The sequence below is a fragment of the Eulemur rufifrons genome, chromosome 21 (assembly GCF_041146395.1).
Source record: "Eulemur rufifrons isolate Redbay chromosome 21, OSU_ERuf_1, whole genome shotgun sequence".
NCBI classification, from domain to species: domain Eukaryota; kingdom Metazoa; phylum Chordata; class Mammalia; order Primates; family Lemuridae; genus Eulemur; species Eulemur rufifrons.
The window spans coordinates 10,879,954-11,092,806 of record NC_091003.1 but is presented as its reverse complement, the minus strand read 5'-3'; the positions used below and the strand labels follow the sequence as shown (position 1 = coordinate 11,092,806).

Genomic DNA, 212,853 nt, shown 5'->3' with positions numbered 1-212,853 from the left:
CTTCCTGCGGGGACAAGCTTGGGGCCCGTCCGAGACTTTTACCTACTTGTTTTTACAAACTTGTGATGCCCCTGGCAATGATTCCTTCCAACACTTAACCTATTTGTGCCAGTAATCATGCCCAACATTCTTTTCCAGAACTTTCCAATCTGCTTTACTGCCTCATGCCTCTCTCCCCGCCGGCCCCTGGTGTAGTGGTGGCTGCCAGCATCTGATATTAGCCAAAGGTGAGTCTTGTCACTTAACCGAAAAACGTTTAATGGGCCTTTGGTGCTCAGGGGTTGTCACTGTCATCTCCTGCTGCCGGTGTGCAGAGCAGCTGCCTTTGCAACGTGGGAAGCCCCAGACATCTGACGCTTCCGTTCTGGTTCTCAAACCGGCAAATTTCTGCTTTGCTCCATTTTTCTTCTCTTCCCTTGCAATAAGCCTCAGAGAGCAACCAATACACACTGTATTCTTTCTCTTTTTGGCTGCTTTCCCTAAGCTAGCAACCAGGCCAGTGGTCCCACCTTGCAAATTGTAAGCGACAATTTGACCAAGTCTTACCCACGAGCACAACTCTCCAACCTTCCCGCCTGCTCCATGTGTTTCCTCGCCACCTAAGCTAACAGAATGTGGTTTAAGTTTTTGACAAACCGGTTCTCCACTCAATGCTGTTGTTTTGGTTTAAAGTTTTAAGTTGGCTGGTGTTGCCATAGGAAGTTCTGCTTCCTATTTGGCTGTGCAGAAAAACCGAGGACAATGACGTCCAGTCTCTCTGGGAGTGGGAAGAGCTGCAGGTTGATTAGTGAACCTCAGACAGGAAGTTTGGGGAGATTGGGGGAACAGTCTGGGTTATAACATCCTTACATGGTTAGAATCGCCACCCGCTTCTCTTAAAATGACAGAATTCTTAATGGAAACCTTCATGGTCCAGTCACTGATTTGGGGGGAAATTAGAGAACACTTGGAATAAAAGTTACGCTTTTCCTGTCTCCAAACATTTAATCTCAAGGTCTTAGAGTTATCGAATGATCTACCGGGTTTTATAGGATGCTCTTCCTGGTCACGCCCGTTCCTGTGTGGGGGATTTGTGCCCAGCGTCCGTATCTGCCTTTTGTCCAGCATTGCCCCCCTCCAGGAGCCTGTCTTGACTTTAATCACTCCCCCCTGAAGTTGTTTTGCCTTTTTTTATGGTGAGGAAATCCATCTAGTGTAAAATTAACCAATTTAAAGTATATATATATCCGTGGCATTTAGTCCACACTCAGTATTGTGCAGTGACCACCTCTAGTTCCAAAACATTTTCATCCCCCTAAAATTAACCCCCACACTCGTGAGCAGTCCCACCTCCCCCCAACCCCCAGCAACCCCCAATCTGCTTTCTGTCTCTGAATTTGCCTGTTCTGCACATTTCGTACCAATGGAATCAGACAGTATGTGACCTTCGCGCCTGGTTTCTTTCACTTAGCTTAATGTTTTCTAGGCTCTTCCTCTTCGTAGCAGGAATCAGCACTTCATTCCTTTTCATGACCAGCTAATATTCCATTCATGGATGTACCACATTCTGTTTCTCCATTCAGCTGTTGATGGACGTTCGGGTTGTCCCCACCTTTTTGCTGTTGTGTATAATAGTGCTGCTATGACCCCCCTGTGAAATTTGCATACCACAGATAAACTATACGTCTGCTTATGTATGAATATGTGTGTCTGTGCTTTATACATGAAAAGCACGAACACACATAATATTGTTTCGCTTCCCCCAATCCCCCAAGAACAAAGGTTTGCCCCTTGGGGGCGATGCTGCCCCAGTGGACATGCAGGCTGCACCTGGCGGGGGGTCCTGGGAACAGCTGCTCTCTGCTCCTTCTCGCCGACCACTGGTGTCCGGTGTCTTGTCTGTGAGTGTCTTTTAATGTACTCGCCTTTCTTTGTGCCAGGAACTGTAGTGAATACAGGAGAAGTATATGTCTGTCACTGGTCTAACGGCTAAAATGTATATTCTAAAGACTTTTTTTGATATGTACTACATAGTTTTCTTTGCTTAGTGTATGCACTTGACCCACCCAGCTCTCCTGCAATCTGTTCTGTTAAAAAAAAACAAAACTCTGGTTAGGCTGGGCATAGTGGCTCACGCCTGTAATCCCAGCACTTTAGGAGACCGAGGTGGGGGGGATTGCTTGAGCCTGGGAGTTGGAGACCAGCCTGGGCAACATAGCAAGACCCCATCTCTAAAAAAAAAAAAAAAGTTTTTAATTAGCTGGGTGTGGTGGTGTACACCTGTAGTCACAGCTACTGAGGAAGCTGAGGAGGGAGGGTCACTTGAGCCCAGGATTTTGAGGTTGCAGTGAGCTATGATTGCACCACTGCACTCCAGCCTGGGCAAACAGAGTGAGACCCTGTCTCTTAAAAAGAAAAAATTAAAAATAAAAAACACCCTGGTTAGGCTGAGAGTGATGGGCCTCTTACAAAAGTGGGATAAAAGAAAGTGCAGTCAAACCATGCTGGGTAATCGCTACCTTTGTAAGAAACTATTCCCTAAATAGTTCCCACGAGCTTAGAGAATTTAAAAGCTGAAGGGCCCCTTGAGGATCAACTGCTTGACCTTTCGTTCCTGATACGTTACAAGCAGGAGCGATGAGGCCCACAGAAGTTACGTGACTTGATTTGACCAAGCGTCTCGGAGGCTGTGCCTTTGAACTTGGCCATGGCGGTGTTTCTGCTGCTTCCAGACTGCTTCCTCTGGGGGGTTTTCCTGCAAATCGTGCCTAAGAAAATTAATAACAGTGCCAAAAGTGCATCTTAAATCAGCGGTCCCCAACCTTTTTGGCACCAGGGACCGATTTATCATGGACACTGGGGTGGGGGGTGGGGAGCTGGGCTGGAGGGTTTGGGGGCAGGCTCAGGCGGGGATGCCAGAGATGGGAGCAGCGATAAATACAGATGAAGCTTCGCTCACCCTCCCGCCCCTGACCTCCTCCTGTGCGGCCGGGTTCCTAAGTTTCGTGGAAGACAGTTTTTCCACGGACCAGGGGTGGGGGCAGAGCTCAGGCGGGGATGTGCGGCCCAGTTCCTAAGAGGCCACCGTCCGGTACCGGGCTATGGCCCAGGGGTTGGGGACCACAGTCTTAAATATGATGAAATTGGATGTTTGGATCTGCCGGTTTTATTGTAGAATCTTATGCCACTTCAGTTTGCTGAATAATAGCCTGGTCAAAGCTTGAATCAGTAGGGTAGATGTTGTCAAAGATGGTTAGAAATAGTCAACACTAAATCTATTTGCCCAAGGCGAATCCTGTCACTGTCTAACAACAAAATAACTGCTGTTTCAGGTAAGCTGGGCTTCTGAAACATTCTTTTACTACAGGTATAAAATCCAGTAGAAACTATATTTTTATAAGGCATTTGCTTTAACAAGAAGGTTGTCGCCTGTAATCCCAGCACTTTGGGACGCTGAGGCGGGAGGATCCTTTGACCCCAGGAATTCGAGGCTACAGTGAGCTATGATCGCGTCATTGCACTCCAACCTGGGTGACAGAGCGAGCTCATCTCTAAAAAAAAAATAAAATAAAATAAGCCCTGTGTCCCTGGTCCTCCCGGGGCTCACGAAGCTGGGCAGGTAGCAGAGTTCACCTTGTAAAGGCCAACACGCAATCTTGTGGTTTCCTTATTTTTTTAATTGGTTACAGCTAAGACCTTAATCCGATCTGCCACGTTGGCTAAGAGAAATGATTTGGGCGGAGGTGCAAGAGCGACCCATCTGGGCTGGTTCCGGGGCTGTGGTGTCTTTCTGTGCGGGACGGGATGGTCCCAGCAATTCCGTCTGCAGAGGACGTGACCGTCTCTCTTCTGAGCCTGCCCTGTGGTGCGAACGAGCCGGTGACGCACCAGTGCATGGAAACTTCCGCACTCTCGAATCCAGGCCTCCCTGTCCTTTAAGCTACTGCCCTTCTCAGCCCGCCCGGGATGCGTAGCCACTGCTCTGGGTGCTGACAGCCATTGCTTCCAAGAAGCAAGCCAGCCGGCGACATCTTCCGGAATCCCCTGCCCAACGCTGTTGAATACCACCTCCTCTGCTCCCGCGTCCACGCTCCCCGGGCTTTTGTTTTCCCGAGCACCAGACAACAGAGACGTGCTCGTGTAAGATGTCACGCTCCTCCAAGAGCTTCCAGACTGTCTACACGTTCAGAACCAAATGTGACTCTCCTCTCGAGCCTGAAATAATCCGGTTCCGATGGGTGGGTGATTGAGAATTGAGGGGGCCACGGGTGGAATGGAGTGCTGTTTAGACCACAAAGCTCTGGGCAGCTGGTTGTGAGGACCAAGGGCCCCCCCACCCCCGCCATCTGGTTGGCCTCTTCCATCCCACATGCCTTCTGCTTCGGGGCCTCTGTAGGAATGTCCTCCTCCTGAGGTCACCCTCCCCCGCTGCTCTTGTCTGGGTCCAGAGCGGCTGACCCGTAAGAGGCAAACACTTCTAGAACACTAGAGGAAGTCACTTTACCTTCCTGTGGCTGGACACCACCAAAAAGCGCACCGATTCCACACTGTGTCAAAGCTCGCGCTGTTCAGAGCCCTGTTCTGTGCCAGCCCACACATGTGCTTGGAATTCTCCTAGTTTTATGCATGAGGATGCTAAGGCCCAGAGAAGTCGAGTGACTTGCTCAAGACGGCACAGCTCCTGAGTAACAGGGCCCAGATCCCAGCCCGGCCCACCCGACTCCAAACCTGAGCTGCTCTTTCCAGCCCTCCTGGTCAAGTTTGTTTTAACTCCTTGTCTCCCTGGAAGCAACTAGAATAAGGCAGTCCTCCCCCGTGAAGATGGCTGGTTTTCAGGGACATTGCTTGTGACGGAGCTGCAGCAGGTACAGTTTGGTTGCGTTAGTGAAGCATAGGCCCAGGACACACTTGTGACCACATCATCATGTCACCTTTCCAGGGATTGGAAGCCACCAGCCAAAGATGTTCAGAGGGGCCGGGCGCAGTGGTTTGTGCCTGTAATCCCAGCACTTTGGGAGGCCAAGGCGGGAGGATCGCTTGAGGCCAGGAGTTCAAGACCAGCCTGAGCAACATAGCAAGACCCCATCTCTAAAAAAAAAAAGAAAAATTATCTGGGCATGGTGGCACATGTCTGTAGTCCCAGCTACTCAGGAGGCTGAGGCAGGAGGATCGCTTGAGCCCAGGAGTTTGAGGTTGCTGTGAGCTATGATGACACCACTGCACTCCAGCCGGGGGACAGAGCAAGACCCTGTCTCAAAAAAAAAAAAAAAAAAAATGTTCGGAGGACCACCTGCTGCCTCCTGGGTGACTGAGTCATCATATATATGTATGTGCCATTAATATCGATCAGCAACCGACATTTCTTCTGTGCGTTAGGTCTTCCACTGTCCTTTTCTCTTAATTATTCATCGAAATCGTCCACGCGCCATTTACTGTTTGTTAATCACTTTAGTTTGGTTTCGCCCCCTGTTGGAGCTGGGGGGGGACACCTTGCTGCTGAACAGCAGGGCTGGTTCCGGGTCTGTGCTGTGTAGGTTTGCCACGTGTGGGACGGCAGTTGGGAAGGGAGCTGTGTAGGAGGGGGAAGAAGTCCCCCAGCAGCATTGTGTACACGGTAATAGAGACAAACAGATGGTTCCAGGGTGAGGGAGGGCAAGAGCATACCGGCGAACGTTTCGTAGTTTCACCTAGTAGTGGTAGACTGCGAATTGTCACTGTCTCGGCAAGGTACGTTCTGCGTGAGCCACCCCCGTCGCGGCTGCACAGCAACCCAAAGAAAACAGCATCTGTAACCTGAAAAGCTCATTAAGCTTCTGGCTCTCTGCGACCTGCCAAGAGAAGACTCCTGCGCAGGGAACACCAAGAGAGCCAGGAAGGAGCCGGCAGCCGCAGGACATGGCCCAGGTATCCTGCCAACTGGTCGCACACCCCAGGCTCTGCTGTCCCCGCCGAGGAACCCGTGTTCCTATCTGAGAAAGAGAGAGAGGGAAGCGGTAGTTTTCCATTCCCCTTCCCTGGGTGACTCAGAAGAAAGCAAAGTATGTTCCCAGCTTGTTTTACTACTTCTGTCGCTGGTGAGCTGCACAGATCAAAGGCTGGGAGAGACGTGTCCCACGCCTCCCCCGCAACGCCCTGATTCCCCCACAACGTCCTGATCAGGAGTGCTTTTCAAAATCCACTTCCGGCAGGCACAGTGGCTCACGCCTGTAATCCCAGCACTTTGGGAGGCTGGGGCAGGAGGATTGCTGGAAGCCAGGAGTTCCAGGCCAGCCTGGACAATACAGCAAGACCCCATCTCTAAAAAAATTTTTTTTAATTAGGTCATGGTGGTGTGCACCTGTACTCCCAGCTACTCAGGAGGCTGAGGCAGGAGAAGTGCTTGAGCCCAGGAGCCTGAGGCTGCAGTGACCTATGTTGGGGATATTGTTTGTAGACCAAACCTGGATTTCCTCGACTCCAGTGACTCAGAAAGAGGAACTGGTTCCTTTCCTCCTGTTCCCTCCCCAACCCCTGCCCCACGGACCGGGACTAGCTCTTTTCCACTTATGCCTAGAACCATCCGGGTATCGTGAGCAACTTGCCACTTCTTCATTGGTGGCTGTTTCAGACACGTGGAGGAGGTTGACTCACTGAGTAGACCCTCAGGGTCTCAGGAAGGAAATCAGTTATTTGGCCTCACACCCCGTGTTTGGCAGGTGCCCTCCGGAGAGGTCTGCTGAGTTCCAGAATGATCCAGAAATGAATGAATGAATGAATGGTGCTGAGCCCAGGTGCCGAGCCGTGGGGCTCACTGCTTCTCACTCCTCGTCATTCCTCCGTTGCCTCGTCCTGCTGAAGGGCCCACCCTGGTGCCCTGTGCCTCCCCACTGTCCCCACCCTGGCCCAGGCCACCACGGTCTCCTGCCTTGGCAAGTTCACCTGCCTCCTACCTGGTCTTTCTAAATCATGTATCTCCTGGAGTTCCTCCCTCGCTTGCTGGCTTCCCGTTGCCCTCAGATGAGGCCCACACTTTTAAGCACAACTTATCATATCACCCTCCTGCCACAGGCTCTGCCTCAGCCAAAAGTCACAGGCTCCCTGACTTCCCTATACGCACCGACCTCTGAGCCATTGCGTAGGCTGTTCCCTCTGCCCGGAACACCCTTCCTCCTTCATCAGCGCCCTGCACTTGGCACAGCTTCCACCTCACTTACTCCCGGAAGCTGCCTGACTTGCTCCACATCACCCTACAGCCTCCCCCTGGCCAGGTTGGGCTTTGCCACACCCCCTTGTCACCCTGTGCCTAACCCCTCGCCGATCTGAATTCTCACCTCTTGCCTGTGTGCCCCCCAACCCTTTGCGCTCCTTAAGAGCAGGCACAGGGGCAGGATCACCGCTGTGTGCGTATTTCCTGCACCTCCGCGGTGCCTGGAATTTGCCAAACTGGATTGAGGGTATTTTGGGTATGTTTTAAAAGAAGCTGGCGTCAGGTAGAAGAAACAGTTTCAGAAGGAAAAGAGAAATCGCCACTCCAAGAGTTGCCCCAAAACTATTCCAGATACAGGCCCCAGTGATGGGGTGTGTCTATGTTTTTCTCTTTGTGTGCGTGTCATCTTCCTGGCCAGAGGATTGTCAACTTGGGCGCGGACACCATGTTTTCTGTCTGGTGAACAATGGAGCGTATCACAGTAAGGCAAGGGCTGACAAGCTATTTTTTTAGAAAGCACCAACTAGTAAATAGTTTAGGCTTTGTAAGCCAGACGGTGTCTGTCGCAGTTACTCAGTCCTGTCGTGGCACAAAAGCAGCCACAGACAATACCCAAAGGAATGGCCGTGGCTACGTTCCAGTCAAACTTGACTGACAAAATTAGGGTGCAGCCATTGTTTGCCTCCCTCCGCAATAATGAGACACCTGGTCCTGCGGCCTGTTTCTAGTCCTACCTGCTTTTCCTAGGTTATCCCTGTGTGCTGAGCACCATGCCAGGCAGGTAGCAGGCACTGGGGAAAAGCCAGGTGGTTGGTTAAAAGTGCATCACGTGAAACCAGGTATCTAACAGGGCCCTGGAGAGAGTTTGCACACTGGGTTGCCTGTTTAGCAGCCATTTCTACGTCCTTATCAACAGAACCCAGACTTTTTTCTGGCCACAGTGCACCTAGCTTCAGGATATGAACTAACCGTGAGTGGTTGAAGCCAAGTACAGTTGGTTGGCCCAGTACGCCAGCAGTTGACCTGGGAGAGGGTGTACAACTCGGCTTGGCATATGCTAAGTCTGCAGAAAGAATTTGGTAAGATTTTTGCTCCGGGATGAAACGAGAGAAACTTTCCTTGCTGTCTTCTCTCTTCCTGATAGGATATGAGTCCTATCAAGAGAGGATGTGATGCCTGGTGCTGCTGCAGCCACATTGCAGCCATGAGCAAGCGGAAGGCCCAAGGGATTATAGAAATGCCAGCCCAGGCCGGGCATAGTGGCTCACGCCTATAATCCCAGCACTTTGGGAGGCCGAGGCGGGAGGATCACTTGAGGCCAGGAGTTCCAGACCAGCCTGGGCAAACATAGCAACGCTGTCTCTACAAAAAAATTAAAAATTAGCCAGACATAGTGGCTCACACCTGTAGTCCTAGCTACTTGGGAAGCTGAGGTGGGAGGATCGCTTAAGCAATTTTCAGAACCTTCCCAAGTTCTTCAGTATGCATTCTTATACATCTAACAAACTGAACTTGCAAATATGAAAATCTTAGGTTTTCTTAAACAGCAGCATTGTGCTTACAAACTTAGTAAAATTCTCTGATAACTTTCAAGTCAAAATCTGGCCGATACAACAATGTAAATGTACTTAACACTACTAAACTGCACGCTGAAAAATGGTTACGATGGTAAATGTTATGTTTATTTTTACCACAATTTTTAAAATCCTGGCTGTGATTGACTACTCAATTCATTTAAAATTAGAATTTCGATGCCTGTTAGGTGCAGAATTCTCTTAAAAGTTCCAAACTGTACAGTCCCTATGCTGATGAGAGATTCCAGGACCCACCACCCCCAACTTGGGGTGATGCTCTCAACGCCAGGCACCTTGGGTCCCACGACAGAAATCCTAATTCTTCCTTTTCCTCTTAGTCTCACCACTGAACGTGTCATCTGTCTTTCCTGCTCCCCTCTGTTCTGATTCCTCCTACCTGCCGAAGTCACGCCCCGCGTAGGTAACGTTCAGTGGGCGCATCGACCCTGCGGCCCCCAGCTTCTTGCCATTCTTATCCTTGTAGCATTTCAGAGAAGGAAGCAGTTGGTGTGAGTTGAGGTCAGTGGAAGAGTTTCCAGAAGGGAGAATCTAAAACTTGTCTTTGGGCCAGGTGCGGCGGGTCACACCTGGTATCCCAGCAATTTGGGAGGCTGAGGCAGGAGGATCGCTTGAGCCCAGGAGTTGGAGGCTGCAGTGAGCTGTGATCACGCCACTGCACTCCAGCGTCAGTGACAGAGTGAGACCCTGTCTCTAAAAGAATAAAATAAAAAATAAAACTGGCCTTTGTAGGATGAGCCAGCAGGAGAGGGGGACAGCTGTGAGGTGAGTGGGATTCATTCTAATCCGTAAATAAAATACGAGCCGGGCGCGCTGTTGCCTGTCCCCGGCCTTCTGAGCAGGCTGTGCCCTCCCCTAGAGCATGTCCCATTGATGCTCCGCCTCTTACATTGTCTGGTGGGGGCCTGGCAGGGGGTGTTGATGCCAGAAAGGGGGACCTCGTATTCCCGACTCCCTCCTGGAGCCGGCAGGTCATCTCCAGGCCCCCAGAGGCGCGGGTCCTCCTGTGAGCTCACCGCGCGAGCTGTCCCATGGCAAACGTGGGAAACGCCTGGATAATGTCACCAGACGGTGCCTCTCCACGCAGAGGGAGTGACCCCGCAGTGACTGGGGTGGGTGGGCGCTGAGGGAGAGGAGAGCCGTCAGATCCAGCCGTCACCACCCTCCTGGGACACCTGCTCAGGCGAGGACATCGGTAGAGCCCTCACGTCCATCAAGGGGGACTTTTACACATGTAAACAACCAGCCCAAGTCACAGGCTCAATTCTGTGCCAAAGATGCAGTTCTGAGAGGTGTGCAGGGCGGCCTGGGGGAGACACAGGCATCTCCAGCCTTGGTGCATCTCGGAGATCAGCCTGCCGCGTCCAGGAGGCGGCCTTGTGGGACCGGAGCACAAGTGGGGAGTTGCCTTTGCAAAAGCCTGTGTCCTTTAATCCTCAGGCCGTTCTGCAGAGGAGGCTGTTGTTACAAACCCATTTTACAGATGAAGAAACTGAGGCTCAGCGACAGACAGTGGACTTGGACTGCTACCCCAGCTGGGTCCAGAGGGGGGCACATTCTACCACAGGTCACAGGTTCAGAGAGGCGGGAAGCCCCTCTGGTCTTGACTGTATCTGGTCCTCCGGCCCCATGCCCTAGGGGGCGACAGAGCTTTACAATTGACCACAAGCGTCCCGGTGGCACAGATGCCACATCAAATCCTGCTGCTGTCGCTAACTGGGTGGGTGGCTGGGGCACGCCACCGAACCCGGGGGCGAGGTCTCCGTTTGCTGTGGGTACAGTGTGGACAGCGGTGCCTCCTAAGGACACCAGTCGCAACAGCAGATAGTGGCAGACAGCCAGACGGCCCGCCTGCGCTGTTCTGAGCACACTGTGCGTTTCCACTCTTTTCTCCTGCACTGCGGCCCTGACTCGCTGCCCTGGTTTCAGATGCAGCCACGGGGACAAAGAGAAGCAAAGCGACTTCCCCAAGGTCGGAAGTGGCAGAGTGAGGATTCGAACCCAGGTCCTGCAGCTACTCTGGAACTGCTCGGTTAGTGCGGAGCTCGGCCCGCAGCGCCAACCCCACCCGCAGCGGTCATCACTGAACTGGCCTTGTTCAAGGGCGGCCAGCAAGTTCAATGGCTGGGAGTGACCATTCCTGGGATATCATAATAATATCCACAGGGCTCCCTGGGGAGGGAGGCTGTGCCCTCCGCGGAAGCCCTTGGAACATCTTGCATAAAAGAAAGTACGTACCCGGCCCTCCACAAGTTTCCAAGCTATTTATAAAGAGCCTGCTGAAGTGGAGAGACTTCTAACAGGCGGAGGTGTATTCTTGAGACTAAGAATAGTGGCTGACGGGAGACGCGTTCTGGTGACATCAGAGCGGAGCAGCTGCGGTCTGTTCGCAGGCCCCTTCTTCGCAGCCGGCAGCTGCCGGTGGAGGCTCACAGGTTCCTCCCGAGGGCTGCGCGGAGCCCCCCGTGTTGGGGCAGGTGGAGGTAAGGAGCTGGGTGCTCCCCCAGGCTTCAGCCGGAGCCCCCTGGAGGTTTCTAATCTACCGCTCCTCCCCTTCCCCACCATCACACCGTTTGCTGAAAGTTGACCATGTGACCCGACCAGTAGGTTGGGGACAAAGCGCAGAGGCCAGCAGGGACCAATCCCTGGCTGGCCCTTGGATTTAGACCCCTTTCCTGGCAGCCGGGGCAGAGGCGCCTCCATCCTGCTCACCCCGCCTCACCACCACCTGGGGGCTCCATCAGGCACCGACCCCAGAGCCCCCCAGCCCTGCACGCCACACCAGATGCTCCAGGGCACATTCATGCACACCAGAGTTCCGGAGCTCTTGCAATCCAAGGGAGCGAGAACTTCAACCAGGAACTTGTGCAAAACCCCAACAGGTGACCATGAACTTATTTTCTGGGGTTGAAATAAATTCTGGGCATAGAGTACGAAGAGTAAGTCAAACCAGGGTTAAATCTTAGAGCCCACCAGGAGCTGTGAGCTTTCAGTGGGAGTATTGGAGGGGCAGGGGGTTGTGAGAAGAAGGGAAGGGGAACAGTTTAGACGAGATACCTTAAATGCTGTTTCAAACTGGTACAGACATTGTGCCGTCAAATGCCCTCCCGCTGAGCTGAGCTCTACCCCGGGTCCAGCCGTTATGGAAAACAGCATGGAGTTTCCTCCGACAATTAAAACTGGAACGACCGTATGATCCAGCTATTCCACTACGGGGTATATACCCAGAGGAAATGAAATCTGTATCTCAACGCGAGATCTGTGCTCCCACGTGTGTGGCGGCAGCATCCACGATACCCAAGATGTGGAAACAACCCAAGCGTCCGTCGATATACGAACGGATAAAGAAAGTGTAACACACACACACTGGAGGACGCTTCAGCCTTTAGAAAGAAGGCGATTCTACCATTTGCAACAACACGGATAAAACTGAGGACGCTATGCTGAGTGAAATGAGGCAGACATGGGCAAATACCACATCTCACATGTGGAGTCTAAGAAAGTCGAACTCACGGAAGCAGAGTAGGATGGTGGTTACCGGGGGTGGGGGACAGAGGGGACACATTGGGCAAAGGGTACAAATCTTTAGCTGCAACGTAAGTACCATCTAACGTACAGATGGTGAGCAGTTAGTAATCATGAGTTAGCTGCATGCTTGAAATTTGCTAAGAGAATAGATCTCAAGTGTTCCCGCCACACACAAAAAAATGGCAACTATGCAAGGCGATGGATGTGTCAATTAGCTTGATTGTGGTAATCGGTTCACGATATGTACATATGTTTAAATATCACGCTGTATACTCTAAATATATTCAATTTTTATTTGTTGATCATCCCTCCATAAACCTGCAAAAATAAATATCACATGCAGTCAATAAAAATACCGTTGCAGATTATGTGCCTCGTGCTGGCCTGCACAGTGTGTTCCTGGACATTTGCACATCCGTGTCATACGTATTTCCTGTACCTGGCTGTGCACACAGAGCTGTGCGTTCCATAATTTATGGCCACTGTAGGGGATTTTCAAGGGTGGTTGTGGCTGCCTATGATTTGACCTTGCACCCTGGCTCTACTAAACCTAGCCCCCTAAGCCTTGGTCTCCCTCTTCTTATAGTGGGGTTTTGCCTTCTGCCATCTGGGAGGAGCTTGAGAAGTCATCTTTTAAAAACTCATCACACCCGACGTTCAGAGAGCTCAGTCACTCACACTCATAGTCGTCAAGGAAGGACAGAGGGAGCTGCTTCCTTTTTTTTTTTTTTTTTAAGCAAAGGAAACAAGAAAGAGAAGTGACTTGCCCAAGGTCACGCTGCACTCACCCCAAATTTCTTCTTTTACCAGGGTGGTACGCACAGAGAGCAGCTCCAGACTGATTCGCAGAGGGATGGAAGCGTGTCTTTCCCGTGAGGCCCCCAATGCATCCTGAGTGGAGCGAGATGGAGGTAAGCAAGTGACAGGTGGCCATGGAGAGGCAGTTGTACAGGTGCCACCTGCAAGCCGCTCCTGGCTGCTGTGCCACCCTCGTCTCTGGGCTATGGGGGTTAATGAGTCACGGCTTTAGCACAAGCAGCCGGGTGCCTGATCGGAGCCCAGAGTCACACACCAGAATCTCCAAGAACACACTGCAACACGTGCACACCCATACACACACACACACACACACACACACACGGTGCCAGGTGGTGCAGGCATCACACCACCGCGCTGGCTGGATTTGTGATTCTGCACCCTGCGTGCACCTATAAAACCACCACCACCTGCGCCCCTGCCCCCAGAGACTGATGTCATCTGCCTGGGATTAGCGCTCCCCGGGTGGGTCTCCTTTGCAGTTACAGTCTGCACCTACCAATGCCACCCTCCCCACCGCCCAGCCTGGCTCAGCTGGGGGCTGGGTGTGGCCCGAGCGCCAGGAGTTGCACATGCTCCCCAGGTGGTTCTAATGTAGGGTCAAGTTCGAGAACCGCTGCTCCACCTCTTTCTGCACCGGGGCTCTTCCCCAACCCCGCAGACCGAGGGCTGCCTCCCCCTTCCCAGGTCCTCCAGAAAGAGACTTTAGCCCCATGTTGCTGCTTCTAAATATATATGTCTTGAGAAAATTCCGTTCTCCTTGACTTCAGAATGTCAAGCTGGTCCAAAGCAATGGGCCTTCTGGCCGCGTCCCCCTGAGCAGGAAATAAACGCTCAGTGTGACTGGGGCGAGGACATGCCCTGTTCCGCCATGCTTTGTGCACGGAGACAAAGGGAAGGGGATCATGGCTGGGATCCCATGGCCATGTCCCTGTGTCCTCAGTTCCGCCCCTGCCTCTCTGAGGACCCGGGGCTCCCCCCACTTCCTGCTGACCCGCAAACACACCCACAGGGCCCTCTGTGCTGAACTCACACCTATCCGCACCCACCCTCCTCCACCCAGAAGTGGACAGGCCCTCTCTTCACCCTGTGACATCTGGTGGCGTGGCTTGAGCCCCAGGTTTCTTAGATCTTCCAGCCTGTCTGTGTTCCCTTCCTCCCTCTGTGGGACTGAACCCTGCCTCGGGGGACGGGTGCCAAATTGTCCTCCCCATCTGCAAAACACAACCTGAGCACAACTTCTCTCTGTGGAGGAGACTCCTGGGAGGTCACTGTCCCCGCCCCGCCCAGCCACTGTACTTGGCAGCAGTCCCTGAGCTGACCAGATGACCAGAGTCACACTTGTCCACTACTGAGTCCCTTCCGTGTGCCAGCAGTGCGTCACACTGTATGTTAAATCTATGTACCCATTTCACAAACAGAAACCAAAGGGTAAAGTCACTTGCCTAAGGCCAAAGACTGGACTTGAACCCAGATCCATTGGAATCCAACCCCTACCCCCACCTCTAGAGGCTCTCGGATTTGCCTGTACAGGAAAATCACTTCAGTGATTCTACCCTAGCACGTCCCAGGATCCTGCATTTTAATACCAGAATGCAGGACAGCCTGACCTAGATGGCCCAGGGCCCACCCACACTCCACTGCCTGGTCTGTGTCTCAGGAGCTGCTCTAGGTCTAGCCAGTCATGTCCTGGCTGGGTGACCACTCTGACCTTCTGTTTCCTCCTCTGTGAAAATGAGAGGGTTGAATTATCCAGTTCCGAGGGGCTCCTCAGCCCTGCCTTGGGTTCCTCAAATTGGCTCCTACCCAAAGTCGGGGTGGGGGGCTGTGCTCTCCAGGTCTCCTCCCCCAGCAGGACCCACCAGCTCCACACAGTGAGCCCCGTCCAGGATTTTCCCTGTGCACACAGAGACCCAGAAGCCCCCAGAGCGTCTTTCTCCCCAACCTGCTAAGCACGTGGAGTCTCCCTGGCAGGAGTGAAGTTTCTTCTATTTAAGGGGCTCGCGAGAGCGCCTGGGAAGCCTCTGCCTCTTACTCACATCCCACTTCTTTCTTCCCTCGGGAAGGCAGAGCGGGCGCCGGTTCCCAGACCTGCCTTCTGCAGCAGGGTGGGAGGCAGCTGGGAGGGGACAGCTGGGGAGCGCCGGCCCTGAGCACCGCTGCGTCTGTGTCCTGGCAGGGCCGGGGGACCTTGGGCTCCCAGCCACACCTCCTTCCCCCACCGTCCCCCACTGCCTGCCCCAGCCGGCCCAAATGGTAGGTGCGGCCGCCTCCATTCCCAAGCAAGCCCCAAATTATCCACGGCACCAACTCCAAACCCCAACATGTATTTATCATCCCTGCCTCCCGGGCACTCAGCCGGTCTCACTGGTACTTGGGGTCATCCCAGGAGTGAAGGGGGGAAAATGGGGAGGGCTGAGCCTGACCCCCACCCAGACCCCCACGGCCACCCTGGCTGGGAGGTGCTGGGGTGGGTGAGGGCAGGACCGGCCCTCGCTGCTTCACAGCCTGCGGCATCGTGCTGTGGTGCAGCTCCGGGCCCCCAGAGGTGGCCCAACTCAACGTCCAACCCCAGCCACTTAGGAGCACGCTGCAGGTGGGGCCTGCCTGAAGCCAGACCGCCAAGGGGACAGTCAGTGATACCTTTTCCTCGTGATCTGTGCCCATTTGTAGCCACAGAGGTGACCCTTTGGGAAGGGGTCTCCCTCCCTGCACCTGAGTGCAGGGTCCATTCCTGCAGGTGCCTGGGGACAGTGAGGCCACAAGAAGCCAAGGGGGCTCTTAACCCTCCCTGCGCAGTGCTGGACGCCAGCCTGCCACGGGCTTCATGGAAGGATTCGAGGGAGCCCCTGGAGGGGTCCCAGGTGAGCACAGCCCCCTATTTTCTGTCCCAGATGTTTGGGGCGGCCCTCAGATGGCCCACAGCAGAATCAAAATGCAGATTCCTGGGCCCCTTTGACACAAGGAAATTCTGAGGCACAAAACCATTCGGGAACCACTGAAGTGGCAGCCAAGAGCTTTGACTCTGGTGTCGCTTGGCCAAGCCTCAGTTCCTCATGCTCATACGGAGGTGCGAAGACGCACATCCCATAGCGTTGTCTTCGGATCCAACGAGGATAATGTATTAATACAATACAGAAAATGGGCCGGGCGCGGTGGCTCACGCCTGTAATCTTAGCACCCTGGGAGGCCAAGGCAGGTGGATCATTTGAGCTCAGGAGTTCGAGACCAGCCTCAGCAAGAGCGAGACCCCGTCTCTACTAAAAATAGAAAGAAATTATATGGACAACTAAAAATATACATAGAAAAAATTAGCTGGGCATGGTGGTGCATGCCTGTAGTCCCAGCTACTCAGGAGGCTGAGGCAGGAGGATCGCCTGAGCCCAGGAGTTTGAGGCTGCTGTGAGCTAGGCTGATGCCACAGCACTCTAGCCTGGGCAACAGAGCAAGACTCCATCTAAAGAAAAAAAAAATATATATATATATTATATATATATAAAATGCTTAGTCCTCAGTAAAGAAGAACTCGGTCGTTACTCAGAGCTAAATTGTGGCAAACTGCTTGAGCAGATGGAAGAAATGGGTTTTGTTCCCTTTTTGACAGCCGGGTGACCTTCGGTAGAGACAGGCACCTGCAAGAGGTACCATTGGTTCGTGGGTCCGGGGCCATCACAGTCCTCTCCCCGCATCACAGATAACGAGTCACTAAAAGCATCGCCACCTGGAGTCCCCTTCTGGGGTCGTCGTGTTTCGACCCTTCCTAACTCCGACCACTCCTGTCTCCTTCAGCCCAGCCTGCCCACCGCTCGATGTAAAGTGACCGGGAAGTTAAAATAGATCTTGGTCCCCTGCCACCTCTTTCTGTTTCTCTGATAAGTTTGTCTCTTGGACAACAACACAGAGAGCCTGAAGCCCATCCAGAGACAACATTCCATTTGCCCCCTGCGAGTTCCAGTCATTGGTCACTATTTATAATTGTATAAATAATAGAAAAACAGGCTCAAGCCACCCTCCCCAAAGAGCCCCTGTCTCCTATTTTTAGGGCCAGCCCAGCCTCCCGCGGAGCCGCAACCCTCTGTGATCTGGGCGTTCGGCCCCAGCTACGGGTTGAGACGAAGATGCTGGTGGCGGTGGGCAGTCGTGCCTGCTCGGGGGTGAAGGGGGGTGCATCACCGGGAGCCCAAGAATCCCTGGCAATCGAGAATCATGGTTTTCCAACTCAGGTTGAGTCTAAAGCACTCAGGAAGAGAAGGAACAACTGTTCTAAATTCCCCTTACTGAGCTCATTCTCCCAAGGCTGAACATGATTTAATGAGAACTGGAGGCTGGACAGAGTTTTGAATCTCAGTTCCATTTATTTGTCTCCTCGGGACCCATGGGGACAAGCGTCCGGGAGAGCCAGCAGAGAGAGGACAGTCAGGCTGGCCATGAAGTCCCACACATTTCCCCCAAGGGAAGGAGCGGCCAGCCGGGAAGGGTGTGCTGTGTGCCAGTCATTTCATCCCTGCCCAATCCTCTCGCCGACTCCACGGAGATGAGATTGTGGTGCCCATTCTACAGATGAGGGCATCGAGGTTTGGAGCAGCAATGTAGCCAACACAGGGGCACACAACCAGGGGGTGGCACAGCCGGCATCCAACTCAGATCTGAATTTACCTCCTACGGCACGCTGTTGCCCAGGGTGAGCTGAAACGATCAGGGTGCATCAGGGGAGGAAGGATTGCTCAAAAGATAACCAAAAGCACAATTTTAGTGCAAAATGCAAATTGGGGCTGTGAGTTTCTGATTCCATTGACACTTAAACCAAGAGACCCAGACATACGAAACCAGCATCAGGAGGAGCCTGAATGAGCTTATGAGAAAAACTGTAGCGTCAGAGCCAAAATCCCTGGGCCTGCTTCACGAGAGTGTCACTGATCGCGTGTCTGATGTGGTTTAGGTGTGGTCTTCACTAAACCAGAGGCCCAGCAAGGTGGCACCTGGAGTCCCTACCAATGTCTTGGAGTCAGTGGCCCAAAGTTAAAGGAAAGTGTCTTGTTGCTCCTAGAACATTACTAAGCCATGGGAGTTACCCCAAGCTAAGTGATTAGAAGGGACGAGCAAATTCTAGAAACTACCATTCAGACACCTTCAAGTCTGCGTTCTCTTTCTGCCTTGCAACCCATTTTGAACACTGTGGTTTTCCTAGCAATAAAATGGGGGTGTGCTGGGTGCCTCTTGTCCATGCCCCTGCAGCAACTGGAACCCACTAGTGTACCATGATGGTCTTGCCTTCTAGACTCTGGGATCCCTGAGGTCAGGGACTGTCTCCTTCACTGTGGTGTCCAAAGCCCTGGCACCCCACAGTGAAGGCATAAATGAACGCACACACGAACACATGAATAATAGTAACAGCCTACTGCCGTGGTCCCCAATACCGGCCATGCATCACTGCCTGAGCTCCGCCTACTCCGCTCCCTGTCCGTGGAAAAATTGGCTTCCATGAAACCAGTCTCTGGTGCTAAAAAGGTTGGGGACCGCTGCTCTACTGAGTAGTGTGCTAGAGTCATCTTGACTAGCTTGCAAGGGTAAATGGTTAAATATTTAGGGATTTTGAAACCCTGTTGTTACCGTTGTTATTGCCATTTTGCAGATGGGGAAACCGAGGCTCCCGGAGGGTAAGGCACTTGCCCGAGTCTGCTTCCGTAGCTCTCCCTGACGGGAAGGTGGCAGAGCCGAATGGAGACTGGCCTGTTTGTCTCTGGGCTCGGCTGCCCTTGGTGGCTTCACAGTCACCAGCTATTTGAATCGTGGCCACCGATTTTAATCAGCTCCTCCCGGGGGAGGGTCCTCTGGGAGAAAAGAGGCAGTTGCCTGGTGACAAAAGTGTTTCCCAGTCCTCGGAACGTCATGCTGTGTTATGGGGGCTAAAGCTCACCCCATGGGGTGTCCTTCGGCCAGGGCTCCGGATGACAAATCCAATCAGCCCCGGCCAGACCCCATGCAACGCTGCAGACCTCGCTCTTGGTTCTTGCTCTGTGATGGCAACCAGAGCCACTGGCAGGATTGAATGACAGCCGTGACGTCCTGGAACAGGCGCACCGGGCTTTGTGTGCAGAGCGCCCTGCGGGTGTGTGCATCGCCGCCAGAGCAAGAGGGCAGAGCCCAGGCGGGTGGCGGGTGGCGGGTGCCACCGTGGGGGCCCACACAGCTGCACAGTATTTGGCTTTGGCGTACCCCTTGGGGACCACAGTTGGGGACAATCATGGACTCCCTGAAGCTCAGCTTAAATGACGTCAGAATCTCTCCAGGGGCCATTCTGGCTTGAACATTCCAGATTTCTACCAGCCCCAAGAGAGCCACGTCAGCCGTTGTTTATCCCTCTGCTCTGTCACTGCCTGTGTGTCTGTCTCCCCCTGCCACTGGGAGTTCCTCAGAAGCGAAGGTGGCATCTTCGTTTGGGTTGTGGCTCCAGGACCCAGCCAGAGCCCTGACCATAGTAGGCCCTCAATAAATGTGCAACAAATAAATGAAAGAAGGAAAAAACGCACATACTGTTAGCTTTTCCCCTTCCTGCTGCCCCAAGGTGCTTCTAGTTATTTCTCCAGGCCTTGCAGTCAGGAATAGATTCTCCTCTGTCGTCATACCCAGGCGCCCTCTGTCCTGCTCTCTGCTGGCTGGTGAAGGTGGCTTGTTTGGCTGCAGACCCGGGAGATGGGAGGAGGACCCTGAGAAGGCCCCACGGAGGAGGTGATGTTTACACAGATCTGGAGAGGAAGCCGGCCATAGGGAGAGGGAGGGGAAGAGAGTTCCAGGCAGAAGGAACAAGCGCAAGGGCTTATCTGGGAGCTAATGGGGACCCCTTGGCCAGTGTAGACAGGTGACCCAGTAAGACTGGCTCCCTTCACCTTATACGCTGGAGGGCCTCCCCAAGATCACCCGAGGGATAGTGAGAAGCCATGTGCCCCTCTCATTGTCCCCACCCACGTGCAACGTCTCCAGCTCTGGGAGCAACTGGGCGAACCGGAGAACGCCACTTCCTGTCTCCCCAGCAGACAGCTCCATCATTTCATCCTTGACTAGTTTAATATAATAAAATTCCAGGAACTGATATTTTAAGTTGGAATAAAATTGCTCCCGGCACGTATGCGGAATGGGCTGGCTCAGAGGCCCAGCCCTCCCAGGGGGGTTGGGGATGCTTTTTCTGACCACGGAGGCCGCCCTGGGTTTCTGGGATCCTTCTAACCCGAAAAGCAGTCCCTAGGTCAGCGGTCCAGCCCACTCAGACCAGCGGATGCCCCACAGCCAACATGTCCCCAGCTGGGCCGGGTCTCAGCACCACCCGGGGGTGCTTTAAAACGCAGGTTTTAGGTTTGGCCTCAGCTCTGTGAACCCAGAAGCTGGATTTTCAACCAGGAGGGGGCTGATTCTGCCGCTTTGGCAGGTTTCAGGCCCCATCCCCCTGAAAGTCACCTCCTGTCCCCTGGAAAGGGCTGTGGCTTGGGCCTGTAGTCTGCAGGAATGGACGGCCGGGTCTCAGCAGTCCCCTCCCCAGCGGCCTGTGACACTGGTGGAGGTGAGCCCACCCAAGTCCCCTCTGTGGGCACTCCAGCATTTCTCACTGAGCCTGGCACCCAGGGCAGACCGCATATGGGACAGTCATCGACAGCGGTGTCACCAAACACTGCAGAGCACAAGGGCCTGGCGCTGGGAACCAGAACCACAAAGTCTTGACTTTGAAGTTCTGTCCTGGCTGTGACCTCCCTGAACAAGTTCCTCGTTTGTGAGCTGGACGAGATTCCACTGCGACCAGCAGCCGCTGTCACCTTACGCTGTGTCCCTGCCAGTCCCTCTGGTGGGTAGCTCATTAACTCATTATCCCCATTTTGGGGAGGAGGAATCATGTTACACAGGTGGCAGGATTGGCAAGGGGAGCCCCTGCCCTGGCTCCTAGACGCCCAGCCGACCAGAACTTCCCAGAACTTTCCGCAGTGGGCACGGGGACCACCCGCATCGCATTCTCTCCCGCAGCCTGGCTCAAACGCAGCCACCTGGGCGGAGGAGCGCCCTGCTCCTAAAGTTCGAGATGCCCCTCAGCTGCTGTGCCGGGCGGGCCTGGGGGTGGGGCGGTGGGATTAGGCCGTCACGTGGGTGTGTGTTCATTTCAGGAGGGCGCTGGGGCTTTCCTGGAATTAGCCACGGCACGTGGTGCGCATTCGCATCGGATTATTATTACTGCTATTGTTTGCCTTCTGGCTAATTAATGCTTGCTGACCTCCTTGACTGTTCTAGTGGCGTTTCCCTCCGGAGGTCTGGGAGGACGTGGGGTGGAGGGTGGGCCTCCCAAGGGTCTGATCCCTCCCACCCACGCCCCGACTTTGCTCACGCCTGCTTCTTTCCGGACCCGGCAGAGGTGCGGAAGGGGCAAGGCACGACGCGCGTGGCAGCCGCTGCGGGGGCACAGGACCCCGGGCGGTGGGCTCCCGGGTCCCCCTCCCCGTGCTTTCCGGCCCGGGGCGGGGCGCTCCCTCCGCCCCGCAGTGCGCGAAGCCGGCGAGCGCTAGGACCGCGGCGCGCCGCCCTCCGCCGCTATATGAGGCCGCGCTCGGGCCCCACGCGGAACCCGCGGCTCCGAGGCGTCCCCGGCGTCCCGACCCGAGACCGGACCCGAGGCCAGACCGGCCGCCGCGCAGCCGAGACCAGCCCCGGGCCTGCGAGGGACGCGCGCCCCGGGGCCCCGCCGCGGGCACCATGGGCGCTGCCCACTCCGCGTCGGCGGAGGTGCGGGAGCTCGAGGGCAAGACTGGCTGTGAGTACCCCGCGGGGGGCGGCGCGGGGACCGGCGCGGGGACCTCCGGCCGGCGGCCGCGGGGCCCCAGCCCGCCGCCGTGCTGTGTGACCTTGGGCAAGTGGCTGGCCCTCTCTGCGCCTCAGTCTCTTCCTCCTCCAAATGGGTCCCCGCCGGCCACTTTTCCGGCGGCGGCGAGGAGCTCAGCCTCGGAGTTGGCCGGGAACCCCCAGACCTGGGGACTGCGGACCGGAGAGGGAGCTGGGCCCGGGACACCCCCCAACCCCCACCCCTCTAGCACAGGGCAGGCGTCCCCGGGCCAGGAGGGCGAGCGCCCGCGGCTGCCGGGCTGGAGTGTGCGCCCCGCACCTGGCGGTCGTTGGGATCCGCGGGGCGCAGGGGCGGAAAGTTTTGAAGTCGAGCGGACCTGGGTGGGAGCCGGGCTCCGGCGCTCCCCGGCCGGGTGACCTTAGGCGGCAAGGTCCGACTCTCGGCGTCTCCCTTCGCCACCCCATCCGTAAAATGGGCGCAGGCAGGTCCCCCAGCGCGGGCAGCTCGAAGGCTTAAGCGAGGCGGCGCCCGCAGAGCACTTTGCGCGGAGCCTGGCGTCTTCGCCCGGGACCCGCAGAGGCTGAGCGTCCCGCATCGAGCCGGGGCGGGGCGCTCAGGGCCAAGCTGCCGGCAGGGAAGTGACGGAAGAAGCGCCTGTTCCCCCGAGTCCAGCCGGGCTGGGGCCGGGATCCTGAGCCCTGACCACCGGGCGCCACCGGCTCGGTAGGGGGGTGTGGACTGAAGACCGCGGGAGGCCAGGGGTGTGGGGAAACCGGATTGGGCGAGCGATAAACTCGGTGAGAACCCTGCCAGCTCCACTTCCTGGCTGTGTGACCTTGGGCTGGTCACTGTACCTCTCTGTCAGTTTTACTTCTCTGTGGAATGGGGGTTCTGCTCAAGAAATGCGAGCTGCAGATTTTTCTGGGAAGGAGCTGGCTCCTGGCACCTGCTTTGAGTTGAGTGCAGACAGCATCCAGTGTCGCCTGCCGAGAGGGGGTGGCCAGCCATCTGTGCTCAGCTGTAAGGTGACCTCTCCTGACCCCCAGTCTGAACACGCCTTTGCAGGAGAATTGAATGAAAATTAGAGAAAACCCTTAATAACTGGCATGTGTGTACACATACATATATTAATATATTTAGTACATGCCTCTATATCTCTACAAATATACAGTTATGTCCAACTAGAGAAAAGGTGCGGCGCAGTTTTTGTCACATGGCACCCTTTTTTGTTTAAAAAAAGAGAAGAGAATAAAAGTATCTATTTGTAATTGCTCTATTTGCATTGGAGACCAGAAGAATACACAAGGTAGTTAAGAATGGATACTTGTGGGAGGGAGGGGTTTGGTGCCAGGGAGAGCCAGCTTTTCACTGTAAACTTTTTTATATTTTCCTGTTGAACTATGTGAACATTGTACTTACTCAAAAAGTTTCAATCAACTTCAGTCCCAAGGTTAAGGCGCGAGAGAAGGGTGGATCCCCCTGCCCCTGACTTTCTTGGGTTTCCCGTTTCTGTTATTTCTCAAGTGTCCTCGTGTTGCTTCCTGCTGCTTTGAGTCTGGACGGGCGGGGATGGGGGTTCTTTGTAGCTGGGGTCCCCCCTGGAAGGGTGGGCCCATGGGCGTCACCCAGGGGATGGGGGGAGGAATTCCACCCGGTTGTGGGTTTGACAGGAGGTGGGGCTGCAGAGCATGCTGGGAGTGTTGTCAGTTTCCTGGGCCCGGCCTCCCACGGGGATGACAGATGCCGTGTCCCTGCTCTGTAACTTTCCTAGAGGTGGCTGGTGCGGCTTCCCTTCTTGCAGCCCGGAGCTCATGTTTCACCCTCCAAAGGGGGAAGGGAGACGGATGGGGCCAGGGAGGGGGTGTGAGGTTAGACTACAGGGGAGACCGAACACCTCCATTTAGGTGGGGGGGGCCTCTGGGTAGGTGCAAGTTCCCCCCAGCCCTCTGAAAGGGGCTGACATAATCTGATCACGTTTACTCATTTAGCAAACATTTATAGGCCAGGGGCTGGGGATTTAAAGGTGACCCAGACAGGCTGATGTTCCTGACTGGAGGGTTGGGGGGGGCGGGAGACACAGTAAACAAAGCCACCTGTAGGCATTAAAGTCTGAACAAGATACAACAGGGTGGCGTGAGAGTGGGGCAGGGAGGTGAGTTTCTTTAGGGTGGGGCAGGAGAGGGGCCTCTGCGGAGGTGATGATGGAACAGAAACCCAAGTAAGAAGGGGCCGGTGATGTGAACATCAGTGCAGTGGTCGTCTCGGGTGGAGGGAAGAGCAATGCAAAGGCCCTGTGGCAGGAACAACTTGGCAACAGTAAGTGAGAATTGTAGGAGGTCAGGGCACAGCTGTCATCAGGGCTCAGGGCATGGCAGGAGCCTGACCTCAGGGGTCTTGTCTAGGTATGTGGCCTTGGACAAGTAACTTAAGTTCTCTGTGCCTCGGTTTTATTGACTATAAAATGGGCACAGTAGTAGTACCTTCCCTGGAGTTGTTGGGAAGGATTCATATATGTAAAGTACTTAGAACAAACACAAGTGTTTACATTGATATTATTGACCATGCTTGGAACACTTTTCTGTGTCCTGGCCACTTTGAGCCTTAGCCGAGAGTTAAATCGTAGTCCCACCTCTTCCCAGCTGCGTGACCTTGAGCCAAGTCATGAGCCTCGGTGCCCCTGCCTGGATCCTGGAGTTGTCGTGTGGGTTCAGGAAGATGGTGTGTGTCTGTCTGCACAGCGCTGGGCTTGGCATGGGAGTGTCGGCTCCCAGCCTCCATTCCTGCAGGGCCATTCCCTTGGGAACCTTCCCGGAGAAGTGGGGGGGGCCTCAGGGTAGGGGGACCAGAAACAGTTGGTGCCCCTGCGTTGCTTACTACCCCCTGCCCACCTGGCCTCCCTGAGGACCAAGATGATCCTGATTTCCCAGGAAGAATCGGCTTAGTCCCTTCCTGAGGACACCATCCAGAAAGGACAAGAGGGGCAAACAGAGGATGATGTTAACAAATGTCACCCCTTGAGCACTTGCCAAGTGCCAGGGTCCACGCCGAGCGCTTTGCATGCACTCTGGGGAAGGTGGTAGTGTGGCCATTTTACAGATGAGGAAACTGAGGCTCAGAGAGGTAAAGCAACCTGCCTGCAGTCCCACAGCCTGGGAGTGGAGGAATCGGGTATCACTTTCTTACCTTGTGTTTAGGTGCCTCTTGGATTTTCTAGGAACCAAGAAGGGGTAGGAAAAGAAGCTGCCCATATTTTTTTTCTCACCTCCAGGCCTTTGTGCACAAGCTGTTCCTTCCGCCTGGAGCACTCTTGTCATTTTCACGTGCACAGTTCGGTGTTGACATGTGGGAGCGCTTCTGTTCCACCACGCAGGAGAGGATTTCAAACTTCTTCCTAACCCTGTCTCTGTGAAGATAATGCCCCTCCGTGTTCGGGACTTAGCGTCCTGCTGCTTCCTTCCAGAAAGCCATCTCTCCACCCAACCTTTCTGGGTTAAATACTCATCCCCGGGGTGCCTGTGGCATCTGCATTCCCTCTTGTAATAGCAGGCGTCACACCGTGTTATAATAGTCAGCTTTGTCACCTGCCACCCCCTCAAAACTCGGAGCTCCCCAGGAGCAGAGAGAGCATGTCTTGTTCACCTTGGTATGTGGTTCGTGGCTCTCATGAGAGGTTCACGTTGAAGGGATGAGGGCCCTGGGGACTTTAACCCCAGGAGTACTGCCCAGGAGTGTGACCTGGGCCCACCCTCGCCAGGCCTCCCCGCATCTCCAGTTTCCTCCCCAAACGATGAGCCCTCCCGGGTTCAGCGCTGAGCCAACCTCGCCAAAAATATGCCCGAGCGCCCGCCCAGACAGGGCATCATGGGTCTGTGTGCCCACCTCCCTTCTCCTTCCCTGTAGAGTCTCATTGATTGCAAACGGAAGCCAGTATTCCTAGGCATCTTTTCTGGGCCCAGAAAACTCCCTGCCTAGATTGTTAAAAATCGAATGAAAAACCCGAGCAGAAGCGCCCTGGTGGTATCTGAGTTTGCCTTTCCCACGCGCCCTCCATGCTGGGGACCGAGTCGTGTCCGGCGTGTGTGCATCGAGGTGCAAAATGGGCCATCGTTCACCTGAATCGGTGCCCGTCACCACCTGGAGCTGGCCTGGAGGTGGCCCCACTTCCTGTCCCCCCCACTCCCTGTCTGCTCCTGGAGTTTGAAAGGAAATAATGAGAGAGGATTGTGGGAAAGGTGGAGGGTCTGTTTTTTCCTTCAGGCTCCAGAACAGCTCCACAGGCTGTGTGTGTATGTAGATGCCAAGAAGCTGCCAGAAGGAAAGAGGAAAAAAAAAAAAAACCTCCAGATCTAGACAGAGTTCAGACCTCGTGATGATAATAGCTAATGTTTATCCGCCTGTGTCATCTGCCAGACAAGCAATTTATCTGCAGGGGCTCATGCAATCCTCCCGGGAACACCATTGCTTTCCCATTTTACAGATGAGGAAATCGAGGCTCAAGAGAGGAAGTGGATGCCCAAGGCCATGGGCTGATGAGCAGTAGAGGCGGGGTTCCATTCCTGGTCTAACCTCCAGTCTCATCCTTTGGGGAGGGAACCGGAGATGCAGGGAGGGCTGGCACGGTCAAGGCCAGTGGAGTGATGCTCGTTCTTCTGCTGCGTTCTCACCCCTGGGCATCACCTTGGGTTATAAAGCCTTCAGGTGGCCCCAGACCACGGGCTGGGCTCATTCACCAGGTGCCGTAGTTCACCTGCGCTCCAGGCACTGGATGTGTGGGTGGACCAGATACGTTCCCTGCCCACCCTGATGAGCATACAGAGAGGAAGGGGCAAGGGCCGGCTGGCCAGCTCCCTTCTGTCGTCCGCCGGAGCGTGTTAAACTCAGCAGCCAGCCAAAGCCACCTGGCCCTTTTCTCGTCCTCTGGGCTGGGCCGTGGCTTTTCACCTGGGATTCTGAGGGAGCCCGTGAACCCCACATAACAGGATGCAGAATTGTCGGGGTGCTCCACCGTGTGCAGATCACACCTCGGCAAGAAAATGATGATGAAAACAATTACATTTTTTAAGAAAAGTGCAAACGGTGGTGCCTTGGCAGAGGAGGAAGGAACAATGAGATTGGGGAGAACCAGTCCTCCTGGGGGGTGGGCCCCCAGCCCCTGGAGCCCTTCCTGCCTTGCCGGGGTGGGGGTATCCAGGTGTCCCCTGCTCTCTTCCCTGGGTGCCCCCGGTGGAAACGTGCCGGAGCGCGCCAGCTATGGAAGCTTCCGGAAGTGCTGGGGAGCAAGCAGACTTAATCATGGGGCATCCAAGGGCACCCCCTGCCCTGGCCCCGCTGAGACTTCTCCCTCTGTTCACCTGGGCCTGACGGTGTCCCCATCGCCAGCAACAGCCACAGAGGGGACCCCGGAGGCTGGTGTTCCTGGGCCCTGCAGGCTGCACTGCCTCGCTCAGACCCTGCGTCCGGCCCGGTCCTTCCCTGAGCTGCCACTTCCACCCCTTTAAAAGTGTGGCCGTTGACCAGGCCTGGGGCCCCTTCAGCCAGCTGTGGAGAAGGTGCCAGCGGCTCTTTCTGGAGCGCCTGTCTGTCTTCTGATCCTCGGAAGAGCACACTAGGGTGGGACTGTTACTGTTGCCAGTTTACAGATGAGGAAACTGAGGCTCAGATACCCGCACTGACTGCCCAAGGTCACTTAGATGCTGAGTGTGGAACCCAGATTCAAACCCAGGTCTTCTAGGGGGCTTTTCAAGTGCGGAGAGAAGCTGTGTCTCCCACACGGTGGCTACCCCAGGTGACACGAGTCCACAAGTCCACGTGATCTGGGGCAGGCGACGGTGTCCCCCACAACGTCATTGATAGGGTTGCACACATTGTTCAAGTTGGCAAGGGGAGAATCGGACCTCAAGACAGGATTGATTCTGGGTGATGTGGAAAGTTCTGGAACGGTGGGCTCCCCTGGGGAGGGTGGGCTCAGGGGTGAGCGGTGCGAGGGGAATGGGGGTTGTCGCTGCCTCCCTGTCCTCGGGTCTTGCTGGGTGGCCCCCGTCGGTTTCAGAAGAAGAATCTGTGTTTTCTCTGTGCAGGCAACCGGCAGTCCCCTCCAAGGCATCCCAGCTCTGCGGATTAGTAGTAATTAGATCCCTTTCGCATCTTTCTTTCTCCCACCCCCACCCTGGCAGGATATTTTTCTGTGAGTTAATGGTCCCCAGAATGCGGCATGGAATTTAATCAATGCTCAGACAAGCCGTGCGGCCCAGGGATGCAGGCAGCAAACCCCAGGCTTGGGGAAGATGCTGTCTCTCTTGCAGAGCACTTTGGTGTCTGCTATCTCCGGCCGGGGGAATGAGCTGTCCTCGGCTGAGAAGTGCCCAGTGCTCTGGGAAGAAGAGTCAGGGCCTCCTTTTGCCAATTCTGGTGAGACTGTGCCAGGGGAGGGGAGGGGAGCCGGGCACCTTGGTTCCGCCAGCCTCCCTGTCACTGGCTCCAGCTTAATTATTAATGCATAAAACCAGAAGGTTGAGTGGGTGACTTCTACCGGTGGTGGTGGCCACCAGGAGCACTAGGACAAAAAGGCCCTTTGTTGTCCCAGCAGTGTGACCTTTGCAGACAGCCACGCTGTCGGGAGTGGGCCTTCCGTTCTCGGCACGGCTCCCTGGGAGGTGAGAAGGAGCTGTCACAGGAGGTTTCAGGGTCTGGGTGCCTCCCAGAGGGAGGGAGGGAGGGCAGGTGGCCAGGCAGGAGACATCAGTACCGTGGATGTGGCCGAGTCACAGACACATTGATGGCAAGAGAGGGCTGGTTGTACCCAGAGGTGGGCTACCGTGGACACCTTGCCCCGTGTGCCAGGGGCGGAAGGGGGTCCCCTAAGTTCTTCCTGAGCACTCACGCCAGAGTCCCAGAACCCCCAGAGAGTGCCCAGCACTTCTCAGGCCTCACCCACCCGGTGGGTCTGAGGGGTTCCCTTGTCTTGCCCTCACCTGCACCTCTGGAGTCCCTCCCTGGTGGCACACAGACTGGCGTCTCACCGCCTTGTCCTTTACCAGCAGAGAGACCAGGGTTTGAATCACGCTGTTGCCTCTCCCCGGCTGGGCAAGGCACTGTGCCTCACTAAGCCTCAGTTTGCTCATCTGTAAACTGGGAGTAAAAATAGAACCTATGTCCCGGGATCGTTGTAAGGATTAAGTGAGAATTTGGGCAAAGCTCTTGGCATATCAGAAGTGCTTAATAGTTTTTGGCAGGTACTAACCATCTCAATTGTAAACCTTTTGGGAAGCTGGTGACTTAATCTTTTTTAAGGGCATTCTATGACTTTAGTAATTCATTTAATTTCTGACATGCCTGTCATTTAGACATCCTAAAGTTAATCATTATCTCTGCCTTTGTGCTGATGATGATCAGGGACTTTAACATCCTTTAATTTGTATCATTCTATAGGATTTTTTATTTCAAAAACCCACATATTCATTATTGTTTTATGCAGACACTATGCATCCTTGTATCCACTCTTCATTATGGGTTTAGTTTTCTTGTTATTTAATACATATTTCTATAGATTTTTCAGTGAGAGGTCTGTGAATTGTAAACTTTGTAAACTTTTACAAAGTAGTAAAATGTCTTTATTTTGCCAGCATACATGAATGATCGTTTGGCTGGGTATAAAATTTGAGGTTGGTGGATATTGTCCTCGGTACTTTGCTTTTGGTCTCTTGTTGCTGTCGAGAAATCAGCTGTTTGTCTAATTGGTATTTCTTTGTAGAAACCTGTTTTTCCCTCTCTGTTTTTAAATTTTGTTGGTGTTTTGTACCTGCTGCATCTAGGTGTGGATTTATTTTTACTTATTCTGGGAATGGTTTATGCTGTTTCATTCTAAAGAAGTCCCATGTGTTCCACCATGAAAATATTATCTCTTGCCTTTATCTTCTCACACAGAAATTCCTATTAGAAATATGTTAGACCATCTCATTCTGTCATGAGTGCCTCTTAACCTTTCTTTCCTATTTTCTTTTTACTGCTCCGTGCCATATCCTGGCTCGTTTGCTTAGATCTGTCTTCCAGTTGACTGTGTCTCTCTTCAGCTATTACAACTTTGCTGCCTTAACTTGACTATTAAGTTTTTTTTAATTCCAGTGACTTAAAAAAAAATGTTTATAAGTGCTGTATAGTTTCAAATTCACCTCTTTTTCATAGGGTACTGTTCTTTCCTCATAATTTAAAGCCTACTGTGTGGTCTATTCGGTTTTGCCTTCTTGGGGTGCTGTTCCTTTTGTTAGTTTTGTCTGCTGATTCTCCCATATGGTGCTTCATTTGCTTGTGTGGTCTGTTTTCCCATTGTGAGCTCATCTTCGACTGGGCGCTCTCCTTCCTCCTCCTCCACTCCTTCCCTCCTCCCCTCCTCCCCTCCTCCCCCCCTCCCCTCCTCCCCCATAGGCCTCCTGTGGGCCCCAGGTTGTAGAAGAGCCTTACACACTGCTTTGCTCTTGCATTTGTTGTGCCAGGTACCTCAGAGTTTTTCCTGGTGTGAAAACACCTTTTATATTAACTCCTTGGTTTGAGTTTCCTGCAGAGGTTTGGATTCCCACCCGTGCATGGCGCAGGCTAGGAGTTGTGACTCGTCGTGGAAGCCTGCCCCTTTCCCTGCACCTGCCACCTCCCAGAAGACACAGCTTTCTTGTTCTTCTCGGGGCCAGTGGGGAACAGTCTTTCTGGCCCACCTTGTATGCAGGGTCAGCCTTTCATGGGGGTCTCAGGTGTAGATGATACAGGTTCAAGGCCATTTCTGTCCCTCAATGGACTTGAAGCCCCACCTATAGCTGTTAGAGCCTGTGGCCATTCTAATACCCTGGACCATCGCAGCATCTGTCACCCTCACCCTGCCAGGCTCGGTTGCCTCCTTGCCCCTGGCACCTGGGGACTGCCCTTTCTTTCAATTTAGCAGCACACTGAAATTCTTTGTTTTATCCAGGGTTTGTTCATAAAGGCAGGGGAGAGCCTGCATTGGCTCCAAGTAGCAGGAACTGGAGTTCTTTATCTAAACACTCTACTGTCATAAGACCATCTCTACTTGATTTGGCCTGAGGATAAATGTGGAGCAGAAGATAGTTCTGGAAGGATGTGAAAACCAGTGTCTTAGATGCTCTCTGTAAGACACCCACTCTCCGAATCTCTACTGACTCACTGTTGCTTTTTTTCCCCTTCTTCATCTTTAGTCTTTTTATTGAAATGCAGACATTTTTGTGTCTTTAATTACATAAATGATATGTATGCATCATTCCAGACGTTTCTTAGTTTTGGCACATAGCGTAGCAAATGGTTGTTGGAACAGGTTCTGGAGTCACGGTCCTGGGTTAAATCCCAGTTCTGCTGCTCGTGGCTATGTGACCTTCCGAGAGTAGCTTAACCTATCTGAGACTCAGTTTTCTAATCTGCAAAATGGGTGTGATAACTACCCTAGGAGGTGGGCACTGCTATGGGGCCTGATTAAGACAGTGCACAGCCCGTGTTTGGCTTCATACCTGCCTCTGAGTAAGTGGGGGACACGTGGCGGTTATTATTGCTGCTACAAGGCAAATGGAAGAACCGAGCGTAGCTGCAGGAAGGGGAGCGCAGATGAGCAAAGCAGGCTGTGATTTTTAGGAGTCGTGTCCACCCACTCCAACAGCTTTCCAAGTTGCCTCACTGCTCCTGAGCGGGGAATATATTGTAAGGTCAAGTCAATCCGCTCTCTCCTCTTCCCCTCCAGTCCTGAGAATTGCATGATTCATTCTGTGTCGAAAAACCCCACCGAGATCCTAACAAGACCCTCGGTATCTGAGATGAAAATAAACACCATCTCCGTGCCGACTGCCGACGTGAGCCTGCAGCAAGCTCTTACCAGGAATTCCTCGGCTTTTACGCCTACAGGGTGGGTTGATGTTGGTGTGAAAAGGGCTCTGAGGTGCCGGATAAAAGCCAGCAATTTATCTTCGTGCTGCTGCCGTGCTTTGCAGGACAGAATTGGGTTTGAGAACTTCTTTCTCAGGGCCAGGTGCACCCAAATGCATCTTGGGTTCATTTGCAAATGCCAGCAGCCAGGCGTGATCTGTGATGTGTGTCCATTCGGCACATGGTTTCCAAGGAGAAGGCAGGTGAAGGCGTTGCAAAGCGTCCTGTGTGTCCCGGGCATGAGAGGGTGGCCCTGATGAGTGGTCCCTTTGAGGATAAGGAGGCCGTCGCTCCCGTGGCCCTCCCGGGGCCCAGGGTTAGTCATTGCTTTGGCTGTAGCTGCAGGCGGCACACGACAAGTCGTTGCTTCCCTCATGAGCCCGAGCAGGCTGAGCAGCCGCGATGGTGTCATGGGATTACTTAGGGGCATCATAATAACAGCCCTGGCAACTCCGGTGTCTCCTCCTCCCACCAGATCCAGTGCTAGGGGTATATGATTTTTTTTTTTAATTGGAGCAAAATTCACATAACATAAATTTTTTTTAACCATTTTAAAAGTGTACAGTTCAGTGCATTGGCAAGCATGTGCAAACATCACCACATCTATTTCCAGGACATTTTTATCACCCCCCAAAAAAGAAACCCCATACCTATTAGCAGTCACTCCTCCCCCCCTACCCCCTCCCCGTTCCCCTCCCCGTTCCCCTCCCCGCTCCCCTCCCCCAGCCCCTGGCAATTGCTGATCTACTTTCTAGCTCTGTGAATTCGCCTGTTCTGGACATTTTGTATAAATGAATCCTACAACAGGTGGCCTGTGTGTCTGGCTTCTCTCACTTTGTATCATGTCGTGGGGGTCATCGGTGTCACAGCGTGGGACAGGACTTCATTGCTTTTGATCGCTGAATAGCAGTTCACGGTAGGGACGTGCCCGTTTTGTTCAGCATTCGCCAGTCACTGGGCACCTGGGTTGTTACCACCTTTTGTCCATTGTGAATAGTGTGTATGTGATTGTGAGGGAGGGAGGTGCCATTGTCACGTCTGTGCCGTGTCCCAGGGGAGGAGGCTGCCTCGGGGAGCTCAGGGGTGCCGTGTGGTAGGACGCGGAGCTGGGATTCAAACCAGCGTCTCTCGGCAGCGATGTTGTCGGCTCGGCTTTCAGTGTGGCCGGCTCACCTCTGTGTTCCGGGACTTCCACTGGTATTTGGGTTGACTCCCGGCCAGTTGGACAAGAAGCGGCAAGCAGAAGTGCACTGGGGGCCCTGGAAGTCACCGAGACCTCCCCGGTGATGCCCCATGGTGCACTGGGGCCTGCATGCAGACCGGCACAGCGGGTGGGGACGGGGAGGCGGGGTGGCTGGACGGCCACCCCTGCCCGCCTTAGCCGCCGCAGGTTGCTGTTTGATCATCCCATCCACCCTCCACTCTGTTGCCGGGCACGTCGGGTCTTGCTGTTGCCTGGCTTGGCGTCCTCTGTAAACTCAGGGGGAGCCTAAATGCCTTAGCCTGACAGGTGGGGCCTTCACCACCTGCCCCTGTCACCCCGTCCCACACCTGCCTTCTGCATGCGCAGATGAGCCTGCGCTCCCTGAGCCCTGCCCACGCACCCCTGGGCCTCCGGGACCCCGTCGGACGTCGTCTCCCACTCCCATCCCGTGGCTCAGAACCTCCACTCTGACCTTGGAGTTCCCCGGGCAGCCGACACGGTATGTACGGTCCTAGATCCCAGCAAGGCGACACGCATCTCCAGTAGACCAGGGTGCTGCCTTTTGGGCACTCTGCCCCCCTGCATCTAACTGGCGCCTCGCAAACCAGAGGCGCTCCGTGAACGTCTCTGAGCGAATGGTGTTGGCATCTGTTGGAGGGTCGTGTGAGCACAGGTGGGCCGTGGGGTGTCCATCACCCCCGCACACTCCTGACAGCCAGCATTTAAATAGTCCTGACACCCCGTAGTGGATGTGGGTGAACGCTGATGTCCTGGGTCCCAGTGGGGGATTTCGGGCCCATCTGTCTTCTTGATCCTGCCTTTGACCCCTGGCCCGTGCAGCTCACCTCCTCTAGTGACCCCTTGCTCAGCGGTGCAAGCCGGTCCCCATGGCCGGATGGGTGAGGCCAGGGCCAGGCAGGCAGCACGCTTAGCTTGGCCCACAGCAATGAAAACCTTTTGCACTTGGTCACCAGTATTTTTAAATTAGATTTCTGCCACCTCTTAATAAAGGGAAGGGTCTGGCCGCACATGGCAGGGGTTGGCTGGAAAGATCGGCGGCAGCCCCGTTAGGGTGGGCGGCTCCAGTTCATGCCTGCGCAGAACCGGGTCTCACATTCTGCCCTCCTGGCCCCAGAGACCCTCAAGTCCTCCCTCCCCACCTTGAGAGCATCTGCGGAAGGAATTGGCCACCATCCCCCAAACATTTAAAGCTGAGATCTAATTCACGTCCCATAAAATCCACCATTTGAAAGTGTACAAGCCGGTGGCTTTTAGTCTGTCCGTAAAGTTGTGCAAACCACCACTGTCTAATTCTAGAACAGCTTATCTCCCCCAAAAGAATGCCCATTAGCAACCACCTCCCATCCCCCCAGCACCCCCCGGCCCCTGGAAACCACCACTCTGTCTTGCCTCTGCGGATTCGCCTGTTTTGGACGTTCTGCATAAATGCATCTTACAGTGGATGGCCTGGTGTGTCAGCCTTCTTTCATTCCACATGATGCTTTCAAAATCCATCCGTGCTTAGCATTTATCAATGCTTCAGTCCTTTTCTTTCTTTCTTTTTTTTTTTGAACCAATGTTCCCTTGTATGGATGTGCCACGTTTAGTTTATCCATCCATTAGCTGATGGACACTTGGGTTGTTTCCACCTTTTCACTCTTAGGAATAGCATTGCTGCTATAGGGACCAAGGCCCTCGGCCCCCTAAATGTTTGCGGAGCAATCGCTGACATGAGGCATATGGATTAATAGGAGAAAAGGCAGATATATTTATTTAACCACGTATGCCCGGGAGTCTTCAGAGTGCAGACCCAAAGATACGGGGGAGATTGTCCATTTTTATGCTTAGGTTCAACAAAGCAGGCACAGCCATGTGGAAATAGGACTGGACAAAAAGGGTGTGACCTAATGCTAATACTCTGAGTGGGGAAACCCTGCAAGGCCTGGCTGTCTAGAGTCTTCTCGGCCTCTCTGAGCAGCATCCTTCCTTCTGAGTGAGGGCAGGGCCCGCTGTGGCATGGGGGTCTTGTGACCTACAGGCAGACAAGCAGGTCAGATAATTTCCTATGGCTCATTTTTACATGGGATTATTTTAGGTTTTATGGCTGGCTTTTGGGGTTCTTGTTTCTATGACCCACATTGGGGAAGAGAGATTCTAGTTTCTAAGGCTAGCCTGGGGGAGAAGGGGGCTGGGACACAGGAGGACAGGAGAAGGTCAGACAAATACTTTAGCTTCTGAGGCCTTCATCCTGGGGCACTTTTTTGCTGAGCCTCAACACTATGTATATTTGTTTTTATGTGACTGCGTGTTTTCATTTATCTTGGGACTTACACTTTGCATTGGAATTGCTGGGTCACATGGTAAATCTATGTTTAACTTATTAAGCGACGACCAAACTGTTGCCATGGTGGCTGCGCTATTTCACATCCCCGCCCGGGCCAGGTGAGCGTTCCAGTTCCTCTACCCCCTCACCAACACTTGCTGTCGTCCATTTCATTTATCATTCAAGTTGTCAAGGTGAAATAAATTTAATTTAAATTATACAAGTAATGTCTGTTAACTGCAGAAAAGTTAAGGGACAGATAATCAAAAATAAGGGTTAGGAGGGTGAGAGGAGAGAAATACTCTATAATTCTACCATCTGGAAACAACTTACTACTACTGTTTTATATACCCTTTTCTGTGTTTTTCTGTGCGCACACATATATCAACATGAACTTTCATGGGTAAATGAGATCTCAGAGCCTGTTGGATTTTCTGCTTAATGACATGCCATGAACATTTTTCTGTGTCCCACAATATTTTTGAAATATATGTTAAGGCTGCAGAGTAGCGTAGTAGTCTGACTTCACGATGTATCGGGATGAATTTGACCCAGGATCGATTTGGTGCGGCATTTTCCACCATTTTCTTACTCTTCTAAACAGGCAACAGTGGCTACTCTTACCTGTTTATCTTTTGTCTTTAGTCCTCAGGGTTGGCTCCTGGGGATCAAGTTCTACTTCAAAATACATACACCAGCACAGTCAGTACAAATTCATTGTGAGGCTCGTAATACTAAAGTCTCTGGTAGCTGTATGGGTGAAAGAATTCTAAGTTTTCTAGTAGCCACATTAAGAAAAGTAAAGAAGATGAAATTAATTTGAGTAGTATATTTTATTTAGCCTGTTATATTTAAAATACTGTCATTTCACCACATAACCAGTATAAAAAAATTGAGATCGCATATGTTTTTTTTGTACTAAGTCTAGGAAAGGCGGTGTCTACTTTCCACTTCGCCACGTCTTAGTTTGGACTCCCCGCCTCTCCTGGGCTTAGCAGCCCGTGTGGCTGGTGGCTGCCATATGGGACAGGGCTGGCCCCTTCTTTTATGTTGAAGCTTTTGATACAAAGTGACAAGTCACCCCCACCCCCAAAAGGTTGGGCCAATTAAACTCCCACTGGCCACATGAGAGGGTGTGCCTTTCCCTCAGGTTGAAATTTAAAACCAAAAATAATGAGGTTGCGCTGCCAGGAGCTGAAGCCTGTTGTCCCCATGGCAACTGTGACCTGGCAGGGCCCTGGAGAAGGGCTCAGAGGTGAGAAGTGAGGAAAGGAAGAGGTTCCCTCCCAAGGTCCTTGGCAGGAATGACAGAGGGGCCTTCCCTGGGCCTTGGGAGCGTGGTGCATGCAGGTGTGCACCGGGTGCTCCTGGGACAGACCCGGTGGGGACCCAGGGCCAGCCCAGGGGGCTGCTGTGGACAGCAGCTCTCGTGAGTTTGTGGAGTTAAACCAGCTGGACCCGCGTGAGCCTGGGGTGTTTGGAAAGTCAGTTCATGAGGCTTCGGAAGTCATTCTTTCTCCCGGTTATGGTGGCAGAGCCCTTGAGATTTGGGGACCCAGAGCTAATCCTGTGCTTTCAATCAAGCAGGACAGAGGGGGTGTGTCTGTGTGTGTGTGTGTTTGCACACCTGCATGCGTGCATTTTGAACGCAATCAGGTGGAAACTCTTCACTAGATAAACCTGGTCTAGGGTGACCGACACGCCCCTTCCTAACTGTGGGACACTGGGCGAGTCCCAGCGTTCCCATCTCCGGAATAGGATGGGGATGGGATCGAACCTACTGACAGGACTGATGAGAGGGTCATGTGAGCCCAGGCTCATCAACAGTGGTGCTGAGCACAGAGACCGGGACACAGTAAGGGCTGCGTCAGTGCCTGCCTTTGTTTTTGTCACGATTATGCATGTAACTTATTTATTTAAATGGCTTTTTTGAGATATAATTCACACACCGTGAAATTTACTTATTTAAAGCGCACCCCGTGGCTTTTAGCATAATCACAGAGTTGCACAACTATCAATACAATCTAATTTGAGAACAATTTTTATTATCCCCGAAGAGAAACCGGGTACCCATTAGCAGGGACTCCCCATTCTCCTGCCCCAAGCTCTCCCCTCCCCAGCCCGGGGCAGCCGCGGGGCTGCTGTCTGCCCTGTGGATCTGTCTATCTGAACATGTCACATCAGTGGAATCTCACAACATGTGGCCTTTGTGACTCTCACTCACCACGATGCTTTCAAGGTAACTCATCTTTAATAGCAGTTGTTCAGGTGCACTTTGTGGTGATTTCTAATCATAATGTCTCATCAGATTCAGGATACTTTTGGGGTTAGGGCGAGGAACTTCCTGTGATCACACAAAGGGAGGCAGTGAAAAAAAAAAACAACACAATAAAGCCCACAAAACAGAACGACACGTTTTCTGCTGGACAAACTGAGTTCAAATAGTGGATCTGCCTCTTGCAAGGTCGGTGACCTTGAGCAGGCTGCATCCACGTCCCCTCTGAGCCTCGTTTCGTTCTCTGTTAAATAGGAATAGGGCGTCCCTCGTAGGGTCCTACAAAGGGTGGAATAAGATGTTCCTGGGACATGATACTCAGCCAATGAATGACTCATTAATATCCATAAATATTTATGGGATCCTCAGCTGTCCAGATGGGACCATGATTGTGTGCTGAAAAATTTTATTAATATTATATGACTAACATTATATATATATACATACACACACACACACACACATCATATATTAGGGAACAATTGGAAAATATAGATGAATTAAAAGCAAAACAGTCTTTAATCCCAGTATTGAGTTGCCAGTTAATTGCTATTATTATTTATTTCAGGGGAAGTAATTCTAGGATTTTTTATATACATTTGTGTATATTTACATATTTTCCTAACATGGGTTTGTGCTGTTTTTGCAGCAAGCTGTTTTTAGGCAACGTTATACATGGAATGCATTTCCATGTCAAATACGCAACTGTCACTTTTAAAGGCAACATGTTTTTTTTTTAACTTGGCTAAACATACCACAAAGTATTTGGCCAATCTGCTTTTGATGGTTACTTAGGCTGAGTCCAATTCTAAGCTGTTTGAAAGAATGCAAAAGTCAACACATTTATGTATTCATCTTTTTGTACCTGTGGGTCTTTTTTTTTTTTTTTTTTTTTGGATAAATTCCTGCCAAGTGGAATTATTTATATATATATATATATATATATATATTTTTTTTTTTTTAGTGAGCCTTTTTTTGTGGTATAACACATCCAGAAAAATGGGTCACTCATAAGCATACACACAGCTCCTTAAAGTTTCTGAGACCACAGCTGTGTAACCTGTCTCCAGATCTAGAAATAAAACATTCCCAGCACCCAGAAGCCCCCGTCATAGCCCATTCAAATTACTATTCCCTTCCTAAGGGCAGCCACTACCTTGACCTCTAATGTTGTAGGTGAGTTTTGCCTGTTTTTGGACTTTGTGGAAATAGAATCATAAAGTATGCATTCCTCCACATCGGGCTGCTTTTCCTGAGTATTATATGTGCTGCCCACTTCCATTGCTGTATACTGTTCTGTTGTTTGACTAGACCACACTTCAGCGTTTTATTTATTCTGCCATTGCTGAGCATGTGGGCATTTTCCAGTTTAGGGAGGTTTCAGATATTACCACCATGAACATCCTTGGATGCACGCTTGGGCGAGCAGAGGTACGCACTTTCTGGGGTGCACACCTAGGAGTGGAATTGCTTCGCCATGCAGTAGGCCAGTGTCCTTGATGACATACCTGTGATATAAATGGCCCTATTTTCCTCCAGAATGGTAGAAATTGCTCCCCACTAGTTAACTATTTTGAGTGTTAGTGTCTACATCTGTAACGTGGGGATGCAGCCCCCTCCCACGGCGTTGTGAGGCAGAAGAGCTAAGCAGTGGCGACGTGCCCACGGCATGTGGCCAGCCCTCGGTCCAGGTTGGCAGCCCTAATGAGCTGCCAAGGATGCTTGAGAATTCTGAGCTGCAGATTCTTACAGCAATCACAGCTTGAGCCTGAGGTCAAAACACAATGAGCAGGAAGTGCAGTGACTAGTTGGCCCCAGAAATTGGCTGCCTCTGTAATAAGACGAAGAAGGTGCTTACCGGGCAGGGCGGGGGGAATGCCAGGAGCTTTGCGGTGGGAGGTAACAGCTCCCCAGCTCAGCCTTGCTTTGGAAAGGTTTGCCTGAACTGTATACAGTTCCAGGAACCAGACCTGTAGGCCTTGACCGCCAGGGTACTCTGGGCAGGTAGGTGATACCGTGTGTCAGGAAGGGCTGGCTTTGGAGTTGGAATCAAGCCCCAGCTCTGCCTCTGACTGCTCAGGTGATCGGAAGGGCTCTCTGAGCTGCAGTTTTCAAATCATAAAACTGAGATACAGTACTCACTCATTTATCACACTGTCTTGAGGATGAAATGGGAAATGCTTACAACTGTTTAATGTTGCGTGATTCATCAAATAAGCACTCGGGTGTGGGTGTAACCCTGATAAAGCCCAGAACCCAGAGAGTCCAGTCTGAGAGGTGGCTCTGTGGAAGAAACGTGGCCCAAGAGTGAAAATAATTATAGGGAAAACTTCTGTGCTTTGGTGTTCTAAACCCATCAGGGGAATCCAGTACACCACCCACAGCAACAATGATCAAAACTCCATTTCTTTGCTCTACGAGATTCTCCATGTTTCTCCCTACCGGTCCCCCAAATCACTTCCAACAGCAGCCTGAGCCCCTCTTTCCCCTTTGCCCTTTTCCTACTCACCTGTCTTTAATCTGTGACTGTACGAAGCCCTTTTCTCAGCTAGGAAAAAAGTCACCTGCAGGAGTGGGAGAGGAGGAAGTCAAATAGGTAACAGAGGTTGCTCCTTAGTGGGCAGGGAAGGACAAAGGCTGGTTCACGACTGCCCTGTCCCAGGAGCTGTTATTAGTAACAGTTGTTTTATTATTACTAAGGGAGTCAGAACTGATAGCCCCAGAGCTGCATAACTGCTAAGAGTGGGAAATCCTGGTCTTTTTTTTTTTTTTTTTTTTTTTTTGCTGCTTCATCCAGCATTTGATTTTGCCATGGTGGGAGATGCTGTGTGAGTGGGTGCAGCAGCCGGTGGGGATGGGGCAGAGCCCCCCTCGGATAGCCCCGAGTTCAACATTCGTTGATGTTTTTCTTTCTTTCCTGTTCTCAGTCTCGTCGGATCAGATCGAGCAGCTTCACCGGAGGTTTAAGCAGCTGAGTGGAGACCAGCCCACCATTCGGTAAGATCTGCAGCCGGGTTTGGGTGCCGGGCGTGTCCAGGACCCTCGGGGATTTCATGTGCTATTTATTTCTTTCCCTGAGTGCTGGGTGGCTCTGGAAGATCCCCTGTGTCATTCCATTTCCTGAAGCAGTTTTAATACTTCTGATCTAAGCCAAAATGTCCCCAAATCGGAGGGAAAGAGCCACTTCTGTTTCTACTGAGATCAGAACATTGTAACTAGAGTGGAGGCAAGGGTCGAGAGGAAGGACTATTCAGCCACCCCAACCCTGCCCTGACGTCCTCAGACGGGATGTGCTCCTGGACTCGAGCTTGGAATCCCAGACACATACTGAGGACACGTTAAATACCAGGATGGTGCCAGTTGCTGGTCGCACAAAGAGGGATCAGTCCTGGTGACACAGCCCAACTCAGGGGCTCAGGCGTCGTCGTCAGAAGCCCTGTCTTTAGACTCTGCGTCCTCAGGCTTAGTTCCAGCCTCAGGAATGATGGGGGCGGCAGCCTCAAATTTCTGTCCAGGAAAGTTGACATTCTGCATAGTGTTTTAATCATTAATCTTTTAGCTACTGTCCAGGTTACTTTTGCATGAGGAGGAATGACTTGAGCTGTGTTCTGTCTTAGATGGTGGCTGAGTTATGTAGAGCCAGGTTAGAGACGGGTCCTTGTCAGTGAGTTGATCCTCGCCAAGTTGGTGAGGAAGCTTCAAGTTGAACCATAGCAAGCAGAGAACAGCTTCTGTAACAGATTTCTACCACAAGCTCTCTTAACAGATGTAGTTTCTTAAAATAAACATTCAAGGTCTCAGGGTTACAGTTGTTGGAACTTTAAAACAAACCTTTTAATAGTCCAGGAAAACTTCCTCCTCCTTCATAGAGAGACTTAAATTTCACCTGGGTTTTATGGAAACTGACATGTAAATACCTACTTGCTCTTGTCTGCCTAAACAAAGGTGTATTGTTAGTCCAGTGCATTGTATTCTCAAAGCATCCATTTCAGCAGCTCAGATTCTGATGGTCTCCTGGTTCTTGTGGCCCCTGGTCTCAATTTAATTGTATTCAAGGCAGATTTAAAGACAATTAGGATTTAGGCCTTTAATCCTACGTTTCTTACCCACTGAGCTCTGAGAAAAGTCATCTGCTTCTCATTGGCTCTGATGGGGTCATGTGCCCGAGTCTGAGCCAATCATTGTGGCCAGGGGCAGGAAATGCAAATTGTTCCCCAGAGCAGTGGCAGTGAGGGTGTGCCCCCCCCACAGGTCCGGGGTGGGGCCTGAGACCACATTTCTTGCATTTCCAAGTGCCGGGGCCACTCAGCACCGTGGACAACACACAGTAGGTCCTCCGTGGTTGGATGCGTGGAGGCACCTCCCCCTGCAGGCACTGAGCATGCGCAGCCTCTCATTGCTGATGACACGGGGCTCCTCCTTCCCACGCTGGCCCTGCCCTCCCAACCTGAACCGTTCTCCTCTCTCCTGCACCCCCGGGACCACCATATACACCGCCCTTGTCACAGCTGCCCCCACACAAGCCCTGAGTATGTCTGCCTGGCAGGGGGGTTCGGAGGATCCAGTGAGTGGCCTCTGCTCAAGTGCCCTCAGTAGCTCCCCAGTGCCATCAGGGTCTGTGTTCTTTATGTGGGGCCCACAAAGGTCTGCAGACGCTGGCTCTGCTTTGCTGAGGACAACCTCCTCTAACACGCTTCTCCTGCCCTGGAGCCCACGCAGCCTCCTCCTGAGTGTGCCCCCTCCAGCATGCACAGCACCTCCCCCAGCAGACTCTGGCTTCTGGAGGGGCGGGAACTGATCCATCTTCTTCCCTGGCCGACTGCTGAGTCCAGGGCTTGTAACACAGCAGATGCTCTGGGAGTAGCTGAATGAATGAGGGAGCAAAGGAACGCGGAGTGAGTGAGCATGACCGCTAGAAAAGTTCTTTCCAACCTGTAGAGCGTGGCACACGGGAGACCTGTGGTGATGAACTGTACTTCTCGCCAGGTTTCTGTGCTCCAGGGAGAAGAATCTAGCTGGGGACCTGGCACGTAGCAACTGTCCCCAGACGCAAGCTAGTGTCATTTGAGCCTGTGTTATGTGCTGCACAGCAGAAGCACGTTACTTGAGTCTTGCAACACCCCAGAGGAAGTCGTGGTAGGAGCACCCGCTCTCCCCATTTTACAGATGGGGAAGTCGGGCTAACGAGACCGTGCACCGGGACCCCGGCCACACAGCTATAAGGAAGCCGTGGGCGTTGCCTTGACGTGCGAGCGATTTCTGAGGACCTCAGTCTCCCTGCTGTGCCGTTGCAGGGTGAGGGAGGTGTGTTTATCATTCCCATCACCACGGACCCTGGTCCCGGAGGAGTTAGCTTCAAGGTTAGTGGCAGCTGCACCTGGGGATAGCCCCTGCTCAGCCTGCAGGAAGGAGGTGACCAGGCGCAGCTGACACTAACCTGGAAGTCTTACGCAAACAGGGCTCCAGGAAGGGCCTCCTCCAGGCCTCCGGAACTGCTTTGCCTAATCCTAATCCACCCTCCGGGCCTGGAGAAAGGGGTATTGGGCAGCTCTTTAAGGTTCCTGTGGGATTTCCCGCCTGTCTGCCCCAGAGCAGCCCTGGTTTGGGATCTGGTCCCCAGCACTGTCCCCTTTCTGTCAGGGGTTATCTGAGTGACCCCAGCCCATCCCTTCACCCTCTCGACAGCCAGGCACATCTGGGTTGCTGTTCTACAGGCCCTGGGCTGTGCTGGGCTTTCCGAGCACGGAAAGGGGTCGCTTTCTCTCGTGGGGACATTCCACCCATGACAGAGTCATTGCCTGGGGTTCCCCAGTGGAGGCCCCTGGCACCCCAGTCCAATCTGTGGTGGGTGTGGGGGTGCAGCTCCCTTTGCCCCCTCCCTCTCAGAGAGCCAAGGTGCCCAGGAACTTACTGGGCTCCCACAGGGAGGCTTTTGAATACCTGAGTGCGGAAGACCCCTTTAAGAGTAATCATTCAAAACCGCAGGCTGTATATATAGACGAATAAGATTAGTAAACTGCATTTAAAAGCTTAAAAAAGAATTGAGTTTTTGAATTTGCAACTTTAATAAATTGAATATAGCTTTAAAAAAATCTCACAAGGTTAAAAACTACCAAAATTGATTTTAATTTTAGCCCACCATGTCCTATCCATATCGGGTCTGGTCCTGTCTCTTTCTGAAAATCATCTTGAGACGTCAGGGCCTTAAATTCATAATGTAGCATAGCTTGTCTTTAAGAGGCCCTCCCCAAATTGTATATGCTTCAGATCCTCAAAACCCAAATCCACCCTGACCACGAAGCACCAAGTTCTACAGCCTTTGGCAAAATGCTTGAGTAGGAAAATGTTAGTCCACTGTGTTCCTTGAGCTGTCACCATGCAGGGGTTCCTCCCTGTCCTCGGAAGCTTTCCGTCGAGTAGATGAGACCCTGCAGAAGTTAACCTGCTAAAAACTCATCATTTCTGACAGCGGAGAGAATACAGTCATGGCGTCCTGCATTTTTTTCTCTCTAGTTGGGTCACTGAAGTGGCGAACATCTTAAATGGCAGTTTTCAACTTCCTGATGGCCCCCTGGCAGGCTCACAGACACCCAGAAATAGATGCTATGGAATACTTCGGACATGGCGACGCAGGCCATTTGGACACTTGATTAGATAGAGCCACATTAGAAAATATTTTTAGATCCATCAAGCCATCGAATGTAGAGTGATTCCTGGGATCGGCGCAGCCACAGACAGGCCTGGGGAAGATAAAAGGTCGCTGTGGCCGGGGTTAATGCCACCAAAGTGCAGAGCCGAGTTCTGATAGTTCAGACATTGGGGCATCAGCAGAGTGTCCCGTCTGGGTCCTGTTTCCCTCACCCTTGCTTTGTCACCTTAGAAGTTAGCGCAGGGGTGTGTGTGTGAACGGAAGCCCCGGCCACCGTCAGCCGAGTGCTGACCTGTTTCGGGCACTGGTCTCGGTGCTCACTTGTGTGGTCTCAGGAACCCTCGGAGGGTCAGACCGTTTACCCCCATTGTACAGTTAAGAAACTGAGGCTGAAGCAGTTCAGACCTCACAGTAGGGCTGGGGTTCAAAAGCAAAGCTGGCTGTCACAGAGCCGTGGCCCCCAAACTGCTGCGATGACATTGTTCTTCTCTCAGAATTAAGTCCCTTTTTAACCCAGTCACTTTGCTTTTAACCTGTGTTAAATGGGGAAAAGTTTATTAGAAGTACTGTACTTGCAAAATGAAGTTGTTGAGGCCCTGCCGGCTCAGCAGGCATTTCACTGTCAGTCATACTTGATCAGTTCCCAGAGTGACTAAGTGTCCTCCCTTTAAAGCTGCAGCTAGGAGGAGGCCCATTTATTCAAAAATGGAGATCCGCAGTGGCCTATAAAGCTGCCCGGAAAAGACAGCGGCACAAGGCAGCTGGGGCTGTCGCGTCTGTCTAGAGGAGGGCGTGAGGGCACATGTGAGGAAGAGGCCACCGAGGAGTCAGTGTGGTGTGACAGGGTGCAGAGGTGTCCCGGAAGCAGGAAGCAGCTTTCTAAGTGGTCTTGGTTTTATCAGCAGGTGCTCACGTAGAGCGTTTTTAGAGAGGTCCTTTCCCCAGGGCGGGTGATGCGGACACAGTCCTTGATTACCAAGGGGCAGGTGTTCAGGCCTGTCCTGCCAGGCTGGGGACTCTGTGGTGAGAAGGTGACACTCTCCCCCCACTCCTGGGGGGCTTCCATGCTGGTCTGTGAGGGTTAGTGGGAGCCAGAGGGTGAACTAGCCCGTGAGCGAGTTCATTCTCTGTCCCGAGAAATCTGGTAAGGGAAACAGGGTAGACAGGGCGTGTCCCTTGGGACCCCCAGGGAGGAGAAGGGCCTGGGATGGGGAAGGCGCCTCTGCGGAAGCCACGTTTAGGCTGAGCCCCGAATGGAGAGAAGGGGGGGGGGGGCTCCCTGCGAGGTCAGCCTGGCTGCTGAGTGGTGAGAGGACAGTCGGAGAGTTGGGGACAGATCGACCTCCCTTTTGACAAAGGGAGAACGGTCCTTGAGCCCAGACCCTGGGACAGGCATCTCATCCCAGTTTATGGCCCTTTCGGGCTTATTTTCTTTCCTCCTCTCCTACCTGCCCCCGGGTACCCACTGGGCTGGTTGGACTGGCTTGGCCCAGGGTGGCCCAGTGCAGGTGGCAGCTGTGGGGACAGGCTGTGCTTCAGGGCTGGGGCAGGTCACTGCTATTGGTGGCCAGTGGTCCAGTGGTGCTGCCCCAGTGACCGCCAGGATGATGGGGTTGCCCACGCAGGCTCCAGGGGGACACGCACCTTCCACTCCTCCTCCCAGGGAGCCTGCACCCTGGGGGGTTTAAAATGTCCCCGTTGAGCCCTGAAAGGCTCTCATGGTGCGAGACTGTGCTAAGCCTGGTGACGTTTAATCACCCCACACGCCCATGAGTGGCAGCAATGACATCTCGTTTTATAGGCCAGAATGTGAGGCCCAGAGAGGCAGAGTGACTGAGCCACAGTCACACAGCTGGTGGGTGGGCCTGGGCGCCAGCGCTGTGGTCCCCTCGCTGGCTCTAACCACCCCATGCGCTTCCTCACTTTCACCACTTCCTTCCTCCAGGTCGTGCATTTTTACTTTAAAAAGAGAAGCACAGGCCTGAGCAAGGGCGAGACCCCATCTACAAAAACTAGAAAAATTAGCCGGGCGTGGTGGTGCGCCTGGAGTCCCAGCTACTCGGGCGGCCGAGGCAGGAGGAGTTTGAGGCTGCAGTGAGCTGTGATGACGCCACTGCTCTCTACCCAGGACGACAGAGCGAATGTCTATCTCAAAAACGAGAGGGAACCAGAGAGCTGCTCTTGGGCATCTGCTCTCGCCCAGCCCCCGGCTTAGGAGCCCCATCGGGGACCCAGGAAGAGGGCAGGACAAGTGTGCAGCCCCCAAGGAAGGGTCAAGACTAAAAAAAGAACCAGCACCGGGGGCCGGGCTGGGCTCTTCCTCAGGCCTCGTGGTGCGGTTGGTTTCCGGTGGCTTCTGAGGCCCAGGACAACTGCTGGGTTCTCTCTGTGGGCCCTGGGCTTGGGGCCCCCCAGCCACCGTGGGCTATGGGCTTAGGACCCCAAGTTTAGAACTCAGGCTGGAATTCCCACTCCCTGCTCTGTGCCGCCCTCTCAGGGCTGCGTGCCCAAGTCCCCCTGCCCCGTCCCTGCGCTCACTGTTGAGCATTTGGTGTTTCCCACACTGGGGAAACTGAGGCCCCGTGGGGACTCTTGAAGGCCGAGACCACATCTCCTCTAGCACGTGTCTTCCCAGGCAGTGCCGGCTACTCACTGGCATTTGCTTATTGCAGTAGAGTGACTCGGACACAGGCATCTGGGCACCGTCCACGTGCCGGGCACCGTTCTAGGTGCCGCAGAGGCGAACGAGACAGTTCGGTCCCTCCTGGGCTCTAGCGGGGAGACGCAGAGAGATGGAAGCTGGAGCGTCTCGGGCAGTGATGGGCACTTTGCAGAGAAAGGGGGATGGAGACCGTAGGCGGCTGGCGTGAGTTTGAATGGGGTGTCAGGAAAGGCCACATGGAAAAAGCGACATTTGAGCCAGGGACCTGAAGGGAGGGGAGGTTCTCAAGCCCATGAGACATTTGACAGTGTCTGGAGACATGTTGATTGTCACAACCGGGGCTGAGGGTGCCACCGGCATCCAGTGGGCAGAGGCCCCAGCACGGAGAGCCATCCAGCCCGAGTGCCCGCAGTGCCAAGGCTGAGAAATGCTGATTTAGGGAAAGAGCGTCCTGGGAAGAAGGAACAGCATGTGCGAGAGCCCTGAGGCAGGGAACAGCAAAAATGTCCAGGTGACCTGGGTAGAAGAAACGGGGGAAACTGAGGCAGCAGGGGCCCAGCTGTGCGTGGCCTGCAGGACACAGAGCGGCCTCGGAGGCTCTCACTCCTTCTGGTCGTGCTGGGACGTCTTGGGCAGAGAAGTGACATTTTCATAGCATCTTCCTGTCGGTACCATGAGTCTGGGTACAGGAGGGCCAGGGAGGAGGCTGTCGGGGTGCCCAGGCGAGAGACAGTGGCTGGGCTGGGGAGTTGGGGAGGGGGGGAGGACAGAGAAGTGGCGAACCCCGGGCCCATTCTGGGTAGGCGGCCATTACGTGAGTCCAGGTTCAGGGGAGGGGGACGGATGTGGGACTTAACATGTAGGTGATGCCTCAAGCCACCAGCGTCTGTTTTATTTCAGGGACAACAGGAAGTCCTTGCTGCAGCCTGCTCGCTCCTGGTGGGAAAGGGCGGGTGGCTGGTTTCAGGGACTGTCCCTGAGAACACACAGGCAGACCTCACGCTCGCCAGCCGCTGCTCCCGGGCCTGGCGCTTCCACGCCGCGACCTGTGCCAGCGCCATTCTTGGCAGCAAGAGGTGGCTGCACCTCTCTGCCTCAGTTTCCTCATCTTGAAAGTGGGGATAAGTACCTACCTTATGGAGTTGTCGAGAGCCCTTAATAACAGTGGAAAGCTCTTGAGCACCTTCGACATACACGTTATAGGTTAGCTGCTGTTACTCCTGCTGCTATTATTGTTAACATTATTTTAAAATTCGGAGCTCACTGTGCGTCTGGCAGTTTGCTAAGTACCTTATGTGGACCCGTCTCATTTAATTATCTCGTTAACCCTGCGATGCGACCTGGATGTTCCCACGTTCCCCACTTGCAGATGAGAAATCTGAGGTTCTAAGACGTGCTGGGCCCACAGCCCCTACCCCCTTGAGACCCTGCTCCACGCTCTTTGATACAGGAAGTGTCAGGTCTGCGCCCATCTCACAGATGCGGAAACTGAGGCTCCAAGAGTCGGGTGCCCGTGGTGGGGGGAGGTGAGGTTCAAGTGTGGGTCTGGCAGGTCCCTGTGGAGGCAGAATCAGGGCAGCTGGGCTCCCAGGGCATCTGCACAGACCTGCAGGGAGTTGGGGCCGGCACCCAGGGGCACCGTGTCCCTGCAGCTGGGTTCCCGCAGGCCAGTGGGAGAACAGGCCTCTTGCGTGGGATTATTTGTCCTCTGGACACACCGGGCAGGCTCTCCAGGTGGTTTCTTCCTCCCTCCATCCCGGGATGTTGGCCTCCGCTCTTCCCTGTCGGCCCCAGGCTGTAGGGTCTGGATGCCTGGGCCCTGGGCCCGGCTCCTGGCACAGGCTCAGGGCAGACCAGAGGGGCAGTGACGCCCTGCCCGTGGCCACCGTCCCTGTATCTCTAAACTGTACAGCCCTGTGAGGTTCCTGTTTCCAGGGGGGCAGACTGAGGCTCAGAGGGGCAAAGTCATTTGTCTCAGGTGGCAGGACCGGGGAGAAGCCAAGTCTGAGTCCAGAGGCTGTGCCCACCTCGCAGATGAGAACACTGAGGCCGAGGAAGGGTGAGCAGTAGCCAAGACCCCCTTCAGCCAGTGCGGGCCGGGGAGGGCGTGGGAGTCTCACAGACTGACCGTGGTGTGGCAGTGGCTCTTTTCTCTTCTCCCGAGTTCCCTCCCAAGCTCCACACTGTCCCGTTCTCAGCCTGGGGTCTGGGCTTTGCAAGCAGACCCGGTCAGCCGAGGAGACGGGGCAACAGGGCGTCGGGCGTGAGCATGTGGCCGCGCTGGGTCCAGTTCCAGTCTGACTCCCACACCCTGGCTGGGTGAGCCTGGGCGGGTCACTGAGCCTCTCTGTGTTGACCCTTCCGTGTCGGGGACAATTGGGGCCCTCGTAGGGTGTTACCTGGGGAAACAAGATTGCCAGGCCGTGTCGTTTGCACGGTTACTATGAGCTGTTATCGTCATCTGATAGTGGTTTTGTAGAATTGGATCGTCTCCCCTGGTAACCCTGACTCATTTGGGGCTCTGGTCCCTGTTCTGTCTCCTGGGGTCGCTAATGAGGACAAGGGGGGAGGACAGCGGCCGTGGGTGTGGTGTGTGTAGGAAAGAGTGCATGTCACGTGGGGAGGGACTTCTTCCCAGTTGCCTCCACCCCCCTCCCCCTGCCCCGTCCCCAGGTGTGGTTAACTGTCATCCTGACTTCCAGCTGCATTTGTTCGTGTTGGCACTTTTTTTTTGAGACAGAGTCTCGCTCTGTCACCCCAGGTAGAATGCAGTGGCGTCATCATAGCTCGCAGCAACCTCCAACTCCTGGGCTCCAGTGATCCTCCTGCCTCAGCCTCCTTAGTAACTGGGACTACAGGTGTGCACCGCCTCGCCTGGCTAATTTTTCTATTTTTAGTAGAGATGGGGTCTCATTCTTGCTCAGGCTGGTCTTGAACTCCTGACCTCAAGTGATCCTCCCGCCTCGGCCTCCCAGAGTGCTAGGATTACAGGCGTGAGCCACCACACCCAGCCTGTGTTGGCATTTTTTGTTCTTTATATAAATGGAGTCATAGTGTCATGGTCCTTATCTGTTTTGTTGTTTGTTTGTTTGTTTGTTTTTTTAACAGACGCATTAGAATTTTTTAACAGCTTTTTGGGGATGTAATTCACATATTATCAAATTCTCCCACTTAAAGTGTGTGGTCCATTCTGGAACATGACAGAAAGGCACCCCATACCCATAGCTGTCACCTGGGTCCCCAGCCCCTGGAGACCACAGCTCTACTCTCTGTCTCTGTGGGTCTCTGTCTCCGCGCGTGGCCTTGTGCGTCTGGCTTCTGTCACTCAGCGTGACGTGTTCAAGGTTTATCCGTGCTGTGGCGTGGATCAGAGCTTCATTCCTTTTTATGGCCAAACAGTATTCTATTATATTTGATGGCCAAAAAACACCCCATCGCTGTGGGCTGCTGTCCTGAGTGTGCCCCCTTCTTTGGAACTGGGCTCTTGTGAATCCCAAACGGTGGCGTGCTCTGACGCCGGCTCCCGAGTGTGGCTGGACTCTGGGGTGGGAGGGGCAGGAGGCCACCCAGGGGGACAGGGGAGAACACACAGGGACCCGGGGATGGGGCCACGTCCCGCTTATGCCTGTCTGGGCCTCAGCCTGCCCGTCTGTAAGGTGGGGGCAGGACGGGGCCGGCCAGGTGTTTATGGAACCTTCCAACTGGGACGTGTTGAGTCCCCTATGCGCGTGGCACTCGCTCCCCTCCCAGCACGGGTCTGTCATGGTTCTGACTGTCCCACCCGTCGTGTCCCACCCTGGACATTCTCATTCCTGGTAGCTGACGTCCTTCTGCCCTCCCCACCTGGACGTGCCTCCTTGGTTCCCGGCATTACCAGCCTGTTCCCTGGGTCCCTTTCAAGGCCACTGGCCATGGCGGTCCACGGAAAAACGTGAGCAGGGAGCAGAGGACACAGCACGGCCTTCTGTGGCAGGTCGCGGAGAAGGGCAGGAGCCGAGGGACAGCCTGGGGACCCAGTAGCACCTGTGCCAGCTGCAGGGCACCCTTGTCTGAACTTCACCCGCCCCCTACCCTAAGCCAGGAGCTTTTTTTTTAATCTATCAGCTTTACTGAAATTCACAGACCACACCACTGACCCATTAAAATGCACAATTTAGTATATTTTGCAGGGCTGTGTATCCAGCACCACAAATAATTTTAGGACATTTTCATCACCCCAGAAAGAAACTCACACTGTCAGCCAGCACCCCATTCCCCTGGCCCAGCCCCTGACAGTCACAGTCTAGCTCCGCCTCTGGCTTTGCCAAGTTCATGTAAACGGAACTGAGCGCTCTGTGACCGTCTGCATCTTCATTCTGCACAGTGTGTTCAAGGTTCACCTGCGCTGTGGCAGGTGTCACTCCATCAGTCTGTTCCATGGCCCGAGACTGTTCCATTGGACAGGCCACATTGTGTTTGTCCAGTTAGCGGTTGACGTTGGAGTTGTTTCTGCCTCACGGCTGTCATGGATAACATCGCCATGGAATGTACATGCGGGTTTCCATATGCCTGGGAGCGGAATTGCTGGGTGATACATTTACGTTTGGCCTTTGGGGACCTGCCTGACTGTGTCCCTGTGCTCTAGGCCAGCATCAGAGTGGCCGAAGCAGGGCTTCCCCACCTGGGGTCGGAGCCCCCAGGGTGGGGTGCAAACCCCGAGTGTCGATGTTTTCCTGGAGATGAACGTCTGGCACGTCTCTTGGATGCTCAAAAGTATCGTGAGCCCCCGAGTCCTCCCTGCTGTCACCTGGGCTGAAGGTTAGAGGAGGGGACGGCTGACTGGGGCGTATCCCAGCTCTGTCTCTAACACCAGCCGGGTCTCCTGAGGCCAGCGGAGGATCAAAAGTGCAGCTCGATACGTGATGCGAACGCCGGCTGACAGCTCTCTCTTCTCGTTCTTTTCTCGGTGTTTCTCCTCCCTGGAAACCAGCAAGGAGAACTTCAACAACGTCCCCGACCTGGAGCTCAACCCGATCCGATCCAAAATCGTTCGTGCCTTCTTTGACAACAGGTGGGCTCTTCTCCCTGACCGGCGGTGGCAGGCGCCTTTGTCGTGCGTAACTTCGCAGGGTACTGACGTGCACAGGACGGTCCTTTACGCTGATGCAGATGAGAGGGGCCGGGCTGGGTGGGGCTTACGGGGCTGGGGGCCAGGCCGTCGTGGATTTGTAGCTGGGCGACCTTGGGCAGCCCCCTCGAGCTCTCTAGGCCTGTGTGTTAGTTATCTTGGGCTGTGTGCCAAGTGACCCCGAGACTTAGTTTAAAACAATACACATTTATTATCCCAGCCCTTCTGCGGGTCAGGGGTCCAGACGCACAGTATTCGGGTGGGGGAGGTTCTCAGGCTCAGGGGCGCTGGCAGACTTCAGCCACGGTGGCAGCTGGGGCTGAGGTCTCACCTCATGGCTCGGCCGGGAGAGGCTGTGCTTCCAGGCTCACTGTCGTGGCTGTGGCTGGTGGCATCTTCTGGACCTCTCCACAGAGCTGCTCACGGCTCGGCAGCTGGGGTCCTCCAGAGCGAGGTGTCCCAACCGAACCCAGGGGTCGGGGGGACCCAAGGTGGAAGCCACCATCTTTTTGTAACTGAATCTTGGAAGTGATACCTTGTCCCTTTTGCTGCGTCTCTTCATTAGGAGTGGGTCATTAAGGCCGGGCGCGGTGGCTCACGCTTATAATCCTAGCACTCTGGGAGGCTGAGGTGGGAGGATCACTTGAGCTCAGGAGTTCAAGACCAGCCTGAGCAAGAGCAAGACCCCGTCTCTACTAAAAATAGAAAAAATTAGCCAGCTTGGTGGTGCATGACTATAGTCCCAGCTACTCGGGAGGCTGAGGCAGGAGGATCACTTGAGCCCAGGAGTTCCAGACCAGCCTGAGCAAGAGCAAGACCCCGTCTCTACTAAAAATAGAAAAATTAGCCGGGCATGGTGGTGCACGCCTGTAGTCCCAGCTACTCGGGAGGCTGAGGCAGGAGGATCACTTGAGCCCAGGAGTTTGAGGTTGCCGTGAGCTATGATGAGTGAGACAGAGTGAGACGCTGTTTCCAAAAGAAAGAAGTGAGTCACTAGGTCACCCCACTCTTGACAAGGAGGCAACACAGGAGCGTGACCCTCACGAGGCAGCGGTTTTTGGGGCCATCTCGAAGGGTAACAGCACCTGCCTCACCGGGCTGCCGAGAGGGATGCTGAGGGGGCGTGTGGGGAAGTGCGTTACCTCCACAGCCGTTAAGTTCATCGTCACGGCGTACAAAGTGGGGTGCACCGTGGCCAGCATCCCAGGGCTGAGGCACAGGCCAGAGCTCATGCCCCCAAACATCTCGTGTTGTTTTAAGTGGACTCGGCTGACAGGGTGGACGCCTGTGGCGTCTGAGGCTCTGTGGAGGGCGTGGGGTAGACCTGTGGGCAGACACACCAAGGCCGGTCAGCCTGTTTGCCTGATGTCCCTGTGTCTGCAGAGACGACTGAGGACAGGCAGAAAGAGGAAGGAAGGGAACAGGAATCACGTGCTGGTAAGACGGTGGGGTTTCTCCCACGGGTTGCAGCTGTGCAAGCATGAACCGCTCAGCCCTGGTTCTGCCAGGGCCGTGGGCCCCTGGGCAGGTGCTGCGCCGCCCTGAGCCTCACCTGGGACTGGGGGGGGTGCTCAGGCCGCCTCAGAAGATGCAGGTGCCTTTCTCCAGGGCCCGTGGGGCAAGGCCTGACAGGTAAGCAGGTACAGCAGGGAGAGAAGGTCACAGCTGCATGTGCAAAGGCCCTGTGGCAGGGAGCTGGGGCAGTGTGAGGGGCAGAGAGGAGGCCTGGCTGGAGCACAGAGCGGTGGCATGGGGAGGGAAGGCTGCATGGGGCAGTGCCAGGAGACTAGCAGGAGGGCTCCCGACTTCAGTCTAGGAGCAGAGACGGGCGCCCTGATTGATTTTAAGGTGCGGGTGTGGGGTGAACCAGGTTTGCGCTTTGCAGAGGTCATTCCAGGTGCCAGTGGGTTGCAGGGCTGAGAAAGGGGAGCAGAGGCCCAGGAGGGGTGTATTGTGGTTCCCCAGCCTTAGGCCAGGGCTTCCAAGGGGTGCAAGGGTGGCTTTGGGCCACCTGGGAGGAAATAAGGAAGGAAGGGTTGGGTCTGGGGTGGGGGTGGGAGAGACCCCGTGCCACAGGAGCCTTCACAGCAGGCTGTCACATTTGCCAAGGAAGGAAGGTGTACGTGACAGAGACGGTGGAGTTCAGCGCCCCCGCCACCTCCTCTTATGTCCCCGTTCTGCCTGAGGCATGTCTGAGGTGGGCAGTGCTCTGGGAGCCAGGGCAGGATGGGGCGGGTGCCAGGGTGGGAGGTGTGGCCCCTGATGCGGGGTTGACACAGGCTGATGGGACCTGGAGTTAGAGACATTGACAGGAGGATGGTACGGAGGGCCCAGGTCCCCGTGGGTGCCTGAGTTCACAAGGTAGGGGTGTGTGTGTGTGTGTGTGTGTGTGTTTCCAGAAGGCTCAGGTGCAGCTCTGGCTGGTGGGTCCTGACGTCACCCTGACACTGGGGACCCAGCCCTCTGGGGAGCAGGGCTGGAGGAAGACTGGCGTGTCCCAGCAGTTTCCTGGGGAAACTAAGGCAGGGGATTAAAAAGGCCGTGGTAACAGTACCAGCGACCCTGCCTCCCTGGGGACGCTGAGCCGGCCGGGAGGGAGCGTGGTCAAGTTGAACCAGGGGCGCAAGGGAACTCCTGGGTGGAGGAGGGGATTTCACAGGGACATGTGTTGGTCCAAACACAGGATCTGTGCATTTTGTGGGATCTAATTTTTCCTTTAACAAAACGTGACCTCAGGTCTCTTGGCTCTCAGCTGTCACCTGTGGGAATGGGGGTTCCAACTGGGGTCTGTCTACCCCGACAGACCCGGGATTGTGACTTCCGCTCCCAGGCTGGGATCCGGGCGTCTGCTGTGCTGTCCGCCATGAGCTGCTGCTCTCGAGGGGACAGAGTGTGGGAAAAGGGGCCGAGCCTCTCTGGGAACAGGTCTCGGGGGTATTTCGAGTGGGGTCCGTGCCCACCTCCAGGGGCTCCCTCCCTTACAGGACAACTGGCAGGTGAAGGGAGCGGGAAGTTGACTGTCAATCAGGCGACGTTGCACAAAGGACAAAAGCTGCCTGCTGTCCCTCTGGGTTGCGGCTTAGGGCGCAGCACCCGACTCCCGGCCTCCGATCGTGGCCTGGGTGCCCGTTTGAGACCTGGGAGTGGACAGCAGGTGCGTCTGGCTCTGAGCGCTTTGTCTGGGTGTCCAGACCCGACGTTGGCCTGTGCGGGACCTCCCAGGGACACACGGAGGGGGAGAGACCCTCCTCCCCTGAGTTGGGTCCTGATGCTGAACCAGCCCAGGTGTCGATCTTCCCTGACAAGGACGCGTGTGTGCCCTGCCTTCCCCGGGGGCTATCACGTTCCCCCCGGTGCTAATCTCAGTGCCCCCTGCTGCCACCTAAACCACTTGGGAGCACACGTGAGCCAACCGCAGTGACAGATGCTTCCAGAGGAGCCCGATAGGCCTGGGGGCTATTTTTATGCTATGCAAACTTGGTCTGTGCCGCTGATGGCAAGAACTGTGACACGGGCCTGTCGGGAGGAGCGGCGGGAGCTTCACAGGATGGAAGAGCAAAGGGGACGCCAGTGCAAACGCGCGGGACTGGGCTTCCTGGGGCCGGGGAAGGATCTCGTGTCTCCCTGCAGATGGGGAGTCTCACGATCCGCCTTCCCTAACCCAGGTTTGGGATCCGCCTCTCCCTGGAAAATCTCCCGGAGAGGAAAATCTATAAACTGTGAAGTGCTGTGCACACTGCTGACAGTATTCATCGGGCGTGGACGGGCTGATAAAGAGAGAGTTGCAAATGTATTCGTTTACGCCGGGGTACGGTTGTGTCGTGCGTGGGACCCAAGTAAAATATCCAAGCACCAGCCGTTAACTTGGTGATCCCGGGAGGCCCACAGTGCGAGGCCTCGGCACCCACAGCCTGCCAGCCCGAGGGCAGCCTGCCCCCGCAGCCATCAGACTCCCATGGTCACAGTTGGTTAGTGATGAGGGTTTGGTGACAGTGAGTCAGGAGCCAGTATTTGGAGCGACCCCCAAGTTGTCTTCTCAACAGCCGCGTTTCTCTGCCAGGACCTGAGCCGGAGGGCGTGTCGGCTCACTGGGTCCCCGCTCTGCGCCAGGCCCCGTGCGGGGTGCAGGGCACGCCCAGTGTGACATGCGCTCCCTGTGCCCCTCCTGGAGCACGAGCCCTTTCTTGCCCCCTCTGGAAAGCACATTGAGAGGGACAACCTCAAATCTGTCCCTATTTATCACAAAACTTGCAATTATTAACAATCTTTGCATTTGGGTGGTAAACAAAATACTCAGAGCTGCTTACAGCCGATCACCGGACTGAAATTTCGAACCACTGATAGAGCAGGCTTGACAAGCGTTTTCTGTAAACAGGCAGGGAGTAAATGTTCTAGGCCTCTCGGGCCACCTGGGCTCTGCTGCAAATACAATACTCTGCCGCCGTGGCACAGGAGCAGACAATGCGTAAATGAACGTGCCTGGCTGCGTTCCAACAGAACTTTACTTACGGACACTGAAATTCGAATTTCATGTAATTTTCACTTGTGAAACGCTGTTATTTTATTTTTAGGGGGGCAGGGGGGCTAACAGTTTTCAACCGTTTAAAAATGTGAAAACTCTTCTTGGTTCATGGGCTGTACAAAAACAGGCGACAGGCCAGATCTGGCCCGTGGGCCGTAGTTGGCGACCCCTGAGCTAAAGGATCAGGTGATACACTTGGGTGAATTATCGGATTGCTTAGTGCCTCAGTTTCCCCATATGTGAGTGCTCACCTGTGTGCACCATGACACACCCTCGAGTTCCTCCGTCCCAGCCTGAACCCACCGTTCGTTATGCAATTGTCTCCTCCTAACCCCTCACTCCCCGCCACCCTGATGGTGAGCGCTGAGAGGGCGGAGCAGAGCTGGGCTTAAAGCTCGCTGGGCCCCCAGTGTCCCCCCCAGAGCAGGTTCTTGGGGAACAGGACTCGAGGCGAGAGCAGCCGCTGTGGGTGACGTGTGTGCCCAGGACGGCTGAGTTCTCGTGAGCTGTTGGCAGCGAGGGGACGGGCTCCAGTTCTTCATCTATTGCCAACACCCCCCACGTTGCTCCCTAGGAACCTGCGCAAGGGTCCCAGCGGCCTGGCGGACGAGATCAACTTCGAGGACTTCCTGACCATCATGTCCTACTTCCGGCCCATCGACACCACCATGGGGGAGGAGCAGGTGGAGCTGTCCCGGAAGGAGAAGCTGAGATGTGCGTGTCCCCAGTCCCTAGGGGGCGCCTTGGCGGCGGGAGGGCTCAGGGGCACCAGCCCGCACCCCAGCGAGGCCGGCGTGGGCGTGTGTCCCCGTCTTAGACGTGCCTCCGCGGTGTGCGGCTTCTCGAGACTGGCAGCGGCCGAGGGGTGGACGTGGAAGAGCAAGGCCCTCGGTTCCAGTAGACCTGGGTTCCAGATCAGCCCTGCCACCAGCCGTGTGACCTGGCGCCTGGGAATGCTGGTCATGAGTGGCTCTGAGGACTCAGTGAGGTCACACAGACCGAGCCCTTGGCGGTGCGTGTGTGACAGGGCTGTGTCCAGGGCTGTGCTGTGGTCGGGTTCGTGGGACCAGCTTCCACCGTGTCCTGGCTCCAGGGCAGGCTTAGCTGTGGTCCTGGCCGGCCGTCAGCACAGGGTCCCAAGCAGTGGTCCGAGTGGCATCTCCTCCCTTCTCTGTGGACTTTGCCATGACTCCCACACCCCTGTGCGACCCGTCCGGATGGAGGCTGGGCCTTCTCATCCTGCGAGCTCCGACAGCCCGCCTGGGAAGTGGGGCCCCGGTCTCCCGGGGCGGGGTGAGGAGAGAGAGGGAAGATGGCCGTGGAGCGCCCTGCAGGCCCGGGCGTCTGGTCCGCGCTCTACAAATTCCAAGGCACAGAGAGCTGGGAGAGCTCCAGCTCCTGAGGTCACCTCCCCTCTGGCTCCTGGCCACCACTTGGTGACAGAATGTCAGTAACTGCGAAGGAGCCAGAGGAGATGCTAATGCCAGGCGGGGCTGTGGGCATCAAAGTCTGTGACCTGTCCAGGGCCGAGACGGTGGCACCCACTGGGTCTGTCTGGAGTGACATTTGAAATGGCGCCCATTTGGCTTGCTGTTAACGGTGCTTACTGGTCACATCCTTGCTCACGGTGTACCAGGCCATCGCTGGGCCCTAACTCCCCCCGCTCTAGCGCCCAGCCCTTGCAAGATCACGAGGTAAACACGGTTGTTACTCCCATTTTCGAGATGGGGAAACTGAGGCTCAGAAGTTAGGTCACTTGTCCAAGGTCACGCACTCGGAAGTGGTCCATCTGGCCCCACGGCTGTGCCCGACCCCATGGCTTCGGCATGGAGGTTTCGTAATTGGTGTCTTTCGCTCGGTTCGGTGTAGATTTCAGGGTGGGGGAGCAGGGCCCTGACTGAGCCCCGCTCTCTCCCCCCCCCCCCGCCCAGTCCTGTTCCACATGTACGACTCGGACAGCGACGGCCGCATCACCCTGGAAGAATATCGAAATGTAAAGTATGCTCCCCCGCCCCACCCCGGCTGCTGGCGCCTCCCCCGCCCTGCGACCTTGATGGAGGCCTGAGGTCGCCCTTTGTCTCTGACCCCCGCCAGGTAGTCGAGGAGCTGCTCTCAGGGAACCCCCACATCGAGAAGGAGTCCGCTCGCTCCATCGCCGACGGGGCCATGATGGAGGCGGCCAGCGTGTGCGTGGGGCAGATGGTGAGTGGCCCCCCAGGGGCAGGGGCTGAGGGTGTCCCGCTCACCGCTCTAACGGGGACCTACGGAGCCCAGGGACCTCTCCTGGCTTTTCCTGTCCCCCCGGAGACTGTAGGCCCATAGAGAGCCGGGTGATGCCGGATGCAGGACTCAAGGCGCCGGGCTTTGGGGTCCAGGAGCCCCCACTGTGCAGCCTCCCAGCCCCCCACCCCCACCCCCGTCAGCACTCCCAGGCGGCACCTGGCACCGGCCGGGCCTGGTCAGCAGACAGCGCAGGCTCCAGTTAATTAGCTCATTTCTTACTCAGGCAGCGTTTGTCCCTGGGGCCAGGATGAGCAGGGGTTCTGGGCTGGACAGATGCCCTGTTCTGGGGTCTGGTCGAGGCACTGATGCGGGGGCGACATGTAAATGAGACAGGAGAGAGGGGCTTGGTTCTCTTTTGTACATTGTTTTGTAAATTTTTAGCCTCAGTTTTATAGGTGGGGAAACTGAGGCACAGAGAGCATAAAGAATTTTCTGAACCTTGTGATCTTTCCTGTGCTGGGGGGACTCCCTCTCGTCAGGCTGGGTGCAGCCCTGCCGGCCCCCCCACTCCCCACCCAGCGACTCTAAGCCCTGGGGGCCGCTCAGGTGGGCAGGTGACCATCTCGATGTCAGCTTTGTTCCCCGAGGGCTAGGCTGCCCCTCTGCCGTGCTCGCCTTTCCGCGCCTGTGTGTTTAAAGTGGCTGCATCTCTAGACACCTGTGTGGCTTCGTGTGCCGGAGGGGTGTTTTCGTGCCGGATCCGGCTGTCTGCGGCCCAAGCCTGTCATTGGGGGACACGAGGCCACCGGCCCAGGCCTGCCCCCGGGGGCGGGGTCTGCGGTCTCGGCCTCGGCCTGTATTTGATCTGTCGGCTCCTCTGGCCTTGGTGAAACTGCCCACTCAGCAGAGTAACCGCCGCGGGAGGGCTCGTGACCTCCGTGGGGAGAGCAGGGATCTCCCGCGGGGTTGTTGGGCCACGTTCCCGTTTGATTTAATTACACTCCCCTTCTTCAAAGTGCTCCCTGTCCCACTCCAGTTTCAATTGGCGACAGTTTTCTTAATTTGCTGCAGTGAAATCGCTGGCAGCTGGCAGCTGCTGATCTGCATAAAACGCCGGCAGCCTCCGGAGCGTCTGGGGCGAGTCGGTCTCGGGGAGGGTCCTGCTGCCCGCGGGCCCTGCTGCCCGGAGGGAGGGGCAGCGCCACGCCGAGCGCTCACCTGCCCCCCTGCCTTCATTGTGTGTTTTCTGCTGCAAATGTCGCCCAGGTCAGCGCAGACCCAGCTGGAGGATGGGGCCGCCTTGCTGCGGTTCCAGCCCCGGAGGAGGCTTCCCCTGCCCCCCGCTCTCTACCCTCCAGCCCCCATCTCTGGCCAGGGGTTCGGGGGCTTTTCTATAGTGAGCTTCCCCAGCCCGGGGGCCTGGGCTGGCCTGGCAGGGGGAGGACAGCCACTTCTCTGTGCCCACAGTGGGAACAGAGGGAGGAAGAGCCCTTAGGGATAGCGCTGGCCTAGGCCAGCTGAGAGCTGGTGGTTTTTATAGAATTCTCTTAAAAAGCGCAAAAAGAAGGTGCAAACTCCTGCCGCCAGAAACAGCCCTCAGGGACTTGGAGCCAGCTCCATGGTCCCCGCTGGACTGGTACCCTCCCTCTGGGGCCCCCAGGGGCCTCATCTGTAAAATGGGAGTGAGAACAGAGCCCGCCTCGTCGATGGTTGTGAGGTTGGCATCGGTCAGTATTAAATGTTAACAGTGACCAGCTTGAGCAAGAGCGAGACCCCATCTCTTAGAACAGTAAGGAAAACCTGCCTGGTGTGGTGGCACGTGCCTGTAGCCCCAGCTACTCGGGAGGCCGAGGCAGGAGGATTGCTTGAGCCCAGGAGTTAGAGGTTGCAGTGGGCTAGGCTGACGCCACGGCACTCTAGCCCAGGCGACAGAGCAAGAACCTGTCTCCAAAGCAAAAACAAAATAGAAGTTAACAGCATTTGGAACGCACTGGGGACGTGCCTGGCTCGTCCCAAGTGCTGAGAGGTGCCCACTGTCGTTTCCTTAAACGCACGAGCTCAGAATCGCAGGCCCAGAGAGCGCCGCGAGCTCTCCTGCCGGCCTCCCTACGCCCGGGTTTTCTTCCCTGAAAGGAATCCCCCTTGGTGGGGTTTTTCCCTCTATGTGCCAACGTTTACATGTGCGTCTTTTATTTTTGATTTATGCAAAATGGAATCAGACTGAGGGGACTTTTCTTCCTCTCTGTACGACCCCCATGTGTCCACAGGCAGATGGCAGGAGCTGGTCATCGGTCTGGGAAAGTGTTGGCACACGCGGGATCTGCAGGCGTCTTTGTGCTCCCTGTCGGATGTGTTGTTTGTTTCTCTTTCCGCTGTGCGCACATCTCGGAGCCTTTTCCGTCACGGCCTGTATAGATCGAGCCCGTCTCAGTGGCTGCGTGTGGCCCGTGGTGTGGGCGGCCGAGGTTGTGTGGCTGGCGGAACACGGGGGATGTCACAGAGGGTGCTGCAGGGTGAGGTGTTTGAACACTCGGTCGTGGGCTCCTGAGAGTGTCAGTGAAAGGGGCAGGGGCCCCTCCAACGGTCCCCCATGTCCCCAGAGCAGGAAGGACACAGGTCGAGACTGTCACTGCTAAATGCACATAACAGGGGGAGGCTCCTGGCACAGCGGAAGTGGCCTCGTGGTGGCCAAGCTCTGGCCTCACCTTCCTGGCAGCCAGAGGCTATCATGGTGACTCATGGGGCCCGAAGGGTGGACCAGGCAGGCCCTTTATCCCCTTGTCCCTTTCCCCAGTGCCCGGTCAGGTCAGCCTGGAACAGTGCTTATCAGCGCAGGGCCTGGGGGTGGCAGGGGGTGTCTTTGGCTTTGGTGGCTGGGCTGTGGGGGGAGGGAGAGCCCTGTGCCTCTGTCCCTGCCCTCAGATCGTCCCTGGGGGCCTGGGTGGGTACAGAGGGGCCCTGGGGAGCGGGCCTGGGTGGGTACAGAGGGGCCCTGGGGAGCGGGTACCTGGTCTCCCTCCCACCGTCAGGCCGGTACTGGCCTCATGCTAGAGGCGAACGATCCAGAACGTTCCCCCTTTTTGTCACTTCAGCAGCCCCAGCCGTTGCGTCCGGTGCGTCTATGGGGGGACTGTGGGCAGCGCGGCAGCAGCCGGCGAGGACCCCGCCGCTCACTGTCCGCCATGTGCTCTGCCCGCAGGAGCCTGACCAGGTGTACGAGGGCATCACCTTCGAGGACTTCCTGAAGGTGGGTGTGGGGGCCTGGGTGGGGGCTGGGGGAGCCCGGGCACCCCAGGGAGCCCACGGTCGGGGGAGACGCGGCTCAGCGGGAAGGGGTCAGCCCGGGCGTGGCCTTCAGGAACCGTCTGACCTGGTTTTCGTTACCTGCACGGAGAGGGTCGTGTTCACACGGGGTCAAAACGATGGAGGCAGCACGAAAGGGAATACGGGGAAATAAATTCCTCTCCCGCCTGGGATCCCGGTGTCCCTTCTTAGAGGTCATCCCCGAGGACAGCTGGAACAGAGATTCCGGAAACTTCCCACGTCTGTGCACACAGCAGCATTTCCCCCAGGGCAGCGAGGCGGCCGAGTGGGCCTGTGCCCCGAGCGGGGTCGAGACCTCGGGGGTCAAGGTCTGGCCGGGCGTGCTCCTCCGAGTCTGCTCCGCCGAGCTGGCCGGTCACCGGCCGGCAGTCGGACGTGGCACGAGGGAGGAGAGGCAGGCTGCGCCACCCCACCACGACGGAACGGCTGGCAGGGGGCTGCTGGGGTCAGGGGTCGGCAGCTGCCTTTGCCCCCTCAGATGCCCCACCCCCGGCAGGGCGAAACGATGGGGAGAGGCCAGAGTTTGCCCTTGTGCCCCAGGGTCACTCTGGCGCGTGCTGGGGCCTGCTTGGCCCAGAGAGTGACGCTTGACCAAGGCAGCAGAACGAGGACCTGGAAGACTGGAGGCAGTGGGGGTGGCGGGACTAGTGCTCCCCAAGTTCCCCCTGTACCCCTGGGGGTCTTTTGGGACCAGCCAGCCCCTCCCCTTCTGGTGCCCTTGGTGACCATGTGGCCACCTGGCATTTAGCAGAAAGCAACCTGGGTGTCCAGGTATCTTTCCCTGAGAATGTCCCTTTCTCTCTGCCTCCCCCGTGACACCAAGAACAGGTGCAGGAGACCGGGAAGTACCTGGGGGACTCTGGGCTGTGTGACAGTGGCCAGAAATACCCCAAGGCCTCCCTGCCACCTGGGTGCCCACGGGGCTCCGACTCTCCCGTTCCCAGCCTCCTGGCTGTCCCTGGAGACGCTGAGAGTGACAGCTTGAGAGTTTGATGTTCTTACATAAGTGGGAGGCAGTGAGAAGTCACCCACACACCGTGTCCCTCCGTTCCTGTTGGTACCACCCCGCCATCTGTGGCCCCCGCAGGCCCCGAGTTGCCAAGGACGTGGCGGGCACAGTCAGGGGAGCGAGGGGGCTTTGGGGTCTGGGCCAATGGCCGTGGAGCCCAGACACCCGCGGGGCCTGGCCGGATAGGTTGTAATGGCAGTGCCAGCACCAGGTACCTGGCCAGAGACACGAGCTTTGGGCAGCAGTTACCCTTTGGGGGCAGGAGTTTGTCTAGAACACGGGTGACCCCTTACCCCAGGGAGGTCGTGAAGACCAGACCGCGGTGATGTTTTCATTAATGGTGATGGCCTAACGAAGCCTTCCAGCTTACAGGACGCTGTAAACCGTGACGAGAAGGACTGCATTGGAAACCCCCAACGTTCCGTGCGGTGGGCAGCACAGGCGGGGGGGGGGGGTCCCCACATTGTACTGACAAAAAGGGTTACGTAATTTGCATGAAAATCGCAGGGCCCGGAGTGGTAGGTGAGACTCAGATGACTCGCAGCTAAGAGCCTGGATTCAGTACTTAATAATAACTCGCTGTGACAATCTCAGAAAGCATCCAAATGTCAGAGCCAAATTAACCAGCACAAAGACAGATGGAAGTGTTTCTTCCTCGCTTAGCTCACAGCCTTGAGACGCGGCCCTCTGGTTTTCACCTGCCTGGAGCATCTCGGCTGGTGGCAGGAGAGGGTGGGTGGGTGTGTGGGTGGGGACCGGGGCCTGGTCCTGTGCAAGGCAGCGGCGGGGACACGCCCTGAGGCCGCTCCGTCCCTTCCAGATCTGGCAGGGGATTGACATCGAGACCAAGATGCATGTCCGCTTCCTCAACATGGAAACCATCGCCCTGTGCCACTGACCCCCCGCCTCTGCGGAGACACTGCACTTGGTCACACGGGGCGGCCGCCCCCCGCGCTGGCACGGCCGAGGCCCGGAGGGGCAGCCTTTTGCTACGGCTCCTGTAAATAGCCAACACCCGTCCGCTCATCTCATGTCTTGTAGGGTACGGCACGTGGGACTTCGCTGTTTTTATCTCTAATAAAAAAAAGAAAAAAAAAAGGTTTGCTACTGATCCTGGCTTCTGTCGGTTCCTCACGTCTCTTAAAATGGCCTGGTCATTTGGTGGCTCGAGGCTGAACATGAGGAACAAGCAGTGGCCGTGTGATTTTCAAAGGCCGGTTTGGAGGAAGGACTTGGTGGCATTTATGTTGGGCGACGTGTCTGCTGTCTTCCCCCTGTGCGTACCGGGAAGCCGCCTGCCTTCTCCACCCCGCGCAGCGGAATGAGCAGAAGTAGCTCCTGCTCCCAGGGGCTTCCGAGGTGGCCAGGACGGGGCAGTGGGGCTTCCTCGGTGTCGTGGCCACATGTCCAGACGGCGGAGAAGGCATCTGGATCCCTCAGCCGTGCCCGCCTCGGGTGTTTGCCCCAGCACATGCTGTGGTTCTGGGGGTGCGGGGACTCGAGTCCTGGCTGGTGACTTGGGACCTCCAGCTCCCGACCAGCTGGGGCCGCTCCTGGCCCCCTCTGGCAGGAAGGGGACCACCTGCAGGGCCCAGGGACTCTGTGGGCCTGGTGTGAGCGGCAGCGGTGGAGGCCGAGGCGGTGTCTGTCCCAGGTAAGCATCTCTGACAACTTCAGTTGTCACTTTCTGATTCGGGGACCGGCTGTTGCTGGGGTCACGGAAACAGAAGTGGCTCGCCTGGGTCAGCGGCGGCCCAGGAGTCGGCCGAGGGCAGCTCGTGCGGAACTTGTCTAGCCGAGGCCTGGGTGAGGCCGGGGCGACCCGCCCACTGTGACTTCTCCGGCTCCCCCGGGACTGGGGTGCCGGCGGCCCTGGGCGACGTGTCCCGAGGCTGCGCTGCTTGTCGGTGTGTGTTTTCCGGGCCCTTTTCGGGTAGTTACGTTTGCGATTTGCTCAGTCGCCTTATCGACACTCCCTGGGAGGCGCCTTTCTGGCCTTCTGCGAAAGTTGTCGTGATAACTGGCAGCTGCTCTTATGTGAGTTCCAGAGTTTTCCATCGTGGTTTTTAACATTGAGCGTGCTTTATCTTACTTCCTCGTGCCCACGCCTTGCGGTCCACAATTCAGAAGGTACCAAAAGCAGGCGGTGGAGTCTGCACCCCACGCCGGCCCCCCCGGGCTCCCCTCAGGAGGCAGCGACCGCAGCCCCTTTCTCAGATGTCCCCCCAGAGCCGTTTCCCACCCGTGGAGGCAAACGTGTGCACGGCCATTCGTAGTCGCCCTGCTTTTCCTGAGTGGGAAACGCTGAGGCTTCGGTGTTCTGGATGGAAACTTGGAATGAGAGGACGTGAGCCAGGGGCGTCTCTGCTCCTCCATCCTCCCACCAGGCCTGACCCTCCTAGTTAGCAGGCGCAGGGAGTTCTTCTGGTGCAGCCCGGTATAAGCGAGGTCACCCTGACACTGTCCCAGCAGATGGCGGCTCGTGCCGATGGCTGCAAACGCGCCGAGCCCAGAGTGGGGCTGGGACCCCAAATCGCCAGCCTGGTGCTGGGCCTGCCCGGGCTCAGCGGGAGCCCGGTGGGTAGTTGTCACAGCCAGTGCTCCACGGAGCTATGCTGCGGGTGACCCGCTCCGGCGGGCACACTCCTGCCCTGACGCTCGGGGCCCGGGATGATTCCGGGTGTTACACAGATGAACGTTTACTTCGACGGGTATATTCTTACTGTAATGTGTGCGAGAAAAAGTGCAACTTCACAGCACATCAGGGGCTCCATGGGTGGCTTGTTGCTTCGGATGAGATGAAAGTTGGTATTTACATTTTAAAAAACAGCGCAGCGAGTTTGAGGGCCGTGTGAACACGCTGCACGAGATAGTGCACACAGCACTGGGAAGGGGTGGCGTGTGGGTTAAGCACCACCTCTGGGGCAGATGTGAAGCTGTGGCTGGGAGCTCTGGCACACGTGTTGTCACTGTCATTGGTAAGCGGCTGGCTGACCGGGCTGGGCTCTCCTGTGGCCTCTGCTCTCCCCATGCGGCAAGTGGTGGCTGGAGGAGCAGCTCAGTCTCTGGGTTAGTGAAGACCAGGGTCTGAAGGCGCCTCTAGAGCTCTGCTTCTCGACTAGGACTTAATTCACTATTCAGAGCAGTGGGGCAAGGACAGAAGCCTCTACTTCCTACCCTCAAGGTGTTAGCCATGTTGTGGGAGAGTTGAAGCCCTGGAAACTTCCAAGTAGAGCCCAAGCGGTTTCCTGAAGCGGGAAATGGCATGTGATCTCCCTTGCCTCCCTGTGCTGTCCCCTGATGCTTCGGGTCCTCTTGGTGGTGTCACAGCTGCCAGGAGAAGAAATCTGGAAAGTCACTAGGACAGCCCAGTGGGGGATCGGTCGTCTTACTTAGCTCTTGTCCAGGTGGAACCTCCCTCTCCCGGCCTCCCCAGGCTCCCTGCCCGGCCTGTGCGAATGGGACAGGGCTGCAGCAAGTGCTGGCATTGCCACCCTAGGCCTGGTTTTTTTGGGACTCTCCCAATTCACTTCGATTTTGTTCTTTCTTTTGCGGGAGACAGTGTCTGGTTCCATTGCCTTGGCTAGAGTGCAGTGGCTTCGTCAGAGCTCACTGCAACCTCAAACTCTTGGGCTCAGGTGACCCTCTTGCCTCAGCCTCTCGAGTAGCTGGGAAAACAGGCACATGACACCACACCTGGCTTATTTTTCTATTTTTAGTAGAGACGGGGTCTCTCTCTTGCTCAGGCTGGTCTTGAACTCTTGGCCTAAAGCGATCCTCCTGCCTCGGCCTCCCAGAGTGCTGGGATTACAGGCGTGAGCAACCCTGCCAAGCTTGATTTTGTTCTTTTTGACAAAGGCAGTTCGTTAGTGTAAAATGTTTTTATAAGTAATCACCTTCCGTCAGCCCCTGTGCCCCGAGTCTTAGTTGGCAGTTGTGGCCACAATGGGCACACGTCCGAGGCCACAGAGGACCTGCCTGGTGTCTTTGAAGCTTTGGGCCACGGCATATCTGAACAGCTAATTAAATGAGGCTGATTCACCGAAAGCCCAGTCCAGGCTGCTCAGAAGAAAGCTCACTTGTGCGCAGTCACCGAGGGTGTCCTCTAATTGGCAAGGTGAGGGCTTATTTCCTCAGAGCGTGGGCTGCAGGATTCTCCTGCCCAGCTCCCAGCGTGCCCTGCGTCATCCAGGGAGCAGTCAGGGCTGGCTACTCGGTTTGTTGGTGCAGACCTGGTTCTGGAAGGGGCAGGCTAATTCCCCGGCGGCTTGTGGTCTTGTGGGGCTGCTGGCCTTGGATTGGCAAGGACAGAGGTCACGGATCTCAGAACGGCCCCCACCTGGGCAGCGGGGTTTGTGCCGCAGGATGCAGGCAGGGGGCTCGGAAACAGCTTCTGTCACCTGCTGGACTGTCGGGTTTCTGCTTGTACCTGGGAGGGAATTTCTGGCTGCATAGACCTGGACGCATGTGCGGTAGCCCCCTCCCTCGTCCCTTTACAGGGACATGACTGAATGACGGGGCACACCTCAACTGCAGCAGCCCAGAGAGGGTGACGTGTGTGTTCTGAAATGTGGTCTAAAATCAGAGTTTGATAAGTCAAACAGCCACACAGGTTAGCAGTCTTCCTTCTATCGGAAATGTCACTGGTGACTAAAAGGAACTTGGCAGAACTAAGTCAAATATTTGCAGGAAGCTGGTAAGTTCCTATTTGAGGGCCACAGGCCATGGGAGGAGAAAGCTGAGCCGGGAAGGTGTCCCCTCAGCCTGCTGATGCCAAGGGAAGGTCACCTGCCTCTGTCCCCGACGGCGTCAGCCATCTCCCTGCCAGCAATCGAGTCGAAACGGGCTCTAGTCCTGTACTGCCACGTTACCAAGGGGGAAAGTTGGCTTTTGGAGGCTGAAAGAATACGGCGATTTGACACGACCACGCTAATTTGATAGGTTTACAAAAGGGCTGTGTGATGGAAATCGAATACGAGCAGCTCTGGGGACCCGTTCTGCAGCCACGGTAAACATGAATTATGGAGAAGGGAACAGAGTAAGATGACAGCAGCTTCCAATTCTGGCCAAGCACCCTCTTAGGGAACGGATTATTGCTAGACTTGAACAAAACAATTCTATTATTTTCTGGGCCGAGGGACTGGGACGTTCTATTTGTGCTTTGCTAATGGGAGATGGGTCATCGACGGGTCTGATCCTTGTCACTGAGCAGTTAAATCTGTCCCCACCTGCCTGCAGTTAACAAGGCCGAGGATGAACTCCGCCGTGCGGGAAACGGCACCGTGTGACTTACGTAGGCTGATGGGGAGTTAAAAATACAAGTTGCCTTGCCGGGGGTTTTGCGCACACCTGCCTTACAGGCTGTCCTCCCACACACCGACCTTGGGGAAGCCGGGAAGTTCAGAGTGGGAGGAGCCGGGACGTAACCCCAACTCACCAGGGCATCTGAGTGCTGCTTTTGTCTCGGGCTCTTCCAGAATCTGAACAAGTGCCAGCAGGGGTTTGGCCGCGGATGAACCTGGCCCCGGGGCCGGGGGACTCAAGACTCTGACAAGGACACGGTGGCCACTCAGCCTTCTAATCTGTTGAGCGAGTCAGCAAGGGACTGAGCTCCGGTCTAAAAGGGGATGTGCCAGCACCCCAAGTGTGGCTCTGATGGGGCGGCAGTGAGGTTCAGGGACGTGCTGAGGTGCAGCTTGCTGCCACCGTCTCGGAGAAACACAAGGCAGCGTTTGTCCTGGCAGGGGCGAGGGAAGAAGAGACACGGCCTGATGGGCTCAGCTGGGGGCACATGGGGGTGAGTGGGGGCCTCCCTCCCTTTCTGGGGGAAGAAAAGGCCCCCGGTGCGGAGCAGTCGAACGGCTGGTTCTGGAAGCCACGTCGAGCATCAGAGGCCGAGCGCCGGCCGGGCCCACATGGCAGCGCCACAGCCCAGCGAGAGGGAGTCCGCCGCTGCGCATGAGAGGCGGCCCCTGTCCAAGTCACCGCAGGCCGCTGCAGCAGGAGCCAGGTGACCATCTGGCCTGGCTGCGAGGGTGAGGCGGGCAGGCCCGGCCAGCCAGCACCGCAAGCTCGCTGCTGCCGCAGCTGCTGCTCGGAGCAAAGGCCCCGGTCAGGAGCAGGAAGCAGGAGACAGCCCTGTGTGAGCCACTGCCGTGTCCTGCCCATAATGACAGCCACCACAGTTGTCACGAAAAGGCTGCACTCTCCCAGCGGAGGCTGTTTCGCTACAGCTACGAGCAAAGTTGCCTCGTGGTAGCATTTGCCACCCTAACAAGGGGCGTGGGAAATACTAGTTCTCAAGGGGGAAGGCGGTGGAGAACTTCATCTCGGGGGTTCGTCCACTTTCCCTTTCAGAAAGGACCAAAACCCCACTCTTGGGGAAATGCAGGTTTTCCTCCGATGTGTGGAAATCCGAGCAGCCAGCCAGGCCGAGTCCCACCTGGTGGGGGAGGGTGATGCTGTCCCTAGGACATCTTTTAAACGTGAATTACTGCCCGGGCAACAGCAGCACCAAGACAGCACATGGCCTGGATTGAAAAGCACAATCTGGTGGCAGAGAGGACATTCTCGGGGGGGGGGGGGGGCTGTCCCCTTCAAGAACGTAATGAAAGAGAACCATACTTCTCCCCTGGAAAGCGCCCTTATGTACAATCTTACAAACAGCAGGTCGTTTCGTTCGAGGTCGTGGTGGTGTGATGTTGAGGAGGAAAAATCCACGCCCGCCCATCTGTGTGGAGTGTGCCTGTTCTCCCCACGTCTTCCCGGGTTTGCTCCACGTCCTCCCGTTTCCTCCCACCTCCCAAAGCTGTGCACGTGCGGTTCGCTGGCGTGTCTGCGTGGTCGCGGTGTGAGTGGGCCCTGCGATGGCGTGGCTTCCTGGCCAGCGTTGGTTCTGGCCTTGTGCTCTGAGCCGCCGGGATAGGCTCCGGCCACCCACTACCCTGCACTGGAATAAACAGGTTGGAAAATGAAGGAATGAATACAAATTACTGTAACATAAAAGTTTGTAAAGTCTACCATAATTGTACACACAATAAATGACGCAGTAGGAAAGCGCTCAGTGAGCCCGTCCACATTTTTTTTAGGGGTGGGGGTCTCATTATGTTGCCCAGGCTGGTCTTGAACTCTTGGGCTCGAGCGATCCTTCTGCTTCAGCCTCCTGAGTAGCTGGGACTACAGCTGAGCACTGGTATGCCCACCTTGATTTTGACCTGCATGGCAGTAAGGGGTGCTCCTGACAATGTTTGCTCTGCAAACATTTATTCCTTGATTTCACCCCCCACCCCTACAGCCACCCTCACTGATTCACTAAAACTTGGGTAAATACTGACTGTATTAATTTTTGTTAAATGTAGGTATAGCTCACATTTAATTTCAGTGTTTAATATTAGAAATGTTTGGTCTGAACTTCCCAAGTTTGGTGATGTTTTTGTGACCAGAAGTGTGCTGCAGAAACTTAACTCTTGTTTATATCTGTTAGCCTCTGGTAAAATTGGTTTCGTTATACATTGTTTCGCTTAAAGTTGGCCAGGACTTACAGTACGATGCTGTGGGTTGCTTGGATCCTGGGCTAGGACCCCTGTAGCGGAAGTTCTGGGACCAACCACTCAACTGTGGGCTGCAAAACAAGGCCATCATGGGAGGTAAGATTTCAGGGAATTGGGGGGAGAGGAGGTAATACCAGGGTCTTACCATAGTCCACCTTGGCCGCATGTTAAAATAACTGGAGCAATATATAAATTCAAAGCATTTAATATGCGAACTCAACACACAAGGTAGAAAGCAAGTCCTATAGTCACATGTTAAGACACGGGAGCCTCCGGTGGTCGGCCCTCGGGCTCCCGCGCGGCATATTTGAGTCTCTTCTGTCTCTAGTGGAGACGCCGGGTGGAAGAGTTTGAGAAGCAGAAGAGCTAAAGAAGAAAAGCAGATGATAAACCCACTAAAGACTCAACGCGAAGCGGCTCCGTCAGAAAGCCACGGGGTAAAGTAACGGTAAGCGGGGGAGCAGTCGCGCCGGCCTGCCGAGGGATTTTGAATCGCTGGGTGTCGGTTTGTAAGGGGGTATTTATCCTCTGGCCGTCATTATTCCAGAACGTTCGGGTTTCCAGCAGCAAACAGTGCCTGAGGCTGGTGTTCTTGAAGATTACAGTTTGGTCCAATGCATTCTCCTTCAGAGAACCCGGGCGGTTTTCATGAATGGGAGGGATGTTCTCAGCAGGCTGGGGGGGGGGGGGGGGGGGGGGGAACTGCGCCTGTGACGCTTTTCACCCTGGACCAGCTTTGGCAGTGAATAATGGTAGGTTTAAACTACCTTCAACTTGGGTAAAAATTTCTGGGTCTAATTTCTTTTGAACTCTTCAATAATCTCTAATTGTTGCAAAGCTAGGGAGGGGAGAGTGTACCTGCAAGATCAGACTGGAACAGACTGCTTCCAGAGAAGAAAAACACCCTCCCCAGAGCAGCGTTCCGGCTGCGCTCGGACTGTGGAGAAAGGAGGGGCAGGCCTGAGGCGAACCTTCTACAGCGAGCTCGCCAGAGGTCAGTCCACCCCATGACGAGGGCAAATAAAACCGTGCATTTGCTCAGGGCAGGCCGGCTTCACTTACAATTTGGTGGAGAAGCAGCAGAAAGCCCTCGGGCCAGTCTGCCTGCGCGGAAAGCAGTGCTCTCTGGGGCCCGGGGAGGTGATGCTTCCCAGTCGAGCTCCATTTTCCCACGTGGCTGGAGACGGATGTTTAATTAAGCAATCTGAACCACCTTCCCGACTGGAAAGTTCCAGGCCTCCCCAACAGTATGCACCCGTGTGCAACAGAGAAGCCCCATTTTTGTCATGGGCTAATGTGAGCCAATGATCTCTCCGGGGCAGGGACTGTACTTCGGCCCGAGCTACCTCCTCTTCTGTTCCTCACGGCCCCTTGAGCCTTTCTGCTCAACCAAGAGTTGTATATTTTGTCTCTTTAAAAACTGCTTTTGGCTTCATATTAACTATTGGTTGGTTTTCTATTTCATTAATATCTGCTTTTACTCTTATTTAACTCCTCTTTCTTTCTTTAGGATCACTGCTACCTTTTTTGAGCTTTCTGAGGTGACAGCTTGTTCATTTCCTTTCTACTAACAAAGCTGCAGCTCTTCCCAGTCCCTTCTGGCTTTACAGCCTGGGTTTTGGATTCAGCCCTTTCATTATTAGCCTGGTCTAGAGAGTTTATAGTTTTATTCTTTAAATCTAAGTTAATTCAAGAGTGTTTGGAATTTCCAGGTGTATGTTTTTGTTTTACTACTTTGCTTTTTTGTTGGTTTCTGATTATACTGCCTTAGGTCAGTGAATTTGGCCTGTGTGGTATCAGTCTTGGTGCAGCTGAGCTGTTTTCTGTGTGGCATTTGTACATGGTCTACAGGTATTTGAAAAAGGTCAAGGTTATTGATGATATTAAGTAAACCCTCCAAATCTGTAAGGTTTTTCCACTAATTTGATCTGACCACCCAAACCGTGAGGGTGGATTTTATTTCTCTTTGTCGTTCTATCAGTTTTTGCTTTGATATTTTGAAGGTGTATTAGGTGGATGCTGCTGCTGTTTAGAAAAGACCTAAATCAAGAGTACTGCAGTGCTGCTTTAGTACTCTGGAATTGGAAGTGATGTATCAAACTGGACAGTCCCCTCGAGCTGTCCTGTGCCATCTCAGTGGTTTAAGGTCAGGGTTCCCCCTCTCACTCACCGTCTGTGTAGGATCCCCTTCCATCCTATAGGAGGATGGCTGCTCAGTCAGTGAGTATTTAGAAAATACTAACTTTGTATCACGTACTGTAAATGCAACAGTAAACAAAATAGTCATTAAGGAAATAACTGTAGAAATATATAATTCTAAACCACGGTAAAAGCTGTGAAGAAAGAGTCCCGCTGTGTCAGCTGTACACTGGGCAGTGGCGGGGTGGGGGGCAGAGATAGAGCCTGCAGCTGTAGTGTACGAACTGAGGTGGGGGCATCACTTGGGGGCTGGAGGCACCTGGGAACGGAGGTTAAGTTTGAGTCATCAGCGCGGGGTAGGCAAAGCCACAGGACAGAGGAATAAGCCATGACAACTTCCAGCTTTGTAACAGGAATGAACTGGCAGAGGGACCAGGCGAAGGGGGTGCAGGAGCCTGTGCTGTCACACAGGTGCACCGGGGCTGCTTTCTTGCCAGCCACCCTCGGACACCAGTGCACAGCTCCCCTGTCCTTTTTAAACTTGTAAAATCTTTCTCCCTGTTCCTAGGTGGCGTGACTTCCTAAATACGGTCATTGGAAAAAGCCAGCGCGAGGTCATGGTTGTAGCCAGCCGTGGTGTCGGAGGACGAACGGCACATGGGAAGCGGGCTCTGGAAGGCCAGCTGGTCCACCGCAAACTCATAGGCGTGGATCAGCCCCCGGTGCCTGGAGAAAGCACAGAGACGACACCAGGTCAGCCCTGCATCATGGCCCCCTGACGCCTTCTGTCGTTGCAGGAGGCATTCGTTTCACAGTACCAGGTACGTCTTTGGGGCCCACAGTGTGTCAGACACCCCCAATCCCAGAGCTGAACGGGCAAGTGCACAGGTGCGAGGGGTGTATTAGTGCTGGAAGGCAAGGCCTCGTGGGGAGGATGCCCAGGAGCCAGGCTGGCAGTCTCATGAGCCACAGGTACCCGAGTCCACCACACTCAGGACTGAGCCTTGTCACTGTGATAGACTCTGGTGATAGCAGGTCCCCAGGCCCTCTGAACCTCGGACCCCTCGGTGTCAAGCATGCCCCTCCCTCTCTGCACAGCAGCGCAGCGAGCCCACGCCACCCTGCACCTGCTGCAGCCAGGCGCTCAGTACAGGTCACGGGCTACTGTCACTCCACCTTTTAAAGAGACTGGCCCCGGCTGAAGGGATGGCCCATAGGGGGCAGTGGGGCACAGGGGTTTCTAGTAATAAATCAGCCCAAGGTCCCCCTTTCTGAACAAGTACAAATCCAGCCCGGACCCACCAACTGACCTCTCGTGCGTAGTGAAGTTATCCAGGTCGGCGTTTCGCACCACCCTCTCGTAGGGCACGTTGGCTGTGATGAGGCTGTGGTTGTTGAACGCGATGTGACGCACAGGGTGTCTGGAATGCAGTCGGGGAGACAGCTCTCGTGAGGGCAGGTGCCACCGCACCCAAGTGCAGCCTACGTTTGCTGGGGCAGTGTCTCGCCAGTTCCCAGAGCCAGTGTGAGCAAGACAGCTCTGTGCACTATGCTGTTAAGTGGAGACCTGTCCCAGCTCTGCCTTCCTGCTCAGAAGGCCCGGGGTAAGTCCCTTGAGCTCTACTAGCCTGGTTCCCCATCTGTGGGGTATATTTAGTGTTGATCCATAAATGCCACCCTTCTCCCAGAGTCTGGAGGGCGACACACGTACTCTGGCTTGTGAAAGTATATTCAGAAAGTCTTGGAAGAAAATGGCTTCGAGTCTGTCTAACACAGGCTTTCGTTCGCTCCGCTGAGCTGGGACACACTGGTTAAAAAAGATGTAGCACAGAGGTAGCTGCCTGCCCTCAGAGAATGTCCTAGCCAGTCAAGGAGGTCAGATAAATTCCCATGAAATACGGCCAACGCTTCTGTAGCCTAAGAGATGCTATACAAGAGGGGAGGGCCGGGGGCAGGCTTCTTTCTTGCAAGTGATGGAGGTTACAGAGGATTTGGGCACCCACTGGAGGGAGGCGATAGAGGACTTAGCTAGGGTGCCATGGGCCCAGGACAGGGGAATGTGGGGAGAGAGACTCCAGAGGATAGAAGAGAACAACTGGTAGTAAGAACCAGGCTGACTGGCAGTAGCACCATCAGTCAGGGGAGGACCGGGGGGATTGGCTAAAGTGGACAGGACTATACCCTGGGGACGACCTCACTTACCTGGGCCTCACCTGAATGGCCCATCTGAGGGAGTGTAGGCCTAGGGAACTAACCCAAGGGGCGGGCCAGTCAACTTTTAAAACAAATACTGGGGTTCCTCAAAGGCAAATGCTTCTGGAGTCCAGTGTGGGAGTTTTCGTTGCCTTTTGGCACCACCTGGTGGCAACTCAGTGTATCACCATGGGTATCAGAGAGAGGGTCGATGTACCTGTCTCTGTGATGCCATCAGCCTGTGCTTGGGACATAAAGGTTGAAATTACACATTTCTCCTCCGGACTGAAGGTATTCAGGCTTCAGCTAAGTGCTCTTTTATCTAAAGTGGGAGGAAAGTCAAGTCCATGATCTTTGAGCAGAAGCTCCCAGTTACACAGGACATGACTCTGGAGTGGAGGGGGGCGGGCCGGGGGGCCCATTCCTTCCCCCTGTGGGCAGCCTGCACCTCAAGGGGGAGTCTCATGGTCAAGCTTCCTACATTTTTGAGTTACCTTTCCTGTTTATTAAGATGGAAGAATCCTAAAATAACTAGAACAGCACTTGCAAGAAACGTGGGCCTGAAGAATAACCACCAGGTATGAATTACAGCAGTCCTAATGATGTCAGAACTGCATCGTCTCTGACCAGCACCATTTCTAAGCCTCAGTTTTCTCATCTGAAAAATGGAGACAGCACAGCTGGCTCCCAGGCATATGGTGAGGACGCATCCAGCGAGGCCTGGGAGGCGTCTGGCACAGTGCCTGGCTCAGGGGGCACCGGTCCCGTCTTGACTGTTGCTGCTGCTACTAAAAACTCCTCGGGAGCCACCTTACCTGGAATGCACCTCCCAGAGCTTCTGGTTCATCCGATAATCCCACACCGACACCAGGCCTTCCTCGCCTCCACTCACGATTTTCCAGTCGTCCATCTGGACAGCAGAGACCCCAAGCTGGTGGGCGGACAGTGACAAGGCAATTTTATCCGTGCGGAGGTCATGGATCCTCACCCTGGAAGGGCCAAGAAGAGCAGCAAAGGGAACTGGGATTAGAGCTAAAGCTTGAAATTACAAATGCCTCTTCAGTTGTGCTGGTCTGTGCACAATGATCCTTTGTACAACTCCTTTGGGAGATACAAGTTTGACATTAGATGCTGGTACCCAGTCAGTGTGCTGCCTGAAAGTATCCACAACCATTCATAATTGCAATGCTTTAAAAGTACACAGAACAAGAAAGACCAGGCCGAGGATGTTGGCTGCCCTGATGCCCACTTAGGCTGCTCAAGGGGGAAAAGGAAGTCGAGGTCTGACTGGCTCTGTGACCCCACACGGGGGCTGGCCTGAAAAGCCCATCCCAGGGGAAAGGTCACCACCCAGCACGGCCATTTTGCTGGTGGTATAATAACCTGTTAAGGGCAAGGATACATCAGCTCCACACCCCAAATCCTTGCCTGGCTAGGGAAGTACCACTTCTTGGGGCATTTAATTCAGCCTGGTGACTCCATCACCATCTTGCTGAAAGTGAGTTTTCAGAGCTGACTGAGCACCGCAGTGCTGGGGAAGTGACTGCCAGCGTCCACGTACTCTCGAGTCTTGAGATAATCACTTTAAGAGCCTCTTTAAAAACTTTTATATGCTAAATTTTCACAAGGATAAATTAGATAATGAGACAGAAATCTCTTAGCCACTACAAACACCACCATACTTACTATTAGTTCCAGAAATGAGGTATAAGAGCTAAAATTGAATGTGGCAAAATTTAAGCAAATTAATGAATATAAACATTAACAGACCCTACAACGCAAGTCAAAAGATCCTACCGTACCAAGGTTGAAGGCATTATGAGGCTTTGGTTTTTAAAAACAGAAAGGGACTCGCCTGTGGGCACTCTGAAAGAAAGGGATACAGCGAACCATCAGAAGGCATGTGAGGAGCCCAGACACAGGCCCACAGTAAGGTATCGCGGCACAAGCAGACAGGCAGCGTGTAGACCCTGACACGTGGGACAAACCACCTGCTAACAAGAGCTTCACATGATCACAAAGCAAAACTGAGCATGTGCTACACAGGAAATGCACGTTTGCAAGTGACAGGACATTACAATTCCAATACTAGAAAAGGTTGATTCCAGGGCAAAAAGCATTAGGTAAGAGCACTTTTAACAATGGAGAACACAATTTACTAAGTGGTAAAAGTTGCCTGGAAAAAAAAAAAAACTACATGGACTTTTTTTGGGTAGGTTTTGTTTTTGAATTGTTTCTTTAGTCATTATAATCAAGTTTTGTTTGTTAAATTAATTTTTAAAATCTCCAAATTGGAAAACAGATGAATAAATGACTTTCCGGGAAAATAGGAATTACCAAAACTGACACCCTCCGCCCCCAACAGATAAAATAACAAGAGCAAGCTGGGAAAGCTATCAAGGAACATTAGCCCTCACCAAACAACAACAGGTGACCTTGGCCGAACTTGTAAGGAAGAGCTATCTCCAGCGCTATGTAAACTGTCCCACAGCCTAGGAAAAGGAGGACAGTGTCCAAACTGTACACGAAGCCAGCACTCTATTACCACAAACCCAACAGAGCACGGTAAAAGAAAACTATAGACCGACTCCGTGGCAATATGCCACAAACAAGTGGAATCTAAAGAAAACCACAGGGTCATTTCCATGGATTCTGAAAGAAATGTGGTAACACCCATTCCTAATGAAAAGCCTGAAAATACAGCAATATATTATCACCATTATTATCTCACATTGTTTTTTAAAAAATCAGATTATGAAAAGTATAGAAGTTGGAAAGAAATGGGTACATTTATCAGAGAAGACAATACAAGAGAATTTAGTAGTAATTCAGAATTAAATATACATAATATGCTAAAATCAACAGTTGTGTTATATACAAATAACCATGAATTTTAAAAATGTAACCAAAGATCCCACTTGTTATAGCAATTAAAGGCAAAAAATACTCTATAATAATTTTCTCAACTTGGAGCTCTACCACATACAACAAATAAATTATAAAGGGTTCAAAGAGTTAAACATTAATTAAAAATATTCAGAATAGGGAAGGCCTTTCTAAACATAACAAAAACCAGCAGCCTGGCCGGGCGTGGTGGCTCACGCCTGTAATCCTAGCACTCTGGGAGGCCGAGGTGGGTGGATTGCTCAAGGTCAGGAGTTCGAGACCAGCCTGAGCAAGACCCCGTCTCTACTAAAAATAGAAAGACATTATATGGACAACTAAAAATCTATATAGAAAAAATTAGCTGGGCATAGTGGCGCATGCCTGTAGTCCCAGCTACTCGGGAGGCTGAGGCAGTAGGATCGCTTAAGCCCAGGAGTCTGAGGTTGCTGTGAGCTAAGCTGACGCCACGGCACTCACTCTAGCCTGGGCAACAAAGTGAGACTCTGTCTCAACAACAACAACAACAACAAAAAAAAAAAAAAAAACAAACCAGCAGCCATAAAAGAAAAGATTAACTATATACAACATAAAAGTGTTTATTTTTCCCCCATATACGAAAAACTAAAGTCGAGTCAAATAATGAACTGGGAAAAATGTTTGCAACAAAGAGTGCTAACTTCTCATAATAAATTCCTTCAAATTAAAGACTGACAGGAGAGAAAAAAAATTTGTAGAAAAATACTAGTACCTTTTAAACATGTGTAAGATGATTAAGCTTACTGGCTATAAGAGAAATAACATAATGAAACTACAATGCAATATCACTTTAACAAACATCCTTCCCTTTTGACCTAGCAATTGCACTTCTAGGCATTTAGTTAGGATATATCTACACACATGTACACCTATACATGAGGCCATCAGCCACAGTCCTGCTTTCAGTAGCCCGAGAGAGGGCTTCTGTTTCAGACAACTTGTTGACCCTTCCACTGGAAGTTACTTAATGATGCTGGATAAAACATAATGTCCTTTTAAGTCCACTGCTGAGCTCACACAGTGACTCACCCAGGGCCCAGGCTGCAAACCAGACCGGGGACTGTGTGGCCACGTGGTGGGGGTAAGGCTGTTGGCAAGTGCCAGACCAGTGGGTTTGGAGCTTAACACCATGCGGGGCAGGATCATAAGGCTTGGGCCGACCTGAAACGGGGAGCAGAGTGCTGAGATTCTTGTCTTAAAAAAAAAACATAGAAAGCTTCTATAAAAAATTGAAAAAATTGAATTTGAGCAGTTAAGGGACAAGGAGGATAGAAGGGGATGGTTCAGCTTATATCCAGTAGAAGTTACAGGAGAAAATAACATATGACAAAGCAATATTCAAATAGTTAATGGCTGTTATTTTCCTAGAATTGACAACATTCAGACTCAATGTGTATTAATCAGAATAAGAAGAAATACACACATAAGAGTAGAATAAAAAATGGGAAAACACAAAAGACAAAGAGGCCTTAAAAGCAACCTGAAGGAAAAAGACATTACCTATTAAGATAATAAGACAAGAAAAATTAGAAATAATGTTTAAGTTATCATGAATTGGAATGACTGGATGTCGGTGGCACGAATAACTAGCACATCAATGAGTGACTGCTTTAGCAATTATGGTACAGCCGTTAGAGGGGCAGTGGTGTGACCAGGGGTGCACTGGGGGGACACGTGCGTCCAGGCTACGCGTGTGGACAGCCCTGGAGGACGCTCATCGCTAGGCGGTCACAGCGGGAGAGCCCGCCTAGGCTGCAGGAGGGGAGGCTGCACAGCAGACTGACTTCTCTGTGCCACCGTGTGCTTTTGAATTGCATGGTGAATGCGCATGCTACCTGTGTAAATAAAACTGAAAAACTTTAAAGATAAAATTCTGGAAGGACATCCTCAAAACCTCAACAGCAGTGAGCCTGGAGAAGAGGAATGGCAATGGAAGAATGAGGGCGATAAAGGAGGCTTCTACTCCTTACTCTGGATACTGCCACGTTGATAAAACATGCCTGGGAGGGGCACTGAGTGGTGGGCGCACAGGCATCCTCAGTTATTCTCGAAACTATACATGTACCTTATAAACTCTCCCATATGTATGCTCTGCTTCATAATCTTAAAAATACATTCTTTCTTTTGTAGGTAATGGTAGTCTTAGGACACAGAAATGTTACAGCTCTTTTAGAATTTGTCTAGTAAATTCACCGGAAGACCCCTCCCCACGCTAAAAAGAAAAAGAACACAAAGAAGAGACCATGAATTCTTCCTGCGAAGCCACGCAGGTGACTGAGAGGTCTGTGGCTACAGAACTCCACTCAGTCCTGACTTTCCAGTGAAGGCTCTAGACTAGGAAGACAGAGAGCATGAAGTTCACTTTGAAAACAAAGGTCTGTCTCTGTTAGTATTTAGGCACACCTATCTTTAGGTATTTGTAGGTAAGAGCTAAGGCTGTTTGGACAGAGGAGAGAGAAAAAGTTTAAGTGCTGTAAAAGGAATGCCGGCCGTAGGCTATAAGGGGAACTGGAAAAGGGCGTGGGGGGGGCGAGGGGGCAGACATTCTCAGCCCAAGTACTCTTCAGTGCATGTTCGGTTAATAAGCGTCTATTTTGCTGCGGTGATTTCCATAAAGAGCTCCTCTGTTGAATATTTATACTCCATAATTTACAGTTTGGCTGTTAAGGAGACAAAGGCAAACACAAATTTGGTCCAGAAGTTCAAAGTTTGCCATCTGTTTTCCTATTGTATTTAGATACCAGCATGGATGGCTCCAAACAAAATAAACAAATACACCAAAAGATACAGCATTAGTGTATTTTTTATCACAAAGAAAAACACAAACGGGCCAAAACACAACTGAGCTTCTCCCCACATGAGAAAAGGAAAAACATTTTTCTGACATCTCCTTGCAGAGTATCACTCTGGCTTCTTGTTGACAGAAATAGCAAACACCACAGTGTGCTAAGTCCGTGCGAGCCATTCAAAATCACATTAAGAAACAGGTACCTGCCTCGAACATCTGACAGTGTGCAGCACCGAACCGAAATGCAGTGTACCCTGGCACGGCCTGTAACCTCAGCACTCAAATCAAATACTCAACACAGGGAAACAGGTAGCACAGCAAATGGGCACAAAATATGCCAAGACAACTGATTCCAGGGACAAAAAGAAGCCAATGGTAGATATTGTGAATCCTGATCTAGCGAGTGTTTCATCAACTTTGCCTGCTGAAAAGAAAAATAATTGGTCTGAAAGCTGTAATTGTATTATGTTTAATATTCATGGTTGGGCTTGGAGGACTGTTCCAACACTCCCTCTCTCCAGCCCCTCTCTAATGAAAATCACACCATGGGAGTCAGCTTTAGCCCGCCAATTAAAACAAAAGACACCAGAACCTTCCAAAGACTCCAACAGAGGAGCATCCATCTGATGGGCAGGAAATCGTGCTGGAACTGAGAGGGAGGCACGCTCTGGTTGGTCCTGTGTTAAGAGCTTTGAATAACTTATTATAACACTTGCAGATGGAGCAAATGCAACATTTACGCCCCAATCACTCTCTCTCTAACAGCAGGCAGCAGTACCACAAGCACACAACTCTCTATTTGTCAGGGCGAGGAGTAAGCTCTGAGACTCTTTAATTGGGGGGTCCCAACTCAGGGCTCGTTTCCTATTGGTTTGGGTTAAATAGTCCCACACGATAATAAGGCAAACTGTACTTGAAGCCTATTCAAGACTCTGGCTCGGCAGTTTCATTACAAAGGACCTGACCTTCAGCTATATTTCTGTCCAGAAAATAAAGGGAACAAGCAATATGGCATTAAAACTTTTTTTTTAATGGCCAAATTAATCAAAACCACTAGCATTTTTTTTTTAATCAATACATGAGTCTGGTTGGTCTCACTGAACCAGGGCTATTAAAGAGTATTTTAAATATTACCTTATATGCCAAAATCAATAGTTTTATCTACATAGCACTGATGATGGTCTTCAGTGTAAGATTCATTTAAAAATGGCAACTAGAAAAAAATGTATTTTCAGGTAGAACTGCCCAGTTTAATCCAACTAGGCACAGCTTAGTGCTCTCTGTATTTTAATGCTGTATCTCTGAAGTTCTCTGTATACAGAACATAAAATCAACATGGTCAAGAGTACCACGCCCTTCACTGCATCTTCCTGGACCGCAGTCTAGCCTCGTTGGCATTAGATGGTCTTAAAGAGCTCTGCTAAACCCAAAACTCTGGGATCCATAACAAGCCAGCCCTGTGGACGATGATGATAATGTATATAATGCCAAAACAAATAAGGTACTACACAAGAGACTTGAAAGCATACATCCACCCAAAAACTCGTATGTGAATAATAGCAACATCATTCATAATAGCCAAAAGGTGGAAACAACCCAGATGTCCATTAACTGATAAGTGGATACAATGTGGTATATCCATACAAGGGAGTATTATTTAGCCATAAAAAGGAATGATGTACTGATACATGGTACAACATGGGTTTATCTGGAAAACACTATGCTAAGTGAAAGAAGCCAGTCACGAAAGGTTATATATTACCTCATTCCAATGTCCAGAACAGGCAAATCCACAGAGAAAGTAGATCAGTGCTTGCTTAGAGCTGAAGGGTCTGGGGGGAAATGGGGAGTGAGTGATAACAGGTACAGCTTTTCTATTTGAGATGATAAAAATGTTCTAAAATCGTGATGGTTGTACAACCATATGAACTTACTAAAACCACTAAATTTACAATTTAAATTGGTGAATTATATGTTATATAAATTGTATCTTGGTAAAGCTCCTTAAAAATAAAAAATAAACTTGAGAATATGGGGAGGATCAACTATGGGATTTGTTGCTTCAATGAATGTTGCCGTAGCAACCCAGTAAGAGCATGACATTTGCCCTTAGCACCAATTCTTGATCCTCGGTAGCAGAGCGCGGATAAGCTTCTCCCTGCTAGACCCCCAATTTCATTAGTGAGGACAAGCAGATCACAGACAAGCACACTGAGAGTAACAGAATAGGAAGGGCCCTCATTTAATATAGCTTTCTACTGCCAACTACAGCGTTGATTTAAGTCACTGAAAAGAAAGTGGGAGTTCTAATTCTGGCCAAGATGGAGTAAGCACATTGCCGCCTCTCTCCTGCTGACTACTACTAAAACCTGTGGACAAAATACAAAAAACAAATATCTGAGGACTCAGGAGAGTCAAACCCAGAGGAGCGGCTGTACGGGGGAGGAGTTTCCCATTTCTTCCCTTTTTTTCTTCCAGCCTTGCCCTGAGTATGGGCTCCAGTAGCAGAACTGTGTGGTGCAGGAAGCTAAAACTCTAATAGATTAAACTCCAGCTTTCTGACCAGAGGAACCAACAAAAAGGGCCCTTGCGGTCCCCAAAGAATGGGGGTCAGGGTCTGGCGGGATTTTTTTCCCTCTTTTTTCTCTTATGGTTTTGCCCCAAGGACAGTCCACAGTCACAGAGCTGCATGGTGGTAGCGATGAAGGCAGGTAAGACTCTGACAGAAACACCATCTTTCTGGCCATAGGACTGAAGGGAAGGAGCCCCTGAATGCTGGAAAGTGCGCAAATGAAGAGAGGAGGAACCTGAGGGTTCCCGTAATACTGTGTACAAACTCACGCCAATCCCAGGCTCATCCCTGAGCTGTGCAGGACAGAGCCAAAGCAGCACAGCAAAGGCTTTGAGAACTCAACTAAGATTTAAACCACTGCCAAGTCTCACACTAACCTCCGAGTGGCATGTGTGCAGGACAGATGGAAAAGAGCACAGGAAATGCTTTGGAGACTGAACTGACACTGGAATCACCACCCAGAGATGGCAAGACTGAACGTGCAGTCTGAACTTAACCAGGCTGACGGCCTGTTTAATTTAAAAAAAAAAAAAAAAAAAAAATCGACATTCTTCAGAGGATTATGTAACAGGATACAAACAGAACATTTACAATGTCTAGAATACAATCCAAAATTACTTGACATGCCCTAAAACATAAACAAGACAGGAAAATATGACCCATTCTCAAAGTAAAAAAAAAAAAAAAAACAATTAACAGATGTCAACTCTAAGATAACCCAGATTCTAAGAATCATCAATGACTTTAAAGCACCTATGGTAACTATGTTCCATGAAGTAAAAGTAAAATGAACAGAAAGAGTGACATTCTCAGCAGAGAAAGAGAAACTATAAAAAAAGACCAGAATGGAAATGTCGAACCCAAAAACATAAAACCTGAAATAAACTCACTGGACGGGCTCAACTGCAGAATGGAGATGACAGAGGAAAGAGTGAACGTGAAGTCAGATAAGAGGAAGTATACGCACTCTGAAGAACGGAAAGGTAGGCTTGGGAAAGAAAACAAACAGGGCTTCGGTGACCTGTTTGTTGGCCAATTTCAAAATGTCTAACATTCACAAAACTGAAGTATCAGAAGGAGGGAAGAAAAGGATTAGTGCAAAAAAACTACTTGAAGAAATAATGGCTGAAAACTTCCCAAATCCGGTAGAACACATAAATTTACAGTTTCTAAATGTTCAATGAACCCCAAAGAGAGTTTAAACTCAAAAAAAAAAAAAAAAAAGGTTTATTTCCTACAGACTTTTTCTTAGTAACACATTCAAGCTTCTCATAAACATTCTAATTCCTAAGCTAGTAATTCATTTTTGCCTTCAGTGAACAAATAATATACTTTATGAAAACACCATTCATTGTAAGAAGCACTGTTATTTTACATGACAGTCTAAAATGCTGCCAATTAATTTTATGGTGCCATTGTAAAGATCTGTTCTGATTTCACAGATGTAAAAATGTTCTTTTAAAAAATTGCATTTTAGACTAAATATAAAACATATAGTGTTAGGCACTCTCTGAGCACTAGTACTACACAGACAAAGTGGTAAAGAGAACAGACACAAGCAGTCAGTCCCAATACTGAACATTTATCACTCCTCCGGTAACATTACCCACTGCTCGCTCTTTTTGGTCTTTGCACAAAAGACAATATTCATTTAGAAAACCTCATTGATCTATATTCATAAAACTCCTGTGCAAAATCCCACTCCCCTATGCCCTCCCTCTGCGCAAGGGAAAAAGCACAATCTAACAATACCTCAGTTTCCACCCTAATCATTCTCTTATTCTTCATCAGACCATTTACTCTACTTTTTCTTGAAAGGATGACAGGCTAGGTATTTTTTTCATTTTTAATTTAAGCCTATTGTTTTCCCCCAAAATAAAATTCCTTGCAAAATTTCACCCATGTTTGCACACTACTCAAACTGATTTCTTTACTTTAATGAAAAATCACTTTGTTTTTGTCTTAACCTGGGACAGTTTTTTTTTTTTTTTTTTTTTGAGACAGAGTCTCACTTTGTTGCCCAGGCTAGAGTGAGTGCCGTGGCATTAGCTTAGCTCACAGCAACCTCAGACTCCTGGGCTTAAGCGATCCTACTGCCTCAGCCTCCCGAGTAGCTGGGACTACAGGCATGCGCCACTATGCCCGGCTAATTTTTCTATATATATTTTTAGTTGTCCATATAATTTCTTTCTATTTTTAGTAGAGACGGGGTCTCGCTCTTGCTCAGGCTGGTCTCGAACTCCTGACCTTGAGCGATCCACCCGCCTCGGCCTCCCAGAGTGCTAGGATTACAGGCGTGAGCCACTGCGCCCGACCTCCTGGGACAGTTTTATGTACCTTTAGAGTCCAATTCATTCTCAAGTTATTTATAAAGTACTAAGAACACAGTGAAAATTAAGCTCTTTAAATAAAACAGCAAAAAATTGCATCGGTCATTAAGTGACAGCCAAGGACGCAGTTCTCTTCGTAGTATGTGACCCCTTACTCCCACTTCTGAAATAAAACATGAGCTGTACAAGCCTGGACATGCATCTCTACCAAGATCTTACTCATAGCTATTTAAGCCTTTAGGGGGAAAAAAACCTAAGACTCCCCTCTACCATAATTCCTTCTCTTTTTCTAGATGTTCAATTTTTATTAAAAAATAAATAAATAAAAACACCACCAGATTTTTAACCCCTGCATTTCAAGTGTGTATTGCTGACCCAGCTAGAATACTCAGCGTATTCTTATTCGTGATGGCTGCCCTGATGTGCCAATAGTGGGCAAACAGCTGGCGTGCTCTAGGACTAGCCCTGATCACATGCCGGTTTGGATACCCCACCTCCAACTCTAAGTCACTAGTCTGTTCCTTTCATCCCCAGCGACAAAGGGTTTTTAAAAAATGTAATACTGGTTTACTAATCAGATGGACTTAACGTGGCCAAATTTGCACTTCAAACTGACAAGACAGGCCTTTTACATGGGGCATGGAGTACACTGGCAACGGGTACAGTAGGCAGCCCTGTGCCAGAAGAAAAAGTCAGCTTTACTGAGTATATACAGTCATCCTTCAGGGTCCACAGGGAATTGGCCCAGAAACCCCCACGGATACGAAAATTCATAGGTGCTCAAGTCCCATTTTATATATAAAATGGCATAAATGCATATTTGCATATAACCTGTGCACATCCTCCCACATAAATCATCTCTACATTATTTATAATACCTGATACAATGCTGACACATCATTTCATTCCCATGGATTCAATGTAGTACTCAGCATGCCGCAAATACAAATTTTACTTTTTGGAACTTTGTGGAAATTTTTTTTCCCCGAGTATGTTTGATCGGGGAGGTTGGTGGGATCCGTGGACGCAGAACCCACAGATAGGGAGGTGTCTAAGTGACAGTACGATGTACAGCTGACAATGGTCATGACACTGTGGCTTTGAACTGGGCGAACTTCATGCAGGAAACAAAGGTTTCTTCTCTGCAACATCCTTTTGGTTTCCTATGAGCCTAGCTGTGGGTTGGACACCCAAATGCTCATGTTGCAAACAACTCTGCGGCATCATCTACAATCCCAAACAGCCCCCTACGTTGGCTCTTTTCGAAAACAAGTCACTGCTAGGTCCCCATCTACAGATCCTAGGACATAAGCTTGGAGCCTTTGTATAGCTCAGTCTGGAAACTAAAATGTGGGAGTAAAAACTACAAACTGCTTTGCTTCGTTTGCTGTGCCACATGTAGGGCCACTCATCCAGCCTAGTTTTTTAAGAGGCCTAGCCTAGTGTGTGCCCGGACACACACGGAGTTCAATTCTCAAGCCATCAGAGTGTCAGCCATTTTAGGAGGCCTTGGGGAAAAATGACCGAGTATTTTTTCCCAATAAAGCATACTCACATCATCTTTTTGCTCAAAGTGAGGGGTGGGTAGCTAGAGGGGTGAAGGTCGGGAGTTGAAAATATTATTTGACAAAATAATTATTTGTGCAAGCTGCTGCGCTGGCGGGACAGGTCTGGGAGTTGGCACGGAGGAGTACCCGCCTCACGATCTGATACCCGCCACCGAGCAGCCACCACCTGCAGCCCGGGGCCGGGCCCAGGGGAGGGGCGCCAGCAGCCCCTGGCTTTCAGCCATGCTACCTCTCTTCGGGGCACTGGATCAGACACAGTAGATAACCAGCCAAAAAAAGAAAGAAAGAAAAGGAAAAGACAAGGGGAGAGGGGATGGGGAGGGAGGAAAAAACCTAAAATTTGGACTCAGAGGGTCTTTTCAAATACTTTAATCCTTTCGTACTGATGGTTCCTGGAGCGTCTGGGGCTGGCACCAGACCCTATACCAGGAAAATCCGACTCCCTAAGCCAACGCGTTAAAGAGAAGACTGCTAATCAGCTAAATAGAAACTGGAATCTGTTCACATGAAGTCTCTTTTTTCTTCCATCACCAGAGGGACACCATAGTGTTCTGAAATACACTCTTGACATCATTTGGCAGGCAACCCTATTTTGCTGAACATGATTCATCCCTTAGGTTATTGTTTTTAATATTAGAAAGTGAGCTTTTAAGTGCCAAACAAATTTTGCAGCAGGGGGACAAAAGATATTCCAAGTGGTCTCACTGGACCTTCCACCAACTGTGTCCACCAAATGGCTTAAAAGCAAACCTTCCCGTGGCGCTTCAGAAATGAAGCAGACACACAGCTATGTCCAACTATTACCTAATACAAGACTTCGTTCTCCAAGTGCGGAGTGTTTATAGGATCAGGGCCGAACTCAGGTGGGCAGAGCAGTGGAGTGAGAATCGAGGAGTATGAGCAACAGAGAAAATGAGCAAGCATGGAGGAGGCCAAGTGGCCGGGCCGCAGCAGAAGCTGCAGGGGCCACAAAGGCTGCCTCTTCGACCCAGACATACCTCCTGTCCATGTTGCCACTGACCATGAGGTTGGGAGGGCTGTCCCTGAGGTTGACACAAGTGAAGTCACCAAGAGAATTACCCAGCTTCGAGAGGCAGCGTTCTGCTTCCAGGCTATACACCAGGATCTGACAAAGGAAGAAAAATACGTGGGTGGCATAATTCCATCAACAGACCAACATTCAGCACTTTTCATTTCACCATCGTCCAGGGCAGGATCATCAGCACTCAGCTCCTGTTAAGATGTCCTGCGCTTAATTTCCTGACTTTTGCTAGGGATATGGCTATTAGAATGACAAAAAGAAATGCAAAAAAAGATAGAGGAAAATCCAAAGACTTCTCTTCATGCCAAGGTGCAAACTCTGGACACAAAGGAAAACTCCAAACAGGGAAATCAGGTATTCTAATTTCTTAACAAAGGAAAAAGGTCTGTAAACTAAGGGTCACTGACTGCTTCTGATTCGGCACTAATGGGAAAGCTGACAAGGGACCAGGAGGCTTGCAGATGAGCCAGCATGGGTTCTATTCCTGTATTTACACCAGAGAAGGTAAAAGCAACAACACTACACGTATCCAGGAAGGTGAGGTTTGCATAGTTAGCCGTTAGATGATTCCTTTGGACTAAACCATAAACCAAAACACAAACTCTTACTCCCAAACATTTCTCTCTTCAGTCACTGTCCACTTGCTAATTTTAGGAAGCTCTGTTCCATAAGGTGTGAAAGGAAATAAGAAGGTACCCTTGATCTCTAGACAATGCATTTGTTATATTAGAATATTTCTGTTCTAGCAAAAAGAAAAGAAAATCAGATGATTCATAAGGAATCTTCCTGAAAATTAAGTCTTTTACAAAAAAAAAAAAAAAAAACCCCAAACAAACAAACAAAAAAAACTTAGTGATTCAACTTAATCCGATTAACATTAAATGCTTGGCCGGGCGCGGTGGCTCACGCCTGTAATCCTAGCACTCTGGGAGGCCGAGGTGGGCGGATCGTTTGAGCTCAGGAGTTCGAGACCAGCCTGAGCAAGAGCGAGACCCCACCTCTACTAAAAATAGAAAGAAATTATATGGACAGCTAAAAATATATATAGAAAAAATTAGCCGGGCATGGTGGCGCATGCCTGTAGTCCCAGCTACTCGGGAGGCTGAGACAGGAGGATCGCTTGAGCTCAGGAGTTTGAGGTTGCTGTGAGCTAGGCTGACGCCACGGCACTCACTCTAGCCTGGGCAACAGAGTGAGACTCTGTCTCAAAAAACAAAACAAACAAAAAAAAAAAACAAAAAAAAACATTAAATGCTTGCTGTGGACTAGTCACCATTGTAAATGCTGAGGATACAGTCCTTGCCCCAAAATTCACAGTTCAGAAGCCTCTTCATTAATACACACACCAAGTTCTAAGCACACTACTGAGCATACTATTTTGTTGATCATGTGGCTAATATTTTTAAATTAATCAATGAACTCAAGTTTTAATATTAATAATTTGCAGAGATTTCTCCTCTGAGTACACACGTGGAAATAATGTGCTTTCTTTTTCTTGTTAACCTATACATTTATCACTTATCAGTGTACAGATTTTTATTTTGGTATTGAGAAGTTAATAATGAACAGTCTCATTGTCAACACATTTCTAACAAGTGAATCATTGGAAATTCCTAATAGTCAAAACAGCACTATAAAAAAAATATTAACTACTACTAATAGCTTCTGAAAGGAAAGAGAACATTTTTTTTTTTTTTTTTGGAGACAGAGTCTCGCTCTGTTGCCCTGGCTGGAATACAGTGACGTCATCATAGCTCGCTGCATCCTCAAACTCCTGGGCTCAAGCCATCCTCCTTCCTCAACCTCCCAAGTAGCTGAAACTAGGTATGTGCCACCACACTCAGCCAATTTTTCTATTTTTTGTAGAGATGGGGTCTCGTTACATTGCTCAGGTTGTTCTCAAAATCTTGGCCTCAAGCAATCCTCCCACCTTGGCCTCCCAAAGTGCTAGGGGTACAGGCCTAAGCCACTGCACCTAGCCCAATTTCAAAATTTAAAATGCCTTCTTAATCCATAAAGACTACAGAGAACAAACTAAAATGCAGTTGAAAATAAAAGTTTCTGACTCAAAAAATTTCAACAATTTTAAAATATCCAAAATAAAATTCTTCTTCCAAGTTAAGAATATTGACATAATCAAATCTTCTATTTTCAGTACATAATCTAAAAATTACATAAAATCAGCTCCTGGAGGGAGAAAAATAAATGAAAAACAACCTCATGGTCTATTACAGAGGCAATATTCTTTACCTACTCATCATTACAGAACATTTAATATTTTGGACTCAATATTTTCTTGTTTTTAAAATACTTCAACTTCTATAGCAGGAAAGTAGGCCTTAAATTAGCAAAATGTCCATGGTAAATATAAGAATTGAAATCTGATATTGGGTAGGTTCATATGTTTTTACTTTTTCTACAAGTTTTTTGTGGATGAATCATTTCTAAGTGATAGAGTGAGATCTAATCCCTCTCCAAAAAGACTCTGCAAATTCATCATAAAGGCATCTAAGTTAGTAGTCAAGAATCAAATAGTTTCTAAAATGTTTAATAATTCAATGACTCAGAACTATCTGAAGAGTACCTTTACCATTACGTTTAGTTAAAGACCACAGAGATTAGAAAACACATTACCCATCTCAAAGGCGGTTCTTTCCATGTTACAAGTCCCTTAACGACCTTTACCATTTCTCTCTCCCTCCCACTCTCTCTCTCTCTTTTAATAAGGTTGAGCAAATGGGACTTCATTTTATCTGATTGCCACACGCTAGTGAGATTAATTATTCATGCTCACACTCTCCCTCTTGTTAAGGCCATGCATTAGACTAATTTTTCTCTTTATTGCCCTAGTTGGGTAAGTCTCAACTCACTGCCACTTGACTCCTTCTCAGAGGTGTGCAGACATGCTGGAAAGAAGAAAAAAACTACCCATAGCTCAAATCTTAGAGAAAATGTTCTAGGCTCACATGCCCGCCAAGTGAATAGATGGTGGGGATTTTGAAGTACCAGGTGTATATTATACAAGAGCTTAAACAGTGATTACAGAGCAAATTTTTTACAGGTGTTAGATGTCTCTAAGAATGACCTAAAACAGCTAAACCATGTTGAGACTGGTTGTGTGTTTTACAAAGATAACTACAGGAAATTCACTGTGTAGTCACATGACGCTGGGTGGCTTTCCTTTCTCTTTGGCTTTCAGGTGGATCTGGAAGACAACGGGTAGAAGCGAGCATTGTCTTTAAAAAGAACTTTAGCAGAAAGTTCTTTTTTTCTTAGACATCTTAAAGTATTTCCATAAATCCTAGTATTAGAATCTTAACTTTCCATTTTGTCAAATATTCTGATTTCTCTGAAATCTATTTTTTTAAAACTCTATTTTTTTAAATTTCAAATACACATTTTGTAACAAATTCTAACATAATGGAATTACATAAAGAAAGTGGTAGCCCTCTGTATATCCACCTCTCAGGAATAATCACTTTTAACACTTTGGCATATATACTTCTAGACTTGTTTATGCGCATGTCTCCCAGTCTATGTGTGTATGTATATGTCTAAAATTTTTTTCCTAAATGGGATTATTGTTTTACAATTTCTTTTCCCCACTTGTTAGTACCTATAGACAGATCTTGTTCTTTTCAATGGCTGCACAGAATTTCTCTGCATATGTAACTCCATACTGATGGATATTTGGTTTGTTTATAATTTTTTTAGATAAATAATGCTGTAATTCATTCAGGAGCCTGTCAACAAATATTATCAGTCATCTTGTAGGCACCAGGCACTAGAGTGAACGTGCGGGGACCTCGGTGATGGGCAGAGCCTCAGCCTGCTGCCAGCTGCAAGGGTCTGCCTCCTCACCAGCCGGGGCCGGCTGCCAGCTGTCCTGCTCCTCCATATATGGGACCTGCCTCTCTGAGGAGACCCACCCACCCATCTTAAAGCTGTGTCCCAGCAGCTGGTGTCTCAGGCAGCGGCAGCCACAGGCCCAATATCTGGGAAGCCCAGGCAATGCCCCGGGGCAGGCGGGGGCCTGATCTTCCAGGTCTGACTTTCCAAGCAAACCTGAGGGAAAGAGCTGAGAAATGCCTATTGTCCTTGTAGTGGGGTGACCGCAAGGCAGGCCAGCTTCCTCCTTTATCCGGTAACAACTGGATATGGCACTGCAAACTTTTCCAAAATCTGGGGGTGATATCACCATCATAATTAAACACGAACCACCTGCAGGCGGGCATTGCTGTAAAGAGATTATAGAGCCTTGCCATCCCAGAATTTTGGTTACGTACTGATGAATGAGGACAGCAACTCCATGCACGTGTTAAATTTACCAAAAGAGTGGGTCTTCTTCAAGCTCAAGTATCGGCCGGAGGCACTGAGCCAGCAACGAAACAACCTGAGGGGCCGGCTCACCCCTCAGAAGCCCAGCACCGCCTGGCCGATGAGTCAGGAGGGGTCGGTAGCCTCCCTTACAAGGCCATAGCATGTTAACAGCTTTGTGGATTAGAGATGACTCGTCTGCCGCCATTTCAAAAAGGGAAGCGGCAAAGAGAGCAAAGGTTAGGAGATGCTGTACTGGACTGAAGCAGAGTGGAAGACAAAAGGCACAGGAGGAGGGTCTGACTGAGATCCTTGGAGAGGACAAAGTCTACCTGCTTTCTTTTCTGATCCCTAACAACCTATCTCCATCACTACCGCATCTGCCTGGCTCTTTTGGGGGTGGGGAGCAGGGAGGGTCATAAGCAACCAAGTGCTAGAGAGTCATGCAGAGAAACCTCCCGCCCTGTCCTTTTCCATCCACGCAAGCTTACTTTGCGCCTTCCTCCCATGCCGCCCTCAGCACGCGGAGTTCAAGCCCTCTCATCAGTGCTGAAGGCACTTCCTGTCTATACCCTTCATCAGGTGCTCCTTATGGGGCCACCTTGATCTGTGCCTTATCTTCCTCCAATCTTCCCCAGACCTGTGGTTCTCAAACACTGAGGCCCTGGTGTGGCACTGCACCAAGCACCACCACACACCGTGAAACACTCTCCTAGGCTTAGACTAGAAGGTTCACTGAGGCAGAAATGCTGTCGTTCATTCATGTGGCATTTATTAAGGACCAGCACATGCCAGGCACTGTGTTAGTTACATATTCCCTGAACCTCACTAAGCGCTTGCATTTGTGTTTGGAGATTAACAGACTGGTACACGATACCAGGCAAACCAGAGCTTACCACAGTCTGGGACCCAATAAATACTCAGGTATTCCTTTTCTTGCTTACACATTCCTCTCCTCCCAGGTGTGTGATCTTGCTACCAGTTCGTACAGGGAACCACTTCATCCTACTCAAAACAGACGGCGGTTCCAAAGATATGTCTCCATAATATGCAGATTCTTGAACACCCAAGCTGCACCCAGTCCTAACATTCCACCTCTGACAACATGGCAGACAAGGATGTCTGGAAAGCCATCCCACGTACAAACGCTGAAGGTGCTGGATAAGAGTCAGTCTAGTATCAAGCAGTTCTTCAAACACTGTTTAATTTGTAAGAAATCAGGGAAATTCAGAGCAGCCCAAAATGAAGAGAGCACTAAACCTGGAAAGGTAAGTGAGCTTTCAAGCCAAGGTCTAGTCTGCCCCTCCCACCCCCACTGCTCCAGTGTCAGGAGCCTGGAGAGCTGGGGACACCGGAGACCAAGTGTCTGGCCAGCACAAGGGAGAACGTCAAATCTTGGATCTCTGCATCAAGTGGGGCCCTTGTGGGGCTATGTGCACTCAGAAACAGGAAGTTGGCGGGGGGAAAAATCAATCTGAGCGCCTACCTGGAAACTCGTCTGCCTCAGGTTCAGTTCAGGGAGGAAAACACAATCTGCAATCACATGTCTACCCCCGCACAAGTTCAGGGTTTGAATTTATGCTACCTACGAAGCCAAAGGAACCCAAGCCTAGTGATTTGTTTAAAGTATTTTGAGGTTAGTAATACGCCTCGTGGTACCTGGCAGAATCTTCTCAGGAGGAAGACAATCTCAATCTGGGCCCCTTTAAGAGATCGATCAAGATCAGCCAATTATTACCTCACAGTGCAAAAAAATTTCCAAATACAGAAAAAAATGATTTATCATAAGTGAGAGACAGAACAACAGAATTGGACTTCCAATCATTATCAGATAAGAACATAAAATAAGCATGCCGAACGTGTTTATGAGTAAAAGAGGGAGAAACTGATTAAGCAGATTTGAAAAACAAAACATAGAATTTCTAGAAATTAAAAAGTCGGTAGATGAGATAAACAAGAAATAAAGTCCAAGTCAGAGACTCTGAACTAGAAGACTGATTTGAGGAATTATCCAGGATGCAACATAGAGATGGAAAATATGAACAAGAGGTGAACAGCACAGAGGAGTAAGTTGGTCTAACACACACCCAACCTCAGTTCCAGACAGAACAAATAGAAGTTTTCAACAAGATAATGGCTGAGAATTTTCTACAACTGAAAAGAAGGAAACACAAGAAATCCCAAGCAGGATAAAAACAAATAAATCCACACACAGAGACACTGGAGTGAGACCACAGACAAAGACAAGGAGAGATCTGAAAAGCAGCCAAAAGGAGCGAAGTGTCCTGAAAGGGAACGGCAGTTAGGCTGACAGCCCCCTTCTCAGCAGCATCGATGGACGTCTAAGCCAGTCATGTCTCCAAAGGGCTGAGAGAAAGTAACTGTCAACCAGGATTGTAAAAGACTAGCAACACTGCCTTTCAAGGATCAGGATGAAACAAAGATGTCATCGGGAACACAGAGAATGCTTGTGACCAACGGACCCTCACTGAAGGAACTTCCAAAGAATGTACTTTTGGGAGACAGAACATCATTCCTGAAAAAAGGTCTGAGACCCTGGAAGGCACAGTGAACAAAGACTCAAGTAATGTGCGTAAAAGTACACAATCACTGATTAGCTACAACAATGCTGATCTGGGGGTTAAATAATCTGTACCGAGTCCCCATTCCAAACAGTCAAATGCCACAGATCAGGAAAATGTACCATAACCACAGGATGCCGGATGCACAGGGTACACTCCAGCATCACGGTTTGGAGGGAGTAGATGCTTCTTTGGATACTTGTACAGTGTTTGGCATGGAGGAGGGGCTCAGGATACATTTGATGAAAGAGTGAATAAACACTACGCATCTCCGTATCCATTCCTTAGAGATGAACACCACGCTGGCCTTAGAGAAAAGACGGCTTCACGCATACAAATGAACACATGAAATCAATTTGCTGTCCACCAACAGCAATGGATTTAGCCGTTTCCTCAGCAGCTAGCACAGTTTCATTCAGTACAGATCCTGAAGACTAGTCATTTTTATTTTAAAGATAAAAGATACAAAAGAAAAGGCCTGCAAATCTCTGGGGCAGAGTTTACTCACATAAATGACCCAAGTTGCTATTCTGACCCAACATAAATATGACCCACAGAAATGTGAAATTTAACTATAAAAAATAAACGGTCTGCATATTGATGTACACATACAAAGCTAAGTGAACAGGCTCTATAAATTCACAGATGAGCTAAGATTTTTTTTTTAAAAAAAAGGGATGAGAAAGATAATTGGGGAGGGAGGGGGAGCTAGTGAGAAAAGAGTAAATCATACACAAAACAGCCAATAAAAAAATAAAAAAGCAGTTAATATACATGAATAATGGATGTCTGATTTAAAAGCAGTTTACTCCAATATGATGTAATTTTTGACAATCAGCCAGAGAAACTATTTTGTAAGTCCCTGCCAGAGATAAGTCATAGCATGAGGCTTGGTAACACGGCCGTATCTGTGAACATGAGGAAAATGACTTTCACCACCGTCCCAAAGGTGACTGTCTGTTGGCAAACAGAAACTTGCCTCTCAGGTGCACTTAGCAGCAGCGACCGGCAAGATGCGAAGTTTGAGGAAATGCACCCCCAACACAAGCACAGCTCCCTAAAATGTGGCACCTCTTAACAGTTTCCATGACATGCTTCTGGCACAGCCCATGCTCAAATTCAGCACAAAGGGAGAAGCAGCCTGGGCTGCTTTCATGTTTAAGTTTTAATTGGAGTGACAAGCCCACGAGGCCAAGATATTTCAGGGATGGGACGGTGTTGCTGAGCGTCGCCAGGCGCTGGGTAGGCAAGGCCCTCGCGCTCCCCACCGCCACGTGCCAACGCACCTGCAACCCCCGCTGTTCCAGGACTGGACTCTTCCCGGGGAAGCAGTGCCAATCACCGCAGGCTGTGCCAAGCGTGGGGGCTTTGTGATGTGGGCAGATGTCTACAAAGGACCAGAGCGAGGCCAAACCAACACCTATTGTGACCTAAGGCTGCAAAGAACCCAGAGAGCAAGAGTGTATTTAGGTAAAATGCAGGCAAAAATCATCCAAGCCCCTCTCAGCACATCTGTGGGAGCTGGGAATAATGAAAGACGACCAGGTCTGCTTTGTGGAGTGAGCAGAATATGGCTCTCGGCTTTGCTTCAGGTCCCTTTAGATAATCTTTGTCCCAATAAGGATAAGAGATGTGACCACAAAGAACTGGTTGCTGGTTACATAAAACGCAAGCAGGAAACAGTTAGCCCAGTGAAAAGATTATTATTATGCAAATGTATGCGTGAAAGCTGAAAATCCTCACATCCTTCTTTTGTGCTCCCAACATACCTCATATGGGCAGTTTTAAAACATGTCACAAACGTTGAACACACGTAAATAATCACAGTCCCCATGAGAAAGTTACTATTAAATCTATTTTATAGGGTCAAAACTGAGGATGCAAGCTGAGAAATTAATTTTTTAAAGTAAAGGCAACTGGGAGAGTATTTTAAAAATGAGAAGATCGCAAGTGAGATGCCCATAACATACAACTTACTTAACAGTGTGCATCAAATTCAGGATATTTTCTTTTGACTAGGCTGGCCACTTCTAGTTTGGCCCCAACTTAGACTGGATAAAGGCTTAGATGAGGGCAGATAGGCAGAATGTTGCTAAAATCAGATCACTGAAACGAACAACAGCCAAAAGGGGACACTGGGAAAACACAGTGAATAATCCGGGTCTTCGGTGGAGGGTGGACAGTCTACCCAGGGCTCCCCTGCACCCCGAGGCATAACCACCTCTACTCACACTACATGGCTTAGGGGACATGTGCTTACCAGTGTTTTGCACACGAGCGAACACAACACACATTAGCTCGTCATGATGTCTGGAATATGCCTTTCAGAATGTCATTCCATTTGAGTCTCGCAACCACCAAGAGGAAGATAAGACAAATACTACTGCCCACATTTTATGCATCAAGAAACTGAGGCTTACGTAATTTAACTAGCTTGCCCCAAGTTACATGGGTAATGAGAGCAGCTGAGGCTACACCAGGCGGAGCCCAGATAGACTCTTTCCCACGTCAGTTTGTGAGCATATCACAATGTCTCTCCTGATTCTTGCCAACAATCGTTATCAGTAACAGCTAATGTTTAAAGTGTTCTCTTACGTGCGCAACACTGCTATGAGGCATTATCTCACCTGATCCCCACAATTCCGTAAGGTGGGTACCGTGCCTTTACTCACTTTATACAAGAGAAAATGGAACTGTAGAGAGGTCAAACCTCATGCCCGGTGAGGAAGTTCTGGAATCAGGATTCAGATCTGGGTGGGTGGGCTTCAAAGCTCGTGCTCTTAAAACCTCCATCCCAGGGTGCTCAGAGTGTGTCCCAGGTTTAGCAGCCCCGCAGCACTGGCACTGGCCAGACATGCACATTCTCAGGCCCTGCCTTGGACTCACTGGGAGTGGGGCCTGTGGTAGTATACTCAGGCCTCCTGGGGATTCTGATGCCCGCTGGCATGTGGCAACCCCTACGCTACCCCTACATTCCACCCCCCAAAAGAATTTTAATCAGTAAAGGGGTATTACTCAGCTATGAATGCTCACTTCCTTCCTTCCAGTTGCTGCTGATCTGCTTAAGCAATAGTGCCGGGCAGTTAACAGTATCAAAATGTGAGATGCAGACCCCATGTGCTCAGAGCCAGAGCTCTGATACTCACTGAGGGCCAGACATTTGGTAAGGCTTCTTCTGGTAAGTGGGACTCTGAATGGATCTTTCCCAAGAGAACACGGCAAGACAGGAGGGGAAGCGGGAATGCTTGTGCCAGTCCCTGGTCAGGAATGAACAGGGCACATTCAGGATTGGCCAGCCTGGCTGGAGGTGTGGGACTGGAGAGCTGGGGCCTACGATGGCACCTGACCCCCCGCCCCCCGAGTCTACAAGGCCAGGATAAAGGTGGACACCAGGGCCTTCCTTCCCCACAGTCCCCTCTGAAGTGGACCAGGAGAAGGGGCGCCGACAAGTGGACAGGTGCCACAAGAGCACAAAGGTGGGGAACAGGGAGGGGCAAGTGACGGCGGGGGAATGAACTCAGGGAGACACTGTCTTCATGTCACGTTCAACACACATTTTAAAACTTACCATGAGCATGAAGTAAGAGTTCACAACCCAAGGAAACAGCACAGTGCAAAGAAGCCACCTGAGGAGCAGGTGGCACCTGGGCCAGATGTCCAAACCTGCAAAGATCCGAAGAAATCTGGGTGTGGAATTTGGTTTGGGGCCAGTCAGTTGTCCCACGTCCCTGGCACAGTTCTTGAGCGGGAGAGACCAGCTGAGGCTGAGAGCCGGGTCTGGCAGAGTGGCCCACTTCACATGATTCGAGGCCTCGTTTTAGCGCACTGTAGACCTCATCTCTCCTCCCACGTCCCGCAGTGTGGAACACGAGTGCTCCAACGTGGGCTGAGCGGCACTTTCCCTTTGCCGATCTACAAAGGGGGTTCACCTTGTAAATTAATAACGCGCTGCGGGAATGCTTTAAAGGGTAACTTTGCGTCCATTAGAAGGACCGAAACCCACTCACTAACACAGGGCCTTACGGAAGACTGAAATGCTGAGTAAATTAATAAATCATGTTCATCTATGTACTGAATAAAAAGCGAAAGTTCTCTACTTTGTCATATTTTGTTAGTCTAGTTTAAATGCTATGTGTATTTCAAAACAGTAAAATGTTTTAAATATTCCGAAATTCAGACTCACACAGGCCATTTTCCTCTATTCTCCCCCAAACCAACACCAGTCTCAACTGTCTGGCTATATGTGGAGAGCACACAGCCTCTTCAACAGCGTTTACCTTTTTTTACTTCTGGAGCAAAGGCAAACGTTTCCAACAGGCCTCCCTTGTATCACCATTAACTGAAAAACAAGCTGATTTCTAACACTAATAACCTGGTTGCTGCCAGGGCAGCGTTTACTCCGAGACTCAACTGGCACAAACCAACCAAAGCCTCCCTGATCTGTGCAGGTGAAATGAACACAACCATCAGCTCCAGGTTCACTGTCTCCCGTGGGTGTGGGGTGATGAACTGGGATGGAAATTCTACATAAATCATCAAGGAAGAAAAATTTGGCCCTAAGTAAAATTCTAAGCTCAACTTGAAAGCCAAAAGAGAAGAAAGACAATGAATGTCATACACTCCAATGTCATGGTTCTGTAAACTTGCTCAGAGCCTCCAAAATACTGAATAATTTCTTTAAAAATCAGAAAATGATACAAGTGTCATAGGCTTACAAAAACTGTACCAGTGTGAGTAAAGACAAAAGACATTTATACCTTGGTGCCAGCCGTTTCCAATAAGGCTTGGCATCTCAAAGGCTTTTATACGAAGTGACTCAGCATTCACATTAACTTACTGCATTAGTTCTGCACAGAAGCTAAACTGACCTGTCCCTTTCTATTCTACATGCATTCTTTCAAAACAATTCTTGGGAAAATGAATCTTGTGATGAAGCACAGACTGCTCTCATTACCAGGATGGCTTTCCCACGGCTCCTGCACCAGCCCAGGGGCTACCGGTGCTCCCTGGGGCCTGGACCCCCCCAGTGCTGCTTCCGCCCCATGGCAACTCCCTTCCTCAACCTGTTGCCTCTGCCTGGGCTGCTCTTGCCCAGGCTTTGCCTGGTAAGTCCAACCTGACCCCAAAGCTGGAGGGCATAGGAGGTGAAGGAGGAACCTCACAGGTGCTGAGCACCAACCAGGTACACAGCTTATTACCCTGCCTTTACCAGGGATTAGCCCCAGTTTTCCAAATGGAGAAACCAAGACGTTAACTTGCCGAGGGTTAATCTGACTCCAAACCCTTGCTTAGTCCCCAGTGGTGGCAGGACCACAGGCTTGATTGTAGCTGAAAGTATTTTTCCCTGTATTTACATCCTGTAATTTTATGACTCCCTTCCAGGATCACTAGAGATCCTAAATCACTCCTAGTAATAGCTTCTGTAAGCAGCAGCAACATTCCAAAAAAATACTTTTCACAGAATAACCCAGCATGGTTGTACAGAATATCAGAGATGGTCGGGTCCTCTCCAAAGCCTTTAAGCCAGAGGTTCCTTGCTCTGTCTTGAGAAACCCTATGGCTCTGTGGAGGTGCTTCAAGGTTTTCACAAGTGAGGAGAACATCATTTATTATTTATTATTACCACTATACTAATAATTATATCAAATATTGATATCATTTTAATATTAAAACATGCACAAAATGCATTTGAACATTCATTCCTCATCTATTTATATAATTTTTCATCACTCTGGAATTCGTAAGTTCATTGTGATGGTCTTCTTATGACCTGGTGTCCAGCTCAACATGCCACCTTCATATTGCTAAGTTGCTGTTAAGGACCACAAGGCTAAATTTCTCAGAGGCAGATGTCATGTTTGATTCATCTCTGTGTTTCCAGTGCCAATCAGGTATCTGTCACACAGCATGTCTTCCATAAGTATTCATTAACAACGACAGCAACCTTCACAATCAATCCTACACCACTCAATAACCCAGAAAAACTAGTCTACAAGAGGTATTTTTCTAAACTTCTCCAAGAAAGCAAACATTAAAAATTTCAAAGGTTTAAGGTGAAAAATCAAAATGAAATTAGACATTTACTTTGTGAACTTTACATTTTAAATCATTCATCCTGCTTGTAAAATACCAAGTTTTTATTCTCCTCTGGAATGGAACCTTTAACAAAAAAGGAAAGATGGATTTCCCATTCTGGTGTGGGTATGGGAGAATGTGGCCACGGTCTACGAGCACTGCATTGCTAATTCCAAAGGCTCTCCCAGACAGATATTTCAAGTCGTGACGACTGCAAGCAACCAATCCAGAGTCTCTTCACGTCCATGTATGGGGAATAATTATCATAAGAGACGTTAGCAATTATTTTCCAGCGTGATGTAAGCTGAGGCAGCAGCGCCAAGCAAGCGTCCTTGTCAGACACATTCCAGCCTCCTGGATTACTTCACTCACATCTCCCTGATTAGGATGCGTGCTGTGTGCTGCTTAATACAATCTGCCACCAAATGCCAAGTACTTCAGAACTAAATTAGGAAATATGTCCAAATACATAGAATGAAGCTAAGACCCCTAAGTGGATCTCTCTTCCTTTATGAGGCATGAGAGTCATCGTCAACATAATGCTCTTTAATGAGGCAATTCTATCGTCCAACCCTCTACCTCTGAGAGCAAAATTTAATTCAGGCAGCAAGAGAATTAATAAAGATGATATGGTATCATAAATATATTTTCATAGATGAAAGTATTTTTGACAGATTCAGGAACTATGAGACATAAAAAATGTTAAAGGTCTGTTTGTGTACAAAGGGCTACATTAACAGAGTTCACACTGATTTTTTGCACCACAGCATGATAAAGAGATAAGGCCAGAGTAACTACTTTTACATTTTTTTTCTTTCACACTCACATGCCACTTCGCAATGGCTACCTTTGAGGTCATTTGTGCCACTGCAGCCTGAGAACTCGAGAGTGCAACATCAGAACTTAAGAATCCATTTTTGCCTAAAAGTAAAAGCAGCCCTGCTCACCGCTTTACTGCTTACCAGCAAGGCACAGGAAATGATAAAAAAATACCAAACAATTTCCTGCCCAATCATTTCTGCCTGCAATACGTATGGCCCTTAGGAAATCTCGTTAGAGGAGAAACGATGGATTCCTCAACCCACTTCAGAAGCCCTAAGTGACAGCATCCTCCAACGGTGGGCCAGCTCAACATGACTCCACGGGTAACAGAAAAAGTCTAAACCACTTAATCACTCAATCAAAGAATCCACAAATGTGAGTGTAGGCAGAAGCCCAAAGGTCACACGTCCAACTTTCCTTATTTTACAGAGAAAAGAAGCAGGTCAGACTAAAAGAATCATGGACTCTCCCTCAAACGGACACCAGATAAGCTGAGAAGGGGAATACATCAGTGTATGTTGCAGCTCTTTCCACCATAACACTGGCCTGATGGGGCGGTGCCGTTGCTGCTTAATGCAATCTGCCACCAAATGCCAAGTACTTCAGAACTAAATTAGGAAATATGTCCAAATACATAGAATGATACTAAGACCCCCAAGTGGATCTTTCCTCCTTTATGAGGCGTGAGAGTCATCGTCAACATGATGCTCTCTAATGAGGCAATTCTATCAGTCCCCTTGCACTGATTCTAGGTGAAGCCATGTGGTCTAGTCATTCATCCTAAAACCAGAGATCTGCAAAATAACTAAAATGAAGGGCAAGACCAGTCAGATCTCTGTATGTCCCCCCCGCCCCCCGGCCTCATTTTGTTGTGATCCCTCTGTAAAGCCTCTTAGAGAAAAGATGTCAAGGAACTGCCAGGGGAATGGGATGCCCTGCCATCCACCACTGCCCAAGGTACAACTTCTCTGGAAGGCACGTCTACCGAAACAATGGAGGTACATATTCCTCTGACCCAGCAAGTCTACTGGGAGGAACTGATCCTACAGATAACATCCATGTGGACCAAGTGTTGTTTGCAACAGCAAAAGACTGGCAGTACTCTAACATCCATCAATAGGGGGAACTAGCTGAATTAATTAAGGCACATTCACAGGTGCAATATCATAAAGTCGCAAAAAACAAAAACACCAGGAAGTTCTTTATTATGTCATAGAAACGATCTCCAAGAGATTTTGTTGCAGGAAAAAGCAAGTTGCAGAACAATAATACAATATTTTACTATTACGCTTTTAAAGAGGAGATTAAGAGCATGTATGGTAAGGTAATGTGACTTAAACTATCTCTAGAAGGATGCACAAGACACTGGCAACACTGATTTGGCTCCAGAAAGAGAAACTGGGTGGCAGGTTGAATGGAGTGGGAAGGAGTCTTCCTTCCTGTCTTTTGATTTCTAAATAGGTGAATGCATTACCCAGTCAAAAAATACCTTTGTTTTAGATGTTTAAAAATCTGATCTTCTAAAAAAGGGCAAAAATACATAATAGTCAATTTTTCTATGATTCTATGTGGTCACAAAAAAAATGCTGGCAAACCCAAGCATGGCCTCTAATTCTGACCTCTAAAATCCAAGTGTGGGAGCCCCCGCCCCGTAGGCAAGCAAGATGCTCCACAGCACTCAACTCTCTCTGATCCCTTCCTACACTGGCTGAGATGACTCACCAGCCAGCTACAGTCCCAAACCTTTTTACAAAGATTAAATAGATAAGCGTTCACTAAATAACTTGGTTTTGTTTCCTTAGAAAACTATGTTTATTAACAGAGCTGGGTTACTTGACAAGTACCAGTTTGTTGAGATCTGTGTGTAACACACCAGTGCCGGGAATACAACTGGTGTTCAGTGACTCTCTGTGATGAATACACGACAGGCTGGCTAGCTAGATACATGAATGGATGAATTTGAGCCATTAGTACTTGATACCTGACGCTCATGCAGCTGTGGTGCCTATAAAATGCCAATACGGTCATCATGTGCTGCAAAGATATTCTCCAACTAAATAAAAATAACACCTCTGGAATACTTCTACAGGTTAGGGAGATTTAAGGTCCTGACTAAAATGTGATTTCAACATTTGGACTTCACTGTCTGATTTTATCATAGTTAATCAATAATGGACTATTGCAAAACCCCAGTTCTGTATCAGATACAAAGATAAACCAAACTGTCTGTTCTCGTAAAACCTTCATCTGAATCCTAGATATACAGGCCAGAGGCACAGCACAAGCCCCAGTGTGTAGACAGCTCCAGGCAAACTCCACTGCTAATAGTCTCACACAAACCTAATAAAACGTGCTGGGACACACACTGTCACTAAGCTGAAGAACAGATATGGCCAAAACATGGTATTAGCAAGCAAAGTGACACTGAGCTTTGCAATGAGACTATTTGGGAATTATGACATCACATTATAGCACAGCAGAATGATACTAAAATCTCACAGAGCAGCTGGGCGCAGTGGCCACGCCTGTAATCCTAGCACAGTGGAAGGCTGAGGCGGGAGGATTGCTTGAGCTCGGAAGTACGAGACCAGCCTGAGCAAGAGTGAGATCCTGTTCCTACTAAAAATAGAAAAAAAAATTAGCTGGACAACCAAAAATAGAAAAAGTTAGCCAGCCATGGTGGTGTGAACCTGTAGTCCCAGCTACTCAGGAGGCTGAGGCAGGAGGATCACCTGAGCCCAGGAGTATGAGGTGGTTGTGAGCTAGGCTGATGCCACAGCACTCTAGCCCGGGCAACAGAGTGAGACTCCATCTCAAAAAAAAAAAAAAAGAAAAAAAATCTCACAGAGCCAACCATGACATGGCTTAATTCAAACGGAAATGACAATTATGTTTCTTAAAAATGCAGGTTTTTCTGAGGAAACAATCAGATGGAAAGTCTCGCCTCTGCAAAAATAAGTAAAGTTACATAGATGAAGCTTGGCATTCATCTTATTTTTGAGTGAGTAGCATTCACGTTGGAGAAACAGCTCAAGGCAAAGTTATTACCAGCACTACTGACAAGCAGCCATTCACCCACACAAGTGTTTGGAGGTTTGGTGCTGTACTCACAAAATATTTGGATGACTAAATGCTACCGTCAACTTTCAAAGAGATATTTAGAAACATTCGTGCAGGAAATTTACTACCACTCTTAATTTTAAAACACCAATGAAAAATACCAGGAAACCAGTCATTTGAGGGACTATATATTTTTAAACAAGAATTTTCATAAAATTAATGTATTAATCAGCTCATTCTTATAATTACTGCTTTTAGTTGGGTTGGAAATTTTGAGAGGAGTCCAAAAAAAACGCCTACTTACATCTGTATCTAAAAGATCCTCCCAGACTAACTTTGTGCTGAACTATCCCTTTAACTAGTTTCTCAAATGTACCCACTACAATCTTATCATTACAGGAATAAATCCATTCAGATAAGTCAAAGAGAAAGAGGACCTGCCGGACAAAAAATTTATTAAAAAGATGAAAATTTTAAACCAGACTGGTACTGAATAAATATAATAACTACCACCTCACCACACTGAGAGCTCTAAAAATAAATGAGATAACAAAAACTTGAAAGCATTGCAGATGAAAAATTAGAAAGCAGTCTCTCCTCTCTCAACAAATGAGCTCACCAGGGATCAGAAAAGAAAGTGTTTTCAGAGCTGGAGAAAGGAAACTGCCTTAGGAAACCAATTCCTACACCTTCCCCCACTTCCTGGGAAGCCAAAACGTAGGAGTTGCAGCATCACAGCCTTTCCAGCTAAGACACAATGGACATACTCCCACAAAATCGGCTGAGTTGAGCTCAAAGAGAGGACTTTCTCAAGGTGAAATTTCAGTACGCCATGCATGTTTTCTACTGCTCGATCTGTCTTCCTGGATGAAGAATATGTTACTGGAATCCAGGATGTTTCAGTTCTTGAGCATTTACTAGGTTGCAAAACCAGTGACATCTACATAAGTGAAAGGTCAAATACATGGGGGGAATAAGATGTAAAAAGCACCACCAGAGGCCAGAATCAAACTATGAGTGGTAGAACTAACAGGAAGCACACAGTGATAGTTAAATCTCACAGCCACGCACCAAGTTGAAAGCTGGACAATACATCTTTCCATTTACTCCTACAACTCTATGAAGTGGGTACTATTATGAACTCCATTTTACCAATAAGAACACTGAGACATAAAGAGGGGGTCTGCTGACTTAGAGATGCTCCTTCCCAGGAACCCCACCAACTGCCAGAAGAGTCAGCAGCAGGCAACTGCGAGAAACAAAGAATGAACAAAACTTCATCCCTCTCTCCCCTGATCCCACTGGAAGAGAAAGAGAGTCCTATAAATCAGCTTTTAGACTAAGTACTTGGCCTACAGTCAGTAAGATGCTAGGGAGTGATAAAATATAGTCATCATTCAAAGAGTTTCACTTATAAACCTGTCTCCCCGCTCTGGCTCAGAGAGTGTCAGAAGTTACTTTTATGCACTGTTGGAGAGAATGTAAATTTTGATGCAGCCTTTTTAAGGGGCAATTTAGCAATGTCCATCAATGTCTCAAGTGCACATCCTAAATATATGCTGCACTAGGACTTTAGCAAGTTGCAATATGCATTGTAGCGCTGCCTACGGTAGCTCAAACAGTGAAAGCAACCTAAGTGCCTACCAGTGAGGGGGCTGGGTAAGCAGATGCTGGACTCCTAGGGAGAAGGACCTGGAGAAATGCTGACATGGAATGTGCTCTCCAAGGTATATTATTGAGTAAAAAGGCTGGGTACAGAGCACTACTTATACTATAATCCCATTTCTACAAAGGTATATTTCTAGTGGACAAATGTACCTATATATGCATTAAATTTTTCTAGAGGGATACCTAAAAGCTGTTAATAGTTTCTTCTATGCAGTGAAGCTGGGGGAAGAAAGAAGAAAGAAAATAATCACTTTTCATTTTATATCCTTTTGAAGTGCTTGAATTTTTTTACCATGCTGATATACTGCCCTAATACATTTAAAAAGGAAAATGGTCAGCTTTTTTCAACTGCCTTCTAAAAAATACAATCTGTGTTCTTTTTTGTTAATTGTACATCTTGCTATTTTTGTACCTTGTTTCCTTCGTACACCCATCCCAGACTCTTCACACCAAAAGCAACCTGGCTGGCTGAGACATCTAGACACGTGACAGGCTGGCCGTAGACGTAGTGGAGGGTTCTGGCTGAGTCTTCGGCTTTTAGCAGGTATACCAGATCTCCGGCAGTGGCTACCGCCACAGGGTACCTTCCAGTATTTGGAACTATTTCAAGGTAGTCAACCTATTAAAGGATAAGAAATGTTTAGTCCTACAAATAGGACCAAGTCCTATTTTAACTTGGTCAAAAATATGCAATTCCTCCGACTTATCAATAAGACCAGCACCCCAGCAGAAAAAGACAGGCAAAGGGAGCATTCACAGGAAATGAAACACAAACAGCTCTTACACAAATGAAAAGATGCTCATCATGAGACAAACATAGGATATTCCTAAAAAGGGAAATACAAAGTAAAAATTCACTGAGATGGGATTTTTCACCTGCTGTATCAGTAAAGGTCAAGAAGTCTGACAGTACACTAGGCTGCAAGTGAAGGGGGGGACAACCACGTTTGTGGATCCCACTTAATGCTGGTGGGGACATAATCTGGTCCAACTTCTATCAAGGGAAATCTGGCAACATTTATCAAAATGCCAAACGCACATACACTCTGACCCAGCAGGTCCACTTCTAGGAAGTTACTTACAAATAAACTCACACGTATCAAAATGATTGTGTATGAGGTTATTCACTGTAGTACCATTTTGTCACAGCTGAATACTGGAAAAACCTAAACATCCATTTCTAAGGGACTGACTGAGTAACCTTACAGGACATCTATACATTGGAATACCACACAGCCATAGAAGACAGCACGAAGGCATTCTTTATAAACTGATAAAAATGGGATAATCTGCAAGATAAATTTGGGGAGGAAAGCAAAGAAGCAAGGTGAGTAACAGGATGCCCAGGGTGCTGACGTGTGCACGAGGTCGGGGCAGAGGAAGTTCACAAGGCACTGGACTTGCACACGGATGAATCTTCTAACAACAGCTGCCTGTAGGAGGGAAATGGGCTGTGGGATGGGACAATAGGGAGATTTCCCACTGCCAACCTTATTGTGTCTTTTAAAATTCTGAACCACGAGGGTGTAATAGCAATTTTCCAAAAATAAAAGGGTTTTCTTTTAAAATAGAAACTGAATAACTAAAATTCATTCAGCTCCAAATTGGCAAAAAGCTTACTATAATATTTATGCAAATACCAAAAATGTATGGCCAAAGGTTAAAAATTTCTGATTTATCTGTTCTCTCCTGGTCTCAATGTCATGCTGAGATTCCACCGAGGGTCCATTTGGCCAGGGCAGGAGGGCAGCTACAAACAAAAATTGTCCCTACCACCAAAGTACTCCTGACTACGCTCCTGCTAGCACTTCCTCTAATTTGCATGGGTGTGAGGAGCACCTTTCAAGAAAAATTTACAGACCCTGTCTCTACTAAAAGTAGAAAATTTAGCCAGGTGGTGGTGGCGCATGCACCTGTAGTCCCAGCTACTCGGGAGGCTGAGGCAAGAGGATCGCTTGAGCCCAGGAGTTTGAGGTTGTAGTGAACTATGTTGATGCCACTGCACTCTAGCCTGGGCGAGAGAGCGAGATTCTGTCTCAAAAAAAAAAAAGAATAATTTGCTTTTCTCTCTCCACAAGCAGCACATTTCTCCCTGGTGCAGGTTTTCACTTTCCTGAGTAAATTGTGAGAGTACAAATGCTGAAGGTGAGTCACACTGTGTAATTATGAAAATCCACAACTAGAAGAACAGCATTACCCTGACAATATGCCAAATGAGTTCAAAAGCCCGAATCCTGAAGGCTGTCCAGGGAGCTTGAGAGAGAGAGTAAACATCCGGGTGACTCTGCTAATCCTTGGGCCCAACAGTGTGAGTGGCAGCCCAACGTCCCAAGCCGCAAGGCCATCACAAAGGACAGACGCTCTAGGCTAATATTACAAACCCGGGAACACCGCCATTGCTATTCAGGGATTGTATGTGGGCAAGACAACAATGGTCCAGCTCTACAGGCCAGGAGGTGCCTTTTCCAGGGATACTCAGCGCCTTCTGTGGCAACCCCTCACCCAGGTGACAAATAATTCATAAGAAGTGTTATAAAACATGCCTCCAGCAATGGCTGCTTGCTTCCTCTCACTCCTAAAAATCATTTCTTATTTTCCCAAACTGATCTTCAGTCTAGCCCTTTAACTTCATCTTCATGTTGAACTTCTGACAGCCCACGAGGCTCAGGTTGATGGGGCTGTGCCATTTGCTGGGGGCTGTAAACTACTTCAAAAAGCTCCCAGTCTGTGCCAGGATGCCACCTTATTGCCAAGGCAGGATTTATACCTTACAGAGGTACTCGAATCTTAAATAAGTGTCTGAGTCCATATATTAATACTTAATCAGGGACCAAATAATAAGCACCATGCTAGTTTTGAGAGCAAACAGAAATATTAGAAAATATTAGAAATATTAATAGAAAAATTTTAGATTTTTCTAATAAAACCCCAAGATGAGACGACAGCATCAGGCAGTTTTGGGGAGCACTGCATCCAAAGTGCAGAGACCTGGTCCGCAACGGGACAAGAAGCTCGTGAAGGTGAAGTAGCAGGTAAGTTATTCACATCTCAGATGATTTCCACCAGGGAAGAAAGAGAGCCACCAATTCGTCACTCAATGTTGCCTTTTCTGTTCACTCTCCTACCAATGTGCAAATCAAGTTTGTTTAAATTAAATCCAAACTCAGCACAGATGAATTTGAGCGCTTCCTTCTCACCACCAGATCTGGTACCATGCAAATACAGAGGTTCACATGCAACTGAACTCTGAGATAAGCTCTCTGCAAAGAATTCTTTAGCCTGGCTGAGCTTCACACGTGACATCTTGGAACACCGCTACCCAATTAACACTAACTTGAATCTACTTTCACTCAAGAGTGACTTTTAATTCCAGGTGACGGCCAGGCTCCGTGGCTCACACCTGTAATCCCAGCACTTTGGGAGGCCGAGGCAGGAGGATCACTTGAGGCCAGGAGTTTGAGATCAGCCTGGGCAACACAGTGAGACCTCTGTCTCTACAAAAAATAAGAAAATTTAGCTGGGTGAGGTGGCATATGCCTGCAGTCCCAGCTACTTGGGAGGCTGAGGCAGGAGGATTGCTTGAGCCCAGGAGTTGGAGGTTACAGTAAACTATGGTCACACCACTGCACTCCAGCCTGAGTGACGGAGTGAGAGCCCATCTCTTAAAAAAGAAAAATCTCCAGGGGACCACTGAACTCATTCTCACCTTACATATTAGGCCAGAAACTAATCTCAGATTTCCAGGAGTGAGAGTCCACCAAGTTAGTCTAAAGGAGGCTGAGGACCACAGTGACGAGAAACTCTGGTCCTGAAACCAGCCCTGAGGTTTGAATCACAACTTCTTAGCTCTGAGACCTGGAGCAAGTCAATTCAGTGCTCTAAGCCACTACTGGCTTCCCGGTAAGTAGGGAAAATGATACTACCTATTCCGTAAGGGTATACTTAGATTTATGGATGTAAGACCCACAGGAAGCTCTGAGTGAATGGGAGCTGACAACATCATTACTACTTGTTTATATTAGACCCAGAGATTCTAAGAATGGAAAATAAAATGACCAGACTAAAAGCTCACCAGTTTCTGCACTTCAAATTCTGCAGTTATTTGCCCGTAGCCCTCCTCATTGGTGTACAACATTACAACATCGAAAGCAGACGCTGTGGCAACAGTTGCATCTTCCCGGCTGAGGGCTATTGCCTGGATTCTTGCATCGTGCTCAAAACGATGAATAGGATACTTTCCAGTCCTTAGATCCCAAATATTAAGAAATCCTATGTAGAAGGAAACAATTGCAGGTAACAATTTTTAATTTACTTAATTAAAATTAAGTATAACTATAAAATATACCATATAAAGAAAATTTTTAAATAAATGATAAATTGGTAAAAAATATTATCACATATAACAAAAAGCTAATTTCCTTAATATATAAGGGGCTTCTGAGATTCAATAAGAAAGGAAAAAAAAACAATTGAAAAGTGAGCAAAAGACCATGAGGATGCTGTTCACAGAAAAATATAATGGACATTTAAACATAAGAAAAATGTAAAAAGTCACTTACAATTAGAAAAATACAAATAAAAACTGCAATATGCCATTTTTCATTAATCAAATTGACAAAAATAAAAACTTTCATAAAACATTGTGTTGTTATAGAGAAATAGGCCCTCTCTTAAATTGTTGGTGAGAATGTAAACTAATTCATCCACTTTGGAGGCAATGAAAATAACATAACCTACTACACAGGATTACTGGGTAGAGGAAAAGAGACCAACCATACAAAATGCTGACGACAAGCCATTCCTTTCTCCCTCTTATTTTTACCTATTCTATAGTGCCTGTTGTGTTATAAAACATATTTAATCTATCAGTAATGCTAATATCCTCTCTGTTGCTCATCTAGACATCCAGTCCTATTTCCTATAACTTCCTATTACCTCAGACAGATAAAGATTTTCACTTTTCTCTTTGCAATCCATCTTTTTTTCTTGACTTCTACTTTGTCTCTAAACTGTAAATCCTTTGAATTTAGGATCTTACTATAAAGTATCATTCCCTAAATAATTTTAGAGAATTGGAAAAAAATAATACATTTGGGTTGCTCTGCAAGACTTTCAAACTGTCAGGAGGCTAAGTGATTACAAACAAAAGCAGAGCCTTCTTCAAGTTAAATGTTACTTCAAATCTAAAACACAGTGTACTTGGGTAAGAATTTCGACGAACTGGGGGGATAAGCAGATCACAAAAGGCTCCACAACACATTTCCCTGGCAAATATTTTGGCAATTCTTTCCATTCTGCCTCAGAAGAAAAAATACAAGGCAGAAAATGCCTGTGGCTCTACACATTAAATAGGAGATAGGATCTCCCATTCCAAGATGTCTTAACACATGCCTCTTCCAAATATTCTGCACTGCACTTGTTTTCAGACATCACAACAGTCTTTACTATTTAATAGAAATAAAAATTGTTATTTGTACAGAGCTTTCAAGTGGTCAGACACTTTTTATGTCTACCTCTGAGTACTCAGTTCCAACTTGGGAAGAGCATCATCATACTCCTCTCCCTGAGGAGAAGAAACAGAAGCACCCAGTGCTTAAACAACTTGGTCAAAAGCCACTTGGTATGTGATAAGGTTGGGCTGGAATTTAGCTAGGAAAGTACAGGATGAGCGGCTGCATTTGCAAGTGCATAAAATAACTATGAGCTCGATGAGTAACTGACATACACCATCAAACTCACTCTGTGTGCTGCCAAGCATGGAAGCTATTTAACCACAGCTCACTCTAAGCACACATGGAGTTTATCTATAAACACATTTTTCATTATTAATCAAGTATTGGTTTTGCTGGCATCATTTTTCTAACAGAGCTGAATGCAATAAAATACCCTTCACCAAAAGGTTGAGTTGCACAGAGGTATCCTAAAAAGGGTCTTTTTGGGAAAAAATGTTCTAGAGCTCCATCAACTTAACAGCCAAATCCTCCTCTTCTGAATGCCTGTTTGTCTTTTTCAATCTCCTCTACTTCAGTTATAAAGTATTTCACTTGATCAGTTCCTCAATTGTCAATAGCACTGGTATCACTCATGTGGTCATTCAGCATCACTGTTAGGAGCATGAACATTTGGGATTGTTATGTCCTCTTGATGAATTGACCCTTTATCATATGCAAGGTCCCTCTGTGTCCCTGGTTATTATGATCTTTTCTCTGAAATCCACTTTGTCTGATACTGACATAGCTACTACAGCTTTCTTTCAAATAATGTTAGCATGTGGATATTTTTCCATCCTTTCACTTTGCCTTGCATCTTTATGTATTTAAAGTAGGTTTCTTATAGACAGCATATAGTTGGCTTTGCTTTTAACTGAGTATCTAAACTATTTATATTCAATGTGATTATTGATAAGGTTGAGCTTAATCTACCATTTTTCTGATTGTTTTCTGTTTATCACATCTGTTCTTTGATCCCTTTTTTCCTCTTTTTCTGACTTTTTTTGGGGGGGGATTGACAGTATTTGGGTTAATTGATTATGTATTTATTCCATTTTAATTCCTTATTAGCCAAAACTCTGTTATATTATTTCAGTGGTTGCTTTAGAATTTTAACATACCTCTCTAACCTACCAGACTACCTTCAGGTGATATTACATCACTTCACTTATTGTGTAAGAACTTCACAGCAGCATACTTCCATTTCTTCCCTCCCAGCCTTTGTGCTACTACTGTCAGACTTTTTATTTCTACGTTATAAACCTTATACAATCTTTTAAAGAGATTTAAACAATAAGAATAAAAAAGCCAGGTTGAGCATGGTGGCTCACGCCTATAATCCTAGCACTCTGGGAAGCTGAGGTTAGGAGGATCACTTGAGGTCAGGAGTTCGAGACCAGCCTGACCCGTCTCTACTAAAAATAGAAAAAATTAGCTGGGTGTGGCTGCATGCACCTGTAGTCCCAACTACTTGGGAGGCTGAGGCAGGAGGACCACTTGAGCCCAGGAGTTTGAGGCTGCAGTGAGCTATGGTGACACCACTGCACTCTAGCTGGCGCGAGAGAGCAAGACTGTCTCAAAAAAAAAAAAAAAAAAAAAAAGCCATTTCTATTTATCCATGTAATTAACACTTCTGGTGTTCTTCCAATATCACTTTTAACAATATTCTAAAATCCTGCATCTTCTGCAAGGTTTGCAATTTCACTTTGAACTGTATTGTTGGATATCTGACCCAAAAGTACACAGGCAGGATGAGCAGGAAGAGACACAGCAGCTAACAGAATGGGATGCCGGAGTGAAAGCTAATTTTATAAATGGTCTATTTATTAGTTAATATAGTATACCATGGCTACTTTTATAAGCTTAAAACTGCAGGGACTTGAATAGTGAATACTTAAATCGTAAGAATGTTCTATAATACGATAGCTGATCATCATTCATGTTAACCAATATTTAGCCAAAAAGGAATCAATGCAATAATACACTCAACAAGTATGAATAGTTATTGAGCCCGTTTTGTACCAGGGTGCTAGGCACTGGGGATACTGCAGTAAACAAAACAAAGACAAACAGTCCCTGACTGCATGAAGCTGACATTCTAGTGGCATCTACCAACCATCTTGTTCGCAAGCACCTACGTATTAAAAGGATATGATCCCTATTTTCACAAAAATAGGAGAGAAACTTATTTATTACTAAAATATAAAACACAACATGGAGATACATACAAAATACAATGGAAAAACAGGCAGGCTTGGCTTTTTGTCATGCTCTCACATTATTTTAAGATCCCAAAAAGGAACAGTTAACTTTTCCAGATATTTCAGCTTGAACTGGGTCCATATCTATTACATAACTATTAAGGAAGAAGTAGGCAATGACTGTCAGGGTCAAAAAAATTCATTTCTCAAATGGGTTTTTTTTTAATTTGATGTAAATTCATTTGAAAGGTCAAGTTTTATCATATTACAGACCCCACAATAAGATGGATTTCACTCCTGACACTGTGTGGATTTATGAAGTGGCAAGACTGCATCCTGTTCCTTCTATATGCACCTTCGGTATTGAATTCAGAGTGCTGAATGTGGCTAAACACCAATAAAGGTTTGCTGAATGCTTGTCTTATGTTTTAGCAAGGGAATATTTAGTTGTGAGAAACAGACACCCACTGAAACTGGCTTAAACACACACAAAAAGGAAACTGGGAAGAAATGAGGCTATTTCATGGAGCCCAAGGACAGGAAGTACAGCTGGAGATGATGAGGGATCAGAACCAGGAGCCAGGAAGACATTCAGAACCAAGGCAGTGTCTCTCTTGTGTGTACCATACACATACTTCTCACTTCTCTCTGCAATTTTTTCATTCTTCTCTCTCTCTCTTCACAAACCAGCTTTCTCTAGTCCCTGAGTACACGGAGAAAAATGGCTGTCCCCACTCCACAAGGTTTTCTACTCCAAGTACACACCAAAGTCTGAGTCCCAACCGTTCATCCCCATCCATGAATCAGCTTCCTCCAGGACTGGGGTCCCCATCTCTTGTCCAACCAGCTGTGGCCAAAAGACTAACTCAAATACTATGAACATGCCCACCTCTAGAGAGCCTGGGGAGGGACCTCAGAACAAGGAGACACCTCAAAATATGTCTATTAACATCTCGCCTGCACATTAGGCGAAGGTAAAACAAGAGAAAAACTCTCAGCAAACATAAAGGGAGTTTCTATGCAGTTTCTTAGCAGGGACTTAAGCAGGTCTTTGTTGCAGTTCCCCGCACCACGTGTAATCTTTCAAAGCTGGAGCTCACAGCCCCCATTTCGCCCCACACCAGGAAAACAAAGTAGAGCAGGTGTCTTTCTTCTTCCCTAAGTAAACTCAATAGCTACATAAAAGATGTTTAATTAACTGTGAGGTAGTGCTGGGATTTCAACAACACTGTTCCGCTCCTTAGAAATATGAAAAGGGTGTAGACAAAAGAAGAAACTGGGTCTCTCAAAAAATCTAGAAGATGACAATGAGGACCATCGGCCCAACAAGGTAAATAGGGCTAGGGCCTGGCAGTCCCACCTGCTCCCTGCCCTCTGGACCCTCTACCTTGACTAGTGGCAGCCAGGCTAAAGGAACTCCGAGCTCAGCCTAGGCTAGGAACAGTCATTAACAATGACATGAGTAACGATGGCCAGTCTTTTGAGGAGACATAAAGCCTGCTCAGCAGCTGTGGATGGGCACCCATGCCAGTCTGCAGCATGCCCCTCCCACCTCCCAAAGGAGGCCAGCCAGAGTGTGGTAATGAAACTGCACATAGTGGAAATGGGATCTAAATGAGTTTAAACTGATTTATGTTAGCTTTTGTAAAGATTACTCGATATCTGGAAAGTGCTACCACTGTGAAATAATGTCGACAATCCTTAAGACCTCCGTCTAATGGTACTTGCACAGAATATTTATATTCCTCGTCATGGGAACAAGGACCATAATGGATACCATTTTTGTTTTATTAGGGATGCATATTTAAATTAATCTGCTATTTGCCTAAACAATTAGCTGCTTCTGTTTGTGTGCACAAAGCCAAAACTGCAATTAGGCTTCCATCAAAAAGATAAGTCCCAACTAAAACTGTCCCAGTGGAGTCATAAGAGCTCAGGTCAGAACTTTCCAAAATTACTTTTTAGCATAATGGTAATTATGTTAATTGCTTGAAAGGTAAATAACTGCTGAACTGGTTTTGGAAAAAAACACAATTGGTACTGCAACCCCCCCCCCCATTTGATCTTTTCCTGTACCATCAAATTTAAAACAGGTTAACAGTTTAGAAAGTCACAGACTGGTCCCTTCTTGAACTACAGAATTGGTTTTGTGGTCGTCAGTGCTTTCTTAATTAGAACTTACTTCAGCCATGAGCTCCCACCCGCTTGGGCCTGCACAATAAACACCTGAAGCTTGCTCTCAGCTTCATCATTGTTAAATAGACAGGATCAATTAACTGCGTTCAAGGAACACTGAATAAAGTTGACTATTTATAAAGACAACGGCAGTCTCAATTTCCACCACATAAATAAATACTTGCCTACGAGAAATTAAGCAGGAGTCAAAAGAAGTTTGGCAACCAAAAGAAAAGCATTTTAATAAAGATTTTAAATATACCCATAACACTCACTAAACATGTACTTCTTCATTCATCACTTCACAATTCAGGCCAGGGACATAAAGGTAGCATAAAATTGGAGAGGACAAAAAGACATTTTGCTCCAATGGAAGAGCTGCAGGGGGAGATTAACATCAGTGCAAACAAGGGCCATAAAGAAGAGCTAAATCATGGAGGGTCTTGAGAAAGGAAAAAGCTGAATGAAGCTGACTCTTCACTGAGCTGCATGTCATCCTCAACATTCCAGCTGACCACAGCTCTAAAAGCTGAACTCTGTTGCCTAAGGCTGAAAAACAATACATAGGAAACATTCTGGAAGCTGCATGTTAGATTGACAAGAATCTGAACAAGCAAGATCATCAATGCAGAAACTGAGTCAAAAGATTGACTTTAGTAGTTCAAGTTCAAAGCAGAAAGGACACTTGAGAAAGAAGAATCAAAAATGAAGAGACAGCAAACTGAAAAGGAGGCAACCAGTATACTGTAAGACTTATGGCAATGTTACTAAATAAAATTTACAGTTAAAAGTCAAAGGAAAAACAGATGAAGAAGGTGAAGACTTTGGACCAGCTCTTCTATGGGAGAAAGTACTAGAAGGCGGATAACGTGAAAGAGACATCACCGTGCATGCGGCCACTGGCTCCAGCCAATCTCTTCCTACAATATAACTGATACAGGCCAGGCATGGTGGTTCACGCCTATAATCCCAGCACTCTGGGAGGCTGAGGCGGGAGGATTGCCTGAGCCCAGGAGTTTGAGGTTGCTGTGAGCTAGGCTGATGCCATGGCACTCTAGCCTGGGCAACAGAGCGAGACTCTGTCTCAAAAAGAAAAAAAAAAGTACATATATAACTGATACAAACATGATTGAGAAGATGCCTGGAAAAGTACATCAGACACTGGTGGTAGCAGCTGACAGGGAGGAGACTGTGGACACTGGGAGATCAGCAGGCTGAGCGCTGGTAGATTAAAAACAAACAAACAAAAAACTCAAGAGGACTTACTCTTTGCTATATACTCTTTGGTACTATTTGAATCTTTTCTACATGTACTATTTAAAATTTTCTATACTGTAATCCGTATGCACTTTTATAAATGTGATTACTGATAGGATTTTTCTCTAATCATAATCTGTATGACTTTATAATCAATATTTAACTCTGATGTACAAAACTAAATTAAAAACTGAAATTCTACTTCTGACCCATTAATGGATTAAGGTGAATCAAACTCCAAAGGAGTCCAAAACATTGCCACCACCTCCCCTGGATCAGGTGGGCAGGACAGCCCAGCACAGGGCCTGGCCCAGGACTGGCAGTAAGTTTTAGCCTCCTTGTTCTGTCTCTTCTGTTTGAAAGTACTGTTTACTGCTAAAAGGAAAGTATGTGTATCACCAAAAATATTTGCACTCACACGTCGAGTGACATAAGTATATAATACTTAGAAACGTATAATTTTAAAATAACGCTGATCACTATTAAAGCTGAGAAATGGGTATATGGGGGATGCATCATACTATTTGTTCCATTTTGTATATTTTGAATTTACCATAATAAAAGGATTTTTAAAAATAATTTGAAAGGTTATCACTAACAAAAGTAAAAATACATTAACGAGTGTTTCACAGGTGTTTTAAATAGCCACACCGCACACTTAGTGTCTCCTCTGATTTACAGTGATAATTCCAGTGATGACATTTTACAGCCTTTAGAAATCCCATTCCAAATCCTCAAAAGATCTTAAAATTACACTACTAATTAATCCTCTTTCAATAAAAGTAATAAATGGCTCAAACAGAAAACAGGGGGAAAAAATCTACACAAAGATTTAGATTATGGCAAAACTGTACTCAGGTCTGAGTTACCTAATACCAAATGAGAATGAGAAGACTGAAACCACAGATAGTCCAACATCTCACATGGGCATTCAGAGTGCATGTGAATGCAAATCTCCCCACCCCCAGCCAGTACAAGGTTTTGCCACAAGGCCCCTGCATGTCTGGGAGGGGGTCTAGAGTCTCCCTCCTGTGGGCCCGCAGAGTGGATCACAACAGCCCAATACAGATTTCTCCTCTCAACTCCAGACCCACATGGCCACCTGCCTTCAAGATCAGTGACCTTTCTGTTTGTTTACTTCCTGAAATAATTTTGAAAAACTAGGTCTCCCTTTTACATTATATATATAAAGCTGACAAATTTTTGGCCATAAGTTTTAAGGAGTGACAAAAATGTGACTTCTGGCATATTTGTAAATATTGACATTTTAAAATAAAATGGTTACACCATTCTTTGAAAAGTATTCTTTGGAAACAAAATACCAAAGATTAGATACTCATCATCATGTATTTTTTAAGAAGGAAGGAGTTGGGGGTGGGGTTAGCCCAAAGATAAGCAGCAAGATACAGAAACAACGGATGCCAAGAATCCCTGATCGTGCGACTGCCACCAGAAGAACACAGCGGTACCGTCTCAGGCCCGCAAGTAAGCCAGACAGCAAAAAAGGGACAGGTGCATTCGTTTCTAAGTAATTTAACATTTTTTAAAATGGCATTAAATAGCTATGGGAATAAATCTAATCTTATTTAATACTGTAATCTAATATATTCTTTTCCTAATTTTGAAATAATTTCAGACATAGAAAAGTTGTAAAAAATTATACAAGGAGTTCCAGTATAGTTTCACCGAGCTTTCCCCAAATGTAACATATAACCATAGTAGAATGATCAAAGCCAGGAAATTAACATTGGTACAATATATTTAAATCTATAGATGTGACTTGAATTTCTCCTGCTGTCATCTCACCACATCTTTTCTGGTCCAGGATCTGATCCAGAATTCCACACAGCATTTAGTTGCCATGCGTCCTTCCTCTACTCCAATCTGGAGCAGTTACTTCGTCTTTCTTTGTCCTTCACGACCTAGACACAAGGAAGAGTACTGCTCATTCGTTACTCGGGTCTTTCAATTGTCTGTTTTCCTCATGTTTAAAATCAGGTTACACATTTTGGCAAAAACAGCACAGAAGTAATGTGCCTTCTCAGTGCATTATATCAGGCGGTACATGATGTCAAAGTCTCATTACTAGTACTGTTAATTTCCATCACTTGGTTAAGGTGGTATTTGTTGGGTCTCTCTACCACAAAGTTACTAATTTTCTCTTGTGGAGAGAGAATTTGAGACCACGCAAACATCTCATTACTCACTGCTATGGTCTAAATGTGTGTCCTCTTGAAATTCTCATGTTGAAATCCTCGCCCCTAAAGTGATGGTATCAGGAGATGGGGCCTTTGGGAGGCGGATCAGGTCATGAGGGCAGAACCTTCATGAATTCGAATTAGTGCCCTTATTTAAAATAAATAAGGCCTGAGACAGCTCCTTTGCCCCTTCGGTACTATGTGAGAGAAGGCGCTGCCTATGAGGAAGGGCCCTCACCAGACAAAAAAATTCCTGATTGTGGACTTCCCAGCCTCCAGAACTATTGTTCATACATTTATAACATGAGTTTACGAGACATTCACCTTACTGATTTTAGCATCTCCTGATGATTCTTGCTTACAATTATTGTGCTGCTTGCCAAATGGTGACTTTCTATTTTTATAATCCCTTCTCCATATAGTAATTGAAATCCCACTGTAAGGAAGAGCTGTCTCTTCTTCCTCATTTATTCAATATTTTTATGCTAGTATGGACTCACAGATACTCACTTTATTCGATAGGTTATAATCCATTACTATCATATTTTATTGCTCAGTTTGTCCCTGCTTTTGCCATTGGGAGCTCCAATTTAGTTTCATTGTCCTACAGATAAAGCTCAGTACCCTTTTTTTTTTTTAATATCCTTACTTTCTGGTCCCACAAGATGTTCCATATTCATCTTGTATTTAGCTGCCCTGGGCCTGGTTCTTTTTATGGAAGAATTAACATTTAGAAACTAGATCTGGGCACTACCCATGCTTAATGTTAACCAGGGAAGCACAACATACTCTTATAACACTTAGAAATTAGATTTAGCAAGTCAAGATCTTTTCCTGAAAGGTCAAAAGTCAACTTCTTAAAAATATGCCATGGCCTTGGAACAGAAGGCTGGGCAAAGCTGTTTATCTAAGAACTCCTTTTCATGATACTGCACAATCCTGGGTTTTAAGTCCTGTTAGGGAGCAGAGCTCAAAGCAAGGAAAGAGGAGCAACTCAGAGTACGCGGACCCTATTTCTGGCCAACCAGCTGCCACCACGATCTCATATACACAACACCCACTTCTTTAGATTCCTTTGGAAACAGGTCTGAATTAAAGAAGAGTTATTATAGAATTAATAACTCAGAAACAAATCATTAAACATGTTTTGGTGGCCATGGAACCACCAGAGGAATTCTATTCTTGACTATTCATTCAAATACAGAACTGAGCAAGAAAGCATTCTTGTCTTCTAATCTATCTCAGAGACACCGTCCTTTCCCGCTAAGCAAAAACAATTAACTTTGAAGAGTAGCATCAACCATCATGCAAAAAGTATTAAAATGGCACTTTTGCCTTTTAAAAAAATCAGTTTTACTGAGGTATAATCTACACTCAAAAAAAAAAAAAAACAGTTCAGCAACTTTACATATACAATTTGATGAGAATGGACAAACATACAGCCCTGTAATCAACACCACAATCATCATACAGAGTATTTCCGTCACCCAAGAAGTTCCCTCATACCCCTTTGCAGCCAGTACCCTTCCCTCAGTCCCAGCTCCTGGCAACTACTGACATCTTTTCTGTCATTATAACTTTGCTTCTTCTAGGATTTCATATAAATGAAATTTCATATAGTATGTACACCTTTGCACCTGGGGTCTTTTATTAGCATAACTGCTGTTGAGATTCATCTACTTTGTTGCATGTATCAGTAGTTTGGGCATTTTTACGGATGTGTAGTATCCCATTAAAATAATTTCAAAATGACAGAAAAGCTGCAAGAACTCCTATATACTCATGTCCATTGCCAGCTGTCCCAGGAACGTCCTTTGCAGGAAAAGGATCCAAGCCAGAATGATGCATTGCACTCAGTTGTCATGTCTCCCTTGTTTCTTTCAACCAGGAATAGGCCCTTAGACATGCCTTGACTTTCATGACCTTGACAGTTTTAAAGGTGCAGGCCAGTCATTTCGTGGAATGCCCCTCAATCTGGATTTATCCTATATTTCTTCACAATTAGACCAGCCTGTGCATTTTTGGCTGGAATATCACAAAAGTGATTCTGTGTTCTTCTCACTGCATCCTGTCACATGGCACAGGGTATCAATTTGTACCATTATTGATGATGTTAAACTTGATCACTTTGTTAAGATGGTATCTGCCAGGCTCCACTGCAAAGTTACATTTTTCTCCCTTTTAATTAATAAGTGTTTAGTGGGGAGATTGTTTGAGACTATGGAAAATCCCATCCTTCAATCCATTCTTACCCACTGGTTTTAGCTTCAATTGATTTTTTTGGTCTGAATCAATGATTACCATCATGGTTGCCAATTAGTGATTTTCTGATCCCATCATTCTTTCTACATTTATCAGCTGACATTCTACTGTAAGGATAATTTTCTCTTCTCCCTTTTTTTATTCACCTATTGTTTTATCAGTGTATACTGGTAGGTTCCCATTTTATTCAATGGGTTATAATCTGTTACTATCAATATTTATTTTGATACTCAAATTGTCCCAGATCTGGCTAGTGGGCACACCTTTGAGCTCACTTCTGCGTTCTTGTGACGTATCACCATCATTCTTCAAGCACTTCCTCACTTCCTGGTACAATCAGATGTTCCAGGCTTACTTTGTTCTCTCCCTGCTCTAGCCCTGGAGTCAGCCATTTCTCCAAGCAGCCCTGTCCTTTTAGTCGAGAGTGGTATTTTCAAAAGCTGGGTTAGGTGTGCTCACTGCTACTGGCCATAAGTGAACACACACATAAACACACACATACACCTCTGTTTGTTTCTCTACCTAGCTCAACACCGTAGATTCCACACTAACACCCCTGTTGCAGTCCAGCCCCACAGGGATCATCCTGGCTATCCCCATTCCGTACCTGTACCTCCCTTCTCCAACGGTAAGAAAATGGGCTCCCATAATCCTCAGTGTATTTACCTGCTCAATCCCTCTGTATGTTGCCACCTCCCAAACTCACCAGGCGCTGCCTCACTCACATTCCCTCCTCACACTATCCCTGGCTCTGCTGGGCTACCTTCCTCCTCCACTTGGGCCTGCCTGATGGCTTTTTGAATGAAAAGGCAGGCAAGCAGACACATTCTGCTTTTAAAACAAAGATATATTTGTTCCACAAATACCCTTATTTCTGCATTGATAAAACCCTAGGGTTCAGAATGAAATAAACACTACAACCAAAACTGCAGATATTGAAAGAGAAATTAAATTCTCTCACCTAAAATTCAATTTATCTTCCTCAAAAAAGCAAAGAAATTCATGTCCAGTTGTCATTAGGTACATTTAAGAACTTAGGCAATTTATTTCTCTAGTCTAACCTATCTCCCAAAAGCTATCTTGTGCTATTTATTCCTTAAGTTTTTAACCTCAACTGTAATCAAATGGAACAGCTAATTTGAATGTACGCATCATGCTGTATACTATTAAGTATCAGTTTTCAGTAAAACTACCCCCAATAAACCAAAGGATTAACACTAAATTTTGCGTCATAAATTCAATGTGCCACTGTCTTCTACATGAGAAAAATTATTTCAAGTTATTCCCACTACGAACTTCAAAAAGATATAGTTATCCTAGAAATTGGTCATTTGCTAGTCTGTGCCTAATAGCATGAAAATTTCCCTTTCCAGTGTTTCTTAAATTTGAGAGCTTGCAGATCCCTAAGGATTCATCTGCCGACCACTGAGCGCGAAAAACAATTCATTACAAGGTCGATATGGGTGCGTAGGTGATCACTAGGCCCCAACAGCCTGTACACACAAAGTGCAAATTCACATACCGCAATCCCAAAGCACAGTGCAGTCACAGGGTCAAAGATCTAGGTTATTTTTTTAGTATTACCATAAAAATAAAAACATGGATTTTTAAAAAATTCCTAGATCTCTCACAACTCCTACCTAAGGCCATATCTGTGGACTCCCATGTGAGGAACTCTGCCCCGTTATTCCGTTATAATGCATATTCTGTCCAAGGCATGAATAAGTAAGTATAATTTCAAGCTCTTCTTACTGAACAACAGAAAAACTTTTAGAACAGCATTTTCATTCAGCAACTTCCTCCATCACATAATATGGTGGCTATGGCTTGTCTATGAAACAAAATCTAATATCCTAGAACATGCCGGTAGCAGTCAACTATAAAGTTCAATGCCCTAAGAAAGATTTCCTAAACAACAAAACCACCTAATTCAGAACCCTGCATTTAAATTTTGTAATTTTCCTCTGAATATCTTTAAAATGTGAGCATTCCTACTGTTTAAAAAAAAAAATAGTTAAGTTTATAAATGTACTCTATCTTTTAGAAGGACCATACCTGGTTATTTTTTGAGTTTTTGTTAAAAGTTGTTTCATTCTGTTTTGTCTGCCTAGTGTTTGAATAAGAAGTATTCCTAGACCTAAGGGTAGGCAAAGGTATCAAGGCAAGAATGGATTATTGAAACTTTTAAGAGAAAAATGACTGGAAAAGAAAGGTATTGACAAAAAACAAAATTCTCCACAATCCAGTCAATTGTCCTAGCCATCTCCCAAGTAGCGCTTCAGCATGTTAAAAATCCACTTCTAAAATTCAGTGTTCACAAAGGGGTGGTGAAGTTGTACACTGCATTCAAAGGTCATGCATTACCTTCAAGTGTCGTCACCAATATATATCAGCAAAACTAAGAACTGATTTTTTTATGAAATATGAAATTGTAAATAAACCTTGAGAAACACCTAGTCTTCACAGCCATCTAACTAAAACATGGTCCTACTGTTCACTGCTAAAACGAAGCTTGAGAGACTCACTCCCATCCATTGTTAATACGTCAGTAAATGAGAAATCACAGTCACTTCGGCCCAGAGCAGGCACAGTCCCAGACAATGGAGCATGTGTGTGTTCAGACAATTGTTCTGGGAGTGCTGCACAAGTGGATAAGCCACTTTGCCTTGCTTGATGGCACCACATAAAGAGGACTGACTGTTGGCTGTCCCATCTAGGTTTCCACATGCTAATACGCACTGGATCTTGCCTCTCTCTCCACTGAGGGGGACAAATAAGAACTTCTTTGTACCTAAGAAGTGTGTAATCTCATTTCTCACCAAAGAGTAGGCGTTCAAGACAAACTCTGTGACCAGGGAGCGGGTTTCGAGCACTCTGCCATTCCCTAATGCTGTGGCGCCAGGCCAAAGGCAGGCAAGCATGGAGCAGATGGAGTCCTGGCAAGGTCTCCGCTGTCCCTGCATTAGCAGCATCTGCTCATTACTCAGAACCTTCGCCTGCTTTATCTAATGCTCCAGGAAAAGCATTTTGATTTGATTCATTTCGGTACGGTAACGTGCAACACAATTAGTGGTAAAATCAAACTGGAGGACGGCCAGTGCTGACAATCGGAAACAAGGCAGAAGAAATATGAGGCCAGTGGGTTGGAATTCAAAAAAATCACAACTGTGGATCACCTTGCCAAATCTCAACACCCCAGGTGCGTGTACAGTGTTCCTGCAGGGCAAGGAGGCTAAAAAGGATGGAGGGATGACTTGCTTTCTCCCAAAGCAGGTCACATCTCTCCCCCTGGATCCTCCTTCCATGGAGAATGCGTGTGTAGACTTCCGAGGGGGTCTCGGCGGCTGCAGAGCTTCACTTTGGCACGACCAGAGAGCTAAAGTTCATTAACTCATTTTATATTCTTAGTCTTCTTTTCTGTGGGCACAGTCACGAATTTTGTACAGCAGACCCCTTTTTGCCATGTTTTTGCCTAAGAAGTGTTGGTGAGCTGCTCCTGGAAAGGAACAATATAAAAATGTGGGTTTGACTATTTGATTCTGTCTTTGGCCAGAAGTAGCTATTCATGAAAATGTTGGTATAAATATCGCAGCGTCAATCTGCTAAACGGAAGTGAGAGCAGAGATAGAGCCACCTGAAGTCTCGGGCAAGAATGAGAAGTTGTTTATCACAGAAATAGTAACCACCCAGATCAGTCTGGTAAAACAAGCTCAGCATGAGAAAGAAAGAAAACACAAGAGCTCTTATAAAAGAAATAACCTTTAATACCAAAGTGAACTTGGGACAAAAACCAAAGATTTCACTATAAACATGGCAGCCTTGGAGGAACTATAGATTTTACCTAATTGTAGAGTAATCATCTTCCCGAGCGTGATATGAAACCCAAAAGGACAGACTGACAAACTTAATGGTGTAAACTTAAACTGCCAGACAGACCAACTGAAACAGAACATAAAGTCACGAAACAGACCCAGACACAAAATGAATCTCACCTCTAAAAGCTTATAAAGGCAGCACCTCAAACCAGGGAGGTAGAGAAGGGCTTTCTAAGAGAGACTGGAAAAAAGATATCCTTGGATCCTTATCTCATACTAACCCAGAATGAATTCTATATTGATTAATATAAAAACATCAAAACTAGCCATAATAGTAATAGGGGGAAAAAAAGAAAAAAAGAAGGAACTAGGGCCAGGTGCAGTGGCTCACACCTATAATCCCAGCACTCTGGGAGGTAGGAGGATCACCTGAGCTCAGGAGTTCTAGACTAGCCGGAGCAAGAGTGAGACCTCTTCTCTACTAAAAATAGAAAAACTAGCCAGGCATGGTGGCATATGCCTGTAGTCCCAGCTACTTGGTACTGGGGAGGCTGAGGCAGGAAGATCACATGAGCCCAGGAGTTTGAAGTTGCAGTGAGCTATGATGACACTATGGCACTCTAGCCCAGGTGACAGAGTAAGACTGTGTCTCAAAAAAAAAAAAAAAAAAAAAAAAAAAAAAAAAAAAAAAAAAAAAAAAAAACAAACAAACAAAAGCAAACAAAAACAGCAGTAAAACACCATTTTCACATATCAGGAACAGTCACTCTCATATGCTTTTGGTGAGACTAAACTGGCAAAACTTTCTTGAGGGCAATTTGGCAATATTTATCAAAACCTAAAGCAGCCAGAGCCTCCGACTCAGCAATCACTAGCACTTGAGCCCACGGCTATACTTGCACAAGTCCATCATGGCATTTGTTCAAGGATATTGCTTGCAGCACTGTTTTCAAAGACAAAAATAAACAACTCAAATGCACATCAATACGGGCCCTAATAAATAAATTATAGCACAGACACATAATGCAGTACTACACAGGCATTAAGAATAAGGTTTACCCTGTAAGTGCTAACATGGAAGATCACCAGGATGTGTCATGAGGTGAAGAAAGGTACAGAAAAGTAAATAGAGTGGGACCAATGTGTAAGATGTGAGAGGGCCTAGAAGTATGGGGAGAGGGAGGAACATTTCGACTTCTTTTTGGATATATTTTCTTTGACTTTTTTTTTTTTTTTTAAGACAGAGTCTTGCTCTGTTGCCCGGGCTAGAGTGCTGTGGTGTCAGCCTAGCTCACAGCAATCTCAAACTCCTGGGCTCAAGCAATCCTTCTGCCTCAGCCTCCTGAGTAGCTGGGACTACAGGCATGTGCCACCATGCCCGGCTAATTTTTTTGTATATGTATTTTTAGCTGTCCAGATCATTTCTTTCTATTTTTAGTAGAGACGGGGTCTCACTCTTGCTCAGGCTGGTCTCGAACTCTTGACCTCGAGCAATCCTCCTGCCTCGTCCTCCCAGAGTGCTAGGATTACAGGCGTGAGCCACCACACCCAGCCAAATTTTACCAATTTTTTAAACCAAGTATTTAAAATATATTTTAGCAGTCACTTGCCAAGCATTTACCAAAGAACATAGATTCTTTATCACATCTACATTGTTCTCCAATATTTCTATGCAACAATGGGGATGAGGGCAACAAAAACAATTCTAACCAACAATATAAGGCCAGCAGCAGGCTCAGCATGGTGGCTCACACCTATAATGCTAGGACTCTGGGAGGCCAAGGCCGGAGGATCACGAGAGCTTAGGAGTTCCAGACCAGTCTGAGCATGAGTGAGGCCCTGTCTCTACTCAAAACAGAAATAATTAGCCAGGCATGGTGGCGTGCCCCTGTAGTCCCAGCTACCTCGGAGACTGAGACAAGAGGATCGCTTGAGCCCAGGAATTGGAGGTTGTAGTGAGCTATCACGATGCCACCACACTCTAGCCCAGGCAACAAGAGAGGCTGTCTCAAAAACATAAATAAAAATAAAATAAAGCCAGCAGCAGCACACTTGCACATCACCTCAAGCTTTATTTTCAAGCTCACTCAAGATAAGAGATGCGGGCTGCAAGTAAATCAGGTGCACATTTCCACAAGCGTCTCTGTGTTCAGGATCCATAAACAGCACTACCACTGCAGCACGGTCTGGGAGACACAATCGGTTCTGGATTCACTACGGACTTCAACCTCAAGCAAATTATTTAGCTGGCTTCTTTGGACCTCAGTTTCCCCATTTGTAGAAGAGTATGTGTGTGCACATTCATATGTGTGAACGGCATGGTGAGGCTATGAAATGATTCTAAAACTGCATGATTCTACCTTAAAAGTACTGCAACTTTTGCATAGGTGATTTGGAAAAAAAAAACAAAAAACTGATAATTTGTAAAGTAGCAAACATGCTTACGCTGCTCTTATGTTATCTATCCAAGATCTCAATAAACATATCTCAAATATTAATAATAATGCCACAATAAAAGCTTAGCTAAATTTCTATAGGCTGAAAAGAAAAACAGTGTCTACTAACATCAAACCGAAAGAACAGAGTTCATGTTGCTAAAGTAATAAAAACATTTTCAAGATCTCAGTCCTAATTTTTATTTTAAAACAGCATATGGATAGAAAATTCCCCACAGCCACTGTACTAGAGTTTTGTCCCTCTGTGCCAAGTGCTGATGTTACACTGACTCTAAAGATTTGCAATGGTGCTATGATATCAACACTAACACTCTGAAATGTGTTGTGGGCCAACTTTCAGACAAGCAGGGAAACAAAGCTTTTGGAGATTCAAAACTTCACAATACAACAGGGGTTAGGAGCATGAGAGGCAGGTGTATAGCACATCACGGCCATTGAAATTATTATCTCCATTAGCTATAACCTGTCATGTATCTCTTTACATAAGAGAAACTAGTTTTAGACTATTCTTACCTAGTTCAATAAACCCATAGCTGCTCAAAAAGAATTCTATCAGTGCCAAAGAGACAACGTATTATTATCAATTATGTTCTATGGTACGTAAGTGCCAGGAAAAGGTAGGCACTGACTTTCATTTTTCTATGTCCATATTTGTCAATAGATTATCTATGTCTATCCCTTTTTCACTATTCTCTTTGGGCTGAGCAGAGGCTAAAGGAAAAGTAGGCCAAGTATATTTAATATTTTACACCAAACAAGTTATTTGCTTAAGATGGCTTGGCCAGCCTTGTGTCTGGCACTAACACCCAGCCTGACAGTTCCAGTAGGAATTAAACACCAGTTTTAATGGGTGCTGTGTTCCAATGCCTACTAATGCATTGAGGGTTACTGGCCAACTTCTTCACATAAAGGCAAAAGTGAGTATGTGTGTGAACATGTGTGTGTGCCCACATGTACGTATGGAGGGATTACAGGGGGGAGCCGGCCGCAGCTGCTTAATTTTTGTAAAGCTTTTTTTTTTCCTTAATAGGGAGGAGGGTTGTGGTTACTTACCATCCTCATAAGCCGCTACCGCCAGCGAGCTGTTTATCCTCACAAAGGAGACATATGGCTGCATTCCAGACTCATCCTCCTCATACTCTGATTCCAGGAAGGGGGCTACGTAGTCCCAGGTGCGGGTGTCCCACACTCTCACGTCCCCTGATGTATATCTGGAAAAGAAGGACATACTTGGTTCCAGAAGGGGACTGAAGAACAGGGCCGTGGTGGGAGAAATGTGGAGGGCCTTAAAACAACGGAGGCACTGTTTAGACGACTAATTCCAACCGGAGAAAATGTCAACTAGATGACAGAAGGCTGTGAATGCGTTTCACATTCTCACAGCACAATGGTGACAATTTCAAATGAGAAAATGATAATAAGAAGTGGGTCTCCAGATCTCCTTGCTTTTCCTTTTACGCTATTATAACCAATCTGCTACCGTAAGTTCTCCCACTAAAAGGATCACTAGCAGAAATTTGTGTAAGCAACACTATTTACACACACACACACACACACGAAAGACAGAGAGATGCCGCAGGGATACTAAGAACTAATGTCTTACAGGCACAGGCTTTCTAATACCTCATCCATGCATCAGATTTGACTGATTAAAGTCCCCGAAGACTCATTGATTTGCTGAAACAATTAAATCTTGCCTTTAGCAGCCAGACAGTGCTGCCTTCTTATGAAAAGCTCTTGCCGAATGCATGACACTCCCTGGCTTTGCCTAGAAAACAGGAGCGCTCACTCTCTGCTATCACTACTGCCACTCCAACAAATGACTCTCTCCATCAAAGCCAAGGCAGGGCCAGAACCTGCTCAGACACAAGGCCCCCCAGATAATGGAATGGACAGATGATGAGATGGGGCGATGCCTGCCACTGGTATTTAAGTTCAGTCGCTTACATCTGCTACAGAGAGGTTCATTCCACACGTAAAGCAACTGTGTGTTATGGAGGCAGACGGGAGAGAGGCCTCTAAGGCCTCATGCTGTGCCCACACAAACACGAAGATAGGCAGAAAATTTTAAGGGGTTCATCGTCTTCCTGAGGCCCTAGCCATAGTTCCTTCGGGGTTTCTTTGTAGAGCTGAACAAGATAACCTCTGAGATTCACTGAATCACTGAAATCTATTGACGTGATACCTTTATGAAATAGCTATAGAAGATCAATCTCAGGTAAGATTTCTTGATAAAGCAACTAAGAATGCTCCGATTCAGGAATGCCTCATTTACCAGTACTCCCCCCAGATTATTAATCTACAGTACACATGTATGTTACACCACCCAAAGGTCGTTCTGTCACACCAATTCTCCAGGTTGGAGAACTCGGCTCTCTACCTACAGGACAGCACTTGGAGTGCGCATGTGCTATAGAGAGCACAACTGCAGAGACGCGCTTTCTGAAACTAGGTGCTGTACCTCTGACCACTCTCTAGTAAACAGAAAAACGCTCACAGCACAAGGGTCCTTAAGCCCAGCAATGAGCAAGCAAGGGCAGATACTGACATCACTCCGGCCAGAGCACGGCCACTGGTTCCCAGGCTCTCAGGCAGTGGTCCGATCACCCTTCTCAATGAGGAGCCCTACACCAGAACACATAGCCCATACTTGACACCCTGAAAACAACTCAGGCCGTTCTCTGCAGTAAGGCCACTTGCTTAGTGACAGAGACACTGAATAGCAATAACAGCTTGAATTTCTAGACTGTGTGTGATTAGTTTCTTAGGGTTAAATTCTATGTGAAAGGAACTAGCTGATTCAGAAAAAATAAGAAGGATGGCAAAATCTTTCAGAAATACAGAGAAGGTAAGTGAAAGAAAGAAAAAGCAAGCGAATTTAGGAGATCAGAGAACTAAGAAACTTTAAGAAAAAGAAGTGCACAAACAAGGAAAGTTTATTTACTTCCCGTCAGTCTTGGTCACTGTTTTTCAGTAACGTGTATTACACCACGCTAGTAGTCTTCCCGCTGCTCTCTGTGGTGCCCCCTTAGGGGCCACAGTGGGAGGACAGAGCGCAGAGCAGAGTTTTGATGCCCTGAGCTCCAGCCACCGTAACACAAAGAGTTCCCAGGCAAAGCAGCAACAAACAGAGCAAAGCTTGAAAAAAGGTGCTTTACCTGCTGAAACAGACAGAAGTGAACAGACAAGTACAAACTGTTGAGCTGATCCTTGTATTAGGGGGGAGGAGGTAGGGAAGAGGAGAGAGGGAGGGCAGGGATCCCATGAGAACAGCACTCTATTAACATCTGAAAGGTTCCTGACAAGCCTTTCTCCTGTAAAGACAGACTCCCACTCAAGCTATGCGTGCTCCCCTCAACCAGCTTCAGATCACCACCGAACTATCATAGCTGGTGTCTGAATTCCTTATTTTTAATCAGTGGTATCATCCATCTCAGGTCCCTGATAGGAAAACAGAGGGGCCCCTTCAACTCTGCCCTTGCCCAGCACCCACACTGCTACATACGCTCCGGCCACCAGGCTCTTTCCGTTCTCATTCCCAGAGTCACTGTCCTGGTCTGAAGCCCTCAACACTTCCCCTGACTGTTACAGGCTCCCCCCTTCTCAGCTGCACACGCCTTCCAACAACCTGTGCAAGCCAAGCCCCCCAAAATACTTGACGACTGCATGAATCTGTCTTCGGGAAACACTCCCTTTCTCCCTCACCCGCCCTGAGGTGGGTCACTAGACCATATCCCCTCACACTATGATCCACCTTGATGGCAACCTGGACGTTTCCCTCATGGCGATTGTGTGCGTGTGATTATCTTACTATTTGTCTCCCTACCAGCCTATAAACCTCGGAGGTCAGGGTCTTGTTCACAGCTGTACATCTAATGACTAGAACTGCGGTCCCCAACCCCCGGTACCGGTCCGAGGCCTGTTAGGGACCGGGCCACAGAGCTCCATCCCACCCCCGTCCTCCCCTCCCTCATCCGTCTGAGGAAAAATTGCAACCAGGGGTGTACACAGCAGGAGGCGAGCACTGGTGAGCACGGAAAGCTTCATCTGTATTTACAGCCACTCCCCATCACTGTGGAAAAATTGTCTTCCATGAAACCGGTCCCTGGTGCCAAAAAGGTTGGGGACCGCTGGACTAGAAGGACAACAATCAGAAGAGAACAGTGCTTGACACATACCCTTACAGGGAGCCCTCTGTAAGGTCTTACCTCTTAATGCCTTATTGATAAAGGTTTAATTACGAGGTCTACTGAAAACACTTCACAGACGAGCTTCCAGCCCTCTCCCTAGCCTCACCTTCTCTTTCTTAGCACGAGCCAGCCTCCAGACAAGCTTCTAAACACTCTTGCCTCCGAACCCCAGCTCCATCATCCCCCCGCCTGGAGTGCCTTCCCTCCTCAGCACCCAGCCTGGTGGGGCTCCACCCTGGCTGCCCATCTGAACCACCTGGAATGCTTTTTAAACTCCCTATACTCTAGCACACCCCAGACCAAAGAAACCTAACTGTCAAGGGTGGGACCAGGCATCAGTGTCGTCGATGTGCAGCCCAGATTGAGAACCACTGACCTGGCCCAAACCTCCCAAACCCCTCGAGGTCTAGCACAGGCCCTCCCCTCCTCCACAAAGGCTTCCCTGACTCAACTACTATGCCCTTTATTTGAAGAAATGACATTCATTGCTATATTCCATATGCATAGATCACGTCTCTGCAACTTGGCTAGAAAGTCCTCGAGAAGGCTCTGCTGTACCTCTGTAACAGTTCCTTGCACACAGACTGACTCTCTGTATTAAGCACACAAAAATAAATGGTGATTAAAAGGGAGTGTCCACAAGTAACGACCTGACTGGTTTGAGGGGCACCTCTTTTTATTTCCCCAGCCCACCCTCCTGTGCTAATGATTAGTGAAACACCCAGAATGCACACATTGAGGTGCACGAGACTTCTTGCACTTGTTTCCAAACTGATTAAAATAATCTCTGTAAAACATGGGATAAGCTATCTCAGTAAACATGAAATTCTCCATACATACCTATTTCAAGTAACTCTATTCTTCATGGCCAAAGAGCATGGTAAAAACATAAATGTTTTGCTGCAAAATGACTCAGGAGGTAAAATATAAAAGACTCTGTCTCCTATATTGATGGAACAGAGACTAAGTACCCTATTTCAGTGGGTCTGGATTTATGACTCAGCAGCAGGCTCCCAAACTGAATGCACGAGAAAGCCACTATCGCATGAGAGTCAGACTCTAATGAACTTGTGTTAAAGAAAGAGACATTTTCAGGAGAGTCAAACATTGGTTGGGGCAGAAGGACTTGGACCAAACCCTAAATGTGATCTGAAAGTGCTTAACAACATTGGCCAGGAGAGGCAAGAACAGATATCGAACGGAGGTAGGGAAAAGGCTGATTTTTATCCAGAGCTCCAGATGTCTTTATTGCTGCCTAATGACAATTACACTCAACCAATTAAGACACACCACTATGACAGTTGCATTGTCAGTAAGCCTTTGGACCCCAGTGTTGATGGCTCTCTAATTAGTGTCTGTGCAAAGTACAACTGCAACTAATATACTAGCTGATGTAAGAACACTAAAGAAAAACTGAAGGAGAAAAAAGCCTTTTCCAAATGAGTAACGATGTGCCCCAGCCCATGGCACGGGCCAGTGAAACTGTATGCTTTCCCAGTCTTTTCTACGCTTGGCAAGGTTGAGTCTACCTCTAAATAAATAGGTCAGAGACCACAGCTGATTTTTTTGTTGAACGAATGAGAATAGAGCATCTCTCAAGCTCGGCACACCAGAGCAATTGCCAATTTAAAATGATTTACCGCCAAAGAGCTTCCATTAACTAGTAAGTTTCCAATAAGGAGACTACTTATTTAGACTAAGAGACTAGAAGAAACACTGTACAGCTAAAACCAACCTTTAACCTTTCTTCTTCATAAATACCCAGCAGGGGTTCCATTCCACTTCCACGTGCCAGCTCTTATTCGCTAAAAACAAATTTTTTCAAGGCTCTTCATAACAACCTGGGGGATTATTTTAAGAATGCTCACAAGTAAGGTTAAGTGACTTACCCAAGGTCACAAGAAACATTTTAGTGGCACAGCTGGGATCAAAATGCGCCCCCGGTTTTTCTCAATCACTGCTTAGGCAACAAGCCACTCTGCCTCCTTAGATGACAGTGTCTTTAAATAAATACTGCTTTTAAGAACCATCTCCATTTAAGGGTAATATAAGGAATTTATTGTTCTCAGTATTGTGACTCAGGCTTGCAGGACACAGCCCCGACCCTAACTCATCAATCCTACCACTGACTTGCAACTGGAAGGTGAGAAGCTAACAGAACAATCTCAGTATGCTGGAAGCAGGCCTGTGGGGCCAGGCAGATGCAAGCCGTCCTCCTACACTTGCTTTTCCGATGATGTAGAAGGAGAGTTAGAACAGCTGATAAAACTTCCCCTTCTACAGGATCATACGTATACAACCACCCCCAAAGGAAGTCACGGTTTTATCCTGATCAGCACCCACAGCAGCCAAGAGGAGCCTTGTCATGAAGCCTCAGGTCGGAACAGCAAGTGGTTCCATCTGTTTGTCAAATTCAACAAACTGGTAGTGGCTGCCTATAGCCCTGTGTTGAGAAGGATTCCGAAGCTGTATTCCATTCAGCTTACCAGAAGAATCAGTGCCGTTAGGGATTTTTAATGACCACAACCGGGTGGGGAGTGAGGAAGGCAGCACCCCTGCTCCATGCAAAGCTCCGCCTGGCCAAGTCCAGACATCCTTCGGGACTCAGGTGAAATGCCACCTCCCAGGAGGAACCTGGCCAATGCTGAGCCTGTAAGAGGCAGCTCCCCCTAGCGTGTTATGTGCCCTGCTCTTCCCCCACCCTCACGTCTCCCACACTGCTCTGTAACCACCAGTAATTGTAGCCCTTGTCAGCCTGTAAACTCCCCAAGAGCAGGGGATGTGTATGGGGTACTCATCCCTGCTTAGTGAATGTTGACTGAATTAATGAATCTACTGACTCAAACCTAGAAGAGGGAAGTGGTTTAAAGCCTACTGAGAAATTAGGCAGAGGCCCCTAAAACTACAGTGCCCGCATTTCAAGAAACGTTCGTGCCCTTAACATGTAGAGGTTTGAAGAAATATTTACTTGCTCCATACTTTCTTCAGTAATACCAAAGATTACAAATCAATAGAAGAGTATTTACTATTTTCCATGAAACATGATTGTGTTGTATTATGCAATTAACAAAATGAACTCAATCCCACGGTGCAGAGTCTTTCTGTGGAAATGCACTACTACAAACATCGAGTGGAACTTAAGACGCATCAATTGAAAAATAATGAACATCTTAATGGACCTTACGAGATACATGCACTGCACACTTAAAACTGTTTTCCATACATCTTGGTTAATCACAATCAATAGAGTTAGAGTCAATGATGATTATGCAGAGTTATTGTAGCTGTGGCCCTTCCCATTATTCCTTGGAGAACCAGAGATGGATAAATGCCATCATGAGTTCACCAGTATTTATTAAGGATATTCTCGAGCTCCTTCATTAAAGACATAATAAATGTAATGCTCTCTCCTTCAGTCGCTTATCAATATCTTACCTCAGACTTATTTACCAGAAGAGCATGTATACTTCACAGCAGAAAATAAACAAACTTTGAAGTATTTTTAAAAAGAGGTCACTGACGGGTAATGATCAAATTCCTTATGGGAAATAGTCCAATGTCATAATAAGCAGTAGCAAAAATCTACACAAGACTGAAAGTTTTTTAAAAAGGAGAAAGATGGAAAGCATGTCCTTAGTAAGTATGTGTGACATTGATCTAATACAACTTTATCAACAATCTGTACTTAGAAAGTATCAGTTATCTCAAGAGCCTCAAAGTAATCCATTGGTATTATCTATTTTTTATACATTCACACAAAGCTAACAGAGTATTAGAAACACCATCCTTAAGGACTTCTGTCCGTCAATAGACACTGTTTTAACATTTAGGGTAAATACAAACTAGTTCATATTGAAGGCACTATTAATATGTTGGCACGGTACACAGCTGATACAAAGGTGCATTTTTCATTATTGGGAAAAATAAAGAAATAAATGGCTAAAAGCAAGGTATTTAAGTTACCTTAGGTGACTACATTTAAACTATTTTCCAATAGTTCTTAATTATAAACAATGATCAAATTCAACTAAAGTAGCAATAGGCAAATTGAATCAAGCAGGGATTCAGACACCAAATTTTACATGTATAAACTACAAGTCCCAAATTTTCCTTCCTGTCTACAGAAGACTGGAAACGCTCTCAGCTCTGATGTCCAGGTTGTGTGGACAGAGCTGATAAAGATAAAAAACACATAGGAATCAGGTCACATCTGGCAGCTGAAGCAGTAGCCAGAATTCACTTGGTCGCTAGAGAGGAGTGGGCAGTTTTGTTATGTATCTACTTGGGCACACTTGTCTCAAAGAGAATGAGACAAAAACGGGACTACTGAGTATTTTTAGGGAAAGAAGAGAGCTAATATTTTACAACATTAAATGATACAGTTCTCCCTCCAACCACATTTGGCAGAGGAGAAACATGGATACACACTTGCTATTCCTTCCAGTAAAGGCAGGAGCTGTGCCAAAAAGGCAGATCACATCAGCAGAAATCAGGGAGAAAACATTTAGTAGGGGTAATGAAAAAAACCTGAACACAAAGAGGATGTTAATATATTTTTAAACTGAAAGGGGAGAAAAATGGTCCTCTAATGTGAACAGAAAAGTATGTTTTCTTATGCAAACTGAAATGCTTCAGCCTTATGAATCTTAAGTAACAGTGAGGGACTTTTATTGCAAAACACCACCATACTCCTGGGCATCTGATAAAAGCTTCTGGAGAGCTAATAGCTTAATGGTTAGCAGAGCTGGCACGGGGGCCTCCAAAGAGCTCCAGGTTTTACCTGAGATGCTCTCGTTCACTAGGTGGCTCTCCTTCACTGCTTACGGCAAATTACACCTAGCCTGACACCTTAGGTTTCTACTATGGCCCTCCTGAACTCATGATGTCATCTGTTTGCCACACTCAACTTCCACAGTGCAGCTGGGGAGAAGGAGAACAGTCCAAGCATCACAAACAGAACAGAGATATTCTCTTATCCCCTTTTCTTCTATTGTTTTTCCTAAAACATGAAACCTTAAAAACGTTCTAAAATTCTAAGAGCTGTGACCACCAAAGTGCAAAACAAAACAAAGAAACAAAACGCACATTTCCTGATCACTTACCAACAAACTTTCTAGATAGTATCTCTTCTTCTAAACCACAAGAAAAATACACACTAAACCTCACTAGCATTTCAGGGGATCCACAGAGAAAATGCAGACAGATGCTTCACTTTGAGAGAAAGACGAATGACTGATTCTGTAGAGACTGGTGACTTCTGAATAGCAATTTTCTCAAGTTAAAGATATGGGTAATTTTAGCTGAAAAATCAAAGTAAATGTTGTGTCTGAATGGCTCAGTCACAGTTAGGAATAAGTGAGGATAAGGAATGTCCACTTATCTCACACCAGCAAAGATGACAATTAACAGGTGCAGCCATTTTCCTGGGATGCTACATCCCTGCCTAAGGGGCCTAGTGACACCACAGAAAGGCGAGTGCGAGGGCCAGAGAAGGAGCTCACAGGAGTCCAAGGAAGTTCACAAGAGTGTGAGGTCACCAAAGGAGAACTTTCCTTCCATATACACTTTCCTTGCTACTGGGACTGATGTTAGGCTCTGAGGGCACAGAGATGCTTCACACAGAGTCCCCACCATTTCAAGAGGGGTAAGTCAATAGGACCAAAGGCTGCTAACAGGCTGGAGAGGACAAGCCAAGAAAAGGCCATTGGTTCATTAACCGAAAGGTCGGTGGTGACCAGAGTGTGCAACACAGTGGAAGAGCTGGGATGGAAGCCAGCTGGTGGGAGGTTAGACAGCAGAGGAAAGAAGGGCGGCAGGGGGGCGTGTGCTCTCATTGCATATGGCACTGACAAGGAGATGACAGGGATGGTGTGGAGACTTCAAATCATAAGGTTAACTTGGAAAGAAGCTGAGGATTATAAAGGTATTTTTAAATAATGTATTAATCTGAAAAAGCATAAGAATTCATTCCCCTAAGTCCAGTAATTTCACTTACGGGACTCTAGCCTAAAAAATAATCAGGAATGTGAGACTAGGGGAGGACAATGGAAGAACTTTAACTATTTTTATACACTTACATGGAATTTAAAGTTTCTACAATTTTTAATTTAATAATTTGGCAAGGTGTGGTGGCTCACACCTGTAACCCTGGCACTCTGGGAGGCTGAGGCAAGAGAATTGCTTGAGGCCAGGAGTTCGAGACCAGCCTGAGCAAGTAGGAGACCCCTGGTCTCTATAAAAAATATAACAGAAAAATTAGCCGGGCATGGTGGCCCGCACCTGTAGTCCCAGATACTCAGGAGGCTGAGGCAGGAGGATCCCTTGAGCCCAGGAGTTTGAGGCTGCAGTGAGCTATGATGATGTCACTGCATTCTAGACCAGGTGACAGAGCAAGACCTTGTCTCAAAAAAAAAAAAAAAAGGTTTAATAATTTTTAAAGATTTGTAGTACTAAAAAGGAGAAAAATCTGCACACTTCTACACATAAAATATTCACTGTATACACAAAATGAAACATAAGCAATGGTTTTAATGTCCACTACTAGGGGAGTAAGAAAACAGGATTCAAGGAGTTTTTGCTACAAATCAAAAAAAGTACTGAAAAGTATGTAATAACATGAAAAAAATTCCAGTGCAGTGAGGAGAACAAGGCCACAATATAGTGTAGGTTATATTATGTAAAAACAGGCATAGAAAAACAAACTGAAAACCAGATACACCAAAAGCCATAATAGGGGTTGTGTTACATGCTAGGATTTAGGTGGCTTTCTCTTCCCTATTTTCTGACATTGTTGCAAAAACAGCATGGCTTTACCGCTGCTTTTGTTTTTAAAAAGAAAAGAAATATACATGCTACAAAAGAAAAGCCAAAATGACAATATAATCCAGAAGGTTTCAGAGCAGCCAGCGCAGGCCGGAGAAGAAGGCAGCTCCGCCGCCCAGCTCTGTGCGTGCGTGGATGTCACAGAAGCACAGCAGAGCGGCCCTGTGCACCGCGCCCATCCTGGCTCTGGGCCACCTCTGCCTCACACAAAATAAGGATTCTGGAACAGATCATCTCTGAAGTTCCTTCCAGGTTTAAAACTGTATGATTCGAAGTTGAAAAAACTAGAAAATTAGAGAACAGACAAGAGAAAGTAGGCATTTCTCCAGTTTCCCACATAACACGTAGTATATAGGTGGCAGGGGGAATCTGTGTATTACATTTTCATGCTTATTCCACACAAAACAGTATACAATGAATGAAATATTACATACCACCCCGAGTTTTAAAAGATGCTTACAAATTACTGGAAAGAAAACATAGTAGATGGCTGTAAAGTAAAAATTTATCTCTAAATAAAATAACAATGTAAAACAAAAATATTTAAGTGGCGCCATGAGGCCACGTGCTTAGCTGCCCTAGAGACTGCAGAGACTCACTTCTCTAGGAGTTAGGAGACAAGCAGATACGGGGTGGGGGAGGTCATCAGGCTGGAGTGCTACAGAAACCTCTGGAAGGAGACAGGACTGGACTGGGCCTTAGTGGGTATTACGTTTCTTTTTGGGGTGATGACAATGTTCTGGAATTAGTGGTGTTGGTTGCACAACCTCATAGATTTACTTAAAAAAAAAAATCACGGAATTGTACACTTTGAAAGGGCGAATCTTATGGTATGTGAATTATACAGTCATGCATTGTTCAATAATGGATACGTTCTGAGAAATGCTTCGCTAGCATTTGTTGTTGTACAAATGTCATAGAATATTCTCACACAAACCTAGATGGCACAGCCTACCACACACCTAGGCCACGTGGTGCAGCCACCATCATATACGGGGCCCGTCGTTGACCGAACTGTCCTTATGTGGTACATGATCGTATTTTACTTTAAAAAGAAATAAATAAATGTGGTCGGAAGTGACTAAATAGAACAGTGTGGGGGAAAAAAAAAACAAAAGGACACTTGAGGAGAATAATCAGAAAAAAAGGTAAGTTGGAAACAAAGTCAAAGAACTCTGAACATCAGGAAAATGTAAATGGAACTCATTCATTAGATACTTTACTAAGCCAAGTCTTATGGACAAAAGAGTGAAGGTTCAAATGCTTTGAGAAAAACGCCTGCTTCCCTGCTGGAAAAACAAGCCTCAGATAGGCAGGGGGCAGGTCCTGTTCCCAGGACAGGTACTCGAGTGTCTGTCAGGTGAGTTTATGAGTGAATGACTACTTTAAAGTTACTCTAGTTTTGTGTGAAAAGAGCAAGGAAGAACCATGACCGGGTCGACTGTGAGGATAACTGCAATAAATGTCAGTTTAAGCCTATGCAACATGACCCCCAAAAAACCAGGAACAATTTATAGAGAAGTGAAAAGGTGAGAAGAGACTTTCCAACAGCCTTTGCTCTCCATCAAGGATATGAAATACACTTAACAGGTTTAAATGCAAAAATTTTCTATACTTTAGTGCTAAATACAAAAAACTAAGCCTCTGAACAGATTCCACTTATAGTAAAGAAAGAGAAAAGGGAAGGGAAGGAAAAAAAAAGAGAAATGCAAGTAAGTACAAGAGAAAGAAGTGGTGAGGTAGCCACTGTCTCTTTAAGAAGCTCCTTAGAGATACATAACTGTAGAAAGCCTGGTGAATACAACATTGATTGGGAATGAGGTAACCACAAACACCGCTGTCTCAAATGAAAAGGGATTCAAGATCTGACCCAGAAAACAAGCATCGTAACCACCAGATAAAATTTTAATGATAAACACAAGATGCTCTACATATACAAGCAAGGCTGAAGTATCTCAGGCTAAGCCATAAACGTAAAGTTCTCTTTGAAAGAGGAGCCATGAGGAGCCTCTCTGACCTACAGATCAAGTTTCATCCTATTGATCCACAAAACTCTGCCATCGCTTTGCTTTGTGCTGGCATAATCTGTAATGCTGCACAGACCTCAAGGGAGCAGAGAAGCAGGGGAAGACGGACTGGCATCTTCACTTGCAGTGGGCCTGCCTTTCAGGGGTTCCATGTCCAGATATGAAATTCATAATCGGCTCTGAGACTGAAGCCTCTCCTTTACTTCACATTTCTTTTTATAACTCTTTCAGTCCAGTCTCAGCATTCTGTCCTCAACTGTCTTCTCACACACTAGGTGGAGACCCCTTTCAGCTAGAATGATACAAGTACCTTTTGGAGTTACCACCAATTGCAGAATTCAGGGACAGAAAGGACCTTGTGTATCAGGAGCACTTAGGCCCATGTTTTTGCAACGAGGTACAGTAGCCCAGTGCGCACTGATAACTGGATGGACAGAATTCCAGATTTCTGGTCCACTAATCTTTATAAAATAATAGTTCCACAGCACTCCCAGGAAGGGCATTAACCTCTAAATCATAGCCTGTGAAACAGAAGCTGAAGAAAAGCCTTACTCCTGGGCATAGCTTGTTTAAAGCAAAAATACTTTTTCATAGGCACTGCATACCACAAAATATTAAAATAATCTGACTGCTGGGAATTCAATTCAAATGGTATTCCTTTTTAAAGAATGCTGCTTAAGGAAAGATTTTTATTTAAAGAAAAAGACTCACCAACTACTAAGTTTTTAAGTCCAAGCTTTATTTTTGTTTTCCTACAGGCAGGAACCTCCCTGAGGTGGCTCACAAGCAGATCCAGACTTAGAAATTTAAGTGTTCTGGTCTCTACTTTATGGCATTAAGCATATAATTTGAGACTGTGCTTCAAAATACCTTCCTGATCCAAAAAGAAAACAGATCGTATTGTGTGTTAAAGAAATACAGAAATGTACATCTGCAGCAAAACATGAAGAATTCATGAAAGTGGTTTTTAGAACAAAAGCCAAAGGAATTTACAGAAACTTAAATTAAATTTCTTGGCAAGGGAGACAAATAAAAAGCCTATTTCAGCAAATACCTTAAACGGCAAATACCTACTATGTGGTGGGCGTGGTGGGGGAAAAAAGATCATACGTGGCCACAGCCACACATAAAAGCGTCAGAATAAGAGAATAAGAACAGGACCGGTTTGTGCCAACACTTATTATTTTTGCTTGACTTTTTTATGTCTTCATAAAATACAAACTGTTTGCCTTAATGAAAATCTAACATAACATGCCACGGGAGTGATTTAAAAGCTGGGAAGACATATTGAGACAAATGCACTGCAGATGCGCTCCGCACGGCTTGCTTCTCGCCACTCACTCCCGAGCTCTCACATCCCAGGGAACAGAATCACAGATTTTCCTCTTGAGCACGGGCTGTAACTGAGGAAGGTACATGTTCTCAAGGCAAGATAAGGTCACTAGGACTCAGCAGGAGGTACACGAAAAATGAAAGACCTTAAGACGAAGAGCACTAAGTGAAAATGGTTTTGCTTACCCAGCAATGACAACACCATCGTGAGAATGCACATCACACAACACTGCGTCAGGAACATGCTCCAGCTCACTCACAGCACCTTTGCGATTCTGCGTAAGGAAAAGGGGACGAAGGTTACACTATTCTTGGGATAGCCAAACACAAAGCATTTTGCTCTCATCACATTCCATAGTTACTTTTTATGGAATGTACAGTACTGCATTCAAAGTTATAGAACAACAGAGGGAGACCCTGTCCAAAAAACAAACAAACAACAAATTACATTTAATGAAAGATGCATCATTTATAATTCATTCATATAGTTCTCATTATTAATACTATCAGGAAATGGGCTTGCGACACTCCAAAGAGAAGTCTCCTCCACACTCTGCCTGCAGTTCTACTCCTGTTCACTCAATAGAAAACCATTTCTTAGGCCGGGTGCGGTGGCTCACGCCTGTAATCCTAGCACTCTGGGAGGCCGAGGCGGGTGGATCGCTCAAGGTCAGGAGTTCAAGACCAGCCTGAGCAAGAGCGAGACCCCGTCTCTACTAAAAAAAATAAAAAGAAATTATCTGGCCAACTAAAATATATATAGAAAAAATTAGCCAGGCATGGTGGCACATGCCTGTAGTCCCAGCTACTTGGGAGGCTGAGGCGGGAGGACTGCTTAAGCCCAGGAGTTTGAGGTTGCTGTGAGCTAGGCTGACGCACGGCACTCACTCTAGTCCAGGCAAAAAAGCGAGACTCTGTCTCAAAAAAAAAAAAAAAAAAAAAGAAAAGAAAAGAAAACCATTTCTTGAGCACTTACCAAAGGTGGCTTTGTGCTTGTTTGAGAGAAACAATGAATAGACATTCACTTAAATTGTATATAACTTGTACAGTGTTCTTAAGTGCCAAATGCTACGAAGTGAGTCTTCAACCACCTTCACTTCTGGCACCTCCAGCCCAAGTAAGGATGTACCTGCCTTCCTCCCTTGCTTTCTCTATCACCAAAGAGGAAGCAAAAAAATGGGGCTGCTTCTTTCTCTCTCAGGGTCTGACAACTCTGAATGTGAGCCAGGGGACACTGAATATCTCCAGCTCTCATGCTTGGCCTCAGTTAACACCCAGCTCCCAAGCTTTCCTTAAATTGCAGCCCCTTCAACCAGGGTTAGACCCTGGCCCCCAGTTTGTCTGGGCAGCTTTCTTTGTCACACCTTTCTGCCTGCCTCTCATCTGTGTTCATCACACAGGCCTAACCAGACATACAGGTGAGAATGCTGGGGGCTCCCTCCAGAGGAGTTTATTACCTTGAGTAGATGCAAACGGACATTGCAGGTCCAGAGTGAATTTGCTTAATGGTGGCGTCTTAGCAGCCTAAGAAACCATAGCTACACTAATTCTCAAGATGCCGGTTCTTAACCAAGGGTGATTTTGTCCCCCAGGGAACACCTAGCAATGTCTGGAGATATTTTTGGTTGTCACAATTGGGGGAAGGAGGAGAATGCTACTGATGTCTAGTCGGTAGAGTCCAGAGATGCTGCTCAACATTCTGCAATGTACAAGACAGCTCTGACCACAAAGAATAATCTGGCCCCAAATCTTACTAGTGCTCGGTTGAGAAACCCTGAATTAGAGAAATGCTGCTCTTATTAACTTTGCTAGAAACTGTGTGAGGTTGCCCAGATCAAGCATATCGGTCACTAATCAGGTTATGAGGTGACTAGGGACAGCCATGCACATAGGCAATAAGTCACTGTCCAGTAATGAGCTTGTTAATCTCCAAGTCTATTAGGATCGACCTTTACGGGAGAGAAAAGAGCATGGTTCCATCCCCTCTCTACGACTGAATATCCAGCCTTGAGAGTGGGGAAGAAACGCTGCCACCATGCCGCTGTCTCGTCATGCCTCAAACAGCTTTATGTAACACGGCTCTTGACAGTTATTTCCTATAGAAACACTTCACTGTGCAAATTCTTAGCTGTGATCTAATATTTCTGTAGAGACTTTGAAGTGATAAATGTTATGGAAGCAAGCCAATAGGTTATGTGAGGGAAGAGAAGACAGTGCTTAGAGATATTTAATAATCTCCCTCTTACATTTACTGGAAATGACATTTTCAGCTCCTCCTTTGTATGCAGGTGGTGCTTTTGCTTTCTTGGTCCCTCCAGAGCATTGCTAAAAGTGAAAGGGGCTGCACTGAGCCTCCTCCAACGATAATCCTCCTCTAACAATCAGAGGGGAAGTGGCTGGCAACCCAATCTCATGCCTTCCTCTCCTGGAAAGCAAAAAGATGCTCCCAAATCTTGTGGCTGAAAATGGGGGTAGATATTCTAATGGAGAACAAAATGGGCAACACATCACCAACAGCTGAAGGGGCGGCTCAACACACCCCACTCCCTTTGCTTTTGGCAGTTAACCTCAGGCTGTGAGTGAAGGCTTGGATTCCCATGTCCTCGTAGACTGTTCTTCTACAGGTAATGATGTTGGACACTGCCTACCTTCCAGTTGGTTCTTAACATGTGTTCCTTGGCTCGGCACTCTTGAAAGATGAGCTTCCAACAAGAATAGTCCGAGATGCTGCTCTCTGGAAGGTGCCCTTCCTGCTGGCACAGCCTGTACCACAGCACTTCATCTTCTGCAATCACCTTCCATGTCTTGCTCACCTAAAACCGCAGAAGTGACACAAATGTCAGATCCTGCAATTAGAAAAGCCCCTTGCCATCCAAAAATCAATCAACACCTATATTATTGCCCTGGGTTTATGGCAGTATAAAATGTCTCATTAACAAAACACTCTGAGGTGAAAAAAAATACAAGCAAATGTTTCCAGTTTTATCTTTCAAGATTTCAAAATTGTTGTACCACCATGTAATATCACATTTTAGACTCCTTGGTTAAATTGTAACCTAACGAATAAGAGAAGAAAATACACAAATACATAAAATGCAAAAAAATACAAACTTTAACATGGTAATTAGCTATATGATCATACACTGCTTTTCAGAACAGAATCTCTTTACTTTTTACCAATAGCACTTATTTTCATTTATAGAATTGGAGATCAATGGCATCTGAAAAGAAAGGCTTTCATAAAACAAGAACCCATAACTTAAACTTCTGGTCACATAAGAAATTCAAATTTATATGACATGTGAAAACTTAGATTTTAAATGTATAGACTGTCTTAAAATTAAAAGAAAACTCAAGCTGTTAACCAGGACTGTAAGATCCTATATACAGAAATTAATGTTATGTCTGGCCTGAGTTTCAAATCCCAACAGTATCCAAAGGAAATGGCCATTTTAGTGATTGGTGTTTTGTTTTCCAACCCTAACATGGGAGGAAAATGGGTTTACTTCATCACAGGATGATGCACAAAGCTGGCCAGAGTGCAAAGGGTGGACTCTGCCGTCAGGACGAGAAACTGACCCGGCAGATCATGAGCTGGGTCTGCAGCACGCTCTGGGAACGCAGGATCCAGTGCTCAGCGCTTGCTGCCCACAGTGGGAGTGGCGACCCGTGTTTACAGTACCCCGTGCTCTTTAACATCCCCTTAGGGCCACTCCAAGGACAGAGAGACAAGAAAAGAGAACGTGAGAGAAAGCCAGAGCCAGCATACGGCGTGTGCAGGGCAGACTCTCACTACACAAGGCCCTGGGTGATGGAGCACTGATAGGGAGTTCACTCTTGGAACAGCAGGGTAAAGACCTACAAAACCCTGCTCCTCCAAAAGCAACAAGAAGGCTGCCAAGAATGACCACGACCGACTTTTTCAGAACTCTGGAAATTAATGAAAGGCTTACCACGTTCTGAGAAACATTTATTCACGAAAAATGGCTGAATCTCAAGTAAGAACAGTGACCTTTGGCTTGTTTTAATTTGCCCTAATCCTATCTCTTCCTCCAGCTCCATGGTAGCCTTAAAAACCAATAGCGTCACAAGTATGGCAGCTGTAAAAACCAGCAGCCTAGTAGTCACGGGAAAGGCCAGACAGGTTTAGAGCTCCCCAAAATTCCAATCCCCAGAGAACTGTCAGCATTTGACCTATCTGGCAGCTTGCTGGAAAGCTCTATTCTCAAAGTTTGTCTTTATCTGACCTGACGGAATGATTTCTCGACCCTATCTCAAGGGCATTTGTCCAAAACAATAAGGGGCAAACTGTTTGAACACTGCAGCTGCCTGAGGTGGCACTGGCAGTTGGGGCCAGCAAGAGGCTGACCAAAAAGCTTAAAAGAAGAAACTGAAAAATGGATGTCCACAGGGGGCTTTGAAAGCCTCCAATATATTCCTGGGGGTCTAGAATGCCACATGCGTATATAGGGCTGTACATGTACACAGGAAAGACTGGGAAGGCCCTGGTCTCTCAACTCTGGCTAGCCTTGAGGATCTGCACAAGCAGGAGGTGAAGGCTAAGGCAGAGCTGTAAACTGCTAGAAAGGCGAAGGGAGTGCTCCAACATACAGAAAGCACCTCAGCAAAACCTGAGAGACGTGATGGTTCAATGGACTTAAGGAAATCCCTGTCCAATCACTAGCTCTAAGCTAACCAAGCAGAAACTTCAGCAGCTGCACTTGACAAAAAATACAAACTAGAGAATTAGTGTAGAAAAATCACTAAACAAAGAGCAGCAACAACAGGAAAAAACCCCCAAAAACCAGCAACAACAAATTCTGCAGGGGGGGGAGAAACTGATTTCCAGAATTGTCATTATTTAAAATGTCCAGTTTTTAACAACAACAAAAAAAATTATAAGACATGAAAAGAAATGGGAAGTAGGACACATACACAGGGAAAAAAGCAGTCAGCAGAAACTATCCCTGAGAAAATCCAGACATTGGGCTTACTAAACAGACTTTAAAGCAGCTATTTTAAATATGTTCAAAATATGAAAGGAAAGCATGTCTAAAGAAATAAAGGAAAGTATAAGAACAACGTCTTCCCACATAGAGAATATTGATAAAGAGATAGGAATTATAAAAAAGAATCAAACAGAAGTTCTGACATTGAGAAGTACAGTAACTGAAACAAAAAATTCACCAGAGGGGCTCAACAACAAATCTGAGCAGGCAAGACTGAGGCAGGAGGATTGCTTGAGGACAGGAGTTCAAGACCAACCTGGGCAACATAGTAAGACCCTGTCTCTAAAAAAACTGTTAAAAATTTAAAAGTTGAGCTAGCAGAAAAACCATCAAATTTAAAGACAGGATAATTGAGATTATCTAATCCAAGGAAGAAAAAGAAAAAAGAAACCCCAAAACAACAAAACAAAAACGAAACAAAAATGAGGAAAACGAACAGAGCCTCAGAGCCTGTGGGACACCATCCAACTGTACCAACATATGCAAAACAAAGCTATATGGTAGCAGGGTTTTGGGTGTACTATTAGAATTTAAGTGGGTATTAATCCAAACCAGGATTTTTAAGTTAAGATGTTCATTGCAATCCCTGGGCAACCATTAAGAAAAAACAAACAAACAAAATACAGTAAAATAAACAATGGAATTAAAATGGCATACTAGCAAATATCTATTTAACACAAAAGGAGGCAGGAATGAAGGACTAGAGGAACAAAAAGACGTAAGACATACAGACAGAGGCTAAAGCTTACAAAGTAAAAATTTCTTGGCCAAAAACCAAGAACTCAGCTTAATTCAGTCTCAAAATTTCTGACTTTCTGTCTCAAGCAAATCATACCAAAAATAATCATTATTACAATACCTTATTCAACCAAAAGCATATCAAAGCAGTATTGACCAACGTAACACTCTGATGGCACATTAAAGTTCTAGCCTCCTTAATCACACTTCTGCTGTATATGTGTGCATTCAAGTTTCAGGTATGATAAATAGTCACATCACCTAAGTCGCTTTCTCTGTAGGCATGGACACTTTGCACAGAATCCACAGCATCAGAAGTTAGGCTAAGTGGGCATAAGTAAGTGACAAGGCTTCTGTCATTCTTCTGAAACAAAGTGTCACACAGGGGCAGCACTGGTGGTACAGTGGTGAACACAGCTGCCTTCCAAAGTGTCACACTGCAATGCCAAAGATGTCACACTGGCTCAAGTCTTCGATGATTTAGAAATTGAAGAATTAAGAGGGATCTTGCAGATCAGTTAGGTGCATCTCCTCATGGCAAGAAGGCGCCTCACAGCATCCCTGGCCAGTGGAGGGCCAAGCGATCCTGGAATGCCTCTAGCGCAGAGCTGACCTCCCAAATAAGTCTGATCTACCACCAGGAAGTGTGACTTCTAGAAAGCACTTCCTTCTGTTGTGTAGAAAACTAATTCTACCTATGGCCCTGATTTTGCCCTTCAAAAGAGATCTATTCCCTCTTCCATCTGACAGTCCCTCAAACAGCTGAAGACAGCCATCACATTCCCCCTTAGTCATTTGTTCCTCGGTCTAAATAGCACCCATTTCCTTCTACTATTTGTCACATAGTTTCCATACCCACATTCTCTGAATGTGCCCTAATATTTGTGCATCTACAGTCCCTCTCTTCAAATATGGCACTCAGTACTGAATGACAGCCCAAATATGGGCTGTCCAAGTCCATGAACAGAAGAATCTTATCAGACACTAGGCTGCTACTTCACTTGTAGATATTTCATCACAACTACTCTACTAATGGGCCATTAAAGTTTCTGGAGTCTGTTTAATTTATTAAATATTTAAGGCAGACAAAAAAGGTGTAAAGAATATTACAAACACCCATGGACTCACTACCCCGCGTAAGAAATAAAATATTACTAATAAGCTTAAAACTCCAGTGTGTCTCTCACTGTTCACATTCTCTCCCCCGCAGTTTGGTGTTCATCATTCTTCAGGATCTTTTGAAACACAAACTGCAATTTTTTAAAAAGTGCCTATTTCTTACCTCCATGGTATTATTTCTTGCACCTAAGTTCGTATCGTTCTAAACTTTCTATCCATTTTAAATTCCACCTGATTGCCTGCCCCACACCCCAGCATTTTAGCATCCTCAGATCCTATCTGAATCCCAATTCTGTCATCCACTGCATTAGCTACTTCTCCCATCCATTAGTCATCTGCAAAATGTGGTCTGTGGGTCGTTGCATCTTAATTTAAAAAAAAAAAAAAGTTAACCAGGATGGTGCTGAGGACAGAGCTCTGTGGCAAACCACTGGAGCCCACTCCCCAGGCTGACACGGATCCATTAAGCAGCCCACCCTGGGCATGGCCACAGCATCAGTTACAAATCCACTTAACCACAATGTCATCCCACACTTCTCCATCTCAGCCTTAAGGGCTCAGGAAAACAAACCCTCATTTGATCACAAGTGGTCAGGCAATAAAGAATGGGATAACGACTCAATAACACTGGAGCTCCGGTTTGACTAGACAGAACACCAAGGTTTTATTTTTGGCAAGTTTGGTCCACAGCTGAGCCTACCCATGACACCCGGGTGGTGTCTGTCCATCTGTCTGTGCCAGAGTGAGTCTCAGCACCAGCCAATCATGAAGCACCAACAGGGATAGACCAACGTCAGCTGTGATGCGGCCAGGCCACAATTCAAATAGTTCCAGAACAGAGCACAACCCCCAACAGAGCCCTGGAATTCAGGATTAAATAAGGCGTAAGATAAGGTGTAACAGACACAGACCCTCACAGGTCCTCAAAGGCAAAAAGTGCTAACTAAACACAGGGCAGCTCTACTCTGATCCTTGGACTACATAAGCCTTCTTTGTAAAGACTGTACAACATAAAATTTTGTAAAAATCATGAAATGTAACTACTGAAACAAAACAGTATGAGTAGCTAAGAGATCATATAAATGTAGTAATTATTTCATTACACGGACCAGCATTTCCCAAAGCATGTTAGGTAGAACAATAGCTCCTTGAGGTGTTGATAAGCACCTTAAAAAAAGGACTCTAAAGTCAAATGAGTTTAGGGAACACTGGTTTAAACAAAACTGATCAGGATTCTTTGCTAATGCTTGGGACTAGGAAGGTTTCAAATTTCCAATTTTTTTTTTTTTTTCTGAGTTTTGGAATATTTGCATTATACAACTGAGCATCCCAAATCCAAAACTCTGAAATCTGAAATGCTCCAATGAGCACTTCCTTTGAGCATCCTGTCAGCGCTCAAAAAGTTTCAGATGATAGCATTTGAGATCTCTCGACTTTTGATTTGGGAGGTTCAATCTGTATAAGAAGCTGTATTTCTTAAACTCATTTGGTTCCCGACCTTTTTTTTGCAAGGAATTATCTCAAGAGCTCAGCGCTTTGCAGAAGTCACTTTACACAACACTGATATGGGTTTTTGGTCAATCAGTTAAGACATGTGCTGGGCACTAATTATGTACTGGGCAACGAGGCCAGCAGTGCTCATCCACTTTCCACCACAAGCTGCCAAACCAACACCTTTTGCATGTGAGAGACATACCATGGACACACTCAAACTGGGGGACTGCCTCCTTGCCGCTGAGGAAGCTATAGGGAAAAGTTTTGGTCCCTGCCCTTATACCCAAGTTGGATCACAAGACTGATCCCAAATTCGGGGGCGGGGATGTAGCTATAAGGCTGCCTTTTGTGAGATGGAGCCTCTGAATCATCAGCATTTTAGGAGAATCCAAATCCAGCACTCAATGACTGCAAACTAGAAAACCCCAATTAAACATTCTGGATGAGTTTTCATGAAAACTAAACTGTACAAATTTCAGCCACTTTAAAATGGAAAAACTTTTCAACAGGACTTTCAGGAAGTCTCAAATATATTACACCTTAAAAACTTCGGAAGCTGAAAGCAGATTTTTCTATCAGCTTAAGAGAAATGCCAAAGTCATTTTAAACAACAACCTGAGATTTATACAGCAGGGTTATGGGATGAAAAACTGTGAACCAAAAGATGATGCTCTGGCTCATCATCCACATCACTAACCTCAGAACAGCGCTTATTCTGTAGAAGATAATATTCAGGATAAAGTCTAAGTCCTAGATAACAAAGAAAAAAATCTCTTTGAGTGATTTATAAAAGGTAGAGGTAAGAATTACTTCCAAAAAGGGATCAGAATTGTACCTGCAATTAGGTATTAAAAACAGAAATGCAAAAAAAAAACAGAAACGTGCCAATAATTTCTGTGGCAAACTATAAAGGGAAGGTGCGTTTTTCCTTCTCTTAAGGGAGAACAAAAATTATAGGCTTGAAGAATTTCTTTTAATTCTGAAGAAAAAAAAATCAACAAGAAAAAGACCTAGTTAAACTTTCACAAGCAAATTTTAAAGGGCCTACCAAAAGGAAATCTTTGTAATTGTTTTGATTTCTTAAGTTATATTAATATTAAATCCAGCAAGTTTACAAGGCTGAATTTTCCAAAGCGCAAATGGTCTTTAATACCCCAGAATTGGAATGGCCCTGCTCAGTAAAGGCCCCACTGAGTGAGCCTCAGCTGCAAGAATTTGCTAATAAAAGTGTCTCCAGCATTTTGCTTTATAGCACCACTGTGAATTGCAGCATTTAAAAAAAAAAAAAAAAAAGAGCTCTTGGCTCAAAAATTAGCTTTATTAGCTCTGCCTGGATCAGAGCTAATACTGGTTACCAGTGAGGCTTAAGGGGGAGGTTGTCATTGTGCCTTACACTCACGCGCTCACAGGCCACATCTATTCGGGAAGGACACAGTCATATACAGATAGCTCTCCATTTACTCATCATCTCAGTTCCTCATTTGCTCTGGAACCCGCTAGCTTTTGCCCCCATCACGCCACTGATTCTGGACAAGGTCACCAATGACCTCCAAAGTTGCCAAATCCCATGGTTATTTCTCAGTCCTCCTCTTATCTGACAAACAGCAGCGCCCTTTGATCACTTTCTCCTCCTGGAGAACGTTTCTCCCGTGGTTCCAGGGGACTGTGCACCTGAGCTTTCTTCCTTCTTCACAGGGAACTCCTTCTGGGTCTCCTGCTGGCCTCTGATCCCACACTGTGCCAGGGCTCCATCCCTGAACCCCTCCTCTGTCTATACTCACACTTCCTTGATGTTCTCTTTGGTTTCCTGGCTTTAAATACCATTGATGTTCTGACAGCTCCCAAATTTATATCTTTAGCCCAGAGCTCAACCAAGAACTCATCCTCAGCTTCACATCCAACCACTGATCTTTCCCCAAAATGTGCTCCTCAAATAGTCTGCTCCTGTCAATAAATGGTGACCTCGTCCTTCTAGCTGCTTGGCCCAAACACCGTATTATCCTTGTTGACTCCTTTCTTTCTCTCCCCAGGTCCAACCCATCCACATCCTAATGCTGCCAGCTTCTGCTGGTGCCATCCTGGCCCAAGCCACCATGTCCTCTTCTCTGGATTATTTTGGTAGCCTCCTAACTGGTCTCCCTGCCACTGTCCTTGTCCTCCTACAGCCAATTTTCCACACAGTAGCTCAAACAGTCTCTTTAAAAAGGTAGGTCAGACCTTGTCAGTCCTCTGCTAAACATACTCCTAAGGCTTCCTGCCTCATTCAGAAAAAGACTTCCAGCACTTGCACCCCTGCCCCCATGCCCTATCGAGGGTCCCCCTTCCCTGTAGGGCCCTGTCCCATATCTTCCTCTGGGAAAAAAACAAACAAAACAAAGAAAAAAAAACTTCCAGCCCTTTTAACGGCCTAAATGTCTTTCACATTCTGACCATCTCTTCTCTTATTCCCTTCTGCACACCACAACCCACATTAGTTTCCTCTGGCTGCTCTAACACACCACCACAAACTTAGTGGCTTAAAACAACACAGATTTATTCTCTTATAGTTCCGAAGGCCAGAAATGTCAAATCAAGGTGTTGGCAGGGGCTACATTCCTTCTGGAGGCTTCATGGGGAAATCTGTTTCCTTTCCTTTTCTAGCTTCTAGAAACCACCTGCATTCCTCCATCTTCAAAGCCAGCAGCACAGCATCTTTTCTCCTCTCCGATCTCCTGACTCCTTTTCATAAAGAGCAGGAGGCCAATAATTATACCGGGTCCACCTGGATAACCCAAGATAATCACCCTCACCCCATCTTTAGAACCTTAACTTAATCACACCTGCAAATGCCCTTTCCCAGGGATTAGGATGTGAAGGTATCTGGGAAGGCCATTATTTAGCATGCCACAACCCACCCACTTTGACCTCCCTGCTGCTCCTCAAACACAGCTGCCGCACCTGTCTCGAGGCCTTTGCACTTGCTATTCCCCTCCGCCAGAGACCTGCGCAGTTTCTTTCCTTCACCGCTCCTTCAGGTCTTTGCTCAAAAGTCACCTTCTCTGTGACATCTTCCCTGGCCACAAAAAAGTACAACCGGACCACCACCCTCTGCTGTCGTATTTTTCTCCATAGCACTTATCACCATCTGATGCACTCTCTATTTAATTACGTGTTTAGTGCATATAATGTAAGCTTTCTGAAAAGCAGGGTTTTTAGATGTTTTGTTCACAGCTGTATTCACTATCTAGCACAGTGCTGGCACATAGTGAGCCATCTGTGAATAACTGGATGAGATGAAAGAAAAGTCTTTTTTAAAAAAATTGGATTGTTTTTATTCCCAAAGGTCGTATAAACAGCTCAGCTCCTGGCATGTGCTGGCCTCAACAGGTTCTTTCTTATTCAAATGCATTACCTTGCTTTCTGTTTTTTTTTTTTTCTTTTAAACTTTTTAATTATGGAAAGTTTCAGACACACAGAAGTAAAATGAGCAGTATAAACAACTTCCAAGTACCTACTGGTTCAACGATTTATTACTATTTTGCCATTCTTGTTTCATCTGGCTCTCAATCTGTTTTCTAGAGTTGCTTTGCCTCTCCCTAAACCCCTGCTTAAAGGAGGCAGCCACTGCAATTACGTGAATTAAAAGAACTCCTGAAGGTACCAGGTCTTAGGCATACAAGGAATCTTCATATATCTCCCTGACAGCGAAGCCTGGTGGCAAAGGTGAAAGTTAAGAACTAAGGGAACCCTGCCAGCAACCTCAGATCTGCAAAATCACCTCTGCCATGAAAATCAATTCAGTCTCACTTGGCTATGGATTCCTCACTTTCAAAGACTTCATTAAGATTATAGATCTTTAGCTATAAGCACTTGGATTTCAGTTTCTCCTACATGGGCCTCTGGTAAGATTGTAAGATCATATTTTCCTTGAAATGTGAAATATCATAATCTAATATACTGGATTTTAGTTCCAGAATTACTTACTTATTTTGTATCACCTACTTCTTGCTCACTAGTTTTATCAGAAATCTTACATTTTTGACCTCTGCATCTTCCCTCTTTTTCTTAGTTTTTAAATTAAAAAAAATTTTTTTTAGAGAAAAGGTCTTACCCTGTCACCCAGGATGAAGTGCAGTGGTGTGATCACAGCTCACCACAAGCTGAAACTCCTGGCCCGAGTGATCCTCCTGCCTCGGCCTCCCAAGTAGCTGGGACTTCAGGCATGCACCACCACACCTGGCTAATTTTTTTTTTTTTTTTAATTTTTTATAAAGACGAGGTCTTACTATGTTGCCCAGGATGGTTTCAAACTCCTGGCCTCAAGCAATCCTCCCACCTTGGCCTCCCAAAGTGCTGGGATTACAGGCATGAGCCACTGCACTTCACCCCCTCTTGTTTTTTATTGCTTTCTTTATGCACATTTTTCATTTTTCTGCCTTTTACTTGAAAAAACTGGTATTGCTGATGTCCAAGCAGCTAAACTAAAATTACACATTAGGAAATACACAAAACTAAAATATATGTTAAACATGAAAGGGCTGGGCATGGTGGCTCCCACCATGTTCTACAGTTCTGTAGGTATTACCAATGGAGGAAACTGGGGGAAGGGTACATGGGACCTCTCTGTACAATTTTTTGCAACTTCCTGTAGATTTATAATTATTTTAGAAGTTTAAAAAATGAATGTTGGCAAATACCTAAAAACCACTCCTCAGAATTATTCATGTCAGGATATAATGACAGACTTACTTTTCTCATAAAAACCAAACGATTTTTATAATTTTGGAAATCGACAACTTTGTCATTGTTAGTCACTGAAAAATATTATCCTTTAAAGTGCCAGGAATCCTGTGGGCACAAAAAAAGATGAACATAAAATTATAAACAGCGAAATGATAAAGCTGTGCAATGAATTGTCCAACAAATAGCTTTGCTTACTAATAGCCACATTGTTGCTTACTAATAGCCACATTGTTTTCAAGACGTTTCAGCAAGAAATGTTCTCTCAGAGATACTAAGTCCCTCAAGAGACAACTATTGACAGCAAGGGGCTAGAGACGTCAGCATCACAGTGTACAAGGACCGCAAACAAATGCAGCAAGGCTTTAGTTTTGAAAACATAAAGCCTCATAAAGCAGAAAAAGAGGAGAGGACGTGGAAAGGAGGCAGAGTCAGAGTAAAATCAGTTCTCCAGCATAGTCCGTGGCATAATTAAATCTCAAAAGGCCTCCCCCCAGCCAGGGTTCCTTACTGTTAGTCAGTTACCAATTTGGCATAGAGATCTAAGCAAACAGGTTTTCCCCAAGGAAATACATATAGTTCCTGGTGCCAATTCCACATAACTGGCCCAATTTCACTAAAATCCCAAAGTGCCTAGATTAAAAGAGAGAAAAAGAGAGACGGAAAGACAGAAAAGGCAAGCCCCCTCTAAAACAAAATCGTAAAGCAGCAGGGCATTCCATTCAACAGAAGGACTTTTTCCCTGTTTCAAAAATAAAAACACCACAAGAAACAAATGAAAATGCTACTGATTTTTTATGACTTTGTGGTTTTTATTTTAACGATTGAAGAAACAAAGCCAATTCTACAAACTACTGGCCATCCACTGTCATCTTCGTGTAAGAGTTCTATAAAAATCCTGGCTTCCTAGATCACTGCCAACTTAGTCACTGTACCTTTAAGGGGTTCTGTTTAAGAACTTTTTTTTATTCTTTATACATGTGCTCTAAAAACTAGGTTAATAAAACAAAACGAAAAACCCCAAATCCAACTGGCCAAAGAGAGAAGAATTCTGGTGGACAATTGGACTACTGTGTTGCAAATTAAACTGTTCACACCTGCAGAATAATCTCACCAGCATAACCAATCTACCCTGTAATGCAGTCTCTTTGTACCTAAAGGGGATCTGTTCTTCCACTAGATCCTATCTTTCACTGATAAACTCTTTCTTTGGATGAGAAAACTAGCAGCAGATGTGAAAGCCACATGGCTCTCTACAAAGCAGGAGAGCAAAAAGCAATGTTAAAAGAAATGATTCCTCAAACAGCAGCTCACTATCAAGAATGAAGATTTTATCGTCTAATGCTGATTTTGTGTAAAGCAGCTAGCTAACAGACCCTGTTCCAAGACTTCAGCTAACAGCATCAGGCTGAAATCCAGGAGTTGGACTCATTTAGCTACACTCTTGTTTTCAACTCCTGGGAGCAGGGCCAATGTGTAAAGTTAGAATATAACAAATCAAATTTCCAAGGGGAAAGAAAACAATATAGGTACTCTGGCTTAATGCAACTGATAGGCTTTGAGCACAGTTTACACTTCAGCACTTTTTTTTTTTAAGTGAATTTGAGCCTTTAAATAATTTCCATCATTTCCTAAAGACATACACTCTTCATTAAAAAATATTTGCTTTCACTTAATACTGTGGAATACCACAGAATACCAAAAATCTTTTCAAATTTATATTTAAGTAGAAAAATAACTTTGCTTAAGCAAAATGCTTCATAAAGAAATAATGTAACACCAGAAACTCACTAAACTCTCCTGTATCATGTGATTTCACTGAACTGCTATGGAGGTAGCAAGCTCTAGCGTCTAAATTTAGCGTCTAAATTTGGCTACAGTTTTCACCACTCTCAAACTGCCTTAATATTTTGAACTTCACATTGGTGGTGATGCTTTGAATTACAGTGTATACTTTTCCTACCACTCAATTTTACTGAGCCCTTTCTCTTGAAGGTGTAAACAACTGTGTAAAATGCATTATGGAATCCAGGGATGGAAATGGTAACCACTCAACAAACTAATTTTTTGGCAGTTATGGAAAATGGATACTACAGTGTCTTCTAGGAAACACAGTTCATCAAAACCCAAATAAGCAATCATACACACATTTACTTAATAAAAATCAAGGGAAATCTATAAATGTAATATAGCACATTAATAGAGTGATCATTTCAATAGATGCAGAAAAAGCATTTGACAAAATTCAAGATACTATCATGGTAAAATCAATTTTAACAAATTAGGTATAGAAGAAACGTACCTCAACACAATAAAGGCCATATGTGGCAAACACACCACTAATATACTCAACAGTGAAAAGGTGAAAGCTTTTCTTCTATTATAAGATCAGTAACAAGACAAGAATGTCCACTCTCACCACTTTTATTCAGCATAGTACTACAAGTCCACGCCAGAGGAATTAGGCAAGAGAAAGAAAAAGCATCTAAATTGGAAAGGAAGAAGTTGTCCCTATTTGCAGACAACATGATCTCATATATAGAAAACCCTAAAAGATTCCATCAAAACACTGTTAAGATAAATTTTTAACATAAAATCAGTAAAGTTGCAGGATATAAAATCAACATACAAAAATCAGCAGTGTTTCTACACACTAACAACAAACTATCTGAAAAAGAAATCAAGAAAACAATTCCACTCACAATACCTACAAAAAAATAAAATACTTAGGAATAAATTCAACCAAAGAAGTGAAAGACCAGTACATTGAAAACTATAAAAAAAAGATAAACTAAATTGAAGATGCAAATAGACGGAAAGATATCCCATGTTCATCGGTTGGAAAAATTAATACTATTAAAATGTCCACACTACAAGTGATCTACAGATTCGATGTAATTGCTAATCAAAATTCTAAAGACATTTTTCACATAAATAGAAAAAAATAATTATAAAATTTTTATGGAACCAAAAAAGACCCTGAATAGCCAAAGTAATCTTGAGCAAAAAGAACAATGCTGGAGGCATCACACTATCTGACTTCAAAATATATACTACAGGCCAGGTACAGTGGCTCACGCCTGTAATCCCAGCACTCTGGAAGGCCGAGGCTGGAGGATCGCTTGAGCTCAGGAGTTTGAGACCAGCCTGAGCAAGAGCAAGACCCCATCTCTTCTAGGCATGGTGGTGCATCCCTGTAGTCCCAGTCACTTGAGAGGCTGAGGCAAGAGGATCACTTGAGTCGAGTTTGAGGTTGCTGTGAGCTAGGCTGATGCCATGGCACTCTAGCCCAGGCAACAGAGTGAGACTCTGTCTCAAAAAAATAAATAAATAAATAAAATAAAATTATTTAAAAAAAAAAAAAAGAGTACAAAGCTATAGTAATCAAAACAGCAAGGTACTGGCATTTAAAAAAAGACACATAGACCAATGGAACAGAATAGAGAGCCCAGAAATGAACCCATGCATTTACAGTCAATCGATCTTCAACACAGATTCCAAGAACACACAATGGGAAAGGACAGTCTCTTCAATAAAGGATGCTGGGACAACTGGATATCCACATACAGAAGAATGAAATTAGACTCCCATCTCACACCATATGCAAAAAGAAAAAAAATTCAACATGGATTAAAGTCCTAAACATAAGACTTGAAACTATAAAATTGTAAGAAGAAAACATATGGGAAAAACTCCATGACACTGGACTGGGCAATGAGTTTTTGGATATGACACCAAAAGAACAAGCAACAAAAGAAAAAATAAATAAGTGGGATTACATCAAACCAAAAAGTTTCTGCACAGCAAAGCCAATAATCAACAGAGTGAAGAGACAACCTACAGAATGGGGAAAAATATTTGCAAACCATGTATCTGATAAGAGGTTAACATCCAAAATATAAGGAACTCAAACAACTCAACAGCAAGAAAACAAATAACCTAGTTAAGAAATGAGCAAAGAACTTGAAAGACATTTCTCAAAGGAAGACATACAAATGGCCAAGAGATGTATGCAAAATAATGCTCAACATCATTAATCATTAGAGAAAGGCAAATTAAAACCACAATGAGCTACCACGTCATACCTGTTAGAATGGCTATTATCCAAAAGACGAAAGGTAAGTGTTGGAAAGATGTGGAGAAAAGGAAACTCCTGCACACTGTTGGTGGGAATGTAAATTAGTACAGCCATTATGGAAACAGAGGTTCCTCAGAAAATTAAAATTAGAACTACCATATGATCCATCAACCCCATTACTGGATATACACCCAAAGGAAATGAAATCAGTATGTCAAAGAGATATCTGCACTCCCACATTCATTGTAGCATTATTCACAATAGCCGAGATACAGTGTCTATAGTCTAAGTGTCTATAGCCAGATGAATAAAGAAAATATGGTGTGTTTATATATACACACACACACACACACACACACACACACAATGAAATACTATTGTCTTAAAAAAGAAAGAAATCCTGTCATTTACAAAAATATGAATGAATTTGGAGGACATTATGTTAGGTGAAATAAAGCCAGGCAAAGAAAGACAAATATCACATGATCTCACTTAAATGTGGAATCTAAAAAAGTTGAACTCATAGAAATAGAGATTAGAATGGTGGTTACCAGGGGATTTTGGGAGTGGGAGATTGGGAAGATGTTAGTAAAAGAATACAAAATTTCAGGGCCGGGCGCGGTGGCTCATGCCTGTAATCCTAGCACTCTGGGAGGCCGAGGCGGGTGTATCGCTCGAGGTCAGGAGTTCGGGACCAGCCTGAGCAAGAGTGAGACCCAGTCTCTACTAAAAAATAGAAAGAAATTATATGGACAACTAAAATATATATATACAAAAAATTAGCCGGGCATGGTGGCGCATGCCTGTAGTCCCAGCTACTCGGGAGGCCGAGGCAGTAGGATCGCTTAAGCCCAGGAGTTTGAGGTTGCTGTGAGCTAGACTGACGCCACGGCACTCACTCTAGCCCGGGCAACAGAGTGAGACTCTGCCTCAAAAAAAAAATAAAATAAAATAAAAATAAAAAAATAAAAAATAAATAGACTCCCATCTCACACCATATGCAAAAAGAAAAAAAATTCAACATGGATTAAAGTCCTAAACATAAGACTTGAAACTATAAAATTGTAAGAAGAAAATATATGGGAAAAACTCCATGACACTGGACTGGGCAATGATTTTTTGGATATGACGCCAAAAGAACAAGCAACAAAAGAAAAAATAAATAAGTGGGATTACATCAAACCAAAAAGTTTCTGCACAGCAAAGCCAATAATCAACAGAGTGAAGAGACAACCTACAGAATGGGGAAAAATATTTGCAAACCATGTATCTGATAAGAGGTTAACATCCAAAATATAAGGAACTCAAACAACTCAACAGCAAGAAAACAAATAACCTAGTTAAGAAATGAGCAAAGAACTTGAAAGACATTTCTCAAAGGAAGACATACAAATGGCCAAGAGATGTATGCAAAATAATGATCAACATCACTAATCATTAGAGAAAGGCAAATTAAAAACACAATGAGCTACCACGTCATACCTGTTAGAATGGCTATTATCCAAAAGACGAAAGGTAAGTGTTGGAAAGATGTGGAGAAAAGGAAACTCCTGCACACTGTTGGTGGGAATGTAAATTAGTACAGCCATTATGGAAACAGAGGTTCCTCAGAAAATTAAAATTAGAACTACCATATGATCCATCAACCCCATTACTGGATATACACCCAAAGGAAATGAAATCAGTATGTCAAAGAGATATCTGCACTCCCACATTCATTGTAGCATTATTCACAATAGCCGAGATACAGTGTCTATAGTCTAAGTGTCTATAGCCAGACGAATAAAGAAAATATGGTGTGTTTATGTACACACACACACACACACACACACAATGAAATACTATTGTCTTAAAAAAGAAAGAAATCCTGTCATTTACAAAAATATGAATGAATTTGGAGGACATTATGTTAGGTGAAATAAAGCCAGGCAAAGAAAGACAAATATCACACGATCTCACTTAAATGTGGAATCTAAAAAAGTTGAACTCATAGAAATAGAGATTAGAATGGTGGTTACCAGGGGATTTTGGGAGTGGGAGATTGGGAAGATGTTAGTAAAAGAATACAAAATTTCAGCTAGACAGGAGGAATAAGTTCAAGAGCTCTATTGTACAATATAGTTACTATAGTTAATAATGTATACTTGAAAATCTTTTTTCCCCTATATGCATGCATGCGTGTGTGTGTGTGTGTGTCAATACTTGAAAATGAGTAAGAGACTTTAAGCGTTCTCACCACAAAAAACGAAATGTGAGATAATATATATGTTAATTAGTTTCAGCCATTTCACAATGCATACATATTTAAAAACATCATGTTGTACACAGTAAATATATATAATTTTTACTTGTCAATGTAAAAAAATAAAACATATTTTTTAAAGAAGAAAAATTATACACTCCTGGCCAAAAAGACAAGAAGAGAACAATTTTAATGGCATAAAAACCTTTGTCTCTCAAAGTGTGGCCAAAGCCACATTCACATCACCTGGTTACAAAGGTAAACTATCAGGCCCCACCCCACACCTCCTGAATCCAAACTTGCTTTTTATCAAGACTCCCCCACGATTCGTACACACAATGAAGTCTGGCCTGAATGATACATCTCATCACTCCACTCCACAGGCATATGTCCCAGAGTGAGCACGAGATGGGTGACACTGATCTGCAGTTCCCTCGGTGAGTCTCAGTTCTCACGCGCCTTACACCTCACTGAGTGGGACTCTGGTGTTTCAATGGTATCTTGGCCTGTGCACCTAAAATATGACTTCACCATTCTGTCCCCGGGCTGACCCTCAGCTACCAACCTAACAACTGGCTTGATTTAACCAAGAGTTCACATCTTTGCATTAAAAACTGTGAGAACATTAACAGCACAGGCAAGCTCAATAAACGCTAAGCACAGAGCTGTCAGCCTCTAGCACGCTGCCACAGGTCAGCCGTAACTCAGACTGCAGAAGAGAGCTCTTGAGTAGACGGTCACAGAAAGTGGTACACACCAAGTGGTGATGCACAACACCACCCTTTAAGGTCAAGGTTGCTTTCCTTCAAGTAAACTTGCTAACCAATTCACTGATTCTGTAAAGCAAAGCTCTGTTACCCAGGATCTTCCTATACTTCAATCACGCACTTAGGAAAATCCTGAACATGTTAATGACGGCTTACCTGTGCGCACCTTCCTAGTTCTTTCCTGTTCAGATACTGAAATATATTGATTGCCAATTCATAAGGCAGTTGGATATCAAAGAAGGGCACATCATCCATTTCATTCTGAGGAGAAAAAAAGAAAGACAGTAAGTTTACGATTCCAAGATATGAAAATAATTCCTATTTACAGGCCCTTTAAATGACCAGAGATATTCTTAGGTGGTGACAAGGGAGATGAAGCTGTTTCCCAGGAGAGAAGCGTCCTCACTTTTTCCTGAAGGAATCATGGAACTAATTCAGAACTTGCCAGGCACTCTCAATTCTGACCCCCAAACCACCCCTCCTCACATTCACTTATGAAATCCACATGACTGTTTCCCATAATGCTTCAAAAGGAGAAGCAGGGGTGCTATCTTACGTTCTGGGGTACACCACAGGAATCAGTACAAAGGTCTGTGGGAAGCCTCCTGCCTTCTATGGAAAGGTGAGCAGCAGGTGGCCCAGAGAGTGAGCCTTGGAATCAAGGAGGCCACCCCGCCTCCCAGGAAAACCACTATACCCCCAACTTGGAAGGCAGTGAGCACCCACAGCTGGAGAAATGCTGCCCGAGGTCACTAAAAGGTTTCCATCGGGAAAAGAACAGGGCTGTGAACGTGAGCAAAAAGTAAATAAATGGAACACTGCTCCTGATTGAGATGGCGAACACCATCTCTCCTTGGCCCTGGAGAAGCACAAGGTTTCCTAATGCTCTCAGGGGCTTACGCTGGTTAACCTGAGTGAGCCAGAGCAAACAAAGCAGTTCTTCTTTGGTGTCATTTATTAATGCAGAGAAATTAGAGCTCGCCTGCCTTTGGATAAGCAATTAGAGATGAGGTAACAGGCTTTATTTGAGAGATAAGGCTGTCATGACCATCCTGGTAGCACAAAGAAATATGAGTGTGAAACAGAAAAAAGCCAAGTGTGCACATGTACCTCCCTGCCTGTTCCCAAATCCACCTGCCAAGGCTCACTTTGGTATGTGCTTCTGCAAAGCTAGGGAAAGCTGCATTCTTTGTCCCAACAGAACTCGCTTAATAACATTCATTTTTAATAAGCTTTGACTGACAACAATGACTTATTGGTTGCAAGAAAATTGGTATTCACCACTCAAATACAACAGTCTTATGTATCACAAGGCTGTAGCCTTAAAATAGAAAATAGTATCAGCATTTTTAAGGGAGTATGAGCACTGACTTAGACCCTACCAAGGCTCAGGGTAAAGATTTTTCTGGAATCATGTTTCTATTCATCTAGGAGTCTCAGGTCTAAAAGCTAATCCAGAGCATAAGAAGGAAATGTGGTATGCAACTACAAAAACAGTGCAAAGTTAAATAGGAAGGCCAAAAAGGATCTCTAGAGGAAAAAAGAAAAAGAGTTGACAATTCTCTGTGGGCAAAGAAGGAACAGAATGTTAAAGCAGGAGAGAAATGTTGGCCATAAAGAAAAAAACAGGGAAAAAAAATCTGCAAGTTCAATTAGAAGACACAGGGTCCTTGCCCAAAAAAATAATGCAAAGTCATTGGTCTAATGTCAGGCTAGGTCCCCTCACACAACTAACTGGCTTCACTCATCAAGAAAAAGAGCCATCACTTTCTCTCTCAGCCCAGATACAACTTGAGACTCAACACAACACTGGAGGGAGTCACTGCCCATTAAGGAAAGCTCCACACAAGACAAGATGTTCCTTTGCAAAACTGAACTTCCTACGGCTTTCTCTGTGGTATTATTTTGATTTTGTGAAACGGAGAGACCTGCCTACTTTACCTACTTGGTAAAGAAACAAGAGAACAATGTTCCTTATCCTCATACAACCAGAACAAAGGCAAAGAAAAGCCTGCACTCACTGCAACTGAAGTTTCATTTAGCTTTTCACCGTTAAGAGACTTGCCAGGCATTGCTTTCTTCAATTGGTCCCAGTAAGGACTCAATGTGAACTGGTTTCTGAACTTGACACAACTCTGATGAGGCAGGAGACAGCATCCGCTTTGTTTTTAGTTATTCTGGTGCAGAAAAGTCACACTTCTAGAAGCAGGAGCCTTCCATCTTTTGCCTGTTCAGCTGGCCTATTCTCCGTCCTCACCCTGGAAGATAATAATGGCTCTGTCTTAGCATAACCCCAGCCCTGCCACCATTATCTTGATCCCAACCACCACAATCTCTGAGAAACAGCAGAGCACGGTTCAAACTGATTCAGAGCAAAGATTCAAACTGATAAACCTGTTCTGCCACCTTACCAGCCAAGCGACTGGGCCAAACACTTCTGAGCTTCCTCATCTGTAAAACAGACAAAAGCACTCTATGAAATAACTATGCTATTAGGAATAAAATGAGACTCCACACTGGATCACTGGTAATTAATGCACGTACTGTGATGGTTCTTGACTATTAGAAAGTTCTGGAGGGCAACCACTGTTTCAAAGCACTGAATTGTAATTATGTAAATACCAACATAACACAGCCAAACTTTTTTTTTCTCCAATCACTGTGCTCTTACAATTTATGATCTAAACTCCAAAACAGATCAAGTCCCAGACTTCCATGTAAATGACCTTCCCTGTTGCTAACCACTGGCTGGGAAATGGCAGGGGGGGAAAAAAGAAACCAATATACTACAGGAAGATCCACATCTTAGGAAAGATGTAGACCCATGAGGTCAGGAGACCAAACGCTGACGTTTCATGCTGCACACTTGGAATAATTCTGGCAAGACATTCTATCACAATGGCTCTTACAGTGGATGCAGCAGCGGGTCACTCAGATCTCCCATCAGGTCCCAGACATTGATGCCCCTGGATGAAAATGGTGCGTACTGTTGACTCATAGCTGAGTTGCTTCCTAGGCATTGCCTTTGGCCAAACAAGCTGCTTTGTCCAAGTTACATCCCCTCCCCGAGGGCAGCCTGCACTCGATGAATAGTCAATGCCTGGGCACAAAGGCCTGGCCCCCTGCCTCAATTCGGGACCTCTCTGAAAGGCTGACCCACTGAAGCGCCTACATGCAAATCTCCATCTCAGAGTCTGTTTTGTGCAAAGTCCAACCTTTTTTACCAAAACCACAGATGTGACTCATGATAGTCTTGTGTTCAACACATTCCCAAGGGTTCCTATGCACAGCAACGCCAGAGACATTAGTCTAGATAGCCTACTTCCCTCTCCTCTACTGAAGGAGGCACACTGGAATGCAGGTAATTGAGAGTTATGTTATTACACAGACAGCCAACAAAACAGAGTAAATTTAAGGATAAGTAAATGATTCATAAACTTCAGTTTGTTATTAGTAACATATCATTTGGGAAACACCTTATAAAAGACAGAGTTATGAACATGTTTGACCTGAGGCTGAAAACACAACTTTTTTATATAGGTAGGCATGATTTCACAAGAATATGAAGCCACATTCTGGACAAAGGCTGTAGCCTGGTAACCACATAAATCCTAATACTGTAGCAGCAGCAGAATGTCCTAAGCACTCTGATCTGGTACTTCCCATGGTCCACAAATGTAGGTAAAAAATACTACTTGCTACTAGTGTGCAGAGAAATATCTTGTTTCTAAAAGATGTTCCCAACACACACAAAAAATGTTTGAGGTGATGGACATGCTAATTACCCTGATTTGATCATTGCACATTGTATATATTTATTGAAATGCCATACTGTACCCCATATATAAGTACAATTATAGTATCTCAATTAAAAATAAAAATAATAAAAATAAATAAAAGATGCTATCAGACTTCAGCCACCTAGACTCTTATAAAGCACACAGCCATCCAAAGTTATGGGCCACATTAATCTGACTCTATATTGACTTAAAAACATGAAAATGGACAACTTGGCATTTCAGAAACAAAGATATTTCAAGAAGGAAGAAATTAAAGGCATTGTAAATACTAATACAGGGAAACTCGGTCACACTTTAAAAATATCAATGTGACTACAATGTTTAGAGAGAATAATTTCATAGTAATTTAACAGCTCCCAGCAATGTCAGACCGGCCAAATTTATTCTATGGAAGACCAATAAATTCAAAGTATTAACATTCCTTCAAATTTAAAGAAAAGTATCTAATTTATAACATACAACCTGGCTTTTAATTCCTTGACAATGACTCAGATGATGATTCTCTATCAGTATTGGTGACTCTTGTCCTGTGTTAAACATCAAAATCACCAGTAGAGTTCAAAAAAAGTGCTCAAGTTCCCACCAAATTTCCAGACTTACTGCTTAAACATCTCTTTCTCAGGGCATCCTCAAGTACATTAAAAGTTGAGAACCACAACTCTAAATCACAGGCAGATATAAAAATCAATCCATTCCCTCTTTCCTAATCAAGCAAAAAAACCCACAAAGGGGTCATATTACTTTGTTAATTTGAAGTCAGTGAATACTAGATTTTCCCAAAGTCTACTGGACTTACTCCAAAAATGCTGAGAGAAATTGCAAATAGATCCATCCCCAGGGAGGCTGATTTGTACTCCTGTGTGCTAATGTAAGACTAATTCTGTAAATGGATTGGTTTTTTGCCTTACTGATAGAAATTTAATCTGTCTTCTCTTGTTTAACAGAAGAAGGGATAATCACTAAGAGCCAAATCAGTAAAAAGTAAAGAAACTGACTTAAGGTTTTTGTTCCCAATGTACATCTCCAGGGCAGAGAGAACATGAAAGATCTCTCTAGGTGCTGTTTTAAGAAACTGAGAAAAACACCTTGAGTTTAAATAAGAGATCTGTAATACCATTTCTATTAAATTTGTGACTGAAAGGAGACAGTTTTCTAAAGTTTATCTCAACTTTCCACACACTGCAGAAGCTGAACAGAGCGGACCCACACAATCTCAACCAGAGAGAACGGACTTCCAGTTTCACCTGTATCTTCTTTGAGACCAAAAAAATTGGTTGGCTAGGGGAAAAAAGTCTGAAATGCTGTCAAGATAATCAGGCATCTGTTTACAATCCCCAATTTGTCTCAAAATACATAGTCTTATACAAAGAAAAAAATGTCAGAAATACCAACTCGTTGACAGTGGTAGCCTTTGAGCAATGACATTATGAGAGATTTTTGTTTTCTTCTTTCTATTCTGCTGAATTTCCTAAGTATTTCTACAGTGAGCATTCAATATTTTTACAGACATGGCAAAGCAGTACATTTTTTTAAAAATAATTTATGTTCACAACACTGTTTGAATTCAGGGTCACGCCAGGGACTGCAGGGAGGGAGGTGCTGTTAGCAAATGTACGAGAAATGGCGTCTACACTCAAAGAGCTAAAATCGTTCATAGAGGTAAGTCATCATCATGTAAAATGGAATAAATACGGGAGACTACAGAAGGCAGTACAGATAGTCCCCTGAGGTATTCCAAAATTCATTAGTAAGTTGGCTATTTAGAACTTGGAAATCATTTCTCCAAAGAAACAATGCTACAAAGAGCGGTTAAGCTCCCAAGCAGTCCACAAAAAGCCAATTTATCTCTTAACATTTAATCTAATCCCTATGCCTAGCTGTGAGGAAAAGCAAAAGGTATTCAATAAAAATCTGTTGATTGCGTGTGTGGATGATTAACTGAACTATCACACTAGAGAATCTAACCAGCCCAGTGCCTTACACACAGTAGAAGCACAATAAATGTCCATGGGATTTATTTTTTTTTTTTTTAAACAGGAATAGGCTTTTCAACTTCAAGATACATTCTCATCCCCCTGGGGACGCTGGCAAGGGAGGGAGAGAATGCCAGAGCAAAGGACTGGGGGAGCCAGTGCTGAGGGAGTCCCAGGAGCCTGGGTGTGGCAGTGAAGGAAGTTGGTGTGAAACAAAACAGGCTGGACCTTTGCTTTGAAAGCCCCTTTTTAGTCTAAACTGGCATCAGCGCTTTAGGACACAGTCAGGAGAGAAAACAGGGAGAGAAGGTTCAGATCCCAGAGGGGTGTGGATTTGTCTGTGCAAATCCAGGTGGTTGTGCTTGGGTGCCTGTGCTTGGATCACGCCTATGATCCCAGGGCTTTGGGAGGCTGAGGCAGGAGGATCACTTGAAGCCAGGAGTTCAAGACCAGCATGGGCAACAAAGTGAGACCCCCGTCTCTATAAAAAAAAGCTTTTGTAAAAACTAGCCAAGTGTGGTGCTCCCACCTATAGCTCTAGCTATTCAGGAGGCTGAGATGGGAGGATCGCTTGAGCCCAGGAGTCTGAGGTTACAGTGAGCTATGATCACCCACTGCACTCCAGCCTGGGCAACAGAGCGAAACCCCATCTCTTTAAAAAAAATTTTTTTTTGTATTAGTTACCAACAATTAAAAATGAGAAGAGTTTGTGGGGTGGACTGTAATAACAGTCCCTGACTTGGTCATGCCTCCCTGAATCCAAGCACTTGGCTAAGTCCACACTGACTCTGGGGTTGACCATATGACTTGCCTTAGACGATGTGACAATAACACTGTCTTCGATTCCCCTCTCTCTATAATGAGACTTCAAAAGCACCTGGGCATTGGGGCTTGCCCTCCTGCAGTTCTCAAAACACTTAGAAGGCCCACATGGGGCTAAGTTGCTGGATGACGAGAGCCTCATAACCCAGACCTACACATCTACCGAGAGAGAGAGAGACACACACACACACACACACACACACAGCCAACTAGCCAACTCCCAAAAGCAGAGCTGCCTAGGTGACCAGCAGTTAACCTCAGACGTGTGACCTCACCCATACCCAGCTCAAACTGCCACCATGCAAAATGGTGAGCTAATAGTGGTTATTTTAATCCAAAGTTTTGGGGTGGTTTTTTTATGCAGCAAAAACTGAAGACTCGAAATAAAAATACATATTCTCAATTTTTAAAAAATCTAAAGGTCTTACAACACAGGACCACATTCCTACAAGGCAACAACCAGCTAACATGGGCAGTGGCACCACCTTTAGCCCAGCCATAGCATGTATTTCCCAGTCTGTCACTTCCTATCAGCTCACCCACGCTGGATCAAGTTGAGCTGCTACATGTCATTTCAGTTGGATGTTGTTTTATTTATCGTAACAAAGAAAGTGAAATACTATATTCCACATACTACAGGTACTATCAAAAGTGAAAAAACCAGTATAACCACTTTGGAAAACTGTCAACATCTACCAAAGCTGATATATGCATACCCCATGACTCAGCAATTCCACTCCCAGGTGAACGCTCAGGAAAAATGTGTACACATTCCAAAAGATGCACAAAACATTCACAGTGGCACTGCTAGTGACAGCCCCAAACTGGCTACTAACAAATTAGCAAAAATGCCTATCAACAGAATGAATAAAATGTGGTACATCTATAGGGATCAATCTCACAGATAATGCTATACACAAGAAGCCAGACACAAAAGAATATGTGCTCTGTGATTCCACTTATATATAGTTCAAAAGCAGATGAATTAAAATGTGTTTATAAGTCAGGTGAGTGGTTACTGTTGGGCAGAAGAGAACATGGGGTGGGGGTGGGGTTCTGACATGCTGTTCTGTGACCTGGGCGCTTACACAGATGTGTACACTTGAAAATTAGTTGAGCTGTACATTTATGATTTGTACACTTCAATAGTTAGATTAGAAAAAAATTTTAAGAAGTGGGAAAACCAAACCAAGTTTGGCCACGTTTCAAGACATTTCCTACACTGACATGTTTAATGTGACCAAAAGAATGGTTGCCACTATGAAACAAACCATAAAACTATGGCTGGAATCTGAAAAAGATTAACACCTGATGAGCTGGGGGAAAAAAGGACCCAATATATAACACCTAGCCTACTTCACTCATCTGCATCACCTGCCTGACCCCTGTGGGCTTTGGGCTTGCAACCATTGACATAGGAATCCAAGCCTTTTCTATTAATTTTACCAGCATTTCTCAGACTGAAAATACTGGGTAGGTTTAGTGTCTCTTAAAAAATCAGTTACTTTCCTAATGTTCATCTACCAGATGGGGTTGAAAACAGCCACTGGAGAGGGCTGTTTTGGCGAACTGAAGAAAATAATGTCTTCGAACCCTTAAAATAGTACCAAAGAGAAAGTAAGCACACAAAAAATTATTATTGCTTTATTGTAGCAGTGTTACTAATGACTGCAAAGTATTTTTAAAAAGTAGAAGTGCCCCAGAGTTTGGATGTTGCTCACAGCACAGCCTAGTAACACCTAATGTGGTGATTCTGAATGGGGCAGAGACAATGCATTCCAGGGAGACAGGGTAGGCTTTATCCAACTAAACATGAAACTTAGATTTTGCTGTCCCCTCCATTTTCAGCACACAGTTGACCTTTGAACACGGGCTTGAACTGCATGGGTCCACTTATATGCAGGTTTTTTCCAATAAAAGTTACACTGTGTTTGCCTCCCCATCCTCCTCTTCCACTCCGAGACCAATCCTTCCTCCACGGCCTACTCAACGTGAAGGTGACAAGAATGACGACCTTTATGATGAGCCACTTCCATTTAATGAATAGTCAACATTTGTTCTCTAGCTTATTGTAAGAATACAGTATATAATACATATAACATATAAAATATGTGTTAACCAACTGTTAATGTTATCGCTAAGGTTTCTGGTCAACAATAGGCTATTAGTTGTTAAGTTTTGGGGGATCAAAAGTTATAGGCAGATCTCCACTGGGGGGGGAGGTCAGGACCCCTAACCCTCACATTGTTCAAAGGACAACTGTACTTGATTTATTTTTAGTACTGATGCCTCCCTCAGAAGTGTTACAGCTGAAAAGCATTGAGAATGAGGCTAAACCACAGGAGAACAGATAGTAGAGTACAATGTCTGACTCTAGATCATTCCAATCAGATTTCTGGACCCCTCCCCCAGCAATTGAGTCAGCAGCAGGTCTGGGGAGGGCCCACCTGTATTTTAACAAGGCCCCAGGTGCTTCTTATGCCAACTCAAGTTTCATTTGGTGAAATGTGGAGTCCAAAAAACCTGGGCCCAAATTCAATGCCCAGAATTTTTTCACTGGGTGACCATGGGCAAATGACAGAAAATCTCTTGGAGTTTCTTCAATTGTAAAAGGAGAGTTAAAATCTACTCACAGGATTGTTGTATTAGAATTAAGGCAGAGCACAGGAGTCGCCACTTCGTAAAAACTCAAATAGTAGCTATCGTTATTTGAATAAAACTACATATTAAATAAAATATGCAATTATTTCTTGAAACAACTTGCCACTTAAAGAATTATTCCCAGTTGGAAAGCTGTAGGGGTTTCCTTCGAGCCTAATTTAAATCAAACTCTGGAAGGCCGAGGCAGGAGGATCACCTGGGCTCAGGAGTTCGAGACCAGCCTGATCAAGAGCGAGACCCCCTCTCTACAAAAAATAAAAAAAATTAGCCATGCATGGTGGCACACACCTGTAGTCTCAGCTACAAGGGAGGCTGAGGCAGGAGGATCACTTGAATCCGGGAATTTGAGGTTGCAGTGAATTATGATGACGCCACTGCACTCCAGACTGGGTGACAGAGCAAGACTTTGTCTCAAAAAAATAAATAAATAAATAAAAAGTTGTAAAACAAACTGTTAAAACCAGCTGTCTTGTCCTAACTCTTAACCTGGGAGTCGAAGATGGTCATGGATGCATTTCAGGTGATCTTGATTTTAACAACTTCGTGAAGGGGGCTATTTTTAGTGGAGAGAGGATCCCAAGATTCTCCAAGGGATCCATGCTGCACAAAAAGATAAAAAAAACTCCACACTAATGATAGTGTCCAAAGGACTTTTCCTCCTTTTTCCCTTTTTACTGTTTTAATTTTTTTAAATATATGCAGTTGGAAAAATTACATAGCACAAACAATATAAAAAGAAAAGTTAAAATTCCTTCCTATCGATTACCTGGGTCCTCCTCTTTAAAAACAACCTTTGTTGTTTTGGGTTTTTTTGATAAAGGCCATTCTCACTGGCGTGGGTGTGGAGAGACAGGAACACTAATACACTGCTGGTGGGACTGCAAACTAGTGCAACCTCTGTGGAAAGCATTATGGAGGTATCTTAAACAGATTCAAGTAGACCTGCCATTTGACCCAGCAATCCCATTACTGGGCATATACCCAAAGGAAAAAAGGTCATTCTGTAACAAAGGCACGTGTACCCAAATGTTTATAGCAGCACAATTCACAATAGCAAAGATGTGGAAACAACCCAAATGCCCATCAATACATGATTGGATTAGTAAACTGTGGTATATGTATACCATGGAATACTACTCAGCTATAAGGAATGATGAAGATACAACATCTCTATGGTTCTCCTGGAGAGAGTTGGAACCCATTATATTAAGTGAAGTATCCCAAGAATGGAAAAACAAGCATCACATGTACTCACCAGAAAATTGGTTTCCTTGATCATCACCTAAATACAAATCTGGAAACGACACCAATTGGACATCAGACTGAGGTGGGGGGTGGGGGAGGGGATGGGGGTATGCCTACACAATGAGTGCATTGCGCACCGTTTGGGGAGTGGTAACACTTGAAGGTGCTGACTCGGGAAAGGGGGGGTGGGGAAAAAAATATGAAACTATTGTTTTTAACTTGCACTGTTCACTTAATAATTTATCATGAACATTTCCCATATTATTTCATATCATTGTACAAGAAATAATGTATACATTATGAGGACATACTGTATCTAACAAGATATACTGTTAGACTCTTTGATTCTGTAAAATTAAATAAAAAAAAAAAAAAAAAAAACAACCTTTGTTAAAAGCTTAGGTATCCTCCACAAACAGAATTGTCAACCTCATACTTATTAACATTCTAGATTGGATAATTTTTTGTGGGTGCTGTCCTGTGCACTGTAGGAAGTTCACGAGCACCCCCGACCTCTACCTATTATATCCCCAGTAGCACGCACACACACACACACACGTTGAGGCACCCCAAAATGTTCAAATCTGGGTAACAAAATCGCTCCCGGTTGAGAACCACCGCCTCCAGAGATACCCCATGCATGCACAAACATAGGTGTGTGTGTGTCTACTCATTTTCTCCGACAATTGGTGGCACAAGGAATTACCTTCTAACTTATTGCGGGGATTTGTATGGGGGCCGGGGGGACCGGCCAAGGCCTGGGCAGAAGGCGACGGCCACTCACCAGGTCGCGGATGAGCTGGTCCACCAGCTGCTCTCCGCCCCCAGCGCCGCCCTCGCGAGCCGGAGGAGACCGAGAACGGCTCGCCGCGTCCTGCCTCTCCGCCCGAGTTGCCCGCGTCGCCGGGGGACGCCCCGCGCCCTCCAGGAGGCCCTGAGCCAGTGCCAGGTAGCCTGAGGCCTGCTCGCCGCGCCCGGGAGCCACCTCTGGCCTCCGCGCCCGCCGCTCGGCAGCCTCGGGCCGTCGCCGCTTCCTCAGCGCCTGGGCCTGCGCCAGCTCCTCCTGCCAGCACCGACGGAACTCCTCCAGGCTGTGGTCGTCCATCGTCGCCGCTCCCGGGACTCCACGTTCTCCTCAGTCCCTCTGGGTGCCACGGGACAGTCCCTCCACCGGAAGTTTCCGCCGCGGCCGGAAACCAGCGCCGCCGCGGCTCTTGAGTTCCGGATGGACGCCACGCCCCCGCCACGCCCCCTGCAGGGCCGCTTGGCGCACTTGGCCGCCCCCGGGTTTGCGGCGCCCAAGGCCAGAGTCTGTGTCGGGACCCCTCACCCGGTGGGCTCTCCTGCCTGACTTTGCCAAACTCAGACTGTGCACCAAGCACTGTTCCTTCTTCAACAAACATGCATTGAGCGACTACTGTGTGCCAGACACTCAGAATTCAGCATTTAAATCTGCAAAAAAAAAAATCCCTTCCGATTTAGAGTTTGCGTTTAAATGGGAGGGGAGACTTTAAATCAGTGGTAGGTGTTATGAAAAAAAGAAATAAGGTAATAAAATGATTGGCAAGGGGGCGGGGACTAAGGTTTAAGGATTGTAAAGACCTGTCTAAGGAGATGTAATTTAAAGTAAAATCTAAAGGAGAGAAACCAGCCAAAGGAAGATAAAATCTCAAGAGAGAGATTTTCAGGAGGAACTACAAGTCCAAGGGCTGTAAGGTGAGAAAGAAAGTAGCATACAATGGTTTCGTCTTCCCGTCTAACGATGTTTGTACCCTCTATTCTCTTAGCAGAGGAGTCCCCCTCCCAACCTGGTTAATTCCAACACATCTTTCATATCTCAACTCACACCTCATTTAATCTTCTAACCCCCACTCAAAAAACATTAGGTCTGCGTGTTTTTCATTCTCACAGCATCCTGTACTTCTCATAACACAATTTGTAATTTCATATTTATGTGATTATAAATATCTCCCTTCTCTTCTAGACTGTCCACTCTTAGCTTGGAGGCTGGTGATTACCAGATGCTCAATAAATATTTACTAAATGAATAACAACCCTTTAGGATGAGCACTTTTGTTGTCCCCACATAACAGATGAGGAAACTGAGGCATAAAAATTCGAGACGCTTGTCCAAAATCATACAGCTAGCTGGTAATTTTCAGATCCAGAATTTTAACTTTTTTAAAACTCTGGACCTGACCTGTGAATCATTAAATCATACCACCCAAATGCCTAAGCCAGCTAGAAACCACACGGCTGCCTCTAGTTACCGAGATTTTTTTTCAATGTAGTGACATTAATGGCATGGCTCAGGCTCCAGAGTCAGACACACAGATTTAGGTGGGAATCCCAGCACCCTCGTTTACTCACATCTTCTTTCTTCCAGCAATTTCACTTCTAGGAATTTATGCTAAGAGAAGAAAATTGAGGATGAGTTCAAAGAATTCTCATGAGAGTGTTCACTGAAACATTGTTTGTAGTACTGAAAATCAGAAGCAATCTAACTCTTCAACAGTGGGACATTGGTCAAATAACTTATGCCCCGTGAGATGTAAGAAAGATCATAGCTAGGATGCCAGCTCCGTGAGAACGGAGGCCTGATCTATCTTGTTCATTGTTGTTTTCGGCACTCAGTACAGTGTCTGGGACATATAGTAGCTGCTCCAGTATGTAACGAATGAATAAGTGAACTACTGGGAAGCTATTAAATTATATGTTGGAGAAGAAAATTTAATCACATGAAAAGAATTTCACAATATAACGAGTACAAAAAGTCAGGATACATAACTGTATCTACAGTATGATCCCTGTTGTATTTAAAAAAAAAAAGAAAAGAAAAGAAAGAAAAAAGTGTGTGTGTGCATTTTAAAAGGAAGAATATACACCCAGATCTGACCAGAAGAGGTTTCTAGAGAGGGTAAGATTATGCGTAGTTTTAGTGGGGTTTTTTTTTTCTTTATCTGTATGTTCTAATTTTCTACGGTGAATGTTGTCCTAGCCTGGCTTCCCCCAGAAAGCACAGCCTGAGCCCTGGATTTTCAGGCAGCTAGTTTATTTGGAGAAGTGATTTTAGGGAAGAGTCAGAGACTGGGAAGAGTAAAACAGGGAAAGAAAGTTAATCCAAAAAGCATTCTTTATTGGTCCTACTGTGGGCAATTTAGGTTCTATCCCACTAGGACCTTTTAAGAAGCCTTAAAGAACACACCTGGGAATTGTCCTCTTAAGAGCTAAAAGAAAGGAGTGTTTATCCACTGACTTTTATCTCCTATTAAAGAAAGGTCAAACCTGGAGTTTTAACAATCTCTCACTTAAGCTCCTCTCACTTCCTCTTGATGCAGATGTGTGTTCTCACCCTTAAAGAACTTGAGAGCCTGCTTGTTGTTGGAGACCTTGAACAGCTCCAAGGTGTACCACTCACGTGAGGACCAAGACACACACCCCTTAGATCATGTCCTGCATTAACTGTGTGTGCTCAGCAGGGGCAGCAGCTCTGCCTGGGCTTGTTCACATTCTTGGTCACCTCGTCCTTTGTTGAGACCCACAGCCACAGGGCAGCACGGGGCCATGGCTGCTGCCAAATAAATATTCTTTTTGTAATAAAAATAAAAATAATGAGCTTTTTTCCCCCAGACATTCAGCTAACATCCCGTGCATCCTACATGCTTTCCATATGGAATCCAAGGGTGAGTCGGACTTGCTTTGATTATTTACATGCGAGTCAAAAGCCAAATATGGCTCTTTTGATATTTCTAGAATTTATGGAACATCTAATATTTAAAACAAAAGCAAACTGGAGGCCAGGCATGGTGGCTCATGCCACCGTGATCCTAGCACATTGGGAGGCCGAGGCAGGAGGATCCCTTGAGGCCAGGGACAAACTCAAGACCAGTCTGAACAAGAGCAAGACCCTATCTCTACTTAAATTAAAAAAAAAATTTTTTTTTAAATAAAGCAAAATGGAAAAATGTTGCCTTTTTCTCGGTATTGCCTATCATTCACTAACAATATTTTTGTTGATTTTATATCTTTCCAATAGTAAATTCCTGAGCCCCATTTCCTCAAATGAAAAGTAAAGATAAAAATATCTTCCCTTCAGAGTGACTGTGAGGCTGACAAAATGCCTGTGAAACTCTTAGCATCCATAAAGCACGAAGAAGGTATTCAATGATGATAGCTTTGATCCACAGTAATATAGTCTTGGCAGATAGAGATTGTGTCTCATCTATGAGCTGTAAGTCTGGTATTCCACAGGCCCCATCTTTTTCCATATCGAGGGTGTTCCTTGCAAGCTCCATCTGTTAAAGTTCTTTAGTTGCAAGCAATAGTCACCAAGTCTTGCTACCTTAAGAAAAAAGGAGTTGAACTTGGAGGATTGGCTCACAAAGTTAAAAAGAGGAATAACCAGACTCTTGGAATGCCAAGATCCAGATCAGATTCAGGGATTTCATCACAGGAATTTATGAACCATCTCTGTAGGAGGAGCTCACTGCCTGTATTCCATCTTCTGGGATTCAAACTCCCCGAGCAGAGGTTCTCGGCATGTGGTTCCCAGCCCAGTAATATCAGGGAACTTGCTTGGAATACAAATTCTCAGCCCAGACTACTAAATCAGAAACTCCTGGGGTCCAACCCTAGCAATCTGCATTTTAACAATCTCCTTAGGCAATTGTGATGCACAATCCAGTTTGAGAACCCCTCTTGTAGGCCCACCTGAATGGCCTGATTGAGTCATAGTCCCAACTCTTGATTGGGGAGTAGAGTGGGGAGGGGTTTACAATAGGCTGGATTTCCAGGACCACCTGAACTGAGGGAGGCCGAGTTCCCCAAAACAGAAGAAGGAGGAAGGTATGTAGGGCCAAAACTACAACATCTACGAGGCTATCATAGGAGAGGGACTCTTTGAATTCAGTCTCAGTGTCTGCCCATTGTTGATATGTGGTGTGTTCCCCTAGGAATCCCAGCTCAGCTTCTGCTGGAGCCCCAGAAAGATGGCAGAAACATGGCCATCATCTTTCCCCCAAGTACCTCCTAGCAGCACACCCATCTTCCTCAGCCCAGTCACACACTGGACTACAGAGGCATTAAGAACTCCTGTACTTTTGAGTCTGGTAGGTCTCAAAAACATAGAGAGGGTTGGGGCATGAGCAGAGATTATTAATTTATTTGTTCTCATGTACAAGGTAAGAAAATGTACCAGTCTTCTATTACTACTGTAACAGATTGACTTAAAACAACACACGATTATTCTCTTACAGTTCTAGGGGCCAGAAGTCCAAAATCAGTTTCACTGGGCTGAAATTAAGGTGTTGGCAGGGCCATACTCCCTCCAGAGGCTCCAGGGGACAATCTGTTTTCTTGCCTTTTCCTGCTTTTAGCACTGCATTCTTTGCATTCCTTGATGCCTGGCCCCTTCCTCCAACTTCAAAGCCAGCAGTGAAGCATCTTGTTTCAGTGGTCACATCGCTTTCTGTCCCTGTACCCAATCTCCCTTTACAAGGATACTTGTGATTACAAAGGGCTTCTCTGGGATGATCTCTCCATCTCAAGATCCTTAATTTAGTCACATCTAGTTTACATTGATACCTCCTTAGCTCTTGCGAGCAGACTGGAGGATCGCACCTCATTTGGGATCACGAATGTGTGAAGAACACCAGAAAATTAATATGAAAATGAGTACAAGAAATGGTGATGATTTTAAAGTACGGTGTCTAGAAAGATGAACAAAACATCAGAATGATCTACGTGGCCATTCTGAATATCAACATTACCCTGATGCATTCATTGCTATAGGTAGTATTATGCTCTGTTGCTGTTTTATGCTTTCCTATTAGCAAAATATAAAATCCTGCAAAAAAAGAAAAACCACCTTTGGGCTTAAAAAAAAAAGAAAAAGAAAAACGATCTGTAGCAAAAAAGAAAAAAAAAACCAATTTGCTGTTCTTGAGAACTTTCCCATCAATAATTCCATTTCTTAAAAATGCTGCACAGACGGGATTCAGTGTCAGCTGCCACTTGCAGACTTAGTCATTCAAAAGGAGGTTGTCCCATATGGAACCCCCCTCTCTTCCCACCTCTCTTTTTCTCTCTTCCATCCCCTCTTGCTCTTATCAAAGGCCCCTCCCTTTGAAAGTGTTACCCTCCCCCAAGGAAGGGACAGGTTCTTTTTCTTGGGTCCCTTTTCTTTGTCTTGAAAATTCAGGTACAGCCTGGTGCTCACAAGAGATGCTTTGCTCAGCCACTGTTGGCACAGAGGGAGGAGGCGGTGGCTCTGGTCCGCAGGATGGGTGTTCGCTTTCCAGCTCAGACGCTGGGACAGCAAGAGCCGATTTCCTCACCTGCCTACTTAACTCACCCAGGCAAAGCGTGGAGAGCTATCCAGTCTGGGCTCACATGAAGAAAAGATACTCTTGTCATTAGCATGGCTTTGCCCTTGACTCCTATGAAACAAGAACCTCAACATTTTTTTTTAATTCTACATCATCCCTCCCATCTAATTTTTTTACAATCTCAACCAAGTTATTCCCATCTCAGCAAATGATGCCACTACGAAGGTGCTTCAGCCGAGAACTTGAGTTCTCGCTCTTGAATCCACTTCTCTCCACCACTATCCTAGTCCAAGTAGGGTCACTGGGTCAAATACAGGATGCCCAGTTAAAAATGAATTGAGGACAGATAATAAATTTATCTTAGTATAAGTATGCCCTCGCAAAGTTTGAATTTTAGATAAGCAAAGGATAATTTTTTAGTATTAGTATGTCCTGTGCAATATTTGGGATATACTTATACTAAAACTATTATTTGCTTATCTAAAATTCAGATGTAACTGGGCATCCTGTATTTTTAAAAAATTTATTCATTTATTTATTTTTTTCTGTGCTCATAGATCGGACAGAACCATCCTGTATTTTTGTTTGCTAAATCTGGCAACCCTAAATCCAAGGCACCATTGTGGAGTCTAGACCACTGCAGAATGTCCTCACTGGTCTCCCCATTCTCAACTCTTGCTTCTGCCAATGAATCACACGGCTGCCACAGAGCTTTTAAAAAGGTGCATCAGATCAGGATGTTTCCCTGTTTAAAACACCTCAAGGTACCTCACTGTTCTTTTCCTTTTTTAAAAAAATTTTTAATTATTTATTTTTCAGATAGGGTCTCACTCTGTCACCTGGGCTGGAGTGCAGTGGCATCATCATAGCTTACTGCAACCTCAAACTCCTGGGCTCAAGTGATCCTCCTGCCCCCACCTCCCAAGTAGCTGGGACTATAGGCCCTGGCACCATGCCCGGCTAATTTCTCTACTTTTTGTAGAGACGGAGTCTCAGGCTTGCTTAGGCTGAGCAAGCAACTCCTGACCCTAAGTGATCTTCCCATCTCGGCCTTCCAAAGTGCTAGGATTACAGGCATGAGATTCGGTTCTCGCTGTCACCCAGGCTGGAGTGCAATGGCCCCATCATAGCTCACTGTAGCCTCAAACTCCTGGGCTCAAGCAATCCTCCTGCCTCAGCCTCCCGAGTAGCTAGGACTACAAGTGCATGCCACTATGCCTGGCTAATTTAAAAAATTTTATTTTTAAGTTTTTTATTAATTTTTTTTAGAGACAAAGTCTTGCTATGTTGCCCAGGCTGGTCTTGAACTCCTGGCCTCAAGCTATTCTCCCACCTCGACCACCTGAGTAGCTGAGATTACAGGCACGAGCCATTTGTACCTGGCTGTTCTTGAAATAAACAAATCATTTTTTAAAACAGCTTTAGTGAAATGTAATACATACACTGTAACATTCGCCCATTTAAAGCATACAATTCAATGTCTTTCAGAGTACGCACAGATGTGTCACCATCGCTACAACTTTAGACCATTTTCATCACCCCCAAAAGAAACCCCACTCTCTTTAGCCATCACCACCAATCCTCCCCTGGCAACCATAATTGTACTTTCTGTCGCTATAGATTTCTCTATTCTGGACTTTTCATATAAATGAACTCATACAACATGTGGCCTTTTGTGTCTCGATTCTTTCATTCAGCATAATGTTTCTTGGGCTCATCCATGTTGCAGCGTGTACCAGAACCTCGTTCCTTTTCATGGCTGAATAATATTCCATTGTGTGGACAGACCAAAATTTCTGCCTTAATTCATCTGTTGATGAACACTTAAGTTGTTTTCATCTTTTGGCTATTGAGAATAATGTTTCTTGGTGGGGCGTGGTGGCTTGCACCTATAATCTCAGCTACTCAGGAAGCTCAGGCAGGAGGATCACTTGAGCCCAGGAGTTTGCGAACAGCCTGAGTGACAGAGTGAGACCTTTTCTCAATAATAATAATGATGATGATGATGCTTCTATGAACATTGTGAGCCAGTTTTTGTGCAGATATATGTTCTCATTTCTCTTGGGTATACAGTTAGGAGTGGAATTGCTAGCTTAAATCTTTTTAAATTGTGTTTAACCATTTGGGGACTGGCCACACTGCTTTTCAAAGTGGCTACCCCACCTCCCAGCCCCACCAGCACTGTATAGGGGCTCTAGTGTGTATTTTAAATCTTCCCACTCAAACCTGTCTGTTTTCTGAAGAAGCTAATTCCTTTTCCACCTCAGGGCCTTTGCACATACTTTCCTTTTCCTAAAACACTCTTCCTGCGTCACTCCTCTAAGAGGCTGCCTCTTTCATTCTTTGGTTGTCAGTTCAGATGTGACTTCCCTGACCACCCCATCGAAGCAATGCATCCACACACAATTTTCTCTCCCACTGAAACAGACCTGCACCTTGAAGGGTAAATAGTTTTATTCATGATTTGCTTGTTTTCTGTACCCCACAATAGAATGTGGGCTCCCTGAGGGTGGGAGGCTGTGTGTATCTTGGTTTTCTTTGTATTTTCAGCCCCTTGCACAGAGCCTGGTTCCTAGGATGCACTCAATAAATCTTGATTGTTTAAATGAATTAATGAATCAATGAATGAACGAACACATCAAGGAATGACGGAGCTCAGAGAGAACAGAAGGCATTTCTGAGATTTGGGTCCACACGTAGTAGATGCTCAAATATTTATGCTGCTGAGGCTACAGTGATAAAGGTATGCGCAACTACACACACACACACAGAGTAGGACAGAGAAAGATGAATTCACCCCTTAAGATGGAAGTGAGGGGTGTCATTATAAGTCTCGTAAATCGCAACACAAATGCCCACGTGGGTGATGGAAAGAGTCGTTTGGCCTGTTCCACTTTGCAATGTGCTGAAAGATGTCTTCTCTCTTTCCTGTTTTAATAGAAAAATCACTCTGAGCACTTTGGTGCACGAGCACTTTGGAACTCTAATTACGGGTGACACACAAAGGGAAAGAAAAATAGGAAATCAAACATTTGAGCCAATAAGTTGGAATTTATATAGGCACTTAGCAGCAAAGTACCCTAAGCCACGCAGAATTTTCTCAAAGCACTTTGCAGATGGACATCACCTGGGCCAACCTGAGGACGAAGTCAGGAATGGTGGACATGCACCTGGGTTCTATAAAGACACGTCCCGTCAGCTTTGTAAATCTTAGTGTCCATTTTCATGAGATTTCTCCAAGGCGGATGCCATGTAAGACCTTCTGAGGGCTCTAGTCCACCCCAGTAGCCTGATCTCTTAGCACTTTCTCTCCTCAGTCTCCAATCTAATCTAATCAACTTCTTTCACCTTTTTTTTTTCCAAGACAGGGTCTCACTCTGTTGCCCTGGCTAGAGTGCAGTGGCATCATCATAGCTCACTGCAACCTCCAACTCCTGGGCTCAAGTGATCCTCCTGCCTCAGCCTCTGGATTAGCTGAGACTACAGGCATGCACTGCCATGCCCGGCTAATTGCTCTATTTTTTGTAGAGACGGGGTGTCACTCTTATTCAGTCTGGTCTCCAACTGCTGGCCTCAAGCAATCTTCCCGCCTCAGCTTCCCAAAGTGCTGGGATTATAGGCTGAGCCACTGCGCCTGGCTTAGATCTGGAATCCAAACAGTTAGTGACTGGAAATGAGCTAAGTAAAGGCAACGCTAAAAAGACCCCTCTTTCTAGAACTCACCTGTTCAAGAACAAATAGATGAAGAATGAATGGATCAAGTTAGGACAGAAAACCACTGGGCTCCAAGTCAGATCTGAGGTCTGGAACGTCAGGTGGCACCCCTGCGTGTGCTCCAGTCTCTCCTCACTGCCAACTGGCAAATCCTCTCCGACGCCTGGAGCCCCAGCCCAGGGGGAGCAAATCCGTTTGGCCCTTTGCATGGGCTGCCTCATATCAGGTGCTCACTGCTGGTCCAATCATTGATGTCACCTGTGTTGTCCTTTAACTTCCGTGTCGGGACTTTCATCTGGACAAAGGTGGAAGATCTCACATGGCCATTGTCACAGGGTGGGTTTCCCAGGAAGCAGAATCTGAGATGGAGATTCCCATGCAGACATCTTTTTAGCGACATCTTTGGGATCACCACCTACGGAGAGGAGGAGAAGGAAGCAGGAGTTGGCGCAGGGAGAAGTGGAGCTATGATGTCGTCACTGTGGCAAGCAGCTCTGTCCCCTTGGGGTTGTCTCAAACCGTAGCAAAAGGACCAGGCCATCATGACCCCATATGGGATAGTCAAAGGATGCAGACTGTCCCCGGAAGGAAACACGATCTTGGGTGAGACGGTGTCTTCAGCTGAGGCGGTCCCAGGTTGGGCCAGTCTTCCAGAAACACTCACAGCACCTGGAGGAGCGTGGCTGTCCTTCCTGAAGGGCAGTGCGTCAAACTTGGCTGCACACGGGAATCGCCTGGAAATCTGCAAAAACTGCTGCTGTCCGGCTCCCACACCAGACGTTATGGTTTCATTGGTCTGGGGCGTGTCCTGGACTCAGGATTTTTAAAAGTTCCCGGGTGATCCTAACCTGCATAAAAAATTGAGAATCCCTGCTGAAGAGGGTTCTGGGTAGCGCATCAGAGCGGATGCCAGAGTTACTCAATTGCATTTAATCAGTTGTTCTTTTCCGGACATCTCTCCACCCCATACAGTCACTTACTGTTTTACTTCTTGAGACGAGCTCTGGGAACATACCCCATGTCAGGGCTCAGATTTTAAGTTACTGATTCGTGGCATTTCAGGCAGAGTTCCACTGTCCAGGAGAGAATCTCTTCCGAGCAGAAAAGGAATGGCACAGTGGGTTAGATGGCTCTCGGGCTTGTTGAGAGGTCTGAAGAAACTGACCCCAGGCTAAGCTCTCAGGATCGATTCCAAAGGCCACACCTCGGAAGGGGGTTTGCTTCTGCAGCAAGCAGGATGTTGGCCACATGTCAATATCCAAGCAATTACTGAGGCCAGGGAGGTGTGATGGCCACTGTGGGTCGGCTGTCCACTTCAGAGGCCAAGGAAGCGCAGAGGCTGGCAGCCTGTCCTAGAGTCATGGGATTGGAATACGGAGACTAGCTCCCTAAAGGCAGAGGGCGAATGCTGAGCAGGAATAAAGGATGTGTCTGCTACCCCTTCCGGATACTGTAATAACCAGAGAAACCAGTGAGTTCTGAGATCTCCTTTACTTTGTGGACCAAACGATGGTGGGAAAATGCAAAGATGACACATAAAGTTACGGCCAATCTCTTATCAAATTCCTGAAATTGAAATATGTGTGGAAAATGCACTCAAACTTTTTTTTCTTAAATTTTTAAAATTTTTGAGACAGGGTCTTGCTATGTTGCCCAGGCTGATCTCAAACTACTGAGCTCAAGGGATCCTCCCGCCTGAGCTTCCCAAGTGGCTGGGATTACAGGTCCATGTCACTGTGCCAGCTTAAACTCTTAATTAGTGTATGTATATCTTTCCGAAGTCCCCTTCGTCAACTACCCTGTGGCTATTTCTACCCTCCAACTCCCAGGGACAAAGGCAAAACCACTATCACGAATTTCACATGTATTCTTTCAGCCTATTTTAAAGAAATATGTGTGTCCATGAATCATTTATAGTATAGTTTCACGTGAATTTCAAATTTACATAAACAGTATCAAACTCTACAAATAATTGCTTTATTTTAGAACTGCCTTATTTTGCTTAACCTTATGCCTTTGAAATACATCTATCTTTAAATCTAGTTCATTTCTTGTAATTCCTTATAGTATTCCATACTATGAACATACCACATTTTTTTTTTTACCATTCTCCTTTTGACGGATATTTTTGTTGCTTCCAAATTTTGATTATTTCAAACAATGCTACAATGAATATCTTTGAGCACCACTGGGAGAATTTGTCTAGTACAGTATATAAGTCTCATTTCCTCTCTTCTTTCTTGCCAATAAAATCCTGATTTTGTTTGGACAGCTATGTGCCCAGCCTCAACAAATAAACCATGATTTTTCTAACACAGTGATTGGCAACAGTTTCCTGTTCAGGGACAGAGAGTAAATATGTTGGGCTTGTAGACCATACAGGCTTTGTCAGAGTGCTTACTTCTGCTGTTGCAGTGCAAAAGCAGACACAGATGAGACATACATGAACAGGTGCGAGTGTGTTCCAATAAAACTTTATTTACAGAAATAGATGGCTTCACCAAGGAGGACATACAGATAGCAAATAAGTACATGAAAAGATGGTCAACATCATTAGCCATTTATAAGGCAAAAGCAAATTAAACCACAATGAGATATCACTACACACCTATCAGAACAGCAAAAATAAAAAATAGTGACAACACCAAATGCTGGAGAGGATCTGGAAGGACTGGATAGCGGGACATATAAAATGGTGCAGCCACTCTGGAAAACAGTTTGGCGGTTTCTTAGAAAATGAAACATGCAACTACCGTATGATCCAACAATTGCATTCCTGGGCATTTATCCCAGAAAAGAATGAAAAACTTATGTTCATACAAAAACCTGTACACAAATGTTCATAGCAGTTTTATTTCTCAAAGCCAAAAACTGGAAACAATCTAGATATTCTTCAATGGGAGGCTGGTTAAACAAACTATGGTACATCTGTGCTGTGGAATCGGTATACCCACTGCGGTGGTGGATACATGAACCTATACAGGCGATAAAACTGTATAGAACCTAACACGCACAGTCCAGGTAAAACTGGGGAAATCTGAATAAGCTCAGTGGGTCAATATCCTGTTTACAATATCATACTACAGTTTTGAAAAGTATTACCATTGGGGGAAACTGGGCAAAGTGTAGAGGGACTCTCCTTATATTATTTCTAAAATTGCATGTGAATCTACCATTACAGTGGCCCCTCCTTATCCATGGTTTCATCTTCTGTGGCTTCGGTTACCCACGGTTAACCGATGTTGGAAAATATTAAATGGAAAATTCCAGAAATAAAAAATTAGTTTTAAATTTCACACCATTCTGAGTAGTGTGATGAAATCTTGAGCCATCCTGCTCCATCCTCAACAGGGCATGACTCATCTCTCTGTCCAGGGTATCCACACTGTATATGCCCCCTGTCCCTTAGTCACCTTAGTTGATGTCTCAGTCGTCAGAGTGACTGTCGAGGCATGGCAGTGCTTTTGTTCAAGTAACACTTATTTTACTTAATAATGGCCCCAAAGCACAAGAGTGGTGACACTGGTATATTGTTATAGTTGTTTTATTTTATTATTGTTGTTGTTAATATCTTACTGTGCCTAGTTTAAATTAAACTTTATCATAAGTATATATAGGAAAAAACATAGTACATATAGGGCTTGGTACTATCCCTGGTTTCTGGCATCCAACTGGGGGTCTTGGAACAAATTCTTCACAGATAAGGGAGGACACCGTATCTCAACAAAAATTTCAATTAAATTTTGACAGGCCACAGTTTTCCAATCACTACACTCTACTCAGGGCGACAGAGTGAGGCTCTGTCTCAAAAAAAAAAAAAAAAAAAAAAATTAAGGACACCAGTCATTGGAGTAGGATCCACCCTAATCCAGTATGACCTCATTTTAATTTGATTACATCTGCAAAGGCCGTATTTCCAAATAATGTCACATTCACAAGTTCCAGGTGGCACTAAACTTTTTGAGGGGACAGTATCAACCCCATACACATGGCAATTACATTACCAGCCATTGGTCTGGAGGTGACCTGTGACCTCCTTCTAGCCAATGAGATAAAGGAGAGTCTGCTGGGAGGCATCTAAGAAAGGTTTTCCCCCTGAACAAGAGACCTATACCAGGAGTTATTTTCCTTGTCCTTCTCGTGCTTTTTGCATTGGATGCTATCATTGAAGATGTGATATCTGGAGCTGTGGCAGCCACTTTGCTGCCATGAGGCAACAAGCCTGAGGACTAAAACCAACATACTAAGGATATGGAAGCACAGGCACAGCCTGATCCTTGAGGAAATATTTGCACCACAAACTCAACCTTGAGCCTGCCTTCCTCTGGACCAGTGGTCAGGACACTTTTTCTGCAAAAGGCCAAACAGTAAATATTTTAGGTTTTGTGAGCCGTATAGCTTCTGATGCAATGATTTGACTTCTTTAATTGGTAACCGAATAAGCATGACTATGTTTTAATAAAACTATTATAAAAGCAAGCAGTGGACCAGATTAGCTAACAGGCTATAGTTGGCCAACCCTTGCTCTTGACTTGTCAAGTAAACAATAAAAATCCTTATGATTTAAGGCTCTGCCAGTTGGATTTTCTGTTACTTGCACCAAATGCATACTGATACATGTAGGGCGGGGTTTCTCACACTCAGCACCATTGACATTTGGGGACAGATAATTCTTTGTTGTCTGTGCATTATAGGATGTTTAGCAGCGTCCCTGGCTTCTACCCACTAGGTGCCAATAATGCCCCTCAGTTTTGACAACACAAATATGTCTCTAGACATTGCCAAATGTCTCCAGGGGAACAAAGCTGTCCCCAGTTGAGAACTACTGGTCTTGAGTCAACAGCTACAAATGGTGACATCCGGTCACAGGGCACGCACATTTTTAGTTTTTCTAGGTCTGCCAAACTGTTCTTCAGCATTTATCCTCATTTTACACCCTCATCAGAAGAACTTCAAGTCTAGCGATTCGCTTGTTTAAACTAAACTCGGTCGCCTTCAATAAAGTGACTATTGCCTGAGCAAAGGACAATATGACTGAATTTTCACAGCAGGGGTGCAGGTTTAATCAACCCTATCTCCTGCGACTCTGGTAATCAAGGAATTAGGTTTTATTTAAGTGAGGTTTACCCTTTACGCCGAAAGTATTGATGAAACTATAATTAGGAGCTGGTTAATTTTTTTCTCCCCTGCTGTGGACGTTCATCTGCTCTCCCCTCTTTACTCACAACAAGATCCTTAAGGGAGAGGCATCAAATGCATCATTAGGAGCTCCCCGGAGAAGGGGTTACCCCATCACTCCAGGTATGGGAGGGTTAAATAGGATAAATGTGAGAGATGAGAGCTGTCTCGATCGGAGTCTATTGGACGGAGGGGACTTTCCTGGGAATTACTATGATGTAATTGAATATTGCACTCACTGAAATCTGAATCCTCTTGTTCTCCCAGTGGGCTTGGGTCAGGGTCCCTGTTCTGTTTCTTAAGTGGATGCTTAATAATCCCAAGATATCAACAAAGACCATAACTAATATTTATTGAGTGCCAAGTACTTTGCTAAACACTTGACAGATGTTCTCTCGTTTAATCCTCATAACAACTCAATTCGGTAAATTCTAGGATTATTATTCCCATTTTACAGATGGGAAAGTGGAGGCTCAGAGAGATGGAAAATACACATGCCCAAGGTACCCAGCTATTGCATGGTGGGGCTCAAACCCTACAGATAGGGTTCAAGCCCAGGTCTCTCTGGCTCAGCGTGTCAAACCGCTTTGCTCTGACTTCAATTCAAGAACTCTGTAGTTCACCAAGCAGACTCCTGGCACCAAATCTGGCGTTGGCATTAGTACATGGCTTCAGGAAACACAGCTGTTTCGAGGAGGCAACAGCTGTTTATCCACTTACCACTCCACCAAGCCACACAAATTAAAACACCATAAGGCAAGGCTCACTCGGTCTCAAACATTAGGATAGGTAATTATTGTTTTAATTAAAGAAAAGAAATACCCAATCCCTTCTTGCCCAAAACACTTGAGTATTGATTTTTGTGGGAGATAAGGGAGTGATTTGGAGCAAGAATTTATATCTACGTAAAATTGATTATAACAATTCTACGTATATCACTGTGTACGTTTGAAAGAAAGACAAAGCAGGATGCTCACTTTTCATTCATTCATTCAGCTTTTACTTGAAAATAGTTAGATGGCCTGCTGTGAGCCCAGTTTTAAGCTGGGAGACCACGGGAAACCTTCAAGGACTAGAAAACCTGTCTCGTTTCTTCACTTTATGAGAGAGAAGTTACATTTCCCTGCAATTGGTAAGAAAGTTCTCTCTGAATGATCACATGGGTTTCCATGAACTGCTTTCCAAAATCCTCTCCTACAACTCCTCCTGCCTTAAAGTTCTCCAACCTTCCTATAACTCACCCTTCCCAAGACCCCAAGGAAATGGGCGAGTACAGGCCCCGAGGTAAAAGCAGCCACCGCCTGCTGAAATATCTGCTTCTAGCTTCCTGGGTAGGACATTATTCTTCTCTGCAAGAGTTTTCTAGGGCTGCCCGAGCAACGTACCAGAGTCTGGGTGGCGCAAACTACAGAAATGTATTTTCTCACCGTTCCGGAGGCTGGAAGTCCAAGATCAACGCGTCGGCAGGGTTGGTTCCTTCTGGGGGCCGCGAGGGAAGGATCTGTTCCCGGCCTCCGTCCTTAGCTTGTAGACGATTGTCATCTCCCTCTGTTGTCACACGGTCTTCCCTCTGTGTGCATCTGTGCCCTGATTTTCTCTTCTTATAAAGATACCAGTCATATTGGATTAGGGCCCACCCTAATGACCTCATTTTAACTTAATTACTTCTTTAAAGACTCTGTCTCCAAACACAGTCATATTCTGAGGTACCCAGGGTCAGGACTTCGACATATAAATTTGGGTGGTTGGGAACACAATTCATCCCATGATAGCCTTCCTCCCTCTTCCAGAGTCCCCAGTGGTGACATAATGCTAAAGAGCACAAACTCTGGGGCCAGACAGCTGTGAGATTTTGGTTAAGTTACTTAAATGCCCTGCGTGGTTTGCTCATCCAAAATATTGGGCTAATAATAGTACCTGTCTCATAGGGTTATTAGGAGAATTAAATGAGTTAATATGTCTAAGGCACTTAGTACAATGCCTGGCACAGGCTGGGTGCAGTGGCTTACGCCTGTAATCCCAGCACTTTGGGAGGCTGGGGCAGGAGGGAGGACTGCTTGAGGCCAGGAGTTTGACACCAGCCTGGGCAACATAGTGAGACCGCATCTCTAGAAAAGAAATTAAAAAAGAAATTAGCTGGGCATAGTGACGTGTTCCTCTAGTCCCAGCTACTCGGGAGACTGAGGCAGGGGGTTTACTTGAGCCCAAGAGTTTGAAGTTGCAGTAACTATGATGATGCCACTGCACTCTGGCTTGGGGCAACAGAGTGAGACCCTGACTCAAAACCAAACAAACAACAACAACAACAACAACAACAACCAGTGCCTGGCACAGAGTAAGCAATATACAAGTATTTATGAAATGAAACCTTAAAATCAAAACTCGTTTTTACTAAAGTGTTAGGAGAGTATTATGTTACTCTCCCAAAGAATTTGCTTTCTCGGCCGGGCGTGGTGGCTCACGCCTGTAATCCTAACACTCTGGGAGGCCGAGGCAGGAGGATCGCTCATGGTCAGGAGTTCGAGACCAGCCTGAGCAAGAGCGAGACTCGGTCTGTACTAAAAAAAAAAAAAAAAATAGAAAGAAATGATCTAGACGGCTAATAATATATATAGAAGAAAAAATTAGCCAGGCATGGTGGCACATGCCTGTAGTCCCAGCTACTCGGGAGGCTGAGGCAGGAGGATCGCTTGAGCCCAGGAGTTTGAGGTTGCTGTGAGCTAGGCTGATGCCACGGCACTCTAGCCTGGGCAACAGAATGAGACTCTGTCTCAAAAAAAAAAAAAAAGAATTTGCTTTCTCTGGGCAATGCTTAACATCAGTAATGGAATTACCAATTCACAATAGGGGAACCCTATATATTTGAGGGTGTGGGTCCCCAACATTCTTCAAAGTACACGGTGTAACAACTACATGATCTACTTTAAAATATTAACAGTAGTCAACATTTATTAAATGCTAACGGTGTGCCAGGCGCCGTGCTAAGGGCTTTCCTAGTACGCACCCCGTGAGGTAGGCACCATTGTGATTCCCATTTTACAGTTGAGGAAATGGAGGCTACAAAATGCCACGTCTCAAGGCCAAGTTTTCCAGTTAATGCGTAGTTGGAAAAGGCGGGATGAGTCTAGTGTGAGCAGATGAAGGACTGTCGGACTCAGAGCTTCAGGGACAGAGAGGTCTTCCCTTCCCTTCCACTTTGCGTCACCCCTTCCCTGCTCCCCCTGCTGACTGATGCGTCCCCACGGCCAAGGCTGCGCTGTCTCTTCTACAGACAACATCCAAGCTGCTGGGACCCGACCCAGCACCACCTTGTGAGCCCAGCAATTCGAGGGGCAGCCTTCCAAACAGGGTAATAATCGTCCCATTAAAATTAATGTCCATGAAGTGAGCCGTTAAAAGCGTGCAGATTAAAAAGGGGGGGGGGAGGGAATTGTTCAATTTAAATCCAAAGGGCTTTTTAAATAGACACTGTATCTTCATTCTTGGAACGCTACACCCGGGCAATGGATCAGGTCTCCTCTGCAAAGACTAGGGGGGATTAAGGAGGTGAGTCCCAGGAGAATGGGGAAGTGGTTCTGGCCAGAAGCAAAGGGAACCAAGGTTTATCCAGGGCCCACTGCGTGCCAGGTGCTTGGCACACATTTCTCTCATTTCATCTCTGCCCCAATCCTGGGAGGGAGGTATTATTGTTCCCAGATTACAGGGGGCAGTATAAACCCGTGGTTAAGAGCTCAGAGCCTGCAGCAGATTGCCCTAGTTTAGAAGCAGGCAACTCCAACTCCGCGAGCTTGGGCAAGAGGCCTTGGCCACCTGTGCCTCAGTTTCCTCACCTTTAAAACAGTGTAGTAATCGCACACCCCTCAATGTTTACTTGCTGGGAGATTTACTTTAGTCAGCGGATGGGAGGGCACTGGAGGCCCACAGGTGCCAGACACGCGAAGCACTCAGTAAGTGCTGGCCATTATTAAGGGTAGGAAAATTGGGGCTGGGACAGGGTAAGGGCCACCCAGATCACAGAGCCCAGTGGCATCTGAGCCCTGACCTGGTTCTTTCACCATGCTGCAGGCCACGGGGAAAATCTGTCCCCATGATAAATCCAGACCAAAAGTAAGGGCATAGTCTGGGAGAGTCTTTTCTAAGGACCAAAGGATTCATCAGGCCATGGCAGTACTCCACTGGCGGGGAGGAGAGAAGAAAAGCTTCCCCAATACGGGCCAGACCACCCCCTTGGAGCCACCTCTCGGCTCCTCCGGTTGTCTGAATCCAAATCGATTTAAGATCGCGGGTCTCATTCTCCCCCAGAAATCCTGAGAGCCCCCTCACCCATCCGTACCTTCACTAGCAGTGACAACTCCAGACTTTCTCGTCTGCAAGAGCACAGGGGCGGCCGTCGGATCAGAAAGGAACTAAAGGCCCCCGCCCCTCCCCACCGGCTCCACAGGGTCCCCACTGCGCATTAAATCAAGATCGCCGCTAGAAACTACAACCCCATGGGGAAAATAATATTTACAAAGAAAGCAGACAAGAAGTTTCTTTCTAGAAAGCACCTTGTAAGGGTCTTTCGGGTGCGGATTCTGTGCGTCGCCAAAGCGCGCATCCGCGCCCTACCCGAGGTCGGGTCGGACCGCCCCACCGCATCCAGGTTTCTAACCCGGCGCTGGGGGCGCGTTAGGGTCAGGCTGCCAAGGCCAGAGCTGAGTGGGGGCATGTGTCGGGTGTGTTCGGACCCAAAGCCTACAGGTGCCAAGTCAGACCAGAAATGAGGCAAGTTAGGTTGAATCTGGCCCTTCCAGAAGATTTTGAGTCCACCCACTTCCCCCAAACAAAACAACAGCGTCGGAATATTTTTGAATAATGCAGCCGAATTCGACATCAGCTCCATCCAAAACCGCAAACAAGCTTGCTTCCCTCGCCAAATAGGAACTGGAGCTGAATTCAGGCAAAGGGGAAGGAGAAAATCTTCCCTCGCGCTCCTCGCCTCCGCGGGGGTCCCCCGAGACCCCCAAAGCCCGGGACCCCCGCCGCGGGGCGCCTTCTCGCGTCCCAGCGCGCCGCGCTCCTCGCCTCCCAAACCGCGCGCCCCCTCGCTGCCGGCGCCGTAAGGGTTAAAAGTTACCTCTCGGTTTCTTCTGCCTGCAGCCCCCCCGCCCCCCACGGGGCCGGATGATGTAACCCCCCCTCCCCGCGCCCTCCCCGCCCCCCTCCACCATGTGACACTTTAATTAATAATAGCGCCGTCAGCACAACAAACGCACAACACAAGGAGAAACTTGGTGTCCAGGGGAGGCCCCCGGCGGCTGGAGCGCGGCGGCTGCGGGCGCCGAGGCCGGACGGAGAGGAGGCGAGGGGCGCCCGAGCGCGGGGTGGGAGCGAGGCCAGCGGTCATGTGCCCGTGCCCCCTGCACCGCGGCCGCGGCCCCCCGGCCGTGTGCGCCTGCAGCGCGGGTCGCCTGGGTCTGCGATCGTCCGCCGCGCAGCTCACAGCCGCCCGGCTCAAGGCGCTCGGCGACGAGCTGCATCAGCGCACCATGTGGCGGCGCCGCGCGCGGAGCCGGAGGGCGCCAGCGCCCGGCGCGCTCACCACCTACTGGCCCTGGCTGTGCGCGGCCGCGCAGGTGGCGGCGCTGGCGGCCTGGCTGCTCGGCAGGCGGAACTTGTAGGAACGCGGGGCTTCTTGGTGGGGCCGGAGCCGAGACCCAGCCGGAGCGAGCAACAGGTACGCGAGCCAGCGAGCGAGAGCCCGGGCGCGGCAGCTGGGCACTGCAGACGCCGGGCTGGCCCGGGAACGGGCGAGCGGCAAGTTTGGCTTTCTTCTCTCCCTCCCTCCTCCTTCCTCTGCCCGCTTCTCTGGCAAGGATCTCCGTCCTTCTCCCCTACCTAGTCCCCACCTCTGCTTCCAAGTGTCAGGCCCACCGTTTCTCCTCCTCCTCTCTGACTTCTTCAGCGCATCTTGCCAGCGCTCTCCCTGGTCACGCAGTGGCTTTGGGAGGACCTCAGCCTCCATGATCCCCTCCAGCCCCACGAGTAAACACACAATGCAAGTAAAAAAAATGTGCTTGCTATGACAACGTAGTTATAAGCCACGCCGAATAATTATAAATCTATTGCGGTTTCAAGACAGGTCTCTCAGTCTCCTTCCAAGCCACTTGCCGTTCCTGAGTCACTACCATCTCCATCACCTCTGCTCCCAAACCCATTCTCCCTAAGTGTCACTTCCCCAGTTTCTGATCTCCATCCTCTGGCGCCCGGAGCGCATCTCGCGACTTCCTCCCTCTCCAGGTGTCTGGCTGCCCCACCCCTTCTCCCCAAGCCCCGCGCGTTTGCAGTTTTCTTCCCGCCCTGCCAACTCCGCTCCTGCTCCAGCTAGGTGTCGCGTTTAAGGAGCTTGGCCTCCTCGGGCTCCAGACGGTTGTCGCTGCAATGAGGAGTGGGCTGAAATATGAGAATCTTGGGGAAACTCCAAGAAGTCTTAATGAAGGAGCATTTATTGAGCTCCTTCTGGGTGCTGGGCACTGTTTAGGGAGGGCATGTTTTGAGAGCTTGCTGTATGCTAGGCACTGAGCGCGCGGGGTGGGGGCATGGGAAGTGGCTATTGAGCTCCCAGTGTCTTTGGTATCTGTAGGAGAAAGAGAAAGGTGCTAGGCTCTTGCGGTGGGGGAATAATTGAGCACCAGCTGTGCGCCTGGCACTGTCCTAGGCGCCTTGGGGAAGCAGAAATGTAAGGATCGTCTTTCCGGGTTTTGGAATAGAGAGGTGCAGCTGCAGAGAATGAAGGTGGAGAGAATCAGGCTGAGCCCACCTTAGGTAGGGGTAGGGCCGGAAGGTGAAGAACTAAGGTGACATAGCCAGCCGCGCTCGGTCCGGGACGAGCCCCGCCGTGCGCGCCACCGACATCCTGGGAAGCTGGCACGGAGCCCGATGGCGAGGCCCGAGCGTCTGCGCCCGCGGGGAGAGGCGGCAGCCGGAGCGTGGGGGGTGGTAGCGCCCAGGGAGCTGCGGGGGTGCGCGGGGTGTGAGTCGGGAGCGCAGGCGACAGATGTCGCGTGGGCCCGCGCAGCCCCGGCGCTGGCTAGAAGTGCGCGCTTTGGGGCGCTCTTCGCCAGACTCTCGGGCGCCGGAGGTCCCATCCTCTTCTCCCCGCCTTCTCCCCCTCCTGGAGGAGAGGCCGGGGGCTGTCTCGGCTGGAAGGGGCCAGGCTGGGGCTGCCCAATCCCAGGGGCTGGAACAACATTTTGCAGGAGCCCGGGGAGCAGAAAAAGGGAGTTGAGCTACAGACTCGAACCCCAAAGCAAGGAATTTGGGAAAAGGCATAAAAACGTGGGAGGAGAGGGAAAGAAAGGGGCGACGAAATGGGGAGGGAAAGGAAGTTCGGGGACAGTGGAGAAAACGAGAAACTGGAGAACAAGTTGCAAGACAGTTTAAAAGTGAATTAGAAGAGATGGGAAGGGAGTGAAATCTAACAGAAATGGGGGGAGGGCTGAGACCCGGCTTCCTCTGGTCTTCGGGTCCGGGCGAGATGGGAAAAGCGCTCCCCGCCCCGGACCAGGCGGTGCAGGATGGCGGGTGCCCCTCCCGGAGGCGGGGGACTCCGGGACGGGGTCCGACTGTGTGTGCCTGTGTAGGCCTGTGGGGGTCGGGGGTCGGGGTGCTCCCCGGGCCGGGAAAAGGGGGCTGAGACGGGACGGGCAGAGTGCGTGCGCCCCTCTGCGCCCGAGCGCGGGGGTGGGGGAGTCGGGGGGCGGCACCGCAGATAATTGTTGCGGTAGAGTTTATTTTCCCCTCCTTGCCCTGCTTCTGCCCCAGAGTTAGTTCCGTGCTGCCTCCAGACTGGGGATCCCCCCTCCCCACGCCTCTGGGTGCTTCTCCCTCCTGCCGTGTCCTGCCTGACGTCCCCCGAAGCCACACCCTCGGGGATTCTCCGGCTTCTGGCGCTCTGACCTCAGGATGCCCCGCAGGGCTTTCCGGGACACTGGTAGAATTGCTCGCCACCCCCTTTCCGCGTTCCCATCCGGGGTTGCCCACGCTCGGGGCTCCCTGCCCCAGCCCGGATGGAGTCCTCTCCCTGCAGCCCACCTCTGACCTCAGAATACCGGTACTTGTGGCTTAATGTGGGGAAACCCATCTTTTCCCAGCTCGGTTAGTTAGGTGGAAGGGAAAGGAAGTCCCCTGGAGAAAGATGATTTGTTGAGTTTCGCTGCCCTAGCGGAGAAACGGGAATGCTCACACCGTACCTTAGGTGTTTTCAGGGAGGCTGTGTCAGCCACGCAGAGCAGGAACCACCACTTTCAACTCTTCCTCCAGGTGCAAGAGCGCGCTTAGCTGTATGCAGCGTCGGTCCTTCCAGCCAACTTGTTTTGAGCCCCTACTGTGAGCCAGCTGCACTCTTCTCCGAAGTCATCCTAAAAAAAAAAAAAAAAAAAAAACACCTGAGACTCGGTTTTCCCATATGTAAAATGGCGACAATTGTAGTACTTAATGACTAGGTGTTATTAAGGGGGTTAAATGAATTCATATACAGAAAGCTCTAGAACAGTGCCTGATGCATAAGAAGTGGATATAAATGTGAGCCATCGTGATTAGTACTGTGCATTTTAGTATCTTTCCCAAAGTAGGCAACATTTTACTGTTGTTATAGTTGGCAGTTCCACTCCATTCCTACCTGCACCCTTCGGAGATCGGTATAAAGCGCCCAGCCACCTGCTGACAGTGTGACCTTAGGAAAGAACCATCGCCTCCCTGAACCTTTATCTGTACACTGGAGCTGTATTCTTCCAGGGCTGTGGGGAGGGTGATAAAAAAGCAGCTGTTTAAAAGTGGCCAGTGCAGTGCCTGGCTCTTAGTTCACTCAACAGAGGATGTCGTGAAATGTTTAGTGCCATTCTTATTATTTCAAAGGGGAAACCGAGGCAGAGAGTGTCCACCTGAGTCCTCCCAAAGTCAGCCGTGGAATTGGAGTTTCTGTCTTTGGGGATTGCAGCACCCCCCATGACTTGGGTGCAGGGTAAGAGGAGGTACAGAGCTGCAGGTGGGGGGTGGGGGGTGCACAGTGAATTCCTGCACTGGTGAGATTCCCTTTCCGAGACAGCCCCAGAGGAGGCTCCTTGGGGGGGCTGGGGAGGCCGTGGGGGAGGATGATTTAACCAGTCACTGCTCAAAGATATGGAGAGAGGGAACAAAAGACGCTTTATGGCGAGCGCTGGCTGGCGGAGGAGTGGGAGGGAGGGAGAAGCTGCCTTGGGAGGGGGCGGGGAGGGAGGATGGAGCTGAGGAATCTGCCTGGGAGAGGGCTGGGGGGGTGGGAGGGCAGAATCCTGCCTTGGGACCAGGGGAAGGGGAGAGAGGGGGACTCTGCAGGCCCATGAGGCGAGGTGGTCAGCGGCAAGGAGGATAATGGGGCCAGCAGGAGCCTGCTTTTAATGAATTAATGACAGCCTGGCCCGCCAGCCAGACATGCTAACTGGTTCTTGGCAGGTACTTTGGGGATTAAGTGGTTAAACCTGGAGGCGCATCCCCAAGGCCTCCCGCCCAGCCGGTGGCACCCCTGCCAGAATCACTTTTAGAGCTTGAAAGCTGGGCCTTCTGCTTGGCGAGGGGAGGGAGCCCGCCGAGCCCAAGGAGGACAGCTGTTGGGGAGGAACCCCCTGGGAAGGGGCCAGATGTGCAGGACGCGGAGGCAGCCTTCCCGCCACAGGGTCCCTGTCTGGAGCCATCAGCTTGCCGAGTGAGAGGCCAGCGCACAAGTGACTGAGCAGGGGATGTCAAAACAGCCACACCCGGAGATAATTAAATACACCCCCAGATGTGGGCTGGGCGGATTTGGCAATCACACAAGTGGGCTTTTCAGACCTACCTTTGGCGGGTAGGGAGGGGTGGGGTGGGGGCTTTTGTTTCCTCAGTGGTCATCACCAGTGACCCTGTGATGGGATTTCACAGGAATAGCGAGCTAATCCAGTGTCCCTAGTCCTGGCGACTTGCTTGTCACATAGTAGGTGTACAATAACAATATGCTGAATTAATGAATCAGAAACTATGCAAGATAGTTACTATTGTTTCCCAAATCCAGATTCTTTCACTTATTCAGCTACTAATTATTGAGTGCCTTCCGTGTGCAGGGCACTGTGAATACAGGAAGGACCAAGACACAAGCCCTTGCTCTCACAGAGCTTAATATTTTAGTGGGAAGAGACAGACAATAGGTAAATAAAGATTGTTATGGTCACTATTGCTGAAGAACAAATTACTCCAAGACTTAAGCAGCTTAAAAGAACTACAGTCATTCCTTGGTATCTGTGGGGGTTTGGTTCAAATCCCTGATATAAAAAGTATAGTACTTGCATATAATCTAAACACACATCATCCTGTATGCTTTAAATCATCTCTAGGTTACTTGTAATACCTAATGCAGGCTGGGCTTGCTGGCCCACACTTGTAATCCTAGCACTTTGGGAGACCGAGGCAGGAGGATGACTTGAGGTCAGGGGTTCAAGACCAGCCTGAGCAAGAGCGAGACTCCATCTCTACAAAAAATAGAAAAATTAAACAGGTGTGGTGGCACACACCTGTAGTCTCTGCTGCTGGGGAGGCTGAGGCAGAAGGATCACTGGAACCCAGGAGTTTGAGGTTGCAGTGAGCTATGATGATGCCACTGCACCCTAATCCCAGTGACAGAGTGAGACCCTGTCTCAAGAAAAAAAAAAAAGAAGACCAGATTGCTTCTAAGCCTTTCCATGGATCTGATTTGGTCATCTGTGTTGTGATTTTTCTGACCATTACCTGGTATTAGCATCATGGGCTCCCTGACTGAGAGTTGATCACTTTTCCCAAGTGGTGCACTGTCTTCCAACTGGATGAGAACTGTGGAGACCTGATCCCTCTCTGTGTCTTCCCTGACCCATTCTGGGGGAGCCCCATCCCTGGGAAATGCTCTCTAGAAACCTCCAAGTCCCTTAAGCACACTACTGACGTTGCCAAGTTGACACAACCACATAGAAAACTAGTTGTTCTGCAATCTCACTAGACTTTCAGTCTCTGAGCAGTGATGGCTTCAGTGTTAAATGTGATAAATACTGTATTTAGTGTTGTTTAAATTGCATCTCCTAGGTAATGTGAAACTGCTTCAAGAGAAGACAGCTGTCTGGATGCCATGTGCTTTAAAAAAAAAAAAAAGTAACAACTCCTTTTGAGAAACAACAGTTTCCACTTCTGAAGTCCTATCAATGAAAAGATGCATATGCACTTATAATGATTTTCCTAATTAAGATCTATATTCAGATTTTAAACAAAAAATGATCTCATTACCCATTAATAGTTTGGTATATTTCTTTCCATTTAAAAAAATGCATGGATGGGTACTTAACAAATGGAATCATTCTAAATATATCATCTGTAACCTGACTTTCTCAGTGTATCACAGACTTTTCTCTATGCTTTGTAATACCTCTCGATGACACACTTCTTAGAGGTTGGTTGGTACTGTGTTACTTGGTGATTCCATTATGTGCATTCCCAGCCCACTATTTTTGGGCATTGAAGTTGTTTCCAGTCTGGTGAAGAACATCCTTGTGGATGACTCGTGGTGCACGTCACAGATGATTTTCTTAGAAGTGCCCATAGGTGGAACTTTGATATTGAAACATACCAGCCAGGTGTGGTGGCGGCTCATGCCTGTAGTCTCAGCTACTTGGGAGGCTGAGGCAGGAGGATCAATTGAGCCCAGTAGTTCAAGCCCAGACTGGGCAACATAGTGAGACACCCCATCTCTAAAAAAAAAAAAAAAAAAGACATGTATGATAACATTCTATTATAAAGGTTGTCTAGAGAGTATAAAATCGTGGTAAAGAGCCACAAACACTGCCATTGGTTTTCATTTCTTATCTATGTGTCATTCATATCACTGGCCTTTATATAATGTGCTCTTGAGCTGGCTGCTACTGCCCTAAGTTACAGCTGTGTTGCCTTTCTGTGGAATGTTCTTCTTGGACCACACCCCTAGCCAGTGTGTGAGTGCGTGAGAGTGCGGATGACTCCTAGCATGCCTGTCCCAACTTCAGGGAAAGGCTCCAAGTCTCAGCCATGTCACTAAAGCTTTGGTAAGCTTCCCCGCCTGCCTGGCTGTCCCTATCACCCTGGGGGCAGGAATCACGTCCATCTGATATTCTTGGATCTAGGATAGGGTACTTAATAAACCCTGCAAGATGCTAACATAACCGATGATGGAGAAACTTACACAAAGTGGCTTTGGGTCGGGGTGGGGTCTCCCGGGAGTGGGGATGTGTCAGGGTCTCTGGGATAGACTCAGGAAGAGGTTCCATTTTCAAAGACAACCCACACTTGAAATACTTCAGCCTGTTGGCAGACCATGGAGCCTAATTCTTGATTCAGAAAGTGTAACCACTGTAACTGTTTATCTTATTCACCAATATTTTATGCTGAGACACGGCAGCTGGGTGGAAAGTGACATGAATTTTGGAGTCAGGCTGACTTTTAGATAAGGTCTCCATCTGCCATTTATCAGTTACGTGACCTGAGGCAGATCCCTTTACCTTCTGAGCCTCAGTTTGCTCATCTGTAAATTTGGAATAATAATAGCATCTGGGCCAGGTGTGAGCACACCTGTAGTCCCAGCTACTTGGGGAAGCTGAGGTGGGAGTATTGAGCCCAGGAGTCAGAGGCTGCAATGAGCTAAGATCACGCCACTGCATTCCAGCCTGAGTGACATGGTGAGACTGTGTCTCTAATAATAATAATAATAATGATAATAATAATAGCATATATACAGTGAAGGAGCACTGTATATAAAGGGGCTGGCACAGCTTCAGCCCTATCTACCAGTGAGTGACCAGGAGAACCGACTCTGTCTTCTCTCCGTAATGAGCTCCTTGTATAAAGGAAAGATGCTATAATGCAATCCAGCACAGTCCAAGACGTATCCCTGATGTTCAGAAAATGGCGAAGGACAGCATGTGATGTATGTTACTCTTCTTTGTTGTAAAATTCAGCCCATGGGCCCATCTCCATGCCATGGATGGGAGCCCTAGGGACTTTTCTGAGCCTTTTGCTTAAAGCAGTTGTTAATCCTGCCTCCCCCAATCTGTGATTCACCAACAGCCTGCTTAAGCCTCTCCACCAGGGCTGGGAGAACCCCCGGGGGGGGCCTCTCAGCTGGGGCAACTCTGGCCTCCAGGTCCCGTAAGGGTGCAAACCAGCATGTGTCTGTTGTATCCATGACTGTCTGCCAGCGCCTGGGCCTGGTGGCTGGCACAGAGAGGGCATTCACTAACTGCTGACGGGATGGATGAATAAGTGAATGAGTGAATGTGGGAGAGGGCTCAGGGAATTTGTGAACGCCCAGAAATTAGACCAACAAAATTAGCCGATTTCATGCTCCTCTGCTTCCCACTACTTTAGAAAGAAGCCATAGTTTGTATCCAATTCTCAAAAGATCTGTGAGCCCAAAAGGTCACTGTTTTAGAAACAGCCCAAACTAGACAGGACTTAGAGACCACCTAATCCATTTCTCTCACTGCACAGATGGAGAAACTGAGGCTCAGAGATAGCTACAGAGGCTGAAGAAGGGGCCAGCTTAAATGCCAGGTTACTCTACGAGTATCCAAGTATCTAAAGCAAAGGTTGAAAACAGGTGATCTCCCAGTTGAGTTTGGTCTGTAGTTGAGTTCTGTTTGACTTGCATGTTTTTTTTTTGTTTTTTTTTTTACCCCAACACTTAAAAATCAGGCATTTTAGCCAGGTGTGGCACGTACCTGTAGTCCCAGCTACTGGGGAGGCTGAGGTGGGAGGATCACCAGAGCCCAGGAGTTTGAGACCAGCCTGGGCAACACAGTGAGACCCCCGTCTCAAAAAACAAAAAGAAAAAAAGAAAAGAAAAGAAAAAAATAGGCATTTTCATATAGAAGCCTGAATTTCCAGTTTTTCTTAAAAAATGAAAAGATCTAACAACACTGAGCCTATATTCCCATGTGGTAGCAACAGGCTAGAGATGTCAGAAACCCCTTTAGGTGGGACACAAACACTCCAGTGACACCAGACCCTCCTAGGCACACTTTACTGGGCCCAGTGTATTTCAGTTCATGACTCCTGATTTAGGGGACCCCCCACCCCGTGCCAGACTTCCCTTGACGCACACACACACTCCCACACACGTCTCTTATTTTAAATACATGAGCTCATACTGTTCATGCTGTTCTGTAACCTGCTTCCCCACCCCCCCACTAAATATAGATCGTTGAGATCTTCCCATGTCAACACAGAAAGGTTTTCATCATCCTTTTTAATGGCTGCGTGGTGTTCTGTTGCTTGGACGAACCACGATTTCCTTATTTGGTCACCTCCCCCAGGGGCATTGACTTGGTTTCCCATTTTCTGATAGTGTGTAAACAAGGTCGTCTTGAACGTTCTTGTTTGCGCAATTTTACAAACAGAAAGTGAAGTAGCTAGAAGTGAAATTGTTGGATGAAAGAATGTGCATATGGTAACACGTGACATGTGTGCGCAAGATTGTTTTTGTAGGGTGTGCTCATTGTATTTGGTGTCGATTCTGTGCTGAGCTATTTCTTCCCAACCCCCAGTGCTTGTACCCTTCTGAAAGTCACGTTAGTTGGACATCCAAGGCCCACATTCATATTGGGTAGGAGCTATGAGTTCTTCGGTCTCTCTACATAAAGTTTGGGTAATCAATACATACTCACTGATAGGGGAGGCTGGGCCAAGGGGAGCAAATATTGATACTTCTTCCAGAGGCTGTTGAATGGCCTCTTCCTTTCTCACACACCCAAAACCTCGCCTTCTGCTTTGTCAGCTTCCTAAGTGCCCAGCTTTTTAACTGGCCAGCCACACAATGGAGATTTAAGGGATAACACAGACCAGAGCAATCTTCCTCCCTCCAAGAGGGTTCTGTGTGGGGAGTTTTTCCTCCAAGTCTCAGGCACTAGGACCACTGGTACCATCTGAACTCCTGGATCAAAATCAACCTGCTGGAACCAAAGATGGAAGAGCTGAGAAGCTGCCATCTTTATTCCCTTGTTACTTATTCACTATCCCTCAATAGATGTTGAATTGAGCACCTACTATGTGCTGGGCTCTGGGGACATAATGGTAGGGAAAGGAAAAAAAGAGATAGGGTGTCTGTCAATGCACAGAAAATATTCTGGGAGGCTAAGCGAGCAGCTGTTAACACCAGCAGCCTCTGGGGAGGGGAGTGGAGCTTTGGGGTGGAGTGAAAGGGGCTTTCCTTTGATTTTTATATTCTTCTCTGTTGTTTGAGTTTGTAACTTATCACTTGTGCACATAACAAGAGCAAAAAAAGAGGTATTTTTAAAAATTAAAAATTGGGGCCTCTTAGAAGGGAATCCAAGAGTCCCAGCTATTCTCAGAGACGTTGGAAAAAGGGGAGCAAGCCCCCCGCCCCATCTAATGTTGCAGTGGGGTTCAAGGTTCGCAGCTTTTGCCTTCTCTGCCCTCAGCAAGACGACATCACTGCAGCCCAGGGCGGCAGGACTGTGGGGCTTCCTCCGCCCGCCTCCCCCTCCACACGGCGGGTGATAAGTGGAAACAGGGACGTCTTTTCAAAGGCGTGTCATGAATCTCTTCACTTGTGAGCTTTGGTTGTGAGTCAGCATCTGAGAAAGTTCTTTACGAGCCAGGTTTGAGGGAACACACGCCAGGGGCAGGCCAGTGGCTCGTAGCGGATGGTGAACTTGATGTCTTTAAAATACTTAAAAAAAAAAATTGCACAAGTACTACTTGCTGCTCATTAAAAAAAATAAAACTATATATGTGTAATGTAAAATACATGATACAGAAGTAAAGTATATAAAGTAAAGCACTGCATGTGTTCTTCTACTCTGTCTCCAAATCTACTCCCCTGGGGTGGGCAGTGTCTCCTATTGGTCAAACCCAGCAGGAAGCCAGAGGTCAAGGGGACCTGTTGGTACAGCTCATACAAGTCAACATCTCAGACGTTCTCTAACCCGGAAGTAATAAAGTGCTCTCCCTCCCACTTTCTCTCCTCTCCTTGGTTTGTATTACCCACGTGGTATTTCTTATTCCACCTGGTTCAGATTACTGTGTGAAATGTTTCCAGTCTCCTCTGCTGACTTGTAACCATGAAATCCACGCACCCTTTCAAGGTCAATGGTTTTTTAGTATCTTCACAGAGTTGTGCAACTCCACAATCCATTTGGGAATATTTTCATCTCCCTAAAGCAAACCCTGTACTCATTTCCCCAATTCCTCCCATTCCCCCCAGCCCTAGGCAACCACCATTCTACTTTCTGTCCCTAAAGATTTGTCTCCTGTGGACATTTCACATAAATGGAATCATACCGTCGTTGGCCTTTGGTGTCTTGCTTCTTTCACTTAGCGCAATGTCTTCAGGGTCTCTCCATGTTGTAGCAAGTACCAGTGCTTCGTTCCTTTTGATGGCCAAATAATATTCCATCGCTTGGATATACTGCAGTTGGTTAATGGACATTTGGGTTGTCGCCATTTTTGTGCTATTATAGATAATGCTGCTACGGACATTTGTGTAACGAGTTTCGGGTGTTATGTTTTCAGTGCTCTTGGGTATGTGCTGTTTTTCCTGCCCTGCCTGGGGTGTCTCATCTTCTTACCCTGGCCAGTTCCCTGGCACCCTTCAGTACTTAGCAGGGTCTGCCTCTTTCTCCGAGGAGCCTTCTTGGTCTCCCTGTCTCCCTCGTGAACTGTCCGTCCCCTGGGCTCCCCTAGCCCACGTTTCCCCAGATTGCTCTGTGCATGAGGCTGTCATTATCCATTTCTTCCCATCTCCCTCTGCTGGCTCTGAGCCCCTCAAGGGCAACAATTATGTCATTGGATCTGTAGCACCTAGTATGGCACTTGGCATGCTTGGGAATGAATGAATGGATGAAAGGGAGCAGAGGCTGCCCTACAACTCTGTCTTGAATCTGGACTTAGGATGAAGGTCCTGTTCCTAATTTGGAGGAGCAGAAAGGTAGTGTGGCTCTAGATTCTTTTTTTTTTTTTTTTTATCTCAGAAGATGTCTATGTAAATATCTAGATCTGAAAACAGAGATGTCTGTGTGTGTATGTGCAAATGTCTATTTAGGGAAGGCTGCTACACGGACAGGGCTGCTGGTGGGGGGAGGAGCACCGAGACTAGCTTTTGGGGACCTTTCCTCCAAAACCACAGCTTTGCATCCAGCAGCTCTTCCTCCCTCCCGCTCCTCCCTCCCCTCCCCCTCCCGACAAGGCAGGGGCGGGGCTGGCTGTGCAGAGGCCCACTGCACTGACGTCACCCCCTGCAGCTGTCTGCACTGACCAAAATACAAATCTCTATTTCTGCAGGTTGGTGAAAACCCTGTGTCCTTGGAGAAAGCTGGTTCCCGTTTTCCAGAGGGGGAGCCCAGAGCTTGAAAGGCCGCGCGGTTGGCACTTCGAGAAGGAAGTGGAGACTAAAGACGGCGGCGCCTGGAGCAATCGCAGAAACACAGAGTGGGACTGGGGAAGCCCTTTGGAAACCCAGCTGCAGAAACAGACACCCCAATGCTATTTACATACAGCTCTCTCTATATATATTTAAAAAAAAAAGAAAATATGAATATTACTTATCAGTGCATGCCTTGTCGAGGACGTGGTCCCCTTCCCCTTCTGCACCTTGCGATGTGAACTTTGATACTCTGTAATGTCTGGGGCACCAGAAGAGAGATGCCTGCCGTCTACCTAGGAAATCTGCAAAGACTGGTGGGAATTGTTAGCCTCGGCAGCGGCAACCAACTGCCTGGGGATAGACGCTGGTGGAGTTAAGAGGTCAAATTGCAAAAGGCATGCATGATAGAAAGAAAAAAAAAAATGAGGACTTAGGGCACATTTTGTAGGGGCAGTCTGGGAGACCTCCACTCCTTGACGCGTTCCAGCCTCTGTCTCTATGCCTGTCTAGATAAATCGATAGATCCCACTGTCCCGTCAAGAGAAATGGGATTTTGTTTTTCCTACCAATCTGGTGTCTCTGGTGCTTCACTTACATTTTGCTGGTGCTAAGTGTGTTCTTCTTGCTGGTGCTGCCACGGTATTCTGTTGACAGACCTAGAAGGCCAGGGGACAAGAGAAATTTCTATTTTGCTGTTTCAGATTGTTTTTTTTTTAAAGGGACGAGTTGCAAAAGTTCCACTTGAGAATCTCTTTCTCTGTGTGGGGACGAATATCTAGAGGTGTTTGGGAGCAAACCTTGGGGTCCAGGAGGAAGGCTGGGAGGGGATGGCACCGAGTGGCTTGCTGGTTAGGAGGGGGAAAGCTGACCTCATGTGTGACTCGGTTGCGTCTCCTGCATCCAGTAGAAGTGTCCTGGGAGTGCAGCCCGCAGCCCCCACTCCCTAAGGGGATTTCAGGGCTTAGGTTTTATGGATTAAAGAGCCAAGAAATGGCTACAGTCTGGTCAAGAGTGATTTATAAGCAAGGGACGTTGGGGGAGGGAGCGAGTCATTTAAATGAAATGCATCAGCATCTCACTGATTGACAGAGGTCTGATGTCCCCCCCTCCCAGGATAAGCTATTTTCAGAAGTTTCTAGAAGGGCTAAAAAAAAAAAATAAGATGTGTGCTGGACTGAGACTTGGCTGCAAAGACTCTTCAGGGAGCAGGGATTATTTTTTGCTCTCATTAAAAAAAAATCTAAACAAACAGGTATTACTCCTCCGTGCAGGGTACCACACACTGCCATTTTCAAAGCTGAGGTGACAAGGTGCCAGGCTGCAGATTCAGATGGGCAGTCTCCATGGCCGGATTTGCAGGTCACCACCCAGTACCTATGGACAGGGGGTCCGGTGAGCTGGTTAACAGACACCCCTCCAGTTCTGCGAAGCCAGCAGCGGGTTCAGCAGTTCTCAAGGTGCGTGGGGCTGACACGGGCATCCACTTTGCTGAAAATGACCAGGTGCTTTAGAACGTACCTCTCCTTGGTGCTGCGAGCTGGGAGCCGGGCTTCTTTCTTCCTTCTTTTTTTAATCCATGCCTTATGTTTTCCTTTAAAGAAAAATACAATCCAGAACTACTGAAGGCAAGGGAAGGCCCCCTGAGCTCCCCACAGCTTTGAACTAAGCAAAGCAAAAAAGAAAGCTTATTTCTGGAAAACTTGTTTCCCCTGGTCGCTTGTACCTTCCCCTCCCCAGTTGATGTTTGCAGGGGACTGTCACTTAGGCGGGGGCTGCAGAGAACAGCGGGCAATATCCCCACCAAGCCATGAACTGAGAAGGCCAATTCATTAGAATGGTATGAAATACAGTCTCTGCTTCTATTTAATCACTTTCCCAGCCAGAGACCAGCGTCTTTCCAGCTCGTCCCATTTTCTGGGGGCGGGGGGTGGGGGTTCCATGACTACAGCTGTGTTCGGTCCCAGGTCTCTGCTTCTTTAAGGCTGTACCTTCAAGATGGTAGTGGGGTCCTGCTGACCACCTAGATGCAAGCGAAGGGTGAAAGGCCAGAGGGTCCCTTTTTTGACCCTGACTAGCCTACCAGCTTATGACATTTCCCCCGGAGGATCCAAACTCCAAATGCTGGGGTTGGCACTGCAGGCGATTTCGATTTCAGTGAAGCCACTTTGCTGAGAGAACTGAGCACCCGTGACCTCCTGACGGAGCTTTCCAGCCAGGTCCCTTGTACATAGTCTCATGTATTATTAGAAACCGTGTATTTATCTAATCCTGGCCTTTTCTTGCACATCATTGATTTGAGTGCACTTCTCCACTGCCCTGATTTTTAACAAGGGGTTGTTTTTAATGCTTGTTTTTATATGAGATTTGACTTCTTGATGGACATTTGTATTAGGAAATTGAAGCATGATATATATATATATATATATGGCCTCCCTCCACCGTCTCTCCTGTTGCATTACTTGGATTGCATGAGATAGTGGGGTTGTTTTTTTTTTTTTTAAATATTTCCACAGTGTGCAAAGTGCTGGCAACATCCCTCCCTCTCTTCCTCTCCTTTTCTCCTGCTGCCAAGGAGTCATTGATTTTGATTAGCTTCACTGCAGAGCGTCTGTGAAGAGACAGAGAGAAAGAGAGAGGGAGGGAGGCTTTGAAATAAATTTTAAAAAAGACCTCATATCAGGTTTCAGCAGACAGCAGTGTGTGTGTGTGTGTGTGTGTGTGTGTTTGTGTGTCTGTGCAAAGCAGGAGGAGGCTGCTGAGATCATCGTTTAGGTGGCTCACTGCATAATGAGGTGGGGGGATTCTGCTGCTGATTCCTGATGGAGGTGTTCGCTCCCAGAGGGGGTGGGGGTCCGGGCGCCACAGGGACTGGAGCCTCCTGGGACTTCAACATTCCAAATCAGATCCATTCCTGCCTGGAAGCTTCTCACCCCCACCCGATCCCCCCCAAGCAAACAAGATCTCTTTTCAAATTTGGGGTTCCATTTCCTATCGCCGTTGTCATGGATGCAGCTTGGGTAGCAGGTTTCTCTGGGGAGCCCATTAGCTCCACTGGCTGCTGTCCATGGTCCTAGGCCGTGAGCATCACCCAGCCTAGAGCCCAATTCCTGTTGTTGCTGCTGTTTTTTTTTTTTTTCTTCCTTTATTGGGATATACTGGAGACTTTTTCTCACTTTTTCCAGTGATCTCATTTTTTTCTTTTCTATTTTGATGGAAAAACAAAAAAGGTGATTTAAACGATACTGTCACAGAAAAATGGCACTGTGACGGGTTTTTACATTGTGTGTAGCTGATCTTATAGACTCCTAACTCTTTCATCATGTTTCTGACAGTGACGAAATTTCACTCTCCCTTTTTGAGAAATTGGAGGAGTCTTCTCCCACCCCTTTCCTACACAAGTATCTTTTAGGGATACCGGCTCACCACTGTGGACTTTTTGACTGTCGGTCCACCTGGTATTATGAGCTGCAGAGACTGGGACAAAGGTTTTGTTCTTCTGGGTTGACACCAATTTCTTTTCTGAAGGTTTCCTTTAGTCAGTCTGGGCCAATCAGAGGGTCAAAAGTTGGTGAGAGGGTAAGGGGGACCGGCTAGACACTCTGGCCTAGTTCCATGGGAACCGACTGGATGTTCCATGGAGGGAGGAAGTTGATGTCACAGTGTCACTTTAAAGCTTATTTTTAAAATTTTAATTCATCCATGTAACACAGATTCATTGAGCACCTACAACGTGCCAGCTTATAGAATTCTATCTCAGAAGAGACTTTCCTATTGATCGTAGAGGGGGAGCCCTCCTTGGAACCAGACGATATGAAATGTCCCGTTTCCAGTCTGGTTCACAATTTTTAACAGATTTGTTGGGTCATCATGGTGACCCCAAGCCTCACTGGCAGATTGTTTGTTATATGGTATTTACCGAGAGCCACACGATTAGCAGAAGGTGATTTTAAAAAAGCCTTCACTCTAGACTTATTCCCAGCATGGCAAGACCAGTCCTTGCGGCTTTACACACCCGTGGAAGGTACCTTTGAAGGTGTGCCCACCACTCCCGAGCGCTGGCCAAGTGCTTCACACGTCTTCCCCTCGGTGTGTCCTCGCGCCCACCTGAGCAGAGGATATTGTTATCATTCCCATTTGACAGCTGAGGAAGCTGAGGCTCAGAGAGGTTGAGCAACGTAGCTGACGGCCACACAAATAGTGAGTGGCTGAGCCAAGATTTGAACTTGAGTCTGAGAGACCCCAAGCCCAGGAGCTGACTGTTCTGCTATGCTGGGTCCCTTCATGCGGTGGTCCCACGGCACTGCTGTTTCAAGGGCGAGACACCGGCATGTGGCCCAGCAGGGAGCCGGGGAGCCTGATTTAGGTCCACTGGAAAGAATGTCACATTTGGGGACACTTGAGGGCAGGGTGGATGGTTCCCTTGGGGATTTTATGTATTTATTCCCCCCCCCCCCCCCCCCGTGTTCCTGGTTTCTATAAGGCCTGGGGAGCAACATCTAATTTGCAGATAAAGCCTGTCCCAAGGCCTTTTGCATTCTAAGCGCCAAGGAGCCCGAGAGCATGGCAGGGATGGCTGTGGGGTATCTGGAACCTTGAGGATGCCTCTGGCCCAGCCAGGGAGGCAGTAAGCTTGGGGATGTTCCGTTCTGGGTTCTGACACTGTTGGTTTGTTGTGCTCTTTTGTAAGAGGAATTTCATACCTTGGAGACGCTTTGTACATATTTGTAATGACTTTATTAAAACATTGGTTGTGCACTTCTAGTCCAAGGTCTTTGCATTTTCATTTCCTTTTTGGAAGCTTGGCCCTCAAAGACTATGGAAGTATCTGGCTGCACAGTGGAGGGAGACTCCCTGCCCCTGCACGCTGCACACCGCAGCCTTCCCTGGGGCAGAAGGCCACACACCCCCTTCCCTCCCCTAATTCCTTAGAACCTCCCCTAAGGGAAGGGCTGGCCTAAACCATACCCATGGGTTGGGCAACAGGTTTGGGGAACTGGCCCGACAGTTCAAGGTCAGTGCACAAAACCATATTTTATGCAAGGCATCATGGGCATCAGCTAAAGAGCCTACAGATTCATGTCTCCAACAATGGGCAAAGAGGCCACTCTGCATCTACCTGGTCTGAGACATACCAAGCAACCAGGTTCTAGTCTCTTCCTGAGAATGGTGGGTTGAGTACAGGTTGGTGTTTTAGATAACAGACCTCCTCTTTTCCTTTGGACACCCGCCCCTTCCCTGCTTTCAGTCCATGTGACTCAGAGAGGCTGATCCATCTCCCCACCAGACCTCCGTCCCTACCTCCAGGGCTTGACACCTGACCCAGGACTGGCCAGTGCCCCTCATCCCACAGGCTAAAGCAACTGGTTTGGAGACAAATGACAGGCAGTCTCAGGACCCCTGCTGGAGCTTTGGGAACGCAGAAGCTCTCTTTGCTCGCGTTGATAAGCCAGCAGAATGTACACACAGATGCCGGGGCCATGTCACCACCACATGCGACCCAACGGCCTGCAAATCAACCTGTCTCTGAGGAAAACAATTGCAGGACGGAGAGACACTCTTCTATGCTGGAGCCCCTGGATCCAGCTGTACCGGAAGCTCATACTGTTCCACGAAGCAAACAAAGTCATTCTTTTGCTTAAGCCATACATATTTGAATTGGTTTTCTAACAACAGCAACCAAAAAGGTCTGCCTGACAATGTATTCATGGCTGGTGTCATCATGGTGCCCTGGGAGGCATGAATTGTCACCTAACACTATAAATTTACATATGAATCTCTTTCATAATCTGGTGGTACCCAATCAAACCCTACTTGAATCAGCCTACACATTCTGGCTCCACACAACCTATAGTTAATCTCTGCAGTAGGCACCTCTCCGGTCCCTTCTGCCAGGTCTGTGTTCCCATCCTGCAGCTCCGTGTGCTTTGCTGGTCCCTGAGACCTTCAGAGGCTTGTCCTCAGACATGGAAGCCTCCCTAAGGGACAGCGTGAAGTGCCTAGGAAGCCCCCCCCCGCAGCCCAGAGCCAAGGCTGGACTGGTGTGTTTCTGTGAGTACGAAATGCTCCCAGTGCCACAAACCCTGAGTGCAATGCACACTCCAGAGCTCGCTGGGCCTGGGCTGAGGCTGGGACTTCACCAGACGTCGCCCACGGACTTGGCTTCCTCCCCTTCCCTGTTCTGTTTCACTCATCATTCCCTTACTGGTTTTTCATGTGAGCATTTACAAATAAATCACGTGCGCCTCCGCAGGCTCGGCTTTAGCAGAAACCAACGTGGGATAACCACCCACTCCGCGAAGCGCTGCTTCTCGTTTGCTCTAAAATAGTTCCACTTGGCTCCCAGAGTGGGAAGGAAACTCAAGACCACAAACGTAAGTTGCATCAACAGATGATATTTATTGGCAGAAGGGGACTTAAGGAGACAGGAAAACACTGAAGGCAGCTGTTTGTCCCAGAGCAAAAGTACTCAAAGATTCCAGAACTTGCTTGGCATTTCCTCCTCCCAGTTTCGCGTCGTAGCAGCCCGAGTGTCCCCTTAATGCACTGTGCGTTCTTCTCTTTT

General features: G+C 47.4%; 3 protein-coding genes and 1 pseudogene across 5 annotated transcripts; 3 read left to right on the top strand and 1 right to left on the bottom strand.

The window, feature by feature from the left end:
• The first annotated feature begins 21,698 nt into the window (after window positions 1-21,698).
• Window positions 21,699-64,239, top strand: TESC (tescalcin). Of its 2 annotated transcripts, XM_069497284.1 has the most exons (8): window positions 21,699-21,889; window positions 40,564-40,633; window positions 51,917-51,997; window positions 57,151-57,290; window positions 58,508-58,569; window positions 58,671-58,778; window positions 61,999-62,046; window positions 63,953-64,239. In XM_069497284.1, exons 1-8 carry the CDS (start codon window positions 21,832-21,834, stop codon window positions 64,028-64,030), a joined length of 645 nt encoding a protein of 214 aa, XP_069353385.1. In that variant the 5' UTR covers window positions 21,699-21,831; the 3' UTR covers window positions 64,031-64,239. The 2 variants fall into 2 exon arrangements, with proteins under 2 accessions (XP_069353385.1, XP_069353386.1); XM_069497285.1 differs by lacking the exon at window positions 51,917-51,997.
• Window positions 64,240-70,841: 6,602 nt separating this feature from the next.
• Window positions 70,842-174,809, bottom strand: FBXW8 (F-box and WD repeat domain containing 8). Of its 2 annotated transcripts, none has more exons than XM_069496910.1 (11): window positions 174,436-174,809; window positions 163,307-163,411; window positions 145,633-145,797; window positions 143,171-143,259; window positions 129,667-129,824; window positions 110,833-111,029; window positions 107,173-107,379; window positions 88,193-88,320; window positions 75,830-76,003; window positions 74,132-74,242; window positions 70,842-73,547 (listed from the first exon to the last, which is right to left on the bottom strand). In XM_069496910.1, the coding sequence occupies exons 1-11, from the start codon at window positions 174,754-174,756 to the stop codon at window positions 73,403-73,405; spliced, it is 1,800 nt and encodes a 599-aa protein (XP_069353011.1). In that variant the 5' UTR covers window positions 174,757-174,809; the 3' UTR covers window positions 70,842-73,402. The 2 variants fall into 2 exon arrangements, with proteins under 2 accessions (XP_069353011.1, XP_069353012.1); XM_069496911.1 differs by having other exon boundaries at window positions 174,637-174,809.
• LOC138402009 (U7 small nuclear RNA) lies at window positions 80,090-80,129 on the top strand (annotated as a pseudogene).
• A 19,444-nt stretch (window positions 174,810-194,253) lies between the features above and the next one.
• HRK (harakiri, BCL2 interacting protein) lies at window positions 194,254-194,529 on the top strand. The gene has a single exon (XM_069496956.1). The coding sequence runs from the start codon at window positions 194,254-194,256 to the stop codon at window positions 194,527-194,529; it is 276 nt and encodes a 91-aa protein (XP_069353057.1).
• The last annotated feature ends 18,324 nt before the right edge of the window (window positions 194,530-212,853 follow it).

Bases quoted from the DNA above. Each gene is read 5' to 3' on its own strand.
- TESC (XM_069497284.1), top strand. From the start codon at position 21,832: ATGGGCGCTGCCCACTCCGCGTCGGCGGAGGTGCGGGAGCTCGAGGGC. The intron at 57,291-58,507 runs GTGCGTGTCCCC...CCCCCCGCCCAG, and splicing joins CCGGAAGGAGAAGCTGAGAT to TCCTGTTCCACATGTACGAC. The intron at 62,047-63,952 runs GTGGGTGTGGGG...CGTCCCTTCCAG, and splicing joins CCTTCGAGGACTTCCTGAAG to ATCTGGCAGGGGATTGACAT.
- FBXW8 (XM_069496910.1), bottom strand. From the start codon at position 174,756: ATGGACGACCACAGCCTGGAGGAGTTCCGTCGGTGCTGGCAGGAGGAG. The intron at 163,412-174,435 runs GTGAGTGGCCGT...TTTTCTCCTCAG, and splicing joins ACCAGCTCATCCGCGACCTG to AATGAAATGGATGATGTGCC. The intron at 74,243-75,829 runs GTAAGGTGGCTC...ACTGCATTCCAG, and splicing joins CTCTGGGAGGTGCATTCCAG to ACACCCTGTGCGTCACATCG.
- HRK (XM_069496956.1), top strand. From the start codon at position 194,254: ATGTGCCCGTGCCCCCTGCACCGCGGCCGCGGCCCCCCGGCCGTGTGC.